The following is a 288,358-nucleotide window of genomic DNA, read 5'->3' as shown; positions in this document are numbered from 1 at the left end:
CTCTGCTACCGTCAAAGAAGCCTCGTGCGTACTCGGCCCGGGCGCATTTAGGCGATTATTAAGCACTTAAGTCTACCGGAAGACACCGGAATCAAAAGAAAACTCGCATCGCGCACTCCTTGCCTCCCTAACTAACAATGGCGTGGTGCGCCAGCGCCGTCACGTCGACGTGGTTCCGTGCCGGCGCGCAATTCCGTTGCTCATTCAGGAGCCGTGTCTCCCTTCCCGGCTGCTCCATTCCTTCTTACGTTGAGAATCCGCGACAAAGACACTCGCACGTAACACTTCGCGCGCGGACATGGACCCGTGATTCGCTGCCTGGGATACGCACACTAAGAGCTCTCGGTCTCACACGTCAGGTACCGACGGATGTAAGCAACTCAAAAGAGGCTTCTTCCAGTGCTTGCGGGGTGCACAAGCCTCTACAAACGCGACTAGGGAGGGACGTTGTAACATTGGCTACAAAAAGTTCTCAGGCTATGATCTCTGAAAACAATGCTGCTTACAGAAAACACTAAACCCGTAACGGGAGCACAGAAGCAACAACAAAACGCATATGCTGCACTGGAGAAATATCTCAGAGAGTTTTGAGGATTAGCTGCAATTATGAAGTCAAGAGGTTCTGGCCGATGCAGAATCTCAAACATCCACCGATACAAAGTCCCTTTCAGACGCACGTGAGAGAAAGCGACTTTACTGGCGATGCGGGAAGAGACATTTATTGAAGAAAAAAGCTGAGAGATTGGCACAGCAACAAGGAACATCTTCATCTAACATTACAGAATAGGAAAGCAAAGGACGTGAAATAAAAAAGGAAGCGAGAAACAGGAGAAATTGCATGCTACAAAAACGCTGAAGCAAACAAGTGTGCAAATAATAAAAAAAAAAGCCAGCCTACCAGGCCCACCTGGACCACGTGACTCCATTTCGACCCGGACGTTCTTACGGCTCAAGACCATTTGGAAACAATTAATGTCCGTTTACAGCGGGTGAACGCGGGAGTTTTAGCTTGCGACATATACGCCTGAAACGATTCCTCATTCAGATAGAGGTGTAAAAAAAAAGAAAATTAAACCGGTTTACGCTCCTTCTGTGCTAAAATCCAATATAAACAAGAGAAATATTGTGTGCTATTGGGCAAACAAACTAGTTTCAAATATTCATCTGTCATCAAATTAAGGTTTCTGCACTCGAAATACACTCTAGGACAAAACTTAACGGGATGCGGGTTCGCGGAAAAAAAAAAAAAAAACTGCTGCGTTTCATCGCCACCCTGTCAGCTGGTCTATGCAACGGATGGAGCATGTATACCGACTTATGTTTCTTTCAGTAAGCATGACTGTAATTTTTGTATATTGTATAAAGCGCTCTATAAGCTTAAAAACTTTACGGTGTCTGATCATCACATAATCTATTTGCTGTATTACGGGACGAAGCTCGTACTTGTGCAGGCACGATGGAGCCCACGGACGTGAAAACATTTTATTTTCTATCTTTCCTTTTTACTACTTAGCCCTGCGTGAGACCGGGGAGGCAGCCAGATGTAATCAGTGGAAGCGAGCGACTGCTGGGAGATGAGCCTATTCTGTTTGGGTAGCTGCGCTTGGAAATGTCTCCCGCTGCGGCCGCGCCCCTTGTGTCGCTGGCACGCCTTCTACTCACACACAGGACCGCAAACGAAGCAGGTAGTGAGGTTTATACAAATGTGGCTCGGGAACCTTTTGTTTATATGCGGACTACAATGGTATCGTTCTCAAATCGAGCGCAAAGAAAAAGTTCAGTTTCCGGCGGTAAAAAAAAAAGGGGGGGGGGGGGGGGACGCAAAAGAACGCAGTCATGACAGTGGCCCTATGCGGAAAATCTGCGGGATCTTATGCCGGGCATGAGCGGAATTATCACAGCGCCTAACCAGAGACCTTCTTTTCTTCTCCGGTACGGGTCAGCAGAATAGGAAAAATTGTGGAGCTTTTATTGAGTCGCTGCAGAGGAGCATTCTAGCCTTGATCAAGCATGATAAGCGGTGAATTTGTTTGTTATTACATTTGCTGCTGGACTTGTCAGGATACGAAGCCCTGGAAACATCATCAAAGAAAGACATATTTTCGTGCCTTCTCTCCCTTCCAAGTGCCATTTTTCCACCCCATTCGGCAGCCTAGTATTGAGTCCTTTGCTGTGTACGCAGCTCATTGGACTTTTTCTTTTATTCACAGAAATATCCATACACTCATTCTGCATGCAGCAGTACACGTTACCAACTAGGAATTGTAGGCACTTGTTGCTTCGCCATTTGTACTGCATCTGATTACAACATTTTTCTTGTGGCTTCTATTTCGCATGAGCCACTCTGCTTTCAAGAGACTAATTCAGCGCTGCCAGTGGTCTTCGTATCTGTGGCATTAATGACTCATCTCACAAACTGGATGACAACAACACACATTTCCCGCTGTCGCACACTCGCATGGTCGCATGGTCAATGAGTCCCTTATTACTCATTCGAATCGCAGATGCACACGATGTGCTCAAGTTTCGAATATCGCTGACCATACACAAGTAACCAGAGTTGCTGCCTGAGGAGTGGTTCGCGCCAAAGTCGCTTGTCGCAGTAGGGGAAGGCGCGCAACGCATTCGTACACCAGGGTACATGGGATTGCGTAGCATCGAGCGTCAAAGAGAGAGAAGTCCGCCTCGGTCGCCAGGGCGCACCACAGTCGCGTCGATGTCGCCCGCTCATCCAGGTGCCCACGCGCCGCATCGCGGCCCCTCACAAATGGTCCCCACGATCTTGGAAGCGCTCTCGCGGGTCTGCTTCGCGTGGCCCCATCTCGACAAGGAGCCGGGCAAGAGGCACGCCAAATTGGAATCCGATATAATTCGCAACGCAACGCTTGACATCCATCCGCAAAGAAAACTCCATTGCGGCCCCTTTTATCTGCCAGCTCATCTCGGCGACAAGGCACGAGCCACCCGATGCTGCCACTATAATGGGGCCCCTGCCCGCGAACACAAACAAAGACACGCGCGCCCGCACGCGCCGGCTAGCGAGCGCGTTTCGCCCGGCAGTAATCGTGACAGAAATCATCAAGTCGGTCGCATGTCATTAGCAAATCGTACGCATGAGTGCATCTCCTTTGAGGCTATTTGTACTCGATGTGCCTCGTGGTTTTGTTGCCGCTGTTCTACCTGCCTGACTGTTGCCGAGTTTCAGCAGCCAACTTGTCCCAGATGCCGAGGAGCTGGAAGGCGACATTTCTGTGTGTTTCTCCAACTCTGGGCTCTTCCATCAGATAACAGAATGTAGGGACATCATTAATTCGAACACGAAACGCTGCACACAAAAGCGTGCTAAGCAGGGACAACTCTTTTCTCGAGCGGCTGCTGATAACAGCGATCGTACATTGCAGCATCTCATGAAACATGTCATTAGTCTTACGGGGCATGATGAAAGGGAAGAATGATCGTAGCAGTGGGGTAACAGCTCTCTTTCTCTTTTTATTGCCCGAGAGACAACTTTGACCACTTTGTACATAGTAGCGACCTCTCAGGTGTCGCAATAAATGAGCACACGGAGACTTGGATTTCGTTGGATTGTGATGAGCCACTCTCACCTTCCTCCAGACCAGTAGGCCGTTCTCTTGTTGAAGTGTGCACTTTGTTTCTTTATTGATTGATTGATTGATTTATTGATTGATTGATCCGCGGAATATATAATTTTTGGAGGTGTGAGGAGGACAGTTCCTCTCATCCTCGTGAGATTTGGAACGCTACCGATGCATTACCAGACACAGAGCATGGCCCAGAAGCAAACCTCTTGTGCTCTAAATTTTGACAATGGCTGTATACCAGCTGCCTTGGCGAACACATGCAAAAATCTCTTAAAATAGGGAGTTTGAAATAGAATGAAAATGTTTTAGGAACAAACTCTCAGCCGCGGTGGAAGTCATCAGGCACAACAAAAATAATCCTAATTGGACAGTTAATTAACATAAAATTAACGAACTCAAAGTTAATTAGCACAATCCGGAACTTGGTGCCAATGAGAAGTTCGAAGTTGTCGACAAGACGATGCCGTATTACTTTTTGAAACGAAAAGAAAAAAGCCGTTCTCTAAAGCTCGGCAGCGTGAGGAAATCCGGCGCTTTTCGCCACACGTACGCGAACGAAATTGCGAGCATGTGGCGCGCCGGAAGCTGGGTGCCAACACAAAGTCCGCTGATGACTTGTTGTAATGACTACGGCGCCAAATTCGAACTGCCTGCTCCATTGTATGTATAACATGGCATGCATTTTTTTTTTCTTCACTGTGTAAAAGTTTAACGATGGTGCAGTTCACGCGAGACATTTAGAGGAGGATAGGGCAAAGATAAAAAGAAGTCCGTAAGCGAAGCTGAAGAACTTTGGAGACCGCCGACTCACTATATGCGATTCGCAATGCACACACTGCTTTCGCCGGCGCTAGGATAACACTCGGAGCACCTCTGCTGGGGACCGCGAAGTGGCGCCTCCGCTTTTCTGCACGCCCCCAATTGAACTTACAGTGATATGAAAACGAAGCAGTAACTCTGAATACTAAGCAAATTTAGGCTTTTTAGTGTGTCAATGAACATTTTAAGCTTGGGCCAAAATTACAGCATTTTGCGGAGTTAATAAAGGGTGTTCGACGTGACGTAAGCAAACGGTATAAAAAATAAAAAAACGGCACACGCTGCGTGCTTGAAACACTATCAGTGTTAAAGATCCCTAGTGGGATGTAGCAATATATACTTTACTAGTGTATGTTTGGTTTGGTTTATGGGGTTTAACGTCCCAAAGCGACTGAGGCTATGAGAGACGCCGTAGTGAAGGGCTCCGGAAATTTCGACCACATCGCACAGTACACGGGCCTCTAGAATTTCTCCTGCAAAGAAATTCCAGCCGCCGCGGCCGGGATCGAACCCGCGTCTTTCGGGTCAGCAGCCGTAGCAGGCGATGGTCTTGAGTAGAGGGTTGAACAGTATATACAAGATGGTGCAGTGCTGGCCGCCACGATGAGAAAGATGAGAGAATGAGTCCCGGTCCACGAAGCATCCGGGCCGTAGGGTGCCAGGAGCTGACGGCCGAGGTCTCTGGACGCACCGAACGGCAGGGGCAGGGGGGCGGTGTCTTCACGTTTGGGTCTTGGGTCAGTGGGGTCTTGGGTCTTGGGTCCGTCGGGTCTTGGGTCGTCGTGTCGTGTGGTCCGGGCGGGGGACGGGGCTGGGGTGAGCGTCGAGGTCGGTTCAGGTCGGCCGGGCTGGGGCGCGGCCGTGCGGCGCTGACCAGGTACTCGCGGCCGAAGTCCACGGCAGGCCCAGGACGCCGAAGCTCCGTTACCAGGATGGCGATGAAGAGACCCCAGCACCTCACACCAAATGTTACGCGGCGGCCAGCCGAAGAATGAGGCGTGGTGAACGATGGCTATGAGACGGTTTAATGGCCGCTGGCCTAGCGCGAGCGCTCCGTCCCGCGCCACTGCCAGCTTCGTCTTCGTCACAATATATATATATATATATATATATATATATATATATATATATATATATATATATATATATATATATATATATATATATATATATATATATATCTTACTTCATTCTTCAAATGATTTAGTTTTCGCGATTTTAAGGAATGCCCAACAGTTAGCGAAGAACTACTCCCATGAACAATGTAAGTTGTAAAGAAAAAAAAAGTAGCATGGATATTCAAGCGGTCATGCATGCTTTCTTTGGCGTCATTATAAATTCCCTCAAAATCACACAGCTTCGACGGCACCCTCGACAACACCTCAGACGGCGCCACAACACAACGAGATGTTCTCTGCCTGTGGAAGTCCTTATTCCAATTCTGCAGAGCGGACGAGAGCCCAGGAAGGTTACTTTTTCTGGAGTACCGGCCTCCAGCTATGCAAACCGCGACAGCTGCAAATTATTCATCCCCAACTCCCGGCTAATGCAGCAAGCAAGAGCAACTTTTTTCCATTTTCTGGGTTGTTTGTGGGGGGTAGGGTAAGGGGGGGGGGGGAGTCATTTAACAGCTTCACAACACTCGAACGCCGCTTTGTTGCTCAAATGATGAAAGAATAGAGCACACTGTGCAATAGTTAACGGAGCATCCTCCTCGTCTGCTACTGTGATTTCGGTTGCATCACAAGGGTGGGCTTCAGGCCCACTGCTTTTCTTGATTAAATATATCAGTGATGTACCCGAAGAGATGTCGTCCAATGTACGCCTTTACGCCGACGACTGTGTTATTTTTATTTATGCACTCGTGGTTCATTTGATGTTAATATTTTGTAAAGTGATTTGAATTATGCGGCGCCATGGTTTGATACGTGGAAAATGCGCTTAAACATAAAGAAGTGCTGCTATTTGCGATTCACACGAGAGCGAGAGCCTTTTCTGTTGCAATACCATATTGCTGACAACTTACTTGACCGTGTTGATAATTATAAGTATGTAGGTGAATATTTCTCTTCCGACTAGTGATAGAACGATAATGTATACTGCTCAACTAAGAAGGCTAGTGTTCTATTACAATTCTTCAAATGAAACTTCAAAAATACTCCACCGACCGTCAAGGAAGCGTTTGACCTCACAAAGTGCTCGCCAAATTCTCCAATATGCTTGTTAATATTCGAAATCTTGACCAATGTCTCCCAAGTTTCTTTACATTCGGATGATATACCGGAATGGACAATTATCGTTCGTGTCGTACTAATCCATACGAAAGGGGACAAGCTAATTACCACTAATCACCGAGGAGTATCAATCCCTTCATTCAGTTGCAGATTACCTTAATTCCTTTCTTGCTAAAAACAATACCCAGTCGTCTTTCCAAAATGACTTTCAAAAGGAAATGTCCACAGAAAGACAGTTAAGGGAGCTGATGGATATGCAGTTGTATTCGGTAAATCAGAGCAGGCTTATCGAAATGTTATATTCTTGCAAGGCTTTTGACAGATTGCCTCGCAACAAACTCATTGATCTATAAACTTCAATGCACTGACGTCCTTAGTTATTTAGTTCATTAATTAATGGCTGCAGATCCGAGGGCGTCTTAGAACCGCAGCTTTCTGTTAATTTATGTTAACGATTTCCCAGCTGCTGTTTCTGAGCGTGCGTCGCTCAGACTCTTCATAGATTACGGCATTCTTCATAAGAGCATTGACGCTGCGACTGCTCACTACATATTAGAAATTCCGCTTCCGCTGTAGATCACTGGTGCGTTCAGTGGGATATAAGATTAGACCTAGAAAAAACCAACATCCTTGTGTGAATATCTCGAAAAAAAAAAAACATATTGGTCCCTTTTCTTGCAGCTTGCAAAATTATTATGTCACTGTGGTTCACACCACATATACGCAGCTACATATACATATACATCACAGCTACATCACATATAGCTACAAGTTAGAATATGCTTCTCTTTTATGGGATCCTTGCACAAAAACGTATATGGTCGGCTTGAGATAATGCACATAAAAGCGATTACGCTTATTTGTAACGAATTTAGGTGATTAGATTAAGCAAAACTAATGAAAAATAACCATATCTGATCTTCTTGAACTGTTATTAAAGAGTTAAGTTTCGCACAAACACGGCAGTCACGGAGTCATTTATTAGGATACATTTCAGCAGACAAACACGTTCAAGCGCCGGTTTTTGCTCGAACCGTTTCTGATTGGAACTCCTTCCGGCCGTCATTTTCCAGTCCTCAAGTTATATTCACGCTCTTGCAAAACATCTGCTCACTGATGCAGTCAGGAATAACTGTGAGGTTTTCGTGGAACTGTTTGTGGCCTCTTGAACTGCTGTAGTATTTTTTTCGTTGTGCTTATCCCCCTCCGTAGACCATAAATATTAGCGTTCCATGTTCTGAAATAAATAAATAAATAAATTAGGGAGGGCACTTAAGACTACTTATGTGCTTTAAATGCGTAAGCATTGTTTTTATTTTTGTTACTTTTATTTTTTTAATTTTCTTAACTTCCTTTCTAATGACACACCTACTTATTAGCATACAATCGTAAGGAAATGCACACACTAGGCCTACTTTTATTCGCTAAGAAGCAACGCGATTTTGTGGCCTATGGGCTGCGTGCTCGCCTCGCAGTATGAAAGCCCTGGCTTGAATTCCCCGCGCCTTCGGAAGAAATTTTACTCCTTGTCACGTGAGTTTTGGGATGCCGCTATTGCTAGACATCGGATTTCGTTGCCAGTGAGCCACGTAATGCTTTCGCATTAAACATCGATAGGAATACGCCAACCTCAACCGCTATCTACATATCCCCTCAAGAGGATATGTAAAATATTTCCGCCGTGTGTCTTCCGGCTTTAATTATCTTTCCTTTTGTATATATACCTAGTACGGTGCTTACATCACTCTGTTGAACCACATGTGAAATAATTTTCTACGCGTGCCCAAAAGTGAAAGAAACCAGGCAAGAGCTGAATGAGAAGCACAAAAGCTACGGCGATGGAAGACCAGCTTCCTCACCGCGTTATTAAGATTAATATTGAGGAGCATCTTAATTGAGACCGGGTTATGTCTTTTGTTTGCCCTATATAGGCGGTCCGTTCTTTGATCTCAAATAGTACGAAATGGGCGCTTCGTCATTTTAATTATTACATATTTGTTTTTGTACTTTCCTGTTTCTGAACGCAGCTTTCATGCATGAAATTTCCGATTAAAAAAAAAAGGGTACGTTGCGAGGCGTTTTTATGTAATTTTTTATACACCAGACCTCCAGTTCGTTAAGCGCTAATTTAATTCGCCTTTCTTTTTACCTCTCGGAGCGGGCCCTCTTATTAGATTCCGCCCTGAATACTCAAATGTGGAAATAATTACTTTTAATCGAGTAACAAACGTGTGGAGAATCCCCATGCATTGCTGCTTGCAGGCGTTTTACTAGCACATAAAAAAAAAGAAAGGGTGTTGCGTGCTTTTGACGAGAGGTGAGCTCACTTGTCTAGATTAGTGTGAAAGCTTAACATGTGCTACTGCAAATGCCGTCTCCCTGAAAGCGTAGCATGCTGTGTCGGGGGGAAGAAAAACGGCAGTTAGGCAGTGACACCGCTTCCTACGCTGACGCTTTGCGAGTTTTGTGACGTATTTTAAGCACGCACGCGTTACAACTCGTGAGCAGTACGTGTGCTGACCTTTGTTCAGTACACCATCTCCCCACTTAGTTGCAGCACTTTGGAAGCTAGAGACAACCTCAATCAATCAGGAGAGCGTGCATACCTTAAACGTGTTCCTGCGAGGGTCGTCGCCTGCTTGCCGGCTGCTCGTGCCGCTTCTGAAAGTGCCGCGCGCACACGCGTCTCTGTAAACGCCTCGAGTGGAAATAGAAACACAAAAAAGATGTGCACGAACCTTGAGAGAACACCTAGAGAAGATTAGCGCGACAGTGGTGGTCATCTATCAGAAGCATCCAGCAACGCTTAATTACACAGCCAATATCAGCTGCGATAGAAGTTCGCGTCGATGCCAAAGCGGTGGCGTGGAAACTGCAACCGTACTGTCGCGTTTGGTCGCTAAACAATGGTGTTTCGTGCCTTGCTACAGCAGTGTAAATGGACCACTCACCTTTTGCGACTATCCTATGAGACAAGCCCCGATTTTGCGTCAAGCGACAGCGGTACCCGTACCAGGACGAATTTTTCTTTACGAAGTTTCTGAGAAAGCTGCATAGCTTTCCTTTGTAGCCGTTTGACTGCGCTCGGGTGGATGTCAATGTGTAATTGCTCCCTTATTTCAAATCTACTCCACCTTGGGGGATTCCCCTAAACATTTGACCAACAACGAAGCGGTACTGTTTTCACCAATGACCAATGCTTATAAAGGTTCATGCCCTATAACTGGTCTCTGTTCCGTACTTGAGTTAGTGCCAGCTTTCGGAGGTGCTCAAGAGTTAAATAAAATACGACAGTCTATTACATTTGACTGTTGTGCATAGGATTTATGTTCTGGTCATGTTATGCATAGGATTTATGTTGAAAATGCGGGCCCCGGATTTCACATCGCATATTGCAGGGTTTTACGCTGACCAGAACACGCCGAGTCTAAACAAAATATTGCGAAGATCACAGCACCACGTACACTACGGATACATAGATGAAAGCAGGTCAGCTGTCACCGTTTTACACCTGACCAGCTAATAGCGCGGCCTCGTCTTTGGACATCGTGTTAGTCTCAAGGCGTATCGAGAACACTCAAGGGCCCCTTCCGGTCGTGTCGGCTGCATACCCTATAAAGGGCGACCTTCTGACCGTAGCAGGCATAACGTGGTGACCAACAGCCTGCCGCTCAGCTGTCCAAATTCTCGCCTGCATGTCTGTTGCGTGTGCGCGCGGGCGCGTTTTTCGGATTTTATTTCCAGTTAAGAGAGTAGACGGCTTGTTAATTCATTAGCTAGGCACCACCGTCCTCTTGCTGGTGACTTTTTCTTCATCACTTATCCCGCGGCCAGTGCTAGCTCATGAGAAATGAGAGCTGCACTTGGGAAGACAACTATTTCGCCTTTCCCGAAGCACATGTCCGTGTTCTGCTCCATGCTCTTCTGGGCTCCTGCGGCCAAATGTATGTACTATCGAGAACAAAAGTAAGAGACCTCTCTAAGTACCGACCCATGTGCTGTGCGTAGGAGCACCCCCTGACGACGTACTTCAGGTGTCGATACCTGTGCAGTGGGCACACCTCGACACCAGAAGTGCTTTGTCTGGTGGCTCTCCTTCGTAGAATGGCACAGGCGGAACTTGGGGGAGGGGGTCTCTTACTTTTGCCCACAATGGTACATACCTAGCGGCCCGCCGTCGTTCGCCGTTCAACGAAGGGTTGGCCGCTCGCGATCTTAACATTGGCTGACGTACAGATGTCGACCTTAAAATCCTCGTGAGGCAAATTAACGACTGCGGCTGTAGAGAGAGAGAGAGAGCGTGTGTGTGTGTGTGTGTGTGTGTGTGTGTGTGTGTGTGTGTGTGTGTGTGTGTGTGTGTTAGTGCACTGCACGGGCTCGGGCCAGCCCGAAAGCCCGGGCCCGGCCCGCGGGCCGGGCCGGGCCGGGACATGATTTATTCTGCCGGGCCTGGGCCGGGCCTGGGCCTGAAGTTGCGGGCCCGGGCCGGGCTCGGGCTTAAAGCTGCGGGCCCGAGCCAGGCTTCGGTCCGTACAGAAACGGCTGGTGTCCGACTTTTCATTCAATATTGCAGAGTGAAGTGCAGAACTGCGGCATTGAAGCAGCGACACGTTTGAGCTATGAGTCATAGTACGCGCTGAGAAAAAAACTAAGCTTTATTCATTCATTTATTTATTTCCTTATTTCCACGCCGCGGTGCAGTAAGAGTAAATTTCAACCGGCCTTAATTGGCCATTGATCATTCGCGTTCCCAAAACATACCTATACACTATTAGAAATGCATTAGGGAAGAACATATTAAGCATGAAATGCTTTTAGCCCCCGTTGTCGGCAGTGTGGTGACGTCACGCCGAGACCGAGAGCCATCATCCGGGCACTGAAATCCACTCATCCGGGCACTGAATTCCAGTCATCCGGGCACTGAAATCCACTCATCCGGGCTCTGAAACGAGAACATCCGGGCACCGTACGAGACTTAACGAGATTTAACAAGACTCTGTAAGCCCTCCTACGCGACCGGCATGCAAGCGCCGGTTGGTCTCCAAAGGAGTCACAAAAAATAACTGCTGCCAGTGTCTTCTCAATGTTTATCAAGATATCAGTCGCTGTGCGTTTGATAATGCACGGAATTATAATTTGCGATTTGTAATAACGCGTGCAAAAAGCCCATAAATGCCACGATACACTTTGTTGTCATACGTGATCTCTTAGGGGCTTCGCGCATCGAAGCAAAGCCGCGCAGGCGCACAGGGGCCCGGGGGAGAAGCGCTGCGTTCAAAGGGCAAGGCATCGCGCCGAACGGGTGGTGGCGTTCCTCCCTTCCATTACGGTGTGGTTCGGGTGTCCACCGAGATGGCAGAGAATTACTGCGCCATTTACTTTCCTCAAAAAACCTTGCGTTCAAATGGCAAGGCATCGCGCTGAACGGGTGGTGGCGTTCCTCCCTTCCTGTACGGTGCGGTTCGGGTGTCCACCGAGATGACATTAGGCCCGTAAACATTTCATGCTTACTCTACTCTCGGTTACGGGAGAGGCAGAGATTTTTTAGTTTAGTACGCTTATGGTCTTCAAGCACATACCATGAAATACTAAAGCCTTTTAGCTTTTCGTTTCTGCTGAAAGGTGACCAGTTCGGCTACGAGCTCAACCTGTGAGATCGCGTTCAGTAAAAAAAATGTCATCCTACTGCTTGCTAGGCAGCTTTAATATTTATACTTCGCAGGCGGCAGAATATAACTGATTACAATCATGGGGGAACGCAGAGTAGACTAGTACGCGTGTATGCAGCCCTTTTTATTTGGCTCTCGGAACTGCCGAGTTTATCTTTGCCCAACTACACGAGATCAGTCTCCAAAAAGACGGGCCTGGCGAGAACTATTCTTCATCACTTCCTTCTGGGTTAAAAAGAACCAACTTTGTTTAAGCCAAACTGCGGTTTCAGAACCTTTGTCGGCCAGTTCGTTATCGGTGTAGTAGCAGTCTACTTGCTCAGTTACTGTGAAACGGGCCGGGCCCGGGCTGGGCTTCCCTCCGGGATTCGCGGGCCGGGCCGGGCTCACTAGAGCGATAATGTAGCGGGCCCGGGCCGGGCCCGGGCTTCAAGCCGCGGGCCTGGGCCGGGCTCGGGCTTCAGGTCGCGGGCCCGGGCCGGGCTCGGGCCTCATATTCAGGCCCGTGCAGTGCTCTAGTGTGTGTGTGTGTGTGTGTGTGTGTGAGAGAGAGAGAGAGAGAGAGAGAGAGAGCGCTATCAAGCAGCATGATGGCCTGATGGCCGGCGCCAGAGTTGCTTCAGTTCGTTTAAATAGGCACCACTACCTTTTTACACACCTCTACCTAGAGAAAGCACAAAAAAGAGTGCGGTGCCTCAAACTTTTCAGTTTTTAGTACCCAGTAAGGCCAGGGTATTCGTAACGAGTTTCTGTTTACACACGCTCACGGTGGCGTGCTAAAGAGAGTGGAGCTCAAGCATTAATAGACGCTTTGATTTTCGGCGCGCATTAGTGTGCTCCGGGATCAGGGACCGAAAATATTCTCGCGTTCGAGTTACGCGCGAACGATCCACTTTCTTCCGTTTTATTTTTCTCTGTCTTTTCCCTTTGTTCGGCGCGTGATGCCGCGAAGCAGTGCAACTCTCGGCACGTCGTCTCCTCGCCGGGACGCGTTCGGTCTGGCGGCCGCGGTGAAAACGCGGGGTTGCCAAAGCGTGGATCGCAGGCACGAACAGGCTCCGGCGGCGCCCTGATTGCGAGCCCGCGAGCGGGCCGGTTGTGCGCCGCTGGTTGCCCCTGCGTGCGGACCGCGAGTGGCGAAAAGAGAAGAATTAACGGAAGCGCTTTCGGGCGGAGGTGCTCGCGCGCTGCGGGAGGCGGAGGAGTAGGGGGCACCGCGCGCACTTCGCTCGCGCAACGCACACATGGCGTGCCGCGTCGCCTACTTCATTGCCAAGGTAATCGCCAGCGCCTGCGGTGCGCAATTAGCCCAGGAAGCAGCTCGGACTCGCTCATTCGGTCGCCCATCAGCGTGAAAAACAAGAGGAGCGTCAGAGCAACGGCTCGAGCCAAGAGAGCGGGTGCCGTAATTACTGGCTGGCAGCGCCGCCGCCGTTGCTGCCACGCTCTCGCGTATCCGTCGCGTTCACACTTGCGGTTTATCAAACACGCAACCACGCATCGCGAAAGACGCTGGCCACGATTACTCATCGCGTCATGCTCTCCGAAAAGAAAAACGCCAAAAAAGAAAACTGGTAATTGCGGGCCATAAGTTGCCCGTCTTCGTTATATACCTGTCCTCTCTCGCGAACGCGCTGCGAATCGGGGAGCCTGCCCACTCGCTGCAGCATCCTGCGGCAAACAACATCTGGGCGCTTCGGGCCCGCTGCGGGGGACGTACCGCTTTGCGCCGACGAGCGCGCAAAAGCGTCGCTCTACTTTTGGTTCGAACTTAGCGGCTGATCAGCGACGCCATCACTTCGCACGCACATTTCCTGAGAGGTAATGGAGCAGAGTGGAAGCAGGAGTCGCGCTGAATGACCCCTCCAGCTGAAGAAAACAGATATGATGGTTTGGTTTATGGGGTTTAACGTCCCAAAGCGACTAAGGCTATGAGAGACGCCGCAGTGAAGGGCTCCGGAAATTTCGACCACCTGGGGTTCTTTAACGTGCACTGACATCGCACAGTACACGGGCCTCTAGAATTTCTCCTCCAAAGAAATTCCAGCCGCCGCGGCCGGGATCGAACCCGCGTCTTTCGGGTCAGCAGCCGAGCACCATAACCGCTGAGCCACCGCGGCGGCCAAAACAGATATGAATAAGTAAAAGCCGTTTTTAAGTCCCTTGAACTGAAAAAAAAAGGCGTTGCAGCAGCTTTATTATGGTGATGGAGACACCGAGTCATATTGGTCCAACTTTAGAGAATATGTTGAATCCCGGTGAACTGACGGTGATTATCGCCTGATATGTCCTTTCGCCGATCAGGGCACTAGTTGTGTATGTTTATAACATTCACCTGTATGATTAGAATGTTATGAGTGTCTATAACATTCACCTTGTTAACTACCTGAACTCGTAATTTACAATCACATATCAAAATTCCTCGAAGCTAACAACTTTTGTTTACTAAATATCGGCTAGCTCGGATTCAGGAGGAGTTACTCAACTTGTATACAGCTAGTCGGAACTATGCATGATTTTGCCTCGCAAATAAACAATTGAACGCAGACTGATGCAGTATTTACGAATTTTTCAAAAATCTTTGACAGAGTTACTTACGAAAAGTTAATTTAGAAATTAGACACAATACTTCATAACAAACAGCTAGTAAAATAGATTTCAGCCTGTCCTTCAAATGGAGAACGAGGCGTTGTTTTTTAACAGCCATTGCTCTGGCAGGCTTACAGTTCACTCCGGCGCCCCTCAGGTCTCTTGTCATAGATCTCTGTTATTTTTAATATATATGAATGATATTTTCCCTAACATTTCTCTGAAAATCAAACTTTACGCGCATGATTATGTTATACAGAAACAAGAAGTATCTCAGGTCAACTACTACAGAATAGTGCGTAGGAAAAGGTTTCTGCATGCTGTGGATCATAACAAATGTCTATTAACGTTGAAAAAACTTTTAATGAGGATCATTCGCAAAATGAATTACTTACCGTTTGATTACAGTACGGATGGTGTGACACTTTCAGAAGTAACAGCGTATAAATATCTGGGACTCTTGATCACTAATAATTTTATCTGGAATAAACATATTGATCTCAAAGTCTAACGCTTTTCGCAAACTGTTTTTCTTAAGACAGGCATTGAGGTTGTCCGCTCCATATCTCCGCCTTCTTGCTTGCTAAACAATTGTTCCTACCCTAGATTATGCTGCTATCATTTGTGACCCATTCACTAACGCTAACAAACAAAATAGAGAGGGTTCAAAAGGGGCTGCTTTGTACATACATAAAAATTACTGGCGTGCATCAGGAGCACATCTTTTAATCGAAGCTGGCCTGCCGACAGTAACTCACCGAACTCATTCTGCTGGACTTAAATTCATGTACCAGTTAACTAAAGGATATTACACAACCGAACTCGCCGATTTGCTTTTTTTTTCCTTCGAGATATGCAACCTGACAAAGACATCAGTTAACTTCAACTGCTTTTCTTGGCCGTAATAATTGCTTCAAATTCTATTTCTTTCCATGATTTATTTACGATCGGAATAAACTCGCTAACAATAAAGTGCTGCAACCCTCACTGACGTTGTTCACATAACACACTGCCTAGTTTGAGTTGCTGCATTTATCATGTTGCTGGTTGGTTGTATATTTTATTTTTATTTTTTCTGATGACGTGTTCAAATGAATGTCCCATTAAAAAAATGTCTCACGAGTTTCTGATAAAAAGTCAATGATTTCAGACATCACGCTCATCAGGCATACCTCATGACTTCTGAGCTGAGTTTCTGATGCACAGATAATTAGTTATGGCCCCCGATTTCTGATTACGAAGTGATGTATTTTATCTTGTTGAGAGTGTCATTAATTTGTGATGTATACACCTTGAAGTCACGACGCATTGCCGAATAGTTTATGATCTATGCAAACTAGTGTTTTGGCCGGAATCAAAAGACGGTGTCTTGAAGGCCATTTTTTCTAACGTTTCTTTAACGTCATACAGAAGCGCTGCGGTAACGTTCTCTTGCACGTAACGTAAACACCCACTACACTATTATATATGAATATTTCGAAGAAACGTGGTGAATCCGGGACCAGCTCAGCCAATCATTATAGCTAACAGCTGCCATCGACCCTCTGAAAGGAGCAAGTAACAAAATCGAGAATAGGGCATTACAATGCTCTGGAAATACGTGCCACACTGATACTCCCCTGATCCGAACTTCACACTCCGGGCTCACACTTATTACTCCTAATAAGAAGCCCTCCAGCGAGTGATAGTGGAAAGCTGTTAATAACCAGAGTTTTCTAAAAGCATTTTGGCGTCATGTAAGCAAAATTTGGCAAGTGCAAATAAATTAAGAGGTTTAACTGCAAAGTTCTGTTATTTACGTGCATTATTACTGCACTAGAAATTGAAAAAATGGCTGAGGCTTAACTTGGTTAAGCCTGGGGAATGCGAAGCATCATCGTGTCGCGTAATTTGGAGGCGCACAACCACAGCGACGGCGCCAGGTGGGCCCCCGTTTCTCCACTGTCGTGACGTCATCAAGTCACGTGGTGTGACGTCATGTATCACGTGATTTGGAGGCGCACAACCACAGCGACGCCGCGAGGTGGGCCCCCGTTTCTCCACTGTCGTGACGTCATCGTGTCACGTGGTGTGACGTCATGTATCACGTGATTTGGAGGCGCACAACCACAGCGACGGCGCGAGGTGGGCCCCGTTTCTCCACTGCCGTGACGTCATCGTGTCACGTGGTGTGGCATCATCGTGTCACGTGATTTGGAGGCGCACAACCACAGCGACGGCGCGAGGTGGGCCCCCGTTTCTCCACTGTCGTGACGTCATCGTGTCACGTGGTGTGACGTCATGTATCACGTGATTTGGAGGCGCATAACCACGGTGAAGGGCTGAAGTGGTAGCTAAAGTAGTATGCTTCGCATAAAAATAAATCTCTGGGTGGCGCATGGAAATAATACTGCTCTGGTTTCTTCAAGCATCATGAGTTGTGCTGAGGAACTAAGATTTTTCCGTCAGGAAAGTTAATGCAGAAACTAATGAAGAATTTACTACGTGATTATGATGTGGAAACGTTAATGCAAAAACTCGTTAGGAAATTATGATGTCGGCCTGAAGCAGAACACAACACATGTTGCCTTTCAGATTAGTTTGTGACTCACCACGATTACATCATAATGATACCATAAATTCAATATACATTTTTGTAAGGGGATGATGGCAACAAAGCTTCAATTTGCACCGTTATATTATTTTTTACTTCTGTCCCTTTTGTGAAACTACTTTGTTTTCCCACCCCGCTATAATCCTGAAACCAGTAGACTGCATTATGTATCAGTAAATAATTAAATAAATGTTGAGAACGACTGGTGAAGAAACACTGTTCGTAGCCTGGCCATTTCACCAGTAAGTCGTTTCACATTCCAGACAAGACTCTCTGTTTCAACACGAGTGACCACATGTTACCCGGATACTTGATGGCGAGCAATCTCAAATCTAATGCAAAAGGAGACAAATCGCCATATTTATGCTTTACGGTGATCGTAAACGCACCGCCAAACTCGCCAATTTTACGATAAAATCGCTGAACTTTGCAGGTATACGCAAAGGTCGGTAGAGTGAACTACAGTGGAGGTTTCGTGAAATGACTGCGTTAAACAGCATGCGTGCAAGCGCAACACCGACACAAAGGAATTTAATCTGTAATAGAGATAGTAAATGCGAGAGCAATTGGAGGAGAAGCGAATCGACACAGGCATTAGCTACCGTATTAACACGAATTTAAGCATCCCATTTTCACCGAATAGGATACTCTGAAACCAAAGACGAATTCTTGAAATCTAAACGTACTCAGAAATCAGTGCGTCGCTCTTCGTTTTTTTTTTTTAATAAGGTTTTCGATGGAGGGAGTCCTTGCAATCGAAGTGTGCTTAATTTTGCCTTAACCCTGTAATTCCCAGCGTATCACGCACTGTACATGTCGTAAAGATGTTCAAAATTTTTTATATTTATCAGTTCCTCAAGTTACTGTGTGCATAAATGGCCGTTTCCAACGTATTCCTCAAAATAAAATCAGAATGTCGGCAGCAAGAGAGCACGAGGTCTGCTGGCAGATAATTCACTACAAGACCTAACCCTACCGACAAAACAGCCAAAAATATTTCTATGGTCGTACAACAGCACTGACAGGCGATGGAAGAGTTTTGGATTTTGGTATTGATTTATTGTGTGCGCGCGATTGTTTGTGCTCATTTCCACGTTTCTAGGCAGTCATAAATTGTTATTTTGCTAATTTTTACCATTTTCCTCAATATATCTATTACTTTTTGCCGTTTGCCAATACTGCTAAATACTGGAGTTGTAAAATACTGGAAGTTCATGACATTGCTCTGGTATTTTTTTTGCTCAGGCATTCCAGACCGAGAGGATGCGCGGTTACGCCGAAAAGTATTCTGAATTATTTTTTTCTTAGTGGAAACAAAATAAATGGGGCGGGGAGGGGATTTCCGCTTAAAGAAAATTAAGATCAGGTCCTAAGTAACACAGCTCATAAAAAGTACGAGGCACAAGAATGGAGGGAAGCTGCGTTCGATTCCTGAACGGAACACTGCGAAAAGCGCGACCACCGAATAGAATTTCACAGCCCCAGGGTAACTAGCATCGTAACCCACTCACTGAAAAGGCTGTTCTGAGAAATTTGGAGCATTCAAACTGCGCGTAAAAGTACCAACAGGTCGCTGGATGGCACTGCCGAATGCGTACACCCGCGGCATATTCGACTTGACCGATCGACACAGAGGACCGCTGCGCTTAATAAAAGGTCGAAGCTGCCCACCGCTCAACCATCTCTGAAGGACATGTCGAACGGGTCTCGAAACATTGGAACTCTCTTTCTTTGAGAGTTTGGCTAAAGTCGCTCTCACCCATACAGTGGCAGAGTTCTGTCAGAGATGCATATACGCTCCCCCGACACCCGTTTATACGAACGCCTTTCAGCCAAAGAGCTGCTCGCTCCAGAGTCGCCAAGCGTGTTGGTCTTGGTCAGCGCCAGGCCGCCTCCAGCCACGCTCTGCTTCCTGTGCTGCGCGTGCGGCACAGCTCGCGGCGGCCGTTCGTGTCGAGACCCGTCCGGTGCGCGTGCACGTGGCGTTACACGGTCAGGGCTGTGTCCGACCGAAGACAAGTCGCCGGCTCAAGTGAGCCGCAGTGGACGGAAGCGCCGAGCCAGACGAGGGGGGCCGCGTGCCCCTAGAGGGAGGCGATCGCTGACAGTGCGCAGCAGTCAGCTTGAGCGGGGCTTCATCCAGGCGCGCGGGGCTAATCCGCGGACCGTTGTCTTTGTGGCGGCGGCCTAATGGGGGATCGCGGACGCGGCCGGGATTTCCAGGGCTTCCCCGCTCAGAAATCCTATCGCACCTACACGCTCCAGCGGCGGCGGCGGCGGTTGCAGCGGGGGACACACCTTGGCGCCATCGCTGAGGGTGCAGCGCTCTCCCTTTCCGCCCCAGCCAGCCAGGTGCCAAGGCGCAGCTCCGGCTTCGCGCACGCTCCGCCGCGTTGAGAGGAAAAGAGCGGGAACCTCAGAAGGTTAGGCAGGGAATGCTTGCACGAGCCTCCCGAGCTTTCAACGCCGCGCTGTGGAAAGCGGGAGGTGCGAGACCGTGCGGGCTCAAGCCTGGACATGCACGTGGTCGTACAGCCATCAAGGCGCACGTTGCCAAACAAACGCGCGTGAACCATGAAATACATCTTCGCAGGCGTAATCCCACCTTAAGAACTACCGCGGTTACCCTTCGTCTCAACGGCCGTAGGACAACCGTACAATGTGGATACTTGCACTGTAGGTAAACGTTCTCTCCCACGGGTTTCTTCGACTACGGTGCACGTGGTGAACAAGATGCGTTGCAGTAGTTTCAAACCAGCGCGATTGTGGTGGAGGTGTTTTCTTGAAAGCATGTCCAAAAACATATTTTTACGTGTTATATGACTATGGTGTTATTAACCAAGCATGGTGAAATAAGACGAACGGTTGAAGTATTCAACCGCCCAAAGCGTGTGGCTCTGAAAAACCTGACGGTGCAAATTCTCAGTCGGTACCTTTAACCTTAAGGTTATTTCCGTACTTCAAAAAGCGGGAAGCTCCTTGTAACCGTAAGACTGCGCCCGCCCCTATCACGCACATTGCCTAGCGAACTCACTAAGTACGGCGTGCTGAAATTCGTACAGCAGAATACCTAAATTTTTCTCTACATTTCTTTTTTTCTTTTGCAATCAAATTTTACTTACGAAAAGTTAACTGTGAAACCCCTGGAAGGCAGGAGAACTCCCAAGTTAAAACATTTTCTTGTGTCCTTAGCTGTTAGGTAATTTCGTGGTGTTATATACCTTCTCATGTGAGTGCAAAAAAAGAAAAGAAAAGAAAAGGCTACTTGTGCAAACTGCAGGCAGCAACACAAGATGTTTACATCTTCCCGCAAAATTTAGGTTTTCTGCAATGTTTTGTCGTACCTATGTCGAATGCCATGTATTGAATGTTTGATAGACGCATTACTGTACCATTTTTGGCTTCAAGAAACATAAACTTAAAAGCTGGGTGTGGCAACGTGAGCGGATAAATTTTATGGCAGATGCTATATTTTTCGAACATGCCGTGTGTGCTTGCGCCCTTGCGATTAATCGGTTCGACGACATGCTGCAGAGCACCGCTATGACGGAACGTGCCGATGTGCAGCTCTTAGCGTTCGTTTCTTTTTTTTAATTCGATACAACTAAAAGCCCCATCGGAGCAAAAAATTGTGTTGCCGGTCGTAAGATTTGCCCATTGGCTCAAGGGAAGTGACGTCGCGAGACCGGAAGTAACGTCACTTCCGGTGAAGTCGTCGGCAGCTTCTAATGTTGTCGCATTGCCAACACATAAGGTAATTAGGTGTCCCTGTAAACTTTTTCACTCAAACAAGTGTATCGTTTCGCCTGCGTGCTGATTTTAAGTCGCTGCGGCTATTTTCTTTTCACCACTAAAAAAAAAAAGTTCGAAAGAATGCCAAAGAGTATTAACGTTTTTTTACCTGCCCAAGTGAGGTTTTCGTCAGATATAAGTGCCCAGGAAATCAAGAAAGCTTGCTGTAACCAGTACAAAACTCTATAAATTGGCCCCGAGATGACATTGTATTAACGCCAATATCGATCTGCTCAGTGCTGCAGAGATTAGGCGAGTGCACTGCTTGTTAACAGACTGTAAACAGAAAGGAGTGTAAAGAGAGCAAGCTGTCCTCTAGCGCCCTCCCATTTATGAAAGGGTTGCGCTAGGGGACTGCTTACTCCCAGTTTACTCCCATATAGGCGTATTAGTGTTTAGAGTGCTGCAGGCTTTCCAACTGCAGTGGAAAGAAAGACGCCGGATGCAGTAGCCTAGCGATGGGATGGACACTGGGGAGCTAAACGGGATAAAGCTTCCTCCAAAATGTGACCAGCTTCATACGCGCGCCGCTGTACTCACGCTGCCCTAGATACTCCGGTTAACAGTCTAACACAACTTAGCCTCCAACCCCCCCCCCCCCCCCCCCATTTCCTTTCTATTGGAAAAAGATGTGTGCGGCTACGCCGCCGCCAATTAAGTAGCATGCACTTCAGCGCATACGAAGAGATGAGCTCACGTGCATCGGTACGCAGCCTAGGAAAACGACGTCATGTCTACTATTTTATGAAACAGTATTTTGTGCAGCATAAATATTGTATCTCCAACAATATGCAAAAAAAAATCCGCAAAAGTTGGGTAGGGTTCTACTTAGAAAAATTTAGGGTTCCAGCAAATGCCAAAGAGGACCTGAGGCGATAACTACTTGCTCTACCCTCGCAATATTTTCGATTTTCTGATCGCAATTATTGCTAATCGGATGAACCATTCTACCGAAGTACACGCTAAGAGAAAAGTGAAAAAAAGAAGAAGTTACGTATAAACTATATCACCCACTTCGTCCCGGCAGGCCAAACGAGAAATCCGCAATTTCGCATTTTTCACGGCTTCCAGATTTTCCAGCACGAGAACGAAGCGCACGCCTACCACGTGCTCTTCAATAATTGACGAACGCAGCATATAGAAACGGGCCGCGCAAAAAAAGAGAAAGCGCCTCCGTCTCCCCCTTCCGCTCGAGGCCGGGGCGGACACTCATGTTCAAATCGGGAGAACCTCTTCTCCTTCAAATTAAAAACGTCACCCAAGCGTGCTGTTCGATTCCTGGGGAATCACATTTCTGTTGAGCTTTTTTTGGGGGAGTTTCTCTCTCGCTCCCGCTTCATCCACCTCCGCAAGCTGCGGGGTGCACTTCGGCGCCAGCGAAGCGCACTGTGAGAAGAGGATCCGGCGCGAGCATGTTCGGGCTCCGGCCGATTTCGCTGGCAGTCGCCGAGAGGCGACAGCGTCGCGCGGTTTGGGGCATGCCAGCAGATGGCGAGAAAAGAAGAAAAAAAAGGGACGGTAGGCGGACAGAAAGCGGGGGAGAGGGTTGGAGGGGAATTTGACCGCTTTGCCGAGAGGCTTTCATGGTGCACTTGCGTCCGCAAATACGCTGTCGCCTCGCCTGCAAAGGCGGCAGTCAGCGCCACGGCGCTCTGCTGTAACAGTGTCATTATAAGGGAGCCGTGGCGTTTTTCTTTTCGTCTTCGCCTTTTCGCCCATTTTCCCCCTGGAGACCGGCGCCTCGGCTTCGCACGCGATTGTGCCGGCGAGGAACACAGCCGGGAATGAGGCAGGCTTAATGAGTTCTTTGATGATGGCGTGTTCGTCGGATACCTGCCACTGAGCTTCGTTAGCGTTCAGGCGCGGTGTCATTACGACACGGCACGGATACGGATGGCTGTTTCAGGGTGAAACTCAGGTAAGGACCTCTCCCCGGCCAAGAGAGGGGGAAGAGGCCCCGCGCTGCTGCTGCTGCCGCCGCCTCGGCGCTGGCCGCGCTGCCCTTAGCGGCGCCGCCGGTCCTCTTCTGTCGGTGAGCGCGGAAGGGCCCGTGCAGGAGGCCCTGGCGCGGCTATGGCCGCCACCGGACCACGTTCTGGGAGTCGGATAAGCCTCGTCGAGAGACGAAACCGAAAAATGGGAGCTGCAAACTGGTGACTCGTGATTTGATTGCTTCTAAGTGCACATGTATACGCGTAATTTATGACGTGCATGCACAGTGTGGGTATGCGTCTAAGCCCACAGTCAAAAATGTTAGCGAAAAAATCTAATGTCATCGCCGTGTTTGCCTGCTGCCTTGAATAGATACTCGCGCCGACTACGCGAGTGTACCATTATATCCCAAGCAATGCGCTCTAGGATGCGAAGAAATTGAAGCAGCTCTGTTCCATACAAAGCTATAACAGGGGGTGCACACTTATTCAAACACGTACATTTTATAACGCATCAGGCTTTGCCTGTTGAACTGCCTCCAGCGCTCGATTCGCTGGGTGGATAGAGTGGAAAGTACGAAAATCAATTTATAACGCTTTGTCGGCAGCATCGGTGCGCGGTTATAACACAGACACGATTACAATCCACGTTTTGCGCCACTTGCCATTCATCTGGGCACGCGCACACAGGCCGACAAACGCGTTCTAGATTAGTCGCTCAGTCACATACCGCAGACGCCGTGCAGCGGTTGCTAAACGACGAGACAACGGCCGGTAGCTCAAAGGAAGCTTCACTTTGCACTTAGAAATCGTATAGCAATATCACAGCAGCTACGTTATTTGTTAGTGCGATTCCGTCCTCATCCGTGCAGCTTATTTGCTGCTATTCTTTTTTTTTTTTAATACATCAGGAGGCCCAAAAGTCGAGACTGCAAATAGGGCCTCCTATGGCTACATGAACAGAATACATAAACCGGCGCATGCACAACAATCCGAGGTAAAAAAAAAAAAGGAAGGCAAATAAAGCGACAAAAAGGAAAGAAGTGTACAGCAAATGAATGTTACATAGTGATTGCAAACACAAAAACGTTATTAAACATCTAAGGATTCAAACAAGTGGTGTTTTAACATTTTTTTGAATTTGTACAATGACATTTGGGGTTTTCAGTGAAGGGAGCAAATTATTCCAAGTGGAGATGGCAAAGAACGATGTAGTTTGCTTTCCATAATTAGTCCGTACTTTTGGCAACAATAAATTGTTCGACAAAGCAAAACGCGTGACGTTATTATTTGTAATTATATTTTCAGGGACAAAATTAACACATACATACTTATTGATGACTTTGAAAAGAAAAACCAGGACCTGAAATTTGTGTAGATGTTCAAGGGGCAGGACATGTAGTGAATGGAACAAAGGTGCAGACGGCTGGGTAAAAGAAGAGAAAGTGATGATTCTAAGTGCTTGTTTTTGCATAGAAATGAGTATAGAAAGATGAATTCTGTATGTGCTACCCCATGAAGTGATACAGTAATTAGTATGGGATTGTATGAATGCGTAATAGATTGAAAGCAACGTATCTAAGCTAAAGAACGGCCTTGTTCTGATCAGTGCCCTTATTCCGAAACGAATTTTATTAACAACGGAGGCAACATGATGATTAAACTTTAGGTTCGAGTCAACTATCACACCTAGAAATGTAGCAGAATGTGTTTGCGGTATGGAAACATTATTGATAGTTATTGATAAATGTGAAGTAATTTTTCTTTGAGGGGCGTGAAATACCACAAAACTGGTTTTAGACGGATTAATTTTAATACAGTTAGCGTGACTACAGTTCTCTAAAGATAGCAGCAACGAGTCAAGGTTTGTGGTTAATTCAGAAGACGTGTTACCAGTTGCCATGATGGTTGTGTCGTCAGCGTACAAGAGACATTGGGTTGTATTTAAGTAAGTCTGAAGGTCATTAATATAGGTTAGAAAAAGGAGGGGACCTAGAATTGAACCTTGGGGCACTCCTTTATTAATTAGTCTAGGAGATGACAATATACCTTCAATGCACACGCTCTGGTACCTGTCGGATAAATAAGTTTTGATCAGGGTCAACGCCGGGCCTGTAATACCATAGCTTTCGAGTTTAGAAAAAAGAATGCAGTGATTAATATTATCGAAGGCTTTGGTATAGTCTATGAAGACAGCACCGGCTATCATACCGCTGTCAAGTTGTGTTTTGATCCAGTCAGAAAAATATAATATGGCACTTTCCGTTGAATGACCACGTCTAAAGCCGAATTGAAAAGGAGACAAGATATTAAATTTGGCGTAATAGGAATGTATTTGCATTTCTAGTAGCTTTTCTACAACCTTGCTTAAGAAGGGAAGTATAGAAATAGGGCGGTAATTCTGCATTTGTGATCGGGCACCTTTCTTAAATATTGGAACTATCTTAGCCCGTTTTAATTGAGAAGGGAAAACTCCTGTTTCAAAAATGACATTGATAACGTGACAGAGAGGCTCGCAAATTAGGTGCTTGACACTTTTAATATGGGAAGAATGTATATTGTCTAATCCAGCACCGCTCTCCCAGTCTCACCAGCCATCTCCGGGGTTAGGAAAGGACAGTGATCCCACAAAACTTTATCTTGTCACATGGTATCTTGTCACAAGGTAGGCTCTTTTTGTGGACGCATGAGTAAGTCTAGACTTTACTCGGGAAAAGACGTTCATAAACACGACCGGGTGGTGCTAAAAGAAGAACCTGAAGGCGCAGACTCAATTCCCAGCCCAACGTTTGGTTCTTTTCCAGTCCAGCCCGTTTGTGATGTTAACTATGTTTGCACACATACTTCAAAGGGTGCAAACGCGCGCGGCGCCACGAAGACAGCATTGGATTGACGCCTACAGTGCGCAGGAATTAAGCTTACGCTCAGAATTTCCTCCCTCGGTGAACCGTCTAAAATGTCGAGCTTATGAAACCAAAAACGCTGCGAGACGTTGAAACCAAGTCAACCGCGCCTCGGCAATAGCCTTTCCTTCTTTTTTTCTGTTATCGCGCCGCACTCGCTGGTCCTTACACTTCTCGACAGCCCACGCGCGATGTAAACGAAACTTCGAGACGCGAATTTGCGTAGCCTTCTCCTGCACTGTTCGTGAAATGCTCGATGCAGATATTCAATTCAATCGTAGTCAAAGTCAATTTATTTTGTGCATTTCTTTCAATTTGAACGTGCAGACACTCACGCAAAAATGAGAAGTCGTTAGAACCGTAAAATAGCCACACGTGCGCCGTTTCAGGGGGTAACGTCTCTTGTTTCCTCACTGTCTTTCATTTATCAGTGTAAGCAGAAAGCATTCCGCTCTCCCAGTCTCACCAGCCATCTCCGGGGTTAGGAAAGGACAGTGATCCCACAAAACTTTATCTTGTCACATGGCAATTTTTTCCAGCCCTCTCTCTCAGTGGCTCTGCGTGCAACCAGAAATAATTATTTCCGATGATGGGTGTGACTTGATGATGGGTGTGACTTGATTTCCCAAGATTTTCACCCAAGAGCAGCCAGGCACCAGCCCATGGGAAAGTCTGTGTCCTTTGGGCAACCAGTGGGCATCTGGCGGCACTGGGTCCCCACAGCTCCTCCCGCATACAAGGAAGAATTGCGTGACTGCAGATGGACGTCTGCTGCCTTTTGAGAAAATGACAGCATCCTTCGAAGGCGTCGATACATTTCTCAGACACATGTGGCGTGAAGTAATTTTTGAATGTTGTGTTGTGTGTTTGAAGTTGTGTGCGTGTTGTGTGTGTTGTGCGTGCGTGTGTTCTCTAATCAGGATACGCTTCCTAAATTCATTCATATCTTTGAGCGCCGATCTTAAGTATTCCTTGGGTGTTGAAAAGTAAAAACAAGCTCATGGACGAATGCAGGTGTCAGTAGGACGCAAGGAAGGCATGCAGGATGGAACACAGCTGGCAGTTTTCCATTTTTTTTTTACATCTACAGCCTATATATATATATATATTTGTAGTGTTTTCATGGCAGCATAAGGAAGCCATCCCAATATACAAACAATAAACTTCTGCAGTTGGTTGGTAGTAGCGCTCGTGAATGTCTTATGTCTTGCTGTACCACACGTCTGGTTTTCGCGCTTTTTCACACCATGCAGCGCCGATTAATCTGGCAGCATGCCCCCTTGTACTGCAGTTTCCGTAAATCTCCGTAAAAAGGAACTCTCACAAAAATCTAGCTTGAGCACCAACTGGTAAAAGCAAAATTTGAAGTTTTTTTTTGTGTGTGCACAGCGCAACTGAGAAAAAATTATATGATTGCTGGAAATAATTAAGCCATCAATTAGCGCTTAGCGCATGCAAACTTCACTGAGATGTCGGCCTGAGTGAACCGTTATGTATGGGCTTGTGCTTATGATGCTCGGTCGACATAAATTCAAATTGGTGAATTAGATTTAAAGAGTTTTTGATCTGTTACTTTTAATTTGGGCAGTACTAAGAAAGAAATTACCAAACAACCTAGACATGCGATAAATATTCAGTTTGAAAGTGCTGTAATTGTTTCTGCTCTAAATAGATGCAGATCTTTATGTAATGAACAATCTTTGACGTGTTCATTGAGGATGTTTTGCATCTCACAGTTCAAGATGTTGGAAATAAATTTTCATATGAGTCGATGGCAAAAGACAACTACTTAAGTCGTTCCTAAAGCAGATTTTGACTGTAAATGCGTTGAAACTCACACCCAGTAACGAATGAAACCCTGTGAATGGCATATTCGGAGAGCCACTGAATAACAGCTGCTCCTAAGCTGGAGATCCGACACAAATCGTCTATCATTCATGTGCCTGCAGCATCTCTTAATTCTCATTTCCTGATTATTTGAATGTTTCTGTGCATACGAACGACGATCGAACTGAAAGCTCTCGACTGCTTCATGGTGTACTCGAACGCTCTTACTTGCCCAACATTTTTGGAAGAAAATTTTGAATACTGATTGATTGATTGATCTATTGATTGATCGGTTGATTGATTGATTGATTGATTGATTGATTGATTGATTGATTGATTGATTGATTGATTGATTGATTGATTGATTGAAAACATCTTTATTTGCTGAATATTCTTGGAACATGTGGGTGGGCCGCCTAGTCAGTATATAGGAGGTGTTGGCCTAGTCCGGTGGTCCACTGGCTGCTGCTGCTGCGCTGGCCCTCCCCACCAGCCAGAGCGGACGATCAGGATCATCGCTGAGCAGAATAGCCTCCCACTGCTCCTCCGAGGGGTTTGGAATGGGGTCAACTAAGGGATTAAGTTGGGATGTCCACACCAGGTGGTAGAGGTTAGCTACCTCTCCACAGTGTGGGCACCGCGGAGAGTATAGCGTAGGGTACCACTGGTGTACTTTAGCTGGCGTTGGGTATGTGTTGGCTTGTAGTCTCCTAAGGGTGTTGGTCTCTTCTAACTTATTGAGGGATTTATGTGGTGTTGGGTACTCCTTCCTGGCTGTTCTGTATGGCTCGAGATTGTCAGAATACTCTGCTAAACCTATTAGGTCGCGGCACCCTTCATGGTCATCAGGGGGAGACGCCCGGTATAGAAGAGCTCGGGCACGCCTGTGCGCGGCTTCGTTTCCTCCTGGTAGTTCCAGGTGACCGTGAAAAATTGTAAGGTACTGTTATGGAAATACTGAAGGTAATGGTCCATTCTTCAATTCTTCCGATGTGTCCCAAAATATTTCTTTTAAAGTTTTTACGTCGCTCGCATGAAGCAGTTGAGACTGCCACAGAAAATCAATGGGGGACGCTTTTGACAATCGCAAAAACGTTAATAGCAGAAAAAAATGTAAGCCTGTCGAGGGGAGATCTGATTGTTATAGTGAAATCTTGAAATATATAAAAAAATTGCGTTCATAAACTCTGTCCCGTTCAAAAATGTTTTTGTCCATAACTGTTGGATATGATCCGAAAGTGTGATGCTTAACCACTCATGCATACTCGTGGCTTTTGCAATTAGCTTGTGCTTGCCACACTCATGCTTGCAGAATTCACCGAAAGCATTTTAATTTAAGCACTCCTAGAGCCCACACAACGCTCATAGTACGCACTCAAAGTGACGTAAGCCTGGCAAAAATCATCTCCATGAGACTTTATTATCGACTTTACTCCGTAGGCCCTTCCCAGCTACTCTTCCTACAGCGACATCAAATTGAACCATGAAAGGTGAAGAAAAATTCCATCTTAGCTAACAACAATGCGCTGAAAAACCACGTATGGCGGCTCCTTCTTTACAAACAAGACATAAATCCACATTGACCGCAGCGTAGAGGAAACTTGCTGGTGCTATGGCATCCTGGTTAGACCGCATCAAAAGAAACTGACGGTGGTGGTGGTGAAAATTTGAGACAAATAAATCTGCACTTAAAAGAACATGCACGGTGGTTTCAGCCAACATACATAAAAGAACATGTTACACTAATGAGGCAAATTACGTAAGCAATGCCTCACATTTTAGGCGCAAATGAGCAGGGCCTGTCTCCTTAAAACAGCGGGCACTGAACTGACAAGTCCCTAAAAATATAAAGGAAGTGTTAGCGACGGTTACAACTCATAAGATAATTTGACAATAACTGTGAGATTCTGTACACCTATGCGAAGACTTTCAATCGTAATAAAAGCATTGAAAAATGTATCGAGGTACTCGAAGGTATAGTGCAAAACTCATTTGTGGTCTTTTTAAGCCAAAGTCAAAAATGAGTCAGGAATCTTTTTCGACACTATATACGTATAAAATAACCGGTCAATAAGGTCGCAGGGCAATAACTGCCTTGACTTAAACTGCGAGATCCGGCGTATTGAGCAGGACCTCATACGATTCGACAATTCCGTAGCAGCCAAGAGACAGGAAGGTGTACCACATGTAGTCCCCCTTGGAGACGAAACTGTTGTCAAGAAAATGTGAAGAAAGTCCCGGAAAGAGATTCCCTGGAATCACAGACGGGTAAGGACGGACTTCACCCAAGTTTATACTTGAGGAGAAGATAATGAGGGGGATAGGGGTTCCGGCATTTCAAAACAGGCTCGGTTTCTTCCACATGCCATGACATTACAGTTATGTACTCTGATTAATTACTCATTTAACGCCTAAATTCACTCAAAGGCAGTGCACGCAAAGAAGGTAAATAGCATACATATTCACGAAACTCGATTGAAGCTGGCGACTTGACATTATCCACGCAACTATATCCACACGGCGAAACTTTGGTACCTGTACAAATGAGGACGACAGTATGGTAACGCCACCTAGGAGACAAAGCCGGCACCATAAGGCGAGGCTGCTTGCTGCGCATTTTCACGGCAATGCCATGGCAGTGTTCCACAATCGTTCGTGCACGCTCACGCACAGACCTCACTTAAATGGAAGAAAGAGAGAAAGGAAAAATAAAAGGCGCATGAAAACGTATCCGTTGTCAGGATTCCAGCTTGCCCCCCACTACGCTTGTGCGTGTGTTCCTCGTGTGTGCTTGGATTGAGCGATTCGCAACTTCGCTTGCCGTTGATTCAAGTTGACTGAAGTTTAGTTATTTGCCTTTCTTTGTGTCCTGAACCGCCAGACTCAGTTCAATTTCACTCGATGCATGACGCTGTTCCGTGAATTAGCAGGCAAGTTAGGGACTTTGATTATTGCTGTGAAATTCTGCTTCGTTTTCTTTTCCAATGATTGGTTGGTTTATGGTTTATGGGGTTTAACGTCCCAAAGCGACTAAGGCTATGAGAGACGCCGTAGTGGAGGGCTCCGGAAATTTCGACCACCTGGGGTTCTTTAACGTGCACTGACATCGCACAGTACACGGGCCTCTAGAATTTCTCCTCCAAAGAAATTCTAGCCGCCGCGGCCGGGATCGAACCCGCGTCTTTTGGGCCAGCAGCCGAGCACCATAGCCACTGAGCCACCGCGGCGGCTCTTTTCCAATGAGTTTCTTTCCCTTTTCCAATGAGTTTTTTTTTTTTTTTGCCATTATCGCTGCAGGGGCCCAATTTGCTGGTGTCGAGACGGTGCTCGCAAATTACATGAAAATTTTCACGACATGCTTAATAACCAAATGTAAAGTGAGTCTAAACCTATAGACTACATTTCAAAAATCCCAAATCTGCAGACTTTACCAAAGACAGAGCTTTGTCAACGGAAAAAAGTATGTAACTGTGTAGTATTGGGGCGCTACACCGAGCACTTTGCGCTACGAGTGACGACGATTTTAGGTCTAGCAAGTTGATTGACTGCGCTTCAAAATTTGGTTCTGCGAAAACACAACACTTAGAGCTTCGTAATTAAAGAGATCCTTCGTGCCTAGGAAACCTTTTTTTTTTTACAGTAGTGTAACAATAGAAGAGCACAAAACGTTAAAAAGCGTTAAAACAGCAAAAACAAAACTTCGCAGTGGTGTCGCTTCACGGGGACGACCTCATCCCGGCGCGTGGTTTTGTGACGTCATTGTGACGTCATATGTTCGATCGTTTTGGCGCGTATAGGAATTCGTGCGCTTATTAACGAGTTTCTCAGCAATAGAAGAAGAAAATAAATGGGGAATCTCGAAGGGCCGCATTATTTGGAGGCAAAAAAGAAATGGAATGATAGCGGCGCAGCGTTCTGCTGCTTGAACTGAGTCTTCTTTTTTTTAGTGGGGGAGGGGGGGGGGGAGTGCTACTCCTTAGAAAGCAACCATTTTGCATTTTTACACGGAGAGCAGCAAATCAGATATGAAGTGCACTTGACAGCTTTTCCCGACGGAAACCTGAGTAAGTACTTCAATAATGTCTCTCTTTATCGGTAGAGATGAGAAATATGCCATGGTTTGGCTGATGTTGTGCGCTAGCACTGGGTGGGTCACTAGCGAAAAACCAGTTATGTTTCCTGGTGAAGCCTGGTGGTGTCCTGCAGCAGAAAGAGGTTTTGCGGAGCTGTAGCCAAGAGCTGTAGCAACCTATGCGAAGGGTCCATACACATTGTGCTAGCGCAACGTCGCATTTAGTTTAATGAAATAAATCAGAGGTAATTTTTTTTCCGCAAGGAAAAATACACGGCATTATCGAAGGTTCGATCTGAGAACTACGGCGCAACGCATACATGCGTGTGGACTATAATGTGAAAATTTCAATTTTGGACAATTTTCGGGATTGTTCGACAAACACGGCGCTGAACAAAGCAAAATACAGTCTCTGTTCTGTTTGATGCCGCTAAAAAATATTATTGTAGCTGTAGATTCTTCAAAAATCGAGTTTCGGTCGCTCAAAAGGGCTCTAAATTTTAATTTCTATACACGGGATCCATTGTTTAAACTTTGAATGCTTTCAGTACTAATATTAACAAGGCATCGAGACGCCGCTGCCTTTGACGCGTGCAGGAGCTCACCTAGAACATAAATTCTGAGGGAGAACAAGGTCTGTTGTCTGCACGTTTAAAAAATGTGACTTCTCCAAGGCCGAAAGTCTAAGCGCGCTTGCTGGGAGCTGTCCCTTCCTAATAATGGTCTTTACATATAAACAAGCAGTCTTTAGTGCCGGAAAAAACAAATAAACACGAATGAAACAGCAAAGCTGGAATAGTGCTGTGAAACAAACCACATGTTTGCTTCCATTGTCGCGAGCCCCGAGAAAACAATTGTCTAGCCCTATTTCAATCGTTGGAGAAGAAGACGTACAGTGGCGACTGAGCAAAACATTGGCTCATGTATCGCGTAAATTTCTCTCTCAGCCGCACGATAGTGCCCCTTACGACTTCAAGAGGGATTCAAAGGGTGAGAGGCAGCTGCCTCCCTCCCCTTGAATCTGCCACGTTGCCAACCATCTCCGTCATAATATAATCTCAGTTCAACTGCGTATGCACGGGCAACGCCACGGTAGGTCTGACGAGAGTTGTATACAACGTTGGCTTAACCACCAAGCGCCCGAACGCGCCCATCGCCCTCCGCTTCATTCTTGACATCGTGGCATGAACCCGCCTCCTTCACCAGCATGATTATCGGACGAAAATCGTGCCAAATGCCAGTTCGACCACTCAGAACCAGCCCTCCCCCAGTTTGAAAGCGAAACCGCGCTCGCAAAGCGTTTTTCGCTTTTGTGCCTTCGAGAAGCGATGTTCGAAAACCGCCAGATGGTCCTGTGTTCACGCATGTCATTTATTTGCACCCACTCCTGAAATAGCCCAACAGGGCTGCAGTATGTACAAATAAATCAAAATAAATGCACCACCCTCACTGCAAAAGTGGGCAAATTAAAACGGTGCTCCGTAAGTGTACACGCCTTTCTCTGAGCGTCGAATCTCGAGTATTTTGAAATATACGCCTTCGAGAACCTTTTACATGCTTCAGATTCACTTATATTTATCAATCGGAGGGCTTCTGTTAGTTCAGCTAACATTTCCTTCAGATGGCTAGAAGTTATTTGAGGTGGTAATTCATTGTAATCTAGTAAGGCGCACACCACGCGTACTCACATTTGGACCTGCCGGAGGCTGCGCGCGGCACTTGACGCTAACAGCCTCTTGCGCGGCGCTGATATCGTGCAGTACCTATCGGCACACGCGGGAAGCGGTGTGTCGGAGTACATCAATCGGAGGATACTCTTCGCGAAGACCGATCAGCACCTGACGAAGACTCGTCGTCGCGAGCACCTCTTCCTCTGCTATAGGTGCGCCGCAGTGCGTAAGGTGCATGGGCGTGAATGCGGGGGAGGGGGGGGGGGGGGAGGGGGAGCATGGCCACCAGTCTGTAACTATGCAACAACAAAATGTGCTGTTGATGGAATTAGTCGCGTGCATGTATAAGCATTAGGTGTCTGTTATCACACTAGGGAAATAATTATGAAGGAGTACCTCATAGCCCGAGCCGCTTTGGGGCCCATACAACCAATTATGAAGGAAGTTTCTATCCGGTGAAGACACATAGAAAGTTCCACCTTACAGGTTGCAGAGCGTCCAAGAAACACTGCATGATGCGATTTCTGCACGCAGAATGCTAATTTTTTTTTAGTGTACTAATAGTGGCCATTCCCCGCATTTAGCCGTTGTGTGTTTGTCTGTCTGTCTGAAGCCGGTTTTGTGGCAGACTGCTCACATGCACCTCAGGTGCCAGGTATATATATTGTGGTTGTTTTTCTTCTGGTTTTATTAATCTCCCATTGATGAAACCTACAAAAAAGGACACTGATTTCATTGATTTCATTGATTTCACTGATAACTGATTTCATTGAATCATTACGGCTGCAATTTTTGTAGCGGCACAAGAAGCAACGTCTTCAAGTGTCTGCTCTTGGCATCTTTCCAGCAAAATCGATCTTTTATTTGACGATTTCATTGACCGAGTTTCAATGCTTTGTCTCGGAACACACGCAGCATAAAACGGTAAAAAATAAGAGATATGGCACGCATGAACATGCAGCTAACATTTAAAAAAAAACGACTACATTACGAAATCAGTTGTCACTCAGCTGCTTTATGAAGCGCTGGCACTCATAATAGTAGAACTATCCTTTCGCCCTTTATTTCATTCTCTCGTCCTTTGGAAGACTCATTATAAAAGATTCGCTCTTATAATGACGCCTTTCCATGTATTCTGTATATTGGGGAATGAAAAATGGTGCACGCATGGTAGCCTCGATACAGAGCCGACTGCGTTCCACCGAACCCACTGCCAAAAGACAGGACTCTATTATGGAGGCATCCCGCTTACAAGGAATTCGACAAGTCGGCATTGCGTTGCATACATAAGGCACCGATATTTTAATGCCTTCTTTTTCCTTCTAGGATGAAATAATAGAATAAGAATAACGTAATATAAATTTGCAAAATTTAAAAGAGGAACAGTTTAGTGTGCACTGTTCGGTAGAGTCCAGTGCGGGTGTCTTACGCGATGGACAATCCTTGTACCCACTCTCGCTCACCTTGTCTATTGCTGTGTGCCTGAGTTTATTGACTCATTCAGTGAAAGACGCAACCTGCTTCCGTTGATTCATTCGCAGGAACAGCGTCCAGTCGTAACGGGCAGCATATTGTAATATTTTTTTTAGAGAAAAGCTATGCCCCCGTCGTCCAAACGTATTCCGCAATGCAATTTTGTCTTGCATTTTATAGCTTTCCTTCTTGATGCATTCTTCAGCACCTACGCTCGTATGGGATACGTGCCTTTCTCAAGATAATCGATTTGCGCGCACAGTGAGAAAGAAGCGCTCACCCCTCAAAGGGGCAGTGGCCTCTCGCAGTTTTCGATTGCTGACAAATTCAAACAGGAGGATCGCTACGCCTTGCATTTTGTGCACTCAGATGTCTCAGTTTGGTGATTCTGTTTGGAGATCGATCAATCAATGGGCGATACCTCTTGGGAATCATTGGAAGAAGTGCGCGATCACGTCTGGGGTAGAAGCGATCAATTGTTGTGATAAAAAGCAGGCTAAACGCACCATTTTCTTTCTCTCAGAGATCGTCCGAAACCTGTAGCAAGCCATAATGTGGAGCTTTAAGACAAGCACGTAAAGGTAGTGAAGACATACAGAAGACAGAAAACTTACGTTCCAGTCGCCTTTTTTCTGGGTACTGTCGCCCGTGCATAATAATCCAATCTCGCGAACGCATGCTCATATGAATGGAAAGTGCGCAAAGGTTATCTTCTCTTTTCCTTCTCTATCTGTATCGAACTTTCAAGGCCACTCACTTATCGAGCAGTAGGAAAATGTCGAAGGCCCTAGACTGGGAGGCATTTTATGAGGCGTTTTCAGGGTAATTTGTGCTTCGCACTAGACCTTTACGGAAAGGGTTGTGTTGTGCTGTGTTGTGTTCTGTTTAGTTGCGCACAAGCATCTAGGGCTATCATGCGCCAAGCTCAAGGTATACATAAAAATTGTTTCCTGCAAAATTTTATGCAAACTATAAAAAACTAAGGTGGTGTAGAGGGCCGAAAAATTAGTTCGTACTACCTAGTGGTGACATATGAAACGAAATTTTAGAAATGGCTAATAGTGTTAGAGATGACCAAAACGGGAGGGGGGAGCGAGTAAGCGCACTCGACGCACACACAAATTTAGTGAGAATAAACAACGGATATATTGCAGTTACAACTCAATTCTTGTTCGCGCACTCTAATAGGGTTCGCACTGTCTTACGCACGTCCGCTCAGATCGCTCGCGCACGACACACTCCGCGCTGCGTCCCCTGCCGCCAACGCTGATGAGTCGACGCGCCGCACTCGCGAAAAACAAACACCACAAACACAAAGGGCGTCCTGACGGCGCCGGGGAAGAGGTGAAAAAGGATAGGCAGGCGATGCGGTATGCACTCTGGACCGACCGGCGCAATGAGCCAGGTTCACGTGCGCGCCACTTGAGTCGACGAGACGACTGCCGCCGTCTGGACGGGAGTAGGCGCCGATGTGGAATTGCGTCGTACGAGCTTTAAAGAAGGTCAGTGTGACCTCAGCCACTATCGTTGGATAGGCAAGGATCTAAGGGCTCCCAAAAAATCAACTAAGGATCTCAACCTTCTTTTCAGGAATCAGAAAGTTGCTGAGGTGTATCACAAAATTCAATCGAAGCACTGGGTTAGAATTTCTCAAGAAAACCTGTTTCTCTTAAAAAGCTAAAAACGTAAGGCATGTCAACAACCGCATAATCAACTACGAGAAACATTAGATGAAAAAGAATGTATTCATTATAAAATTGAGTAAAGTACTTTTTTCTTCATTTCTCGAGTTTCGTTCATGAGAATAAAATAGTATTTACTGTAATTTCATCTCCACATTTTTTACAAACAGGCTAGTCTCGTTTTGTCAGTAGGAAGCTGTGTGTAAGGTGTGTGTCCAATACGGAGACGACATGACATTACTTCTAAAATACGTTCCTAGTACCTACAGGTCTTTCATTCACCCAGGATGGGCTTCACAGGATGCAGCTTATTGTTTAATTCGTTATCCCAAGTGTTCTGTCATTTAGCCTTGAAATTACTGAGTATTATTTTCATGCAGTCTATATGCGGACTGCTGACTTTCTTGATTTCACGACTGCGCGCTTCTGCAGCGCATAAGTCGGCTCTTTCATTTCTATCTATTCCAACATGACTCGGCACCCAGCAGAATTTTATCGTTTGTCTCTGAGCTGTGACTTTCTCTTTGCTGTGTATTATGCTTCCTACTAAGGGTTCGACTGCCTTTCTGGAATGTAGGGTCATGAGCAGGCTAAGTGAATCTGTGAAGATATGCTGTTGTCAATACTGTCATTTTTTCTACAGCTACAGAGACAGTGCAACGTTCGGCAGTAAAAATGGATGGACAGTTTGTCAGCCTTACTATTTTTTGGCAGTTTCCTAGCACTACCGCGCTTCCGATTATAATCTGATGTTTTTGAGCCGTCAGTGTGAGATTGCGTGCAGTTCACATATTTTTCTTGTAGTGGCAGGTATTCCAGTAATATGTGTTCTTGTGGTGTTCGTGTTTTAAGAAGGTGTGTTAACGTGAAATTACATAGGGTGCACCATGCTGGCAGCGGGTCGTGCCTTGAGGTTACATCAGGAAAGGTATCCAGTATTTCTAAGACTTGGCAACTATATCCCCGAAGCGGAGTAGCAGACGTCTGATTGACTGGGGTTTATCATTGAACAGTCTTCTGGAAGTGCACTTTGTAACTATAGAATAGCTCAGATGTTTCGGAGAGGACCCTATTTTCAAGGCATATGAGCATGTAAGCATGGTTCTCCTGTCTTAAAGGGAACGTTCATTTGTATCCACATAAAGACTATTTATGGAAGATGTTCTGTATGCGCAAGTTGAGAGCCGAAAACCTAGGTTTTGCACTGGATCTAGTTTTTTAAGGTATGATTATCTTGCAGGTCAATGCACTACACATCCCTACTCTAAGAAAGAGCGTACAACGAAGCGGTAGATGTGCAATACGCACATTCTGTCGATCCCCCCATTGCTTTCGTGAGAGTACTTTGAGTATATTCACGGATCTAGAAGCTTTCTTTTTGAGAGTGTTTATGTCAGGAAGAAATGTGAGCTTTCTGTCAAAAGGTACACCTAAAAACTTATATTCTTGTTTTACTGGAAGTGCGGTTTCCGTTAGGTGCAGGTTGAGATCGATCTGCAAACCTTTTCTGAGCGAGAAAAGAACAGCAACCGTTTTTTGTGAGGAGAACTTGAATCCATTTCTGCCTGCACACATCGCTAGTTTGTCTACTGGCAGTTGTATCGTGTCTGATATGTTGTTAAGCCGGAGGACGTGCATGCAATTTGAAGGACATCAACATAGACGGAATACAAATGAACTGGGGAATTATTTTACATATGAAATTCATTTTTACAATAAAGTTCGTGGTACTAAGATAACACCTCTGCGGTACTCAATTTTTCCAAATTATTTATATCGAAAGGGTGGAACCTAGGCTTAAATGAAATTATCGGTGAGACTGAAAATATTTCAAGCAGTTAAGCATACTGCCACGGATACCTAGGTCTGCTCGGTCGCGAAGAATTCCAAACCTCCAGGCGGTGTCGTAAGCATTTTCCTTGTCAGAAAATGCAGCCATGCACCGTTGTTTGTGTATGAACGCTTCAAGCTGTGTTTTTAGGGCGGACGAGATGGTCATTTGTAGAGCACACTTTTTTAAATCCACTTGGTGGACGTCAAGAAGTTCCTATGATTCAAGAATAAACACTAATCGAATATTTAGCACACTTTCGAAAGATCTGGCAGGACAACTCGTGAGAGCTATTGGCTTATAGCTACCAGCCGAGGTTGATGGTTTTCCAGCTTTCAGGGATGGCATTATCACGGCCTTTTTCCAAGCCTCTGGCATTTTTTTATATTCCCTTATTCTGTTAAAGAATTTGAGAAGAGCCTCTAAAGCACCTTCGGAAAGGTGGGCGACTAATTTATAACAAATTTCATCAGGCTGTGGTGCTGCTGTTTGCCGGTGGACAGTACTGCACGTATTTCTTGCAGTGTAATTAAGTTATTGTAAGGTTCGTTTGTGCTGTCACTTGTCGGCAGTCGCTGTTTTTCAGTTGTTTTCTTTTATTTTAAAAATAATTTTGTCTAGTGGGAGGAACTAGAAACTGGGGCCAAATGTTCCCCTAGTATGTCTGCCTGTTCGTTAACACTTGTTTGTGTACCAGAAGCTGTCAGAAAGGAAATTTTTAAAGGAGAAAAACTGCCATTAAGTTTTTGAACTTGTTCCCGCATTTGTTTGGGATATTACTGAATTGTTTGTGGATGACACATAGTTTTGCCAGGAAGTTTATTCAGCCTTGCGGAGGATGTGCCGTTCTCTTGCTCTCACCTTTCAAAAAAATTACGAGGTTTTCGTGTGTTAGGTTTCTTCGAAAAAACTCCCCAGGTTTTATTTTGTTTCTTTTTGCGTCTATGCATTCTTGTGCGTACCAGGTCTTGTTATTTTCTTCGTACTACTCCTGACGATTGCGGAATAACCAGGCGTGCAGCCACAATGATACAGGTGACGAAAACTTCGTTTAGTTCGTCTACACTAATATCAAGATTATCGGGAAAAAATCTTATCCAGACTGGCTCTTTCTCGAGACAGTGGCCAGTCGGCTAAGTGCAGTTTCTAACGGCGCGGTTTGCTAGGGAAGATTGAGGGTGAGGATGATGAGGTGATTACCATGGGAAGGTGATCGCTCCCGTAAGGATTGCCAAGAACATCCCACTTAAAATAAGTAAAAACAGAAGGTAAACTAAAGGACAAATCTAAACAGCTCATTTTACCCGAGTTCGGGAAGCAGTAAGTGTGCTTGCCTGTATTAAGCAGGCAGACATTATTAGACAAAATAAAATTAGGGGGACGCTTAGGCTTCGGCTTAAAAGTAGACGCGATAGAGGCCTTCTCCTCCTTTATTTCTCTTTTCATTCCTTTTCTTCCCGATTTCTCGCCGGTTACCAATACACAATTACATTACCGATCAAGGTCATCGATGCAATCAAAATTATGGATCACATTACCGATTACCAATCGCCAATCACTATCTAGGTTTACACTGCACAACATAATATGCCACTACATACTCATACATATACACACCATTTGATTCAGTACAATGAAACACCATAACACCACCTTTTCATTCCGCGCAATTTCTGACTCCTAATTAGAATATTTATGTTTATTTTCTTAAATTACTGTAACATAAGTACACATCCCAAACGCACGTTACCAAGTCATACACAACACAATGCGTTCACTAGGTGCGCCTCTCTAACACGCATGAACCAATGATTATTTTGGGACATTCTACTAAGGACAATGAAGAAAGACTGTTCTGAATTCTCACAGTGTGCGTTACCTATTGGCCATCCAGCATGACCGCGAACCCTTTGACATGATTTTCCTGCTCGGACTGCACAGCCTGTGGAAAACAAGCATGTTGGACCGGCATGCTTAGCCTGTCGTCTCCTCCAGCCCACATTTCGGCCAAATGGTGCTCCAGCTGAAAGACACTTACAAAGACAGTGACTATCAACCGGACTGGTTCCGGTTATTGATGTCTTGTCTTTCCTTGCCACCGTTTTAGTCAAGTTGTGTAAAGACGTATGTTTTAGTTGTGTGGTGTTGTGTTTCCATTCAACTTGCTCGGCTACTGGCTGATTACTTGGTAAATAATGTACAGGGTCGTCCAAAAGTTCCAAGGCCACAGGGTCTGCTTTAGAGCGCTATAATTGGGCAGCTACGACACCCCTGGAGCCAAAAATCTCTGTAGAGGATAGTAGAAGTACTATTCTCACCTCTGAGAACCTTGATGTCTTTGATGCTATCGTAAGTGGCAGTATACGCCGCTTGAAAGCAGACCCTGTGGCTTGGGAACTTTTGACGGACCCTGTACATAGGTCTTCATTCATATAAATGCGTATAATAAATACCATTCTGAGAAAAAGAAAACCGTTCGTGGCATATGCGTTGCATGACCGCCTGGCACGCAGGGAGCCTGGGTTCAAACCCCAATGCCGGCTATTCTCTTTTACGGAATTTCTTCTATTTTCTGGAATTTTGATGACGGCCGACGCCGATTATTCAGCAGAACGAGCTCCTTGCGCTATCGTGCAAAAATATTTCACAGTGCGGCCTCTAGTATCTGTGCTCACTTCCCCAGAACGAGGAATGCGCATTAAAATCCCCTACTACCAGATATTGCTCTGGTAACTGATTAAAAATTGCTTCTAGATCATGGGAGTGTTACAGTGAGCTGTGGTTGAAGATGTACTAAGCACATTGAAATTGTTTTAGAATGAAGAATGGTGACTGCAACTGCTGCATATTCTGTTTTGAGCCTGATCTTGTGGGTTGCAACACCAATGTGGACTACAATAGCAACGCCTCCAGAGAGCCTACTCGCCTGCTCTCGGTCTCGTTGAAAGAATGCTTGGTAAAAATATTTTTTATGTAGAGGCCGTGGTTGGCCTCCTTTAGACATAATGCTACCGGCGACAGGGAATTTAAAAGGTCTGTTACATTGCTATAGTTTTTTAGAAGTCCACGACAATTCCAGTGGATTACGAACGCCATGATGATTTTGGGGGATGTATTTAAAAACTTAGGTCCCTGCTTGTTTGGGGCCCGTTACTGGGATTTTTTTCACCTAGCACCACTCAGGAGAGCTCCGTTGCCGCTTCAGCGGAGGCGAGCTCGGACTTGTGTTCATCGCTTCAGTGGAGGCGCTGGAGTTCCGTGGGGAACGCGCGAGCAGAGGGTTAGTGGGCTTCTCCCGAAGGAAGGAAGCCTTGCGGGCTGCCGACTTGATGGCCGGCGGGCCCTTTTTCGGGGGTGGCGTAGCAGCTTTCTCTGCGTCTGCCAGAGGTGCGGGTGGCCCTGCCTCAGCCTCACTGTGTGCGAGCTGGGCAGTTGCCAGAGGCTGGTGTGGTGTGCGGCGCCCACGCACCACATCGACGAAGTTTGCATATGGAACTGCCAGGGAGAACGTTAGCTTCTTTTTTGGGGAAAATGTCAGCTGCTTTGTTCCGCCCTCACTTGGGGAAGCGATCATTTGGGGGAAAGTGAGGCGCCATTAAATACTTGCTATTCGTCCAGAGAGAGAGAGAGAGAGAGACTCTTTAATGAAATGCAGAGAATTTAGCCGGCGTTTAAAAATCGCTGGCATGCTACTCTGCGTAGGAAGGGAAATTTGGGAGAAAAAGACAGAAGGAGAGCAGCGTGGAAGAGGTAAAAAAAAAACCCGAAGATAAAATGCGGCCATGAAATGGGTACTAAGGATGCAATGGCGAGTATTGATGTAACCTATGGAATGATGGAGCGCATAGTCCGACAAGTGGGCTGACGAAGTTCACTGCATGAAGAATGCATGAAGGTAACGTGCAAGTGAATTTAGAGCTTATCAAGATGTCCAATGTCTTTTAAATATGTAAAAAGAAAGTTCATTGCAAGTCTCTGTTGCCTGAAGCAGGCTAAGGGACCTAAAACTTTGTCCATTGTTAGGGGCACTGGGCAGAGCTTCTGCATGCAATGTTCACTCAATCGACCCACATCTTAGATCAAGACTGTCACCCAGAATTCCTCGACAACTGGAAACACTTTATCACCGACTTCGTCTGAATTCTGCATATACAAACGGCTTGCGATACCGCTTTGGACAAACGAACAGTCCGCATTGTGACAATTGTGCCTCTATAGAAACTGTGGAACATATCCTACTTGTGTGCCCTGCGTATGCTAACGAGCGTGCGTACTATTCGTCCATGGTGCCACCCGTCCACCTTGGAGCCCAACAAGGGGGCGAGAAAGGAGCTGGCCAGCAAATCCTACCCTCGTCAACTGTACACGCTAACATAACCTCATATGGCGTAAGCCCCGCCGCGGTGGCTCAGTAGTTACGGCGCTCGGCTGCTGACCCGAAAGACGCGGGTTCGATCCCGGCCGCGGCGGCTGAATTTCTTGAAGGCGAAATTCTAGAGGCCCGTGTGCTGTGCGATGTCAGTGCACGTTAAAGAACCCCAGGTGGTCGAAATTTCCGGAGCCCTTCACTACGGCGTCTCTCATAGCCTCAGTCGCTTTGGGACGTTAAACCCCAATAAACCAACCAACCAACCAACCAACCATATGGCGTAACGAAGGGTAGTTCGCCACACAAGGTTAACCCTAGCCGCTAGGAAAAAGGAAAAACCACGAAAGGAGGAGGAGACAGGAAAGTTGGGAGAGAGTCGATAGGAAGATAGGAAAGTAAAAGATATAGAGGAGGACAGGAAAAGGCGACCGCCAATTTCCCCCGGTCGGGTCAGGTCGGAGGTGCCGACTGCAGGAAGCTGGGTCCAAAGTGGTGTGTTTCGTCCGCCGAGGGCTCTTAAAGGTCCAAACAATCGGCATCGATTAAACAACCAGGATCCCCTTTTCTCCAGACACGGCTCAGCCACGCACGGCTAAGCGTTGGTGCTCAGGTCCGTGGTGGCGCACTGCTCACCAATGTACCCCTTCGGGGATGCTCCTGCGGATGTTGTCGCAGTCGTGCTGTCGCACGTCACCATCATCTGCTTGTTGCAGATGACCCTGCGGGGCTTACGGAAAGGGATGAAGTGGCAAACACGTTTTAGACCCTTGAGCAGATATCATATTTTTCGTCCAGAAGGGCTAGTTAACTTTCACACGTGAAAAGCAGGTAGCTGTCGTCAAAAGGCGAACTTGCAACGTTCAGTTCACAGCGCTAAACCACAATTTTTCTAAACGACAATCCTTTCCGTGTACTACATTAGTCTCAACCTTTTGAACTGCTGACTATTATTACATGGTTTTGATGTCGAGCATTTTGTACTGCACTTGTTCCTGTCTTACACTGGTGTTTTCATATTTATGTTTTTCTGATTCCTTCTATTTAGCTGTTTATTGCATGCGACATTTCTTCACCTGCTGCATATTTATGTTTTACTTGTTGTTTTTCTTTATCTCACTTTATTTTTCGATTTTGATGAATTTTTGTTCGGTTCGCAGAAAAGTATTGAGTGGGCTCTGCTTGAAGGGAATAGTAAATGAAATAAAATATTGCAATGAAATATGGACTGCTGGGAGTTGGTCTTATTCTCAATACATTGATTTCGTCATAGTTGTAGCTTCACTGCAGCCACGCGTCTGCCTCTGTAAGTTCTCTCGGAATCATTTAGGCCACTATGCCTCATGCATTCCCTTCTTCTTGCCTAAAGTATCGCTATACACTTCGTTACTGCTTAACGACGCTCACCTACAGTTGTTTGAATGCATCTTCTGAGCTGACGGCAAAATATTTGAACAGCTGGGATTTTAAAAGGCTGCACCAATCTCAGCGCAGCGAAAAGGCTGCGCTGAGGTGGATGTTAGTAGTAATTATTCCTTTTTTCTAATTACACTCCATATTGGGGGCTCCCCAGAACCATTGGAATGACAGAGTCTTCTTGTATTTTCCAGGTGTTGAAGACGGTCCCCCGCCAGAAGGAAAAGTGGAAAACTACTTGAGACTTCAGCGGCCTGCCCTCTATCGTCGCCTAGTCGAGGATATATGGCCCCACGCGAAAGCAAAAGACGCCCATGTGTGAGGGGGAAAAAAAGCAAAAAGTGCTAGGAGTTGCAGGGCAAATGCAGACAGGCTGCTATCCTAATATAAGGCGCAATTAGAAGGAAGCGTGTCTTTAATTCTTATGTTTTGCAAAAAAAAAACACTGCCTAGCTACTTAAAGCATCTGCTAATCTTGTTATCTGGCACTTAGACAACTGTATGCTATCAATATAATCAGCAAATAAAACCGAGAAACAAGAGACGTGGCGCAACTACTCATGCGATGGAAGCGGTGAACGAAGACATCAAAAGAGTAGTACATCTTGATAAGGACGCTGATACAGATGTTTCCAGAGCCTGTCTTGTCTGACAGGCTCTTTCCTTAGGCTTTTCCTTTCTGCTTGTGATGTAGATTTTGCTTCAATGTAAAAGTTGTATGTGTCCACCTGCTAGGGCCTCCTGGGGGCCTCCAGTATTGAAAATAAATAAATAAGCTGCTTACCACGGTGACTTCGACGTCATCCAAGGTGTTGAACATGCAGTCGCAGTCGGCATCGAATGTAACATGCAGCATCGTCGCCTTGCGCGCAACGCAAGCGCGAAGTGAGGTGGATGAACCGGAGATAATCTATGCAAGAGGACAGCGCGGTAGTCTTTATTGCGAGTGTTGTGTCTAAAGAACGCTACAAGTCGTACGCAAGGGCTAATTATACTACCACGTTTTGTTACCGCATAAAGCGGCGCCTTAAAGAAGCCCACAGAATACAGTGTTCCGTCTTATTGGGTGATGAGTGAAGTTAAACCGAAGGAACGCAAAACAATGTCGAACAGCTTGGACTTGCATTGGCAGGTGCAATGTGTCTGGCGTTTTCGTGTTGCCCTGAAAACCAGGCACGGCTGAAAAATTGTGTGAACTCTCTGGGCATCTTTCTATTATGTATCTTTCTTCCATCTTTAGGCAACTGTCACCCCTAAGTTTCTCACATCGTATATCCACAGTGAAGCTTTATCATCGCACATTTGTGCACCGAAATGGTTTTGTTTATAACTGGTAACAATGTAAAAAAACAAAACAAAAACAGGCTGGCCCAGAGCACAGCTCATGCTAGTTTGCAGCTTGCAGCCTTTGTTTGGCAAGCCCTTGTACGCAAGGGCGTCCGCAGAATTTTTTGCAGGGGGGGCCCCATTGGTTGTTGGCGCCGGAGGGGGGGGGGGGGGGGTATATTCGTAGCGAAAAGGCACTATTTGCGGAGTAAATTTATTTATTTATATATAAATAAAAAATAAGTAAAATACACACATGAAAGAAAATTACAAGCAGCAAATTAAAGCGCGGATTGTAGAGATACATTGGAGTTTATCAACAAAGAAACAATTAAAATTAATAAAAATGCAAAAAGATACTATCAATACTCGAAGTGCTCAGTCTTACTGCATACGGGTTCTCGACTCACCCGAATTGATGACCAGCACACAGCGCAATATGTTCACAAACACGCAACTACAGTCACTCAGTCAGTCTTCCTTGAACAGCAACTGTAGGCGCCTCGGATTTTTCTGGGCGAATTGCGTAGTTACACGGGTGATAAATTCATTTCTGTGCTTCATTACACGCTCTCAGTGCACAGTCATCATATATATTGATTGGAAAAATGGTTGAACAAGTACGTTGAAAACAAAAGATGACTATATATACAACGAAAACTTATTTACAAGATAAATGCACGCTCGCAGCTTCATACACCTCGCTCCATCTTGCTCGCGCATCCGCACAGTCGAGCAACCGCACACACACTGCTCGCCGCTCGTCGTTTTCTCGTCCGCTGTCTTGGTTGTTCTCACCTTCGTTGACAACCCGCCACTAAAAACACCGAAGCACAAACACAGAGGCGCGCACACGTGCAAGGGCTTACTTGCCACAATATCCACGAATGCGCACTTTTGGGGTGTAAGGAACGCCGCGCGACTTCCGAGGGGAAGGGACACCCGCAACTAATTCGGCCGGAAAATTTGTTTTTGTGCTTTTATGGGGTTCAGAGCCCCAAAACGACTCAGGCTATGAGGGACGGAGTAGTACAGAGTTTCGGATAATGTCGACCACCTGGGTCTCTTTACCATGCACTGACACGCACAGTACATGGGCGCTGTTGTGATTTGAGGCCCAGCCAGAGGTGACAGGCGAGCCAGGCAGGCGCCATCGGGCTGCGTTGACCAAAGGCGCTGGTTTTCGGAGAAGACGCAAGGAACGCTGGTGTGGGGGCGCCTCTGGAGACTGCGTCGCCGTGAACAAAAGCAGCTAATCCCCTTTGCCGAAGGTTCTGAAAGCGGCGCTTCTACCGCACCGAGCTCTCCCGTGGATCGGAGGAGACAGCGCGCGGCGGCGGCGCCAACTCGTCGCCCGCTTGCCCCTGAGCAGCCCGACAAAGCGGGGGTGGACACGGCTGATTTGTCCTTCCCCCCTCAAGAATTCATCGGTGGCCGGCGTACGAACCTGTGCCCTGTGCACTGTCTGCCTCCGTGTCGCTATCTCTCTAGAGATCAAAGAAACAGACACCCATCTCAAGACGGCTCGAAGCACATGCTCGCCGGTGCCGCTGCATGTCTGCAACAGGTCGTCCTTCAGCAGAGCTGGCGGTGGCGTGGTTTGAAAACGGCGGAACGACGCGCGCCCGGACGCGGCATTTCGCAGATGTGACCAAGCGTCGAAGCGGGGCTGCTTTTACCCTTTTGGCTGAGCGCACCACCGCCCCTGGCGTGCGGCCATCACTCACGGTTCGAGTGAGTGATTTTCCAGGGGGGTGCAGCCGCCCCCCCTTGCCCCCCCCCCTCCGGACGCCCATGCTTGTACGTGCATCCTAAATTTGCTAATAATTTTCTCAAGACCGTCGAAGCCGTCGGCATACGAAAGCTGAACCATGTGCTCCTTTATAATTTAATATAACTCCTGCACTCTTAGTCAAAAGTCAAGACATTGCGCTTTTTAGCACTCGCCGAAATGACTTTTCCGCTTGTGTTATTTGAGCTTCTCTAATGTGGCATGAGGTCGAAGCGACACCGAGTCACGCCTGAACGCAGCTAGTTATATGGCGAAACCTTCAAGGTTCCCTGACGTTTGCGCTCCACTCAAGAAATTTTTCTCTGAATGCACGCTCGGTATTAAAGATGCCGTTGAAACAAGCTTCTTGAACGCCCGTGTACTGATATTTTGTTGCGCGTTAAAGAATCCCACGAGGTCGAAATTAATCTCAAGCCTTTCACTACGGCGTACAGGCCACAGTGCCGCTTCGGCACGTAAAGCTCCGTTAATTTATTGGTCCTTGGACAGCCTTGTTGCATCTGGCTTTTGCACGAAACTCCGCAAGCACGCATGCGCGAAATCTCGGCGCGACCCGACCCCAGCACTGCGTTGTCAAACGCGTCAACCGAATGAGGGACGGCGTCCTTCACCGCAAACATGACAGGCGCAGCAACAGCAGACGCGGCTGCAGGGAACTGGAACGGCCCCGATTTGCATACGCGAATTAACAACGGCACCGAAAGAGGACCCAGCAGCCAGCGCACGTAAAGAAGGGTAAACTGCGCGTGGAGGGCGAAGAAGAAAAAGAAGCGAAAAAAAAAAATAAAGAGAAGGCCCTCGAAGAGTGTCGGGAGGGCTGGAGGACAGCGCACACAAGGTCCCGTTCAAATTCAATCTAACGTGAGCGCGTGGTTGAAACTCGAAAAAAGAAATTCAGGAGCTGTCGCCCCCTGATTGGGGAGAAAAGGGTTGGGCGCCATTGGGCGATGGCCCCACCACAGACTCCCTATTGGCTCGCTTTCGAGCAACCTGCGCGCCCGCTTTGATTCCGCTGGCGCGCTGGAAAACTTGGCGCCTTGCGGAAATCCAGTTTGGTTTCAAGAATTTGTGCCGTTCGCTGCGAAATAAGGCTCGAAGAAGTGAATAGCTGCTGACGGCTAAGGCTCGGTCTGCAGCCGCTTTGCTGCCACACCCGCGCTGTTTGAATGAGGAGCACACGATGGACCACTCATCGTGACGCCCTATAAAACTCAGCCGAAAGGAATCACAGTGCACGTTTTTTTTTTCTTTTTTTTTTAACTATAGGCGTGAAATAACTGCATTTGCTTGCATATTTATTTCTCTTTTCTTGTATTCGTCTTTTTAGTCGGGAATTCAGGTTGAGGTAAATGCTAATAGCGGATGTGCGATTCTTTCTTTTTGCTGTTCTTTTTTTTTTCATGAGAGACAAAAGCGGGAGTCATTATTACGTTGTTCTCAAGAAAGCTACAAATGCGATAATTCTTGGAGAGCGCAGCATTCATTCACTTCTCTCAATTCTAATCGAGCACCTACCAAACGTCATCTCTATGGCTTACAAGTCTCAATGTCATTTCACGTGTTCCTTTGTTCACCAAAACGCAGCTTTTATAATGGCATTTACATTCGAGTGTTAACCTTCTTCAGCACATCAGATTACAGCTGTCAAGCAAAACAGATGACTCAAGGCTGTAAGCGCCACTTGAAGCTTTAGTGCAGATAGGATCTCCAGTGTCTGCATTTTGAATGAGCAACATTCTTCGCAAATATGAAGTATTGAGCCTCTCGTGCGGTGCTCCGCGCTGCGCTCGAATTCAGAAACCTTCTATAACTCGTCGCGTAAACCCCCTTTCAGACGGGGGTGAATCTTCCCACACACTCGAAAAAAAAAAACCCATTACCGTCTCAAATTACATGGTTGCCTCGGCGAGGAACGCGGCCTGAAAGCGATGAATGTTTCAAGAAGCTCGCGATTTGCGACTATGAGTGCCGACGAGCTCCTCTAACACCTTTACCTGGAACCCGTTTTTCCGTCCTCGCGCCACCCCGAATAAAGCGACAACTCGTAAGCTACGCTTGAGCAACGGGATTGGAAAGCTTGCGAGAGTCAGGTCGAGAGAACGGTTGCCATAGCGCAGATTGGATGTGGAGTGGGTAACAAGGATGTTAAAAACCGGCGCTCCTCGCGTTGGGAAAAAAAGACCATTCCCAGCTGTAATCTCAGTCCTGCCTGCATCTGTACTGCGCTGTGCGCCTCAGCAGAATGCCGCTTCTCGAGTTCTTTTTCTTTCCTTCTTTTTACGTCTGTGGCCTAGAGCCGCAGCAAAAGCGCGCTGTCACGCTCTTTCCACATACTCATGGGCCTTGCGAGCAGCGCGGGCCACCGAATTTTAGCGGGCCCAAACGGCATTAGTGGAGAGGCTAATTTTAATCAGCGCACACGTCGAATTTTCGGACATTGCAAGGTAAAACTTCAAGCGCGTAATTCAGGTCCTATACTGCCGTTAGTGCTCGCCTATAAGCTGAACTTGGAGGCAAAGATCTCCGAGGGGAGCAGTCTTGCAGCCCGTGACTTGCGGTACGGTGTACCAACTGCTGCTACCGCTGTCGCGCCGCCTCTCACAAGCATCCTACCTGACTTGTCACTCTTCAGACAGCCCGAAAAACTGTCCTCGCAAGTCTCCGCCAGCCGCGGCGCGTTAGATCCAGTGGGTCGGCATTCACAAGGCGCTCTTGAGTAAGAGGGTCACGTGAATGGTGGGTTTGCGTGAAAAAGAAGAACTTTTATAATCAAAAACGCCCAGTCCCGTACAGCTTTTTTTGTTTTATTTTGTTTCTTGCGCAACATTTAACGAAGGTGGGGAGCTATCGACGGCAGATGTAATGTCGTAGTAGGATGGAGCCTTTCAGACGTCACTCTTCATTTCTGTTAAAAAAGAAAAAGAAATATGCCTAAATGGTACATGTAGGAGAAAGGTAGTCGTTAGCCTTGCGACTGAAAACACCAGAATTTATCAAGAAAGGAATAGAGTAAGCATGAAATCAGAATTTTTTTTCTCGATGACGCACATAACGCTAGAAAGCCAAAATAAGATGACAATATTCTGCGCGACAAAGGCCGAGAAAGTAAGAGGAAAGGCGTGGAAGTTAACCACAGGGTCTGGAATGTTCCGGTTAGCTGACTTGCAATGAGGAAAAGGGAGGGAGGGATATAAAGGCGACAGACAGAGATGAAGAAAAAACCAAGGACGTGAGTTAAGCGCGAACGTGCTGCAAAGTCACAACGTGCCGAGCAAACACGTAGCCCTCAGGAAACAGAACAGGGCCTGGCAAGCATGCAGTCCGAGGTTCGAAGTGCTCTAGTGCACGCACACAACGTTTGCAGCTCTGAACGTAGGAAGTCCGCAAAGGAGATGTTCTGCTGTTGCACCGCAGCCACAGGTGTTATGGGCAAGACTGTCGGCCACTCCAATGACGATTGAGTGGTGGTTTGTGAAAGCGGCGCCGAGTCACCGACGACCAAGCGAATATTCCTCACGTCATGGATGATAAAATTTGTCTTCATGACTATGTCCAAGGACGTGCTGACACGCTCATTGTTTTCAGAAATATTCACTGCATTCGACAACTTCCACAAAAATCCACCTTAGTTTCGATATGAAGAGGGCTAAATTCCTGTGAAACAAAGAAATAACTGTTAATTACAATCCATTCTCACGAAAGCCGACTGCTCGCTATGTACAAAGTCGTGCACACAACACCTGAAAGGATTAAGAGACTGGGTCATGCAGTGCTTAGATGTAAATAAGACTACACTCAGCATAGCTTGCGTAGGCTCACGTAGCCTTAATGATTAAACCGTTTGCGAATCGCTTCCATTTTCACGGTGTTCATTCGCCAGTGGCTTACCACGGTGGTGATTACGTAATCACTGACGTTTTATCCTGACCATATCTTTTGAGTCTGGACTCCATGCAGTTTCTTTCAGGAGTATATACTCTTCGGGTCCACCAACAGCCTTTTCGTTCATAACTGATGTGTGCGCTGCACGTCAACCTTTGTCCTTATAGCTTCTTAAAAATTGCAAAAAACTGCATCGTTTTGACCCCAGAAACTGCATTTTTTCTCCTTCTGTTTTTTTTTCTTCCTCTGCTTCGTTCCCTTAGTTTCACCCCTCACGCCCTTTTCCGGAAATATCACATAGATGGACCTTCATGACGTATTTTCCTTTGCAATTGGTAAAGCACGACCTTCAAGAAAAAGTAAATTTCGCCAAAATAAATTCACCGAAGAGCTTTTCTTTTTGTTGTAGGGAAGTACATACTTTTTATGGTATGTTGCGTTACCTTTTCGCAATGTTTTATAACTCGCAAGTGGCATGTGTCCGCAAAGACACATTTCCCATGAGCCCCTCGTCCTACTGCGGCGACCGGTGAAGTGACCTTGCTGTGTCTCTACCCCCCCCCCCCCTCCCCAACTCTCTTTGTGTGTCCCCGTCACACCTGTATCCACATAGGCCATTCCCAGCGGCAGTGTGTGGTTCTGCGAAAGTGGTCTTTCTTCATGCACGCGCTCCCATGCGACCTCCTGAAAGGTGGAACCAGACACGATGGGACAGATACGACTCCTGGATTCCACGTACCACCACTTCTGCCTAACTGCCACGACGTGTTTTCCCCGAGTTCCCCTTAAACGGCACCTAACGCAGCAGTATTGACCCTGCGACCTTGTGTGTACAACCGTCAGGGTGACATGACTCAACGCCTGCTGCCACCTGCGGAGACGAGCGGCTGCCATTCAACCGCGCCTCGCTCTTTTGTCAACAGCGGGGTGACGCCGCAGCAGGTGTTCGCCTTTGGGGTATTTCCTTAAAACAAGATATTGGATCCACCTGGCCGGACGGGACACTTCCGAGTATCCAAGTGTCTCAGCGGATGAAGCGGAGTGACGACGCTGAAGGTGTTCGCCTTTGGACGTTTCCTTGAAACAAGATATGGGATCCACCTGGCCCGCGAGGACACTTCCGAGTATCCAAGTGCCTCAGCCGAGGAAGACGGCGAAGCGGGGAACGACCTTGAGGAGCACCTGGACGAAGTCCCTACGATTGGTCGGAAAAAGGCGGGAAGATCTCGGGAGGGCCTATTTAAAGCGCTCGACACGCTCATCGAGGAGCTATTCCCTGAGCGGTTCCTTGAGCGTTTCCCTGAGACTTCTCAGCTTTTACCCTGTTTGTCTTTGCTTGTAAATAACTTTGTAAATATGTGAATACAGTTTTTCCTTTGCTTCTCCTACTCCCTGTCTCCGGCCCACGTTCCTTCCTCCGTCGGCACAGCGGCGGTGCTCCTGGACCCGATGCCTGGTGGAACACGCTACTAGCCCGGCAAAACATACCGACCTGCTGCAACGCAGATTTCAGAGTGGGATTTATACGAAATAATTTCAGAATTTGTCGATACATCTAGAAGCGCTTCATGCCTAAATGTGGCAGGCTTATCTATTCCTCGACGTCTCTGGCGTGAGGAACGAACGACGAGATCTTGATTTGAATGTGACGGACGTTGACAAAGAAAATCAACATCTTTCTCTCTTACTTTGTGAGTGCGCTCAATATTACTGGTGTTATTGTTGTTGTTGCAGCCGTTGTTGTTTTGTTATTTTACTTTCCGAATCAACACGCTGAGCTGCGGGACTCCCTCTGATGGCGGCGAATTACAGGCTAGTGCACACCACCAGAAGTTTATTGACCTTGGCACAATAGGCGTTCGCGCTATCCACGTCCATCGAAATAGTTTCACAAAATTAGTATAGAACCAACGCCTAGATAAATTCAAACAAAAAAAAACAATTAAATAAAGAACTTAGTACTGAATGCCTCGCCTTCTAGGGAACGGGGTCCGTGAACCATGGTGTCATCAGACGAATGGAGCACTCACATTCAGCATAGAAGACACCGGTTTAATTAATGCTGACGGAATTAACGCTTTCAAAAGGGGCCCAAAATGGAACGTGGCCGCGGTTACGCTACTGGGGACCAGCACGAACCGTAACGAGGTACACGGACGACGGAGCGGCACCTTACCAGCATGAAGACAGAAGATGGAAGCGGCATCTCCGAAGATGGAAAAATTCAGGGGGCACTTTGACTGTCTAATTGCGTAGAGGCGAAAGCGTTTTCCGCATCACTTTGACTGCTTCTGTGGCACTGGTGGCGTCACATGTAATTGAGTACTAATTCCTAAGTGACGACAAATCACTAATTAATGGTTAATCACTGATTTGTGCCTGAATACCAATTAACTGCTAATTAATGATGCTTAAGCTTCGCCTTTAGGAGTGGAGCGCGACAGAGTGTTGTAGCGCTGCCAGGCAGTCCATGGAACGCCACCACCCGTTCGGCGCGATGCTTTAATTGCCCTTTGAATGCTTTTTGAGGAAAGGAAAGGGCGCAGTAATTCTCTGTCGTCTCGGTGGACACCTGAACCGCACCGTGCAGGAAGGAAGGAAGTGGGAGTGGAAGAAGAAAGACAAAGATGGCCCGTAATGAAGAAAATGAAAATTGTATTTGAGGAAAGGAAATTACGCAGTAACTGTCTCCCCTATCTCGGTGGACACCCGTCAAAATTCAGGGGGGCACTTTTTTGACCTAAAGTGCGGTCACTGATGTGTGGTTAACATGTTAAGCTTCGCCTCTAAGAGTGGAACGCGACAGCGTCTTGCAACGCTTCCAGGAGTCCATAGAACGCCATCGCCCATTCGGTTCTCTGCCTCGCTCGTCCATTCGGTTCTATGCCTCGCTCGTCGGTAAATTGGTTTTTGAGGAATGGAAATGTATCTGTCTCTCATATCTCGGTGGACACCTAAACCTCGCCGGAAGGGAAGGGAGGAGGATGGAAGTGAGCGAAGACACCGTATTCACTAGACGCACCTTTGTTCTTCCCAAACCATCGAGCTGGCATGGCGGAGTGGATAGCATGCTCGTCTGACACTCCGAAGACCGGGGTTCGATTCCCGAGCTCGACCAATTTCTTACTCGCTTTTATTTATTTATATGGCCTGACTAGAAAAGTTAATTAGGCTAATTGAGCAATTAACTAAGCTCAGTCCCACTTACTTGGAGCATCACTATACGATCCCTTCAATTGGTTGCCTGGTTACTAGCCAAAGTACAATTGGCCCCGTTTGAAATTCGCGCACTGTGACGTCACGACCGTTTGGACCAACTGAAAAGCGTGACATTTCTGTCGACAAGTGCTGCTTACAACGATGAGAGATTAAAGGCTTCCGCCTTAATAGCTTGTCTGGCCTGAGAGGCTCCTACGCGAGCAGCCTGCTTTCTTGTATCGCTTCGAGCCCGTATCTATAGCGCTTCGTCCCATTCGCGCCAGAGTGTTTTTGTTTTGCCGCACCCAGAGGTGTTAGCGCCCGCGTCGTTGTAGCCATAGCATGGCGCTCTCGAGAGCCTTGACCACATGCTCTGCTCCACACCCCTGCAGCGCTCCCGCCGGAATATCCCGCACGCTGCTCTCGCCGAAAACATATCTAGGCTATGTCGGCGGGGTCGTGTCACCAAAACGTGTCTGCAAAACGTGTCCGCAGCAGTTGGGACGTTCTCAGAAGAGGTAGCATCAAACGAATGGTTGCAACCGAAAGAGGATGATGTGAAGATGCTGCGCGAAAAAAAAAAAAACGTTATGTCAATAGGATGATTAGTTGATTAATTAAAGCCAAAAATGTCGAAAAACGTCGGAGTACCCGGGTTCGAACCCGACCGCGGCGGCCGCGTTTCGATGAAGGCGAAACGCAAAAGGCGCCCGTGTGCTGTGCGATGTCAGTGCACGTCAAAGATCCCAGGTGGTCGAAACTATTCCGGAGACCTCCACTACGGCACCTCTTTCTCTCTTCCTTCTTTCACTCCCACCTTCCTCCCTTCCCTTACGGCGTGGTTAAGGTATCGACCGAGATATGTGAGACAGATACTGCGCCATTTCCTTTCCTCAAAAACCAATTTACCAATTTATTTAAAAACGTCGAAATAGCGCGGACGCCAACATAGTGAGTGGACGGGAAAACAGCCGTGGATGGCAAAATAGTGTAAAAATAGGCAAAGGACTGAAAATGAAGTTTGAAATGAATTGAAATGTGTTTAATTAGTGATAATTAATCGAACAAAAAGTATCATTGACATAGATTAATTAATTAATTATCATTAAAAACTATTGGACTATTGAATGGGCTGGGCGGGAATATAGTAAGTGGACGGGAAAGCAACCACGGCGCCAAATTTGAAAATCAAAATGATTGATTGAGATAAATGGAGGTATAATCAGAGTAAATAAATCGATGTTTAATTAAAGCATAAGATAATTACGCAAATTCAGTTGCTAAATTAACAAACAAAAAGAAAATGATAAATAGATCCAAAGAGAGGCGACGAGTGCCGAGGAGGCGTCAGTGCTTTCGCATTCTCCCAATGCGGGTCGCCGCAGTGATCTCTAATTTTTAAGCCATCGCCGCAGCGCTAGCGATCACATGAAACATCTCGGGAGGTACAGCTCGCTCATGCGCAGCTGCGCTGCACCCGCACACGTCTCGATGATGGGAAGGAGCGTGCGCAGTTTAAATGGCTAAAAAGGGGTGGTACAGCCCCACAACACACACAGAACTAAGTAAGCTTGGGTTCAGCGCAGCGGACAACTTGCTGCCGCTCATGATTCACTTCCCGGATTTTTTTTTCGTATAGTGCACGTTATATTAACGAGCAGTCGAGTTCCAACATTTTAAACCTCGCGCTGTTAAGCCTCGTCGGTTCCCCGTGATAACCATTTCTTTGACACGAGAAAGTACTACTTGTAGCAACCTTAATTCGTCGGATATCGCATGCTTTCTTAGGAACGCCGGGAAAATGGCAGGGAAATGGCACTCATTCAGATGGGCAGCACCACTCGCTTCTTTTCACTCAACAACTTATTATCTGAAATGTGCCAGCAATGAACAGAAAACACTGCGTATCGCTTGCAACGCAATCTTCAAATGAGCTGTAAATAATCGCAGTGTTCCGCTCTAGCGCCGGCGTCACGGCGGCAAAGTGGATAGTTCCCCAACGTGCCGCTGACTGTTGGCAGTGACCGTAGTGCTATATATCTCATTTTCGACAGATTGGCTTTGGAAAGTAGGCTGTCACTGATGAGTTGTTTTTTGGTGTGCCGAGTTCAGAGACCGCAGGGCCACTCACGAGTCGGTTAATGACACCTTCACGGGAGATGTATGACTCAAAATGCGTATATAAAAAAAAAACTGCGTCCAGCTCGTGCGTTCAGTTCATGGCCAGAAGCACAGCCCTGCTTTAGCAAAGATTAGGGTGTACGCAGACAAACCTCAAGTGCATATGGCAGATCACGACCTCACAGCAGAGGGACCCATCAGGGGGATTAATTGAGATAGGGTAGTAAGCATTGCAGGAGGTGGAGATCTGTGCGAGGGCGAAATGCACCAGAGCCTTGCAAAATGCGCTTGGTTTGCTCTTGTTAATAGGTGCGGTTGAGATCACTGATCACGGAGGCAACTTCGAAAGCAGGTGAAAAATTGCGGCAGATCTCTTCCAGTCAGTCGTTTAAGGGGTCAAAGTAGCTCAGGAAAACTGACCTCAAGCGGATGTAGTGCTGTCCATAAAACGAGTGATTAAAAACGAAGAAAAAAAAACAGATTGACAGCGAAGTGGAGAGGTACTAAGCCTCGCTAATAGATAGTCGATAGTTCAGTCCTAATGCTAATGAAGCCCGCTGTGACACTTATTAAGGCGATAAGACACAATACAGCCTGAACAATTTTGCTTGCTAAGTTATTTCTTTTACTTATTCGCACTCAAAGAAACCCACCCGACGATATGCTACTTAATCGTAAATATTCCCCAAAACAGAACTTGCTCACAAACAGCAGAAGGGCACGAGGGGTTTTGGTTTTAAAATATAAACAGCCGTTTTGATAACTTGTAAATAAAAAAAAAATCCTTCAGCATGAATATCATGATAAGCCTTGCCTTTGTTCTCTCTAAGACTTCATACTCTTTGTTCACGCAATCCGTCGTGCTCTCTTTTTTTTTTTCGTTTGTCCAGACGAGGATAAAGAAATAAATACGCCACGAGAAAAAGCGGCTTTGAATTGGAGAATTAGCGGACTCCTGAGCTGCCCTAAAGCGGTGGCAAAAAATCAGCGCGCAGGCCGCATCCCCCCCCCCCCCCCCCCCCCCCCCCCACCCCTTTTAAATTTCCCCGAAAGAAACTGAACAGAAACACTACGATGCACGCATGACTCAGCAAACGGCCGGGCCACCTTCATTGTTATTAACGTTTCCTAAACAACTTTCGTGCTCTTATTTCGTATTGTTGTCTTTCGCGCCAGTGGCTTTCATTTCAGGCTTTTTCGAGCAAGCATTCTCCAGAAAAAAAAATGGGGGAGGGGGCACAACCGCCGTCCTCACCCTTCCGCCCCTCTCTTTCACCGTGCTCTTTGAAACAAGAAAGCTCACGTTCTGTCCGCATATTTCCGTTTTTTTTTTTTATACTCTTTTCTTTGTTTCCCTTGAGCTGTATCTGTTCTACAGCTCACCCTCTAAGCCTCAAAGAAGTAAAAAATTGTGCAAAACAATATAAAAGAAAAGAAGTACACAGCGGGATGTGGTGCGAGCTATCGACTGCTTCAAAATTATTAATGTAAAAAGAAGACTACCAAAAATAAACTTTACAAAACGCTACAAGAGCAACGCTATATCCTCCCATTTCTCCCTCTGCTCACGCTTTTTTGGGCCTAAAACTGGAAATTTGCGATTCGCGCTTACATCCTGACCGTCCCCGCTACCAGTGCTTCATTTATCCCCCTTTCATTTCTGTGCAGTTTTTTCTGTTTATTGCTTAGTGAAAACATCACTTGTCTTCTATTCTTAAAATAAAAAATAGAGCAACTTGACGAGGGAGTGTGGGTTCGGGGAACAGCAGAGTATGGGGTTTAAGCTTAAGAATAAAGCGAAAACAAGAAAAACAGTGGACACAGAATACAGGAAACAAATGCTCAAGTAAATACGCGCCCACAGAAAAAAATTAAAAGGAACAAAATTGGACAAAAATAGGTTGACTGGGAAAAAAAAAAGGAGGAGGGGTAGATGAAGCGGGCCCTTCCAAATTCCTGGAAACGCGGGGGAAAATAAAACATGCCAACACAGTTCGGCATCGCGCTGAGAAGGCGGGTCGAAGAGATGACACATCCACAATGTGAAGAAAAAAGGGAAAAGTGCGAAAACCGGATTATCTCCCGGCTAAACCAGGAGCGGCGGCTTTCTTTCCAGGGCGCTGCAGGCTACCTTATTTACTTTTTTTTTTTGGCTGCGGTGCATACAAAATAGCTCGAATCGTAAGTGTAGAATTAAGTAGAATTGAATGCTGCAGCACTGAGTAAGAACAACCAAAACGAAAAGTTACTGCGGCAGTTGTTGAATTGCTGTTTCCATCTACCTGCGATGACATAATTCCTACATCGCGGAAGGAGTTTCGTCCCCAAACGTGCGCAGCACGATTCTGAATTCGATTGGTGTTGCATGCTGCGATAGAATCAACCCTGTGTGTATGTAAACATCTGTACTGTTTTTGTACAAGAACAAGAATGCAAGGCGCTTGCATGAAACAGGCTAGTGCGCTTGGTCAAATTAAACAGGGCTTTGGATCTTACATTTACGCTACGCTTAGATGAAGCTGAACAAATGCTCAACTACGTACAGCCTGATGAGCAAATAGGGTAACTAGCATAATGCAAAAGAGAAGAAAGAAAATGAAGCGTATGTGCCATAATAGCATGTTTTTAAAATAACCCAGAGCCTAGTTGCTTTCATATTCTGTGGTTTCATTAATAATTCGTAAAACAGGGCAGCCACATGGTAACCACATAATGGCTTTAGCCAGTCGCGCCGTTGCCACGCATGTCTGTCTGCAGGTTCACGCTGGAATCACTGAAGGCGCGAAAGAATTCTGAACAGAGATTTCGAGCCGTGTTCATGTGAGCGGTATTGTTCTTCGTAATCTATTATTTCATCACCACCGGATCGACTCTGACGACAGCATGATGCAGTGAGATGCGGGCCAGCCAACTCCGAAAGAATGCATGAACAGTAATTTTTCGTAACAATCGCTGCGGTGTGAGGCCTTGGTGTTCAAGCGGTGTTCAAGCGAATTTAAAGAGTGCGACAGAAGTGTGGAACGATCAGCGCCATGCTCATCATCAGGCATTGCAGCTCTTTTCTCAGAAGGTCAGGTAAAATTATTTGCAGCATTTGGACGGTGTTCAGCAGTGCATGACGCAAAACGTGCTGCTCTGGCTCATCGTTTGAAAATTGGCGTTCTTGGCAAAATAGCTATTACTTGGCAAAATCTACGCTTATGTATGCTGGCTTTAAGAGCAGAGATGAGGGGTGCTTTTTTGTCTTTTGCTCAAATATTATCACTCTTTCAAAAAGGCTACATTTTTTTTATCATGTTTTAGCTGCTTCAGCATTGTTGTTTTGGCTGTGAGAATCTTCGCTTCGAAAACAAGCCATTTTCCTGAGCATAGTAGTAGCCTCTAGGCAAGCACCTTCAATACTGAACATCAAACAAGCAAGGTTTTTTTTTTATTGAAATTCTTCCCCTTTGAACCCAAAAATGTATTCGCGCTGCTTAAGAAACGAAGTGCGCAAATTTTCTGCGCACTCGCAGGTTGTCCTTTATGGGCTCATTTAAGCCTTGTTGTCCCTTTAATGTTTTTGTCGCATACTGCAGTTGCTGTGTTTTACACAAAACTCCTAGAAGCATTCATGGAAGTCAGCACATGACGGTGTCATTCCAGTCCCTATTCTTTCTGCCTTTCATCAGCTCTAGCACGACCGTGGCTCCAGCACACTGAGCTGTTTCATGACAAAACGTTCCCTGGTAAATTACGTTTTACAATTGAGGGTGGAAAAAGGAGGAAATTTTCTCAGTTTAATCTTGCCATGCTCCTTCTTGACTATGTTAAATAAAAGCTCACCTACAAGTGTCGAGATTCCAAACATGAGTGATTTATTTTTCGAAGAAGACATCTTTGCTTTGTCACAGCTCCGGAGCAGTTGTAATGCTGCTCAGAGAAACCTATATAAACAAGTCCAACGACATCAGCTTTTGGCAGCAGCATTTTAGGGGCGAGCATACATCTTCTGCTAGCACCGCTCGTGCCGGTCGAGGAGAGAAGCGAAAGCGGGGGAAAAAAAAGAGAACGATCGCAGTATAAACTCCCAGTCTGTCTGTGGTCTCACCGCAGTCACGTGCGGGGCATCGAGCAATTGACAGCGTCCACGTTTTGCCAGCCGCTGCGCGCGATGCGACTCGGAATACATAATACGAAACATTGGGGTCCTCGAAAGCGAGCGACATCGACAACTTCATTACGGCTCAAAATGAAATCGTCATTTAGTCCCGATCGACCGTGTCCGCGCGGTCGCTCGCGCAGAACGCAAAAAGCGCAGCGCGGCGTGGTCCGGCCCTGGGCGCGCGCGTACGTGTTTAGTTTGTTCGTCTACTCATTTAAACTCGGCCCGCGGCGCTCATCAGGGCCGATCAATGGGCCAGGTACACGGCTTGGGCCCAGGTCCGTTTTTCCCGAGGAACCTGGACCGTAGCTGCTGCGGAGAATGCACGGCCATAACGCACCCGCGGCGCAGTACATTAACTCGGAAAACCGTCGATTAAAAATCAAGCGGTAAACGAAAAGAAGCGATACTGAACGCATTCCCGGTGGAGGCAGATACGCTCGGCAAATATCAACGCAGCTTAGCCCGGAAAGGGGGGGGGGGGGGGGGGGGGGGGGGGGGGGCAGATTAGGTTCGTAAATGCACACCTGGAACACACCGCGGAAGCACGCTTGGGAGGAACACCGAAGAAGGCATTTTGTTTTTCACCCGAAGTCACTAATCATGAAAAGCGTTCACGTTTAAATGATAACTCTGATCCATTATTTCTTCCCTCTGCGCCGATAGCGGACAAAATTGATGATGCGTCGCCCGCAGAAGCGGTCACATCGATGACGAGGGTCGATATTTTTCCAGCTAAATGAACTCGCGCAGCCTAATTTAGTAATTTAGTTGTCAGGGAGCATTCGGCACCATAGTCAGCTACCCATGCCGACAGAAAACGGGACCGCGACCTGCGTATTGGCATCCCGGAATGAGTCTCGAAACAAGGCTTCGTGTAGCAATCACACAGCAGTCCGTGAGCTTGGTTAAATACTAATGAAACTCCCGATGATCCATTCTCAGGACGCTAGCTGTCTACGCCGCACTTAACATTTTTGTGCCGACGGAGACCATGCACATTGCCGTCATATGCAGTGCCACGGAGGTAAAGGGAAGTATTGAGTGATTATCGAGTGGTGTAAGTGTATTGGCGACGTTAGCCTTTCAGAGTGATGCCGGTGAATATGGTGTCCACATGACGGCTGTGAGTTATAGCTGCTATTGAGACAACATTGGCTAACTTAGAATTTAAGTACGAGTAAATGTGCTTTGCGGTATCTGGAAAGCTCAACACACCCTTGTTTTTCATTCTGAGGAGTCGTCCTTTTGAGCCTTCCGCTAGTTTTTCACTGAAATATTCCACAAATAACTACTCCTGCAATAACAAGGAGTTGAGAAGAGTTTAAGCAGGATTTATAAATTATGTAGATATTGTATTATATTGCATGTTTCCGTGCGTAGGACAAAGACGCATGAAAAGGTGTCTGGCAATATGTGCTAGTAGCGCTACAAGATAACTGTCGTGCCCACGTTTTTCGCGAAGTCGCAATGGCCATGAAGCGAAAGGTACGGATACGGCTAGCCAATAATACAGTAGCAGTGGGACGTATGACTTTTCTGCACACAAGAATGCGACCTCCCATCTTTCCTGCTTAAGCGCTCAAACTTCATCTTCACAACAAAACAACAACGGTTTAAAGGCAGTGTGGCATCCACCGTTTGCAGGTGTCTACTGTATGCAGGTATCTGACAGTCATGATGCACCATCAGATCTGCTTTTTTTTTTTTCGAAATAAATAGCGAAATATACGTTTGCCTTGTTCAGCGTACTGTTTGGCTATGTGAGTGCGCATATTTTTCATTTATTAGCGTCAAAAGCCACGCAGGACGAGGGAGACAGACTGGTTTATTGGCGAACTTTTTAAATATAATAATGCTACTTTAAATGCGCTCTAGCCGTTGTCATCTGTGCTAGCGTACGGCTGCACTGCGGTCTTGGTGGTCGCTTATTTGGTCGCTGCTGACCAATATCATCTACAGTCTAATCGCTTTGTTAGTGAAGTAGTGGTCGTCACAAGCTTCTTCCACCAATATCTTCAGTTAAAGAAGGCGACATTGCAAAGGAAAGAATTCAGACTGTATTGGAAAAGTATTCCTGCAAACAAAACGACCATTTATCGTAGTCGGATGCAGCTCAAGAACAAAGCGGCAATTCCCCTCAGAGGAGCCCATCTAGCCAATGGCATCGACCAATTCTCACGACGTCGTGACTATTCTCCTGGCCCTGCTAGCGTAACAACGCAGGGATTGGCAGATGAAAGGTATTAACCACGACTTAATCGAATTAACCACAGCGTCATGAAAATCGGTCCACGCCACTGGCTGCAGGGTATCTTTTGAGGGGCATTTGCCGATTCCTTCTTTAGTTGTATCCAACTATAGTAGGAGGAATTAAAAACGTCCAAATTTTTAAGGCAGTTTCTTCTCAAAATACTATACTGACACTACTCACATGCGTGCACGCGGCTTTCATTTGCTAACAGTAATGAGGTCCGCTAGTCTTATCATGTTTAAAAATCACACGGGACGTGCCATTTCTGGGGCCCACTTGTGCCAAGAATTTTACAGTTGATTTCATAACTTTAAAAGTATTGCATAAACTATGTCAGCATAACGCGCAACGTCCCGTACGGAGATTCACTTTGTAAATAAAATGTTCAGTATCGGGCTGTGCTTTCTGTCGCTTCGTTAAAAAGAGAACAAAGGTCTTCACAAACATGCGGATAAGGAGTTAGCAATTTACAAGCAAGCAATCAACCTTCGTAATCTAAATTCCCAATGGAGCCCGCTTGCCAATCCGAAGTTGTAGCTCATGCAAGATGGGCCTTAATTAAACAAAGGCCAGAGAACACTTCGTTTTGCCGACCGTTCTCTCCTTTCCAAGAAAAGCATGTTCTCTAAGACGTTCTCCAAGACAAGCCTAAAATCCGTAAGCACGTGACAGAAAATTGGCAATAAATTTTAGGCTTACTGAGTAGCTTCAAAAAGTAAAGCGTTAGCAGAATATCTGGTGTAACGCTTCCCGTTACATAAACAAAACTAGCTTTCCTAAAAGATAAGAAGTAAGGAGGCGAAATAAAACAAAACTGCTCACAACTTAATCTATTTTCTGAAGAATCTAGCGATTTTTGCCTCCACGTGTTTTGAACAACGAAGTTCGTTTGCGTCAAACTCAGAGAGAGGAAGACCACCTGTGGTGGCCTTACACTGACCAGTTATGATGGCCATGAAGGCGGTTAGTCCAGTAACCGATCACGAACCGTTTCCAAATACTTAAAGCTTTGCGAATTCTCCACATGTGCACCTGTTCACGTCAAAACTGTGAAATCTTTTGGGCTCATCACAATCCACTGCGAGTTCGTCTCAATTACTGGGCGGAAAACATTGAAGGCATGTGGCCAGATATTTAAAGAAAAATCAGAGAGTAAATAGAAGGTGACCTTTTTAAGTGCGCTAGCAATAAAACCACCAATCTCGGAGTTTTCTGATGTTTGTCTGTCTGAGGCCTCAGGCAGATGGTCCACCTGCCAGTTGCCAACCTGCCAGTAGGCCTTATGGCCAACTATGCAACACACTTTATGGCAAAACACACTATGAAACAATGGTTGGCTTTCGAAAGACATTTGTGTTGCAACATATATAACCGGTACCGCCACACCAGTCAAGTCAGAGCTCTGTGAATGCTTACATTCCATGTTCTTCCCCGTAACGTTGTCATAACCAGCAAAACAATAGCCAAAACGCGCTAGCGCACCTCATTCGCATTTGGCCTAACCATGCTAAATTGGGTACCAATTTTTTACTCGCGCTGAAATGTCCCATGACGACTAACAGCACGAATTCAGTGAAACAATATGCTCTTATTGCGCGCTTTGCGCTCAGGCTACAAGGTTACTCTTTTCTAGGGTTGGCTAGGCTGTGGAAACCGTCGTTTACGAGCTTTCAATTCATGAAAGCGTGGACTGTGTGCAACGCTGCGTAAACTGGTAGAGAGAGCGCAAAGTGTGCCATTTTTATATTTAACTCACTTCAAATAGAGTTTTCATACAGAGTAACTGGCCAATTTGCAGTGTTATATTTATTATTACCGCTGACGACAACAACGCGCAACGAATAATTGTCGTCACACACAGAAGAATAAAAAAAAAAAAGCAGAGGTTGTTCAAGGTAGACTGTCCTCTCTCGTGACGTTGCTTCCCACATCAAGAGTGAGACGCAGTAAGAGTGAGACGCAGTAACGAAGGAGCCATGTTTTGATGTTTATTGTCATGATGATGATTATCGCTGGTATTAGCTGTTTTTCGCCCACTTTCGTGCTGAACGCTCTGCACAGCAAAATAAGTGAAGCCATGTACATGTCTTCACTTGTCTTCACTGCAACCACCTGTCTATGTTATCATTTCTAAAGCCGTGACGAGGGCACCGAACTACTTTTTTTTTTCTAAGGTGACGCCCACACTAATGATTGAGATAAGGTGCCAAATACCGGTTTCACTACTGCGTGCCTTTCTGAGATCAGGTTCGTCAGCAGGTGGCAGTGTACACTTCACTGTGCCTAGTGCGTTGGGATCAACACTTTGAAAAGCGACAACAGCAACAGTAGCAACAACAACATGGAAGCGAGCTGTAAAAAGGAGTTATGTCCGTGAAGCAATACTGCAGCGTATTAAAAGAACTAAAACACGAGTCGTGGAAAGAGCAGCCCTGGAATCCGAGGTATGCGTTTAGCATTTGTCATTATTTTGCAAAGCGGGCTTCTCTGCGCAGTGACTTAGTGAGTGGCAAAGCCACTTTCCAAATCACATAAATTGAAAGTTCGGATTTGAAAATTGTTTTTTGAGGAAAGGAAATGGCGCAGTAATTGTCTCACATCTCGGTGGACACCCGAACCACGCCGTAAGAGAAGAAAGGAAGGTGGGAGTGAAAGAAGAAAGAGAGAAAGAGGTGCCGTAGTGAAGGGCTCCGGAGTAATTTGACCATCTGGGGATCTTTAATGTGCACTGACATCGCACAACAGACGGGCGCCTTTGCGTTTCACCTCCATCGAAAGGCGGCGTCGCGGCTGGGTTCAAACTCGGGAACTCCGGCTCAGTACCTGAGCCTAACCTAACCATTGAGCCACCGCGCCCTAACCACTAAGCCACCACAGATGCTCATTTTCTAACTGGGGAAAAAAATAGTTAGTTAGTTAGTTATATTGATTTTAATGGCGCAAAAGCAACTGAGGCTATGATGCGCCAAACGCAAGGTACCGGGGAAAAAAAGAAAAAAAATCTATTCTACTTACCAAGAGTCGGTCGTGCCAGGAACACAGGTAAATTCCAGTAGATTACGCAAACGCAACAAAATTGTGAAAATTATTTTTGCAATAATATTCACAGTATATTTTACTTTTAAAGGGGCTCTGAAACACCTTCTGGGGAGAGTACATAAACTCGCCCAGTCCCTACATTATGTTCTCATGAACATCTGAGACAAATAATACGCATCTGCACGCAGCAGAGAACCCACAATAGCGCGCGACAGTTCGCGATCCTTTTCAGGCGACTTTTTCATACTTGCGCTCTCCTCCGTTTCACGCTCCTGCGTATCTTTGTTCAGAGATGGCTATTGGTTAGATATTGTCAAGATAAAAGTCAGTAGCGACATACAACTTGTTATTTTCAGTAAAAAGAGAAGTTTCAATCTTTAGATTTTGCGCAACATTGTGGGTGAGTCAGTGGCGCAGTAGTTAGAAAATATGAGCCGAACAGCTTTGCCTTGCATTCTTTCTAGTGCATTAATGTTTTTTTTTTTTTGTGAGGATCCTAGACAGTGCCCGCATTCTCTAGTTTCGGTTTGATCATGGTGGCATACACTAATAGTATAAAGTTATCAAGAGGCTTTAGTTTGTGTCTTAGAAAACAAAGATTACGGATGGAAGAAGAGCACACGGTATCAATGTTCGTTCCAGCTTAAGTTCCTTGTTATTGTTACTCCAAGGTATTCGTAATCTTGAACTTCTGGAAGGTGTCATGCTGGGAGGCTATAGAGAAAGAGTGCCTATTTTTTTTTTGTTAGTGGTTCGCGTAAATACTGTCTTGTCAGCATTTACTTTCATCCCCTAATTGCCACACCATTCTGTGACATTAGGTAGGTTAGAGCTCAGTAAAACGTGATTTTCGGGAGCCTTAACTTCATTAAACAAAGCACAATCGTCAGCAAACAACCTACTTTGCTGACAGCCTAGTTTGAACAGGCTTTCCTTCCCCACGCAGAGTAGCATGCCAATAATGATTTTTAGACAGCGGCTAAATTCTCTGCTTTTTCATTAAAGGGCTTGTCTCTCTCTCTAGTTTGAAAAGGATGAGTAATGATGTCAGTAATGCCATTTATATCGATAGGAAATAACAATGGCCCGAGCACACTCTCTTGTTGGGCACCAGAAGGGGCTGGAAGTTTGTAAGAGCAGTGACCATCGATGCTCAGGTACCAGACAACGACTTAATACCTTCAACAAGGGGCTCTACTTGATAGACTTATCAAGTAACTTTGTCTGACCTGGTAAATGACATGAATGGTAGGCTGCTAGAAATCGGTCTCTCTTCTGAAAATTATGCCTGCACTTGAAGCATAGAATTAAGCTTATACACCCGGAGGGAAAAAAAGATATGATGACGTACTTAGTGCTCGCGCTTGTATGGATTACTACGCTGCAAGTAATTAAATGTGCGATATTAACCTCTTGTTTAATGATAATTTTTGGCTGGCATGATTTTCTCTCTCTTTCTGTTTGCATTAGCTACGGCTGGTAGCAATGAGGTGGCACTGCAACGCGCGTTACTTTCAGGCGACTGAGCCGTTAAAAGGGTAACCTGCTTATTATCCGCGCACGACTGCGGCCTCTCTCTCCGTGCGATCCGCACCCAAGTGACGCTCTTGATGAGCGTCAGCCGACGCTCCTTTGCAGGCGGCCGGGCGAAGCATCATCCCCAGTCATGCAAAGGCGCTATCACCGCGCGCTCAGGCACACTGCGCGGCTGAGCAGAGGACGCAACACAGGCCCGCGGTGCAGCTCCGCCGCCGAAGCGCCATTTTTCACGGCAGTCGGGGCGTGCAGCGCTAGCGACGCAACCAACCCAGGGCCCGAAGAGAACGCTGCTCGCTGAAGACGCTCTTTGGCACGCCCAAGCGTTGCTCGCCGCCCTCGCGCTGGAAGGACCCGTGGACGAAAAGAAAGAAGGCGCAACTAAAACGAGCGCGCTAGTGGACGCCATTCTCGCTCGTCTCAGGCAATTAATTACGACAAACCTCTCAATTAGGCGGCGTTTATTACGCAGGGCCCGTGGAGAAACTCTATAATTAAATTGCGCCTTCCGCGCAGCCCAACTTGCAGCGTGTTCCGGGGCAAAGTACTTCGCGACTCTCTTTTTTATACTTTGCTTCCTTCCTGTGCTTCCTCCAAGCACAGCACCCGACCCTCCCATAGTTCCAGCATGCTGCTTTGCCCCAAAACTTTATTCTCGGGTCATCAGCGCTCCGGCGTATCTGCAGTCCGGTTGGATAATTAGAAAACTCAGCCTTCTTCCCTCATTTTTTTCTTCGGCGCAAAGTGAAAGTTTTCGGAGAGGCTCCGTCGTCACCTCTTGCTGCCAGAAAACGATGGGGAGACAGAGAATGTAATGTGTGTCCCGAGCGACGAAGCAAAGCTGGGAGGCGTCTTGTCATAATTCGACTCCTGCGACAGGCGCCAGCCCGCGATATAATTGTCCATATCCTGCTCTTCAGAAAATTAACAGCGCCCTTGCAGCTCACTGCCAACAAACGAGCTTCTTCCCCTCGTACCGAGCGCACTCAGCAGGCTAGTTGGAGCCTAGCACTGTATGTCGACTCTAATTATATCTATCTTATGCCGCGTCTCAGTATTGGCGGCGCAAATCTACGCCATGTAACTGTAATCACGGGCAGGGTGGCATGCCATTTGTCCTTTTTTTTTTCGAACTTCAGAGCATAAATATTTTCGGTTCGCCTGTCTTGGATGAGGAAACTTCCGGTCGTAAGTATAGTAGCACAGGTTAGGGGCTTCGTCTTCATCAGCAGCACAGAAGCATGCAGCCTAACTAAGCCCACCGCAAAACAAAGGCCTCTCCCACTGACCTGCAGCTGACTCTGCTACTATGTGCCAGCTGCGGCCCCCTGATGCCCGAAAAATTTCTATCTCATCCACCCACCTGAACCTCTGCCGCGCCCTGCTATGCTTGCCGTAGTGTGTAATAATCTTTATCGCCGGCAGGCCGATATGTCAACGGTGGTTGCGGTGCCCGCGCGAGCCAGTCTGCAAGCGTGACGGTGCAAGTTGCAGGGAACGCGACGGGCATTGAGAGCTATGACATGGCCAAAGGTGACAAACACAAATTCGACGAGTTTTATTCGCCACTGAGAGGCAAAAGAAGATAAGTAAAATACCTATCTTCCTTGCCTATCTTATCTTATTATATATATATATATATATGTATGTATGTGTGTGTGTGTGTGTGCGCGTGTGCGCGTGTGCGCGTGTGCGCGTGTGTGCGTGTGTGCGTGTGCGTGTGCGCGCGCGTGCGTGCGTGCGTGCGTGCGCGTGTGTGTGTCTGTGTCTGTGTCTGTGCGTGTGCGTGTGCGTGTGCGTGTGCGTGTGTGCGTGTGTGCGTGTGTGCGTGTGCGTGTGCGTGTGCGTGTGCGTGTGCGTGTGCGTGTGTGTGTGTGTGTGTGTGTGTGTGTGTGTGTGTGTGTGTGTGTGTGTGTGTGTGTGTGTGTGTGTGTGTGTGTGTGTGTGTGTGTGTGTGTGTGCAAGTAATCAGCGAAAAGATTCACTTACAAAGTGGTTGGTTGTCAAGGTAGTCTCCAAATAACGCAATTTCTGAAAGTGAAGTTTGATTAGAACATTTTTTGTGACTTCAACGAAACACGCGAAGCACACACGACGTTCGAGGCTGCATTCGCAAGCAAGCGCTAGTAGCGTTAACGGCTGCGTCAACTTCAGCGCGCCGTGCCATGGCTAGCAAATTCGCAACGCCAAGAGCGGAATTTTCGAAGAAGGCGCTAGTGCTGCAAACATGCTAATTTTACGGCGATAGCAGAGGAGATTTTCTACGGAGCTCTAAATTGTAGCCGGATGGAGGGTGAAAAGACCGGGAGGGGTTTGCCCGCGTTGGGTAGAACGTTACCCTTCGACATTTTTTTACTTTGAATGAAGGAATCATTAAGCCAGGAAATTATAACATTCGACATACACCGCAATGTACAGGAACGCTGTTCAGGTTTCGCGGATGTTCGTAGTTGAAGAAAAATTTATTCTAGTCGGACGGTCGAACCAAGGATCACCGCCACACCGAAGGAATCACTTTACCAACTACGCTAAGTTGGACGGTAAGAAGATGGCAGGGCAAATCGGAGCTGACCAACAGTTCGAAGCGGAGGAGATGTTGGCCCAGTGACTTAAAGACGTACAGACACCTAATTTTGGTGGCATGTTTTATTCTCTACAATGATGCGGAAGACACTACTACGCATGAATCACCACGTGGTATTCGCCTACGATCGTTAAACAATTTATAATCGAATTTTTCTTTCGTACTCTTTCGGTTTTTTTTTTCAACAGCTGAACGATGGCTGTGACGTCAAAGTGTGGTTATACGTCACATGAGGCATGAGAAAACGTCGATATAATCGCTGCTTTATCGTTTTAATTCACTACAGTGCTGATGCCAGCCTTCCTCAACAGCCGGAGTGACACTAAATGTAGCAGCAGCGATTATATTGCAGTTTTTCATGCCTCACGTGACCTATAACCGCACTTTGAAGTTACAATCATCGGTCGGCTGTTGAGACCAAAAAAGGAAGAGAAAGAAATTCGAGTATAAATTATTTAGCTGCCGTAAGAGAATACCACGTGATAATCCGTGCATAATAATGCCTTACGCATCTTTCGAAAAAAAAAACACGCACCCAAAAGTTAAGTGTCTATACTCCTTTAAGAAGAATCTTCGAAAGCGGATGCTGTTAGTAAATAAAATAACGAAGAAAATTTAGGGACCAAAAACACTTTTAGCAATGTCATGTGACCACCAACAATACTTTTTCGCTTCTTTCTGGCAAAATGTACCTCTCTTTTTAAACACTTCGGCACAAATCACGTAAAACACCTTGCATAATGGTCATGCTTTGCATATCACGTATACTGCACGTCCGAGACAAGGTGCGTTATGTATTATTATTATTATTATTATTATTATTATTATTATTATTATTATTATTATTATTATTATTATTATTATTATTATTATTATTATTATTATTATTATTATTATTATTATTATTATTATTATTATTATTATTATTATTATTAACGATTTATTCAAAAGCAAATTAAAACGAACGGAAAAGATTTTGCTAACTGCGGCATCTGCTATCGAAACTTAGAATATATACGTGAGCTGCGTTTATCGGAAGTAAAAGGGACAGGGAGGGAACAGGGAGGGGAAACGAAAGAGGAGAGCGATAGAAAGAAAGGACAGGGGTAGGACTGTGAGTTATGTATAATCAGATGAATGCGACATGGTGCCGTTAAGACTCTTTTCATGACTCAAGCAGGTTTCCAAGCTCTACATACACCACAGAAGGATTGATATGCGCTTTTTCTGTTGCAAGGTTCGGAAAGGACGATCAGCATTTTATGCAGTTCAAAACTCAATTCTGAAAAGCGTGATCTCATGAACGGAAGTCACCAAGACACGTGAGCATTGATAGCTGCGCTGTCTGCTGGCAGTGGGAGATGATGGGAGAAAGCACACGCTCTCCAGTGTAGCCATGTATCTCGCCTGGTCGCATACGGGCCTCAGTCGCCACGTGCGCGTCATTGCTACTTCTATCGAGTACCAAGGAAAAAGGGCTTTTGGAAATAGCGGTTAATCAACCCCGTGTCTGCAGTTTTTGCACTCCCTGAAAATCAGGGCCGTTCATCAACAAACTGATCGGGAGAAAGAAGGAACTTTTTTCTCCAGCCATCGGAAAACACCCAATCTCAGATTCGCCTCAAAAGTGCGATTTTGCCGCGCTAATTACACGGGCGTGCTCGCATACGCGAGCCAGTAGTGCCGAAAATCAAAACACAGCTGTCCCATGAGGCCAAGCGCACTCAAGGAAGCAAAATCAAACCTCCAATCTGCATATATTCGGCCACGAGGCGCGTCCGCGAGCTCCGGGTTCGAATGCCGTCCGCGGGCCGTCAGCATAGCGGGTGCCGGCAATTACGGGGCCGGCAGGTGACGTCATGCTCAGCGCGGGCGAGGAAGCGAACCCAGCGCCGCCGGTGGCGGCGGCACCTTCTGTGGCGGCGCACCAGCCGCCGCTCAGGGGGGTGTAATGAGCCAGCGCGCACGCTCATTAAGCGAAAACAGCACGAGCGCTACCGCACCGGGCCCGGCTGCCCGCTGCGGGGATTACGCCGAGAAATCCCATCCTCCCGCGCCAAATGTAATTTATACGTGGACAAAGACGCGTAATAAACTCGGTCGAAAGCGCTCTCCTCTCGCCCTATGCAAATCAGTAACCAGAATTAATTGCCAATTGAGCCTCGTCTTCCTGCCGTGGGCGCCTCATCCGGCCGGCGCGGTCTGGGAGATTAAAGGGGAAAATCAGCACGCACCGCCGGGGGCGCCCCCACCGGCCGCCGCGGACTGCTGCGACACCCGCTGGGCCGCCCACCGCGTGCACACCTAGAGCGGTCCGTTTCGCCTGACACCCTCGCTGAAAGGTGGGCGGAAGCGGCCGCGGAGGCCACGCGAATGCGGTCCGAGCTGAGATACAGTGGCCGCCATGAATACATGATCCTGTAGGGTGCAGTCTCGTGGCATGTCCGCACCAGTGGACGTCGCGATGTAATGGTCTCACCACTGTCAGTAGTTGCCACTCATTTGAGTGCTGCTGAGCTCTTCCTCTCACCTACCTGCGCACGCTGCGACCTCGCTGTGAAAAGAAGCTGGGTATACAGAGGAATAATTGGTGATCGTTGGCCTTCTTCCTGGACTGAATTTCCTACTTCCAGCTAGACTGTCTGAGCCCCAGATATTTCTCTTAGAGAGCAGCGAGCGATTACTGATGAGGCGCAAACGCATGGGTGGGTGTAAAGGTTACAACACAGCGAAAAATTCCTGAAACAGTTTACTTTGTCCCATATACTGCAGCCTTTGCTGTTAGCGAAATGGGCATAGAGTGCGCTGATGGCCATGAGTTGGCCACTGGCTCGGTTTCTGGCCAAGGTAACATTATTTATGCCTCTGAAAAATTCACACACCCAATATACGAGCTGAATGTGAACGTAAGGTATATGTTCATGTGAGTAAATTTTGGAAACAAATGATGTGGCTTTTTGTCTCGGATAGTATTTTATCTTATCTGAATCGATCGGGCAGTCGGGATGCTGCGAAGCCTCCACGAGAGCGAACCAAACGAAAAAGGGCAAGAGGCTCACGGCAGCTTCGCACGAGCTCTAATAAGCTGGCGTCTGTTTCCTGCGTTCCGACGCAACTGAAGAATAAACGCAGGACCGCACTGCATGCTCTATTACAATATCTCGCAAAGAGAAGCCGATGCAGAAATAGAACTCGCTTAGACTCCTCTCCCGCGGGATTCGTTTACTGTCATGATCAACATGGTTTTTGAATTTGGCTGGCGAGCCGCGATACCGCCGGGCGCGCACCTCCGTTCAGCTGCTTTCGAGCTAACTTGCGTTGTCTGCAGTCCGCTGCACAACGAGACAGCATCTTGGAATTACAATAGATTTCGTATCTTTGCGATATCAAACAGTTGTTGGCACAAAAATTTAGCAAGAAATTTTTGTTTTAACACAACTCACCTCCGCACCATCTTCGTTGCAGCCACTGCCGCGTAATAACTTCACCGGTGATTGTTGAACCACGACGAGCTCGCCGTTTAGCGTTTGCAGGCAGCGATAACGGTGGCGGTGGCGCAACTACAGTTGTAGCAGGATGTTACGACACCAGATATTACGAATTTTTCAGCTTTACGAGCAAGCTGTGATTTCATGGCCGGAAGACATTGAGTTTAGTACATTTATGAATTCGATTTTATGAAAAGACTGTGGCTGTTGAACCATATTTTTACGAACGATTTTCAGAAAACCTGGCCGGAAAAATATGCCTAAAGGGACACTAAGGAGAAACTGAAGTTGGCCTGTATCGACAGGGTACCGCGTCATAATCACAGAGAGACCACTATCACCGAAAAGGGAGCTTTCATAGACAAGAAAAAAAAAACGCAGGTGTCGCCATCACCGGCCGATTTCGCAAGTGAAATGCGTGCGTTCTTGTTAACGCTTCTTGTTAGTTCGCTGCTGGCTGTCGGGTTGGATCAGTTAGAGTGAATGTAGTAGGTATGCAGTGGTCCTAAGTTCAAGCCCCATTATAGAACGAATTTTTCTCGGAAATTGAGCGAGATTATGAGTTCGATTATAAAGGCTGCATAAGCTGCGTTGGCATTGAAAACGGACATGGGCTGATATTTCAGTGCGCAGTTGTCGAAAGTAATCTGCCACCAGATGTTGCGACGTGCTACATAACCCAGGTGTGCCTTCGGCTCACAAAAACATTTCTTTTTCTTATTGCGATTCTTATTAAGCTCAATACTTTTATTTCACTGTTCTGCTAATTGCGTCCGGAGTCTCGAAACGAACGGTTGTCCACTGATACTTGAGTTGCTAGTGGGCTCGGTTAGCGTAACTGTTCCTCTGAGTAGTGCGCAAAATACCAAGAAAAATATAAGGTTTATCACACACAAAAAAAAACGCCTAATTAGGCGCGGTAACTAACGGCTGACATTTCGAACAAATCAGATCGCCGCAGAAAGCGATGCGCGCAACCACCACTGGAGTGGCGGTGGCAGCGGCGGCGGCGGCTCCCGCACATGCAAATTTCCGTGCCCAAACACGCCACAGTCCAACACCAACAAACACACAAAGCGTTTAGAGATCGGGCCCGACTTGCGCGAGAAATGCGTCTATTTTTCTCCGCCGAGATTTTGTGTTAACTGTTCCGCCGTATCGCGTCATCGTTCAACGGCGAACGCATTTACATGTCCGATGGCGTTGGCCATTTTCTGCCCACGCGGTCGATTCCGCCGCCTGTGCACGTGCCGCCGTAGCAGGCGGCGCACTCCGCTTGTAAAAAAAATATAAAGACAAACGAGAGAGTTTGCAGGTTAATAAATCAAAAGGCGGCAGAGAAGTGCGGAGGACTCCGGCAAAGACGAGGTCGCTGAGTTCTAACTCGTTCAGCCATCAATAAGTGGTCGCTTAGTCGCGAAAGCAATTTTCGGCCTTCTCATCAATATTCATGTGTTTTTTAGCATGTAAAGTGCATCCACCGATAGAGGTACGTACAATGAAACCAGTCACATCACGTCCGTAAGGCTTGGGAGCTCCCTGTCATAGTGCGCAGCGGCTGGGGGGTACATATTTCACAAGGGCTTGGCATGTGGAAAAATACTGGTTTCTGTATATTTCGGCATTTTGGATTTTTCGAACATTTCTATTATTATATCGAACTACACAAAGCACGCTAAAGCGCCAAACCTTTGGGGCAGAGATCTTTCGTTAGATCCGCGAGCCAATTCTGGACATGTGCCTGCTGCCACCTTTAAGTGTTGGATAACCAGATTCACAACAGCGCTACGGAACGAGGACAGAAGGAACACGAAAAACACAGGACGGGCGCTGTCCTGTGTTTTTCGCCCGTCCTGTGTTTTTCGTGTTCCTTCTGTCCTCGTTCCGTAGCGCTGTTGTGAATCTGTTTATTAAGCATGAACCAACTAGCCCACACCAGAATCCTCTTTTAAGTGTTGCTTTGCGGCGACCCCTACGGAGCCCTGTGGAAGCCCATATTGGATGCTGAATTACACAAGAACGCTTGGATTAATCTCTCTTAATAAATTTATTGTTTATCGTGGAGATCCAGATTTGTTCTGCGCAACTAGTAGCAGGCATCCATTCGTTCGTACGGCTCGAGAAGTGTTCTTATACAGTTGCACTGGGAGGAAGAACGGTGCGTTTGGATTTGAGTTTTAGATTCAGTTTATTGTTTAATGATACAGTTAAGTGCGAGCAGAAAAGTCTTTTTTTATATATAGTTAAACTTTTGAGGAGCATTTCAACCATCGAGTTAACGTGGCACCTCGTGAAAGACATGTGTATTAATGCCTTGAGAAAAACATTTGTCTGGGTAGGATATTTTACGCTCTCAGCATTTTAACAGTGCGACAAACGAGGACGCCAGAAAAAAAAGAAATCACAGACGCAGTATTGGCGCTGAGCTTCCGACTAAGTTTTATTCCTTCTTGATAACTGCATTTACACGCATGTTAAGACGGCCATCTGTCGAATCAATCGATCGATTGATTGATCAATTAATCTTTATTTAAGGTGCCCAGGAACTATCGTAGGTCCTTGGTACTGGAACGCCATACACAAAACGACGTAGAAACATTATCACAGAAAAAAAAACAATGCGGGTAACAAAGAACTGAATTGGCAAGACGACAAAAGCATCATATGTCAGCGAAGCCCAATAATATGAAGAAAAAATCATGAGAAATAAACACAAAGCGCGACGAAAAAAGTGAGGCCCCGGCCAGCACCTGACCGGAGCACAGCTCAAGGCGCGTGGAAAAGAAAGAAGAGGGAGGAAGCAAAAAGGAAGTCGCGATCATGTGCACATATGAAAGGCAGCTAAAAAAATGCAAGTTTTAAATTCTTCCTAGAACAAGGACAAGAAGCTTTGAAATATGCCTAGATGGTCGGGGTAAGAATTGTATGAAGGCAACAATTTGTCAATGGGAGAATGTCGACTGTGCAAGGCATCTGCCAAGAAACGGTGATTTTACCGGACAGTTTCGTTCGGCACGCGAATGTTAACAAGCCTACGCAGGTCATCGCACATAATATCACCATGAACGAGTTTGTAAAGGAAGAGAACATCTGCCCGCACTGGTCGACACCATAGATGGGGAATACTTGCCAGGAAAAACATGTTCTCGCTGGTGTCTGCCTTCAGGGGACGAAAACGGCGCTTGCCGCTACTCTGAACTCTTTCGAAGCGGTCACAGTTGGACTTACACGGGTCATTCCAAACAGTTTACCCATATTTCAGAAGAGGCAGGCTGAGTTACATATACAACTTTAGGAATGGAGAGGTACCTCGAAACTCCCCTGAAAATCTGCGAAGTGCGCCAAGACACTGAAGAGCGCGACGAGTAATATGCGTTGCTTGGGATGAAAAGGCCGGAGAAGAAGGAAAAAAGTACCCCCTATACCACGCGTTTCGGCCGTCCTCGGCAAAGATGTACCGTCTTTGTCAAAAGTACCCAGGCTGCAAGGTTTGCTTCTAGCTTGTATAGTGGAGCCCTTGTGGCTTTCCTGAAGATCAAAACTGGTTGGGAGGTAAGAAGAGTCACAGTCCTTACCTTTAACGACCATTTCTGCTTCAGGGAAGCTGTAAGGGCTCCACTGTACGAGCTAGGAGCAAACCACGCGGCCTGGTTACTTTTGACAAAGCCTGTACGTCCGGTATTGTAGACTAAGAGCTATTAATGAGTTTTGCAACCGTAGGAAAGAGGCTTGGTTTCCGCAGCATTCAAAATTAAATTGTTTTTGTAGCACCTTCGGTGTAATGATAAGATGTCAGCCTGGAGAGGGTTGTACACCTGATCATTGCTCATTTCCTTAAATACCTTATTTTAATCAAGATATATCAAAAACGAAGAGTTTTGTATGACAGTAGAAAAACTGTTTATAAGAAAAAAAGGAAAGAAAAAGGGACCCAGCCCAGAGCCTTGAAGCACACCACAAGTTGCTTTGTACGTAATGAATGTATATATGCGATTGACACTGACAGTATTATCAGTCGTAGAGGTAGCTGCATAAAAGAGGCACAATGGATGCATCAACATCTGAGAGAAACAGCTTGAGAAGCAACGACGAGTGGTTCACTACATCGAGGGCCTTACTCATATGTCGCAATAGATAGCATCAAGCTAGCTCCTACCGAAGGCTGCAGGAGCAGCTTACGCCATGAAACGTGAGCGGTTGGTTGTAGTAGAGCGACCACGAATAAAGCCTTCTTGATTAGGAATAAGGAAGGCACAAACTTATGAAGCGCTAACTCAAAGGTTTTCGAGGCAGAAAAAAAATAAAAAGAGACTGGCCTGTAGCAACTGAGTCAGTCTTTGCGCCGGACTTGAAGAGACGAAATACACAAGAGGTTTTCCATGCACGAGGAAACTTGCAAGAATGTAGACAGTCATTAAATATCGGAGTGTAAACAGGAGTGTACACTGTAGCAACCCGCACACGTGGGGCAACTCGAAATGAAATTTGTGTTAGTCTGCGCACTGGGGGTGCGCGGTCTCAGTCCGGCATTATAAAAGCCACGGCAGATACGCTGCTCTTCGTAGTCCTGGCTGAGTGACTGCGAGTGCTTGTTGGTATGTGGTTATTCCTTGTTTGACCATTTTAGTAAACGTCTGTTTTGTTCTTCCGGTTGGCATCCAGATTATCTTGCTATACTCATATTCAGAAATTCTGGACAAACACATTTTTAAATGGGAAGTTGCTTATGAACGCCATTTTTTCATATATCGTAAGATTCCACTGTAACAATCAACATATCCGTGGATCTCCCCTCGACAGGCTTGCATATTTTTTTCTGCTATTAACGTTTTTACTATGGTCAAAAATGTTCACCGTTGGTTTTCTTTGGCACTCTTAACTATTCGATGTGAGCGATAGACAAATTTTAGAAAAAATATTTTGCTACGCATCGGAAAAATGGACCCTTACCTTCAATATTACTATAACAGTACCTTACTATATTCTACAGTTACCACACAACTGAAATTGATGTAAAAGAATCCTGAACTTGTACAAGCGGGAAGCAGCAAGCTATTCAAAAATATATTCCCGAACGCATTCTGTACAGCAGCAGAAATTCCTCCTGGCCCATAGGAAAGCGAAGGCTGCAGCCGGTTGATGCTCGCCAGCACGATGCTCCAGTCCAGTAGCACCAAGTTGGGGTTTTCATCCAAGGAATAAGGGAACTTCGCAGTCATTGCTATCATCGCTTAGCCCACGCACAGAAGAAAACTTGAGAGCGACGCAGTTAGCCACTTCGAACCTCCTCTCCACAAGAATCTCTGGTTTCGCATCCTCCGGTTACGCATTCCTCTGCATTCGTCATGCTCTCCTCCTTCCATGGTAACTACCCTCCCACTGGTTCCCATAGCACCGACCCACCGGCTACGCCGACTACAACTACGTACGTCTACTACTACGTCTACTACTACTACTACTACTACTACTACTACTACTACAACTACTACTACTACTACTACTACTACTACTACTACTACTACTACTACTACTACTACTACTTCACCGACACAAAACCCAGCAACGGGCGTTAAACAGCTGTCGCTGTAAAAGGGAAGTCCTCGAAGTAGCAGCAATTGTTTTTATGGCACTTATAGCAAAGCCTGGTCTTTCTATACTGACATCAGAGAAGGCAGGAAAGCGTTTCGTGTGGGGACAGTCTCAAAACGACGCTCTTGAGGACTGAGCGATGGAAGTGCAATCTGAACACATCCGCCTCCGTAAATTTCTCAGCGGCAGTACACCTGGAACAAAAGGGAAAATTGGGATGAAAGAACTTCGCATCGTGTAGGTTCTTCACGGACCTATATATACGCGTATATTCGCTTTTTTTTTTTTTCGTCGCGACGTCTGTGTTCAAAGCTTACCTTCTGCACGCCTGTTCGCTTTCGTACTTCGTCACTCCTGTTAAAGGCCAAAGGAGTGGCGAATAGCATCAAGGCCCGAAAGGGGCAGTTGTTCGTCAGCGTATTAGTCGTTTGGCAGTCGCTTTTGACGCCATTTTTGTCATGTGAATCGCTTCCGGTAGGTGTCAGCGGCGACACAGCTTGTGGTTTCCGGGAGTGCATGGCGTTGGGTTTTGAGCCACTTCTTTAATGTCACTCTTTGTGCATCGTCTTCAAATGTTAACACACACTAAAATGGTGAGAGCGGGGGGGGGGGGGGGGGGGGGGGGGGATGTTACCAGGATATCCTCTGCTCGAAAAGTGATATTGGAAGTACCCCATGAAATCAGTTTTTTAACAATGCGTCGTTAAGCATTTGACAGCGCTACTGGGGAGGTTTCATGCAGGTAGACACTGCAGTCAGGCAGCTGCAGTCTTCATTCGTCACAGCTTGAAAGGCGGTAGAAGCGTTACTTATTGCTTATTTAAGTTAGTTATTTTCGTAAATTGCAGCTGCGGTATTGCCTTTTCTCATTTATTCTATACTTTTCGCAAACCGCGATGAAACCGTAGCAACCATGGCGTAGTAAAGCTTGGACTGCGGTGAGGCTCTTGCGGCATTCGAGAATAGTATACGCGCCCCAGACTAAAAACAAGGGCCCAGCAAGAAGAGGGAGACACGAGAAAGGTGTCGAAGTAGGAAGAACGTGGGGAAAGAGAAAAATTTCTGGTAACCATGGAAACCCCCCAAAAATCAGACGTCCGTTTCATGGAGGGTTTTTAATAGACGTGCGCGTGCCGCGGAAAGGGGAGGGGAAAGAAGCATCAGGAATTGATTATTTTTTTGTGCGCGTCGGGGGGAAACGGGACTGGAAAAATAAGGGACAGGGAAAGTACCAACGAAGCTAAAGAGAAGAGGACGCCAAGGGAGCGGGCAGCGAGGGAGAGTGAGGGCGGCGGGCGGACACTCACGATATGGTTTGCGCAGCGCCCTTTCCCCCTTCTCCCTCTCCGGCGCTTTGTTTCTCTTTCTTTTGTGCCATATGTCAACTTGGTTATCTCATTCGTGCCAGACCGCGAGCCGGTCCCTCTTTTTCTCTCTTTTTTTTTCTGCTTTCATCCCGCGTGCACCCCAAAGCTCCCAGCAAATTCGAAAATTCGGTCAAGGCCACACTACGCGCAGCACCACAAACGGTCTGTGTTCCGGCCCCGCTGGTCAAGTGTGTTACAGCCTGCGCCTTGTGGTGAGCAACACAAGTGTCCTCCCTGTTGAGCACGACCTATCATATGGCTCAACGTATACAATTCATTTAAAAAGGCAGAGAGCACAAGACCCATTGAAGTTTTTTTTCTTATTGCAATCAACGAATAAAAATTCCCTCGTAGCTTGTTTCACACCCTTTAGAGATATCAAAGAGAGGAACCTGGCGGAGTTTAGTTAAGTTTTGGCTTGAGCCAGGAAAAAATGGTGCTGTTAGCTCACATGAAAACCACATCATCCTAATCGCACCTCTCTCTTAGAGTTGTTTTTTTTTTTTTCTTAACTAGGCTACACAACCCAGATACAAGAGTGTACCGAACCTCACCCTCACTGCAGTACTGAGGCGTAGTTATCGGGGGTGATGACGAAAAACTTCTCTTAGTCAAAAGGAAGGGTGTCGGTCCTCGTGGGCGGGCTCCTCAGTCCAAGAGTGCGATAGCTTCTGCTATTCTGCAGGCCCGCACGATAAGCCGTTGCTGGTCTTGCAGGCTAGAGCTAGACACCCTCACACTGTTGCCGAACCACGAAAGGTGAGGTCCCTGGGGAGACTGCATAACCTGCACCCTGGAGCAGCGTGTCTGACCCAGTACTGCGTGCCAGAATTCATGCAGGCTGGTCTTGCCGCGGTCGATTATGATCTTGCCCTTTAGGGCTTCTACAATACGGTACAAATAATACGGTACAAACTCTTTTCTCCCTTCCCCATGCTTATTAAGAGCTCACTGCCCTCCTTGACCCCCCCCCCCCCCCCCCCCCCCCCCTCCTCTGCGCATGCCTATGAGGACTACTATGCGCCTGTTGGTAGCATTCACTTCCGGGCAAGTTTGATCTGAAGCAGACAAAACTTCTAGACCTTTACCATCATGGTCAAAGTGCTGCAAAATGGCCCTAAGTACCGTTCATAAGCCATGAAAGCTGTAAACAATAAATATTTTGTCACCTGTAGGTCTACCCTGTTGAGTCGTAAAATTCCGCACAGGCTATCACTGTGCACTGTCAGCTTCACTGAAACGCAAGTGGCCAGGGGCTGTCATTTGTAAGAGCTAACTGCTCAACGAATTCTGCACAGTGTGAAATGTATTTTCACGATGACAAAAGGTGAGTCACGTGGTGTCCACATCATCGTTTGACGATTTCTGGCTTGTGGTCACACCGCACATTCACGAGATTAACACTAGGAACAATTACAAAATTAGATGCATTGCAATGAGCCACTTAGGCAACAGCTCATCGCAGTCAACCGCATGAGCTTACCGACGCGCTCCTCAACGAGGATACTGAGAATGACGCGAGTGAGTGTTCGATTTCATGTTGAGGGGTTGCTTGCCCGAGACTTCAGCACCGTAGATCTTATTTCTCGAAGGCCGACGAGTCTGCTCACTTGGCAAGTGCCGTTAGAGAGCATTTAATTGTGCATTGCAAGAACATTTTAGCACATGAATATCGCATACCACTACTTTTGCCGCTGGCTGCGCATATGTACAACACGAACAATGAAATAATAATAGTTTTTATTGGCCTGATATACCAACCTATTCGTATTGGTGCTAGCGCATTTATAACAAGAAAAGATAAACAAGAATCACAAGTACGTTTCGACGAATATATAAAAGCAACGTTAAAATACAAGCACGTGAGCATCAAAGCGAGATAATTCATGAAATTCACATGGATGGATGGAAAAAACTTTATTTACATAATCGAGAGGTTGTGCGCTTCTTCCGGTCGTAGTGCTCAGTCCAAGGCTCCGCTGGCGACGGCCGATCGCTCGGGCGCGGTCGATCGGGCGCGGTCGATCAATCGCTGCTGGTCGTCAAAGAGGATGCACAGAGACAGAAACAGCTGTGATTTTCAAAAAGCGAATCAAATCGGTCCGAACTGTGAGATAGCACAATGGTAAAAAGTAACACATTACAGGCTTCAGAAAGCATTTACTTTTGCAGAGACAACTATACAGCGCTGCGTACTCTCTGGCTGCGATTTCCAACAACACAGATTATACATCACGGCGCCTCGATGAAGACAGAATAGAGGCTAACATTATGCCACAGAAACAAGCGCCAACACGAACATACGCAAGAGAGTGACACGAACAAGCACTGACCGACAACTGTTTTTTTTTTACTGAATGAAAAACATACAATATTAGGCGTACAGTGGCTATATTGTGTGTTTCCTTCAATAAAAAAATTAATTAGGTTTATTGGTTTATTGGGGTTTAACGTCCCGAAGCAACTTAGGCTATGAGGGACGCCGTAGTGAAGGGCTCCGGAAATTTCGACCACCTGGGGTTCTTTAACGTGCACCGACATCGCACAGTACACGGGCCTCTAGAATTTCGCCTTCATCGAAATTCAGCCGCCGCGGCCGGGATCGAACCCGCGTCTTTCGGGTAAGCAGCCGAGCGCCGTAACCACTGAGCCACCGCGGCGGGGCTAAAAAAATTAATTGTCAGTAGGCGCTTGTCCATGCGTTACGCTTGTTCGTGTTGGCGCTTCTTCTCTGCGCAATATGCACCAACTAATCCTGCAAAAGGTTCTACTTACATTATGAACCGAGTTATACGCAAAAGGCTGATAACTAAATGTTAAAAATATTCAGCTGTTCTTAATGTTCATCACAGACCTTCTGAGAGCATGCCATTGAGTTTTTGGTAATAATTGTGGTAATGATAATAACTCATGTACTGTCGTGGCATTGTTTTATCGCAGTTGCATGCATATCTGTGCTTGCACGATATCATAAATTTGCAATATTGTACTCCGAAAAACAACATTTACACAGGAATATGCATCGCTTAGACGCGTCCGATAATCGCTTAAGACTGCAGATCCCTTGCTTTGCAACCCAAAATATAGAAAACATGGACACAATAGTTTGAAGGAGGGTCTTACACGGACTCGGCCTGAAGAACGCAGTCCGCACTATCTTTCATGCTGACAAGGGGTCGGAAATTTGTGCATGGTCATTACATGAATGGCTCATAAAGTGAAAGCATATTTCTACGCAGCCGCTTAATCAGGCGCTGACGGAAATCCGAACCAGCCTTCGAGCAAAAAGGGATAAGGCCTGGAGTGTTGATAACAAGGCATATTACTGTATTTATTTGGCGAAGCGCATCACTGCAAATTTTGTTCAGTCAGTGGCTCCCTATACTAAATGCGGTAACGCATAAACGCGTGTTCTGGATTTGTGAGTTCCTCGAACTAGATGCGAGCATAGCTATGGTAGCGAGAAAGAGAAGCAAGGGAGGAATATCAACACAGAATTACCATCTGTGGTCGAGCAGTTACGTCGGCTGCATGCCCCAAGGATGCGGAGTCAGCCTCGGTGGCGCGGGCTTGGGTGACGGAGTTCGCTCGGCCTGTCGCCCGGTAAATAAACGCGCGGACAGGGCAGCCGGCGTCCCCCTTCCCCGCTAATTAGGGACGTGGCAGCACATGTAAATCGCGGCTGCGCGGCACCGCGTCTGCCGTAAATCCCATTAGCGCGCGGGCAGCGTCGTTGGCTCGCCATCAGCCCATAATTCCTGCAGCCTCTCCGGCCGGTTGCGCGTCCTATAACGCCCCTGCCTCCCCACGCGGATCGCGACGCCGGAACGAATGCAAACAAACGCGCGAGAGCCCTTGCTTTGCTCCTTTTACGCATCTACGCTTCTTTATATGTTTTTTGTCCTTCCCGAGCCGTCGTTTCGCGCGCATGTGAACACGCGCCCGTGCGCGCACCAGTGTGTATATGCGCATAAACGTCGTGCCTCGATTCACATCGCGCCCGAAACGGCTCCCAAGGCGATAATAATTTCTTGTTCGAACGAGAGAGGCCGAAGGAGGGCAGGGAAGGGGAGGCCCGCGGCCGGAGTGAAGATAATCGCATAAGACCGGCGTCATTCAACAAACGGACGAGGAAAGTTGAAAGTAACGAAAGAGAGAAAAACGGAGAACGACGAGGGGCTCGCGAAGATAAACACGCCGCGGTAGCGAAGCAAAAGCGAGCACAAAAACGACGATTCGCAGTTTCAATTGCGGAGCACCGGCTCCGGTGAACTGTGCGTCGAACGCAGTGCCAGAAGACGGCCTGTGTGCGCGCGGCGCCACCGAAAGAAAGGCGTCCGGAGTGTAGTAGGTCGGGGCCGCGAGCATATACTGGGCGTCATATATTTCACTCCCTGCTCCGATTTATGTCTCCTCCCTGGCCGGCCCGGCCAGCGCGCATGCGCGCGCGCAGCACGTGCTAATAGCCCCCGGCTGACTCAGTCGGTGCGCGGCACCGACTTTAATGGCGCTCCCCCAATTCGGCCGCGCGTCCTCCAAAGTTGTCATTTAACGTCCCGGGCGCCGCGCCAGGCGCGATCAGGTTCGTCTCGACTGCACGTCACGTAATCGCGTTAGAGAAAATACGACTCTGATTTACGAGCGCTCAATCCGAACGCGACCCGAAGCGAACCCCGCTCGCGCCGGCAATTAGCGACGAGCAAAACCAACAAGCTGGGAGAACCCTTGCCTGCGCGGCTTGCCGCGCGCTTGAGGCGCTAATTGGGCGTGGCTCTGAGAGAGGAGGGGGAACGTTCTGGCACAGAGGCACGTCGAGTTCACTTAGCGCCCACACGGCTGCATGCGACTTTGCATTGCCGAAATTATCCTGATTAAGAACTTTCGCAGCGTCAATCGTCTGCATTGACGTCTTGCGTCCGATTGCTTATATGCGTTATGCCCTGAACTCGCTGTGCCTTCCCGCAACGTAAGTAGCAATGCATGCACATGTTCCTTGGTGGACGCATAAACTACGACGACAGAGGTGACATCTTGTGCCGAAGGAATCCTACACACCGCAAATGATCTTATGAATACAATGTTTAATGTTTATTGGGTTTTACGTCTCAAAGTGAACTCGGGCTATGAGGGACGCCATTGGGAAGGGCTCCGGATTATTTTGATCATTTGGGGTTCTTTAACGTCCACTAACATCGCACAGTACACATGTCTCTAGCGTTTCGCTTCCATCGAAATGCGACCGCCGTGGCTGGGATCGAATCCGCATCTTTCGGGTCAGCAGCCGAGCACTAAAATCACTGAGGCTCCGCGGCAGCTTTCTCAAGCAAAGTACAACCTCAGAGACGGAATATGTAGTATAACTATATACGCGGACACCGCAAGCTCCAACACGGGTTGGGATGATACGCGTATACGCGATATATGCACCCGGACAAGAAACGCCGACCACCCCCCCTGCAGGGCATTCACAGCCTTCTCGAACCTAACCGTCCTGGAAACCCTCGCGAAAGTTAATGTCGTATACAAGAAGCCTCTCTACTCTCTTCTCTGAACACAAACACATCAACATATATACCGACTCGACCAAAGCAATTCGCAGTATGCAATGCATACTACTGGAACCTCACCTGCACTACCTTTTAATGGAATCCCATAACCATAATAACAACATTGCAATCGCTCAGTAACTCTTCATGAAGGAAATGATTTTTTTCAACAACTGGTCCTGCGAACATCCGGCTCTCTCGATCGTTCGCTCTGTTTTTGGAGGTCGTGTGCAAACGTCACAGGGACACGAGTAGCGTGTCGATCGCACTGAGGAAGTAGCCTTTCTTCAGTCGTTTTGTTTAGTTTTACCAGCAATGCGCCGAGCAGAACTGCTGTCGGGCACGTTTCTTTGGTGGCTACCATGAGCAGTAATGTGCGTGCGTGCGTGTGCGTGCGTGTGTGTGTGTGTCTGTGTGCGTGTGTGTGCGTGTGTGCGTGCGTGTGTGTGTGTGTGTGTGTGCGCGCACGCGTGTGTGTGTGTGTGTGTGTGTGTGTGTGTGTGTGTGTGTGTGTGTGTGTGTGTGTGTGTGTGTACGGCGACGGCTGTCTGATTTGCTTTCGGGGGTATTTATGTTTACAAGTGACCCGCCGTAGCTCAGTTGGTAGAGCACCGGACGCGTAATTCGGAGGTCATGGGTTCGGTTCCCACCGGCGGCATCCGGTTGTTTTTTGTTTGTTTGTTTGTTTTGTGGGGTTTAACGTCCCAAAGCGACTAAGGCTATGAGAGACGCCGTAGTGAAGGGCTCCGGAAATTTCGACCACCTGGGGTTCTTTAACGTGCACTGACATCGCACAGTACACGGGCCTCTAGAATTTCTCCTCCAAAGAAATTCCAGCCGCCGCGGCCGGGATCGAACCCGCGTCTTTTGGGTCAGCAGCCGAGCACCATAGCCGCTGAGCCACCGCGGCGGCGTTTGTTTTTTCCATTTTTGTGATCAATTATATCTAAACGATAACATATTCAGTAATATTCTCTATTGATCAACACCACAAAGAAGATAATTTTTTTTTTAAAAATCCCCTGTGTTCCCTTGGTTTCTGTGGCTGTTGGCTTCTCTCATATGTATAACGAACCCCTCATTCCCGTTACCTTGTCTGCTTAATATATATATATATATATATATATATATATATATATATATATATATATATATATATATATATATATATATATATATATATATATATATATATATATATATATATATATATATATAAGGGAAGGAGAATGAGGGGCTCGTTATGTAAATATGAATATATTTACATACAATATATTTACAATATATTTTTTTTCTTCTGCTTTTCTAATCAATTAGCTTTAAGCCATAACATATTCAGTAATATTCTAAATTTATCAACACCACAAAATAAATAAATAAATAAAAAAAATAACCTGTGCCCCTTGGTTTCTGTGGCTGTTGGCTTCTTTCATATATATATATATATATATATATATATATATAAAAGATAAACGTACTTGGTTGCTAGAGGTAAAATGCGAAATTGAGAAACGCTTCATTTAGGTAAACATTTACTGGGTGTCGACGTTTCGGACAGAGCCTGTCCTTTTTCAGATTTGGAAAAGGACAGGCTCTGTCCGTAACGTCGACTCGCAATAAATGTTTATCTAAATGAAGCGTTTCTGTCATTTCGCATATATATATATATATATATATATATATATATATATATATATATACATACATACACCTTACCATAAGAGCGGTCTCGTCACTGCTCGCAATAATAAAAAGAGCTGCAGAAAGACTCAGGGATAAGGAGGTTGCCTCTCAGCCTGAAAAGCTGCAATCAAACCATAGCAAGGGGTGAACAAGCGTGGGGAGGATAGATAGTATAGGGAAAGGACTGCCAAGGGGGGCTGCATCATATGCAACGCCACGCGCTCTCATGTACGCATACGCAGTCGCCTGAATGCTTTGAACATCGCTTGCAAGCACTGACCAAGAGCACGACAGTTTTCACCAAGAAATGGGTATACCACGCATTCGTATACTTAGAAAGGCAGAAATCTCTGCCCGTGGTCATCAGTCACAGCTCGAGGCATTCTTGTTAGCTCTTCCATTTAAGTTGAAAACGTCCCGGTGGAAGTAAACGCAAAATAGCAAGAACCTCTAATGCAGCGCATGCGCGCTTGCTAGGCTGAACGCTTGCAGCCACTCGAGCGTAACTATAGCGCAAATCGTCCGCAAACGAACAAGGGTTCGACCGCCCCCGTCCAGCCCCTGCTGGAGAACGCATGGGAGCAAGCGGATGTCTCTATGCAATATTCCAGGAATTCCCCGCTGTGGGTTGATGGGGTCTTTTTAACCCTCGCGCGGGAACCATGTCCCTTGAACAACCCTCTCGCCTTAACCCTCACACGATGCCCTCAGCAGCAACACTCGCGCCGCTGCACAAGACCGACAAATAAAAAAATCCCTCCATGCGTATTTTTCTCTTTTTTTTTCTAAATTAAATTGTTCATTTCGAATTTCCTTATTTTACAGTGGCCTCGTAGAAAATGTGTTTTCTTGTAAGCGATTCTTGATCGTGTGCAAGCACTAAAAAACAACACAGCACATCGATACACACCATTCCGGGCGGGCACTATGAAAATGGCGCAGACTTCCCAGAAACAGCACAATTATACCTTCTCACTGATATTTCGTATGGTATCAAACAAGCTGCGCTACGAGTGAACTCTTTTTACCTGCTACCCTTCAAGTTCATGCTGAGAATGGTAGAATACGGCATATTGCCAGTTACTTCGGAACACTTCGCGGGCCACTTAAGACTGATAATACAAAACAGACAAACAAACAAATGCTTATGCAAGGCAAGAGCCTTGCAATGAGCAAGAAAAATCCCAAACCTTAAAAACAGCGTAAGTTCTCACTACTTTGTGCGTTTTTTTTTCTTACATAATCAGTAATGGGGCCTTGAAACACTTTTTTGCTCATCACGAGAAATGCCTCGGAATCGGAAGGGTACCTCACAAAAGATGTCTCGAAAGAATTGTGCCTAAAGACGCTACAGTAAAGAAACTAAAGGCGCAATATTTATCGGCGGCAGTTTGCTTCCACTATACGAGGTCTGTTAGAAAAGTATCCGACTTTATTTTTTTTTTTGCGCACACCTGTTGGATATGAAACAAGCGCGCTTACAGCAGCCGACCTTGAACCCTCGTGCGCATGCACGAATTTTTTCCCGCCTGCCGATAGCGTCAGTCGCTGGGAAGCAGCGTTTGAGTGAGGCAGTGCGCAGTGTTCTCGTCGGTTTTTTGTTACAAGGAATATGGCGGAGCGAGAGGAGCAGCGCTACTACCTCACATTTTGCCAGAAACTTGGCGATAGCCAAGTGGAAACCATTAGAAACGTTCACACGGCTTTCGGTGATGATGCTATGAGCAGCACACAGATTAAGCAGTGGTGCAACAGGTTTAAAGACGGCCGCACATCTGTGGAGAGAGAGCCACGCTCCGTTCGGCCATCAACATGCCGAAATGACCAGCTAATTGCCGAAGTGAACGCTGTGGTGATGCGGGACTGTTGTGTGACTATCCGAGAAATTGCGGAAGAGGTGGACATCAGCAATTTTTCTGCACATTCCATTATCACCGAAGACTTGGCCATGGAGAGAGTTGCGGCGAAATTCGTGCCGAAGCTGCTGACGGTGGAGAAATAAAAATGGCTGAGGCTTAGCTTAGGTTAAGCCTAGTCAGATGCGAAGCATATTGTCGCCGAGTTGCATATCGAGCACGCCGCTTGGCTAGACGTTCTTCACGCTCTTCATCAGTCTCTGTAGCACGCCGCAACTTTTGCTTCTCATTCCAACGAGCAGCCCTGTCTCCAGGAGGCATCTCTATCCCGTGTACGCCTAGCAGAGGCATGGTGGTGGTGGAAAACATTTATTTACAGATAAACTTCGGGAGGTGAGGTATGAGCTGACCCAAAGGGGGCCAGCCCTCACAAGTACTAGGTGGAGGTCCCTAGTTCGGGACCCCAGTGGCGTCGGCCGCTGCCCGGGCTCGCGCGACCAGGGCCCGTTGGGCCTGCAGGTCAGAGCAGCCGAGCAGGGTCGCCTCCCAGTCCTCCCGGGTTGGGTTGGGGTGAGGGGGGATAGCAGGGTTGGAGGGGCAGGCCCACACCATGTGGTAGATGTCCGAAGACTTCTCCGCACAGTGCGGACAGCTGCCAGAGAAAGAAGGGTCAAAGTGTTTTAGAGCTGCCGGGCACAGCAAAGTATTTGTATATAGGCGAAGCAGAAGCCACTCCTCCGCCTTTGAGAGACCTTTACACGGGCGGGGATAAAGACTATGACCAGATTGATAAAGTACAGAAATGTCTTTAAACGAATAGATATGAGCAGCTAATCCAGCTTTCACTAATTCTGAGGTCCGAAGTCGCGTTATGTTATTCAGGAGCTCTCGCCGCGTGTGAGAGCGTTGCGTAGGCGTTTGGCTAAGTGTGGAAAATGTAATGAAATCGCGCATATTTTCCTATGAATAATGTAGATACCGCACCGCTGCGGTGGCTCAGTGGTTACGGCTCTCTGCTCTGGCCCAAAAGACGCGGGTTCGATCCCGGCCGCGGCGGCCGAATTTCGAAGGAGGCGAAATTCTAGAGGCCCGTATACTGTGCGATGTCAGTGCACGTTAAAGAACCCCAGGTGGTCGAAATTTCCGGAGCCCTTCACTACGGCGTCCCTCATAGCCTGAGTCGCTTTGGAACGTAAAACCTTAATAAACCAAACCAAGCTAAGGTAGATACCAACAGCAGAAAGATACTATAGATAAACCTTTACCCCCCAGATACCTCTGACATGTGTGCGGAAAAAGCAGCTGGATTCGGTAGCGGTCGTGCTTACAATCCTGTGCATGAAATGTGTTTAATGGGAACAAGAGCAAGCTCAGCGCAAGGATGCCGAACACGTACTGGTGATCGAAAACACGCGCTCCGTCGAGACAACCTTCAGTCTGCAGCTCGCCTATCTAGTTACTACTCCACTGAGTCAAATCAATAGATCTACATTCTGATGCATAAAATTATCATAGATGATATCACACGTAAAAGGCGACAACAAACGACACGACAGCGCAGAAATCTGCTTAGAAGTGCCGGTTTCCAGTCCGTACACTACCTGGTCGACTACCCTCGGATGTCACGTTAACGAGTAACTGCGCACAAGATAACCGCAGTACTGTCTGGAAGAGGGAAAATGTGAGTAGTGACGCACATCACACACCCTCATACGTTAGCTGATGGAGCACAACAACGGCAGAAGCGAACATGTATACATGCGTTCTACGCGCGGCGCCGGCGCGACCCGCAGTCCCTCGGGCCGCGCGCGCCGACAGATGGCGACTGGTGTCGAGAGTAGGAGCGCGCCCGCAGCCTGCGTGCGAGGGTAAAAAAATCTGGTCTATACCGCCGCTCCAGCATCACGTGTTCACTACAGCGCACCTAGCGGCAGAAGCAGGAAACACATTGGTCGCGACGCCTCGCGCGACGGCGCGAGCTGGGCCCCCGTTTCTCATCTGCTGTGACGTCACGCATCACGTGGTATGACATGGAGGTCACGAAAGGTCAATGGTAACGACACCGCCGCGCTCGAGGAGCTGGGTTGGGCTATTTTAGTATGCTTCGCATAAAAGCAGCTTCATGTTGAAGTCTCACAGGAGATGCTGGATTCCACAAACAGTTACCCTGACTTCACCGACGCCGTAATCACTAGTGACGAGTCTTGGGTGTACGGGTACGACCCGGAAACCAAATCCCAGTCGTCACAGAGGACGCATTCCACGTCACCAAGACCAAAGAAGGCCCGCCAAGTGCGCAGCAATGTCAAAGTGATGCTGACTGCTTCTTTGACTCCCTCTGTGTGGCGCACCACGAGTACGCACCCCACAGGATCAAAGAATGACTAAAGAGTACTACAGGGATGTCCTCCATCGCCTATGTGGGGCTGTGCGGCGCAAGAGACTGGAATTGAGGTCAACAAGAAATTGGCGCATCCCTCGCGGCATTGCTCCTGCACATTCCTCGCATTTTATTCAGACTTTTCTGGCGAAAAACCAGACTCCTGTAGTTCAACAGGCTCCTTACTCTCCTGATATGTCCCCCTACGACTTCTGGCTGTTTCCTAAAATCAAGAGGCCATTGAAAGGAGCGCGATTTCAGAAAAGAAAGGACATTATGGCTGCAACGACAGCAGAGCTAAATTCCATTCCGCAAAGGGCCTTTTCGGAATACTTCCAACAATGGCAGCACCGCTGGGTGATGTATATGGAGTCCCAAGGAGACTACTTTGAAGGTGATTAGGTTTCTAACGCTCCAGTTGTGCCAGTTTTTTTTCTTCGGCCAAAGGTCGGATACTTTTCTAACAGACCTCGTATAATGCCTTTTTCCGTTCATATCAACTTCGGCCAAGAGCGGGGCCCGTGAACAACGCGACTGCTCTCAAAACTAGCTCTCACAGTGGGCCTTTCCTCATGTAGCGAGCTGCAGGCCAAGACAGCGATAAGAGCCTTGACTTTTCGGTTAAGGCCATCTGAAAGAGCGTCTTGGTGGACACGTCAACCGCGCCATGAGGAAAGGGAGAATGGTGGGAGTGAAAGAAGAAAGGGAGAAAGAGGGCCCGTTCACACTTGCGAGTCGCAGAGGTCGCGCGACCGTTTTGGTCGAAAAGCGACAGTCGCAAACGGTCGCACTGGTCGAAATTTGCGACAGTCGCAGGCCAGTCGCTCGCTGCTCGATTTTCCAGCCTTGCGACTGCGAGTCGCAAACTGCTGAACCAATCAGCGAGCGAGCCAAGATTCTGGCAACGACACCGCTCGCGAGCGCGCCGGGCGACGACTTGCGCCGCTCCCAGCTGGCTGCCCTACTCGTCGCTAAGCCTAGCCGGTTTCATATCGATGCCGCATCTGAGGGCGCTTCGGATCCTGGCCAGCGCTAGTAATTAAGATGCTGCTTTCGTCACCGCTTTATTGTGGACCTCGTATTATCATAATATCAAAACATGCTCGATTTCCGCGACGCCTTCAGCAGCGGGGCTAGCAGACAACAATCGAGCCGCATTGAGCAGCAGCAGCAAACGGCTATGGGAAGAAATTTGCTTGTGTCGCAGTTATCACTTCTACCAGCAACTCGGTATTGGCCAGCGATCTTCAAAAATGATTCATTTTTTTACATTCCTCTACCCAAGGGCTTGGTATGAACGCGAACAAGCAATATTGGCGCATTTTTCTGACGCCGGCGGCCGGCATACTGCAGGCTGGCAGCCCTGCAGAGAAGCGCGCCTCGGTCATCATGACGCTTGTACGACCGCGCTGCACATCAAAACCGCCGCATCTTCCTCTTCGCTCAGGTCGTCGTAGTACATTGCGAATAGCAGTTTAGAGGACCGAGCGTGAGTGTAGGAGGCGCGGCCAAAGCAGACGAAACTCTCGAAAGCACACGAGCAACGTCATTCCCTAGAGTTTTCGCTTCAAACGAGAATCTAACGAGAAGGCGACCTGCTGGTCGCGCTTGCAAGTGTGAACAACGGTGTCGTCGAGCTGCTGCCTGGTCGCAAGTGACTGCTGGTCGCATGCCTTTTGCGACTCGCAAGTGTGAATGGGCCCGTACTGGAGGGCTCCGGAATAACTTCGACCACTTGGGGATTTTTAACGTGCACTGACATCGCACGGCACACGGGCGCCTTTAGCGCTTCGCGCTTCGTGACAGAACGGGTAAAAGGAGAGAAATAAGGGAGAGAGAAACAAGTTCAGGTCTTAAACTAATGAAAGTATCTATATTTTTGGTGCCCAGAACACAAAAATTCTGATTTCTTTTGTATTTGCCTTTTCATTTCGTGAAGAGAAAATCCTTTTCCTTTTCCGCTCAGATGCCGTAAGTGGGAGGCATCAGGCGCGGAATAACTTAAAAGCTAACAAAGTGTAGCAGCATATTCCGCAAGATCCTGACAGAACAAATCGCGGTCTCTAATATCGACTGAAAAAAAAAAATCATTGATGGCCTTGTTTAATTATTCTTCAAATCAGTGCTTCCTTAACAACTTGAACGCCTGAAAATGAGTTATTAATTAATGCAAACGCTCACCATGACTACAAATGCCGATGTGCTAACGAAGCAAGCTCGAGTACGCTCACGGTCAGCAAGCTTTACCGATCTAGTTTTAATGATCACTGAGAAAAAGGTGGCAAAGTAGCGCGAAATGACCAGATTGTATAGATAAACCGCCGCAGTGTAACGCAGAGTTGAGCCATTATTCAAGTTCGGCATTATTTCGTCTGATATGAAACAATTATCAGAAAGCAATCGGCGAGGTGCTTCCTTCTGCCAAGCGCAGATTATTTAGAAGGTGTAGCCAGACTTCCATATTCCCACACTCCTGCAGGACGAAGTGGCAGCGACGGCGATATCTATCGCCAAAGTTCTTTTTGAGTACTACGCATTGTCAGACCAGATGCGGCGCAGCTATGTCAAATAGCATCTATTCGATTTGAGCGAAGATGCCAATAGACAGCACGCTTTTTTTTTTTTTTCCATCAACCCGGCAGCCAGCTTCCTAAACTGGTTTGGCGTCGACGGCGCTGCCGCGGCGAACCAATGATGGCATTCCGCTGCTGACGTAAAGAGCACAAACGCGCGCGGATTCGGGAAAAAGCTGGGCACCGCTGGTCGCCGCGAAGCGCGGAAGCGGGAGTTCTTAAAATTGTATTGTAAATTATCGGCTCGCTTTTGAGGTCTTGTACGCGGCATAAACGCTCGGTGGCCTGTACTCTACAGAATGCAAGCATTTTATAGCCAACCTAAAACACCCTTTTCAGGGCCCCTTAACGAAAGTATCATTTAGTACAGCAGCACAGAGGTGGTCGGGAGCAGGTTCGCCAGTGGGTGCAATAACGACACTTTATTGGTGCTTCCAGGTTTTATTATGTTACAGAAGCGTTTTGAATTAGTATTCAGAATGTTCAGGAGGGTTCAGTTTCAGTGCTCGTTAATATGCTGAAGCAGCTGTCTTGTATGCTCTCCAAAGGGCAGGTTTTAATGAATACTTAGCAGTTCGAAAAAGTCTTTTCTTTTTGTTAGAAAATTGTTTTAAAAATTAGCGGCGGTTCAACTACTGCTGAACCTGGTTAGAGAGTGAAAGCTATGGCGTATCGGGCAACTGTAAGCGGCTTGGCGTCTGTAACGTTGAGTGCGTTCCAGACAATGGATAGGCAGCGCACTCACCCTGCCTGCCACCCCGGCAGTTAATGTTTGATCGCGAGAGTTTGCTCACCCAATGAACGTTGCGGCCTTTTGCAGCAGTGCCGCGTGTCTGCCACAACGTTGTCAGCGCTAACACATGCAGTCCACATCTCTCTCTCATCATCCCGCGTACCTATAAGCGCGATTCAGGCGTCCACTGACACAGGGAGCCAGTTATGCGCACTTCCTTTCCTTAAAATCATCGGAGTGTAAAATGTTCACACCAACACCAATGAACAGAATGAACGCCGACGGCCTATGGCTTCAGTGCCGCGTTTCTGGCACAACATTGCCAATGCCAACGCATGCAGCGCACATCTGTCACAACGGCCACGTAGCTTAAAGCACGACTAAGGTGCCCACTGTTCCAAGAGGGCAGTTATGCGCCTTTCCTATAGAGGCCCGTGTACTGTGCGATGTCAGTGCACGTTAAAGAACCCAGGTGGTCGAAATTTCCGGAGCCCTTCACTACGGCGTCTGTCATAGCCTGAGTTGCTTTGGGAAGTTAAACCCCAACAAAACAAATAAACCAATCTTCTTTCCAAGCTCCCGCTAAATTGGTTTCGTAGCTTAAAGCGCTACTAAGGGGTCCACTGTCCCAGGGTGGGGCCAGTTATGCGCCTTTCCTTTGCTTACGAAGCTCAAGGTCATTTGAAGGTGAAAACTAGGCACACGGCGATCGAAGCACGATGTCCCGTAGTGAAGCTTTCGCTTCAGTATCTGTTATACCATGGAGCATGGCTATAGGAGCACACACGCCGGAGAGGAATAAGACGATGAATCAGTTATGCCACTTTATTTCGGTACATGCACCAGTTTGTTTCTACTGAGCGCTCGAGATAACCTGACCCCAACATCTTCCAATAAAGGTATTCCTACTCGATTTATCTTGCTCTTGCCACCTCGTTTCAGCAACTGGACACTTACCGACTCACTGTCATCAGGCAAACTGATTTTTTTTTATCTATTCTGCTTTTCTGACAGCCTTTTAAATTGTTACGGGTAGGGAAGTCCCCTGCAAGCCCCGCGAACGTTCCGATTCAGACGTCAGTTTTGTAGCGAGAGCTACAAAACTGACGTATTGCCCGTATCCTCGGCGTTTCGCTGTGGCCGGTGGCCGCACGGCGAGTTAAGCCGTTGCTAAACCGTTGCCTAGCAACCGCCGCAGCTGGAAGCTCCGCTCGCCGCGCCATCTGGCATGACGTCAGAGGAGGAGCCGGTGAAACCGCGATGCAACAACAGAGCGGCGTTGCGTCGTATATATAGAAGGGGCGGCTCGGTGGGATTCGTCTTCGTCGGCAGATATGGAAAGTTAGTCGGAGAGACTGAAAGAAGCCAGGGTGGACACCTCAGTCGCGCTTTAAGCTACGTGGCGTAGTGAAAAATGTGCGCTGCATGCATTGGCATTGACAACGTTGTGGCAGAAACGCGGCACTCAAGCCATAGGCTTGAAAGATTGTCGTACGCCAAAAAAGGACGAAACAGGAAGGAAACAGAACAGGAAAGAGGCGCCTCTTTCCCGTTCTATGTTTCCTTCCTGTTTCGTCCTTTTTTTGGCGTACGACATTCTTTCAAGACGATGTACCAACTAACCCGTCAAAAAGTTCTACTAAAGCCATAGGCCATCGGTGTTCACTGTGTTCATTGGCGTTGACAATGTTTTACACTCCGATGATTTTAAGGAAAGGAATGCGCATATCTGGCTCCTTGGGTCAGTGGACCCTGAATCACGTTTATGGGTATGTGGGGTGATGAGAGAGATCTAGATGTGGGCTGCATGCGTTAGCGCTGACAACGTTGAGGGAGACGCGGTACTGCTGCAATAGGCCGCAGCGTTCATTGGTTGAGCAAACTCTCGCGATCAACCATTAACTGCCAGCTGCCAGGGTGGCAGGTGGGTCCGCTGCCTATCCAGTGTCCGGAACGCACTCACCGTTACAGACGCCAGGCCCCTTATAGCTGCCCGATACTCCATAGCTTTCGCTCTCTAACCAGGTCCAGCAGTAGTTGAACCGCAGCTAATTATTTGGACGTGTTATTTTTCCGCCAGATGTCCGGATTTGACTTCATACGTGCGAGCCTTAATCGGATGATGCCCGTCGGACATTGTTGGTCGTGTGGGTGGTACCATCACCACCTTTGTCAGCGCCCATGGGCTTTTATGCAATCTTTTCATACAGCCATGGCTATAGCTCTCTCTGAACTTTAATTTTGCCTTTTTCGATGGCAGATTCACGGCGACAAGTACATTTGCTACATGTGGGCCAAAAGTCTTGCAGTCCGACCCCCCCTTCCCCTCCCAGAAGCATGGACTGGATGAGTCCTGGTTAAACAGCAGATGTATTTCAAGATACATATTGAAGACATAATTTCTTGGGTGAGAATTATCTTTATTATATCACTGTTGCACGCAAATTTATTTTAAATTAAACCTGCAGTTTTATGCAACGAGAGCCGCGTCGGTCGCGCGCGCGGCTCTCACTTGCGGTACGGTCTGGCTTGATTTCAATGGAATTCCGCTAATGCGAGTGTACAAACTGCGAGTGTACCAATTGAGAACATCATTTTGAGGACGTTTTGCCATGATGCACCCCGAGGCGTACTGCGGGATGAGGACATTACTATCTGAGGACGTCCTCAGGAGGTTTGGTGTTGTCTGGGCAGCCGAACGCCGACCACGTGCGGCGGGTGATTCGCTGTTCATAGCCAGAACCTCTGCATTGGCCAGAAGGCTGCACCAGCTTCTTTTGCCCTTTTTCGAGCTCACCAGTGTCGGCTCCTTGCTGTTTCGACAACCATCACTTGTGTTCCTGCGGATGCGCTTCAGCTTGTCACCTTGATGTTAAATTCCAGAACGCCTTGAAGTTTTATTAAGGCTGATTATCCACGCCAACACGTAGCGGAACATGCGCGTGAAATCACCGCTCAGAGTCTCTACCTCCACAAAATGCACGCACCCACATGAATGTTCAACCTGGTCCTGCTCCCGCTCGTGCCCCAGTGCACGTGCTCTGTGCATGAGCTGTGTGCACGAGTGGTTGGCGGCTCCTGACATTCCATGGAGGGACACGTCGCTTTAGAAGCCGGCTGCACCAAATGTAACCGAACATCACTCGTCAGGTCCTCCGTGCGACCGCCAGTGAATTTGCGCTCATCATGCCCCTTGTGCACATCCACAAGTGCCGCTTATTTAGCGTAGAATGCCGCCCGCGTAATGTGGTCGAGCAACCCCGCAGCCGACGTCGCGGCGGCGGCGGCGGCGGCTATCGTCTTCAGCAAAGAGAGTATCTGGCTCACCGTGAGGGGCCGTCAACCATGGCTGCAGTAAATTTGTCGTACGTTGTCTCCGAGCATAAAGATTTACAGGTATGTCTGTATAATCACTGCTATATCCTTTTCAGAAGCAAAGTGGTCCGTGATCTCGCTTGCTTCGTAGTTTCTGAGTTAGGTGGTTTGAGTTTCTGCACTTGCACTGGTTTCACTGGTGTAATGTAAACATCGAGACTTTAGGGTCATGTGCTAAATAGACGTCGTCAGTTCAAACCTCAGAGATAGCAGTAGCTCACAAAAGCAGCGATAACATAGCTGAAAACGCTGTGACAAATTAGAAGTCCGACAAGCCGTGCTACAAGTTGGCGAACAGCTGTGATGTGTTTTCGTTTTTCCCCAGGCTACTGCGATGGCTCTGGACTCGGACGGGCAATATGCGGTTTTAGCAGGGTGAGTAGCTGCCACTGTCATATTCAAATTTTCCATAAACGGCACTTTAGTATTAAGCCACTTATCGGAATATTGTGTTAATATTGACGTTTTTGTCGCTACGGTATGCAACAGTCCCGGGGTTGAGGGAATCTCCGGAGGAGAATTTCAGCCAAAAGAATGATTACAATGAACAACCATAAGAGCGCAGTCACACGGTTACAAAGGAAAGCTGTACAGCTCTCTCAAATCATTGAGTTTAAAAATTCGTCCTCGACTGGGGTACTGTGATTATCGTTTGGTTCTTTGATTTGCTAATTGGGTGATCCACGTTTTTAATCGTGCCGGAAATAAACGCACTGCGTAATCAGTTTGACCTTTAGGCCAGACACTTTTTCTCCTAATTATATGTCGATACATAGGGGCTGGTGTCTTGTAGATATGAAGTGTGAATCGCATATGGGTCACAAATAGATGGCAACAAAGCTATGGTATGTGCATGCTGTTGCTACACGCTGTGTACATGGGTACTCTAGTAAGCACTTGAAGGAGTGAATTGCTCAAGGTGGCCTGTGCTCCTGGTAGGTTGTCGCGTGGTTTAAACTTGTGGATGCTTTTTCTTTGGCATGTGTAGGCGCCGATATATTGCTCTTGTGAATTTGGACTCCCCTGACACTACCGTCAAGAAAAGTGTGCGCCAGAGCAAGTTTGAAGTGAGCACTGCAGAATGGAATCCACATCTTGCAGACACATTCCTGCTAGCTGTGAGTAGCCGTTCCAGTTTTAGTTTGGTGACTGAAGCTTAGATGCATATGAGATAGAAAATGCCTTGATACTGTATTGTATCGTGTGTTTGGTGTTGATTATGGCAGTTATGGCTAAAGTCAAGTACAGAGGTCTAATTGCCCTGCTGATTACCACTTTTATCAAATGTGCATAATGTAATCTTTTTAATTCGATCTTTTGGTCTGTTCGAACTCACACTTTGGTACTCTCAGCATCAAATGTGTTAAAGGGGCTCTGAAAGGGGCTCTCTATATAGGTTCAGTATTCCTGGAATGTTAAACGACACTGCTTCACGAATATCCTCCAGCAAGAATATTTAATGCCTTTTGTAGAGGCTGAGTTATCTGCAGTCAGATTATGAATTTCAGCGTCTTCGTGCCTTTTCCTCTCCTCTCGTCACTTTTTGCACGGTCAAAGTTTGGCGCTCCTCCACAGGCCCCAAAGCCAACATGCGTGGGAAATCCACAAGTGGGGGGGGGGAGCTTTCTGACCCACCAAAGCGATGCTGCTGACTGGCCACGGCCATAGTGATTCCGTGATACCTGAAAGACTCTAACCAGTAGCCATCTCTGAACGGAATTACGCAGGAGCATGCGACGAACGAGAGCATGAACATGAAAAAGTCGCTGAGAAGGACTCCCCAACTTTTGCACATGATTGGGCGTTCTCTCCTGCGTGTAGAAGTATTATTTGGCTCAGGTGTTCATGACAAGAGAATGTAGTGATTGAATGAGTTTATGTACTCACCACAGAATGTTCTCCAGAGCCCTTTTAAGAGAATTTGAACTGTGTTGAATTTTAACAAATTTTTGGTCTTCGAGTCTGAAATACCAAAATTTGGCTGCATTGTAGTATAGATTACGTATTGCATTCTGTCATGCATTTATTTCAGTAAGGATTTGCTGGGGTTAGAACTCAAGCTTTATTATCACATACAGCCTTACAAAGACAATACAATGAATTTTATTTCACACTAGGCTTTTTAAATCCTTGACTAATATTTGTCGGCTGAGCCAAGGTGGACTCTGTAACACCACGGTGTCAGATCAGTATCATGTTTCAAGGCATCAACTTTTTGAGCTGGGCATATAAGTTCACATTTGTAAGTTTTGAAGACTAACCTAAACTTTTATTTGGCCTATTTTCTTAGTGCAGTGTGGGGTAAATTCAACCAGAAATGAGGCTTCTACTAGTTACTAATAAATGGAACTGGCATAGTGTTCAGCACGCATTAGTTTATTATTGAGTGAAGTTGTGAGTGGGTAAAGTAGGCAAGTGAGCCCTAATTTTACATTTTCTCCACAGTGCTGTAATGCATGTTAAATGTATGGCAACTGCAGTGCTTGCGAGCCTTTATGAACACGCAAACGTTAATAAGCTAACAGCACTTGCTAAAAGCTACACATTGTGCTTCTGTTACAAAATTCTAAAGTTTTGCTCTGCTTCTCAACTTCATGGTGCTTAGTAAACATTAGGGACCTCCTGCTTGGCACAGTTTGTTGGTTGGCACCATTCAGTGCTGTCGTTAAGAATGTATAATTGTTATTCGCATATAGGTAGTTAAAGTAAATAATTGCAGGTCACTGCCATTATTTGCTAGTGGTATTAGACTTACTTGTATTTTAGAATCTGAACAAGGCAATGAAAGCAGAGACATTATTCTTACTGAAAGCTATGAACAATTTTTCTTTTTTTGCTGCTCAGAATAAAAATTCTTACTCTATCTTTTCAGTGCAATCAAAATGTGGAACTTCTCACTTGGTGCAATGGTGAGCTTTTGTCAAAGCACACCATCTCAAAAGCTCATACAAGAGCTATTAGGTAAGCTTTCATTGTAGGTCTGGAATGAATACTTTCTTACTGTGCTTTCAGTTACTGATGCTTCAGTGCTACGCATAAGCAGAGTATATAAGCAGGAAAAGTATGGGAAGTGGGCTCTGTCCTTGCATACTTTTGTGACCCTTTTGACTTTTATCTCCCTTCAAGAAGCCTTGGCACACATTTGGCCCACAGTTACTGAATTTCAAAGGATTTTTCGGGCTGTACCAGCAGCAATGCAGAGATAAATGTATTTGACTCGTGCAGTTAAAAGTTCTCATTTAAATTGAAGCAAGTGGAAAGGGCATATTTCAGTGGCATTCTGTTGGTAATTTCACTTGACTTGTTAATACACTGGCTGCAAACATAACCAATGATTACAGCACTTGTTGTTTGCATAGCAGAATTTTGCTTGCCGTGTTGGGGTTTGCCTGGGCAGCTTGCAGCGACACTCTGTGAGCATGTTGTTTAGGCACAGCGTGTACCAGTGCATTATAAAATCTGGCACAAATCAGAGTGGGACTCCCGGATCTCATTGTATTGTCCTCTGGGCACGCCAGGAGTTGGGAGCTGTTTCTGCCTCCAATTTCCTGTTTGGCTAATGGTGTCTTTCAACTGATTTCCTCTGTTGTGTTCACACTCTCTGCAGTCTCATTGCAACACTTATAAAGATCATTTCTATGAAACGAGGTGCCAGATTAGCTCTCTGTAAGGTAACACAAGGACTGGTAGTGTTTCCTCTAGTTAGAGTCTCGCATGAGTAGGAAAGAATGAGCCAGGTTCATGCACAAAGGTAACGCAAGGTCTCACTGTGAGAGTTTGAAGCAAAGTGAAAGGCAGTGCCTGTCGCATAATTTGTAGTTTCATTTTGTGCGCAGTGCTTTCTTTTCAGCTTTCTAAGTGAGGTTCAGTATCGGTTGATGTATAAAAAGGATTGGGCATTTGCAGAGTATGAAAAAATTGTGCACAAACTGCGTAGCCAACCATTCACAGAAAATACTGCATTTAGTGCCTTTTATGATAGAAAATTTTTATTGTAGCCTGATAACATCAGTGTAAAACATGCATTACTGGCATGACATAAAATATCAGGTGTCATAATTTCAATACTTTTGTGGGCAGTTAGGAATTGGCCCAATCCTGTAGTCTGCAGACAAAGAATAAAAGAACAGTACATGCTCAATCTGCATGTCAGGGCCCATTTTCAGGTCATAACCACTGTTTACTTTTTTGCAGTGATATCAACTGGTCACCGTTTGACGAGAGCCTTTTGGCGTCCTCATCGTATGACACTTATGTCCACATCTGGGATAGCAGGTTGGGCAGAATTTTATTTTAATTTTTCTTGCTTGATTGTCTGGACATTTCTGAATCTCTTAATATGTTTACAGGGACCTACGAAAGCCTTATTTGTCGCTATCAGCTGTCAGTGAGTTACTGTTTTCTTTAGAGATTATTCTTGTTTTGTTTTCTGCTGTGTTTGATAAGCCAAAACTTGTGGTTATATGCATAATATTTACTCATTTTAGCGGGTGCCAGCCAGGTGAAGTGGAATAAAATTACGCAGCATGTGCTGGCCACATCTCATGATGGTGATGTGAGAATATGGGACACACGGGTATGCTTTCTGACCTTGATGTTTTCCTTTAGTGTCTTACTTTAATGCAACCTTTCTCAGGTACAAGTGCATGGCAAGTGTACCTTTGTGCCATGAATGTGATTAAAGGGTTTATGCGCTGTTTTTCAAGTTTACCTAATTTGTGATGCCTGTCCTGTTTTTCAGAAAAGTGGTAGCCCTGTACAATATATTGCTGCTCACTCGTCTAAAATTTATGGACTAGACTGGAGCCCTACCAGTGAGAACCAGCTAGCAACTTCTAGTCAAGATGGGACTGTTAAGGTTGGATTTATGAGTCATTTTGATGGTGCCTGCTCATGTGTCCTTTGTTTGCCTAACATGAAAATATTATTGCAGGGTTGATCCAATGTACTTAGAGGAATTTCTCAAGATGGAGTAGATTCCACTGAATGGAGTGCTTACGCATTATAATCCACCTGAGTGCAGTAATATAGCTAGAAGGGAGAACTAGTAATCTTTCTTGAAAGTTTTGCTGTCGAATAGAATTTTATCTTAGCCCAAGGATCGAACCTGGGATTGCCGCCTGTCTGGGTCAATTGCTGTAACAACTAAGCTAATACCCCTACGACATGGAAAAAATTAATGTCATTCTCGTCGTGTGGCATTCGTTTAAAAGGACATTTGTTTGCAGCCACATGAGAAAATATGGCATTCGATGACATTGACATTAGGGATCGAATGAGTCCGTGCAACCCATTTGCCTGCACTCTCCAAGCTAATGTGTTATCTTGACACCAAAGACTCGATGAGAATATCTATCCAAAATAATGTACAAAAGCTTTGGAATCATTATAATATTATTTTGCCTATATAATTTTATAGGCATTCATTTATTCATTTGAAACACCAGATAGCATTGTAAAAAAAGAAAAATGGTGGACAATTTAGCATGGTTAGGGCAAATTCCAATTAGGTGCGTACTTCTGTTTTCACGTAGGTTTCAATTCGAGGCTCAGTTTTCAAGGCCAGACAGGCTTCAGACTAAGATTGGTGAAATTGGACTTACTTTGTGTTAAGGGCATAACCGGATGGCATTAATGGGTTAACATCTTCCTTATGGTAGGAAAAATTATCGTTTTTTGTAGGTTTCAGTAGCTTTTTTTTTTTTTTCTGTAAAAAATATTGCATTCAAAATTAATGTAATACACGGAAACGAAGCTGAATAAACGCGCTTTTTAGGCATATAAAATTGAATAATAAATTGTTCGTTGCAACAGAAAGTATTATTTGCCAAAAACAAGATTTTAAGTAAAAATTGAACAAAATTTGTAACGACACGCTTTTATCTCAAAAGAAAAACACGTTAAAAATTTTTTGAAATATTCTAAATGTTTGGAATTATATAGGCCAAAAAAATCAAACTTCTGCCTTGATAGTATTCTTGCTGCAAAATAATAACTGGAAACCCTATAGTTGGGTACCGGAGCGCGGCCACCTGTGTTTCAGGCTGGTTTCCGTCGTTGCCAATGTCAGAACTGAATCCCGACGAAAAAACAGTATCTTCAGACTCTCTGCTGGTGGGGTCATCGATAAAACCAATCGCAGACAAAGTGAATTCTGGAGGTTTGCGATGGTTTAGAGCGTGCGTCGTGCATGCGGAGGCTGTCAAGCGAATATGACACTGCCGTGTCTTTGGAGCGTGCTGAAAAAATGCCTCCTTGCTGGAAAAAAAAAAAAACTGCATCAAAAACGAAATTTTATTCATCTAATTACAAGTCAGATGATGCAGCATGCCCATAAGCAGTGCGGAAGGCTCCGAAGTCTAGCGGCGAAGTTGTCGTTAGCGGGCAATGAGCGCGGTACCGGGTATTCGCCTCGCAGGGGGAAAAAAAAAAACACTACATCGGAAACGAAACTGCGGTTCTTTGACTGCAAGCTAGACACGCAGCATGGTCATAAGGAGGGCGAAGGTTTTCGAAAGCGGAGCGCGAAATCATTGTTAGTGGGCTAACGATGCTTAATGGGCGAGGTAAGGAAAAAAATTAATGACCATGTATGCGGAATTGGCCATTCTCTGCTTTATATTCTTAGATTGCTGGCAGTCATCGTACCACTCCTGACACAGTGGTGCAGCAGTTAAGCGATGCGCCACTACCTTGTGATAGCAGGTGTTACCACCGGTGGGGCTTGTGAGACCCAGGTTGCTCCTCGCGAGCAACCTAAAGGTCACGGGGAGAGGCTTCGGACAGATAACCATCAGCGAAATGTGAGATTGGGGGTTTTAGTGCTCGTGCACTAAAAACTGCCACTCTCGCTGCCAGCCAATTGAGTGATTGATTGGGCGGCCTTGTTTGTTTATATGCTGGGTGCTGCCTGTGTGTGCTTGTGCATGTGTTGACGGTGACCGAGTTTGTTCGTGTCATTTGTCGCAGCAACTGTCCGTAAACCGAAGGGCAGCAATAACCTCACATTGCTGTCGTTGAAAATCAGCTTCATGCGATGCGCCGTCCATCGCTAATGCCTGCTGCTTGAGTGCTGACTTAACTTTAGCTTGACTTTGTCTTGGCTCATGATGACTACAGGTTTTCCCACTGAATTTAATCCTAGTGCCAGTGGAAATAATCTGAGTGCCGACAGATATAATCTGCATGCCATATAATTTAATCTTAGTGCCAAGCACTTAATCTAAGCACCAGCGTATTTAATCCAAGCGCCAACTCGAACAATTCCAGCACCAACCAATTTAATCCCAGTGGCAATGCAAATAATATGAGCGCCAGCTGTTTTAATCCAGGTGCCAACCAGTTTAATCCGCATGAGGAAAACGAATGCGGTAGAAGACTACAAAGCACACAACACGAATGCCTGGAATAAAGCGAAGTTTAGATAATTTTTGAGACCATGCGACGCCTGTGAGTCACATTCTCATGTACTATTTCGTTTTCTTCGCATACTTTGCAACATCAAAGAGCCACTGGCAGCTGTTAAACGTCAGTATTTGATGCAACTCTTGCGGCTTGTGACTGTCATGTATTAATTAATTGGGCAAGCACTGCTGATTATGTGTTGTCTTATGTTCTGAATCTGCATGCTAGTTACAATTACGGCCTTCATACAGTTTTCATACTGCCGGCTGTTTTCATGCAACCAGTGCAAAATGTTTTCGGGAGGCTCTGATAAAGATTGAACACCACTATCAGAAACAAAGGTAGCAGTGTAATGCAGAGTTCTTCCAGGTGGGACGAGTCACAGAACCGGAGTAATGTTTCTTCACTTTACGGCTTATTTAGTTTTAGAAGGAAAAGTGAGCGAAGCAATACGGAGCTTACAGCCTAGGTCAAGAATAGCTACTGGCGGCTGCCTTATAGCGGTGTAGGTTACTAACAATCTAGGCTTGCACAAGCACAGAAGGGGCCGTCTTTGAAATGCAATTTTATTTTCTGGGGGGCATTAGGTGGCTCAAAGCGTGACCTCACGCTTTTTACATATCATCTTCACGCAAAGCTGCTGGTATAAAAGAAAAGTTATGGCGGTCGAAAGCAGCGCACTCTACTCGCTGTATTTGCTGCATAGAGTTGTCGAGCAGCGTCGACCAACAAACTGCGCCGATGCTCCCTTTTAGTCAATCCGGGCGGAGTGATGAGCACCAAGTCTCTCCGCTCGCTGAGGAAAGCTTTGACTTCGTCCTTGTTACTGCTGCGCTGCAATTTTCCAGTGTGCAGAACCAACTAGCCAGTCACTATGTTTTAAGTAAACTACGTAGGACTAAATTAGGTACGATTTATTAACACTTTCTTTGACTGTTTGACAAAACAATCGTATCTTTTATCGAAGACAGTGAATTTAATGTTCCATTATAAACAGTTCGTGCATTTCTGCCTTCCTCCTTTCTATAAACATAATAAAGAACCAGTAAGCCATAGCACTGAGCCTCTGTGCAGTTTTTTAATGCTGATATTGTGCGCTTTAAACGTCATTTTAAAACACTTGTATCGAGGCAATTTTGGAGATAATATTGATGAAAGCTATGCAATATGTGGACACTTCGCTTAGGCATCGCATGGCCTGAAAAATTATCTCAGCTTTATTTCTGGCATTCTTGTTCTGTGCTTCTACCGCATTCGTTTTCCGCATGCGGATTAAATTGGTTGGCACCTGGATTAAAGCAGCTGGCGCTCGTATCATTTGCGTTGGCACTGGGATTAAATTGGTTGGCGCTTGCATTATTTGAGTTGGCGCTTGGATTAAATATGCTGGCGTGTGGATTAAATATTTTGCACTCGGATTAAATTACATGGCATGCAGATTATATCAGTCAGCGCGTAGATTATTTACACTGGCACTAGGATCAAATTCAGTGGGAAAACCTGTAGTCGTCTTCAGTAAGTTGATGCAGCTATGCTTACAAGCTGCTTACAAGGCATTCAAAAGTGCAGTATAGATTTTTAGGTTGCTTCCTCTCAACTTTCACAAATATTGAAGCACATACTAAGATATATTATCTCCACCACTTTTTGTCCATGGCAGTAGTCATTAGCAAATGTCATCATTAGTTCTAGCTGTGTAGCAGCATGTTCTAAAATGGCATTATATTAAACTAATGTCTTTTGATGAAAATGGCATTAAATTTCTCATGTGGCAGGCATATAATCCACGATGTCTAGCAGTTGGCAGGGTGAAGCTGAATTCGAAGCGGCCACGATGATAGTCCATCTATTTAGGTCCTTGACATCTAACTGAGCAACAGGCAAATGGCTGCAGAGTTAAACTGCACATCTTTCTCAAAATCGTCACAATTAAAAAAAAAAGTTTTATCTGGTCTAGGACAAAATTTGTCTTCATTTAGTCCAATGTCCATGGGGCTAACATAGTTCCCATACCAAGTTGTCCGTCGATTTGTCATTGCCCTGCAACCTGCTAAATATCCTGGTCAGCGCAGTTGATAGAGTGAATGCCTCAGACAGGTTATGATTCCAAGCCCCGCTAAAGCTGACCAAGCTGCCAGGTGGGCCAGGGCAAAGTTTTTGCAGTGACAGCTGTTGAGTGCTTGTTCCTGGGTTTTATGTTGTAGTAGTAGTAGTAGTAGTAGTCAGCGTAACCTCCAAAACCATCTGGAGGCTGGTTATCGTGGCAGGAGGAGGGTGTATGGCAAGACTGTAAGAAGGCGCGACCGGTTGCTCTGGGTGGTTAACCTGGAAGGAGGACAGTATGGTGAGAGCGTAGAAGATGCAACTTGAGGGTGTTTGCCAGTGGAACCATTCGGGAGGTAGTTACCATGGGAGCAGGAGGGTGTGGCAGAGTGGAGGAATCTCCAGCCGGAGGATGATTACCATGGGAGGAGGAAAGTATGGTGAGAGCAAAGGGCGCGAGCGGATGTTGGTTGCCATGGGAACTCCGCATAGGGTAGTTATCCCAGAAAGAGGAGGAGGAGGGTTACCATGGAAGGAGGGTGAGCGGAGAGTAGAAATACACAACAACCAGAGGCTGGTTACCACGGCAAGTATCTGAAGTGTGGTTACCATGGAATGAGGAGTGAGAGCATGGCGAGAGCAGAGGAACTTAGAATGGTCCATCTGTGGCAGCTGCTGTGAAATGCGCCGCCCGAGGAGAGGTTCAGCGGTGACACAGTGCGTGCCTAGAGCGGCAGACTGGAGAAGAGAGCTGGTAGAAAAACGACCACGTGGAAAACTAAAAAGAGCTTTCTAGAACTGTATAGATATGAAGTTGCTCTCATATTGTCTGCCTCAACATATTTAAAGTGTAAATACCATAACAGCTGTCTCTGAATCTTGCGTTACACATTGGTAACCGTCTTGTCAGTTTTTTTTTCAGCTGTGGAGGTCTTCGGCAAGCTGCGTAGTGTTCTTGGATAGGGTTGCAGTGACCCTTACAGTAATTTAAGAAGTGATATCAGCAGACCAACTCATATATTTTTAATTGAATAAACAATAAAATGAGGTCTGTTTCAACTTCAGCGTTTGAATGCTGAAGTTGCATGGTTGTAACTGTATCAAATAGTTTGTAATAAAGGAATAATTACTCAGTGGCATCCACCCAAGTGCAGCCTTACGGCTACAGTGGAAAGCTATACATTTTCCACAGAAACATCGTAGTTAAAGAAAAATTTGTACTGGTCCGGGGTTCGAACCCGAGACCACTGCTTCACCGGAGCAGTCGCTCTACTAGCTGAGCTAACCAGGACAGCTAGCATATGGTAGGGCGAGAGCGAATTGATCAATAACTGGAAACTAAGTAGCCGTAAGGCTGCGCTTGGGCGGATTCCAGTGAGTAATCTCTCTTATTTCAAATCTACTCTATCTGGTGGGATTCCCCTAAATATTTAACCAACACTGTTCCCACTTCGGGTTATTGATCAATTTGCTCTCGCCCTACCATATGCTAGTCATCCCGGCCGGTTCAATTTAGTAGAGCGACTGCTCCGGTGAAGCATTGGTCCCGGGTTTGAACCAGGCCAGGAAGAATTTTTCTTTAACTATGAAGTTTTTGGTGAAGCTGTATAGCTTTCCTTTGTAGCCGTAAGGCTGTGCTTGGGTGGATGCCAATGAGTAATTACTCCCTTATTACAAATCTACTCCACCTTGGGGGATTCCCCTAAACATTTGACCAACACTGTATCAAATAGTTTATTTGTTTGGTAAAGGTGTGGATATCCTGCATCTTGAATTTCTGGTGCCAATATCTGCTAGCACTGCACATAATTTTTTTCCGTCATTTAAAAATGATATCATTCTGAAAGTTATGAGACGTTTTCATTGATTACTGAATAGCTGTTACTATGACTGTAAATAGTTATTTCTGGCAGCTTACAATGCTCTGTACTTTAACTGTAGCATAGTCGTAATTAGCGAAGACTCAAGTCTATTTTTCATTGGCTGACCGGCGCTGATGCCCACGAGTGACAGAGCATAACCACACATTAGACACGCCAGAAAATCTTTATTGCCACTAATTCAACCTTGGGAGAGAAATTGAGCATCGTTTCTGCAATGAATTGGCACAGTGTGGTCCATGTGACTCAGCCGGACTGGATGCAGTGGCACGAGGCTGGCTAGTGGTGGTGCTGCAACAAAACTGGCTGTGTCTGCAATTAGCCATTTGCTTTCCTACCTGCTGTTGCTTTTGTCACATTGACGTCGCAGCCAAAGGAAATGGATTGTTACAGAATACGGCCCCTGGTGGGCAGAGTGAAGCTATACCCGTGCTGCCAGTTAGAACTGAAAGATGGTTATGAATTTAAACTGTGTTTACTGATTGTGAGCTCTCTATCTTGTTACAGTTCTGGGATGTGACCAACCCCAAGAGGGTTGAATTCATGCTTCAAGCTGGTGCACCTGTCTGGAGAGCTAGGTACCTGGTAAGGGTGGTTTTATGTCAAATATTTTGTCCTGTTGTTTTGTGTGTTCTGTGAATACTCTAAGCAGCAATTTGCAGTCTCCAAGAGCGTAACAAGTAAATCTTGTTCCAGCCTTTTGGAGATGGTATGGTGACAGCCTTGGTTCCAAAGCTTCGGAAAGGAGACAAGAACTTGGTCATTTGGAGTAGCCTTCGTACAAGCATGCCAATCCGAACATTCCTTGCACACTCTGATGTGGTGCTTGAGTTTGGCTGGAGGCGGCCACGACAAGGTCAGTGATTAACTTTGCAATTTTAAGACAATGTACAGTAAAGGCTTGTTAATTCGAACTCCATGGGGATGACAATTAAGTTTGAATTAACCAAAGTTAGAACTAGCGAAACTGAGCAGAATGTGGTGAACATTTAACCAGCCCAACTGGTTTATGGAACAATTCCCAGTTCATTTCAGTTGGTTCCAGCTGGAAACAGCTTGGATTGTGTGGCTTTAATACCCCAAAGCGATTCAGGCTATGAGGGACACTCCGGGAGGGCTTCGGATTAATTTAGACCATCTGACATCGCACAGCACATAAGCATCTTTCATATTTCGCCTCTGTCAAAATACGGCCACCGCGGCCGGAATCAAACCCGCGACCTTGGGATCAGCAGCCGAACGCCAAAGCCGCTGAGCCACCGTGCCGGGTCCAACTGGTAATTGTTCTATAAACCAGTTGGATTGGTCAAGATTTTCACCAGGCGATCGGGAAGCAGTCATGTAGTGAGACCACCCCATTTTATTGTTCTAAAGTATTCTGTCCTCACCTTCTGCTTTTTCTTTCTTGAGACAGCGGCCAACACCTTCTGTTCTGTTCTGGAGCCCGAACTTATAGAAGGCCTCTTCCTCACCTTCAAAAATTCGTTGGAGGCACTTAGATATCTCTTAAGTGTGGGGAAGCGAAAGCCGTTTTGCGACTCATTGCACGGATCTGAATTTGCCCCACTTGAATTCATTTCACGACAGAGGAGAAGAGCGTGGTGAGAGGAAGCGGTGATGTCATGCTGCGCATGCGCAGCAGATGGGCAGTTGTTGCTTGGCGGCGAATCACACTGCTTCGACGTCCTTTCATCTGATGTGACGTCATCATCCACTCTTCCTCATTTTTGAGCAGTTTTTACCTTAATTATAGATCTTTCGGTGATCTTAAGTACTAATAGGGGATATTCAAAATTCCGCAAGTGCGCTTTCTCGCATAACAATGTTGCCCCAAACAAGATGGCTGACCATGCGTTTCCAGCTGAAACAAAGCAAGAAAGACTGGTTTTTTGTTTGATTCTTCCAAAATACGTTTCTTACATTCTATCCACACCTTTATCGCCTGTCCTGTAGCCCACATAGTTCCTTTATAGCGAAGTCGGCCATCTTGTTTGTGGCAACATATTTATGTGGGAAAGCGCACTTGCGGAATTTTGAATATCCCCTATTACACTTAATTACACATTTTTCAATCTAATTTGACAGCAATCCGGCGTTTTTCCGCCCACTGTGTGATAATTTTCTCTATGCTGTGACGACTTCCGGTGGACGTGACGTCACACCGTTCCTGTCGCTATATCGATGAATTTTGTTTTCTTTGTTTTCTTCGCTATAATTGGCTATAATTAATTAACTAATCACTCTACAGTCATCAAACTTGGCATCGGGGTTGCATTTTATCCCCTCTGTCTGATGCTACCATTCGTTTTCTCCTATCCTGATTAGTTGCCGCGTTATTCGTGGAAGACAGCGTTACACCGGACGTGACCTTGGCCGCGAGTATGAGCTATAAAAGGCTTTCGCCTTAAAACTGAAGAAGAGGCAACCGGTGTTCAGCGCATCCAAACTTGCGCTGCGGAGAGCCGCACATTAGTCGCGAAGGGCGTGCGACTGTCTGTAAGCGTGGTCACAAGGCTGGAAATTGAAACGTTGTGTCATTGTCCCGCGACTGCCGCTTTTAAACGATAGTGTGACCTCCATGACTCGCAAAATTGCACTTGTGAGTCGCGGAAGTTGTGCGACCGTTTAGGTCGAAAAGCGAAAGTCGCCAAGATGACTGCACATATAGTCAGAGACAGAATAATATGGGCCACACTCTGACTGTCGAAGTCTTCTGATGTGATACTTTGTGAAAAGTAATCAATGTTTCATGCATACAGTTAAAACCCGATTTAACGAAATGAAGAGCAGCCATGAATTATTTCGTTATATCTGGAAATTCGTAAAATGGAGGAACGCATTTTTCGGCCCTTCTAAATGTGAAATGGTAATGTAGCTGCACCCAAAATCTGTACCGCGGCATCGTCTTTGCTGAGAACCCATGCCTGCACGTATGAAAAGTCCACGAATGAGGCCCAAATCGCTTGTGCATGTAAGCGGCATCTGGTAAAATGGATTCAAGGGCTCGCCGACAGCCGAGTCCTTTGTTACGCTCAGCGGCGCAGCTTGCAGCCCCGTGAAAACAAAACCAGGGCCCTGTCTTGGCCACCTAGATGTTACTGTTGGCACGCTGCCAATAAGCTGCGAAACATTGTGGCAATATAAGTGAGAAGTCACCTTTTTTTTTTTTCTTCACTTAATTATTCCCAGAAAACTTCGTTAGATTGGGTTCAGTGGTCACTTGTTTCGTTTTTTCGGGTTCAACCCTATGGGCACTTTCCGGGGAATCAAAATTTGTTCGTTAGGTAGGGAACTTTGTAAAATCAGGTTTTATACCGCTGCTGTTGTACACAAAGGCAGCAAACATTTCTATTTCTATTATGCAGCGTGACAGAAAAGTTTGAACGTGGAAGTGTGGTCTGTCTATTATTCTGTCTGCGACTGTATGTTGCTCTATTTTCCATCCTTCCGACCCCGAGTCACAAAAACCAATAAGCGTGGTTTTTGGCGATATCCTTGTTTAATAACGCACCAGCGTAAACTTCACACGTGGTTTCATTCATCTCTTGAAGCATTTTGGAGCAATGCTTCAAGAGATGCAGACATGCAGACATGCAGACTGCAGACATGCGGACGACAATTCTAAATCACTACACCATTGCACATCGCGTAGGTTGACCGCTATGAAGCAGCCAGTCTCACGGAATGTGACGCATAGGGCAATGGAAAACCAAGACAGAGACACGCAGTGTCGGCAAAAGCTCCAATTCGTTCGTTTCATGCACGACTGCGTGTGGTTTCGGATTCAAACAAAACAAAAACAAACAAAAAGGCTTCAAATCAAATAGATGACAAAACAGTAAGCTGTTGAAAGGAAAATGGGAAGGGGTAACATTAAAATATAAAAAGAGAGCAGAGCGGGTCAGGGAACAAATGCGAGTTACTGATATCCTAGCTGAAATCAAGGGCAGGAAATGGGCAATGTCCACTTTGGGCTCCGCATGATGCCGACATGCTGCTGGCTCTGAATGCTAGTGACGCTGCTTGGCCACCAATTGAAGTGTAGTTTCTTCTCCTTAATGCTTTTACTCTGTGGTTCTCTCTTTAATTAGATGCAAGGTACACTGTCTGTAAATAATGTTTAACATGAACAACTTCATCAGACTGAAGTTTGACTGTGGCATGGAGTTTAACATAGCAGGGCAAATTTATTAAGGCAGTTTTGATGCTGTTAGCACATACTAATGCACACATTTTTGTTTTATATTTTCTGTGTACAATAGCCTATTGCAATGCACTTTTACGAGGAGCATAAAATTTGCCTTCCATGAAATTCTTTGTAAGTGCCATGTATGACTATCCATGATGTAACTGTCTACTTTTTTCGATCTTTTAAAACTTGATTGTTTTGCTTGTGAAACACGCATCCACATGTTCGAAGTTTTCTAAGAGCTTCTTGTTTCTTTTACTAGTCTTTTACTGTAGCTTGGTGTAATCATTGTTATTTTTCTGCCACTTAAATTTGCATGTGCTCTTTCTTTGGCTTTTTATGCTTAGTTTTGCTTTATTATGGCATGGTTTCATGTATTTGTTCTTAGCGTAATATAAAAATGCAACCCTCCTGCATTTTTTGGGTATTGAGCAAAGGGAACGGGTGAATGGAAGAATAGTTGGCAAGTGAGTCAATGAATGACTTCAAGATGTGCTGAATACAGGCGTTATATTGTCAACATTATCCGTGCTGTTATTCGGTTGGTAGCTGTAAAATATCGTCTTTGGAATTAACCCTAAAGAACCTGGGCTTTGCCACATTGCTCACTGTGTATCTGGTGCTACCACTTCTACCGTGCTTGCTTCAGGTGTGTACAGCAGCCCAGTGAGCAATAAGGCAACACCCAGGGAGCGTTTGGTAGCGCCAGATGCACATATCAGTCTAGTGAGCCCAGGTTGGAAAGCTCTATAAAACATCATCGCAAACTGGATAAATTAACGGGTATTTTGCAATGTGAAAGTTTTGTCACCAAAACCGGTCGGTTTGACATTACTGGCCAGCTTTTGTGCATTGAGCAGATCGTTTTGACAGCTCCCAGGCTCCATATTTAATGTTTTTTTTTGTTCGCTGTATAGGAGAGCAGACTAAAAAGAGCCATGCTGCAATACCAGCATTTTTTTTCAGAGTCTCGTGACTACCAGCTGGTGACATGGTCAAAGGATCAAAGTTTGCATCTGTGGAATGTGGATGCAAAGCATCAAGTGGTAAGTATTACCAATACTCTACCTTTTCTTTCCTTTGTTCTAGAAATGTCGCATTCATGTGCAGTATTATTTTTTTAAGACTACTGATGGGGTTTGTTGCCAAGGCTTATTGACCTTTTTAGCATCTCTATGCTCATTGACTTGCATGGTTCTTGGAAGCACACAATAGACTCCCTTTAAGGCAAACTTGAAGAGACCAGAAAATTTGTTCTTCTTATCAAAGGTCATGTTAACAAAATTACTTTAAAAAGATATGGGAGCATACTAGGCGTGTCCATATACAGTTGAGCCCACTTATAAAGCTTATTCACGTGATGCCAACTGCATGGTGCGCCTGTGCGGGCAACCGTGGTACAAGATGGCACTCGTGTCGTGTCGTGCCCACAGGAGCGCGACAATCCTACTGTGCAGTAAATCCAATAATGACCTCTACCCGAAGGCATAGGCAGAGGGCTTTTGTCAGCACCCTTCAACACACCTATTAGAGAAGTGGGGTGCACTGTCCCCTCACCATCTCCCTTTGTACAGCATCTTTAGTGTCCGTGAGCACCCCTCAGAGATTTTAGTTTCTAACCTTGCAAGAGTATGGCCGCCGAGGGGGTGCCATGCAGGAGCCTCCTGTCGCCCACCAAATATGATAGTGAATAGGGTCTATAATGAACCTGGCGGTCACACAGATTGCATTCGTTGTATCTGAGGTTCGTAGTAAGTGCACTTCCCATACTACACCCAAAAATACAGTCAGACGCAAGGGGCGTTTATTTCTCCCTATGCACGTCTGCTTCTTCAATGTAGACCCTATCACAATGCTTTCCAAACTCGCCAGCGCGGTCATGTGCTCCTCGCCTAGACACTTGTAGTCAACAAGCTGCTTGGGGGGGATGTGATCTAGGCTAGAGCACTGCACGGGCCATCATTATTGACGCGGCCTGGGCCCACTATCCTCTACCATTACCGCCCAAGCCCGGCCTGGTTTCTCTGATATATGCCTGGGCCCGGCCCGACCCCGAGGAAGCTTTCACCTACCAGGCCTGGCCCAGCCCAACAAGTAGGCAGGCCCAGCCGAGGCCCGAAACAACATAAATGTTATAAGTGCTTTACAGAAGCGCAAATGTTACCATGAATTTCAGTGAAAAAGATTGTGTCGCTGTTAGAGTAGAGCTCTAAAATTCTTTAGTTTGTGTTTCTGGTTGAGTTGGTACTCTTTTATTTTTTTTTTGCTGAGAAGAAACAGTGCCTTGAACGCCACACGTACCAATTTGCTGAAAATAATCAACTGAAGCCCGTTTTTTGCATCTTAGTTTCGGATTTAATTTTCACAAGAATATGTAAAACAGCCAACCTGTTCACCATCGACACACAGTAAGCCATGCGAGACCTCAAGGCAGCGAGGTGTCAGTGTGTGTGCTCAAACAGCTGCTTCTCCCACTGTCGCTTGTCTTTTACCATCCAGCAACAACAAAACACAGGAGCATCAGTTGGGCTCAGTAATAATGCGTAATGAAGATGTCAATTTCAACAGGCCCCATATTTCGCTGAAACTGAGTAGTATTAATGCTGTCGTATCTTAGTTTAGAAAAATTTTGTAGAATTAAATGGCACAAAAAATTAGAAAAAAAAGGCAGGGCTGGACAGACAGAAGAGAGAAGTCTCGTAAATGGTGTGCCATACATTATGAAAAATGCTTAGCATGAACACACAGACCAAAAGGAGAGAAACCACACTATATCGGTGCTATGAGCTAAGCATTCGATGTTTTATTCAAACCAAATGTTTGTTTGGCATTCCAAATCTCGAAGTATTCGTCCTGAGCGAATAACATTTCTGTAAGTCTTGCTTCATACTCTTGGATCGTAACGCAGTACGCGCACAACCAAAGTTCTGACTCCACACCACGTGCCTGCACTCCCGCACGTATGCCGGTGCCGGCCTGTGCATGCTCGCGGCTACAGACGCGAACAGGCAGAAGCGCGGTGCCCAGATCTGTACTTGTCAGGTGTCTGTGGCCGCGCATGCGCCATAACCGTGGTACGGTGGTGTGCATCACTAGAGAGATCCAGCATAGCGCGATCCGCTTCTGCGCGCCGCTAGTGCGTACACGCTGATTGGTCCCTGCAGGGCAGGCATGCAAACAGTTGGCCGGCGCCTGACCCTTTGTGGTGTCCTCAGGGCGATCTGCGCATGCAAACTGGCTTCCTGCGGAATCGGATCGCGCTATGCTAAATTTCTTGAATAGGAGGACGCGCAGTTCTCTTGATTTCCGCGGAATGAGTTTGAGCAGACTGCAGGCGCCGCAGCCGCTCTTCACTGCATGAAATTTGCGAATCAGCGAATCAAGCGCGATGGCGAAGAGGAAGCTAGCACGAAGCGCATTATGACGGGTTCCCCTTTCCGACGCCTGATGCGGGGTGGTGCTGTGTGGTACTCAAGTATTTAAGCCTTCTTGTTAGAGCGAAGTAGTCATTGCATGATAACTAATTTTGTTTTTTTTTGTGTGTGACTGGAAACAGTGTGGCCAAGATGTGTCTGAGGATGACGCAGTTTCCCTGACAGCCTCAATGGTGGCTGAAGTGCCAACTACACCCATTTCTTCAGAGTTTCCCAAGTTCATAGGCACTGTCTCAAGCAAAGGAGAGACTCCCTTGCCTCAACACCCACCACCTGACCTTGAGAGGGAGTTCTCACTCCTCAACATAAACATCCCAAAAGTCATCATCCAAGAGGTAAAAGTTGTGGCCAGGTCCTTATTTTAGGGCGTAGAGGTACCAAAATTTCCCTTGTGCTTTTTTTTTTTTTTTTAAGAATGGTGTGTTAACCAGTAGTAAACATGGCTGATCACATGGAATTTGCCTACGTCTGGTAATAATTTATACCTGAATTTTTTCCTCTCATATAGTTTTGGCTTCAATTGTAGTGGCTATGTGGTCACAGCTGGGATAAATGTCGCATGAGGCATACAAAAACTAAGATATAATTACTACTTTAGTTCTTTAATTCATTCCTACTCTTACTCCAACATGCCCCAAGGTCTGGAATGGCATTGTGAAAGTAAACAGCAATTCTGTCGCAATTTTTGTTTGCCTTATGTAAGACCTTTACTGTAGCTGTAAGGCCATAGCTACAGTATGGGTGTCGAAACTGAAACCGAAACTCCGTGGGAGAAAAAAATTCAGTCATAAGTCATTTGCTGGGCACAGGTGAATTCCATGTGATGACCCATGTTTACAAATGTCTCGTGTATTCCAAGCGGCTGACGCTATAAACTAATATGTATGTTGGCCGGAACGGAGCCAGAAGTTCAAATTCTCTGGATTTCTGAATTAACAGGGATCAAATTACCGAGCTTTTACTGTATTTTATCTAGCTTTAGATTGCAGCCTAATCCAAGCACTTAATCATGATAGAAGTCCAATGCAGCGTTGCAGGAAGCACTAACTGCTTGTAGGGAGGTTGACACTGCGATCAAAAAAACCACTCAGCTTTTCATTTAAATATTTGGGCTCCTCACATGCTTTGTAGAGTAGTACTGCTTGACTGAGGTGGTAATGGACATGTGCTACGGATACTGGGCTTATTTTCCATAAGTTGTCCTTAGTGCTGTGACAACACCATTCACAGTGGAAGCATGCGTAAAAAGATTTCCAATGTGGCTTGGAGTGAGCTGATTAGGCGTAGTGGTGGCTTTTAGGCGAAATACCCACTTCACAGAGTATAACATCAGATTTTTAAAAATATTTACAGCTTTATAAAAAAATGATACTAATATTCGCGTGGATACTGCCTTTACTAGGTATGTGTTCGACTTCGCGGACACAAGATAACAAGATAGCAGTCACGGTTATGCCACTAATTGACCGAAATTTGTTAACTTTTTAATTATTCACTTCATGCTGCATGTTGCAGTCACAGTCTTGAAGAGTGTGTTGATATAAGTCTAATTCAAGTTACAGAATTTGCCAAAGTGCCAAAGTCTTGAGATATTCAGCAAACAATTCCATGCTTTTTTGCATCTCGTTCGAAAACCAGGCGTGCAGCATGCTCCAGAACTAGGCACCTTCATCTTCAGGCTTGTTTTTAATGCACATGTTTCTTTTGTTTTCAGCTGGATGCTGAGAAACGTGTCTGCTGTGTTGCAATAACTGTGGGAATGCATGTGCTGAGGCTGAGGCTTCAGTTTCCGCAACTTTATCCATACAATGCCAGCCCAACGTTCCAGTTTCTCAAGGGGACCACAGTAGACAGCAGCGTGGAAAACAGGCTTGCAAAGGTTTGATCATTGTGTGAATTCTTGCTTACTGGGGCTACATGTAATAATTTAAGAATGTGACTCTTTTGCAGTGCTCAGAAGCACTTGTTTGTTCAGTTGTGGAACATTCAAATTGAGTAATACAGGAGGCTCTTTTTAAGGTGAATGTGACATGACCTTGCAAATTTCCGCTTATCGGAAGTTCAGCTTAACATAATCAGCCAAACTTATGGACCTCTGTGAACTTGTAGACAGTGCTAGTGAATTAGGGTTGACAAAGACGTAAGAAGAGGAGTTCACTAAGGAAAATGTGTGAGCAGTGCCAACGAAGAATATTGTAACAGGCAGAAATATATATTTACAAAAAGGGGTTGCAGATATATAAGCAAGAGACAGCAAAGGAGCCATACTACAATAAGGGCCAGTGCCCAAAAACACTTCGTCGTCCTCGTCCACCACACACAAGCACCATTACTTCGTCATCTTCTTGTTCCTAGCCTATGGCCATAACAATATTTTCCAGAACCACACACACTGCTTGCAGTCGCCTGCTTGTTTTTGGTTATACATAGTCTTTTTTGCAACACTGCTCATTTGTCACATAGGAGAATGTGTACTTGACATTTAATAAAGAATAATTGGAACCGTCGTGGTACTCAAAATACTGTAACGAGCGTTTCAAGGACCCAGATGTGTGTAATCACAAGCCACCTGCAATTCACCACTGCTTTGCCTTACTGCAAGAATGTGTGCTTACGAACTTGTAAATTATACTCTTGGCACCCTGCAAAAATTCATGTTGACCAGTGTACACAAGTTGAGTGGTTCATATTAGCCTGTCTTTCTTTTTTAACTGTGTCTATGTAAAAATGCAAAAAAAAAAACAGCGTGCAAACTGTTCAGCTCAGCAGAGTTCAGAAGCATTCGGAACTCTTCTGTAAGCAATAAAAAAGTTAAAAAAAACCTTTGCGCTCGCATTGTTCAGAAGCTATAATGCATGAAGTGAAAAAGCAGCTGTCGCATTGCTTGCCTATGCATCCAAGTTTTAATACAGTCGCAAAGCACTTTTTGTGCCATTATATTAATGACAATTGAACTGGAAAAAAAAATTATATTGTTTTCCTTCATTCTAGGTTTTGAGAATGACATCTGAACAACATGTCAAAAGAAATCGCAACTGCTTAGAACCCTGCTTACGACAGCTGGTAGCAACACTTGAAAGCTGTGTTGTAAGTAGCTCACACTTGCTATTCTGGGTCAGCCAATCGTGTAATCTGTGAAGAAAATGTAACCATGTTATATTTTCACTATCTTCTAGGAGTCTGCTGAGGTTGAGGATTCAGATAGTGGCTATCTTGCAGAACGTCTCAAACACCCTTATGCTGTCTATGGTTCCTTTCAAGATTCTAGTGTACCGTTCCCAAGGACATCAGGAGCAAGATTTTGTGGAGCAGGTAGGTAGTGCCTGATATTTAGCCTGAATAACCAGTCTAATTCTGGAACTAATGTGGCAACTTTGATTCTGCTACAACTTGTGCCTAGATCATATAACTAAGACAATGAAACCTCAGTTTCATTAATTTTTTTAAGGTAGTCAAGAAGGTATATGAAGATGCTGAATAGTCAAATAAAATAAAGTGCCACTGCACCGTAATGATGAGGGAAGTAGTGGTACTACTTTGTAGTAATTGCTGCAAAAGTAGGGAAGAAAAAATGCGGGCATGTATACTAGTAGGAAGATGGTATTGAATGTAGAAATAGCGGGGGAGAACTACTGGTGGACATTGTGAGAAGAGATAGCTTGATAATTATGTGTACGTTTCTTTTGTAAACACAAGAACATGACCTAGAGAAACCTGAACAGGAAAACTAAAAATGAAATACACGATATTACGCATGCATCCTAGTATTGTGCAGGATGGAAAGATATTGGGAAAAATTAATTCTAGACACTAAAAGGTCGCGAGGTCTTGAATTAGCTTAGATTTGGAAAGAGCAAAGGCATATGTGGTGCAACTGGTTAGCAGCAAAGAAAAATGGGCAGAAGTTCAGGCTCTTGCTTGAGAACAGGTATTTTGCTCTAGTTTACGAAGGGTAGGGTAGCAAAGATAGTGAACGGCTACCTCATCAGTGGGGCAAGTTGATGTGACATAGTTATTTAGAGCACAAACCAAACAACTGATGAGAAGGACACATGTAGCACACACAGGTGGTGACTATAAGCTACTGCATTAGCCACAATCCAAGGAGGCTATACATTAAAGGTCGCAGGACCAAATCCCAGCCGTGGCGGTCACATTTTTATGGAGGCAAAATGCAGAAAATGCCGGTGTGATGTGCAATGTAAGTTCACATTAAAGATACCAAAGTGGTCAAAATCAATCAGGAGCCCTCCACTGCGTGTCCCTTACAGCCCACATGCTGTTTCAGAATGTTAGATCTCTCATACCATATCATAGCAGGTCAGCGTTCCCAGCACAAAAAGAAAAGTGGGGACAAAAAGCCAAAGCAGCAACAAGAATTATCACAACTAGACTGAAGTCAGCGGACGTCAACATGATCACATAGGCGGAACAAATTGTTTTTGCGCCCAATGAGAAAACAAACTAAGCAAAAAACCAACAAGATAGCAAACTCAACTTTTATTTGAAGCAAGAGCTGAATCATGGGATCGTAGTGAAAACAGGGTAAAAAAAATTTGGCGAAGCAATAGCAGAGTCAGTTCCTAAAAAATTCAACAACAGTATTCTGTTTTGTCATTCACTCTAATTTTGCAGCACTCACTGAAGATGAAGCCTTTGTTTCTAAGCTTACTCTTGTTTCTTATGGACTAGAACATGTGCTGCTTGGATTGTATTAATACTATCCATTTGCACCAGTTACTGTACTTCTTTTTCTGACTACGTGACTGGCCCCTCGCTCATGCAGATTTCACTAGCCTGGATAATCCACACTGCTTCTGCAATCTCTCTTGTGTGCACATTCATGCTGCAGAACACGACAGAGCATTCTTCATATAGAGGCATGCAATGACACTGTTTGCAGTTCTAAGCTGCAGACTTTGCAGCTTGGAACTTGCAGACCTTGCAGCTTTGCAGACCTTGTGACAGGTTGTAAGGGTGCTTTATTAACTGTTCATTTAGGCAGCAAGCAGTTTGGCCAATATACTGTTAGCCGCATGTCCGTGATAACGCATACACAAGGCCTTTTTTGTACTCCACAAATTGTTTTCTATTTCTTTAAGGGAAAGCGGCTTTCAAATCGTGAAAATGTAAAAAAAAAAAAAAATCGAAATTTTAGAAACACCAGATTTCATATCTATAAGGTCTTTCTAATTATACGTACCCTGAAAGATTTGCTCTGAAAACAGCCCGGAAGTGACTTCAAAAAATGTTTTTGTGACCGTAGGTAGCAAGCAACTGGCTGAGATCTCCGTTAAAATGCCAGTTTTCTCGAGTGTTTTTTAGCCCAACTTCCCTGCTTACAGAAAGCGCAGCATGACAATGGCTTCATGAATTATCGTGCAGTTTGTTCCATTGTGTGTTTTGATAAATTTGTATGCGGTGACGCTACTACTTTTTTGAATACTTTCTGATTTTTTTACTCTGCAACTACTTTGACGTGGCTGTGATGAGCGCATTATGCAAGTATTGATATAACGTTCTGTGAAGAAAAAACTCAGGTTGATAAGAATGTTTGGAAAATGTCACAGCATGAACCATTCCTTGGCTATAAAGAAATTCAGGGGGCACTTTGACTGTCTAAAGTGCGTAGAGGTGAAAGCGTTTTCCGCACCACTTTGACTGCCTCTGTGGCACTGGTGATGTCACCACTGGATGACGTTACACATAATTAATGACTAATTACTAAGTAATGACAAATTACTGATTAATGACTAAATACTAATTAATTGCTAATTAATGATGCTTAAGCTTCGCCTTTAGGAGTGGAACGCGACTGCGTGTTGTAGTGCTGCCAAGGAGTCCACAGAACACCACCATCCGTTCGGCGCGATGCCTTGCCCTTTGAACGCAACGCTTTTTCAGGAAAGGAAATGGCGCAGTAATTCTCTGTCACATCGGTGCACACCCGAACCACACCGTACAGGAAGGGAGGAAGTGGGAATGAAAGAAGAAAGAGGGGCTGTAATGAAGAAAATGAAAATTGTATTTGAGGAAAGGAAATTACGCAGTAACTGTCTCACATATCTCGATGGACACCCATCATCGTCGATGAGTCGCCCCAGGGGCTGGATGTAACGCCATATAAACGAATGAGACTATGAGCTATTTTCGCCTTAATATAAGAGCGACTCTAGGCCCCTGCCATGTTTTGTTGTCATAGCAGGCTTTCTTCAATTTTGGCACATCAATGAAGCACATAAAAATTTGTCAAAACTACTGAAGATATGTGAGAGAAAAGTTGTATTTATTCATTTAGTGCACTGCCCAATAAACATGCCAAATACATTGCTCTGTGCCAAAAAATAAAAATTTCACTTCTGAAACCCACATCCCCCCCCCCCCGTAATTGGACAGGCATGGTTGCCAATACTGCAAGGACTGCTGGTTCTGGCTAATGGGGCTATCTTACAGGATGCCGAAAATGCCACATTCGCACCCATTCTTTGTTTATTTTCTTTAGGTTATGCGAAACAGCATCAAAGTTGGGTATCACATCCACTTTCTCTTATCAGCTTGAGTCTTTTGTGCACATGCCCTTTCTGTATTTGTGGTCCCATTCTTTTGTTTGGGCACCAAGATCTGAAAATCTCTCAGATGCCCTGATGACACCTGCTGCTGGTACTGTTGTGCACGTCAGCAGCACCTATCTTAAACTCAGCCTAGACAGTCTGGCGGGGTAGCTGTGCAGTGCTAAGGCTGTGTGGTTGACATGTTAAGATAATTGCCGCAGCCAGCTCGGGATGCTGTTTTATTGAAACACAAGTTTAACAATTACAATAAGACTCTGGGCCCCTGTGCTGCACAAACAGTGCCCTCACTGTAACTATTGCCTTGTTGTTTTAAGAATACATGTTGTTGCTTAATTTTTTTTGTCTGAGCATTTTGTGTTCTATTGCAGTGTACCCTTCACTGAATTTGGGTGACCTTCCCTTGTTTTGTCAGATTACCTTGTCTGCTTTACACGGCCATCCCACCTTCAGAAGATGAATGCCCCCACAGAGGTGACACCGCGTTCACTGAGTGCATTGGGTGCGTACCTGGCTTCGCAGCACAAAGCGAGCCGGCCCCCCTCTACTTCATCTCTGGTCAGCCTTTACGCACCGCACAGCCCAGGTACAGCGACTGCACAGCCACAAGATGTCTCCATCTCCTCCTTCTATTACAAAGAAAGGGTAAACTCCTCTTTTCAGGTCTCCCAGCTGTCTGAAAAATATGTGGTGTCCAGTGAATGATCACACAGTTTCAAGGTGCTCTTAAAAGCCACAAATTTAGTGCATAAACAAGTAAAGAAAGTCTGTGGTTGACCTTCATGGAGCTGTTAGATGGCAGATGGAATTTGGCATGTGGTGCCTGCTTGATACGGGCCACAAGTGCATATTTGTGGCCGACTCAGTTTTGCTAGATAAGTTAGTCTGTTGCTACTAAAGTGGCTAACACCAACACTGGATGTAGTTCCAACAGGCACACACAGCTAGCCTTGCTTCCAGCGCTCTAGATTTCTGCTTGGTCCGCTTTCCATGGGTGATAGCCTGTGCTCTGACTCCGGATTATTGTGAGATCAGATGTTTCATAAAAGCATTAAGCTGTTATGTTTTCAAGAAAGTAGGACTTAATTTAGTGCAATGTAGCTATATTGGAATGTGTTTTTTGAAGGAACTTCATGACACAAAAAGTAACAAGGTGAAGTTTGGCTTCCTGTTTTGTCATATTCTTGGTGACCATTTTATCCAAAACACATTTAACTAAATGCTACCTTGTCTGCTGGATAAGCTGTAGGATTGTTAGTTGTCGGCAAATAAACTCTTGAAGTCCTAGAATTGGAAACGCTGTCCTGACTGCTGATGTTCTCATAGCTGATTGGCTCAACTTGTGCAGTGAGATGTCTTAAGTAATGAGAGTACGACGCACAAAGCTTTCATGCAGCCTTAATATAGAAATTGCCTGAAATATACCAAGAAAATGTCATTGAAGAGTGGAATGAAATTTTATCATATTGGTGTCCTATATTTCGAGTTGTAATCAATCTTTTTAGCACTGTTCCTTCACTTTTGATTGGGCTCCATTTGCTGTCTGTTACTCCTGGCTTTGACACTTACTATCAGCTCTTCTTTTTTGTGCCTTTACAGTTGCCAATTTTTTTTTTTATTAGCAGGACTTAAAAAATGTTCTGAATAATCAAACAGTTCTAAAAATCTATAAAAGTTAAAAAGTAGCTTACTGTGGTAAAACCAAATTAAAAACATCACTACTTTTGCCCTGTGGCGTGTTACGCCCACAAGCGAGACTATTAACTTATATTTGCTAAAGTCATTCTTTTGTCGTGTCAACACCACATGTGTCTACTACGCACTGCACATCACCAATGCAAAATAAAAATTAGTGTAAGAAATGCTAGGTTTAAAAGACAGAATGTGACCGCTGTTTTTTTTTCTTATTTATTTCAGAAGGCATGTAATATATAGCAAAACATATCACTTGCAGTCAACATCATATATGGTGTTAAGGGCTATAAAAGCGATAGGGGAGAAACATTAGGCCTAAAAGCGCTAAAAATGAAGTGGCACACTGTAAAATTGCAACAAGCACATTGAAAAATCAACAAATATAAAAGCATGAAAACACAAAAAACATTAGGTGATTAAAAAGCAACACCAGCCAGTTCATCATCGTGCCTTGCAAGTCAGAGGCTAGATATACTATGTGCGGAAATTCTGAGCTAGTAATATCGTTCCTTTCTGCTATGCCTGGCTTTGTGTTGCCATTTCACTTTCACTGCAGCCAAAACAGCATAGGACTTGGAAGTGGCCATGGGCAGTATGACGGGTATTGCACCCTGTTGGTGAGGGCGTTAGTAATCTGTAAAATTGGCTCATTACCCCTGCTTCTTGGGCTTGCTCCAACTAAAATGCCCTTCTATTCATTTGGCACTCTTGAGATGCTGGAGGCAAGGCACTCAACTAATGACAGAAAGTGTTGTGGGTGCACATAGCATTTATCACCATGTTCCAGGACAAAAAATAGATGATTATCCGCTATATTTGTCAGCTTGATGGATGTCTGAACTAATAACCATCAAACTATGCCCATATGGGTGTGCCACTAGTGTTAAGTGAAGCTCTTGTATCTTTTTGTTCGTGTATGTGGGAAAAAAGTGTTTTTTTTTTTTTATTATCCATTTTCCTCTATCCTGTGGGTCCTGCAATTTCTTCCCAGTGTGGCCCACTTGATGAGATGAGTTTGAGACCCCTTTGACTTTGGCTCTTGTTACTCTACATTTAAAGTCATACTTGATTAAAGCAAACACTGCCATTGTCCCTGAAGTGGTAGATTTGTATGCCAAATGTGTGACAATTGTTTCTCTTTGCGGCATATATTCATCACACCAAAGGGCTTATGACACTTGACAGATGTTCATTTAAGATCTGTGTGTCTGAAGTTGAATTTGGACATTTACAGGAAGAACGAAACGTGTGGGAATGGACATTGAAATCGGGACATCTACAGGACTTGCAAAGGAATTTTGAAATAGATCAAAAATGCAGTATTGATGTAAAAATCACTTTGGTGGCAGTGAGCTGGTAGATAACGTATAAACGTGTGTTAGGGCCGAACCCTTGTATGGGCTACATTCTGTTTTCCCGAAAAAAATATGCACGCGTCGTGGCTTCTGCAATCAGCTCGGGCTGCGAGCAATGGCACGCTTGTTCGCGGAGGCCACACACGCACACAGGAGCTTCCAGGTGCCGCCCACGGATGGCACCCTAGGCCGCATCTCATCATCATCATCATCGTCAACTTTTTTTCCCGCCGCGAGCTCTCGTTATCTATGGTAGCTACAGTATCACCAGCTCCAGTTTTTTGTGGCTTTCAAAGGTAAGGCGGGAGTTGTGATAGCGTGTTAGTTTGCTGCAGTTGTTGCTTTCGTGTGCTGCTGCTGGGCATTGCAGTTTTAGCATGATGGGCAAGCACCTTAATATCTACACGGCTGAGAGTTAGTTCTCGAACACGGCAAGCGTGCGGCAGGCAAGAAATTCGACATGGCCGAGAAGTGCGTCAGATGATGGTGCAGCCTAAAGGATGCATTGAGAAGCACAAGCTGCAAAAAGTGCACTTTCTGAGGCAAGCCGTGCGAGTTTCCCAAACTGGAAGAAGAGCTGCTCTGCTATGTGATGGAATTGCAGAACAATGGCTACGCGTTGACAGCGGACATGCGGCGCGACTTCTTGTGGGATGAGCGTGCACCAGAGCACAGCACCAGTTCTGTAGTCGGACTGACGATTGAACGTAGAATAAATGCTGCTCATTCCCTGATTGGTGTGTTTTTACTTAAAAAAAAAATATATTTTTCGCACATTGCGTGTATGGGCCGCACCCCGAAAATTGGCCCTCGAATCTGAAAAAAAAAATTGCTGCCCTTACACGCGTTCGTACGGTAATTGGTCACTGGGAATGAGGAAGGTCAGAGAGAGTACAAAACATCCGTTATACAGTTGTGTAAGTTGCAGTAATGTTACATGCTAAATTTAAACATCTATGTTAATAATAAAATTAACATGTATCATTTATTTTATACTCTAAGAGTTGGTTGATTGGTCAAACTGAACATATATCCTGTTTATAAATTTTTGTACAGGCTAGAAGAAGTAAGGCCCCTTGCACCCCAGGGGTAGATTTAAGTGGGGATGGAATTCAAGAAATGCATTGTGCAAACAGAACCCCCTCCCCAAACCACCCACTCCAAGAGGTGCCTTAAATCTGCCCCTTATTTATATAGCATTGGAATAGTATGGGGGGTTGAAGATGTTCCCTCTGCTGATTAGCTGATTGGAAGCTGTTACTTCTGCAGTGTTGGCTAGCATTAATGAAATGGAAAATAAGTGTTAACAAAATTGTGAAGGTCTTCTTTTATGGTCTCTGTCTTACGCTGTTCTGAACTTTCGTTGAGGCTAGAAGTGCATTCTTTCCAGGCATAAGTGCATGCTCAAACTGCACTGGCAGGCGCAAGGATACAAGTGAATTTAAAGTAAAAAAAAAATGAAATAAAAATTTTAGTCTATCTGTTGCCATATGTTCACTTCTGCTTTCGTTGCTGATCTTCAATAGAAGGTCTGTTGTGTCATGCAGAATTGCAATAGCAAATCTTCAGATTGCAATAGAAAAATACTGAGCTGCCTTTCTGTAAGATGGGCCAGAAAAGCTTGTGCTAAAAGGCTAGGCCACTCTATTTTTTTTGCTGTTTGTTTTGCAGAAGGGAAGGGGCAGAACACAGAGGAGGACAGGACGTCAGGCATCATCACAGCAGCATCCCATGCCGAGTGCTGCTGTGCTCATCTACAACATGTCAGGCATCATGCCAATCAACCAGTCTTTGGCTCAGAACTACATGTAAGCCTTGTCCATTTAGTTCCATCGCAATTGTGGTCACATTTAATTTGAGAAGATTTAAAGGTGTAGAGACACAAAACTTTTCACAGTATATTTTTGCCTTCAAATGGTGTGTAAGACATTACACATGAACCACCTCGTGAAATTCATTTACATTCAGTATCTAACTTACAGTTTAATTTATTCTTCCATGCAGTTTCGGTTTCAGCAGTCGAAAAACGGTTGCAATGTCACAAGTGAGCACCAGATCACGTGAAGCATACAAAAAATGCAATATAATAGCTTTTTCTAATTCACTTGCTACCTGTTCACTTGCTGCCATTTTGGCTTCTGGAGTGGTTTAGCGTAAGAGTTTGAATGGATGGAGTTTGAATGGACACATGCACAGCATCACCAGCTTACAAGAAGGCGGAACTGCTGACGCCCTAATTGCGAGCACAGGTGAATGTTATTATGCATTAACATGATACACATCCGCGTTTTGTCTCCTTTGCAAAGAGCTTGGTTTCTCATAATTTGCCGCTCGGATAATTCATACGTTCCATTAATTCAAACAAATTTCAAAATTTCAAACTGGAAAGGTGTCTAGTAAAAATGTACAACTCTTTTGTCTTGAAACACTTGTAGGTTGGACTGTGGGGATCCTGTTGCTGCTTGCAACCACAACGCAACATGTGCTGCAAATGTGGGCCGGAAAGACTTGGCTCAGGTTTTACAATCTTCTTGCAGTAGAATTCACATTCTTTTTAAAGTGTGAGACAGTGCCATGATGCCGTGATGTATGTATTTGTATTGGCAGGTGTGGTCCCTAGCAGCACTTATTGCAAGTCCACAACTTTCTCAAGACAAACAAGGTCCTGATGCTGCGGTCCCATGGGCACAGCACTCCTTCGGTCGGCGAATGCTGGAATCAGTGTTTGTGATTTATTGCACATATTTGTTATTTGCTGGATTTCTTGGCTCTGTTGCGTCATCTGGCAGCATAAGCATTAGATATTTTCCTTCACTGTGCAGTCACTTTTGCCATTTTGCTGCAGACCAATTACTAATAGTGACTGTGGATGTCTTGAAATGAGGCCGAAGTGCTGGGCATGCTATCACACTAATATCAGCTGCAGTGCATCCGGAGTATACCAGCTGAGGTTTCCACTTTATGGCAAAGCAAGGCACCATCACACAGAGCACCCAACCTGTACGAACATTCAGGGCATTCTGTTCTTTGCATCAACCACTGATTGAATAAATTTCTACCACCGCTGGAACCGCACTGTTTTCAGAACTGAGCTCCCACCGCACCTTGTGCATTGCAACTCGTATTGAGTGTGATAGTAAATGGTGGAGCTGAGCAGTTAGACATAATGACATCATAGGTACTGTATTGACAAGTTTCAACTTTGCAGAGTGTGTGAGATTTACATGTTTGTTGCTTTAAAAATTACCTGTGCTGCTGTTGTAGAGCCATGCAGAGAGGTTGGCATTATCATAAAAGAAGGGTCCATTATACTTTATAGCAGAGATTCTCAATCTTTTTAGCCTCGGGGAACCTCACCAGCTTCCTGAAGGTGCCATGGAGCCTCATATGTCCTGGCTTCCATCCTTTCCTGCCTGCGTGCTTGCAAAAAAAGAGCACGCAAATGCACGGCCCTTTAAAAACGTCCAAATTCAATTATAATGATTGGCTATATACTAAAGCAGTCTGCTATGAGCAACCACAGTCTGATTAGTCTTAAAATAAAATGAGTAAAAAAAGGGGGGGGGGGGGGGGGGGTTGCATAGAGGTATGCATGGATTGAGGTATAAACATATTCGGGGGCTCTGAAGCCCAAAAATCTACTTTCAAAAAGCCCACTCTGAGAACGCCCGAGAATGGAATTGAGGGAACTAACATGCTTATATTTACTGAGTTAACAACTGAAAAAAAAAAAAAAAATGGTCGTAATGTTTTTTTTTTTTTTTTTCATTGATTATTTGGTTCCTGCCACAGAACTTGGTGTGTGGCGCTCATTTTGTTGCTGAGTTAATGAATCTAGCTTTTTCATTGCCTATTGCTGCTCCTTGCAGCCACATACCTGGAAGCAAGAAAGTGAAGACTATTGTTAGGGTATCATGCTCTGTTGTTGCAATACAGAAGTAAACACAGTACAACAAAGAACGAAGAGTATATTTGCAAGAATTTTCAGGCACAGTCCACCACATTTAATAGATGTCAGCCTCTCTGTGCAGAGTTCATAATTATGTTAAGACTTTTTGGTTTCCCTATGGATGTCCGTAGCATTTTAAAAAATTCATCCAGTGAAAGGTAATCACTTCTGCTTCAGTTTAGCTCACTTCTCTGCAGCTGTACAAACATAGCATTGATTTGAGCTTCCCAGCTCTCTGTTTGAGAGGCACGTCGGAAGTTCAAAAACGACTCCACGTGGAAATAGAGTGGCTGAAGGTAGCTGCAGGCAGTTGTAAAATTCGAAAGTTTCTGTGCTGCCTCAGTGGCTGTGGCATTCTGATGTTGAGAGTGTGTTCTATACTGCTCAAGATGGTTGCTTTGCATTTAAGTGGTGCTGAAATGTGAAAAGCACTAGTGTACTGTGGTTTCAGTGCATGTTAAAAAAAATCTTTGGTGGTCAAAACTAACCTGGAGCTGTCCACTATGGCATGTGTCTTTGGCATGTTAGAACTCACTAACCATTAACCAATCATAATTTACAGACACCGCCAGGTTCACTGCATTGAGTTTGGGCTGTCATGGTAACTGTGTCGCTTGTGCTGTCTAAGATGGCGTGCACTGTTAGTGCAGGTGTGCACACATCATATAGTACCACATGCACATCGTCTATATGTGTGCTGATTGAAATCAGGGCAGAAATTAGTGTGAAAAGTAGAAAGCCAACAGTAATGATATATTATTCAATCAGTCTCAGCATGCATAGAAAGCAACTACCTTGTTGCTTTTTCGCTGCTGTTTAGGCAGGAAAATTCACAGAATGCATATTTGTTTCGGCACTTCATGAGCAAACAGCTAGTGCTGCCTTGATCAAAGGAACATGCAGTTATGGGCCTGGTACATTGTCGTAAATGCTTTCCCAGTGACATGTAGTTGCTGCACCCGGATAACCATTTTTTGTTACTTGTTTGTGTATAGTTGCTATAACTAGCATGTAAAACATGTCACATTAAAACTTCGATAGGGCTACGGTTTATGTGGATAACAAACTTTTGCATTTTTCTCCTTTTCTGTTAAAGTGGATTTGGCCCATTTTTGAAAGAAAAAAACTCATTTGATGCCCACTAAAAATCTATTTAAAGTTAAAAAAATGTGTCTCTAAACTCTGTTGTTGTGTGCAGTATGACTGAATGATTTGCTCAAAGCATTGTTTAACACGCCCATGGTGATTGCTTTGTGCAGCAAACTATGATTTGTATTGTGTCTGAAAGACTGCCAGATTTTACCACAAATTATCTTAAACGGTCTCAGAAAGAAGGTTGAACAAAGCAAATAAGTTTATGGTGTGCTAAGGCATGTGCTGGTGGTCGTCTTGGTCAGTAACTTCATGAGGAGAGACACTTGGGCAAATTTATGCTTTATACTGGGTGGTGTAGAGTGCAACAAATGAGCAAGGACAAAGGAGGCATTGGACAGCAGTGCCATGATAATCCGATGCTTGTTTTGTCCTTGTTCATTTGTTGTGGTGTGCACCACAAAATAACTATGAGGATTTTGCAGAGGCAAAAAATTTCACTCACTTCCTCATGGAGGTGCATATGTCCTCTTTTGTGGTTGCACATTGCTGTTGGTTGAGTGCTGGCTGCAAGGTATGAATGCTTCATCCTGGAGGCACACAATGTCTGTTGGCATGAAAAGCTTTAAGGGGAGCAGGATGAGTTATGCTGCTTGCCAATAGCTGTGATGTATATGAGTGTTCGTTTAGATATCTATCCATCTACGGTTGAATTTCTTTGGAGGAGAAATTCTAGAGGCCCGTGTACTGTGCGATGTCAGTGCACGTTAAAGAACCCCAGGAGGTCGAAATTTCCGGAGCCCTTCACTACGGCGTCTCTCATAGCCTTAGTCGCTTTGGGACGTTAAACCCCATAAACCAAACCAAACCATCTACTTGCAGCGTGGCTGTGTATAACCTCAGAGTGCCTGCAGGTGCCAGTTTCTGCACAGATAGGGATGAGCATCAATGGGAGGGGGATGTTACTGAATGGAAACAATGTTCAGTCACCTGCAACTTCACTGCTACTGCACCTTTATAAAGATAAGGGCCTTGTGGCACAACATATTGTGGTATACAAGGACGTAATGGATCACACCCTCTACTCTGCTATGACAGTGGTGGTGGCAGGTGTGAAGGGCACCCCCCTCACTACCTCAGTAGCTGCACAGCATGCAATCAATCGATGCAGATGTGGCCGAGGAGACAGCCATTGCGCTGGCCCTTTCCACCCCTACTGCCACCACCATTTTAAGCGACTCCAAACAAGCTGTCCTATAGTACGCCCATGGCTGGATCTCTGCCCCTGCACTTTGCAGCTTATTGCACAGCCAAACTTCTCATTCTGTCAGTCTAATAGGGGCCCCGGCTCACTTCCTTTTGTCCGGGAACACTTCCGCCCATAACTCTACCCACAAATTGGCCTACCAGGTAGAGGAGTGAGGGCATGCCAAGGGTGCCTACAAGGGTATGCTCACCTACTACCAGAAATAACACAAGCCCACCGCACGTACCCAGGCAGGACGCAAGACGCTGTCCAAGGCCCAGGAGAGCATGCCTGGCAACGTCTGCAGACCAACACATATCCATACCCTACTCTGTATGCCCATAGCTACCCTGACTGCTACTCCTGTGTGTGTGAGCTTTGCAACTAACCTGCAAACCTAACCCATATTCTGTGGTCATGTCCGCAAATATTGACTCCACGCAGTAATATCCATACCATGGAGCAGTGGCTGGCACTGATGCGCAGCTCTAGCCCTGCCATTCGAACGGCTGTAGTGGCTTGGGCCGCAGAGACTGCCGAGGCTCAAGGGCTTCTGGCCGTCTCATTCACCATCCTTCCTACTTTAAGGGGGGATGCGGCTTTCAAATCACGAAAATCTCGAAAAAGATCGAATTTTAGAAAACACCAGATTTTGTATATGTAAGGTCTTTCTAAATATATCCCGAAAGATTTTCCCTGAAAACAGCTCAGAAGTGATTTCAAAAAATTTTTGTGACTGTAGATAGCAAAAAACTAGCTAAAATCTCCGTGAAAATGCCAGTTTTCTCAAAGTGTTTTTTGACCTGACTGCCCTGCTTGCAGAAAGCAAAGCATAGCATGAATTTTCATGCGGTTTGCTGCATTGTGTTCCTTGATAAATTCTATATGCCATGACGTTCCTATATTCCTGAATTACTTTCTCAATTTTTCACTCTGTCACTAATTTGACACGACGGTAATGAGTGCATTACGCAAGCGTTGATATAATGTTCTGTGTAGAAAAAACTCAGGTTGATAACAATATTGGGAGAATGTCACTGCATGAACAATTTCTTTGGCAAAAATTTAAGAGCAACTCTATGCTTCTACTATGTTTTGTTGTCACGCCAGGCTTTCTGCAAGTTTGGTATAACATGAAGCACATAAAAATTTATCATGTCAAAACCACATAAGAAATGTGAGTGAAAATTTGTTCTTATTCATTTAGTGCGCTTCCCAATAAGTGTGCCAATTTTCATTGCTTCACACTAAAAAATTTAAAAAATTGCACCTCCGAAACCCGCATCCCCCCTTAATTGCTATCAATAAGGTCTTCATCAATCAGTCAATCAACATATTTTGGATGGGGTTAAAATGTTGGCGAAATGGCAGAGCACTTTGTATGTATTTAAGTTTATTGGTCTTGCCTCCTCTGCTCATTTTATTTTTGGTTCTTTCAAATGCTTTTTTATTGTATTATGCACTCCTTGCAGCATCAGCCACTACATAAAGCATTATGACATACAAACTGTGGCCATGCTGTGCTGTATCTTCAGTGGTGAAAATGCAAATGGAAACTGTGGAAAGAAATTTGCCTTTGATCAGGCCTGCAATAGTGTAAGTTGTGTTGGATGTTACATAGCCTGTACTGCTACCGAGTTAACTTCTAATATTTTATCGAGAATAGTGCTCAGCTGTGTTTAACTGCAGTTTTGTGGCCTCATTGATGGAGTCATCGTACTTTGGCTATGGCCATTGTAGTCATTTTTAATTCATACATAAACGAAAACAAATGCTTAGCTGTTGTTGCTGTGTTTATGACTGATTATTGCTACAAGAGGTGAAGTTTTCTTGTGTTCCTGTTTCCCTTGTCTGTTTTGACTGCAGTGGAAAGTAGGTAGGATGTGTACTTTTTTGGAGCCATTTTTACAAGTTCAAAGAGTTATTTTAGCAACACGAAATGGATTTAATGAGTGAAATATGCAACAGACATAAATAATTTATGGTGCAGTATTACTAAACATACACCAATCATTATGGTTTCATGTATTTGGTTCAGGATCACCGAAGGGATGGATGTTTGGGCTGATTGAGCATGGTCTGAATGATTAAAATGATATGGGTTATTACTATTGCTTGAAGATTGGCACACTGGTAACCAGTATATATATGGAGCATCTGATCTAAGTAGGACAAAAAAAAAGCAAATGAGAGCACAACTGCAGCAATGTGCAGTGATGAGACTTTGGTGGCCCTCTCATGGAGGCATGAGCACTGGCATTAATACCCTGATTAACACTCAGTGGCTTTAGTATGGCGAATTTATTATTCTGAAGGTTTTCCCATGCTTTTGAAGGAGATCACAAAATGCCTAAGGGCAGGGAAATCATGCCTAATCCACACACGTTGTGCAACTAACTGGTGGAGTTTCAGTGCATCAAAGCAGAAGTAGGCTGTGCTAAGTAAAACCCCTGAACAAACAAACAAAAAAACTAAAGTAGCAACTTCTTGTCACCTCTGTCCTCCTCCCTTGTGTGCCCTTTGGAGGTATATTTTCTCTTGTGATTTAATGTATTGATGGTAGTGACACTGAGCTCACTAAAATGCTTGCATTAGTGGGAAGAGGCAAAATGTGTACTTTTTGTTTGTGGTTCTACGTGTCGATGGTGGCGACAGCTCAGTGTTAACACTTCTCTGGAGTGCCGCCGCGGTGGCTCAGTGGTTACGGTGCTCGGCTGCTGACCCAAAAGACGCGGGCTCGATCCCGGCTGCGGCGGCAGAATTTCGATGGAGGTGAAATTCTAGAGGCCCGTGTACTGTGCGATGTCAGTGCACGTAAAAGAACCCCAGGTGGTCGAAATTTCTACAGCCCTTCACTACGGCGTCCCTCATAGCCTGAGTTAAACCCCATAAACCAAACCAAACTTTTCTGGAGGAGGTGGAGGTTGTGTTGTAAGGAGAGACAGAAAGGAAAAAATGGCATTTTTCAAAGGCTGTTGCTACTTTAATTTTTTCAGGGGCTTCACTGCTAAGCATGGTATGTTTGACCAAAGCAATCATGCTGCAAGATTTTCAGTTTTTTGGATGTTGCACTTAATGTTCAAAGAAGCATTTTTTCATTCTTTACTGCTATAAAGTTCATCAAAATGCTTTGGTATAGCATTAATTAAAGACTGCAATAAGAACTGCAGTATGCTGATTATCAACTAAAAGGTAAAAAATGCAGTAGTGTAGGCATCCGTGCAGCATCCTTCTGTTTGGTATCTTTTACACAGGTGGCATCACCAAGTTGTTTGTGCCACTTTTGCCATTTAGTGTCAAGTTTTTTCCAATGGTGTATAAATAAGCTGTCTCATTATGACCATATGGTGGAGCCAACGCTACGGGCAGTGCTATAAAATCAAAGATTTGAGCACGCACATGCACAGTACTCCTGCTTGGCAAAGCACTATACGCAGGAAACGTTCGTGGAAGCATTGTTTTGTGAGGAGCACAGGAGGAGCATGCCACATTTCATGGCTTCTAGCAGACTCTTCGCACAACACTTGTTACTGTTGTTACTGTTACTGTTGCTGCAAGAGCTCCTACTTCTACTGGGCAGCTTGAATGGAATACTGTAACAACTGATAGCTTTATGCTCTCCTGTAGAACTCATGATGGTGAATTAGTTCTCAGTGTAGCTTGTACCCAAATAATGTTGTTTATACTAATTGCTGACATGCAGACACTAGCAGTATTGCATTCTGAATATTTTTATTTTAAGTTTTTAATTTTACTCCTGTTCTCTCTTGCACTGATTAGATTGCTCTCACCCTCTTCTGTGGCAGTAGCAGATGCCATTGCCACACAGTAATTGAGAGCACCACTACTGGTCTGCTTGAAAGAAGACCTGTGACAACTGGTGTACTGCTGTCACTGCCTAGGTGTTAACCAGTGTGGCTACCTTGCCTGTGTTTTTGGATAAAAAGCATATGTTAGCCAACATGCTAAATTACATCAGATATTTTGAAAATTTTGAGGTAATTGGCACAAAAAGCGTTGATTAGTCTTACTGTGTACCAGTGTGGAGGTGGTTTTTCATGTATTCTTGAACAAAACGTGGCTTCAGCTGAGGAGAACTAAATCTTTAAATACTGCTGTATTTGAAACTGGCTATGTAGTACTGCTTAACCAGCTTCATAAATAAAAGAAACACACTCTTGCTACATATTTGAGATGTCCCTTAACAGCAACAGATCAGTTTTAAGTGTGCAAAGCACATGAGAGATTGGTCCTGCTTAGGTGCAGCATCCTTTATATTGGCTGAAAGAACAGCAGTAAACTTGTATTTCAACCAAGTTGAAGAAAATCTAGGTTTGTTTCTAAGGTTGTGCTCTTTCCAGTGTTGTGAATTTGATTTCTTGCTATTGGCATCTGATTTACCATGCTTGTATGTGGAGGAATAAGCAATAACAAGTGTTTGTGTGTATGCATATTGGAGCTAGAACAAAAATGCTAGCATTTCATGTCTTGAAGCTCTGAGTACTAAATGGCAAACTGTCATTAACATGCATGGTTTAGACAGTTAGCTTTGATAACTCTTGCAGCCCTGTTACAAGGGGCAAGCATTCCTTTTACTATAATAAATGTGTTTACTTTCTCTCTCTTTAAGCTGAAGTGTAGTTAGAGATATTGTGTATGTTTCTGTCACATTTCAAGTGAACTGTTCCATCTTGTCAATAATCAAGCCAGCTACCAAGTTGAAGTTTCTCACTATAGAGCCCAAGAATCTGCTGCAGTGTTTGCAGATTGAAGAACCTTTCCACTGCAAAAAACAGCACTTCAAAGCTGATGGTTTCTTAGCATTGCGTGGAGTGGTTGTGAATCCGTGCATTGTTGCCTTAAAGTATGAAAGGAAGAATACTTAAACCAGAAGCTGTTTAACAGTCCCTGCTGCATTTGTGTTAATATTGTGGCCAACAGCCGTATATTTTTTCTGATAAATTTTGCTGTCTACATTCCCTTACTTTGGCGTTTAAAGCATGTGAATGCAGTGCTCTTGTACAAGCCTGCCCATCCAACATTGTTACGTGCAAAAATGGGTTTATTTGCTTATTCTCCTTGACATTCACTCATATTTACCTTCTTTCTTTTATCTTCTGCATGTTAAGTGCGACCCTAATAACCAGAAAAAGAAATACTCACTTGTGCATGCTCACTTGCATGAGTTTTGTGCATGTCTTATGCTCACCTTTAATCATTGTCACTGTGGTGACATGTTGCTAAACACTTTTGTTAGGTGCAAACACTTTAACAGCACGCATTCACAGCCTGAGCATTCTGCATTGCGCTCCTTTGCCCCGGCTACTTGCTAGCTTTATTTGGCAGCCATCTAAATGCATATAGAGTCATTCCTCACTATAATCAATATAATTCATCATATGTGCAGACTTGAAATTAAGCCCTCCTTAAGAAAGATTCATATTCTCATTTTTAAAGTTGCCTGCAACAGTAGTTCATGTCAGCATCCTGCCCGTTCTTTGTTTTGATCAAGATGCCTTCAAGTCCTTTCAGACCATGACAGCTGTTGCCCATGGACATGAATTGAGCCCAAGCTTAGCTGGCTATTGCTTCTAAAATAGGTGTGTTTGCTTACCAATAAAAGAAGAAACACGCTTTCTAAGGTTGCGGCTAACCAAACGTGTAACTGGAGCTCATCCGCAATTGAGGACCAGACATGCACAGCATATTGCCTGCATCTTTTTGAATCTGGAAATTACCTGTGAAAGTTTCATGGTAATCAGATGGAAACCATGCAGGAGATTTTCAAAAGAAAAAAACTGTGTAGTTTAACTGCTCACATCATTGCAACAAATCACAACTGTATTATGAAGAAATGTATATAGTTCACTCTTCTCAGATTTTCTGCTTTTCACAAAAGTGAAGACATGTATTAAAGGGCTCCATGTCAAAAATTTGGTTTCAGATATCTAATTTCATTGTAAAAACCTGAGAGCATGAAGAGTGACGACTTCGTCTTAATGCATTCGATGCAAGCTTCAATAGTGAAATGTAGAAGCTTAAGTAGTGGCATTACTCTTTTTTTTTTTTTTTTGAAATTTTAGGGTTCAAGCTGCAACGTATGCATCGTGCCTGTGATATGCAAGCACAAGCAAATCGTGTAGGTAGAAGAGGTGCACTGCCATTAGCAGCTTTCTGCCACAGTTTCAAAACCTTTAAGCACTTTTTGAACTTTGCTTAACAAGTTATAGTGCTATTTCTGGAAAAAAAAATTGAGGTTGAGTTGAGCATCGTGCATTTTCATTTGCTGAGCTATGCACGCCAAGCATGTGGTTGGTGGATAGGTTTTCCTATTTTACTTGCTGAAGGCAGTGGGGCTTGCTTGTGCTTGATGCCATTGCTTTGGCGAGTTTTAGCTGGTCTGCAGCCTTCTGTCGTTACCATTTGCCTGTTCCTTGAGCCATGTTTCTTTATCTTTTTACATTCTTCTCTTCAGCAACTTACTGGAAGCTGGTGGCAGAAGGTATGTGCCCTAATTTCAAACCTGCTGTGCTTCCATTGCGATTTGCTATGGGATCTTTCTCTGCAGCTTGTGCCTTTTTCCTCTGTGTTGCACTTGCCTTCTTCCCTTTCTGCACGGAAACTGAAAGGAGGCATAATGCCTCATGAGAAGCTTCTGAAGAATAAGTTCAACTGTGATTTACCTACCTGAAGTGCATTTTCTGTGAGGAGTGCAGATTTACCTGCTAAAAGTGGACTGTGCACATCAGGAGTGTGCTCAAAGTATTGCTGTAGACCCTAGGTTACTGGTTGCAAGATATGGCTTTGTTTTATTAAGTGCATTATAGAGGTGCCAGTGGATAACACGTTGAACACTGGATGTTATGAAAACCTGCCCAATTATATGCCCTCTTCTTTGCATTCAAGAGACTTATTACTTTCTTTTGTGGCATAAATCAGTTTTATTCATGAAGCAAACTACAAGTACTGTTGCACAATTGTGCTAACGTTGTGGAGGAGGAGATGGTGGTTATGAGAAAGGGAAACGTATAGAAAGTGTCGAGCAGAGTTCTCCGCCTCTCCTTGCTCAGTCGCAGTTAGCATTGCGTGGAGGAGGAGGTTATGAAGAGAGGAAGAGTGGAGCCCCTCCACCTCTTCTTGTTGGGTTGGGCTTAACATTGTGAGGAGTGAAAGGGAAGGTGTGTTAACTGTCATGTGATTTTCAGATGCGCACTGCGGTAGTTGTGCCTGGTCGCACTTAGCTTTGCGAGCAAGAGGAGGTTATGAGAGGACAGGCACTTGCATTCCTGCAGCAGCTTTGTTCAGCTGTGCAAAATATGCTCCTGCTGAGTGTTACATCTGAAACCTGTACTAAACACCTTGATGAGCACCATGTCAAAACACATTATCCCGGCTGTTGCCAGTACATTCATTGGCAAGTAGGGCAAGGATTTCTTGATTGAAAAAAAAAAAAAAGTCTTTAAAAGCAAATGTGAAATAGTGCACATACAAAACTACACTATGTAATTACTGAACTTCAAACGAGTTTGCTTGTTCTTCATTTTTTGCTTTTCAGTGCAGATGTAGCCTATGCAAGTCAGTGCTGAGTATGCTGCTTGTTCTAGTCTATAAAAGCATTTGACTAGGAGTTGCCAGTTGAGTTAGGTTTGTAGTATCCTCATATTTTGAAGTAGCTCTGTTGACCTTTTCATGACCCTCGGAGCAACCATTTTTTTTTTTGGGGGGGGGGGGGGGGGGGGGGGCTGTGGGAAGAGCAAGGGGGAGCCCAATCCTCAACTATTTGCAAGCACAGCCCAGTGCCCAATATGGCAGCGCCCACCAACCTCTTTTTTTAAAAGGTCTATAGCTTATGTGCATGTGCTGTTGCACCATTTTTTTTCCACTAGACATCATCACTGTATTGATACTGCACTACCGCGACAATAAGGGTGCACATAAAGTGTAGAAAATTGCATTTGGCTGTGGATGCACTGCCCTGACCCCAATGGTGAGGAATGGGCACTTGAATGAGCAATGTGGTTTACTGGCAAATAATGCTGCATTTAAAATCAATTTTTCAGGTAGTGGTCATTTTAATTGTGGCATAAAAACGTTTCCTTTACAACCGGGAAAAGAAAATATTTCTGAATTTTTATAACCATTGAGGTGAAAATTATTGGTTAGCTTGAGTTTTGACAAAAGCACCTTGTATTATTTCACAAGGTGCTTTGGATGGCGTGACAGGGTTTTGTTAAAAGTGTATGTTTCCCACTATTTAGTAGAGTTCTGAAAAAACCCTTGATAACTTTGGCTAAAACAGTTTTTCTTTTAGAATGCTAATTGCCACTTTCTTTTAATAGGTTGGTGGCTCTCCGTACCACACGGTCACTGGGCCTTCAGACGCAGTCTTTAGTGGACTGTACGTAGGTACTGTTTCAAGCGATTTTTACTACTTTTGTGGTCTTCACAGCTCAGTCAAAAAATTTTCTCAGAAAACTAGAAATATTATGAACTTTCATGAAACCAAGCATTTATACCACAATCCTAATTTTTATGACCACAAAAAAAAAAAAAAACTTTTGTTCCAGAATCGCTGAAGCGGAACCGTTCAAACAGCTGGTCAGACTCGATAGACGACATTCGCTTCATGGACAGCAGTCCTGATCCACGAGAAGTGGAACGCACTAACCACCGAGCAAACTGCAAGTGAGCATCGGGTGCATTTTTCAGTTTCTGGAATTCATTGTTGCATGCATGAAAATACCGGGTCTCTGACAGGGAGTTCTGGAAAGGTTGTGAATGCTGCATGTGCACATTGTACATTAGGCAGTGGCATTACACATGCACTTTACTGTAGCACATATCGCATTAGTTATACATGCTCTTTTATATGGCCATTTTTGCTGATTCTTTACTATAGCAGTGGTGCAGAAGCAAAGATGCATCACGGTTAGCACTTTGAAATATTGAGCCTGAGGAGAGCCCTGAATTTTCTGTGCTAAAGTAAAGTACCAAGAGACAAACATGTTATGTGGTGCGTGTGGAGAGGAGGAGGAAAAAGCCGAACACTTGATACTTTGCTGTAAAGGGTTTCACCCTACATTTGGAGGCAACGGGAATGATCTATTCAAAGCATTGGGGTTTAAGGACAGGGGAAGAAAAATAGACTTTAAATGGACAGAAATACCGTAGCAGAGGTTATCTGATTAGTGGCTAAGCCGAAGGCAAGAGTGAAATTTCATCTGTACTCAGAAGGAGGTCGCAGCTTGGCTCGCGCTACAGGCGAAGAAGAGCGTTCTCCCTCTTCAGTTTAGGTACAAAATGTATTACAAGTCATGGCTAGGTGGCGTGAGCCGCCGCCTGATTTGAAGGATTCAGCCTCATCTGTCCGTCTGTTGTGTCCCGTCCCGAGCCGTGTTCGTCCATTCATCAATCCATCCACGCCAACCTGTGAAGAATGCCCCCTGCCTCCTTCTCTGCGCATTCCCGCGACATTTGACTCTCTCATTAGCCGAAAGCCGTCGTGTTTTTGCGCGCTTTTTCCCTGCTTGTTTTGTTGCTTCCTCCCCTCCTGCGGTTGCAAGCAGCGTGAGTGGCGCATGCAATAACCTCGTTTTGCGCCCTGTTAGTGCGAAAGCACTACTTTACTAGCAAAGCTGAAAAACGTGGGGTATGTGTGAAGCCTCAACGTTTGAAGGAGTGCCAGCGGAGGAGGCCTTACGCAGCTGCTCCATCAACGTGTGGAACCGGCACCCCATTTTTTGTGCTGTTTCTAACATAGCCCCGTGACCCCTGTTTGTGATGCCATATGCGCTTCGGAGAAGTCTGATAGTTCAGCACCATGTAGGGGGAAACACGGTCGAAATGGGAGAGGGTGAGTGGCGGTGCAGGAGGAGACAGCGTTACTTTTAGATTGTTGAGTTGAGGGGCTTTATAGTCTGCCTGCCCCCCACCCCCCTCCCACCTCTCCAGTCACTTCAACAGTGCTTCTCCTCGTCAAGGAAGCGCTGGGATGATGTGGACGGATGCTAAAGTGCAGTTTTAACACGATAACGTTGAAGGTCCCGTTCACCAGAAAATCGGGTATCAGCGTTTTCAGCGTTGTGAGCGAAAAAAATTACAGCCAGTTTGTGCAGGTAATCAAATGCAAAGTAGATGCGCTAGCACTGCTTACCCCTGCTATACTTTTATAAGCGATGCAAAGTGCACTGGCATTCATGAGGCCGCTCCGCCATCTCATCGGCTAAAATGTGCAACCCGGCATCGCCACTGTATTCTTCGCACCTCTAGCCCACGGAGGGCCAGAGAGAGCAGGGGCGGCTTGCACGGAGCAAATAAGACAGTCTTATTTTCAGTGTACTCTTATTTGCAGTGTAAAACCTCTCTCGTTTTTGAGAAAAGGAAAGGCGCACAGCTAGTTCACTTTGTCGGTGGACGCCTCAAGCGCACCATGAATGCTGACTAAAACACTGAGTTACTAAGCTGTTAGTCGGCATTTGAGGTGCGCCTTTGCTTTTCTCAAAACCGAGAGATGTGCAAGCCGGGCTAGGCTTCAGACTGTTATCGGCGAAATTCGTGATTGCAGTTAGAAGTGCTGTGCACTAAAAATCACGGGCATGGCTCTGGCAGGTGGTCCCCAGAGAGCAACTAGGAGGCAGGTGTGCCACCTACGTTACGTGACCTTGCGGCGTCATCACAAGCTGCCCACCGGATTGTGAGCAAACTGCCCACCGTGGCAGGTGGCAGTTAAATTAATGATTGGTCGCTCGGGAAGAGCAACCTGGGCCGCGCAAGGCCTACTGTTGGGAGCACCTGCCAATGCAGAGCAGTGGCGCATCGCTTAACCGCTGCACCACTGCACCAGGAGGGGCATGAGGACTCCCAGGAATGTATGTAGAGAATGACCTTCTGCACATATGGCAATTGAACCATTACACTATCGCATCATACGCTTAAGGCAGAGCTTATGTTTCCCCTCCAGTCTTTTTCGGGGGACCTCGTACTTACAGCTACTGCTGTAAAAAGAGGGTCAACAAACACGACGTGACGGCCATTGCTGTGTGAAATGCCATGAGCATAGGGGGTATTGCAGAGCTCAGTTTCGTTACGCGCACTTATAAAATGTTGCCTTTCAACTAATGTTGATGACATGGAAGATGATGCAGTGTTCATGCATAGCTCTTGGCTCTGGTTGCCCTGAACAGTTTATGCTGGCGTACATTCTGATCTGATTTTTTTTTTTTAACCATGACAGCGCTACTTCACTAGCAAAGCTTAAAAACCTGAGGTATGTGCGAAGCCTCAACCTTTGACGAAGCGCCAGTGGTGGAGGCCTTGTGCAGCTGCTCATTCATTGTGGGGAACCGGCCCCCTGCCTCCCCACTCCCCACACGCGGATGCCAATAGTGGCTGATGGTTTTGCCTCAAGTGCTTTAGCACGACCTACTTGGTTTAACTATGTTAAAACCCTCCCTCCCTTTCTTTCTTATTTTTTTTTTTTCATTTTCTGGAGGCTCAACCTTCCTCCTTGTATAGTATTCATGGAAATACAGTGAATTAATCACACTCCCATCGAATTGCTTGGTTCCTTCTGCTGTCCACAACAAAAATAACATAAGAAAGAAAAATGTGGCTCATAACACAGCTACGCAAAAAATTCTCAAATCTGCAGTGCACCCATATTTAAAAGACAATATCATAATTTTGTTACCATTGCTAACGTTTGAGAACTTGGCATGTCGCGAGTCACTTTAGCATTTGGTCCATTTTATGCAGCTGGTTTGAGTTGTGTGTAAGACAGAATCGAAGACCGCAGTGTAACTCAAAGGCCCAGGGACTGTAAAAAAATCCAATTTCTTACCATTTTTTTCCACAAAACTTGTCAGAAAATGAGTGATGAGGAATTTTTGGAGGCTTGCTGGAAGCGGCACATCCACACCCCTTTTTCTTCACGTAGCTTTATCAGAGTGATGCCAACCAGTGCTTGCTGCTGAGGACATATTGGCATCGAATTTTGTATCCAAGTGCTATTTAGGGCATGAAATTGTATGTTGCAAGTTTGCAGCACTGGGTGGTAAAGGGTCAGTTTCCTAAATTTATTTTGTACTGAAACTAACATGAATTTCTTTCCAAAGGTTGCTTGATCCCAGCAAATCTGCTCAGTATGATGAATTTAAGAAGAAGTATGCAGAGATACTATACAAATGGAAGTTGTATGAACAGAGAGCATGTGTCCTGAAGTGCCTGTCAACCAGTCCACCTAAGGTGAAAGCAGTTGGTGAGTGTTGATTTGTTAAGTCTGTTGTGAGCCTTGCTAATCTTTGTGCTTGTGCTTCGTTGCAGACTTCATTACAGTATGCCACTACTGCAAGAGTGACGTTCGCAGTGTTCAGTGTGACGAGTGCAAGAAACTTACTTTGCACTGCATTGTGTGCCATCTGGCAGTACGTGGTAAGTGTTTCAGTTGGTTTGCTGCTGTTTTGCGGACAAATACTACTGCCCGACTGATTTGAATTCTTCGTGCAAAGCACCAGAAGGAAATTTTATCGTGCTCTACCCACAAAACATGCTTCTGAGCCAGAGCAATAAGAGGACTTCACATTGAATTTTGACTGCTCATAGTGTGCTTCACTGCATGTTCAGCACACTTTTGAGGTTCCCCCTTTTAGTTTGGCTTTGTTTCGTGCATGAATTTTTTGTGTCGAACATTCACTCTCTGATGCAGTTCAAATTTTTTTGAGGGCTAGGGCATATGGGAGGACCTTGGAGGGTTTGGGGGAGGTAAGGAGATGTATGCTGCTTATTGTTCTAATGGAGGTAGGTTGCTTACCACATCTTTTACATTTTAGCTTTCGAGAAGTGGCCCTTCTTGCGCTATTGAAAATTTCTATGTAGGATACACTTGATGTAAAACATGTTTTGCTTATTTTGTATTGCAGGCCAGCTTCACTTCTGCGTTTCCTGTGGACATGGAGGCCATGTTGAGCACCTGCTGGACTGGTTCAGAACTCAGTCACAGTGCCCATCCGGCTGTGGTTGCCGCTGCTTAGCAGAGGGAGAAGTGTTTGCTTGACCACACCAGCCAGCGATGTGAATGCCTATGTGGTTTCGAATGATGAGTCCTTTGTAATGTGCTTACATTATTGAACAGAGAGGGTAGCTGAGAAGTCTACACACATCAGTGCCTTCTATAACAGAGGTGTCATAATTTAATTTTTGTACTAAACAGCTTGAATATGAATAATTAATTTATTAGTCACAAGTGTTTGTTCATATGTAAAAAGTGTAAAATATGCTGTAAATAAACTCTGTGGTGCCCATGCTTGACTATGACAATACAGTGGCCAGGCGATTGGCAGAAAAGACAATGCGGGTTTCGCTGCAGACCCCATTTCAAACTAAGAACGGACAAGTAAGGTTTGTTCAGCTCGCAAGAAACTTAATGTATGTACTAGAATTGCCTGATGTCAGCTAACCACATGTGAGCAAGTTAGCTGATCTAGAAAGCAAAAAAACAAATATAATCGCTGATACGTAGCTTTAATTCACTACAACACTTAAGCCAGCCTGCTTCTAGAGCTGAAATAACAATAGACGACGTGTCAGCAGTTATATTGCCATTCTTTATTCATGCCTCATGTGACCTAAACATCAGCTACATGTCACAGCCACAGTTTCTTATAAAAAGTAGTAGGCAAATACCATGCAGTGATCCATATATACCAATTTCTAACGCATCATTTGAAAGAAGAAAACACTAGCAAAAATTTGATGTCTATAATCCTTTAAGTCCACTGCTCGACTGGTGCAAGCGTGACACTTTGTAGCATATTGTCACAGCTATTTAAAACATAAATGCTGCGTGCAGCAACAGGAACAGAACATAGCAGTTCAGCAACTGTCTGCATCTAGCCTTCCAATACTGCTGCACGGGTGTCACACTTTCCAAGCTCCCTCGGTACTTTAATGTACATGTTAAAGTAACCTTAGGAGCACCTGATCAAAGCTTCTCATAGCAGTCTTTCTAAATTAGTTTCAGTGTGCTTGTGATATTTTCCTTTTTGTAGATACCTACCAAGGTACACATACACTGCTCTTTGAAGCATGTGCTGCCTTCGTGTGGAATGCACAGAGCATGGACAGTCCTCGTGCCCTTGTCTACATCAATAGTCATCACTAGAGAACAGATTTTAGGCAAATGCCTATTTTTTTCAACACCTCATAGGCGCACCATTTTTACATATGAGCACGAATTAGGTGTTGACAGTATGTTTAATGCTCTTTTTATAGTGCCTATAAATGCCTATTTTGGGTGTCAGTGCCTATAAATGCCTATTTCTGATGTCGGTGCCTAAAAAGGCCCTATTTCACAGAAAAGGGGCCTGAATACACTGTGGTTTTTGCTTTCAGATTCTGTTTGCTTTCGAATCCATTTCGGTTTTGAGTAGAACACACACGTGGCAACATTAGACGACCTCGTCAGTTGGCTGTGGTGAACACTGCACCTACGCCGGCTGTGTACACAATACCAACCACGTCAGGCGAAAATATCGAAGCAACCTTTTTCCTATTTTCTGCCATTTTATCGTGGCAGCTTGTTGATGACTTTGGCTGTTAAACTGGTAGTTGACCAGATGGTACCACATTTCGGAAAGTATACGGAGTAAGTTATACCTAGGTTCGTCCAAATAATTCCCAGTTGGTTCCAATTGAAACCAACTATAAAATGTTCCATAAACCTGCTGGAAACAGTTTAACTGATTTTTTTCTGAAGATTTTTTTCTTCCTGAAGAACTCAGAAAGCACTTCAAGGACGTTAATGAACTTATTGCTTCAGTCAAGGGTTTGTTTTTGAAAGCGCCTTCTTGTGTGTGCGCGTTTAAAGAGCAGTTGCCGGAAGTGCCTCTCCCGCCGGAGCCTATCATCACACGTTGGGGAACGTGGCTGGAAGCCGTTGAATACTACAACTACCACCTTTCTGACCTGAAGACCACCATAAACAGTTTCTCAGGGGACGAGAGTGCTCTAGTCAGGAGGGCTGAAGCTGCCCTCTCTAAGGACAACCTCCAAGGAGACCTCGCGTACTTGTGCACTAACTTCACTTTTCCTGCGAACACTATAAATTATAAACGATGGAATGTGGGGGTGTAATGCTCACTGCCAACATCGGACTAATTGAGAATGTGGAGCAACGAATCGCTGCTCTTCCTCACGGAGAAGTTGCCGAGAAAATCCGCGCAAAGTTGCAGTCCGTCTTGGACAAAAACGAGGGGTTCTCAGTCCTCAAGCAAATTTCAGGAGTACTTACCGTTGAACATTCTATGATACCGAACAGTGTAAAGCCATCAAATGTTCCTAAGTACAAGCACGCTGCTGTAACATCCGTTGATGTTGAGCATTCCTTTTCAGCATACAAGCTTGTTCTTACTGATGAGAGGCATAAATTTGAGTCCATCAACCTGGAGATGGTGCTTGTCTGCTACTGCTTCCATAGCTTTAACAGTGATTTCTAGATGGATGATGTTTATTTTACCATGGATCCTCGTGGATGCACGTAGGCCCGTGCAGAACTATAATTCTTTTCGGCATATTCCGCATCAAGCAGCACTGTATGTAACATTTTCTATCATCTCGTATTTATGGTTTCCAGACCCTTCTAATGGCAAGCACCATTTGATAGTCGTGTGGCTCCAGACACATGAAGCCGCAAACTATAAAACACTGTTCAATTCCTGTGTAAGCGAAGACTGAACTCATTTGTCAGATGCTTTGAATTGACAATGTTTCTATCAATTTCTAAATACATGGCCTTCTGTTAAGGTGTTCATTGTTTCTACTTTTGTACACGAGAAGCGAATTGTTTGTTTCGAGGTATACCAAAGTGTTTTAAAACGATTGGTAACCTTCCCTTTTGCTCTGCATGTGTATCATACGAAAAGTTGCACGACAGCCTTAAAAAAAAAACGGTTTCTAATTTTCCCACCTTGCTTAAGGTCCCAAATCATTCCTGCTGTGTTTTTGTTTTATTTTACGGCAGATATTGCGCGCTGAAGTTCGGAACTGTGTGCACTTTTGATAAAGTTTATAGTGCCTATTTTTCTCCGTTCGGTGCCTAAAATGCAATTTTAGCCGCCTATTTATGGCGCCTAAAACGTGCTTTTTAGTGCCTAAAAATCCGGCCTCTAGTCATCACAACACACATTGGCCTGCTCCAAAAGAAGTCCTTCTATCTTAAAACAGTTTACAGCCTTTATCAAGATGGGTACACCTGCTTTAGCTTGAGGAACTTGCATCCAGTGTCCACATAGCATGCTGTTGTACAAACGGCTTGCTGGGCAAACACACTGATGACTGCAGAGCACCTGCAGTGCTGCAGTGTCGAGTGGAACAGAATCAAGTTTCACTGAATGCATTTTGGGCATTAGAAGACCAATGTCTCCAAGCAAGACACAGCAAGCCTTGAGCTAAAGCAGTTGGCAGCAGCAAGTTGTGAATGGGAAGCACTTACCCCGAGCATGTGGCCATGCTATTCCACTCACTGCCAAGGATTAAAAACATGATTGCTATGGAAGGAAACCTTGCAATCAACCACTACACTTCCAAACTTCCATGCCTGCAAGTGGTTTCTGTATGATGTGGTCTAGTAATGGTCTGTTTTTTTTAATTTCTTTTTTAAACAGTGCAAAAGACACGGATGAAGAGATACACGTGGCAATTGTGTCCCTTTGTGTCTTCATCTGAGTCTTGTGCACTATTTAAGGGGAGATGCAGGTCTTCAAATGAAAATTTTTCCTATAAAAGATATCGTAATGAAATGGAGAGTGCATTTGTGTTTCTTCTTCCTGTTTTCAAAAATATAAATAGTTTCAGTATAGTATCTCAATTAGTTCTCATGTTATGAAAAAATAACTCAAGCCTAACAGGTAATTTCTTATGGGTATACGAGATACTTTCCTTCAATGTGTTTTGGTTTCGACCGAAAAGAAGCTCCACAGTTTAGTTCTTTCTGAATTCTTAACGTTATAAGATTAATTGAAATTTCACCATAAAAATATAATAAAAACTTGCGCAAAGCTTGTCATGTTGGCAAAAAACACGAAGCTGAGAAAATCGCATTTGAATTGCACGCGCCAGCCATTCGGAGGTGTCGTTGTAGAGGTCTGAAAAAATAGTGGAATGCGGACATTCCACAAAATGTTTCACAGCAGTGAGTAATACCAGGATGTGGGGGAAGGAGCCCAGTTTTCAAACAAAACCAAGATAACAGCCATCGGGGATGCAGTCGTAGGAAGCGAGAGACGCGGAGTTCTGCCGCATTTCACTCTGAAATTGACGTTTCCGCTCTTCGTAGGTACGAAATATATACTAATTGAAGGTCGAATTAGGCCTTGAAACTTTTTAGGCAGGTACTCTGGAGTGTATAGATCCTGATAATGCCATTTTTGCAAAATCGAAATTTTCGCATTTTTTTTTATCATTTCAAGATCCGTGTGTCCCCTTATACAGCATGAACCAAATAGCCCCATCTCTACCCTTGTAATGGTCTGTTGTGTTCGACAGCTGTATAAAGAATGTCTTCCTTCGAGGCAAACAGAATCGGCGTTGTAGCATGTCATAAGTGAAAAATTTTTGCATGTGCAAACTGCCCAAATGGGTCTGTCACCCAACCGGGCCCGAGAAATAAAGGCACGGCCATGCTCCCCATTAGGCTTAGACTTCATTGGTTTCTTCAAAGGCATGAAGCCGGAAGAAGAAAACGGCTCCAAGACCCATTAGCAACATCGTAAAGAAACCTCGCCACTCAACTGTTTTCACTATGCACGTTTTGCTGCTAGTGGTGCGCTGGGTGCATTTTTCCACTAATGCAGGGGTTCTCAAACCGGGTGGCATGAAACCCTTGGGTTCCTTAGAGTGTGTTATGGGCTCCTCGAGCATCAAAATTCATCCATGCATTAACCCCCACATTCCTTTAATCAACTTTACTTTGGGAATAATTGAAATTGTAATTGCTTAAAGGTACCAGGCTGTTTCAGTATGCAGCCAATCATTAGTGACTGAATTCGGGCATTTTTTAAGGGGCCATGTGCCTGCATGCCCCTTTTTGCATTCATGTAGGCAGAAGAGGATGGAAGCCAAGACACACGAGGTCCCCCGCAATGCTTTTTGAAAGCCAGTGGGGTTCTGTAAAGTTAGAAAGATTGGGAACCCATTTTTAGGGGGTATCAAGCTATGAAGCATGCACAAAGATTCCGTGCACATTAAGGAACCCCAGGCATTTGATATTATTTCAAACCTTCCAAAGCGACGTCCGCTGCGACACGCGTCATAGCCCAAGGCCCATAATCTAATCCCTCAAGGGATTGAACCCTACAAGCAGTCACTAATTTGCTGAAGCAATGGAAACAGATGCAAGATGGGCTCAGCTGCTCTGCAAAGTGCCGTTGGACTAGGTGTCAAGAGAGTAAGGCATGCACTGCTACCAAAATGCATTTAATTCATTTTCTTGCTGCATGGCCTCAGACACAGTAAGGAACAGGCTTAGAGTATCGACAATCTCGGAAATGCGCTAGTTCTAGAATAGTCATTTGTGGCATCAAGGTGGCTTGGTCACGCCACAGTTGCATACCAGCTGTGCTCAAAGGCAGCAACAAATAATTTGATTTTTCTTGCTGATGAGTAAAAATAAGTTTTAAAAAGTATTTCATCCAAAATGATAATAACTTTATTAGGACACATAATTTCGTTTTAATTGCGTTGTGCTTTAATTTTTAAAAAATGGCTGGCGGTTTAGCATTGCTAAGCATGAAATATTGTGCGAAAGCACTTTTTTTTTTTTTTTTTTGCAGCTGGACATCATCGCCACGTACCTCAAAGCATGACTGCGGTGTCCACCGACCCAGGGAGGCAGTTATGCGTCTTTTCTTTCCTCAAAATCAACGGAGTCTAAATCTTCCGCTAGTTTTGAGAAAAGTAAAAGCGCATGACTGCCTCCATTTGTAGGTGCATGCCACCGCCTACTCACAGCGTGATTGAGGTGTCCACTGCTGGCATTCTTCGTCTGCTTCTGTAGCATATCTCACACGCTGCCATTCTGTTTACTTGTTGGCAATACTGGCATTCTTCCTCGGTTTCATTTGGCCATGCTACACATGGATGGACATCCGTTGAAATCTAGGGAGTGCACCTAGAAGTGCTTTCACACTAAAAAAATTGGCAGTGGCTTAGCTCAGCTAGGCCCGGATATACGTAGTGAAAGCAGTTTCGTCTACTGACATTTCAGTAGCGACACGCCGTCGCTGTTGTTCAGCAGCTTGGCGGCTGCGAGACGTTCCTCTCGTTCTTCAGGCGTCTCGGCCACCTGCTTAGCCTTTCTCGCCTCGTTTTCATGCTGTCGGCCGGCCTTGTACCATGCGACTACTTCTGGATCGGAGCACTCAGTTTCACGCAGCCTGTACTGCTGCCGCGACGAGAACGGCCGCTCTCCATCTTCCATGGTGCGTGTCTGAGGAGCGAGCGCATCGCTTCCGGCTTATATCTCAGCTGTGTAGTGCGACTCTGCGCATGCGCAGGAGTGGTCTTTGGCAGGCACCGCGAAAATCACTTCTGCTAACCTAGTGTAGCTTTCGCTACAAAAGCTTTAAGCAACTGCAGAGAGCATCAGGTTTTCTCAATCCACAACGCATATGGTATCACTGTGCCTGGGCACTTTTCATTGCAAGCGAGTGCCACAACCCCTTTCACTACTTCAGCCAATTGGTGAGCACTTTGTCATTTGAAGAATCAATGCCTCAAGGAATCAAATTTAGAATACAGGCCTCGGTCCAGGTTTTGTTCCCCATGACCATACCTACACCAAGGTGATATAGAACACCGTAAACCTTTGCCATCAGGTTACCCATCTGGTCCGCCGAGTGGTTTGCCGACACGGTGGCGCCAATTAGCTCAGAACAATTCAACTGTCACAGCTTTTGCCTTAAACAAAATTCTATACTATACACCTCCCTTCCTGCGTGCTTACACAAATGCAGATGCAATGTATACAGTCCACAGCACGATATCTCCCTGTACATGCATCTACAGAGAAACTCTATGCCACAGGGCTATTCCTTTCTCTTCCTGACCTCGTCAGACTTCAAAGAAATCGTCAACTGGGTTGCCTGTCTGGATGTGCACAAGGTCACTGGCTTCTGCAACGGGCTGGCATTTGACCCATAGACTTTCCCTTACACGTGTGGTAAAGCAGTAACATGCAAAGAGCATGGTAAAAATGATGCAGTCAACCATAACAAACTGCTGAGAAAGGTGTATGGCAGTGAAAGCTGATGCAGCAGCACCTTACTGCTTTTCAGAGGATTATACAAACTTACTCTATTTAGGCAAGCATCAAAATATGCCAGTAAGTTCAAAAGAGTGAGCATGTGCAAATTGCAGAGCTTAGCAGTAAGCATGCTCACTCAGGCTCTGCAACAATGTATTTGAGTTGGTACTAACCCTACTGACTTTTTATGGTCGGCAGTACATATACAAGGACAAGAGAATAAATGAAACACGCTGAAGGGTTTTTGCTCCATTTGTGTGCCACCTAGCAAAAGCTTTGGAGGTTCTATGAGCCCATGCAAGGCAGAAAAATTTGTACAGCTATGTGTTAGTATGCTATGCACATTAATTTTTGTGTGGAAAGGTGTAAATGCAGTTTGGACAGCAGAGTATGCTTGATCTACTCTTGTCTGCCAGCCTAACACCTTCCTGAGTGAGCCAAGCTTGTCACCAATATTTTCCTGAAAACTGCTTTAGATAATTGCCAATACGCCATGCTTACATTTTTACAAGCTAAGCTGATCCAGTCACTTTGTCGACAGGGGAAATGTCAACAGTAAGGAAAACAAAAAAAATTCTCAAATAACTGGAAAGCTACTTCTGGCTGTTTTTCTATTCCCTCACTTGCAAAACAGCTTTAAAAACAGCAGTGCACACTGATAAGTCGCATTTCTTTATCTTGTAATACATGAAACATCTTCCACATATGATGAACTTTAATGCACTTCTGAATGCTCTTGGAGAGCTTTGAATGCCAATTTTCGAAATCGATAAATAAAAGCATTATAGTCAGATTTATAATCTGTTAAATGAAAAAAAAAGAAAAGAAAAAGAAACAGCAGTGGATTCCTAAATGTTGTCCATAAATGCCTCTAGCAGTCACCTCCCACTTTTATGTCATTCTCTGTCTCTTCTGCATCCTCAGCTGCTTCTTCAGGCTCCAGAGCTTCTATCTTGGGGGTGTCCTCTGGCTTCTTTCTTCTGTCACGTTTTTCTGAAAAAAGAAGAAAGTAAGCAACACTTGACCTGGTGCTATGCGAACAATACACTCGCCTTAGTACAGAGTGCCTCCAGTTTTCATGTTATCCGAACAGAGCAATGTAGAAAAATTTAGTAGTGATGAGTACACCTGGCCTTGTCTGCAAAGATTTACACTTCGAAATGCAACTGAGGCACAACACAACTTGAACCACCATTACGATGGGCTGAATAAAATAGCGGATTGCAAAACTGTGCTGCAAGATTGAAGATACGTATGAACCAGCTTTCATACACATATGGACGCACACAGTCTCACTACTGGTACATGTGTGTGTGTGTGTGCATGCGTGCAGACACACATATGTACAACTTGAAAGGGCCATGAGAATTTGCTTGTCTTGTCAGAAAAGGGCCCCCAGAAAGCCTATGCGGGCATGCATAGTGCTTCTAAATAACTATTACATGCAATGAATAAAATTACCTACCAGTAAGAAGATAACAGCAAACAGAGCATATATTGCTCTATGCATGATATGCAAGCTATGCAAGCTCACGTTATCCCACTAGAAAAATAGTAGATTTTTATTTTTTTTTTCTCCCCTTATTTCTTTTCCTCCCTTCTGTGGCAACCTCACTCTGCAGTTTTTTTGTTTTTTTTTTTTGCCTTCCCTTTGGCTCCAATTGCTCTGAAAGTGCCCAGCTGGCTAGCCGCGCAGTAGAGTCTCTGAAACCATGATTTTTAATTCTTTTTGTCTCTTACCTCGCTCCTTACACAGCACGCCTGCTACCAACTCCGCAAGCAAGTACACCGTGTGTCTTTCCGTTTAATGTGCACGTTGCCGATGCCTAGCCATGTCAGATCTTTGTGCTATGGAAGCACGTTATTACAAAGCCGTGTCAGCAAAAAATTGCTCAGGTCCTGAATTTCTGAATCAACAACGAGGTGCACCCTGCACCTGTGTGCCTTTTTGTTCGCCATGAGCAACACGCACGACGCAAACATGTGGCCATGTCAGATCTCTGCACCGCACACAGGCAGGCGTGATGGTGCCTGGCACATATCACTCACCCACAAAAATGCTTCACCATAAGAAAGCTTCCCCACACCTTCATGCAAATGTGCAGGGAAGCTATCTTGCGGTAAAGTATTTTCTTTTTCTTTCTGGCTTGTCTCGTGAGTGCTGAACAGACACTCGGCAAGTATCGTTGACAAAATCGCCACAGTTAACAATCATTGTGAAAGTTCACCTTAACCACAATTTTGCATTAGCATGTGAATGCCCATTAGGGCAAAAAGTGTTTGACAGTGGTGTTGGCATATGAAGCCTCAGCTGGCAGGAGGAAAAGTGGAGAGAGAATAGATAGAGCGTGGGAGGCAATGGGTGGCGAGAGGGACACCACCGTCATCAATCATAGTTGAGGAGTGGGGAGAGGGGAGGAGTGGAGGCACGGCATGTCACACTGATTGATGGACTGGATTATACCACTCGCTTGCAGAGTCCGAGTTCATAAGCAGCAGTGGGTGCTCTGTCCGGGGAGGACGCATATTCTGCCGCATGAACTGCATTATCGTTTGTTAAAATTTTTTTTCACCCAGACTCTATGGGGAACCAACTGAATGGTTTCACACTGTTTACCTAGTCTAAAGATAAGTCTTAACCGGAGTCTAATGTATTTTGTGTGTGCATTTGTGTGTGCATGCATGCGTGCGAAGGGAAGGGAAACTCACCATACTCGGACACATCATAACCACAGACACGAAGATAATGCACTCTTTCTTGTTTAGCCACATAGCATCGCAGTGTTGCCTTCCCTCTTCTTCCTGCAAGGACTAGCTGAAATTCTTCTGGAGTCCTGCAACAAGGTTCAAACATTAAAATTGCAGCTCACCATAAATTTCCTGCTCCATCATGCACTTCAGAATACACAGAGCAATTACGCATAACAGCTGCTTCATACCAACAGAAAAAGTTGAAACTAACAAACAACTTGGGGTTTATTTCCACCTATGCCATGGATGTAAACTACCCATACCACATTACCTGCGCTGTGTACTGCATACTCAATGCCTTTCCCATCAACACAGTCCTTCATAGAGTCCTAATACAGTGAAACCCATGTTCTATAAACTCATAGAGTTGATAGCAATGTTGTACGCTTGATTCCCCAAAAAAAGAAAGGAAAGAAGAAACAAACAGCAATGATACTTTGAAAGTTCACAAGCACTACACTAAATCTTACACAGGAATGGGTGCATCAGTTCAAATAAAAGAACATTCACAAGGGCTTTTTATTTCGGTTTTTATATTCTTACAATTCAGAAATGAAAGACAAGGGAAGGCTGCACCAAATGGGCGTAAGTCTACTCCATGGTACACATACCAGACACTTGTTCAAACAATTCTGATATAATTTTTTTTAAATTTACGCTTGAGTATTCAAAAGCAGGAATTTTTCTCTAGACATTTCAACCACAGCACAATCTGGCACTTCTCTGTAATGACCCTTCACCACACGACACAGGTAAATTGCTAAACAGAGAGTGCTGATAGCCACATACCATATTTACGCACGTAATGAACCCACCTCCCATTGAGAATTTACTTTTCTTTTTTTAAAACGATGGCTTTCCTTAGCATATTCCTCAATTTTGTGCCATACGCAGCGCAGACCTTGGCAGCGCACCAAGATACGGCTTGCCGATTACATCATGGCATGTTTTTATCTTCTGACGAGAGCTCCTGCGGGCTTGGCATGCTAGGTGAACTTGACAGAGCGCAAAGGCACTGTGCACCTTTGACAGGAGAGCTGGCATGGTGGGTTACTCGGTGCTGCTGTGCGCCCGGCTGCGCCATGTGTATGCTCAGAAACTCGGCGAGCGCTCGAGCATCGGAGAGGAGTGTAGCAGGTTAAACAAGAACGTTATAAAACATCTACACTGAAAGGCTACGGAGGAAGTAGGACCTTCAGACTTCCAAGCGATTTAGCGAGCTTGAGATCAGGAGTGAAAATGCTTGACCCCTCTCACACCCCAGCTAACATTTAAACATTCGCATTCCACACCCATAACTCTCTTGCGAGTTTTTTTTAACTTGGCATAAAAAACGCGAATTTGAACCTCATGGCTGGTGTTCAGCACGTTCACTTTATCTCACCGCGACTGGCTGGAGAGTCGACTACTATCACAAAATCGTCGGATCGCGGCATAAATAACAGCAAACACCTTTTGATGCAAACAATGCTGAACACTGGCGAGAAAAATGCGGCAGACCATGAGCTTTTGTTTAAGATGGATGGCTGGATGGACCGATGGACATGCAATATTAAATTTCAACTCTCACAAAAAAATCGTTTGAAACTTTTTTTCCCTGCATAATGAACCTTCTCCCAAATCGACGTCAACTTTTCTGGAAGAAAAGTGGGTTCATAAAGTGAGCAAATACGGTACTTTAGCACTATGAGAGACCATGTGTACCCTTAAGAGCTAAAAGACTGACAGCTCTGAGGTTTGGCATGACATGAGTCTTTCAAACTCCAAACGAGATTTTCAAAAATTACTGTCATTCAGCACTTCTTGAACTTGGTGCATACTGTCCAAAGCATAGCACAGGTCATTATATTTTTTTTTCCTCGTCCAAACAGTTGGGAACCCTTAATGTTTGACCATGGTACAGTCCTCGCAGGCAGTCCAAAGCTGTCAAACAACTGATGATGCACCACCTCTACAAGTAAAACTTTTTGCCAGTAATGAAATGACCAGCAAATGCCAGTTAAATGAAATTTTCATTCCACTCCTGAGCTGGATCTATTTTCATACCACAGCTTCCACCACGGCACCAATGCCCCAAAAATGACTCATGAGCACCAATTTCCTGTTTTCCTTACTTAATTTGAACCACATGGACATATTTTCTACATAATGCGATCAAGCCCTGTGCAACTATGCACATTATTTTGCAACCAAATGTGCTTTCCACATGGAGTGATGGCTGGTACACACTCAGGGGCATATGAATGAACTTGACTGCTCATATGTCCATTGTACTTGCATATACTTGGATTTGGTTACATACCAGACAACCACAGTTTCCAGCAAGGTGAGCACTGATTTTTATTCCACAGCTCTGCTGTCAAGTGCTTTGAGTAAGCTTTAAGAAATAATATTCATATAACGAAGTGTGCTGTGTTGTAATCTTGCTGTGCTACTTTAACTGCACTTTACAGCTGAATGTGCAGTAGTACTTTGTGTTTGTCTTTGAGCTTTCACAACTTCTTCAAACAAGTACCCTCACTTTTGAGTATGAAAATGACACAGTTGTGACTTTTGAGTCCGCACATCAGCACAATTGAAAAAAAAAAAATGCAGTCGCAGTAAAACCAGATCACAAGTGACTACATTAAGTCTTGTTCAAGATACAAGAAGCATAAATATATTGAACTATACCTGAAAATGTATTATAGTAGTGTTCGTGTAACAACAGTACACACTTGTCACTAAATAAAAGTCACCTGAGATCAACAAAGCACAGTGCTGTGCAAAAGTACAGCTACTTTGGTTAAGAAATTTATAATGAGTGGTCATAGTAGTAACATAAATAAACTGCACATCAGAAAATTGGTGAACACTACTGCATGGGCACATCAGTTCAAATGCAATGAAATTAAAAAAAAAAAAGTGAAAAACAAGAAAAGGCACATACCCAGGAAAGGAGGTGTAGACAAGTAGCACACATCCTTTTTCTATGAATGTAACAAAAAAGAAGCCTTTTAGTGAGCAGCAAAGACCTGAAGGCACTTATTGTGCACCAAATGCATAAAGCATACTTTAATCCAACATTAACCAAAGTGGCCATATTTCGTGTTGAGTGACTAAGACAAAGCTTCATACATGCTCTTTTGTAACAGGATAGCGAAACTCTGCACCACAACCTATGTCTTTGTCACATATCCATGCACGTAGATTTTGCCACACCATCAATGCTCAGAAGTAAAGTGAGAAACAAAGTGCTCACAATTTTATCAGTGACAGTTTTGATGAGTAGATCTTTCACATAATGATGATAATGAATTTTTATGGCGCAAGGGCAGCTTTAGCTGAAGAGCGCCATGGCACAACGTATTTTCATCTGCACAAGGCGGGGTCAAAGATCCATTTCCCAAGAATTTCACCCAGATAGGCTGAGCACCAGCCCAAGGGAAAGCTTGTACCCACTGTATCACCAGTGGGCACCCGGCAGTACTGGGGACTGATCTTAGATCTTTATGCTTCCCTGTCCAACATCAGTGGCTTTTTTGTGTTACAGATGTCACCACCACATCTGGTTGCTCATAGCTTCATTCCCTTCTTCTGCAGTAACACAGAAGTCATAGTTATATAATGATGACATGGTGACTCATTTACTAAATCATGCAGTAGTACTCAAATAGGAACAGAAATCTTCCAGATCCAATAACAAGCACTGGGTTTACACTTTTTGCACCGTTTACACCCCGCGATGGCTCAAGCAACGTATAGCCAGTTCTGAAGTTGGTTTTCAGCTCTAAACACCGCTAAGCCTAATTACAACAGTGAACACCGATGAAGTATTTGTCTCAAGTGGCCCTGGCATGTTTTGTCACTTTCATCTTAAATTTTCAGACCTTCCGTACAACAAGCACAGCGCAGTTTCTGCTCCGGCATGTTTGCTTTGGTGTCTGGACTTTGTCCTATCACGCGTGCTCAACAGTGACATCCTGGTGGCAGTACAGGCGTACACCAGCAGCAAAAATGCGTATGCATTCCATATGTAAAAGGCATCAGTGAAACTTTGGCCCATACTCTCAGAGAGGAAGGTGCGCAAACAATACACAAGCCTACAACCACCACTGGACATCTCCACCCCCACCCAAAAGACTGTCATCCTAATGGAAAAGCACGAGGTGTACTGTACAAAATTCCCACTCTGAGTGCCTGGCATAGTACGTTGGGGAGCAAAGCTCTGTGACCACAGGATGGACTTTAGCGGAACTGCTGTGCTGGAGACCAAGCCAAACCCACAAAGAAGGCTGCTGCTTGAGCGACGGCACATTCAGCAGACGTGGGGACTCACTCGAAACCCCTCCCTCTTCTTACACCCTCAGTTTAAGTTCAGTGATCCAGCAGTCAATTATACGTGGGCTTAAAAAGCCAAGCTGCAACTCTCTAGCATTACACCTCGACGAAAAAAGTGAGTAGGCTTCTAGACGTTGTGTTTTCTTACAAGAACTCGGTTGGCATTCATTTCTCATTTAAATTTGCATTCTCAACCAGACAGACCTTTGTCGAGCGTTTTCTTTTGAGTCCATAGAAAACTTGAGTTCAAAAAGGTAGCTGCCATCTGTTACCTGTGTACACTATGCACAATGAAACTTGGAATGGTATGAAGCATCAGAATATGCACAAAACTATTGATCCTTTCCTCCAGCTGCTTGGCAATAAAAAGATTAAGGGAGTTTTTTTTTTTTTACTTCAATTTAATTTCTAGACATTTACGCAGTTCCTAGAAAGTCCAAAAAATCAGTTGATGACTAGTTCATTCTGTCGAATATTGCAGGCAATGGCAGTTGGGTACAGATGCACAGCATACTTATTCCTTTACATGACACTTTACAAGAGATACTTCTACTGTCTACTGCAGACAATATTTCAAAATACGTAGATAGGTTCAATACAATCAGATTTGCACACATGCAGACACACTTGTGGAACACAAGCCATATAAGGTAAAGTACCATTCTGGCTATAACAATCATTCTACTAGTCTGAGGTATCATGATACAGTTCAATTATCAATTATCAATCTTAGAATATGCCGTAATGATCTGGGACCCATATACCAAGATTAATATTAACAAATTAGAAAGGATTCAAAAGAAAGCAGTAAGATTTATTTATAGTAACTACGGCCGCACCTCTATCACTAATCTTCTTAAAAAGAGTGGCTTACCATCCGTTACTGATAGAAATCGTATTTGTAGTTTGAAATTCTTTTTCCAGTTAATTCATGGGCATTACAACATTGACATCTCGAAAACTGTTAGTTACTCTAGTGGTTATGCAATGCGCCTGTGACATTCTCTTTCCGTAAAACCTTTATCCACAAGAACGAACTGCTACAAATATTCCTATTTTCCTAGAACTATTACCGAACGGAACAACCTTGCTGGTCATATAGTCGAACAAAATTATTTGTCCCATTTTGAGGCGCTGCTGCAACAAGTGACGAACTTTTGAGTGTTCGGTTGCTGAGTAATTTGTTCTGATTTACTCAATTATAACCTGTTTTATGCTTGGCTCTATGACTGCAGTGCATGTATTCTAATGTTGTGAAACGATACAGTACAGTGTGATGTAGTAATTTCGCTCCTGGTGACGCCTTGTCTGCTGTATTTTGTTTTTTGTCCTTTAGTGTTACACAAATTATGTACAACCTGCGATGGTCTTGTTGTTCAAGACAGCAGTATTTATAAATAAATAAATAAATAAATAAATAAATAAATAAATAAATAAATAAATAATTAAATAAATAAATAAATGTAGGCATTGACACAAGCTATGCCACAGAAACATTAAAATGTACTACAAACAGCTGCTTATGTAGCTATTAAGATATTGTGGTATGCTACACACCAAGGTCCTTCAGCTGCTCTTGAAGTTCAGGTGAAAACTGTGTCTCCAGTGGATATTCCTCTGTAAGCAGAACATAGAGATCTTGCCTGGACATAGCCAGTTTTCTCTTCTTCAAGTAAGGCAACACTGTAGGAAGACCCTGCAAGAATTTTTGAACAGCTGAGTGTTATAACAAAGTAACAAAGCTGCGCATAAAAGAAAATGAATGTCAGGAAGCCGATTAAAAAGCCCACAATTTTCCCACAAACACAGTCAAACCTCGATATAACAAACATGAATATTACGAATTACTGGCTATATCAAACTCTTCCTAAATATTTTTAACAAACACATGGAATTTTTACTTTATATATCGAACACAGCTGGCCACGAAACGGATATACTGAACGCTCCAGTGCCAAGTGGTGCCCCTTCGGATGGCAGGAGGCAGGCTTCGCCACACTACACAAGTGACTGGTGATATTGTGGCAGGCGTTCGCTACAAGGGTTGCATTTTTATCGTGTTATCTCGCATTCTCCAACAGTGCCACGGAAGATACAGTGGTGTGGAGCGTTGCCAGCCCTACAGTCAGCACACGTTCACACCTCTCACACTCATTGACAGTGCCCCAGAAGCATCGGTGTAAACAGCTGAAGCCTTGCCATAGAGTTCATATACTGGGTCTGGAGGAAAAGATGTGCATTCAGGCCATGCATTCAAGTGGGCAATGAATGAGCGTGGTCATTATCCAAGTTTCGTGTCACATGACTGAGCATTCGAATCTTGCAAAAAGATACTTTCCTGCTATGTGGCTTGTAAACAACAACTGAAGCATTGTGTTTGCAACATTTCAGACGGTTTGCAGTGCCTACTCAAAGCGCCTCTGAAAGTACATATTTACAGTAACACTGCAGGCTGATATTTTCTTTGCATCCTGTAGGGATAGAACACATATGTAGTCTAATAATTAGCGTGCTGAAAGGTCTGCACACAGCACCAGCTGTGTATCAGTTGAGCGCACAAGTGTGAACAGCGTAAAATCGTATCAGAATATCATGGTTTGGCAATCGGGACAAGGGAGTTTTCGAAAAAAAGATTGCGGTGGCTAACTGAGCAACAGATCTTGTTTACTGCACAACTTACACTGTGTGCACTAATTGCAATGTCCTGACAGTGCCGATAGCTGAAATATCACGGCAAGCCTCAAGCATATTTTATTTTGTGTTTGCAAAGGAACAATGGGGTTAATTTTCACAAACATAGGACAAGCAATGTGATCGTTTATTCACAGCAGCACCTCTGACTCTGCTGACCAGATGCTTTCACACATCGATGCTTTAATATAAACTCTCGAAAAGAAAATATGCACAGCAGTCATGCGTATCATGTGATTACGGAGAGAAAACAAACCTTTTGAACTGACAGCACAACAAAGAACTCGGAACCCCTACGTATTGGCAATTTCGCCGATGTAAAAGTTATCATGGCACTAGGTTTGAAGGCTGCTGTGGTGCTGGGTCTCAGAACGGAATGAACAAACTGGTGCCTCGAAACAATTTGATACAATGATAGTCACTCTGCACTCAGCCACTTGTTCAGTAATTTGCTGTCAAAAACATACAAACAAAAATGTTGCTTAGTATATGTGTTGTCATCTCTCTCTTGGGAATGCCAGACAAAGAGTCTGGGAAAGGGGCCGTTATACTGCATATTACTTTTCTCAGAACTGCACTTCGGTTAGCTTGTAGTTACAAAAGAGAAGAAGAAGTTGTCTGTTGTGATATTTCAAGACTGAACATGCAGCATCTTCGCTCTCATAATCGACAAATTTCAAAATTTTGGATGGCTGGCTCTATTTTCAATGCATTTTAAAGCCGCTTAATTTGCACTGCGATTTCTCTTAAATTTGATTAATTCAAACTTTTCTGTCTTGCTTTGATGCTCCCAGCGTGTGAAAGAGTGGCAACCGAGGTCGGATGAGTCAGGTTTGTGGTGCTGCGTGAATTGAAAATCCAGCCCCTCCAACCAGTTAGCTCCAACGTGGCCCGAAGGGGGGCCGTGTCGATCGGAGTTGCCCCATCTCGACACAGTTTCATTTTGTGAGCTTCGCTACCAGCCCACAACAACTGCGGCTGCCAGACGTGCAACTACGAACAAAACACAACTGCGCACCGGTTCAGATGCTAATTAGCGCGTCACTGGCCTTTTTAACGCGACAGTGTTAACGAGCTCATGAGGTGGAAAAGCCGGCGTTGTTGTCGTCACCATCGCCGGCGTCACCACAGCTGCCGCGGCTCCGTTGCATCGCTGCTCCGTCATCGCGCAAAACCGGCACCCCCTCCCCGCGTGCGGCTGCTGATAAGCGGGGGCGGCCCGATAACGCTATCGCGTTCTGCTCTTAAAGGCAAAGCTTAAGAGTCCCCCAAGTTTTTTTTTTCTTTTTCTTTTTTGAAGGCATCTCAAATGGCGTTCCCCTCACGTCTGTCTGTGTGGTCCTGTGCTTCGATAATGCTCGCTCATTACAAGCTGCTAGTTGTGTGGTGAAGTCTCCTTACATGGACACCACCGTGTGTGAGGAGGCTACACTGCTACTGCGTCGCACCTAAGAAGAAGGCCTAGAGCTGTGCACGGGCTCGGGCCAGCCCGAAAACCCGTACTCGGCCCGGCCCGCGGGCCGGGCTCGGGCCTTGTGGAAGTCTATTCACCCGGGCCCGGGCCGGGCTCGGGCCACGGTATATTTGTCTCAGACGGGCCGGCCAGGCTTCGCGATCGCGATTGCTCCTGCGTGGCTCCAGCCGCCCTACTGTTGCAAGGTTCGAAACTAATCTCCACATGAGTGGTCTCACGAGCCCAAATGACACTGCACAAAGGAAGGTGAGGTGTGTCGAACCGAAGGCACTCGCAAAAGTACCCTCCGCCACGCGTTGACGGGGGCCGGGTGGGAGGGGTGGGGGTCATTATCACATGTACGGAACAACAGGATTCTCGCTCGTGTGGCAACAACGACGTGTTGTGACCATTATCTTCTTGCTCGCCATGGTTACCTGCGTAGGCATAGGCGATAACTCTCTACATGCGCCATGTTTGCATATACTCACTAATTTTCATCTAGACCATGAGCGCCAAGCATTTTAAAAACATTGAAATAAACTGATTTTCCTTAAATTGTCTCTTTCTGTTTCATCGTCACTTCAATTTCAGTTTTGCAGGTCGGGCCGGGCCCGGGTCGGGCCTTAACTCGGGCTGGGCCCGGGCGGGCTTAGGTTTCTTCAGTGTCGGGCCGGGCCGGGCCTCCGTCAGTAATGTAGGGCTCGGGCCAGGCGCGGGCTGAAATTTGCAGCCCGTGCACAGCTCTAAGAAGGCCATGGAAAGCCTTACTGTTTTGCAGCAGTTCTGCTTTGATATTCCCGACAGTGGGCATGCACTACAAAATGACGGAATGGTAAAAAACCGTCACTGCCGTGCAGTTTTTCACTTAGAAGCAGACGACCACTGCCTATTTTTTGATCAATTAAATTTATGCAGTGCGAAACAGTTTCAGGAAGTTCCTTTTGTAGCCATTCTTTTTTCAACCTTTGGATGATTCAGATCTTTTTTTCATCCCTTGAGGTTTTTAATCTGTTGCAAAACCCGTGCATTATTGATAACTTTTTTCAACTACACTGGAGTAAACCAACTTATCACTGCCTTTCATCCATATTTTATGTTGTGCTAAAGCATTTAGCTACATTTGCATAGAGAAATGGATTCACAATACTATTTGAATACGTACGATACAGCAAATTGAATTCAGCCTTGGATCATATTAAGGTGCGCTTCTGATAATTCAAACTTACTGATAATTAAAATGAAAATCTCTGGTCCCTTGAAATTTGAATTATAAATCCAATTCTTAGATGTTTTGAGCATATAAATATGCTTCAATACCATTTTTAACCTAAGTAACAGTTATAGATGCTCATTTTCTGCACAACGTTTGTACCAGTCAGAGTGTAAATGCTGATCCTTCCGGAAAAAAGTGTTCTGGCCGCAGTGAGAGTAGGAAGATGTCAGTGTACGCGCGCAAACCACTTTCCAGGCCCAGCTTTGACCCCCCTGAGCCTTGCAGCTTCTGCTCTGACATCTCATTTTCTGCACGACACGGCTGTAATGCAGGGAAGCCACCCTAGCTGGCATTTGGCTTTTGCTGTTGTTGCGTGGTGGCGCTGCTATGTAGAGAAGCCAGCCTAACATGCTCAGTTTTTTGCAGCCTCTGGAATCGCTGCAAGTGCCTTCAAAACGGCACTAGAGCTTCGGAAGAGGTCTCCCCGTTTTTCTAGTAAGGATTGCCTGAGCTGCCATCCATTCATTAACTACACTGCACTGTGTTTTTTTTTACAAAATTTGATTCTATAAATTTCAGCTATATTGAACTATTGTACTATTTTTTGCCTGTTTGTTATAACCAGCTTCAACTGTAGCCAGGTTTCCTTATATGAGGCATTATCTTAGCTTTTTTTTTTTTTTTACCTGGCCCTTGACACCCTCCTTTCACTAAAATTTTTATTAAAAGCCATGTAATGGCTTAATTTACTTTAGAGAAGAATGAAACGGTAGTAGTGCTGATGCTGAATGTAAAATGCTGATGAAATCAGTGACTAAACTTGATTCTTTACGTACAGTACGTACAGTTGTTTATCCTTAATTTTGAAGTGTTTCTGATACTTCACTGCCAACATTAATGGTCAGTTTACTACCTGCAATAAATGCTGAAACGTAATCTAATTCCAATCAACAGTACTGTGGTTACTATATACACAGCCAGAATCAAGCCGGAATCGAATGCGAATGGTGGAGTGCATGGCTTTCGACACAGGGCAAGCAATCATGGGCGTGAGTGGTCAAACTGATAATGGTCCAAATGTGGTGTTTTTACTGTTGCTCTAGAACTAGTGCTCCAGCTCAATATGATCTCAGCTCATTTGTTGGTTTAAAATGCATCCACGACTGGCATACATGACTGATGAGCCGCTCGCAGCGCTGCCGAGTTTTAAGGGCTAGTCAACTGTTTCTTGTCTGTGCCACCTCCTCCCCATGCTCAAATATAAATGCTAAGCTGGGGATGAAGGCATGCTATCATTATTTGGCCTCAAGTGCAACTTGGTGCACAGCGGCAGCCACTGGAAAATTGCAGGTAAAGAAGTCAACCAGAATGCTTAAGAATATGTCAACATTCTTGTCCACATTGTCAGTGGTGCAGCAGCAGCAGCAGCAGCACACATTTGCCATGCATATGACAAAGAAGCGTACAAGCAAACACTTCAATGCTACAATGGCAATGAGCAGGAGTGCTAATTCACCAAATAATGGTCAAGAAACACCACAGCTAGCTGTAGACTCTCTTGCCCATGGTTGCTCGTATGGTGCTGGCTGGGCCAAAAGCCACTGGCTCTGCCGTTCACATTTGATGCCAGTATAACAGTGCTGACTCACTTCTTACAACTGCAGACAAATGTGCATGCTGCAACAAGAGGTCCCTCCGACAGAACATTGGGACCACCTGCTATACTTTTGGGACACATTTTGCACTGTGAACTTATAAAACCTACAACCCCATGCACCGCAGGTCACATATTCACAATATAGTTATAATAATGATGTCAGCTGAATATCACTGAAACAGAGCAAAAGGAGGAGCATAATTTATCAATGTGACATGCAGCTAGAAACATTCCTGGCTGCACATCTGCTACAGAGTTCAAACAAGTTTCTAGCAGTCTTGACTGCTGCAGCACATCCTTTTCAAACAGCTGGGTTACACTTCAACTCCACAGCCATAAGATACAACAGGAAAACGTAGAGATCTGAGAGTACAATGTGAAGAGGCCAGTCAAAAAACTTAGCCTTGGAACAAACCAACTCAATGCAGCAAAAATAAGTGTGAGTAAACCAGAATATTAAATTATTACCTCCTGGCAAACCCTGAAGTCGCAAGCCAGCTCTTCCTTGCCTTCACAGCGACAGAAAACTCTCACACCTGTGTTGATAATCTGGAAAATAAACGTACAAAGATGCCATGGCAACGCTTCCCAAAATGAGTAAACAGTAAAAGTGTGAGCACATGCTGTGAAGGTACAAACCTTGATCTTCTCACTGTTCAATTCAATAATGTTTCTCACAGTCTTTGACACAAGGTAGATGTTGCGCTTGTTCTCCTGTTGGCATCGACCCAGAAGTTGCTGATTTGGAAAGCTTGGGTCCACCTCATAGAAGTCCCTGTTAATAACAATGTTGGAATAATAAAAATAGGAGAAGACAAGTCAAAACTCGAAACAAACAAACCTAAAAACAGAAGGTGGATTTAGGTGTTAAGGTAAAGTGTTATAACTATAGCCAGTTTTAGATTCGCTGAAAGTTATTTTAGTGATAATCGATATGAACACTCAACCACATCATTAACTGGTCTTGCTGTCATTAGACTTCATTTCAGGTATCCAATGCATGTTGTAAAAGCTACAAAAACAAAGAATTGTTGCTTGAATTTCAGTCAGCCCTACCACAGTTTTTCACACTACAGTAAAACCTCGTTAATTCAGGCTTCGAGAGACAGGGAAAAATTTCCGAATTAACAGATGCTCACCCCCCCCCCCCCCCCCTTCCCCAAAAGGAAATTACCAGGACCCCGTTTGCATCATAGTAAATTTATTTGGCGAAAACAAGGGTGGTGGCTGTCCGCTTTCAGATGGAAAACTGCACAGCAACAGCGACTTTTCATAATAACGTCAGATGCATTTACTGCGTGCACACTGTCAGGTTTGTCAGCGCACAACTACTCCAGAGTGGTGAAGGTCTCCTTCGCGGTGCGACACGGTAGCAGTGGAACCTCCTCACAAGCGCCATCGTTTCGTGTGAAGAGGTGCCACTACACAAACTACGAACAGTGTGTGACCAGCATGAAATTTTGCCCCAATAAAAGAATGGAAGTGTTATGCCGATGAACTGAGGGAAACGCGTAGTTGCTGGAGTGGCAAGACGCCTTCCGATGAGAAAATGAAAAGACCAGTAATGCACAAATTGCCATTCAAAACTGTGCAGAATTGCACTCAGCTGGCCGGCCAATGAATGGTCAGGCCACCATCGTCATGGTCTGGAGCAACACTCAGAAAAAGGAAACCGAAACTATGTAGCTGCAAGATTTTTCGCCACTGTGGTTCGCCGAAAGTCGCCACGCCTGCCGTTGCCCGATGCAAGAGGTGCACAGGCACCAGCTCTCTGACGCGATATCCGACATGATACGCAGGTTGTTAGCATGATCGCTCGCTGTGTAGTTCACACTGCAACACAGCCTCCGGTTCGAAACGGGTCCGAATTAATCGGTGTGAGCCTGGTAGCATCCGAAATTAATAAGCGTTTTGACGGCATAGGTTTACATGGGCATTGGCCGGGACCATGTCGGTACTCCGAATTATCCAGATTTCCAAATTAATGGGGGTCGAATTAACCAGGTTTCACTGTGTCATTGAACAGAAGTAAAAAAAAAAAAAGTATTAAATAACTACAAACAAAGTTGTAAAACTGGCCACTAAATCCAATGAAAACACTCTTTCACAGTGAAAAGCACACACACCTTCCACATAATGTATGCATGTAATTATGCTGGAATGAGAAGATGTACTGAGTAACCCGTTCAAATGAGAAAACATATGGTGAGTAAATTCACGCTATGCATTCCAGGCTGCCCCTGCTCCCTGACTGTTGCTACTTTACAGGAACCGCAGAATTCTACGAGCCCCTGCCAAGAATAAATCCATAACACCCAGTACAGAGAAGTATTTTTGATTGCATACAAAAGAAATAAACAAAAACATCATTTCAGCTGAAATTAAGTTGATGAAAAAGTAATATAGTTGCTTTCATCTTACACACAACATTGAACAAAATTGTGAGGCTGATGCTAACAGCTAAAAGAAAGAAAACTTTAGCAATGCTTAAGAACACAAATTTCTGTAAGACAACACGCAATATAATATCCACTCATACATCAGTGACTCAGTATCATGCATACAAAAAAAAAAAAAATGTGAACCAAAATAATTGTTGCCAGTTTCAGTACAGTTGCAGCATCAGCTCAGTAGATCTCCTAGTCTCAGTACCAAGATCCACAAGGTATGCTGCACGTGGATTTCCTCTGAAAGTCTATCATCATGCAAACAAGAGCAAACTAAAATTCCAATGGGCACACCTTCAAATCAACATATAACTGAACAATTAAAGTACCTGAAACTAATGTGCTATGTTAACCAGAGAATGCATGCAGTTTACTGATTTCAAGGTATCCAGAGATCAGTTCAACTAGTTCGTAGTATTTGCTGAACAGCTTCAATGTCTCAGTATATTTAAACACATTTTACATTTTTGGAATTCAGAAGCAACAAGATGCCAAATGCTCGAAGTGCAGCTCTCTATACTGGGAATTTCCATGGCCTGAGCATCACAGAGTTGAAAGAGCAGGCACCCACATGGCTATTATGGATTGGAGGAAATCAAGTATCGCAACAGTCCAGACAGGCAGCCAAGTGCTGAAACACCAATGCTATTGACCAGTCTGAGACTCCTACAATTACAACTAATCATCACGATGCTAATAGTATATTCTTAAATTGATGCTATATTCGATGACTGCACTCAATGTATGATGGCTTGCATCAGTGGTGACCTGCTGCAATGCTCTCTGAATGCACAAGAATATAGTACAATGGTCCACACCAGTAGTTTTCACTGGTCAGTACTGTCGGCCACCACGCACTTAGTGCAGTCAACAAATACTGCAGAAGGTCACTAGCAATATGGACCACCATACATTCTAGCACAGTTAACAAATATTGCAGCAATTAAGAATATGCCTTTAGTGTCATGATGTACAGACAGTGAAAAGGTGCCATGCATTAAAATAGAAACACAGCAGTGTTAGTCAGCAGTGAAGTCAAAGAAAGTAAGGTTAAGCCATGCATCAGACCTGCCCAAGAGCTCAGACATTCAATTTTCTGACTTTGCACATCACTCAAGTTTCACACGTTTTTTTTTTTTTTCACTGCGTTTAGAGCAGAAGCATGAAATGAAACAAATGCATTTTTTTTATAATGCTGAAGCAATATTTCACTAGTTCTGCCACATACATGTCGCAAAGCCACTTTTAAAGCATTTTATACAATGATCTCACCTTACTGCTTCCCAGATCTTGTTATCTTCTGAAAGAAACACAAAAGGATCCTCTTTGTACCCCCGGATCCTTCGTTTCTTCCTTGGAACTATGCTAAAATACAGAGACAGACATATAACACTATGAATTTCCCACAGTGGCTACCTCTATAATAGTTACTTCAAATAATTTTTGCTCAAAAAAATAAACACTTTTGAGAACAAAATGGCACCTGCTGGAAAAATTAAACCCTGAGAGGTACGTATGTATTTTTACAAAAAGAAAATTCATTATTTTGAACTTATAGTCAGATATTAATACATAGGAACTAAATAGTATTGACAACATATAGACTACAAGTGCTACACGCTGTGCTAAAGATATCAGCTCATCTTAAGTATGAGCACTAGAAGCAAGCCAGCTAGCCGCCATACCAAGAAAAAGTGATACCAGTGCAGTGCCTTTTATGAATATGCTTGTACCTCAATTTGTTTTGTGGAGTTTATCCCCATTTCTGTTTGCCTATTTGTATTTTCTATTATGTATTTGTGTTCTACCCCGCATGTAATATACCCTCAAACTGAGGGCCCTTGAGGGTATCCAGAATAAATAAATTTAAAAAAATCAATGGCAAATACAGGCAGTTTTGCAACTGTTGAACTGACTGTTTGCTCAGTTCCAAAGTGAGCACAAAAAACACAAGGAGGCTCTGCACAGTCTCCACTGGCATTATTGCTGTCCATTGCATGCGAGATGTTTTGTGCAGTATGTACAGCCTTTGTCAAAAGTTTAGAGCCCAGGGGGTTTGCTTCTAAGCACTACTGTGGCGCTCCTGTAGGACTAATGGAAATCCTATGCATCGGAGGGAGCAGGACGAAAAATCTTCTTACCTTCAGGAGATTTGGGACGCTGAGCGTGCATTATGAGCAAAGCAGTGTGGCTCAGAAGCAAACCCCCTGGGCTCTAAACTTCTGACAAAGGCTGTACTTGCACATAACTGTGGCACTCAGAGTGTACCTAGGAGCTAACAGCCGCTCAAGTTGCATGCCGTTCTCATGCGCTGCACAGGACCAGTGTACTGTTGCACTCGTAGGATTTAGGCAACCTGCTCTGTCAGCAATGCACAGTTATGATTATCTTCCAAGTAAGTTGCTGTATCACTGCTGAATTTGGCCATTGGGCGAGTCAACTGGTCAAGAGAATCCCTCCAAAAGAAGTTTCATTTTCTTGTATATTTTGAATGCTTATTATAAATTGAACAACTCTCACTTCTGAAAGTCAATTTTGGCAATTCTTTTTGAGCTGATATCAGCACAACACAAAGTACCTGCTGGAAAGCAAAAGTTATGGCTCTGAAAAATGTCAAAGTGCCCCTTTATAACCTTGGAGTTGTGGATGGTCTTCTGCAATGTTTTTCTCAAGCTGTTTTTTCTTCCCTTTCACCTCAGATCTCCGCCAGATCTCAGATCTTTCACCCTTTCACCGCCAGATCTCAGCATTGCACGTGTCATGTGCACTGTTTTCTCTGGCAGATGAAAAGGCGCGCAGATGCAAGGTGCACCCCCTCTGACTTGGGGCTTAAAATTGTAGCACGAAATTTTCAATTGATGTAGCGTTGTAACACATGCTAGCGTAGTGCAGAGGTGGCCAGATATCGGCACCGTGTAAACACTGCCTGCGGCAGACAAAAAGCTGCATGATGCCCTCACTGGTAGAGTTAACAGCTATGTTTAATGTGTTTGGAGCCAGAGGGAAAGCAAAAATAAAAAAAAACTACAAATATGGTCACTGCAGATGAGAGAGAGAGTAAAAGAGATGGTGAAAAAGAAAACTAGTCCAATGCCATTTTCAAGAAGGTATTTCATATTCTCACTCTTCAGTCCACTTCATGTATATTACCATAAATGCTCTGTTTGCAATTATCCTCTCGCAGAAAGACCACTTAAATTAGTTTCCATGCAGCTTATATTTGGATATACGTACCTAGCACGCTCACATATAATTTTTGGGGGGCACTTCTGCTAAGATGAAGTTCTGATAAAACTAACACATTTTCTAGGCGCTTTCAAGTTCACCTTAAAGGGAGCGCACTGTAGATGTCTACTTCTTTGCATTTATCTCAGCAAATGGAATTACAGAAAATGAGCTGTTCAATATAAAGTGAAGTCTCATTAATTTGAACTAGCTTAATTTGAACATCCCAGTAATTCGAACTGATGCTTTTGTCCCATCAATATCAACTTATTCTTTCGAACTGCATATAATCTGAACCAATTTTAGAACCCACTCGAGTGTGAATTATTGAGAATCGACTGTATATTTCAGCCTAATGTTCAGGCCTAATTTTCATGACCATTTTAATTAAAATTAGCTGTAAATAATCAGAACACAGCAAAGGACAGCAGGAAGCCAGTGTACCGGCTTCTGCAAAAATAACATCCACTGAACACTGAACTGCCTCTGCAATACGCATGGAAGGCCTGTGACAAAAACCCCATAACTAAAACTCTCACCTCTTATCCTCTTTGGAGTTCTGCTGCTCTTCACACTCTGAAAACAAAAGGTAATTCTGTTTTATAATCGGCATATGATATACTCTGATGAAAGGCTACAAAATAATAATGAAGACAGCAAAAATGTTCACAAGCTTTCCGTGCCAACAATAAAAGATGCGCCCAAGTCAGCTGTTCCATCAACTCAACTACAGGAAGCATGCAACAAATCAATGGCACTGTTGGTGAAGCCTGAAGTTATTCTGCAAGAGAGGAAGTACAGGCAGCAGGTGTGAGCATTATGCACACAGGGGGTGAAGCTTTGTTCATAGATGCTGCATTAACTATGCAAACAAATATAGGCAGTAGAGCATGACAGCAGCGAGCAACACAGTGTCACAAGTCTTAAAGGTACAACTGCTGTGCAGTCCTTAAGATGTAGCACAGACCTAGTACAGTCGAACCTCGATGTAACGAACCTCAATGTAACGAAATTCGCGATGTAACGCATTTTTTTCATTTCCCAATCACTTCCCCATTGAAAACCATGTATTTTTTTTCGCGATTTAATGAAGTAATTTTGCTCCGCGCTTTCGATGTAACGAAGTCCTTGCGCATCGCATGCATGTGCCAGGAGCTACCTTGACAATCGAATGAGAGCTAAAAGTTTAGCCGAGACGAAACGCAGTTTGTATTTGCCCTTTTACGCGCCAATTTTGCCGGCAGTGTGCGAGAACGTACCGCCGCGCCATCTGTCGTGCGCATACAAAGCCCGCGGCATGGAAGTTTCAAGACGCGCCGCGCCATGACGCCACTGGCGAGCTGTAGACTCTGAACGTGAAAGCGCAAACCGGAATTTTCTTGCAGCGTCCATTCGTTGTTTTTTTTTTTGCGTGCGATGTCCTCGTAGGCGAGTGGCGAAGGGGGTAGAGGGGAGGCGTGGCGTGGGAGGCGCGCGCGGTGCATTCTGGGTGGGCGGCTTCGGCGCGCTCTCGGCGCGGCCCGCGCGAAATGCAGCCGGCTGCATTCCGCGTCAGAGCGCGCCGGTAGCCGCCAAACACGCTGGCGATCGGGCGCCGCTGTTTCGCGAACGTGACGTCGCCGTGCCGCGCGCGCACGCGCGCTCGCGCTACGTCGGAGTATAACCGCGCCGCGAGCACAATCCCACCGCGCCGGCGTGAGCGATGCGAACATTTTTCTTTATTTTTCTCTGATGCGTCCCCGGCTGCAAATGTTCAATGCTGATGATGATGATACCAGTAGCGACATCTTGTGGCGGCTTTCAGTACTAGGCGCTGCGCTCGTTCTTTTGCTATGCGCACACGGAGAAAAATGATGCCGTCGCGGTGTTTGCTATCACTCATGCTCCTGATGTAGAAAAAAACATCCGGTGCCCTTGTTAGCGATACTATTACTCGATTTTCTTGTGTATTTCCTCAATAAGTGATTTACAAGTTCCCATCAACAAGCAGTGTTCCTGAACCAGTTATACTTTATTTTGACAGCTGAAACATGGGAACCTCGACGTAACGAAATTCGCGATGTAACGAAATTTTCGGCTGCAAGTAGGACTTCGTTATATCGAGGTTCAACTGTATAAGCCCCATGTGCCTACTGCAGAGGCACCACTGCAGGTCCTCTAGCAGTCATTCATGGAAATCCTTCTAAGAGTTTTACCGCTGCTTTCTGACTTTTGCTCAACAAATGGCTCCAGCTGACATCCAGAATTTTCCATGCGCAAGAATTTTAGGCATTATGGTAATCAAAAAGAGATGGTTATGGCCAATTAAAAGAGGGCACAAATATCCAGTATCACTGAATTAGAAACACAGTGCATTAGTGATGACTCAGGGAGCCATGCTGCAATTTAGTGTTTATCATATGAAACTGTATGGCTCCTCGATTTCATACCTGTATGAGCATACACACTGAAATCATGCTCACAGTGTGGCCTGTTTAAACTAGCAAACCATGCTTAATAATGGGACATGCCCAATTCATACAAAGGACACAGACCAGCACTGTTCATAATGTGAGCCATGAAAAGCAAGGCAACCCCATCTTTTGCAGTTTGCTCAAATAACATTTCTTTCTGGATCAGTCATATTCCGATCGTAGCCTAACCAAAGTTTTGTCAAGTGCGCATGATCCCCCAATTACATCTTTGCTGAGAAATGACAGAACTTAAACAATGCAATCAAGTTTGATCAATATTTTAGAAAGATACAACTTTTCAAGAAGTCCCAGCCATAATCTGTTATGTACAATCCAGTTTCTTTACAAATCATCTCTAATTGGAATAAGCTGCCAGCAAAAATGCTGTGAAACTTTTGTAGTCCCATTTTTTTTTTTCCCGACTGCTCACTGCTATGAACAATCAGTTCTGACTTCTGACTCTGTTTCCATTCTCTTGCACTAATGCCTTGGAACCGCATGGTGTTTTGTAAAAAAAAAAAATATTTTCTGAGGTTAAAAAAATTCTCAGATAGTTTTCATTGCACATCAAACTGTTTTTCTTTTTTTTGCACAACTAGAAAGAGCTACTTCTGCTACCAAATGTGATATATTAAAAAATAAACTCTGTGATATACAGTCGAGCCCAGATATATCGAATTATTGTTTATATTAGTCAGAACATCGCCTTGAAAATCCCGTGCAAAAGTATAGCACTATTGTTCACGCATATTGAACTCTCATTCAGTGGAACGTTCTATATATCAAACTGTGTGCCGTGCCCCTAAAGTGCTGCTTCTTCTAAAGGTGCACTCGAAACCTTTTTACACGCGGAGGTGGATTAACCACGCAGCCTTGAGCACCTTTGGGCAGTGCTGGCGCTGTGAAACCGCATTATGAGGTGAACTTGAGGAGTACTGAGGATGACCTATGGTCTCTTGCACTCATTTTCCAAGCCACGTGGCTATCATGTGGTGAAGCCAAGCAAACTAAGCGCTTGTGGCAGCTCTTGCCTGACATGCTTCGCTGCCGATATCATTGCTGGAACCAACCGTACCTTAGTTTTAATAGATTATTGCATTAATAGATTACCAGTAACAGGATCAAACATCTTATGATATGATATTCATAGCTAGTTCCAAACATATTCCGTTGTAGATTCAATGCGAAGCAGGTGAGGCGTAAAAATGCCTAGTGAGCGGTGCGCTGCCAACGTGCCGGCGGGCAGCACGGGACCGCAAGCAAATGTCAAGCGTGGGTGCAATGTATTCTTGCTTCTAGGTTACACAAAAGCTTTTCTAATGCCGTTTTTATATATCGAACTACTTCGCGACCCCCTTCGAATTAGGTATATCCGGGTTAGAATATATTAAAACAAACTCCCACTCTTACCAATCTTCTGTGTAATTTGCAAGCCCAATTACACTCACTCTTTAAGAGGCCAGATTATAAATAAAATTAAATTCCAGCCAGGTGTCAAAATAGAGCCGCTATTTATGTTTTGAAATCATGACTCACATTGTATACCTTACAATAAGTAAAATACATGTTGAAATGCAAACCGTGAACAAAGTGAATATTAAAGATAGACATGATCAGCAGAAATATCCACAAGCAAAAGAGAAATTCATATCAAATGGCACACAGAAGTTGTAAACAAATCTCCATGGAACATGTGGGAAAAAAATTTCGAAAGAGAACTTATCTTCCTCCCTTTCTCGAATTAACAATGCCTTCGTTGCCAAAACAGATGAGAGAAGAGGGAGAATTAGTGTGCTTAGCAACTAAAATTAGCATGGCACAGGTGGTAGCACCATAGCCCTTATAACAAAAAGGCTAATATCAGCCACCTAACTTCAATGTCATCATATTTGATGCCAGCAGAGGGAAGGCACTGTAAATTATTGCAAAATAATGCAGAAAAAAATGGTTATAAGTAAATAATATCATAATAATGATACCATGTAGTGTCTGCATGCAGTTTGAGACATTTTGTGAGTACGGCATTTCATGTTAGTAGTATGCCACCCATCTGTAGCTCCCCTCCAAACACAAAACATGACTATGCAGGATTCAGCATAAATGCACACCTTTTCCGTGTACAACATGCCAGGGAAATACAGTGGACTCCCATTAATTTGAAATCACTCAATTTAAACCTCTGATTTATTTGAACTGATGATATGGTCCCGTCAACATCGAATGCATTATAAAGGCTCCCTTAATTCAAACTCTGCATATTCCAAAAATTTCAGCCCCTTTTGAGGTAAAGTTATTGGGTCCGTAATGTACTGACAATGCATTGCCCCGAGTGGCTAATGGCTTGGCCTTAAGAGCCAGTGATGCCTGATACTCGCAGCTTTCCAAGGTTCAAACCGAAGGTTCAAACCATAACATAAACTCCAGTAAACAATAAAAACTGCGGCTAGCACAGCTTCTTCTACTGAGTTCAATAAACAGGGGCAGATTTATGGGTCATTCTCGAAGGGAGTGGTCTCATTTAAGCCATGTATTTCTTAAGACATTTTTGGTTGAAAAAAAAAAATTGGATTCTGCGTATAATATCCCCCCCCCCTTCCAATCCAAGCACCCACCAAGAAAAAAAAAACATGCAGAAGGCATGCCTAACTATGCAAGTGACCTATATGTACAACCGAGAATGAAACGCCATACTTTTCTACTTTGCAGCGAGGTATTCCTTTATAACCAGTTTATGACCACAATAAAATCTCTATGATATGTATCTTCCAGGGTCGCAAAAAAATTTGTACGATCCAAAATGAACAAAATCCGTATGCAAAAAAACGCATGAGAAATTCATTCAAGCAGATTTTTTTTTATAGCTGACGGGATTTAATTATGGCTGCAACGCTGCTCACTACTTGTGGTGCGTACAGTGAGAGTGGCGACTGCAATGTCAGCGATGTGCAGACTGACGCTCACTGATCCCTGAGAATACAACGCAACTAGAGATACAACGCAACTAGCCCCACTTACTGTTCGTGATGTGTACGCACAACTAGCAATCGTGGCATTAGTGATGTACGTGAAGCACTTAGTGTTCAAAGGTACGGTCACAGCTCGCCGGTTTGTATCATCCATAGTGGTGCGAGACAGTGCTCGGAACATCCAAAATGCTGCATATTGTACGCACTGCATTCCTACTGAGGAATTGTACAAATTTGTAGCCTGCCAAAATTCATATCAATCCTGTTCATATCATTGAGATTCTGCTGCATGTACAGCCATGTAGAGGGCCTCCTATAGCATTTTTGGAAGTGTTACCCATTGGAGGAGGTCAGGCCAAAAACCTTCTTACCTTCAGGAGATTTTGATCACTAAGGATGCATTGCAAGCCACATGATTTGGCTCAGAAGCAAACCCCCTGGGCTCTAAACTTTTGACAAAAGGTGTACCTCGGTAGACCCTTTACTCAGAAACATGAATCCGGCTAGTTGTATACTGCAGAAGAACACAGGTGAAATAATATTGTTTTGTTTACAGGTGCTGTTTGCATTTCATTCCGGCCTGACTGTACTGTCAAAAAAAAAAGAAACTGGTGTATATTACACCAGGTTCGATTAGACTGAACTGCTGTGCCACTTTTTGGCAGCGCCTCTTATTAAGACAGGCAAGGAGTGACCATTTTAATCTATAGGCACACCAGTTTCTTCGCCCTGATCCCCTGGCTCTCTTGCTTGATGAAAATAACAAAAGGCATCCCAAAAGCAGTAAGCAACATAACAGCTAGTGGTATACACCACTTTTGTTCCAGATGGTGCAGGCACTGCCGTGTAAATTCGTGGATATACAGTAGAAATTTTTTGAGTAATTTTTGTTAATAAAAAATGTTTGGAAAGTATACTAATATATATATATATATATATATATATATATATATATATATATATATATATATATATATAGAGTAAATACTCTACCTGAGCTTATACTTAAGTGGGGGTTAAAAATTTAGCAGTGAAAAACCAGATAATGATGCCCTACTTAAATTATACAAGTAAATGACTTCTTCTGACAAACCACACTATGTTAGTATTGTGCCGCTTATTGCTGCAGCCACAACACCGTTTTTCACAGTACTCTATCAAACATGTGCTACCTCCCCTGCACAGACAGCTGTGCAGCCACTACATGAGCTCTCAAATTCTTTGAGTTGCTTGTTTAGAAAAGGCAAATTATCTTCTTGAATAAAAAAACAAGGTTAGACGACGGCAAACTCGGCAATTAAAAAGTCAATACGGCACCTTGTAACAAAATATAGACGATTACCTCCTACCTTCTCCTTGTAGCAGCCACTTACAGTAATGCAACTGCACAAAGTAAGCATAACGCAATGTAAACCTCCTCCTCCCACTTATATTTGACGTGACCGACAGAGATATGAAGTAACTATACTGCCACATCTTCTATACAATTAGCACACTTCACATGCTACTTCAGATGCCTACCCCTCCCCCCAAAATTAAATCTGAGCATCTTACCTTCGGAAGCTCTTGCCACACCTTTGTCTTTGTTTTGAGACTCCCATGGCAGCTTAGAAGCTGTCTTCTTAAGCACAGCAACGAAGAATGCACCAGTGTCTTGTTGGTGAGGCAGAATTCTTATGCTGAAGACAAAAGACAAACAAAAACATGTAAAACCATATTGGGCACTTTACACTCCATGTTTTAGTCCAAGCACCTCTGCATGAAACCACAGCCTTGGCATCAAGCGCACAATGCTATATCCAGGAAAGACATTCATAGCTAACTTTTAGGACTAGTGTGCTATGGAACATAGGTTGCGGGATAAAAAAGGACTATCGTGTAATCTCGTGTAAGGGCTTCACCTGTGTATGGGCAGCACCCCTTGTTTTGGACTAGATAATCTGAGAAAAAAATAGGGTTACATGTTATTTTTTATTTCGTATATGGGCGGCACCTTAAAATTCACATCCAAATTAAAAAAAAAAGAAAAATGAGCCCTTACACAAGTTTATACGGTGTATAATATATATGAGGTCGTGGGTTCGGATCCCACCGGCAACATGTGGTTGTTTTTTCTTCTGCTTTTCTAATCAATTAGCATTAAGCGATAACATATTCAGTAATATTCTAAATTGATCAACACCACAAATTAAATAAATAAATTTTAAAAAAAATCCCCTGTGCCCCTTGGGTTTCTGTGGCTGTTGGCTTCTGTCATATATATATATATAGGGTTAAATAGGAAAAAAAATAGGGTTACACGTCATTTTTTATTTCGTATATGGGCAGCACCTTAAAATTCACACCCAAATTAAAAAAAAAAGAAAAATGAGCCCTTACACAAGTTTATACGGTGTATAATATATATATATACTATACACACACACACATCAAACCTAAGGCCTTAATTGGTGCCATTTCTTGTGCACGTGTGGCATGGACATTAGTACTTTTATTGATTAGATTGCTGCAGAAAATATTAGTGTTTTTGTGTTTATTTTTAAGAAAAATAGCAGTGACTGGAGCTTGTTTGAGAGGATCACAAGGGACATGTGGAGGCTGTGTTCTCATTTGCAGTGTAGCTTTCTTTTATATCCTCCTCTTTTATATCCTTGTGATCCTCTCAAACAAGCTCCAGTCGCTGCTATTTTTCTTAAAAATAAACACAAAAACCCTAACATTTTCTGCAGCAATCTAAATAAAAGTAATGTCCGTGCCACACGTGCACAAGAAATGGCACCAATTAAGGCCTTAGGTTTGTTAATGCCATTATTTTTGGAGTTGGTGCTACAGACCCACATTTAATGTCATTATACGAAAGTCACGATGATGATAACACTTGCAAAGCAGTCAAAAATTTCGTCTGTAATAAACAGTGTTAGTGAGCACAATATCTCGGGAATGTTATTGAAATGTAATATAAAAATTATTTTGTAGAAAACATCGCTGTTCTCGCTTGACAGGTCACAAAAGTAGCCATATTTTTGCGGGTTAGCACACAAGCCAAGAGTATCAGTCAGAAGTGCTGATAAAAATGGCACCCTTCGCGTCGAACATGCAGTAGAGATGGCTCATCTCACTGAAAGTTATGTTTGTTTGTTTGTTTGTTTGAAATAACCATTTGCTATAGGTTAGGTAGTTACTGCTAACAAAGATGCACGCTTTTCTGCATGTGGAATGGGGACGAGAGTACACATTGCTCGGGCGTATGAGTTGTGCCGAACTCAGTAGGTCGCGAATGGCAGTAAGGCTCATGCCATTAAACCTTAAGGCAGTAAGCACTTACTGGCACTGAATTTACCCGTGCGGCACAGGTATAACAGTAAGCTGCATTCAGGCTAATGCACGTGAGCAACTTTAGCACACATGTAATGTCATGGTCTGTGTGACCTACAACATGGACGCACATCCCAGAAAGCACTGCAATGTTGGATTATGGTGCAAATTGGCATAGCCCTTTGCAATGACAGGGAGATGGCATTGCCATTCTGGTATCACTCAGTCAGCTCAGCAACCCAACACGATTGCCCTGACCCTTGCAGTCTCAATTTTGCTATTTTGGTGAGGCTTGTGACAGCAGCAGTAGGTGCCACACTGATACACATACTTTTGCACGTCTTAACGCACAACCTTCAGTTCTTAGCAGGATGGAAAAACCCTCTCTTTACCACTGTAAAGCTGCAAATACTGATCAGTGTCAAAACCCAATCTGGAAGTGTGATCCCATGCATACTCATGTGTTCTAGTTCACACTGAGCCCCATAGCCATAGGCAGCCCTGAAGCAGTGATGCCACGGCTGCTGATTTATCAGTAGATCTACTGATTTTTAAAATTTTCTGCTGATTCAGTGATAAAGCGTTAGAATCTACTGATTTTCTTGCTTTTCTACTGAAACGAAAGCAAAAGCTGCTACTTTTTCCAGTTGGTTATATTAACTCCATGATTTTTTCAGTAAAAATGCGGTTGGCTCCGAGGTTAACATCATTCTTTCCTTCCTCCATGGTTAAAACATACATTCTTGCGTTTCCAGACTCTCAAACGTGGCGCTACCTCTGTCTTTGAGCAAAGTGGGCAAAAGATGAGGCGGTGAATTTGTGAAAGTGGGTGCACTACCGTACCCCACAACTATGAAACCACAAGTCCACAACAATGAAACCAAACCTAACGAACCAGAACCAATGGCGCAGTACATCCGCGTGTGGCAGGTCACTCATTAAGTTGAGCGTGCGCGCTTCATTACGAGCTCACCGGATAAGTAATATCTGTATGTCTTGAGTTCTCGATATGTTAGTACTAATAATTTAGTGATTCACCCGTCGAGGTTATATTTATGTCCACTGCAGCACTTAGGCCTCTCCCGGCTATTTCCAATCACCCCTGTCTGGAAGATACTATACTCTAAAGATTTCAGGTACTAACTACCATCTGACGCCTTTGAATATGCCATCAGAGGGCTTCACTGTTTTTCACTTCGTGCTTGACAATGGCTCTCTGGATCCCCAGGTTTTTCAAAAGTATCGCCAAGAATCTCGTGGCCAATTTTTGTACTATTTCTTAGAAGCTACAATACAGCACAGTACTAATATAAGCGCTGAATTCGTGGGCTCATAAACTGAGTACAAAAATTGAAAAGAAAAATCTACTGATTTCTACTGATTTTTCGCGAAAAAATCTACTACTATTTTTTTATGTGTCGTGGCAACACTGCCCTGAAGCCATAGATGGGGATTTCAGGACAGAATTAGGGCTGGCTCTATTCATATTCCGCATGAAATGCGCGTCATCCTAATAGCAATACTATGTATGTTTGATTTACCATTACGTTATGAGCCAGTACACGACAGATCAGTGTCAGTTCTAACCTTACACAGAATCAATAGCCAGAACCAATCAAGGAAAATATACTCGCCAGCGTTCAAGTTTCAGTTGGGCAGCCACCTCAGGTGATGGTGGGAACATGTGGGCCCGGATCTGTGTGTGGTACATCTCCGGAACTTCATCGAACGATGTGTAAACTGCCATGTCTTTACTGGATACTTTCCAGGTATGAAGTCCCGGGCTGCTTACTAAACCTGGCAAACTGCTTCTGGCATCAACTAGCTCTACTGCACCTACAAGTAACAAACAAACATCTTGTGGTTATTACAAAGCAAGAGGGGCTGGTGCACCCCACTGTCCCACATTTCATGATCCAGTTATGTAGAGAAAAAAAAAAATGTGGCAATGAGGCTGCCATCTGGCCGTACGCTTCTTAAAGGACCCCTGACCATCCTCTAGATGAGAATTTGCTTCTCCTGTGGTTGTTAGTCATCAGCTCTGGTATTTGCAGCCACAGAAACTTTTTAGAAGAAACTCACTAGCAGCAGTTACATCCGTCGCAATCAAGCATTTCTGCCACACTTCTCTCTGCTATACCCTCTCCAAGTTGGCATCATTAAAACATATTCTCGCCTGTCTAGGCGTAAGGCCTTTGTAAGCTAACCTTCCCCTTCTTCTCCGCTTTTACGGGGCAGCAGAGAGTACATGTCACATCTCTACATCATGGCCCCACCTTGCCAGGTATCATTTTCTTGCTTTCATTTCCCGCTATGTTTACAGTGGCATTTCGATGCGCTTATTGGTGCGAACCTGTCATTTCAAGACATTGTCTCATTGTGCGTCGTGGCATCTGTGAAACACAATTATCAGTATTGGAGGGCGTTGGACATGGAAATCCACAAGCACCTTTCGGCACAGATGGTGTGTCCATGTATGCAGCAAAATAGCAGGAAATAAACAAGGTGAATGGTAGACGAAGGGCAGAGTTGTATCCACACCATGCAGAGACATACCGCATATACTAGCATAATTTGCGCACTTTTTTTTTCCTTTAAATTAAAGCTTCAAAAAGGGGGTACAAAAATTGCATCCTAAAAAACAAAAAGACTCTACAATGGGGTTTAACGTCCCAAAGCAACTCAGGCTATGAGGGACGCCGCAGTGAAGGGCTCCGGAAATTTCCACCACCTGGGGTTCTTTAACGTGCACTGACATCACACAGCACACGGGCCTCTAGAATTTCGCCTTCATCGAAATTCGGCCGCGGCGGCCGAGATCGTACCCGTGTCTTTCGGGTCAGCAGCCGAGTGCCGTAACCACTGAGCCATCACGGCAGGTACTTTACAAAGGTCATAATACATAATATATACTGCATACTGCCACCTGTACGTCAACCCCCCCCCCCCCAACACACACCATTCACTGGCCAGAAAAAAGTTGACTCAAAATATACGACTCATACCCCCCTCGCCTTGCCCCACGTTATGTAGTTCCCTGAGGGATGGCATGATGGTGCGTGTACAGCTCAAAGCAATAAAAGAGCAACGATAGAATCGCAAAGCCAGCAGTCAGAGGCAAATGGAGATGATGGGTGATACATCGGCGCCCTCGCATGTGGCCTGGCTGGTTAGCGGCAAACCGAACAGCAAACAGTTGGTAGTTTTGGATTCTGCCGCATGTCGGTGGTTACTGCAAGTTTGCTCTCGCAACTGTTTGTCCAGGAAATCAACCGCCAGTGCAAGCAAGCTGGGTAAACGGCATGCAATTCTTCCCCTCGCCACTCACACCTTTCGTAGCCGCACATTACGATGCGGCAGTGGCGGTCTTCCCAAGCCTGCATTGCGCACCCACGTACAATGCTGGTGGTCTGGTCCATAAGGGAGTGAAAAATGTGCGAGTGAATGTTATTTTTTAAAACCCGGGTGATAAATTAGGGGTGCGCAAATTACATGAGGGCACAAATTACGAGAGTAAATACAGTAAATGGGTCAGGACAAGAAACCTAAATGTACATTTCTTTTTTTGTACCAAGATGAATGGCACAATAAAAAAGAGCGAAAGCAAGCATGAACCAGACCAGAATGCCAGAACAATCAAATGTAGTTCACTGTGCCATCGCAGCAAAGCCTTGAGTGCCAAGGAACGGATGAGGAGATTGGCTTTGTCAAAAGAGAGCGCAAACAGCCTTTGATCCGAATTTTCATCACCCTTTAGGGTGCAGGTAGTTTTTTTTATTTTGCAACAACGATCATAACAGCCTGATCTACACCCTGACCTTGTTAAATTATTTGAGATTTCCAAACCTGGTGGAGGGCCCTTTAACGAATGTGCAAATTTGCACATCTGCAAAGCCCTTCTTCAAGCCACATGTATAAGCAAAACTTTGTAACAACCAAGTGGGGGAAAAAGGACGATCATTTTGATAAAGTAAAAAGTTTTCTTGCTTGTCTCTTTTTGTACTTTTAAGTCCATGCTGTTAAACACACCTTCACACTGAAGCAGAAGGCTTGTGATGACAGCTTCATTTTCCAAAGGGTTCATAGAACATGTTGAATAGACCATTACACCTCCTTCAACCAAAAGCTCAAGGCCACGACGTGCAATGCGTACCTGCAGGCTGTACAAGGAGAAAACATAGAAAGATAAACATGAGAAGATATCAGTTAGTTTCTAGCACAGTCAAAGAAAAGAAACTGCAATCATTTCCATGTAATACCCGTGCCACACGCGCACAAGAAATGGCAGTAAATGCTTAAGGCCTTAAGTTTGTTAATGCCATTATTTTCGGAGTTGGTGCTACACGTCCACTTTTAATGCCATTATCGAAAGTGACGATGATGATAACGCTTGCAAGGTAGTCAAAAGTTTCATCTTAATATAAACATTCCTAATGAGCAGAATATATCGGGAATGATGTTCAAATGTAATGTAAAAACGATTTTCCAGAAAATGCGGCTGTTCGTGCTTCACAAGTCGAAAAAGTAGCCATAAACTCGCATGTTAGCACTTAAGTCGAGAGTACCAGTCAATAAGGCTGGTTAAAATGGCGCTCTTCGCATCGAAAATGCAGTTTAGGTGCCTCATCTGGCTGAAAGTTAAGAATTAACCATTTTATAGTGGGCTAGGCAGTTGTAACTGACAAAGCTGCATGCTTTTCTGCGTGTGGAATGGGAACGAGAGTACACATTGCACGGGCGAATGAGTTGTGGCGAACTCAGTAGGTCGCGAATGGCAGTAAGGCTAATGCCATTAAATTTATGCGTGTGGTACCGCACGAATGCCATTAAAACTTAAGGCAGTAAGCACTTAATGGCATTAAATCTGTCCGTGTGGCCCTGGTATAAGTCTAGCTTTAAAGGGACACTGAAGCAAAGTTCGGACTTGGTAAGAAATCGCACTCAGGATGTTTGATCATATAAGTTTCAGTCTTAAAGTCTTAATTTCACGCATTTTTGGGTGGATTGGCTAATTTTTTTTTTTTTTTCAGCATGCATTACAGTTCTCGCTCGTGCACATGAGGTGCCCGTGTGGTGTCACATGTACTATTGCACTCAATTTGAGCAGCAACACGCAAAATGTGGTAGGTGCTGGAAATTTCTGCAATTAGCCATGGATGCAAGGAACAAAATACACTGAATGTTAGTGCAAGCTGGGCGATCTGCATGAATGCACATTGATTTATTCTAAGGTGGAAATCTCAGTTGGTTCATTTCGGAGGCGTTGCAAGTCATATTGAGTGCTAGTGCCACTGCCACCTGCTGCCATTGCAGCCAGGTAGCATAATGCAAGTTCATCTGCCATGCATGCCAGTTTGGAGATAGCAGTGTGGAAGCATGTGGAAAATGGACAGTTCCAGCCTCAAATGTGGCAGCAAAAGTGAAGATTAAGATTCAAACATAGCACAACTACTAAAACTGTCATGGAAAGCCATACAGTTACGACCTCACCACCATATTCCACCCAGGTACAATCCGAGTTCACATATTCTCAATAAGGAAGAATTTCATCGTGATAAAGTATCAATAAACATGTCCCTTGTGAAAGTGAAATGAAATGCTGATAATGAGTCCTTAAAGTGCATCATTGCCGGTCCCCTGAAATGCAGTCATGTCAGTTTCGAAGTCCGCGGAATATGGTTGTACATATCTTGACTTAACTCAGTGACAGGAAAAGCTCTTTCCCATTCGCTACTTTTAGTGCGCATGGTGGCCAAAGTCGATTGGATTCGTCACGTTAGTGGCACAGCGCAGCACTAAGGGGCATGCACATTAGAAATTTCGATAGGAGCAGTGGTTCATTGAAAAGAAGCAATGAGAAGAGTGCAATTAGTACTGCAGTAATGGGTTCACTTTCGTGTCTACACTTTGTTCCAACCCATGCTTTCGTCACTGACATGCAGAAGGCAGTACAGCATCGTTCACCACCTCATGAAATCAATCACCGTCCATCGTCAGTGTACACAATGCATGGTGAGATTGAAGCATCAGGAGCTTCAGAATATGCACAAAACTACTGACCCCTTCCTCAGGCATATTGGCAACAAGTTAGTGATTTTTCCAACTGCCCGATTTTCAAGACATTTTCACAGTTCCGAGAGAGTCTGAAAAACTGGCCATCGACTGTATTAGAAAGTCATTTCAATGGCAGGCTAAGGCACCACAAAACTGCGGGACTTGCACTACAGTCGCTGTCGATGAAGTGGTCCAACAGAATCGCATCTGGAATGCACCCAGCTTGGTTGCAATGGCCACGATGTACAGATTCATGTTCTTTGGAATTATATGCTGCCTCTCCTGACCACACCACTGTTACAACCTTGAGCTGAGCAGCACTCTCTGGCATCTTCCTTTGCTGGTTTAATAGCTATGTGATTATTTGAACTCAAAAGACTCAAGGCACAAGCAACAACAGCCACACTAAACACTTTCCTCTGTGGCACGGCACAGACATAGCTGCAGCAAGTGCACACTGAACAAACTAAGCCGGCTAGGCATAGATACATGTAACATCACAGCTTCTGAGGAGCACTAGTTCCAGACGCTGCTACGTCTGGTACTAGTGCTCCAGGTAGTGAAACTAACAAAGTAAAAATAAAAAAAATGTAGTTGTTTCGCTCAATTTCAAAATGCAGCTTTTACTGAAGTGGAATGCCAAAACATTAATGCAGTATCCCTTTAAAGACATTTAACTGGCAAATACTACCAAAAAACTAGTTCTATAATTAGAAAAAAAAGAAAAAAGTGCACAGTGACACACCCATGAATGCTGTTTCCATTAGCCACATTCCATTTGCGCCACAGGTCGATGTTTTTTCTTAAAGTTCCATCTCCACTGCAACACAAAAAAATTAATAAAATTATCACTCTGAAACAGCACTCAAACTGCAACTTGTCAAAGAAAATACACATGAACAGAGTAAATATCCAATTTAAAGCAGTTCTGATTAGTTTGGCATATATTAATACTCTATCCCAGTAGTTCCTCGCAGCACTACCAAAGCTGCAATGAGTGCTGCACAGGCAACATGCTGACACTGCAGAATGTAGTGCCAGTATAAAATAGGCATACGGGCACATGGGAAAGCGTGCTTTAAGTGCGCATGCGCCAAACGTTATTTCATAACCTTTACGCATGCTTGCAGTATGTACGCTATTTCCAGAGTTTAAAGTCTGCGAAAGCGGTCTGAATTGCTTGTGCGTGAAAGCGCCATATGGTAAAATGGATTTGAAGCCAAGGAAGCCAAGGGCCGCTGACTGCCGAGTCCTTTATTCCGTGCAACGGCGCAGCTTGCAGCCCCGTAAAAACAAAACCAGGGCCATGAGTTGAGTGCCTAGATGTTACTGCTGGCACGCTGCCAACAAGCTGCGATGCATCATGGGCAAAATAAGTGAGGAATACCTTTTTCTTTTTACTGATTTATTCCTGGACAAACTTCGTCAAAATCGAGTTTAGCGATCATTGTTTCGTTATTTCAGGTTATTGGAACACTGAATCCTATGGGTGCTTGCCAGGGAATCAAAATTTGTTCGTTTGGTCAGAAACTTTGTAAAATAGGGTTTCATTAGATATAGAGTTTTAACAGTATCGTATATCTTGCACGTTATGAGTTTTTGTAGTTTTTTTTAGGATGTGTTCAGAAAATCTTCCTGCAATTTGCACACCCCAATTTTGAAGCCTTAATTTAAAGAAAAAAAAAGTACACAAATTACACGAGTAAACACGGTAAATACTGTAACTCCCATCTAATCTCTCTGTCCTATTTACAGTGGGCAGGGAACTTTATTTATTTTTCTGCTCAAACTAATCCCTGTCCTACTGACAGTGTGGGCTGGGTATATTATTTTTATTTATTTTTATTTTGTCCACATTATGTCCTATTGACAGTTTTTACTATACTGGCTACACTGTTTTGTTAACATACTCTGCTAATGCCTAGGCAATTTGATTACTCTTGAAAACATCACGCTTGTGCTTTTACTAATCTTGGAAATTTGCTGGCTTCGCCAATGTAAGAGCGACTGTAACAGTTTCCCTTTTTGTTCATCACCAAGACAGAAAACTGCACTCTGAGCCCTTAGAAAGGAACAAAGGGTCCGTCAGAAGCACAGCAGCATCCTGCACGTGCCTGGCATCAGAAAGGCAATAAGCCATATCTTCAGTAGATACAAGCATGCTGAGTATGTGCCTCTTGACAATCTGTGTAACGAAATAATTTGTGGCTGCTTTTCACTTTGGTAAATCGAGACTTGCTATGAACTTTTTATTTGATTATTTAGATGACACTGATTTTCTAGACAAACTCCAATCCCTCCGTTCAGCACTCGCACTGTATGCAGTGAACTTTGTCATCCCATTTCCTACCCCCCTCTCATTCCATCTTTCTCTCCCCGAATCCCTTCCCCACACAGAGTAGGAAGTCAGTGGATTTAAATTCCGGCTAAAAACTCGGTTTTTCAACTGAAGAGCTTCTCTCTTTAGCACATGTGACAAACTGCCTGAAAGGCAGTATGTTCGCTGGTGTCATATACAGGATTACCTGCGCCGTCTGCAGTTGTTCCTTCATCAGCGAAACTAGCAGATTTCCAAGATGACTGAGATAGCGCAAGCACAATGTTGCTAAAATAATCATACTGCTAAAGTGTTTGCAGAACATGTGCACAAGGATAGTCATCACATAAAGAGGACAGTGCAGGCATAACACATCGTAAAAGAACCTGATGACACAACTGTCGCTAGGTTCATTGTTGATCCACATGATGCCACAATTTGTGACGACCACTTCGTCACAAATTGAGGGCTTAAAGCGATGATGCACTTGTTCATTTCATTGTGAAAATAAGGAGCCAATGTGGGCCTTGAAACGCCAATAACCCTTTTGTGACTTGGTCAGTGACCATATTTAATTCGTTAAGTGAAACCAATTGAAACATTACATTTAGTACCTGCCCACCACAACTTTTAGATTATCATGGAGGTTCAAAAGGTGCAATTGCAACAACCATTTATAGCCTGACACAGAAACAGTATACTCAAGCTATGGAGAAAAAATTTACAAATATGATCAGCAATACTTACGAGCAGGGAACATCACAAAGAATCCTGTCATACTTCAGAACTTCCAGAGTTCCGTCCTAAAAGAAAATGGAAGTTAAAGAGACCAAGCATTCAGACATCACAGGTGATGGACCATGGCACGGTCTCAATGAGTATATTAGAGCAAAAGCTCTACTTCATGACCAAAGCTGCAAAAGCCATTTCATCACTGAAGCGTGACCTAAATAAATAAATTAACAAAATATATACTGCCGCGACCGGGTTTCGAACCCGCAGCAGCGCGAACAGATCAGCTCTTTGCTGGCCAGTGCACGAGAGCACTATGTTATCGCCGCAGCCAATCATGCCTCATGTTAAACTGCAACAAACTCTAGCGCTGTGCATTGCGCACATCATCATCTTCATCAACTTCCCTATGTGGAGCGAACAGATCAGATCAGCTTTACCTCAACCAGAGCTTAACCTAAGTATAATATCATCGCTAGACGTGCCAACGACCCAGCAAAGCAAAACCATGAGCCAACCAGGCTAAACACATGCTTTCACACGTCTACTTTAAATACATTAAAACCCTACCAATTTTTTTTTTATAAGCCAAATGGGTTTTCTTTGTTATTCAACACGTGTGCCACAATACTTAGGTTTAGGAAGGGAGATGGAGATGCAAGAGAATGTGAAACACCCCCAAACTGTCCTCACCACTAGTACTAGCAGCATCATGTGAGCTGCAGCAAAGATGGCTGCGGCCCATGTTACCGTCGCGGTATCAAGGTGACTGCATGCTGAATTCTCCCATGCTCTTCTTTGTCACCTGCGCTTCTTGCACTGACAACAAAGCTAGATAGAAGTCTTATATTGCAATGTCCAATACGTATATTAAACATTCCAGTACTTTGCTTATATTGGACCATCATTCATCTAAAAAAAATTTTCATTTTTATGAAGGAACCCACTTAATGACTACATATTCACCTCCCTTTGTCTCCGAAATTTCTGTCCAGTTTCTTCCTCTAGGACGTAGGACTGTTCAAGTGCACAAGGTGCTGCTTGAACAAGGTTAAAAAATTCTCGTTTCCCATTTCTCGTAAGTTTTAGTTAAGAGCAGCATCAACTTCAGCTGTACACTATTTCAAATTGGGCCACGTCTTTTGTTACAATGAAATATACAACAAGAACAATTTTTTCAAAATGATCCCCCCAGAGGCTGACCTCTTTGGAAATGTACATGTTGGGCATGGCAGCTGCATCATGGTTTGTCACCAGGCAGCAGGTGGAGTGCAGGCGTTTTGCCTGGTGCACCAGCATGTAGCAGCGCTTGTTGTCCACATCGTTGGCCACCACAACTCCCTCTGGGATAGTGTTCACACGTCCATGCAGCATCTCCATAACCTGAGCAGTCTTAGAGCCAGGAGCTGCACACATGTCCAACACCTGCACAACACAGCCAGTTTTCATAACCATGCAGCAATCCTAACACTAACTTCGCAATGCCTGCACCTTCAGACAGCAACACAAACAAGTGCACACAAAGTACAGTTAAACCTCGATATAACGAAGTCATAATGTGTCATTCATGTGACCTTAAGATTTGTATTTCATCTCGTGTTACGAGATCGCGAACCACCTAGACATATCTATCGCATCGAGCATCTTGCGGGTGATAAGGATGATGCACCCGACTAGTTTTGGCTTCACTGCCATAGTCATCCACTTGCAGGTTTCCGAGCACACTGCCGACATGACATTGCACTCCACCATTACCGCCGCTGTGGCTTTGTGTAAGAGAGGCAGGGAAACAAAGGAAGGAAGGCAGGGAGGAAAAGAACTAGGAGGCTGGTAGTGGTCCATGCGGCAGAAGGCCAAGCCAGCTTTCCCCCTTCCCCTCTCTTTCTTCCTGTCGGTAAGAGTGAGAAAAGTGTCTTCCAATTAGTGCCCAATAAAATGTTATTACCCTGCACACCATCACTGTTCCACTGCAAAAGCGAGTATATGCATCTTTGTGCGTGTGCACACATTGTCTATACCGACATTCTTGCCAGCCTTGCCCATGCTACCTCAGAGGGCGCAGCAGGCGGAGTGATCGCCACTATGATTGTCATCGTACTTCCGTCTGCCTCTGTGCTCTACACCTACCAGCCAGATGACTGCCAGTTTCATGTACATGCTTTGGTGTGCACTCTATTATGCATTCCACATAACCACTTGAGCCAGTACAAGCTGGCAATGAAATTTTGTTACGCTCAGAGTTTGGCAAAATTTACTTCATTTTATTGAAGCTGTGTGGACACAAAGTTGTGAAAACTAAAATACTTTGTTACACCAAGAATTCTGTCACACTGAAGCTCATTACATCGAGGTTTAACTGTAATGCCGTAAATGTAGGACTCCTTGCAGTTTTCAGGCTCATCCCTCGCTTTAAAGTACATACAGCTTTCTGAATGAGAAATAAAAAATGAAACATAGGGCACAACAGAGCAACTAAAACAGTGAAAATGATATCCATCAGAATAATACTTAGACAATTACTAGCTACAAGTCTCTCACACTAGTAGTTTCACATTTCTGTGGTAAGTACTTTATATTCTGACGTCAAGAAAAACAAGAATCTTTGTATGCCATGGATATGCAGACAATGGTGTTTTTCAAGCATCTAATGGCAAATGCCCTGCACTTGCTCAAGAATGGAAAAACAAAAAAAAAAAAATGATGGCAGTTTTCAGTGTACTAAGATTCATCACACAACATTACAAAACTCTGCTGAGGTAACGGCAAGGACTCTATTATTATATTTTTAGCCAGTAGAAGGATTATAACAAAATTTTATGATGCTACTTTGTAGCAGCATAGAGTAATGTCGTAAATGTGGAATTTTAATTACAGTAAATGTGTAATTTTCTGTGTTCCCAGTCCAACTACACCTTTTCATGAAATAATAAGACCTGCATTTTATGCTTCCTTCTCTGTAACTCAAGGTTCCATGGAAATGGGAACTGACCTTGTGCTGGGGCTGAACATCAAGCAGAAGAGGTGGAATCATGCTAACTGCTTCTTGTCGTGTTATGTTGCCCTAATGAAAAGGAAAGAGGAATTTATAAGAACTACACAAGGAACACAATGAATGCAAGAACAGTGCACCTCTGCAATTCAAGATCGCTGCCATTACCACATCAGCTTTCCCTTAACAACAGTTTTATAACAAGCCACTGCAACGAGTAGCCACACATAAAGAATGAAAATGAATGCCTCAAGCGCCCTAGCAGTTCAAAAACTGAAATGCCTAAAAACAGTGCCCTCCACAAGTAGCACCTCACTGCGGTGAGTAAATGGATAGAAATGTTCAAACGGCTGCCATTGCGAAGCTAGTGAAATGAGTGGCAGTGAAAGCATTAGTTTTCTGTGTTTACACGTTAGCAGCATCAATCTATGTGGTTGCACTGAAATGCGCAGAGGCTAGCAGTATGACCGATAGATGCCAATGCATTTCGTCGAGTCAGGCAATACACCATGAGCCATTTGACCGTTCGAATGGCATCGCTTGCATTATGTAGCTCGAGCGCTCAAGTGCTATCACTGTACAATCACTGCAAATTATGCCTTTAATTAGAGCGTCGTACAGTGTTTACAAAGTGCCATACCGCTGCTACTCCCATATGCGCTGAGTCATGTCCCCTCACGCGGCAGCCCGAAAATTGTGCTTCTCTCCGCATTCAACAGATGACGCCGCAGTGCTTTCAAAATGGCACCACCCAAATTTCTTTCATGTTCTGGTGTACAGGAAATCAGAGAATGCTGGAGATCCCAGAGGTTCATAGAAATTGCATACTAACGCAGGAAAGATAGGTGATGATGAAATTACATACAGTTGACGGCTGATTTTTCGGACTTTCTAGGGACTGCAAAAACATACTGGACAGTCTACAAAATCGCATTTCACCGAAAAAGTCACTTTAACTTATTGCCAATACGACGAAGGAACGGGTGAGTAGTTCTGTGCAAATTTTGAAGCTTCTCATGACAATCTCTCCGCGTGTCGTGTGCACAGACAATGGACGGCGACCGCTTTCACAAGCTCGGTGTGCCATGGCTGTACTGCCTTCAACATGTCACCAGTGAACGCGCGGGCTGGGACAAAGCCTAGACGCAAAAGCGAACCCGCCGCTGCAGGAACTACGCTACGCCCACAGCACGAAGGGCCTGGAACGAGAAGGAGAAGATAGCGAAATGATAAGAACACCTAAACGATTGATGCAAGTGCTCCATTGGCACTGGCCTTCGTAATTAGGCCTAGCGACTAAAGGTGAAATCAGCCTATAGCAACCGGCAGTATGCACTCAGCGGTGGCTTGCGTATGATCAGAGGCATCTCGCCTGTCATCAAAACGCTAGCTGACAGTTCTACGATATAAAAGTCCGGGCTGCGGTGTGCCTTGCTGCGGGCATGTTCGCCTCGCTTTGAAATGCACCATTTTCTTCTGTGCTTGCCGCCTCCATGAGGCCATACGTCTCCCGCACGTGTCGCTGCTACCTTCTCTCCTATTCGGGACGGAAGTCTCGGTGTAGATGAGCTTCACAAATTCTGACCACTGATCAAGATTGTGCAGTGGACGATGTCCAAGAACGGTGTGAATTTGAAACCACGCGGGTGCAATGTGCCGAGTCACGGAGGCTATAAGCCTTGCCATTTAAGAGGCTTCTTTTTAGCTTGAGTTTCATTTTGTTTGATCAAATTTTAGATCTCCCTTGCAGTTTATATGAACAAAGGTTCCAAGGTTGCAACAAGGCAAGCGCGAATGAGGTACAAAAAATCGAGCAGTCAGTTGCGATGCGCCCAAAATAAATTTCAGGTGCTCTTATACATTGGCTCCATAGGCCATTAAGGGGGGCCGTGAAAAAGTCCGAATAATCAGGGGCCCGAATTTTCGGTCGTTTACTGTATATTACACATGCTAAAGTGCTAAAACAGTTTAATGTGACTCATTCTTGAAAGGTCTTTACTATGTACCAAGCCTATGAAAGGGTGCTGGACTTTTCGATCAATGTGCCCCACAGCTTGCTGGCTAGTGAGCAAGAGATGAACTTATTACTGTAGAAAAAAAAAAAAATTCCTCCATAGAAAAATAATATTTGCCAAAAAAAAAAAAAAGCTGTTCTGAAATAAGTACCCAAAAAAGTCTGCTGCATCTTCAAAAAAGAAAAAACAAACAAAGCTGTTCCGAAATAAGTACCCCAAAGAGCCTGCCATATTTAGAAAAAATAAAAACTGAAAAGTCAAACCCTTACTTATGGAGCCCCTTCCACCACAACAAATATGTTATTTTTCAGACGTTGCTTTTGGTTCCAGAAATACTTGTGCATGCATGACTGCTAAAGTCTGTGCTCTAAGATAAGTTCAAATGCAGTAAATTTAAATCCAAGGTGAGTTTCTCTTTATGGAGACAATTGTCGACGCAGCTGCAAGTTTTCAAAGTGGCAATGAAGTGCTAATGCCAGCAGACCTTTCAAATGATACAAATCTGGTTAGTATTGTTCATCATAAGCTTCAAAAGTGGCCTATCAAGGTAAAGTGGCTTATCAACTTCAACCTGAAAACGAGTGCAGACTTCTACAAAATAGGTTAAAAAAAGTGTTTTCAAAGCTGTACATTCTTCACAGGTGTCATTTAAATTACCCCGTCAGCTTGAACGGCTGCTCCAATTAGTGTCAGGCACCATAAAATTTCTGTGTCAGGAATGTACAAAAGAATACCAAAAGATTTTAAAACATTAGCTTGCAGCAACAAAATATTTATGCAAACAGTGTCATTGTGAAGTTACCGTGACAAGTAACTAAACCTTATACAACGCTCAATAATGTTACGGTCAAAAAAAGAAGAAAAAGAAGGGCCATAAGCACATTAAAAACTTCTCATACTCACAGTGTCTGTTTCCGATATCAGGAAACTGTGAAGCCGTGCATATGCCTCAGATTTCCGAATCATGATGCGAGACAAGTCTAGCTGCCATGCCAGTTCATCAGGATACCTATGTGCATTTAATAACAGCTATGACTAATAGAACACAGCACAATAAAAGGAAGACATCCCTCACACATATCCTCTAGAAATACCAAATGTGAAAAAATGTTTAGCTTCCTTGGTGAATCACAACACTGCCAGGGACTGAATCCTGAAATGGTAACTTTTGGCTCTACCACACGTTTTATGTGAAAGAACATTCAGTACAGTGCCCTGCTACAGCAACAGATGTTCCATTGATGTCAGCGTGCTTCAGATGGTATGACTGCTGAACATAGTAGACTTGCTGTTTTCAGTGAAAATGCCAAAATTACTGAGCTGGCTGCAATAGTATTGAAAGCATCAGCCTTCTACTCAGTGCTGACTTAGGAAAGTTCAACATTCACAAAAAAGCAAATGCTTGACTCTTATCCTGACAAGCTTGTTTGCTTGCTTGTTGTCGATTTGTTCATTACTGTTTTTTAAGTATCCTAGTGCCCCTCTGCTTTGACCCAAGGGTCCGCAGTATGTACTAAATAAATAAATAAATAAAAATGACTTTAAAGTACACCTAACTAAACATTTGTCGCCATGTCCAGTTTCATTGCTGTAGTCATTCAGTGCATGCTGAAAGCAATACGCCCAAAAATGATCATTCCAGAGCACAACCTTTGGTAAAGGATAGTATCAAGAATACAAGAGCATCTAGAAGCCAACAATTTCAAGAGCATTCTCAATGCAGTGAGGAACAAACACAAGTACAAGTGCCCAAATATGAACAACTACGTAATATAAAACTGGTTTGCTTTAACTCTTTCCTTACTGTGCCATCAATCATTTATGACCGACATTTTAAACCTACCGTCAAAAATTAGTCAGCGCTCCTGCACAAGCCGAGCCATCTAGTTTGCTCCTATACCGCCAACTATTTGGTTTCAGTTTTGTTTTTTCATTGCCTAATGTGAGCAGGCGATGTGAAAAATTAAACTTTGACAGGACAAAGTCCGCCGGTCGGTGATCATGGCATCCGTTTCATTACGCGCTTCTCAAAGGCAAAAGCCTATCTCGAGCACTTTCGTTCGTTATGATGGAGTCCTTTTTTTTTTTTTTTAATGCGAGAGCATCACTTGCGTCATTGCGCAAAAACCCCGCTGTTGCCAGCCACATGTGGCAGAAATGCAGCTCGCGAATGACACCATCACCCGTCCTGATCAATAGGCCATCACAACGCAAGGGTAGAAAGAGAAAGAAAAGTCCACTTTCACGGTGAATGCAAACAGGCTTGGAGGCACCCCTCCTCCTCCCTACAGTGCTATACAATACCCTCTCAGCTGGATAACAAAGCAGCCTGCACTCAAGATGGGGGCTGCTGGACCCCTCCCTGGCGTGCAGATGCACTGGGCTAGGGCTCACCATCCTGACAGTATGCTATGAAATGTAAACGTCACTTGTGGAGTGTCCATCACCCAAAGTTGAATCACTCGTGTCTACATCATCAGGCAAGACAGTAAAGTGCGGCCAGAGGTGGCAGTTCCCTGTGGACGAAGTATGAGAACATCGCAACACAGCAAAACCTGTGAAGCGAGCTGCTGCAGTGAAGCAACATTCACTCCCCCCAAGCCCCCGACAACTCCTCCTCTCACATTTACACATCATAAGAATTCCCTAGGTGCCCCCATAATTTTTAGAGCAGCAGTGGTGAGTTAGACACCGATGTGGAATGATCGAACTTCAGTTCCGATGGCTAGACTTCGTCTCAGAGGCCAGGGGACATTAGCGCATGCTTGCCCATGTTTCCTTTTACCGTTCACATTGTATATTTTGTAGTCCGCACTTGATTTGTAAATGACAAGAGTGGTTTTTTTTGGTGCTTTAGAGTTTATTTATTTATTTACTTTATTTTATTGGCAGATACTGCAGCCCCGATGGGGCTATCGCAGGAGTGGGAGAAAGAAAACAAAAGAAAAAAGAAAAGGCAGAGAGGGACAACATATTCAGAAGTGAACACCATTAAAATACAGAACAGTAATTCAACAGACTAATTACAGATTTGCAACAACGTTGAAAAATAGGTTTGGTTCCAGGGAGCGTATATCACCGGGTAAAGAATTCCATTGTTCGATAACACGAAGAAAAAAAACTAAATTTGAACATATCAGTGCGCGCATGAATGCGCGCATTGTCGTAACATACTGCCACAATATTGTTACAGGGAAATACTATTTACATTTATTTACAAGCCGTAGGTGAATAAGTCCTAGCCGGGAGCACCAGCGCGAACAGGAAACACCATCAACCTCTTCTTCTTCGTTCGTCCCTTTCACGCGGGAGTCCACTTCGTCTTCCACTTCCACTGCGTCGTAACATGACCCCCGGCGGCACAAGCGCCGTCCCGGTGCTAGGCCGATGAGAGAGGAGCTGCGTGATAGGGCTTGAGGCGCGTAACGTGAACAATATCGGTGGATGGTCGACATGATGAGGACGCAAGTGTATGAGGTGCAACTTCATACGTGACGTCGGTGACCTGACGCACAACGCGATAAGGACCATGGTAGGGGGACAAAAGTTTCTGAGAAAGACCGACGCGGCGGGGAGGGGACCACAGAAGAACGAGCGACCCCGGCTCGTAAGTGACATGGCGATGGTGATGATCATACAGAGACTTCTGTGCTTGCTGGGACGCTTGTAGCCGAGTACGGGCGATTTGGCGAGCGTCTGCAGCTTGAGCAATGGCGTCACGGGCATAGGCGGTGACTGGACGGTCAGCAGATGGGACGAGTGTATCCAAAGGCAGGACGGCGTGTCTCCCGTACAAGAGATAAAAAGGAGAGTAACCAGTTGTGTCATGCCGCGAGGTGTTGTAAGCGAACGTGACGTAGGGCAAGGCGAGATCCCAGTCTTTGTGGTCGGGGGAGACGTACATAGACAACATGTCTGTCAATGTTCGGTTCAAACGCTCGGTTAGCCCGTTGGTCTGCGGGTGGTATGCTGTGGCAATCTTATGCTTGGTAGAACATGAACGCAGGATGTCGTCAACAACTCTGGACAGGAAATAGCGTCCGCGGTCTGTGAGTAACTGACGAGGGGCACCATGTTGCAGAATGAGATTGTGCAAAAGAAAGTCTGCCACATCGGTCGCGCAGCTCGTAGGCAATGCACGGGTGATCGCATACCGAGTCGCATAGTCTGTGGCTACCGCGATCCACCTATTTCCGGAGTCCGAGGTCGGGAATGGCCCAAGGAGGTCGAGCCCTACACGGTGGAACGGTTCCACAGGCACGTCTATAGGATGCAGAAGACCAGGAGGTGGTACCGAAGGCTTCTTCCTGCGCTGACAGAGGTCGCAAGTGGTGACGTAATGCCGGACTGTACGGTATAATCCAGGCCAAAAGAAACGGCGCCGTATCCGGTCGTAAGTTCGTGCCACACCAAGGTGGCCAGCGGCAGGCAGGTCATGGAGTTCTGCAATTATAGAAGACCGCAGCTGCTGGGGAATGACTAGAAGGAGGGAGGGCCCGTCAGGACGGAAGTTGCGGCGATAGAGGATGTCATTTTCGGTAACGAAGAGCTGCAGGGACCGCTTCGAGCTTCCAGAGCTGAGGCCCTCGATGATGGTTTGCAAATATGGGTCTTTGCGCTGCTCCTCGGCGATGTTGTGTAGATCAGAAATGCCAAACAGGGAAGGGATATCGTCAGTGTCACTGAGAGCAGGTGGCTCGACAGGGTACCGAGACAGGCAATCAGCGTCTTGGTGGAGACGTCCAGACTTGTACACGACAGTGTACGAATACTCCTGAAGCCGTAGCGCCCAGCGGCCAAGACGCCCGGAAGGGTCTTTCAGTGAGGACAGCCAGCAAAGGGCATGGTGATCCGTGACAACAGAAAAAGCACGCCCGAACAAGTATGGCCGGAATTTAGCTACAGCCCAAACCAGGGCGAGGCACTCACGTTCGGTGATGGAGTAATTTCGCTCAGCAGGTGACAGCAGGCGGCTAGCATACGCAACCACGCGGTGTGGGCCCCGGGAGCGTTGAGCCAGCACGGCTCTGATCCCGTAGCCACAGGCGTCCGTGCGGAGTTCAGTTGAGGCCGCAGGATCGAAATGTGCCAGAATCGGGGATGATGTCAGCAGGCGGACAAGCGTGGAAAACGCACGTTGTTGATCAGTGCCCCAGGTAAAGTCTGTGTCGGTCTTCAGGAGGTCAGTGAGGGGACGAGCGATAAGAGCAAAATCTTGAATAAAACGGCGGAAGTAGGAACACAGCCCAAGAAAACTGCGCACGTCTTTCTGGGAATGTGGACGAGGGAAGTGTTGCACCGCTGCAATTTTAGCTGGATCAGGACGTACACCGGAGGCGTCGACGAGATGTCCAAGAATGGTGAGTTGGCGGTGGCCGAATCGGCATTTGGACGAGTTGAGCTGTAGCCCAGCCGTACGAAAGACAGTCAGGATACTCCTGAGACGCTCAAGGTGCGAGGCAAATGTGGGCGAGAAGACAACAACATCGTCAAGGTAGCACATACACGTTGTCCACTTAAATCCGCGAAGTAGTGAGTCCATCATCCGTTCGAAAGTAGCTGGCGCATTACAAAGTCCGAACGGCATGACTTTGAACTGGTATAAACCATCAGGCGTGATAAAAGCTGTTTTTTCGCGGTCCTGCTCGTCAACGGTGATTTGCCAATAACCGGAACGAAGATCAATGGAAGAAAAGTATTGAGATCCGTGGAGGCAGTCGAGAGCGTCATCGATCCTAGGGAGCGGGTATACGTCTCTTCTTGTGATGCGGTTCAGGTGGCGATAGTCGACGCAGAAACGCCAACTGCCGTCTTTCTTTTTAACAAGGACGACTGGAGAGGCCCAAGGACTGGACGACGGTTCGATGATGTCCTTAGTGAGCATCTTTTCGACTTCCTGTTGTATCACTTGGCGTTCGGAACTGGACACCCTATAAGGCCGGCGGTGCAGAGGAGCGGCGTCACCAGTGTTGATACGATGCTTCACAATAGTCGTACGAGCCAAAGGGCGGTCATTGAAATCAAATATGTCCTGAAAAGATGCCAGAAGATGGGTAAGCGCCTCTGCTTGGTCAGAAGAGAGATCGGAAGCGATCATATTGGCGAAGTGGTCAGGTCTCGAAAGAGCTGTGACATGATCGTCCAGAGAGGACGATACACAGTTTGTGACTGCGGAGATCACGTAGTCGTCGGTAGGGGACACCGTGGCGAGGCACATGCCTTGAGGAAGCGTCTGGACGTGCGTGCTGAAGTTGAGAACAGGTAGACATGCGCTGTTTGCCGAGACTGTAACAACTGTATGGGCAAGGGCAACATTCTTCGTGACGGGCAAATCAAGGACAGGAGTGATGATATACTGGCCGGTAGGAAGAGGTGGAATAGATTTAAACAATACGTAAGTTGCGGCTTCAGGTGGCAACCGGATGAACTCGGCAGTACAGAGACGGTGCACAACTGGGGCAGGTGGGTCAGAGAGGAACGGCAGGTCCAACTCAACCACACTTGTAGCACAGTCAATAAGGGCTGCGTGCTCACCAAGGAAATCAAGGCCGAGTATGATGTCATGAGGGCACTGATTCAGAACGGTAAAGAGCACGGTGGTTTGTCGGTCAGAAATCGTCACACGAGCAGCACACAGGCCGAGGACTGGGGACGTTGTACCATCGGCAACTCGAACAACGGCTGCAGGAGCAGGCGTCAGTACTTTGCGAAGGCGGCGTCGTAGGTCGGAACTCATCACAGAAATGTGGGCGCCCGTGTCAACCAGAGCAGAGACGGCAACGCCATCGACTTGTATGGTCAGTAAATTGCGCGGGGCACTAAGAACTAAACGAGGATTTTGGGCCCGGGTCGTCACTGCAGCATCACCTCTAGACGCTGCAGAAACTAGTTTTCCGCCTGTGATCGTCCGTAGGGGCCAGGAGAGGAAGCGCGCGGTCGTTGCGGCGAACGGGACTGGCGGCGCTGTGGGGACGGTGAGCGGCTGAAGCGGGCCGGCGAGACGTCGGTGGTGGGGCTTGATGGGTTCAAGGGTCGCGAGAAAGAGCTTGAGTCTGGAGCGTCGGGGCGATAATGTGGGGCCGAGTAACGGGTCCGCTGGGAGGAATACCATCGACTACGGCAATGACGGGCGATGTGGCCGACACGGGAACAGTTGAAACAGATGGGCCTGTCGTCAGGTGTACGCCACTCGGAGGGGTTGCGCGGTCGAGGAGCGGTGTAAACAGGCCGGACAGGGTAGAGAGGAGGGACTTCAGGTACTTGGGAGGGATGAAGAGCGGCGACAGAGTTTAAACCTAAGTTAGCAATTTCCTGTCGCACGACGGCTTGAATAAGTGGAAGGGACAGGGGCTGGTTGGCTACGGGTGTTGCTAAGGAAGCCGGAGCAATGGCTTCAAGCTCACGGCGTACAATACGGGTCACGTTCTCAGGTGAGGTCGGCTGGTTCCGAGAACAAAGATCTTGGCACGACGAAGACGCAGCCGTGTTGGGCAGGCGTGCGATATGCTGGGTTATCCGGCGGCTTTTGGCGTCCTCGAAGCGGCGGCATTCCTTTATGATGTCTGCAATCTTGTCAAAGTTTTTGTAAACGAGCAGATTGAATGCGTCGTCTGCGATGCCCTTGAGCACATGGCCCACTTTGTCAGCCTCGCTCATCTCTGTATCCACGGTGTAGCAAAGAGCCAACACATCCTGAATATAAGAGACGTAGGACTCCGTGGATGACTGGGCGCGACTTGCGAGATCTCGTTTTGCGGCAAGCTGCCGGCCGAGTGGTCTGCCGAAAAGGTCGATAAGTTTCTGCTTACAGTCATCCCAACTGGTCAACGTCTCTTCGTTGGTATCGTACCACTTGAGCGCCGTGCCCTTAAGGTAAAAAACGATGTTCGCAAGCATGAAAGTTTGGTCCCACCGGTTGTTAGCGCTGCACCGTTCATACTTGCGAAGCCAAGTCTCGACGTCAGCGTCGTCGTCCCCAGAGAAGGGTCCAGGATCACGAGGGTGAGTGAGGACGACGGAGGACACCGATGCTGCCGAATCTGGAGGAGTTGTTTCCGTCATTGTCGGCCGTGGAAGGTAGCGGCGGCGTGAAAGGTAGGTCGGGGGTGGAAGGTAGCGTCCGCTGCGTAGTTCCGTCTTGTCGCACCTCCACCAAAGATGTTACGGGGAAATACTATTTACATTTATTTACAAGCCGTAGGTGAATAAGTCCTAGCCGGGAGCACCAGTGCGAACAGGAAACACCATCAACCTCTTCTTCTTCGTTCGTCCCTTTCACGCGGGAGTCCACTTCGTCTTCCACTTCCACTGCGTCGTAACAATATTTTACAAAATGCACCAGCAGAATTTTGATCATGATGTTGTTTAGGAAGGCCACACCCCCTTTTCACCCAAAGAACTCGATTGCTACTAACTGGGAAAAAAAAAATGAAGAAAAGTAGGAAATCCAAACTCTGCTATAAAAACCAAGAGCTCAGAAAAAAAATATGCAGCACATTCCAGATCTACCTCCATTTCACGTCCTTACGCGACAGCTTTCTCTAATGCCACAGAAGTCATATTCCCAGACTTGAAAGGCCATGGAAAGCCTGACGTATTATGTATGCAGCTGAGAATGACAAGAATGGTAGCTAAGAACGTGTGCAATGTTTTGTATATTTCACTTTTTTGTAATCAACTTCTGGCTCAGTTCAGTGGCTTATTTTTGTTTTGCTTGCACGTATTGTTTTTTGTGTTACCAGCATATGTAACCAATAATTTTTCGAAGAGTTTTACACTGCACACACAACTCTGCCGTCTTTTTTTTTTTTCAGAAATATAACCATGGCGGAAATTCTTCAAGCGCCGACCATTCGTTATAAAATTGACGTTTCGGCCGGCCTTGGCCACAACCATAGTCGGGCCGAAACATAATTTTTATAACGAATGGTCGGCGCTTGAAGAATTTCCGCCATAAATATACCCGACCAGACGGGTTTCCGTCAAACCCCGCATTTCAGAAGTATAACCAATAAGCTAGTTTGATGCCTTACAATGTGCAGTGCACCTGGCACTTGAAGAAATAATTTTCAATTTGAAACACACAAAATCGGTCATTTTTAAGCGGTAAGGAAAGAGTTAAGCGCAGGGCAAAGCAAAGCATAAACGCGCACAAATGCAACATTTTTGTTTTCATATGTGGGACAATAATATGTTTCCTCGATTTCGCTGCACTTTCAGCACTAGTTCTTGGGGTGCGAGTGTAGACAGACACTAATGCTTTCGGTGCAGCGGTCAAATCAAGTGCAAAAGTGCAGAAATGTTCGTCTGCTGCGGCTGTGGTGTTTGTTGCATAGTTTGACAAATGCGCGAGACTGTGCTAGCTATACTGAACACTGTGCATTTGTTAAAATAGTGCATCTCATGGAGCGGCCAAGAAATTTGTTAATTCAAAAAGTGATAAAGAATTTGACACCGGCCTTTCTGTTGCACTGTGCAAATTAGTGGCACATGTCGACTGTAACCGATTCAACAGGTACTTTGAAGAGGCAACAAACGAAATAGTTGTATTTTGAATTCAAGAGGTTATTCAGACTGTCGCTTGAGACAACTTCTGACAGTTTGTGGGTGTTGTTCTGGCGCCATTCTATCCGAAAAGTGTCTGCAGTTGTCCGCCAATTACAGCAGAAAAGAGTTGCCTGGTAACTTGGACTTATCTAAACTCCACAACTCTCGTTCACTGTCAGCGGAGTGACTGAGTGGCAGGCAAGGGCGTGGGGAGACCAGCGACCTCAAAGCCAGTCAGTACTTGCAAGCGGAGGTGCGGATATGATGTCGCAGTGAGTCATCACAAACGTTGCGATCACCCACGCATTAAAAAAAACACCTCACCTTCTGTCTCTTATGCTAATGCTCCATTGTGTAGTTTGTAATATTTTCTACGCAAAGAGAAAAGGTGTAAAGCAACGTGCAAGGCTGGAGAGAAAGGCGATAACCCATACTCAGTAAAGTATACACGCGCATATACAGACAAGTGCACGCGCAGTGGCATTTCAGCTGTTTGGCGAGGGCATGGCACAGATGCCGCGTCTAGCACAGGTATGCGGTCGTCTGACACCAGTCAATAAAACTATGACTGAAACAAGCATGGCCACGGAGCCGTCTGCTACGAAGTGTGCCAAGCACCTTGAACTACTCGCACAAGAAAAGAACTTGCGGGGAGTCTAGTGCAGAAAAACTCGTGCAGCACAACGTCAAATCGAGTGCTGAAGTACAGGTGGTGCCAGCTGCACTGGCAAATAGAGTGTGAGAGTGCTGCACTGCCTGAACTGGTGCAGAAAGTGCAGCCAAATTGAGCAGACCTAATGCTGTAAAGCTTGCAATGCACATGAAAGATCTAGTTAAAGGCATAGTCTCGAAGAAATGATATTACTTACCATGTCAGGTTCGATGGTTTGCCAACTTTTTCTTCATCCCCTCCCACATTTAGGAGGTCTGCGAAGTACTGACTTTTAATTATTTTCAACAAGTGTTTTGATTCCCTGCAACAAACAAGCATATAGTTAAATGGTTGAAGATAAAAGTAGCGGCGTAATGCACGTGACGCCTAGACTACTCCAATGCAGGAATGCATGTGCGCTGACCCGTGTTCTTAGGTCATAGCAACACAGTCTGCACGTGAAATTTGTAGAGGAGAGTCAAAATGGTCCATCCATCTCAAGCGCCAGGTGAAATCTGGGGCGAGTGCGACTAGCAGGAGAGCAGGCAACGAGCGCATGCAAAGTGCATATCCCATGCGTGGACAGGCACAGAGTGTGTGTCACAGAACGCACACAAGCGGGGTGGTATTGGCCATGGAATGGTGCCATGAGGCAAGGGATGAAGTAAGCAGTGAAATAAATGAGGACGCTAGATTTGGCACAAGCATTATAGAGACTTTTAGCACAGCGCGTACCACTGCCGCTACCATATCGCCTGCCTCCAGTGCTCACTCGCTGGTTGGTCAAGATGTGTTAGGCATGGTGCACTCAGCTTACTGGCATGTAGCACCATCTGAAGCCTTCACGGCGATTCTGATTTGTCTCGATATGGTAGGAGTGGACCAAGCTTGCGGGCACGTGGCACCGTCTGACGCCCTCACAGCGGACCTCAAAGGTATATGGCAGTCGCTAAGGTGCCTAGTGTTTTCAGTATAACAACCTCCTTTGTGATGCTGTCCACATCTCCTTTCACAGAGTTATTATCGTAGGCTATAATTTAAAACCCCATGTAGTTCATGCAGCTCAAACTGACGCTATTCTTAGCTAACACTTACAATAAACAAGAAACGATTAACGAGAATATTTGAACTTCGTTCAAGCACCCCTTCGTGCACTTCAACGGTCCCTGGTCCTAGAGGACAGGCCTGGATAGGCGTACGGATGGAAACCAGAAGGACAAATTTTGCAGACAAAGGGAGGTGCAAATGCAGCCATCGAATGTATTCCTGCATTACAAGAGATAAATATGCTACCAATCTTGGCAACATACATGAGAAAAACAAGAGAAACAGAGAATGTTTCTGAATTCCTGCTAAGACCAGCAGAAATTAAGAAAATATCTTTTTCTGAAACATATTATGACAGTATTCTGCTTTTTTTTTGTAAATTTGGAATGAATGAGTCACAAACCCGGCAAGCTTACAAACTCTTCCCAGAATACATATTCAACTTTTGCAAATACACATAATACCAAGTAGCATTTCTTACGAACACATACACACTTCTTCAGTAAAAATATATATTACTTCTGGCACCTGAAATTTTGTTATCAGAGAAAAAAGCATGTTACATTTTTTGTAAACACACAAAAAGTAAATGCAATAAGAAGCAATCAATACTACAAATTTAATCAGCACATGACTGCAACAGCAGAACAGCCAAACAATCAGAGGAAAGGCATATATAAAACAAGAAGAGAAGGGTATATACAGTCGTCAGCACGCTTAACACGAACGCTTGATTGAGCGTCCCGCACAGATATTACAGCCCTGAACACTGGGTGCTGAATCCGAGACCATGCTGATCGGTGCGTTTGCGGCGATTGGAGACAGCTCGTGCCCTGCTTCCACCCTAATACTGTCTCAGACCCAGCGGCCAACCCCCAGCGCTGCTAAAGTCAGTGGAAGACACGCGCTCGGGCGTTCGTGTTAAGCGTGCCGACGATGGTACAAAGACAACTCAAAGCCAGAGATAAAATTTATCATCTGACACAGTGTGGGCTAAATTTGCATCACTGCATAATGAGTAAACAATGAGCGAAAGCTGGCACCAAGAAATCAAACCAGCATACAGCCACTGCTGCACACAAATTAATGTTCACTGACCGGACAGCCATACCCTATTTACTCACATAATACTTGCACCACTGAATTTTGTCGCCAAAATTCAATTTTTTTATTCCCCGCGTAATGATCACACCCAGAACTTGCCGCTGAAATTTGTCGTGTGCCAAGTCTAGCTGACAATGGCAAGTGCAGATAAGCATCTTACTCTGTCAGCCGCCATTTTGTTTTGATGTCTCGCACTGTTACAGTGGCTGTCCCGTCCACATCTGTGTCATCCATGTCTTTTTTGCACTGTTTTCAAAGAACTGTTACCAACTAGCCCAAACCAAGCTTCTGTTGCCGCAGCTTGTTTGCGTTTTCGGTGCTCAAAAAGTTTTTGTGGAAAATTACCCCGCGTTATGATCGCACCCCTAAATTTGCGTCAATTTTTTGAAAAAAAAAAAATGCACCCCTAAATTTGCGTCAATTTAAAAAAAAATGCGGTCATCATGCCAGTAACTACGGTATTTAAACGAACAAACAAAAAACATCTCTTTTACTTGATATTTATTGGGACAATTTTTCTCAGAAGGCAGTAAAATTTAAGTATTCTGCAGAATTGTATGCTACATGCAAAATGCACCAAGCAAGTAAAAAAATGTTGCTTACGGAAGAAACCCAGTAATTCTGAATGCCACAGGTAACCCACGACGGAGTGCAGACATGAACTCCTCCCACTCTTCTTCTGGTACAATTTGTTGGGCCTGGTAAAACAATACAAAAATTACAGCTGTAAAGCGGTTGCATTTGTTCGTGTCTCTTGGCAGAAGTGAGGAGGATTAAAATGGAGCTTGAAAACTGCTGCACAAGAAACTGAATGAATGCACTGACACTGAGCAGATATCTTTTGAAAACAAAATTCAGCAGTCAACTTTGTCAGCATCAACTGCCAATTCTGAAAATAAGGTTAAACTCCACATGGCACAACATCAACACTTACTGTTTATTTCTGCTACCAGAGTGACACTAAATTTAATGCCATAGCTACACGGTTGAAAAGCATGTGCATCATAGAGCGAAAAGTCTAATTTAAACATCCTTTCATTGACATGAAAAACATGAAAGGAAAATAAAAACATTTGTGGCCTATCTCATCACCAAGAGTAGAAGTCTAAATGAAATTCTTTGTAGAACTACCGTAACACATTCGAGGATGGGTAACTGATGATGCTAGCTGCTCTCTTTGAATTAGTATCAGCCAGGTTGTATGTGAGTTTTATGGTAACCCTCACCCAATTTTTTCCTTTTGCCTTAACAATGCATTCAGCTGCAGAAAGCTGTTGTTGTCGAACAGTCAGGTACTTCTCAGTTCTGGCATCAAATACAACCATTACCAGCACGCTTAAAGGGACAGTGAGGAGAGCTCTATTAATATTTTTTTTTATAGCAAAATCCGATAGTTAGGCATTTCATGGCTTTGTTGTCACTTGGCCGGCAGCGAAAGATGCATTTATTTCTAAGAAATTTGGATTCGAAGTTGAAAAAGTTTTTCCCGCCGTTCTGATTCAAACTTGGGACTCTCTTATGACGACACAGGACTAAGTGACGTGCAACATGACGTACACATGACGTAACGCAGACTCCGTGATTTCTGGCAGCCAGCAGTGCGGCCTCGCAGCAGCCGAAAAGAAAGCTACCGCCGGCCGCACATTGAAGGCCTCTATCGGCTATTGCGGCCGTCGCTACCGTCGCTTCGTTTACGTTTTCACCGCGTTTTGCCAGCGTTACGATGGATCCCGCTCTTGAAGTCGTCAACGAAGTTCTCGCAAATAGACACCTGTAGCATACCGTGTACCTTGTTACCGTTAGTGGAATACCGGAAGCCCACCTACCGCCGGTGAGCAGGCGCTGATTGATCCCGATGCTGCAGGCACGCGCGTAGCTGCTGGGTACGTGGCGCCATCTGGCGACGTCAAGGAGATTTGCGCATGCATTGGCTGCGCCTCAGTGATTCGTGGCTTCTCATGTCCCAGTGTTGCTAGAACCATTGGTTCTAGCAACACTGTCTTGTCCTATGACGTCATCACGCTTGTACTTGCGAGTTTGGCCTGTGGCGGCGATACCTGTATTTTGGTTCTTGCTCTTTTCTACGTTACAAGAGCTTTGTTGTCAGTATGAGTGGTGTTTTTGTAATCAAGAGCTGGTATTCTGTCGATACAAGCCAACTTCAATTTCTCCTCAGTATCCCTTTAAAGTATTGCCATTTGTACCCAGACAGTCTCTGGCAAGTGGTGTACAAAGGTCCAGAAAACAAAACTATAACCTAGCGACAACCTTTGAAGAATGGCGCCTTTCCATCTCTCCTCACACCAAATCTGCCCCTTTTCCTCTACCGGTGCTTCTTCCCATTAGTGGAAATGAAGTGGGCTAAATCTCAGCACTTGAAGAAAAAATCACAAAAAACCACCACCACTTGGTCCGCAGAGATGAAGGATAGAGGACGAAAGATGAGATGTTGCTGGTGAAGCTTTCTTCAGGTGCTTCAAGATGAATCACCGGCACGCAGGACCAGGCGTCCCATAGGTTCCACTTTTACTATACGAGGTCTGTGCCTGGCCCGCATACAGAGAAAGGCTGTGCACATGGCTAATCAGCCTATCAGCACTCCCCCGACCTTCACCTTTGCAGGTGGTGGTAAGCAGATTAGGTCTTTCGTCATACCACATTTACCAACATGCGAACCTCACGGAGCGGAAGTGGGATGTTTCATCACGCTTGGTTGTGATTTTTCTGCAGCATGTAAGGGCACTGACAACTTCTGTAATTGCAAGAGGCCACTGCCAATTCGACACCATGTATAAGCGGCATGAAAAGAATGATGTTCTGGTTTCCATGAAGGTTCAGTTGCAGTTCCATTGCTGCCATCAGTGCACGGCCCTCTTGTTCAGCAAAGAACGCAACAAAGACAACACAACCAATTTTTGCAGCTAAACTTCCCGTTCCGTTTTGGATCAGCGCCTGAAGACTCAACTTCTATATTCTTACTTTTTGTTGTGGCAACAGGGTTTCCTTTAGCAAGGATAGCTTTGCGTGTTAATTTTGCGTTAATCACTGAAACATGAGCTGCTCATGCTAATAAAATGGCCATTATGCCTTTTTCGACTACTCAGAGACATCACATATTTTAATGAAAAAAAGAAATCTAGAATATATCTGCCGAAAAAAAAAATGAAAATTCTGTTCTCAAATCGACACAGAAAAAAGTCTGCCAAGTTTAGAAGAAATAAAAACCAAGAAATCCAACATTAATAATGAGTTCACCAGCTTTTTAGCAGTCCCCGTTTTTCCCATGGCCACACAGCAGATGTGCCTCTCTCGTCCTCTACCCTGTCCCATGCTTTATTAACTGCGATGCTGCAGCAAAAAACAGCAGCACAAACACACATAGCACTGCTGTGCACACTGCAGTTCCTATGTTTTGTTTGTATACAACCAGCTCTCTGATGTCATAGCAGATGAATGTTTGCACACTCCCTGGAGTGTGCCACACCTTGTGGAAAGGGCAAATAGTGCCTTTTTTTCTTTTCAGGCAAACATTGTTTGAATACAGAAATAAAGGGACAATGTAGCTACAAAAACCTGCTTACCGTGCAGTCAGCATTTACAACTGCAGCTGAACGCATTATTAATGCGATAGCACCTAGGTTGTCGTCTCACAAAACATTTCTGGTTTCTCTATAACAAAATCTCCAGATTCGTCGAGAGAGGTCATGTGACCTTGTGACATCATCACAACCTGCAGGTGGCAACCAGGCCACTGGAAGGTCACTGGACTGTGTGGTCCCATGACCTTGTGACACCATCACAACCTGCCCACCGAGGAAGGTGGGGTTTAAACTGACGATTGGTCGAGAAGTCACGTGACCTTGTGACACCATCGCAACGTGCCCACAGTGGCAGGTGGCAGCCTGGTGAAAATCTGAACGCCCCCAAAATTTGGACGTTGATCCACTCCTCAACATTCCAAAAGGCCCCCAAAATTTTGGAAGTAGGCCCACTCCAGAAAATGGATTAACTAGTGGGGATTAGTGGGTCGGATCAGTATAATCCCACATGAAAATCCAATAGAAGGTACTTGAACATTCTAGATGATGACTCATGCATACTATCCAAGGGCAATGGAACTGGTTCCAATCGGAGTTTTGGCGAGAAAAGCGCAAGAACGTTACAAACATGTTGTAGAAACCATAGCAGGTGTTTAAGAAGGCCCCAAAGTTTTATTAGTGGCTTATTGCCTAATGCTGTGGTTACTGACCACAGAACGTTAATTTTGACTGGCATACCCTACTCACATCACTAAACTACCACGTTCCTCTCCCCAAAAAACTTCAGGAAGTTACGCCATTACATTTAAGCAGACAATTTACACATACCAAATTGACTTGCTGAAGTACTGCAGGTCATACACATTATTCTCTACACATATCATGAGACTACCTGGCGTTCTTTAAAATGCACCGACATCGCACAGCACACGGAGGTTTTTGCATTTAGCCTACATCAAAATGCAGCTGCCTCGGCCAAGATCGAACCTGCGAACTTGGGATCAGCAGCCGAATGCTAAAGGAATTGAGCCACTGTGAGGGGTACAATTTTTACACTCAAGTAGCAACACTTGCCTGACCAAAGCTCAGCTATGCAGTGACAAAAAAAATTGAAAAAAGTTCTATGAGTAGACAAAGATGCCCCATGCTTAAAGTTATGTCAATGCCAGACACGGCTATTTGCAATAATAATGTGTGCATGCAATAAGCATGCAATACAGAAACAGCTACATTAGCAAGAGCCCGATGTTGACAGTATGAATATGCATAAACTATGCAAAGAAAAGATTCCCACCTTGTAGTACTTCTCGAAGGCTTCGTTGCTCCTGTCAATCTCGGTGTACAAAGGAGGCCCACCATTTTCATTGACCTTTTCAAGAAAAACAATTCATTTATAATGACAACCTATAAAAGTAATCATTAGAGACTGGACTTTTAGCTAGTAAATAAATGTGTTTTAGGAGTAAAAAATTAGCACCTGAACCATATTTGAGGCATCTAATGGCCAATAAGCACTATAAATGTCAGCAAAAATACTTATTATTTCATGTCAAAATGCTTTCTGAAACTAAGCTGTGGCACCAAACCGCGTAGCATTTTAAAATGTGAGACTCGCTCTGGTCATATAAAGAGGCTACACACTGTATGAACGTAATGCCACTTTGCTGCATGCATGAAAAACGACAGAACATTTTGTGCAGTGCAAAAACAGTGAAGCACAAATAAAATTCTTAAACTGTAAAATGATCAGTGCAACTCGATATTTTTGTGTGTTCCACACCATGAACTTACCCACAACCGCCTGCAAAATTTTTTCTACCATCAACAGACAGCCGATGCTGGATAAAGTAAGTGGCATTTATACGATGCCAAGCTTCAGACATAAATTGGAAGGACATGAGCTTCATAGAAGAATGGGAAAAAACTTGTACCTTAAGGTAAACAACAGAAGCCCAGAAGCCCCAAACAAAATCAAATCCAAATTCTCACCAGCCAAACAACCAGGTCTACACCTGAGCAACAATCAAGGTGTCAGGAGTGTATAATTGTTGCTTTTAGCCTCCTTAAATACGAAGATAATCACACAATATTGTCAAATTCGAAGCAGTTTGCTGCATCATCTGCACATGCTCTAGAACACTTGCATTTGGTGAACAACAGCTTCATTCTGAGCGTAACTGCAGATGGGAATCAGACATTATTAAAAAAAATTCTAAAAATTTTGACATCACCTTTGACTTTAAATACTTTAATACTAGTTCTACTGTCCCAAGTTTAGTGTACCTTTCCCACTGGGCTGAGAAAGACCCCATCAATCCATGAAATTTTATTCATGTAACTCTGCAAGCTCTCCATAAACTAGCACAACTGTTGCAAAGAAGTTATTTATTAATTTCAATTTTCAGCTGTTAAGAGCTAGCACCTCCTGTGCCCTTTCCAGTGAACTAATTTTTAGAGCTGTCCCCACACAGACCTGCTAATAGTGCAAACTATCTGTGCTTTCTGCATCCCACAATCATTAAATCACTTTTTAAGTCTGTGTGCATAACAATCAAGTTTCTAGTAGCCCCAACTACTGGATTCAACCTGTGTCAGTTTAAAAAAGTTTTTGCTTGATGCGAGTTAACCACATTTTTGCCAGCTAATATTCACTCTTTCAGCTCAAGTAACGAAAAACTATAACCTACTTCTTAAGTAAATAAATATAATGAAAATATGTGCTTCTTTCAGGCAGTTTAGAAATTTTTTTGCACCTACTAGACAAAAATACAGTAAACTGCCAAAACTGCAAAACACATTCTCAATCATGCTAAACATACTATACAAGAGAGGTTCATAGCCAAAACCAGCTTTTAATGAAGCAGCGCCTTATACAAAGGTTCATGGTTCATGGGAGTTTAACGTCCCAAAGTGACTCAGGCTACGAGGGACGCCGTAGTGAAGGGCTCTGGAAAATTCGATCAACTGGGGTTCTTTAACGTGCACTGACATCACACAGCACACGGGCCTCTAGAATTTCGCCTCCATCAAAGTTCGGTCACCGGGATCGAACCCGCGCCTTTCATGTCAGCAGCCGAGCGCCGTAACCACTGAGCCACTGCGGCGGGAATTATACAGAGGTGTCTGAGCCTCCATATCCTTTGCAAGGATAGAAACTAGCCACGTACTGCTAGCAACAGTTGAGCACTGCCAGTAAAATATTGAGTTCACTGTAGTGAGCTTAAAGCTTGCAGTAGACAAAGTTCATGTTGAAATTACTGTAACAATCAGGAAAAAACAAAAAGCAAGATCCATCATGTCAATATTTCTAGGTTCAAAATTGCACCACTTTTTTCGGGAAAAAAGCTTTTTTGATAAAAAAAAATGCTGGACGTCAACATATATCAGTGGAGTGTGCTTTTTTTCGTGCAACTATCAGCAGCCAATGTACTAAAAAGTTTGTCACTAAAAATACAAAAAAAAAATGTTTAGAACAGCAACAGGCCTTGTCACTAATACCTTTTGCCTCGGCTATCCAGGTAGGATGTTTACACAGTCCTGCGTGTACATGTATTTAGCATTTGATTCCATTGAAATAAATAAATAAATGAACAAATAAATTAATTAATGAAAAGTGGTGCCTTCTATCCATCGCAGCTGCAAGTAAGCACCCAATGACTAAGTTTTCGGCCACTGTACTGTTCGGGCATGATCAATTTGTAATTGCACATACCAAATGAGTCCGACGTTCCTAGTGGGTGTTTCCTGGTACTTTAAAACCTCTTGGCAAGGCTTTCAAGGGATGCAGTAGTGACACAAAGGAGTGCAAGGTCTTACTGGAGACTGTTTTAACACAAGGCCAGCTCAAGACTTCATTACAGAAGATCATCTGTACCCTGGGAACTGTTGAGATGGCCTTTACACAAGAAAAGTAATGTCGGCTGACTAAGAGAGAGGCAGAGAGGTTTTTGGAACTTTTTTTTTTCTGTTCCTGCATTGCTTGTAAGCCTATAACAGGTTCTAGTCAGGTCACACCCAAAAGCAAAAAAATTTGAGGGCCCCATACAGGACTCAAACTGGCGCTTTTTGCAGTGGTAATCTGTTGTGCCACAGCACAAATGAGCTTAGTTGCCTTTCATCCTGTAAATATCCACAGCCATTAAGTGCCATTTGGATTGGAAAACATTTATTTCGTCAAGAAGAGCTTGGTGATTGGAGGGCCGTGTTAGGTGGCCGCTAGTCCATGACTATTGGCGACCTTGTTGACCCACTCGACGGCCCGGACTTGCGTCTTCGGGTCTGAGCTGGCCAGCACAGCCTCCCACCACTCGAGAGAAGGGATTCGTACTAGCCCCGCCGGAGGTGGCTCTTCCCTACAATCCCATAAGATGTGGTCGTAAGTGGAGCGTTCGCCACAGCGGAAACATTGGGGCTCATATTGAGAGGGGTACATGAGCGACAGTTGCGCGGGATTTGTCAGGGAATGCGTCTGAAGCCGTCTCCACATGGTTTCTTGTGCTTTGGACAGCGTTTTAGCCGGAGGGGGATAAACTCGCCTGCCCAGAGTGTTGGTGGGTAATGTCATGAAAAGAGGTCATGCTGTTTCTCGTAAACCCCAGATGAAGAGGCGAGCTCCCTGCCCGGTTGACGAAACCTCGGGCTTTATTGTGAGCTGCCTCGTTCCCCGGATTGTCCGAGTGGGACGGCACCCAAATTAGTTCGACCTCTCTGGGTGGTTGGGCTGCTTTTGCAAGAATGCTGAGGGTGGTGGGTGCTATTCGGCCCCTCGCGAAATTGCGAACGGCGAATTTTGAGTCGCTGAAAATAACATCAGCGGTGGTATTAGTTATAGCTAAAGCTATTGCCGCCTCCTCCGTGATCTCAGAGGAGCTTGTTTTGATAGTCACGGCAGCGAGCAGTCCGTCGGGCCCATCCACCGCCACCAAAGCGTAGGCCTTGTGTTGGTACTCCGCAGCATCCACGTAAACCGCTCCCGAGTGTTGTTTGTACTTTTCATGCAGAGTGTGAGCTCTGGCCCGACGACACCCCTCGTGGTGCACACGATGCATGTTCTTGGTGAGGGGTTTTATGAGCAGGTTCTTCCTGATACGTTTTGGCAGCTGAGTTTTCACGTCTCCTCTCGGAGGTGCGTTGCCCATTCCTAGTCGGGAGAGAATGGCTCTGCCCGCACTAGTATGAGCGAGTCCCTCAGCTTGTGTCGTGAGGTGTGCCTCGCAGAGTTCACCTAGCCTGTTGTGTATGCCGAGCCCTAAGAGCCTCTCTGTTGACGTGTAACACGTTACACCGAGGGCGGTCTTGTATGCTTGTCTGATGATACTATCGATTTTATGCTTCTCCGTTGCATAGAGGCGGAGGTAGGGGACTGAGTATACGACTCTGTTGAGAATGAAGGCCTGAACCAGAGGACAGAGGTCCTTTTCCTTGACGCCCCGTCTGCGGTTGACTATTCGTCTGATGAGTCTCGTCGTCATACTGACAGTAGATTTGAGTTTGTCAGTAGTTTGGGTGTTCTTGCGGTTGGTTTGCATGTATAGCCCTAGGATGCGTATGGTGGATACCTCCTTCACTGGCAAACCTCCTACGCATACGTTTAACGGAGGAGGAGGAACGTAGTTTTTGAGGTGTATGCCTCTGGGCTTGTTTCTGAGTACAAAGAGTTCAGATTTTTGATGCGAGAACGAAAGGCCCGCCGCTTGGGCGTATGTTTCGACCATGTCTACCGCGTGCTGCAGTGTACTCTCCACTTGGCCGTCACTCCCTGTTGTTACCCACAGAATGATGTCGTCTGTGTAGAAAGTATGATGCAACCCGGGTATGGTGGCGAGTTTTGAAGGAAGTTTGATGAGGGACAGATTGATGAGAAAAGGCGAGAGGACTGAACCTTGAGGTGTTCCTCTGCCTTCGAGGGGGATGGGGTCAGACTTGATCTCACCAACTGCGAGCTCTGCGATCCTCTCTGAGAGGAAGGAGCGGATATATGTGAATACCCGCACCCCGGGATTAATGTTAGATAGTTTCGTGAGGATAGCCTCGTGTGAGACGCTATCAAAAGCCTTGTTCAGCTCTAGCCCGAGCACGGCCTTCGTGCCCGTCCCTTGCACGGGGTCTATGATGTCGGACTTCAATTGAAGCATGACCTCCTGTGTAGATAGATGCGCTTTGAAGCCAATCATGGTGGTGGGAAGTAAGTCGCTGTCTTCCACAAACCCTTGAAGGCGATTAAGGATTACGTGTTCCATCAACTTGCCTATGCAGGAAGTGAGTGATATGGGTCTAAGATTCTCTATAGAAAGCAGCTGTCTGCCACTTGGTGGTGCTGCTACTGTAAGCAGGAGGCAGAGATTTAGTGGAGAAAAATTTGGTGCTACGGTTTATAATGACTCTTGACATGATTGCAAAAGTCTGAGGTATATACAGTTGAGCGTTCATTTTAAAAAAAAACTAAGCAAAAATAGGAGGACAGAAAGACAGGAAAAGAAACACACACAGCGTAGACTCAACAATTTGCGGAAATGACCCATAGACGTTGCCAGCTGCATGACAAAAGCTGACTTCACCATACTCTTCAACTTGTTGCCTGACAGCCACAAGAGGCGGACAGCTGGCAGCAAGTGGTAGGAGACTTCCTAATGAGCCACATGAACAAGCTAATGGAGCCAGAATCATTTTTGGTACACAATTCAAAACATTATCTGGTTACACTCGTGAAGGATATAACATTTGCCACCTTGGCCTTCTCGATGGATTTAGAGGATTTAATTACTCTATTCCCTATGAAGCACTGTTTACATCTATCAGGCAATAAGTTGAATACGGTGAGGTCAGAGCTTTTGTAATGCAGCCAGCATGCGACCTGTCTACAGATCATTTTCTTCAAAAGTCTATCAATGTGTTTGTCTTTTCTTGTGTTCCTGTCAGCATATTTTCACAAAGTTTTAAAATAAACCCTTTGCACCAACTAGCCCTCCAAAAAAACTGCTACAGTTAAGGCGTACAAGTACGTTCGTATGTGGATCAATGATGAAGGGACTAGCTGTGAGCTCAGAGAAAGGAAGAACTGAAGAAAACAAAAAATAAATGCAGCTTTCATGAAACACTGGACTCAGCAAGAATACAATAAACATGACATGATTCGTTGTATCTGGAAACGTGCAATTTTGCCGGGTTTGAAATTTCCAGATGCTGTTGTATACCTAGGACCTGGCACAAAAGCAGAAGACAGGTAGCAGACTTGCTTTTGGCATGCATAGTAGGATACTTAACGAAGCAATTCAAGGTAGTATGGAGCAGCCCATGCTTGAAGCAAAGGAGACAAAATGCAAAACTTGGTTCGAAATATGACTGAAGCAAATGGAGAAGTCATATGAGGCAAAAGTTTCAGGTATTCGCACCACTGGTGGATACTGTATAAAGGCGCAAAACTCTGTGGCGCAACAGTAAATACATGTCAAGATGAAGGACAAGTTACAAGGTTAAGCTTGCCACAAAATGTGCAAGATCCCAAAAATATTGACAGTGAAAAAAAAAAAGGGGGTAGATAGCTCAGTAGGATGGCATACAGTCAAACCTCAGTAATCCAAATCTGAAGGAGACTGAGAATTTGTTTTAATTATGCAGAGCTCAAATTAAGGGGAGCCGCTTTTAATACACAATGACGTTGGCGAGACAAGAATGTCAATTTGAATAAATCAATTGTTCAAATTAAGTGAGTTGTAATATAATGTAATGTACTATCAGCAAAAAAAAAAAGTTTGCAGGATGTCGATGAGCAAAAAAAAAAATTATTTCGGCGCCATCATGTGAGCCAGTCACCTGAAATGTCTGATGGTAGAAGGGGATATGCATGCCCTACCCACTGGTACTAACATCAGACGACTCGGTCGCAAGGCAGTGCTAGAAAAAAAAAAATTTACATTTCCCCAAGAACACGCATCCTGTAAGGAGGCGGAGGAGAAAAAGGTTCTTTATTTAAACATTTTTTGATTGGACACATTTACTGGGCAGATCCCAATTTCATAATGCCGTTGACCGGAGCTGCCCTCGAGCCCCAGTTGACCAGGCACTTGAGGTGGTCGGGGTCAGAGCCAACAGGCCCGACCTCCCACTGACCCATGGATGAGTTGGGGTTAGGGGGATATGGGGGTTGTTTTGGGAAACCCAAAATTGCGTGGTAAGATGTAGCTGGGCCCTTCCCACAGTGAAGGCAGTCTTCTGTGAAGTCAGTGGGGTACCACTTGTGGAGGAGTTGTGGTGTGATAAGTGTGTTGGTTTATAGTCTGCGCAGTGTGCATGCCCACAAACTTTCTTTTGCAGCCAATGGTACATCAAACAAAAACGGAAATTTTTTTCAACTCCATTGGACGAATTTATTTTCTTAGGCTTGGTGTTAGGGAACGAAACGTTACCAGTAAAAATTTGGCACCAGATGATATTTGCTGTTCTTGAGGTGGTATGTATAACAATTCCCAAACCAATTCCATGCCATTTTTTAATTTCTCGCCCTTCTTCATTAGCTGAAGTTATGCCGCGCCCCTTGTTAGGTCTTGGTTATTGGCTGAAGCTTAGGGCATTGCACTGCTTCAGCTAACGGTGAAGAGTGGGAAAATCAAAAATGACATTTTTGACAAAAATGACAAAAATGATTCTAGAAAGAATCATTATATTATACCAACCCTGTATTCAAGGCATGGAAATGATATTCTTATCGAGTGTGCGACACTCCAACACTCAGTACACGGGGCCACCCTAGAGATCTGAAATGCTTTGAGATTTGAGTGAGTGAATACTAAAAACAGCCAGGGTGTAGTCGACTTTCAGAGAGAGGAAATACGCAAATGGGCATTAGAGTAGTGGCTGAATCCGCATGGGTAGTTAAGGTAGGGGAGGCAAATTGGCATAATACATAAGATGAAACCCATAAAAGTTACTTATTAGCTAGACAACAACTTTCACCACATAAAAGGCTGCTACTAAACACCTACTGATCTCGCTGCACTGGTCGCACTTGAAAATAAGCATCCCATGGCACTAAGGCACAACTTTTCAAAGAACGGAGTGTGCCGCTGCTGCCGTGAAACTGCAACCGCATGCACGTGTGAATGTATGAGACCGTTTCGCTGTAGGATGTTTGCCAAACTTTTGAGTGCATGTGCGGGTGCTAGTGTTTTTGAAAGCATATGACAATGCGACTGACCTTGTGGTATGTTCGCAGAGGTTGCCATGCATGCAGTTCCAGTGGGAATAAAACACGCATTCCATTTAAACGCGAGAGAGCTTTGTTGCTAAGAGCAGTCACCGCCACACATCCACCTTCGTCACCACTACAGCCACAATCGAAACTGCAGTCAAACGGAAAGCTGCAGACTAAAAAGGACTGATACCAACGCGAACAAACAGGCGTTTACAGGCACCGACGTAAGAAGTTCGCAAATGATAAAACCTTTTATTAAATCTCATAGTCATGCACCAAAAGCACACGTCAGGGATGCAAAGAATAAGATACGCAGTTGCCTAAAACCGTCTCCAGTAATCGCAGATGAACACACACAATACACTACATACCGCAGAGCTGCTGATATCACAAACACGAATAAGGCAAATACAAGAATGTATGAGAATACGTAATTATAAAACATTACGCCAACAAACCATTCTCTCTTATCAAGATCTCGGTAAAGCACCAAGAAAGCACGATTTTCGATAGCCCACGTGAGCCTGGCAATTCAGACACCTCGGCGTCATTATTTGACAGCATCACGTCCCGCCAGGTAGTTTGCAACAAACAGCTAGCAGTGCATGATCTACAATACATGACAGTGCGCAAGATGACAAAATACCACGCGGTAGCTCACAAGCGATGTAGCAAAAAGTAGCGCTCCTCAGAACGAAAAAAAAAAATGAGCGCACCTTTTGTGGCTTTGCAGCTCTCGGTGCCTTTCCTTGCCTCTTTCTTTGTCGCTTTCTACCCATCGCGGCGAGAACCTCTAGAAACCTACCAAATTACGTAGGACTACAGACAGCTACCACATGCAGTTGAAAACATTCAACGTTGCACCATGTGCATCGACAAACTTGAAGCAACGCAGACTCCAGATGTTCCCTAAATTCTTTCCGCCATTAAAACTGACTCTAGAAAGTACCTAGGGTTGAACATGGTTGGCCAACTGCGGCAAACGCATGGCCAAACCAGCCAAACGGTGCTGTGAGCTATCATAGTGGCGCGGAGGCAAGCGGACATCAAGGCATCCAATCTGTGATGCGAGTTTCACGCTAAACCACTCTCTTGTTTGTGCTCAAATTTTGCGCCCTGAAAAAAAAAAAATGGTTGTGAGGAAAGCAAGGGCCAATCCTCTGAAAGGCGCAGTTCGGTAGAGACGTCAGACGTCGATCGTGCCATGAAGGAAGGAATAAAAGAAGGAGTGGACGAAGGAAAAGAGAAAGAAACGGGCTCCAAATTAATGCTACCGCTGGGATTCTTTAACGTTCAGTGACATCGCACTAATCGCACTGCTTCGCACAGCACACGGGACTTTTTTTTTTTTTTGCATTTCGCCTCCATCGGAACTTGGTAATGTAAAAGCTTTTAGCGCAAAACGACTAAGAAAGGACGGGGACAGAGCACAGACACAAAGGAGCGCTCCTTTGTGTCTGTGCTCTGTCCCCGTCCGTTCTTAGTCGTTTTGCGCTAAAAGCTTTTACATTACCAAGATGAACCAACTCGCCCAGCAGAACGCGTTATCGGAACTTGGCACTGCGCCGCCGCGGACGGAATTTAGTCCCACGACCTCGCGTTCAGCAGCCGAACGCTGTAACCACTGAGTCTATCTTCTAATAACCGTACAGTTTATCCGAGTTTGTTTTTGTTAGTCCTTCTTTGTTTTTATTTTCATTGCTTATTTATTGTTCATCCAAAGCAAGTTAAAGTGATGTTGGTGATGTCATCGTCGTCATCAACTATCATCATCTCTCTGTGTAACAACAACAGCGCCATCAGTTTGTAGCGCGTAGCGTTGCGCTTGTGGAGGCAGCGCCTGTGGAGGCATCGTAGGTTGTGAGCGTGTAGCCAGCCGTTTGGTACAGTTTGGTAATGTGACAAGCGCATTTTTTCGCTCACGAATACCATGTCCGAAGGGCAGCCTTCTACGTCGATGTCAAGTAAGCGATCAGAGCAGCTGGAGCGCTTGCGTGCCCTTCATATGCGGCGGGTGAGTAATAAGCGTCGTAATGCTGCTGTTTGTGTAGCGTTTACAATCCGTAAATGTTGCTGTAATAGTTAGCATCGTGCGGTTTTCTCGAGTACCTCGATGCTATTCTTCAGAGGAATGCTAACAAGTTGCGATTTGTTTCTTCAGAATGAAGCAAGAACACTTAATCATAAAGAAGTAATTGAAGAAGACAAGAAATCAAAACTGCCAGCTAACTGGGAAAGTAAACAGAAGTGGACGCGCTACAAACTGGAAGAAGAAGAGAAGTACGAGGTAATGGCCTTTTCCACATTTTGTACACCTATCAGTTGCCGCCTGTGTCTTGGCCAATCCCCCGCAGTGGGTATGCGCCATTTTCTAGAGGACAGCAACAACAACAACAACATTTTCTTGATGCCCTGGAGCGGTGCATCAGTGGAAGCGAAAGTTATATATGTGGCGCTTGGAAGCTCATATGCGTGGTTGTTTTCAGGATGCTGCAAAGCGTGGTGAAGACTACTCACGAATTAAACTGCTAAACGTCAGTGCCGATGAAGCGGAACGCATGGATCGTAAGAAGAAAAGGAAAAACCCTGACGTCGGTTTCTCTGGTACGTTTTGTTTCATATCTCGTCAAATTGGTTTTTTTTTTTTGCATTACCTTACGAACAACGTAATTGAGCGTGCGGCACTGACGAATACTAATTTATGCGTAATTTATTACAGATTATGAGGCGGCAACTGTGCGGCAGTACCAGCGTCTTGTAAAGCAGATCAAGCCAGACTTCGAGCAGTACGAAAGAAAGAAAGAAGAAATGTAAGTGGTGTAGTTGTTGCACTGCGTACTTATTTTGATAAAGGCAGTGTCTATGTACCCTGCCGGCAGCTGGGAGAATTTCCGTGCTGAAATTCTCCCGGCATTCGCCTCTAATTAGCTACTTAGGGCGTCGTGCGACAAAAATTTTTCTGCGCATTTCACGGCCCGATTCACCCAGCACATTTATTTTCGCTGCTGCCGGGAGAAGTACCAGACGGTGAACGGCCAAAGCTTGAAAGTAGTCGCTCCGTAATTTTTTGCGACCATTCGTGGCTACTAAGAATTTCGCAGTGCTGTAATGAGCTGAGACAATGCGCCGGCGCCGTATCTGCGCTCCGTGCGTGCCAACAATGCTAAGCTTCTAATAGAATATCCATGCTGCTCTACACAGTCGAAAGCAGACGCAATTAACTATAGTTTTTGCCAAGTGTGACGAAAGGTTTAGCTACGCTCAATAAAGTTCCGCATGTCGAGTGCATGTGCAAGTCTCAAGCTCGCCAACTCAGCCCTCGAATGATGCATGTTGTTCCCCATCCTCATTTCATCTTTTCAATGCAGCTGGAAAACTGCGCTTATTTCTTTGTCCAGTGCACTGAAATTCCTTGATGCGACTGCTGAGTGTTATTTGGTGTGTCGTTGCTTGCAGGCGCTTGCAACTAAAGAAGCAGTCAAGTTGCTGTTGATGAAAATTTATAACTCTTGTGCGGCACGGAATGTCCAGAGCACTTTCTTTCCTAAAGGATGGCTGTAAAAATAGCAAACCTCAGTTTCTATAACAAAGTCTAATATGGTTTTCTGTAGCCTGTCAGAGGTGGGTGTCGGGAGAATTTCCGTGTCGTAATTCTCCCAGCTGCTGGCAGAATAAAACACTGCCTTTGATAAACCAGGCATATTGAGCGTAGTCTTTGAAATGTGCTTTTCAGGGAAAAGATGGTTAGACTCAATGTTCCAAAAACTTTTCTTGGTTGTAGTTGCTGGGAAATACTGTTTTGTTGGAAACCAAGAAGTCATAAACTTTCTGAGATAGAAGTGATTTGATGGCTGCACTGTTTGAGCCAAAGTGCCCCAAGTAGTATTTGCACGGTGGTTATGTTTTAGAGCTATGGCTGTGAAGGCTTTTGTCAGGGTGAATGGTATTTATGTTGTTTATGTCACAGCATTTTATGTCACAGCATTTACCTTCTGTGATAAGAATATTGTTCAGTGCCACTGTGCCCAAGAGAGATGGCCATAAGCTTTTGGGGGGTAGGCAGTGTACTACAGTTTTGGCTGTCACCGTCTCGCCCCATGGGGGTGCAAAATGTTTTGTCCTCTTTCAGTCAGGAAACATATTTACTACATTTTGAGCCCAATTCTTGCATGCACATATAGTTATGTTGGCCTAGAAAATTAGTCATGTGGCTAGCAGGTCCTGCATTTGCATTATTTGTATCACCTTCAAGCGCTTCCTTCTCAAGTTTGTGCTAAAGTGGTCCACTGTTAGACATGTCTAGCTGCGAAATGTGCACATTGTAATCATAGTATGCTAGGGTACTTGATCATTGGCTGTAAGGAGGAGGGCAGTGGCACATTCAAGGAAGGTGGCTGTTATTTACAACTTTAATCAAGGTGCAAAATACTGATTGAGCTAAAATGTGGTTTATTTTAATTAAAAATAACTTCACCGGTCTCAAAGATTAGGATTTTAGTTCAATATGAATGTTAAATGACAGGTAGTTGCTGCTCATAGTAGAACTGATTACCGCCAACATCTTCGACTAACATCTTTGTAGGCTGCAATGCTGATGTTGCGGGACTGTGTAGTGTAAAAGGCACTGTATGCAATATTCAGAGATTTTCTAATAAAAACAAAACTGTGTGAAGACTGAAGAAAATCAAGAGCTGCGGCATCCAGTTGAGTGCATCAATCATCACCACTTGCAAGGCATCACTGAAGCAACTGATCCTCTACAGTGCCTTTGGTGATGTCCAGTTCTTTGCTTTGTAACAGTTGATGGTTGTGGATATTGATTCTGTGTTGCAGAAACAAACTTGCGTTATCAGTTTTGTTGAAAAATTCCGGGGGGCACTTTGTTGGCATAAAGTGCGGTGAGGCGGAAGCCTTAAGCGCGGAGCTGCTGCTTGTGTCACGGATGTGTGGTTATGTTAAGCTTCGCCTGGAACACGACAGCGTCTTGCAACGCTGCCAGGGAGTCCACAGAACGCCATCGCCCGTTCGGCTGTACGCCTTGCTCGTCCGTAAATTGGTTTTTGAGGAAAGGAAATGTATCTGTCTCGCATGTCTCGGTGGACACCAGAACATTGCCGTAACGGGAAGGGAGGAAGATGGGAGTGAATGAAGAAACCGTATTCACTAGACGCGCGTTTGTTCATTCCGAACCATCGAGCTGGCATGGCGGAGTGGTAGCGTGCTCGTCTTGCACTCCAGAGACCCGGGTTCGATTCCCCCACTTGACCAATTTCCTCCTCGGTTTTATTTATCTATCTGGTCTGACTATAAAGGGTAATTAGGCTAATTAGTTAATTAAACTCAGTCCGGCTTGGAGCATCATTATACGATCCCCTTAATTGGTTGCATACGCGAAGTACAATTGGCCCCGTTTGAAATTCGCGTACTGTGACATCACGACCATTTCGACCAATTGAAAAGCGTGACATTTCTGTCGGCAACTCCTGCTTACAGCGATGAGGTATTACAGGCTTCGGCCTTAAAATTTAAAAACATTCATCATGAGTGGCACCACTCATGATGGTCGGGCTAGGCTGGCTATACCATACACACTCGACCGAGGGCTGCACTTTTTTTGCTATTTTGGCGAGGTGCAGCCCTTACGCAAGAGCAACTTTTTGAGTTCAGTTTTCCAACTACATTCGCGAAAAATTGCTTTACTGTACCGTACAGTCTGAGGCTATATCTGGCACCTATACTCCGCTTCATAGATCAAGTGCAGCGCTGTGAAAGGTACGCAAGTAGTCCGCATGAAAAAATAAAGGGAAATATGTTGCTTCACGCTTGTTGTATCATCATCAGTACAAGTGCATTAATCAAGCTCATGACAAACATATCATGTAATAAGCCTGCATGCAAAGCATTTATTATTTTTCACTCACCACAAGAAATGCACTACTATTTGACTACGGATGTAGGCAGTGCAATCAAGAGTATTAGCTTTGACAGCGTTGCACCTGAGGTATGAAACAGAGTAGAGTTAGGTACCTTTAAGGTTCATCATTGCTATCGCCGCTCGCTGCTGAGGCCCGGCTCTTGACCAGCCTTTTCAATAAAATAATCTTCGGTTCGACCCATTGAACTCGAAATTAACATTAAAACTTTGAAAAATGTCTGGGAAAGCCACGTGCCTCCAATCCAAAATACAAGCAGGCGAGCTGCAGTGATCCCTTAACATTCCTGTTGGCATCACTTTGCGTTCAGCCATTGCCATCCACACTGCGTGCAGGCATGATTTCTGCTTTGAATGGCATAATAGTAACATTAAGATCATAGTAGAAGTAGGCAGCTGTCACCTGGAAGCTCCCAGGGGAGTGTGCTGTACAAGGAAATTTATACACATGAAACGCAGTTGCTCATTGCGAATCCTTTTTTTTTTTTTTCAGCCGCCGCGGTGGCTCAGTGGTTATGGTGCTCGGCTGCTGACCCGAAAGACGCGGGTTCGATCCCGGCCGCGGCGGTTGAATTTCTTTGGAGGAGAAATTCTAGAGGCCTGTGTACTGTGCGATGTCAGTGCACGTTAAAGAACCCCAGGTGGTCGAAATTTCCGGAGCCCTCCACTACGGCGTCTCTCATAGCCTTAGTCGCTTTGGGACGTTAAACCCCATAAACCAACCAACCAACCTTTTTTTTTTCCAAATTATCGGCTGCCATGTTGGCAGGAGGGCCATACACGAGTGCAGCCCTTAGTCGAGTGTATGCGGTATTTTGATGCAGTTGCAAAATGTGACACACACACACACATAAACCAAAGGTTTTTTCGCTGCTCCAAAATGTAGCTTTGGTTCCAAGTGATTCTTATGATGACATGGCCCATCACTGCGTCTCTGATTTGGAATTGGAAAATCTGGTGTCACATGGGACTCGGATGATGCAATATAGTTTTGTCTTCTGCATACTCATATATGGTGGCTCGCTTTTTTTAACTACGTGATTGTTTGATATGTTGGTTTGTGTTTGTGCAGTGAGAGAGGCCATTGTAAAGGAATCCAATGAAAGAGGCTATCAGCCTTTATTGCAGTCCTCTAGTCATGTAGACAATACCTGTTAATAAAAGGCATCAGTCTTACTTCTGTTAATATTTTTTCTATTTGGCGAGATGTCAGGTGTATTTTCTGTCTGTTGGTGGTTGTGCTTGTCATCATTCTTATGATTTGAATATGACCCCCTCTCATGCAGGTCAAATGAAATGGCTGTTGTCACAGGAGAGTTAGCACAAAAGATGCTTTTTTCATACATTTGCATAAAATAGCTAAGTTTCCTGAATTGTTCCCATAGTTTGATGAACATGCTGTTAACAATTTAATGCAGTGAGGCACAAGTTCACGACATGCAAGTGCACCAGTGTTCATGTTGTGTACCCAAAAGCATTGACATTTAAACCTGGTGGTCTGTTGCTGCTAATTTGTAGACCTCTGTAGTTCCTGTAAATGTGCAAGCAGGAACGTGAAACATGTTTTATAAAGGTGGTTTGTGGAGTTCGCATTCTGTTTAAACAGAAGCATGGGTGCAATGAAAGGCACTGCTCTGGGATAGAGCGCACACAGCGTGTTCCACAATCAAACACGTGTCATGGAATGCTTCTCTCTGCTAAACCAATGAATTGTTCGAGCTCATATTTCACACAGAAATGGCATTTGGTTGGCAGAATTGTTTTATACATACCACATTTGTTTGGGGCACCTGCCTGAATCGATAGGAAGAAGTCTGATAATCGCAGCGTCTGCGGCGACGACAAAACAAAACAAGCCACTCTCTCAGCAATGGCACTGGTGGTGCCACTTAGTTTGTCAGCTGTGAAGATTCCGCCAAAGATTGGAGGGAAAGTGTTTTGTGGAAGTCTTCAAAGTTAGTGCAGTTTTGGCCAAACTAAGCTTTTATGATCATTGATAAAGCAGTTGAAAAAGCATCTTTACCCCTCCCACGGCCGACAAACGAGATGGTGCCATCGCTGAGAGAGTGGCATGTTTTGTTTTGTCATCGCTGCAGGCTATGCGAATGTCCAACTTCTTGCAAATTCAGGCAAGTACCCGAAACAAATGTGGTATAAAACGATTCTGCTGACCAAATGCCGTTTCTGTGAGAAATTTGAGCTCGAACAATTTACTGATTTAGCTGAAAGAATAATTCCGTGGCGCACATTTAATTACAGAACAGTCTGCACTGTCCTGTTGTAGTCTCCTTTTATGCCCTCTCACAGAAGGGTGCTATTCTTAATGGAAATCCCTTTTTTCACAGCAATTTAAGCAGCAGTAGCAAAGTCAGTCTGAAATTACAACACCAGTGCAAAGCCTATCTGAAGAAAAGAATTCAGTAGGCTGTTTAGAGCTCTTACTATCATTTCTGGACAAGCATTTAGGCGATGGATGATCCGAAGTAGTGCTGGTCACATGTGTTGCTCACATCCTATCTGTCAGAAGCTAACCATTTTTGCTGCCACCAGGAAACTCCTCTGTTTTTGTGTCAGTAATCAATGAGCACAGTGCCACATATCTCTGGTGTACAGCCTGCATTTCCAGAGCAACAATTACAAATAATTTTTGTAGAACTGGACTGCTTAGTGTAAAAAATGCAACCATGCAGTTGGTATGTGCTGCAAGCTTGTGCCATGTAGGTTGACCTACACAAACAGTAGATTTACCAAAGTGTGCCTGCTTTAGAAAAAAACAAGGTTATTTCATTGTTCTAACAATGACACCTTTCCTCTAGGGGTGATGCATTGTATCCAACCAGAGACACAATCATCCACGGTCTTCACAAGGACACCAAAGAGGGAATAGACCGTATGGTGGATGACCTCGAGAAACAGTGAGCTATTCTGTCTTATCAGTTTGCAAGCATCTCACTTGTGTTTTTCTACCACGCTATTATCTTGAATCTGTACCAACTTGCCCAGCTTTCTTCACTAATCATCTGACTTATTATAGCAGCTAACAGTGCCATGATGGATCTTTGCAGGATTGATAAGAGGAACAAATACAGCCGGCGGCGACGCTTCAATGATGATGAAGACATTGATTACATCAATGAACGTAACATGAAGTTCAACAAGAAGCTGGAGCGCTTTTATGGAAAGTATACTGCAGAAATCAAGCAGAACCTGGAAAGAGGAACTGCTGTATGATGTCTCAAGTGTTGTTTTTCTTTTTTTAAGTTCTTGTACAGAAAATAATAAACTGACAACCAGGATACCACTTTCACATTTGACTTTGAAACTGTTGTTGTTGTTAGGTTGCTGTGCCTATAGCCATGTAATAAGCAGTTGTTGACACCAGCTTAGCACACGCACTATATCTGTTGCAAAATGCAGGAGGGCATTGCACTATGATACAGAATGAAGCATGTTTACTTCGCAGGGTGCAGTGGAGCTTAGTACTTGCCTTATTACAAGCGTGCACTACACCAACCCCAATGGAAACATGGAGCACTGAACTTTAGCTAAAATGGCTACGGCTCACTGAAAGTGGATTGCTGAATTGTGTACGAGTTTGAATAAGCTTATTCTAGGCACTCCGAACAGAACAAAATTAACTCTGATATATGAACCTGTAATGCCATTTGCCTACGGCTGCAAGTCTGTTTTATTTCATAGGTAATGACGGTACTACCAGCACAATATTTCATTAAATTATTTGTGACTGGGAATTAAAATGAGCTGGACAATACCACTTCTGTTTTGGTTGATCCTTGCGTCTATTTGGAAAAAGGATGTCAAGAAGTAAACATGAGAAAACAAGGCACATAATAGATGAAACAAGTCCCTTTTAAAGCTATAGTTAAAACCTCTGTATTGAATACTTTTAAAGCGTGTTTTTCTTCCCGGTGGACGGAAATATTTTTTGGTCATGCTAAAATTGAGCATTATCCACTTCTGTCTCTTCAAAATTTCATGCAGCATTATTCAACACTCGATCTTGTGTATACAATCCGTCTGAGGGCCATTGAGATATGTGATTGTCTAGTCAATGCAATCAGCCTAAGCCCTCAAACCTTTTTCCTCCGACCTGGGTTAGATACTAGTGGTTTCTGCAAATATAATGGTAGATATAGTAAATCACTAAAACTTGGCTGTGTGTGCCCCTACCATTCTTGTGCACATTAAAGAAATCAGTGAAACACCTGTGCTGTTTGCAGAATGGTTACTGGCTCTTTTTTTTTCTTTATTGCCTTCAAAGGCGTAGGAATACAAGTCAAGTGGGTATTTACAAAACAGCAGCACTCGTAGCTGGCAGCGAACATTTCAACTTTTTCAGTTGCGTTAGGCTTCGGAACAGCAATTTCATCATAGTCTCTGTCTTTCATCACATGATGGATTTTTAAAACTCTCTCCACAAAATATTGATATACAGATCTAGTCCCAGAATTGCAATGGCAGAAAGCCATTGCACTCACTGCATGCAAAGCCTCACTGCATGCAAACCAAGCAGTAATATGGCATCATAAGGAATCACCACCTTCCATAGGCAGAAACCTAATGCCGTGCGGTGTGAGTGGCAAATCCTTAATGGTGTGCTGCAAGACATCCCAAAAGAATGCCGCATTATTGAAGTGGATAAAGACTTGTTCAATGTTTTCCTCATTCCTGTAAAGAAAAGTGTGTCCCGCATGGCACATAAATACCCTTTTCATTCAACCAGCTTTTTACTGGCAGGTTCCTGTATGGAGCTGGAACAAAAACATTTTTGTTGCAGGCGCGAGTTCCACAGCCTTCTCACCCTTATTAACAACATTTTGTCCGGTTGTGGCTTAAAAAGCCGAATGATACAATGAGACAGAGAAAACTGCGTTCACTAAATTCTTCGTATCTTTTCTTCCTTTCGCTGCCAACAAATATTCTTGGGAAAAACAAGTGACAAGAAAGCGATAAGACGCAACCACCTTGCGGCAGCAACATAATGCACACTGTTAACGGCCACTTCCGGTAGATGAAACAGCAGTCTGGTGGTGCATTTGACAGCATGAAAGGCCACAAAAGCTTGTTGATTGAAGCTGAATAAAGGCGGACATGTGTTGTTGTCCGACTTACTGATACGTATGTACACGAGTAATTACGAATATACTAATTGGGAATTTGAACGGGACCCGATAACTCTGTTTTGTTCTACTCTTAAAGGCGAAGATGAAGCGTCCCTCAAGTTGTCTTTTTTTCTGTAAACAGCAAAGCAATGACATGCTAAAGGGATCAACATTTTTGGAATTGACTGAATTCTGAAATGTGAGATTTAACATCCTGAAACAACACATGGGCTACGAGAGACACCATAGTGGAGGGCTCCCGAGACCACCTGGGGTTCTTGAACATGCACTTTTTGAAGAAATTCTAGTGACGTCACTGGTGACAGTCACACAGACACAAATGCAGAATGAAGTGCACACAAATGGAAGCTGTGCAACAAAAATTAAAAATACTAGCGAAAACAATATGTTGCCTGCACATTTTCGTGTGGCTTCCAGTTCCAGTTTTACTACCCCAGTGATGACCCACATGGAGCCACTTCAAACAGCCTACCTGTGTATGCAATATTTGTAAGCTATGGTAACCTATCCACTATAACTAGTTTCCATGAGTGTTTATGGAGTTATTGCCATGGTTACAGCCACCATGTGGGCATCCCTACGGGCTTGCTATCATATTAGTATTTCACTCTTCTGTCAACCACAGCGCACAGATATTATGAAATAGCAATGCCTTGCTTGTATCCTCCTTCAGAGGCGGGGGGATACATCTATGAGGTAAGGTTACACTTGGCTGCCATCCTATCCTTCATGCAGTAGTGGTTAGCGCATGGTTAGTGTGAGTGCAGGTGTTGGCATAGAACGCTCTTGGGCAGTGTTGCATCGAAGCAGTAACAGCACCCAATCAGCCAGAGCTGAACTGTAAATACAGATATATAATGTTATGCCCGCAAGGTCCTGGGATATGTGTACATATGCATGGCAAACCTCTGAAGATAACAGCACCGATACTTTGTTCACGGTGCACATGTTGACCCAGTGCAAGACAATTTCAAATGAAGCAGTCGGGGAAATTTGCAATACATTAGGTCTCTTCGATTTGGCTTGCACTGGCTGTGCTAGTTCTGCAGCGGTGCCAAGCGGTCACGTGAGCGTGCAGCGCCAGTTCATCAAGTGCAGATACAGCCCGTACACTAGCGCGCACCGGCCATTGGCAAAACGAAGGCGCAAGTGCAGCCGCGCCATGCTGCACTACTTCCAGCACTACCTTCAGACCGAGTGCAAGGCGGCGAAGAACTCGTGCAGAACCAGGCCTGCACCTTGACAAAACGAGGAGAAAAGTGCAGAGGGCGCGCGCGGCACCGGAAAAACGAGGACGACGGTGCTGCACCCCTTGAACTGGTGCAGCTGGTGCTGCCAAATCGAAGAGACCTATTCAGAATTTACCCAACCAATGGGCAGCCACTCAGTGATGCAAGGTGCATCAAAGCCATTGTAGAGAACTGCTGCTTAGCACAGTACTCTTATGGCACGATGGGTTACAGACATTCAACCCAGCAATCAGATCAACTTTGTGAAAGATCGAACAGAACTCTAAGGTATAACAATCATAAGAAAAGAAACGCTTACTTGTCCTGTTCACGAGTCTCTTCAGTGCAAGAAAGCGGAACCATTACTCTCATATCAAGACATGCTACATTAAACTTAATTGAAGAGTATGCACCCCCAAATTAACAAATTGCTAACCAAAGATAACTATCAGAAGACGCCAAACCAATGCATTCCACAATCCCTACCTCATGAATAAAATGACCCCCCCCCCCCCCCCCCCCAAATACAAGAGCAACTGCCATATCTGCAACTATACCACATTATAGTTGCATGCAAAACCATATGCCTGAGCAGCGAGACATGCTATCCAGCTCGGAGTCACTGTTGGCAACAGCTGATGGTAGGGGCCAGGACAGCAGCAGTGTCCGAGTTCTAGACTAGAGATTTCAACCACATCCTTTTGTTCACTCACTTAGGCAGTTTGCTGCAGCACCCCTTGTTCTGTCTTGCACAAATGCATGAATACAGCATACCTAAAATGTCACTTCATGGCAATTCATGACAATTACTAGGCCTAATGTATTCTGCATCATCTTTCACCAATATATATCCTCTTCAGTCCTGAGACAACAATTCGTGAACGATTTTTGTAAAACTTTTTTGGACACAAATTAGTGCAAAACGATGCAAAAAAATTGTTGCGCGTTAAAAATTCAAACGGGCTTCGATCTGCAACGCTCTTTTTAAACTCTGTAGCTGTGAAAACTGTGATGGCAAACTAGGGGTTTTGCTGCGACATGTTTAGTACAAGTTTCGCAAACATTGTTGCTATGTCTACTTTAAGATGTGGGTACCCAATTGGGTACTTAGCCACTTTATTGTAATTTGCAGGCAAGTACCTTACAGATGAAGAAATCCAGGCTCTTTTAGAGCAGAGTGATGCTGATCTGTCAGATTGTGATGATCCGGAGTGGATCGACAAGTCCGCACAAGGCTCAGACGAATCAGACGTCAAAAGCAGCAGCAGCTCCGACGACAGTGATGACGAAGTCGACCAGCCATCAACTACACATTGCTTGTGGAAAACTAAAACGTAAGAGTATTTATTTCTTTATTACTTTTTGAACAGGCATATTCAATTCACCACAGATAGCATCCTTAATTTATATAAAATTGAAAAATAATTTGATCGAAATTTGTTCCCGTTTATTTTGTCCAGGTTCACCAGTGTGAACTTCGATGGAGTAGCAGAAGACATCAGTGAACAGGAACCAAAATCGCCTTACAGTTATTTTTCTGCATACTTCCCAGATGACTTTTGGAATGAATGTGCGGTTCAGACTAATCTCTATTCTGTTCAAGAAAGGGGAGGTCGTTCCATAAAGACAAATGCAAAAGAGCTCCAGACCTTTGCAGGCATTCACATTTTAATGGGTGTCTTGGAAGATTCCAAGAGTACGCATGTACTGGTCGCGACTGCCAAGTGTCGAGGCGATCACAAATGCAATGCAGCGTGATAGGTTCTTTGAGCTTCCAAGCCACCTACACTTTTCTGATAGACTGTCTGTAACAGACAAAGAAAAAGCAGAAAACAGGCTTTTCCTGGTGAAGCCAATTATAGAGTTCTTCAGAAAAGCATGTCTACAGCTTCCCTGTTCTGCAGAGCTCTGCGTGGACGCGCAAATGATCCCGGTTACTGGCAGGTGTCCAATGCGACAGTGTGTCCCGAGCAAACCAAACCCTGTTGGGTTGAATTTTGTGTTGGCAGCAACTGATGGCTTGGTTTTGGACTTCACAATTTATGTCGGGAAAGGAACTGTTCCAGATGAAGACTTGAAGGAACTGGGCCTTGGAGGAGCAGTTGTGAAGCAACTGACTAACACCGTGAATCGAAACGTTACATTTCTCTTCACTGATAGGTACTTTACAGCAATTAAACTCGCCGACTTTTTGCTCAAGAAGAACATTTTTCTTACGGGGACAGTCATGGCTAACCGCACCAATGGCCAGGCAGCACGAATGCTAAATGACAGGTCTATGAAACGTGGAGATTCCTGCTGTAGAGTACGCAGTGATGACAAGCTTTGTCTTGTAAAATGGAAGGACAACAAATCGGTCATTTTGTTGTCATCTGCCTACGGGACTGAGCCAGAAGGAAAATGTCGAAGGTGGTCGAAAGAAGAAAAGGAGAGAATCGACATTGCACAACCCGACATTGTTGCCAAGTACAATGAACACATGGGTGGTGTCGACCTGATGAACCGCTATGTGGCTTACTACCGAATCCAGGTATGCAGCAAGAAGTGGACTGTGCACATTTTCACTCATTTCTTAGACTTGGCTTGCTGCAATAGTTGGGTGCAGTACACGAGGGACTGCGAAAATGCTACGGTTCCCAAAAAAGGATCGGCTAGATTTGCTGAACTTCAAAATTAACATAGCTAATGTACTGATAAAAGCAGACCTGTCTGGTTCACGGGGGTCTCATCCAAATGCAGAAAGGGGTGAAGCAACTGCACCAAAGAGAGCCAAGGTGATTCCCCTACCCCCAGATGAGGTGTGCTACGACCAGACTGGACACTTCCCTGAACATGCTAAGATGAAGTGTCGGAACCCGCATTGCAGTGGCAAGTCGCGAGTAAAGTGCAGAAAATGCGATGTGTTTCTTTGCCTTCTAAACAGAAACTGTTTTCTTGAGTTTCATATGCCCTAAGTCCCAGAGTATCCACTTGGGTACCAGCAAACTAACTACCTTCCGTTTGAATTTTTAACGCGAAACAATTTTTTTGCGTCGTTTTGCACTAATTTGTGTCCAATAAACAAGTTTTACAAAAATCGTTCACGAATTGTTCTCAGGACTGAAGAGGTTTTCGGGGCACCCACATTTGTGGGAGGTGAATTTTTACCGGCGGGCTTGCACAAAGACAACAGCACAAAACCACGTAAAGAGCTAATAGCAGCCAACCGCATAAAAATTAATGGCACCTTTCCAAACACCTCGCTGCACTTTTTCTTCGAGTTTCGGTTTACGTGGGTTTAACGTCCCAAAGTGGCTCGGGCTATGAGACACGCCGTAGTGAACGGCTCCAGAAATTTCGACCACCTGGGGTTCTTTTGTGCACAGACATCGCACAGTACACGGCCCACTAGAATTTCGCCTCCATTGAAATTTGACCATCGCGGCTGGGATCAAACCCACGTCCTTCGGGTCAGCAGCCAAGTACCATAACCACTAGGCCATTGAGCAATTTTATTAAAAATGAATTGTTTGGCCCTTTGATACTATGCTTCCTTTTCTTCGGCAGGAAACGACTCGGCCAATTGCCAAGAAAATTGTAGGTAAGAATAGAACAGAATCTGCCCACTACTTTTATTAGTGCGTATGGACTAACCTGACAGGCACCAGCCCAGAGCAATATAGTCTGTTTGCAGCTGGCCTAGCACGAGCACTCCATCCTGCCTTACTGCCCGCTAATCGCAGTCTTCTATGTGGCCTTAAAGCGGTGGTTCCAAGCCAAGAAAAATCTTCCCTTGCGTGTCTGCAGCTGACCTAGTGCAAGCACTCCATCCCGCGACACTGCCGCTCATAGTCTTCTACGTAGCACAAATTTGTGCTTTTGCACGAATTCGAATGTAGTAAACATTCTCTGTAGTTCCTGAAATGCACGCCAATATTAAAAAGAACATGATCATCATATGGAAATTTAGAGGAAGTGTAACCAAACCTTGGAAATTTGTATTGTCCACCGTAGTCTGCCAGTGCAATCAACCAGTTGCAGGAATTCCATTTTTTGGTCTCTTCTAGCTTATGAAAGCTGTTTTAAAGAAAGTACTCTCTGTTATCAGGATGTGGCAATTCATAATACAGGCTAACATGAATTTGTCTTGTGGCCCTTTAAACGTTTTTGAAAAATTAAAATGCTAGCACTATATTTAATTTTCACACCTATACAAAACCATGTATGTGCACTTGCACATCAATACATGTCACAGTTTATTTCTTTATTATGAAGAAGGTATAACCAAATTATGCTTTATTGATGCTTGCTATGTACAAGAATGAAAACCAAAAATATATTTCCAGCCAGCCATTGCTCAAAATGCATATCGTGTCCTAATATCTTCAAGCTTCTTGGAAACCTGCGGAAAAAAGTAAACAAAATGTTTGCATTTTGTACAAACACAAAACAATAAGCACGAAAAACATACTTCGCTTGGATTCCTGTCCAGTTCTTCTGCAATGCTCTTTTGCTTGGATGGGTCGAGAGAATTGAATTGCTCACAAAGGTCCCCATCAATAACATTCTGCAAAAGAAGCACAAACACATTACGCACACAAGTTTCACACCAAACAAGATCATTTTTGCAGTTAACGTTTACTGATAAGCAATAACAAGAAAAAACACACTCACCTTGACAGGAAAGTAGGAAGAGCGAAATGACAGGTGGTCCCTGCCACACAATGGTGGGTTTTCAGACCGCATATGCATCTCCAAATGTTGGAAGAAATCATGGTCCTACAATGGGAAATAAAGCAATTACATCCTGTCCAATATCCAACTAGAATGTTGCGACAGCTGAAATGGCCCATAAAACCTTCTTGTTAAAAATCTTGTTACATTTTGCAAACTAAGGCACCATCCCATGAAAGTGCTTAGGCAATAAGTTTTTTAGAAGATTATGGAACAGCAACAAAAAAAAAATCAAAACTTAATGAAAATAGCGCAAAAAATGAGGACAGAAAGAAAGGAAACAACAGGACCAGCGTTGTTTCCTTTCTTTCCATCGTCACTTTTTGTGCTATTTTCCTTAAGGCGGGACGAGGGTTTTAAAACCAACTTTTTTACTTATGGCTAGAATCTTGGGAAATTTTGCACACAGATGCGTTTTTGTCTTCTGATTCCAAAAATGTAATCATAATTGAGTTGGTGGTCTTAGATCTTATGAAGTCTAGAATGTAATTAGGTAATTTCTTACAGAGCTTTAATGAACTTTCTCATTGCATTTTGTTGCTTTTAATTGCATGATTTGATAGCCAGAGAGTTTCCATACCCGGTGACATTCGTTTTTTTCTAAAGGCATGTCATCCTGACATAGTATGTCGAGAGTAAAGATCTCAGTATTTGACACTGCAACTCGTTAAGCTAATTGTAAATTGCTATTTATACGTGGCCGATACAAAAAAAGTAAGAATGTCATCGGGTATGGGAATTCGCTGGCTATCAATTCATGCAATTAAAAGCAACAAAATGCAATGAGAAAGTTCATTAAAGCTGCGCAAGAATTGACCTAATTGCACTCGAATTTAAGATAACTTTTGATCGAAGGCCACCAGCTCAATTATGATTATGGAGAGAAAAATCAGGAGAGAAAAACACATCTGCGTGCAAAATTTCATGACATTCTAGCCATAAGTAAAAAGGTCAGTTTTAAGACCCTCGTCCCCCCTTAAGTATATGTATCACCAACTTGCCCGTTTTGCCACTGTCCCAATCAAAAGTTTATGACATATGGCCTGTGGCCCCCATGTCAAAATCATATATTTTCACCAGTAGCCTTGCGGTTGCAGATCACAATAGCGGATCACACATCGTGCTATGCTAAAAAAAAAAAACAAAAAAAAAACAACTAACAGTGCACTGGCAGGTGTGAGGTAAAGCTTCGACACAAGGAAACGAATGAAGAGAGAAAAAAAAAAAAGCACAATTTACAGGCCCCATACAAATGCAGGCACATTAGAAAGTGAAGTTAAAATACTTGCTTCCTTACGCTGAAAAATGCGCATTACCCATGCTAAAACTACACACCGCATCTCGCGGGTTCCCTCTCTCGGTGTTTGTGACCGTTGCTGCCCCCAAAAAACGGATACCATCCTCATCCTGCGTAGTGCACGACTGAGAATAGGCTCGTCACCTGGTTCGCAGCACGACACAAGGTGGCTTCATGAATTTTGGTATCAGCGACGCGAGGTGTGGCATGGACATGATGATAGCATTACTCCAGCTCAAATGCAGGCTAGTATTATCACTTACTAGCGAAACTTGAGAAAAGACAAAATTCATGATTTTTCAAGCCGGTTCAAGGCTGTTCAATAATTCGGTCCATTTTTCGGCTCGCACAGAGTATAAAAAATTAAAAAAAAAAACAGTCGGCAACTGTAATCCTGCAGTTGTGTACAATTGGGAAATCTTCCCAGAAAGCGCACGAAACTTATTACGCTGGATACAGAGGACTGTAAGCTAAAGGATGACAAGCTAATTATCATTGACAGCACTGTACATGAGCTTAGCACTGTACATGAGCTAAGCATTGCTGTTGGGCTTGGTGCACACGCTTATGTCTCATAAAGGGCATTCGTGTTTTTTTTTCTTTGTATGAAAAGAGTGAAATCATCTGCCACAAAAATGCTGCAAAATATAGTTGACCCCACTCCCTTTGAGATTCCTGGGTTGCAGATAGATTTGTGTAGACTATACAATTAAGCCACCTATCCCACCTCCCTTTTTTAGACTTTGCACACTTTTTCGCATAGTTTGTGTTTGCCTGACATCTGGATGACGAAAACAGCAGATGTACACAGGCTTTCATGCCCAAATGTCATTACCTCGGTACCCACCGACCCACACACATCGCTGCGAATTGACACCTTGCAGATGAAAAAGCACTAATAAGGTACCCACTTTAACTAATAAAGGAGAGTTTACTCTGCTCTCCATCTTCAAGTGCTAACCACCAAGCAGGTCAGTGTAACCCCCGAAGGGCTGTTCAGAGTGATCATGGCTACCCGCTGGATGAGCTATTCACCACAAAAGAGGGGTGGGGGTGGTTCAGCCCCTTTCACTCTTCTTCAGTGTTACTGAAGCTAGCTCAAAAGTTCTTACGGTGCGGTGATGAGTGATCAAATACCTATTGCTCGTCTGCTTTACTTCACCTCAGTAAATATCATTTCCTAATACCTTTAATTCATGTTCACATAAATGCAGCTGCTCAAAAAAATCAGATACCGGCTGATGCAATTACAGTTGGCGACGAAAAATTCAGATGTCTGATTTTCTGGAGTTATGTATCGACCTTTCCGTCGGGCAAGGGGGATGCCAAAAGCCTCCCCTCTGGGCTGTTGCAAACTGGTTCTGCTGCCGCTTCTATTGTGGTGCTGTCATGTGCACACAACAGTACAGCAAGCAATATCGTGATGCCCAGGGAGCCCTTACTGGAAAGGTCTATAAGAGCGCCTGAAATTTAGGACGCATCTCAAGTGATTGCTCTATTTTTCAAACCTCATTTGCACTCACCGCGGCACTGTCGCAAATATTGTTATAGTGGAACCTCGTCATTTCGGACTTCAAGGGGGTTTGAAAACTAGATCGAATAAAGCAGAATTCAAGCTAAAAGGGAGCTCTTAAGCAGCGGGGCTGATATTCTCCGCAGGTGAGCACACTGTGCACGCGTGGTTGTGAGCTTGTACCGTTCTCTGATGTCGTCCACTGCTCAAACTTGAATAGTAATCATAGGTTGCGGAACTCATCTTTGCTGCGTCCTTATACCGCTGTCACACTAGTAAATTTAATGTCATTCGAACCTAATGGCATTCGATGCATTGAATGTCATTTGGTCTCTTTCGGTGCTACACGAAAAAAAAAAAAAATGTCATTCGAAAATGATGGCGTCGACGATCAGTGAAAAAAAAAAATAGTCAAACTGAACGACATCAGCGTGCATAAAAGATGTTTGAAATTGTTGTGCAGTGTTTCAAAAACAGGTGAGAACATTTGTGTGCCGTACTATAAGCTTAAAAAATTATTTGCGGCCATTCTGTACCGCTTTAGCCATCAAAAGCCAAGCCAAGTACAAAGTCAATCACAAATCCGATAAATGTAAACAAACAAAATGGCTGACATGGCGGCGCGCAGACATGCGCGGAGGTTGGAAATGACTTCCAAAAGGTGAACTGCTCAATTACGTCCTTAAGTACCTTCGAGCTTAACGAACATGGCACGCCAACCAGCAAGAATCATGCATCCCAAAATGACCGACGGTCGCGGGAAAGACGCTGCTTCACGATCGGCCGGTGCTGTAGGCTGCTGAGACCGAGAGTAATAGCAATCCACGACAGCCTCTAGTGTGAACAGATTCACACCAACATTAACTTTTTTTCAGCAGAACTAAATAAATGCACTTTCTAGGTTTGGCAGTGTGCACATCATTTTTTCGCATCGCTTGTTCCTGCTGCGTATCTGGTGTCCAGAGTACGCATTCGGTTCGAGATCAAATGCGAATGAGTTCCCCTAACTCATTCGATGGCGAATGTCATTCGAACCTAATGACATTACATGTTCCCGTGTAGCAGTCGATTAATGACATTAGGTGCTAATGTCATTCGATTCGAATGACATTAAATTTGCTAGTGTGACAGGGGTATTACACCCAAAATATGTGACAAGGCAGCAGTAAAGTGTGTGGGGAGCATAAGGCTTCACAGAGACAGCAGGCCGAAGAAAATGATGGTGCTTTCCAAAGCAAGGAGCACGTACCCATGACAAAACACACCGTGTCCCCTATTGGTCTATTGCGACACCGTAAGGCCTCTCATTATATGCAAGCCATCGCAAAACGCATACACGTACCACTGGTTTAGAGATTCGTTTTCAGCTCTTAGTCACTAGGCCTAATTACGAAGGCCAATGTCGGCAGAGTACTTGCATCAGCCATTTATCGATTCTTTTCCTGTCCCTATTGCCACCTTCATCTTTTTCATTTTGCACCCTCCATGCAGCAGGTGCAGCACAATTCTTTCAGCAGCAGGTTCACTTTAGCGTCTGGACTTTCACTCCAGCCCGCACATTCGCCTGCAACATGCCGAAGCAGTACAGCCATTGAACCCTGAACTCATTAAAGCAGTCGCCACCAATCGTCTGTGTACCCAACGCGTGGAGATATTTTGAAGCTTCAGAATGTGCACAAAACTGGTGACCCCTTCCTCCACTATGCTAGCTAGCAATTAAATGTTGAAAAAGTGATTTTTACAGTAAAGTTTGATTTTTCAGACTTCACTATTTTTCGGACACTTTTGCGGTCGCTGAAAAGTCTGAAAAATTCATCAGTAAACCACCAAAACCATCAAAAGAACTTTGAAGGATATATCAGTACAAAGCTCTTGCCTCACCTCATGTGCTGTGAATGGAACAAGAACTCCAATAGTGCCCGACAGTGTCACAAATACGAGCGATTCTGAGCCACCAGGGATTAATGTTGCTTTCTGAAGTGACAATACAGTCTCTCCAACATGAAAATTGGCTATGACCTCAGCCTGAAACAAGAAAAGAAGAGCATTTACACATACTTAACCAAATTTTTTTTACCAGTACTTTCCATTCTTTGTACACAGCTACAGCAGACTCTCGTCACAGAGCACGACAAAATATTCATTTGTGCTGCCCCAAGCAAACAAATGAAAAAAAAAATTATCAGGTAAAATGCACTAAATCTTTCTGGAGCCCATATCAATCATCTCCTTGACATAGCTAGAATTCTCATTTTAGTACAAACCTTTCTTGAATATTTTTCTCAGTGCCAGAAGGCAATATCCCAAACAAGAGAAAATTAATTATGAATTCTCAATTTAATGATGTCATATTTCTAAAACGAATATACGCAGAACAATCAGCACACGTGGTGACGGCAGCCTTCATTGTAGTAAAACCTCTCTACAATAAAGTTACTTGGACTGGCAAGAATCTTGACTTATCAGTGTCTTTACTGCATCAGTTCTGGTGATGGCATGGCTCTAAGGATGCTATCTGATAATTTGGCTACTTACTAAACACACAGTGTCAGTTTAAAAAAGAAACACTCTGATATACCTTTCTGTTCTAACTATTCATTATGTGCTACTGATATATTTTCAGTGATCACATATTATGTTATTACATTTTCGATTTTGTCTAGTGGAAGTACTGTACAGTAGCCGACCGATTTTTCGGACTCCAATAATTCGGACTCCGCTGAGGAACCATCGCGCACCTCATAGGAACGTATACATTTTCACGACCGATATTTCGAACTTTGTGGAGTCTAAAAGTTCTATTTTTCGGTCTAAAATTGACGTCAACAATATTCTAGAGATTGTTTTTCAACCGGAAGTTTGTTATTTCAGCCTAATATCGACGCCAGCGGGCATCGCTATCGCAACCAACCCGTTCCCCGCCACAGTGAAAGGCACCATCTTGGATTTAAACGAAACCAGCGGGTGCAATCGGACTGGCTTGGATAGACTTGGCTATTTTTTCTCCATCGTTGCCATTCGAGATAATGGAACGCTCTCCATTGCCATCGAGATGGCCTACAAAGAGCGCGCGATTGCATTAAAAACAGACAGCTGCAGCGTCCTCCGAGGCTTGGACGATGCCCCCCCGCCGTGCGGGGCAGTTAACGTGGTAGAGGTGGGGAGGAGGGACTGCATTCGGAGGTGCTCGCTTTCGCTCGCATCTTCCCGTGGGTTACCCATGGGTTACCTCTCGCTCTTTACGAGCGTCATTGCCCCATGCAAACTGACTGCGGCAGCGTCGCACTGTCTGGTATCGCGATGTGATAGGGTGTGGACATGACGAAAGCATGGCAATGACTCAGATAGAGGCTAATATCGCCTGTAGGTGGACCATGGGAAGTAGCAATTTTCGCGATTTTGAAAGCCAGTTTTTCGCAGGAAAGTTTTTTTTTTTCAAGTTCATGGATTTTTCAGACTGTTCGACTATTCGGACCATTTTCCGGGTCCCACCGAGTCTGAAAAAACAGCCGGCGACTGTATTTGCATTAATATAATGTGGCCACGAATAGTGATACAGTAAACTCTCAGTTGTACGAACGCCGGTTTATTGAATATTTCAGAATAACAAACTTTTTAAAAATCCCTGGCAGTTTTCTTATAGATTCTATGCACAAATGTTCTATGCACAAACGAATTTCGGAATAGTGAATATTTCAGTTTAACGAACTCGCTCAGAGGACCCAGGCTTATTTTTCCGATCAGTTCAACGAAGTTTTGAGCCCTCCACTGCAGGCGCAGCCGATGCCCGCCCTCATCAAACCGCCGCTTCTGCGGCAGTGTAACGTCGCTCGTGCTACAGTGCCCATGGGGCAAAGCGGCGGTGCGGAAGAAAAACGGCAAGGAGGCATGGCCTCCGAGATCAATAGTAAAACGTGCAGGTGATCTCAGAGGCCATGAACAAAATAACATCGCTGGCGTTTACAGCACCGCCGGAGCAACGTGGCAATGTGTCACACCACAAACCACGTGGTGTGCCTGTTCTTTTCCGATCGGCTAGTCGTGAACGTCGCTTTTTTCTTTCCTGTCTCGTCACTTCCGCGTGTCCACACAAACGACCCACGTGGTGTGTGTTTTTCAGCCTAAACATTGACTCTTCCGGCAGTTTTGTTACTTCCTGTGCTTTAAATGTACAAGTGCAGAAGAAAATTACTGAATTTTTTAAGTGAGAAAGGCAGCGTTTTAACTGCTATGCACCTTGTATAAGGTGATATGTATAAATTTCACACTTTTGACACTATGGATGCCATTTCTTATGCTCCTTGAATTGCACTTCAAACTTTTGACTCTGTATGCCATGTCTTATGTTAGTCTAGTGAATATTCAGTTTAGTGAACTTTCAGTTAAGTGAACTATTTCCTTCGGTCCCTTGAAGTTCACTCAAGTGAAAGTTCACTGTAGTGGGAGTTGAAGTTCATATCAAAACAAAAGCTTTGTGGGAACACGGTGTCATCTTTCACGGCCTGTGTCATTACAGACCAAATGCAATGAAATTGCACAGGCTTATTCAGTTTTTTCTGCTGATTTCAAATATGCAATTCATTTATTTCTAGGCCAATTAGTTCCTGAGATATTAATACATATCATGCCATTGTCTGTTCAAACAATAGAAAAAAAATGGGCCACCAGAAATTTAATTTTAATATGTGGGTAGATACTACAATCCCCCCCCCCTCCCCCCGTCTACTGCGTATGCTGCCCCGCACCGCGGGGTGCGTCGTCCAAGCCATGGCGGACACTGCAGCTGTCCCCCTGTACCGTTTTAAATGCGATTGCACGCCCTTTGGAGGCCATCTTGATGGCAATGGAAAGCATCTCATTATGTCGAATGGCAACGATGGAGAACAAATAGCCAAGCCTATCCAAGCCAGTACGATCGAGCCCGCCGAGCCAATTCCGTTTAAATCCAAGATGGCGCCTTTCACGGTGGCGGCAAACGGTTTGGTAGTGACAGCGATGCCCGCTCGCGTCTATATTAGGCCGAAATAACAAACTTTCGGTTGTAAAACGATCACCACAATATTGTTGCCGTCTATTTTAGTCCGAAAATTTGAGCTTTTAGACTCCGCAAAGTCCGAAATATGGGTCGTGAAAATGTACACGTTCCTATGAGGTGCGCGACGGTTCCTCAGTGAAGTCCTAAATATCACGCTAGACCGGATTATTGGAGTCCGAAATATCGGTCGGCTACTGTATTACACAGGAAGTACACTGCCATGGCCAAACGCTTTTTACTAGAACCGTTTTTTTTTTTTAAATAGGTCTTTACAAAAAAGAAAAAAAAAAGCAGTAGTCTATGCAAGGCTGAATGGGCCCTCAGAATGGGCACTTCACTCAGCCCGTTTTCACTACAGCGGGATTCTAATGTATCTGGTTATGGAAGTACCGTATTTACTCGCATAATGATCACACTTTTTTTCTTCAAAAATTGATGCAAATTTAGGGGAGCGATCATTACGCGGGGTAAATTTTTTGCAAAAAATTTTTGAGCACCGAAAACGCAAACAAGTCGCAGGCAGACAACCCTTATCACACGAGTGCGCTACCCGCAGTTACGCCGCTAAACGCGGTTATCGCGAACTGATCTCTGCTTACGTCGTTATGTACGGCGAAAAGCGCAAGAGCTGGCCCACTTCAAGAACGTAATTTCTTCGCACTAAATCACGTTCCAAGAGCAACGCATCAAAATAGGCAGTGTGTACAGTGCTGCACGACGGCGCTTTTATGCGGCCTTCGATCTCGTCCGATAGCGCGGCAACAGCGTACAAAAGCAACACCCCGCGGCGCTCAAGCTACGCATTTTACCGTTGTTACGCCAAAAAATGTCCGGTCCCTGCTGCATCGTTGATGTACTTAGGTGACACGTTCACAACGCTCGGAGCACTGGATTCCGCGCACTTACCGCAATGGTGCCGCCTGCGAGTGCGGCGGACGACGGTGCTCTGTACTCCCTAGTCGTCGCTAGGCCTAACTTGTTTCGTATCAAAGCCACAGTGGACGGCGATTTTGAATTGACCAACGCTATAATGAATGTTCTACTTATGGCACTGCTTTACTCACAACCTCATTGTTTCATATTAAAAGAAATACATACGATCGATTTCAGCGATGCCTTCGCAGCGGAGCTGCCATGCATGCAGATCGGGTCACTCGTGATGCAACGGCGGCAGCTGCTACGCGGCTGCGAACCTAAAACTAGCTTGTATCGCAGTTATTACTCCTACCAGCAACTCAGTACAGGCCCGCGATCCTCAAGGAGGATTCATTTTTGATGTTCCCGTATCCCAGGGCTAATATATTATTTATGAGAACAATAAAGTTTAGCCAGATCACCACGTCACTTTGTTCTTTGCACCGCAACCCAGAACGGTGGCAAGACTTGCGACAACGGCGAACCGTGATTCGAGATAATCGCAGTAAAGTTTGGTATCCGCGGTTAAGCATAACCGTGTTTAGACTGCCCGTGTGACCGCAGGTGAACCAACAGGCGGCTGCCGCTGCAATGCTGACAGAGCAAGATGGTAATCTGCACGTGCCATCATCATTGATCATCGTCGGCTAGACTCGACATCGTCGACAAATTGCCGTGGCAAGTTCAGGGTGAGATCATTACGCGGGGAATAAAAAAAACTGAATTTTGTTGGCAAAATTCAGGGGTGCAATCATTATGCGAGTAAATACGGTAATCACTTTTATTTATCACAAAACTCAACCTTCTTTTTCAAAGCATCAGGTGTAGTGCCTGCCATTCACAGAAGCATAGAGATTGGGATATAGTGCTAATGCATTTTTGCAAGTCCCTTACCTTTTGAGATGAGCCGCCTAGCCATCCACGGTCCCAAAGTGACTTGATTCCTGTTGGGTCCTCATCAACCTCATCACTAACACTGTTTGGAAGGCGAACCTGCAGTTGGAAAAGTAAGTTATTGTGGATGTTTTCTTTATGACTTTTGTATTTCCAAGAAAATAATGTAAGGAGCTTACGATCGAAATATTCCCAAACTTGTCAGCACCAGCAACAGTATCATAGTCAAGCAAACAGGACGCAGTGATCCAACGAGGTACAGAGTCATCCGCAAATATGACAAGCTGGTTTTCTTGACGTTTGTAACGAAGAAAGAAGAAGCTCTCTTGCACATCGCTCACCACCACACGATTGCCCATGCACTGAATAGTCACTATTGCATTGGGGATGTACTGAAAAAAAAAAAAAAAAATAGTAACAATAAATAAATGCAATAAGCACAGTAAAAGTAGACAAAGAGTTGCACAAACATGTTCATGACTGTTTTGTGTTCTGCTAACACAGCCCTAGATGAATGTGCATAAGCTTGCAGTTACAACATGCAAAAAGCATCTTGAGCACCCCTTCGTACCACACAAGTGATGAGGAATACAAGAAAAAGCAGCAGCACTGCAACTAAAGTGAAAGAAAAACTAACTGCACAGCTTACTGCACTGGCATGCTTTGGTGCCACTGCACAGATACTAGACCCCACATAAAAGCACGGTCCCATGCATCACTTTCTGCTACCCTGAAACTAATGCTCTATGGAAATTCAGCCAATACTTTTCATGGAGTAAGAGACAATCTGCCGTTGGATTTTATCTATGGGTAGTCACTGGCAATGATGCTCATGATTTGGTGCTCTTGCAGCCAAATTATGGCTGCTGACTTGACAACTTCACTTGGTAGCATTTCTGATAAGCAACTGCCAACTGAGCAGGTTGACGAAAAGATGGGCAAGCTGGTTTTGGCTCATGGTGCAAAACATGACGCAAAGAGACAACGGATAAGACTAATAAAATGATAACACAAGTGCTGGCGCCTGTCTCGTCGTTTTCTTCGCTTTTTCGGTCAAGGCATATAATGTCAGCAGAGAAAGTCCCTCATACAGCTATCACTGTGAAATGCATGCAGTATGTTCAGCCTCTGGAACTTGTAGTGTAAGTGCAAGCACACCTTGTTTTCACACTTTCGGAGCAGCTTCTTGCGCCCCAAGTCATAGAGGCGCAGACACTTGCCCACACCAGCCAGCACACGACCCTGGAAAGCGCACAGAGCTGTTGGGGCTTCCTCAACAGGTGTGGCATGCACCAGGTCCAAGCGTGTTTCACCAGCATGGCTCAGCCGGTACGTAAGCAGCAAGCCCCCACCACGTGCATGCCATGGCTGCAGGGACAGCTCCCGGGCAGCGCCCACCACAACATACTGCTCATCTGGCTGGGATGAAAACTTGACCAGTGCCACACTCAGTGCTGCCTCATTCTGCTCCAGGGCTACCTAAGGGCAAAAAGGCAATGGAGTTATCAAGCTATACGCAAGCAAGTGCAAGACTATGCAGACTAAGTCCAGAAAAATGAAAAGCTGAACAATGAGACTATTCACCTTTGAAAAGAAAACAGAACAGGGAAAGGGAAAACAAAAAATGCTTTTCTCTATGTCCCAAAGATACACCTTGGCTATGAAAGACTAGTTTTGTAAAAGGTCTGGCCACCTGGGGTCTTCAAGTTTACCAAAATCTCAGTGCCCATGTCAGGTCTGTTCGATTCACCAGCACGCACAGCACCAGTTCTGTAAAGTTCTGCAGCGGTGCTGCAAATGTGCAGTGCCAGTTCCGGCAGTTCAAGTGCAGCTTGGCACTGGCTGCTTCCAAAACAAATGGTCAAGTGCAGGCCTGGTCGTCCGCTAGCCTTGGCGTCACCAGCAGATTGTATCCAGCTGTGTGCCAGCCACCTCAATGGCCACCAACATCGAAACGCATCAAGAATTTTCAAACAGCACATCACAGCAAAGCGTTGCTATGAACCAGCATCGTTGCAACCTCGCGGCAGCTGACTTGAAAAGCATGTGTGTTCTTTTACTGGAGAGGACTGAGGTTTGCGCGACGAGTTATATGTTTCGCGGTTGTTGCAGCAACATGCACCATGTTGCATGCACATGTTTGCTTTTTAGATAACATATTTTTTGTTGACTATTGTTATCACTTAATTGGTCTAAAGGTAAGACGCCTGTGACGGGTCCATCAAGAGGTGAAAGGTGCTGGTGACAGCCACTGTACCCTTCCCTCCGTTGCAGCCTTCTCGGGTACAGAGCCCTATTAACAGAGCCCCAGTGACGTTTCCTACGAGTCAGACCCCAGCAGAGTACCGTTCTCATTGACGAGTGGAATAACTGGAGTCTCTTCGCCGTTTATCGCAATGTGCAAGCTATCGTCTGCTTTGATGACGGCTGCAGCTGCATGATTTCGGCACTGACCATCGAGAAGGTGCACAGTTTTCCTGAACCAGACCGGCATAATGTCTGCACTTTTCTAAAGTGGTGTCGTGCAGAAGATGCCATTTTGCACCGCTGAAATGAATGGCGAAGTGCAGCACCGTGAGAACCAGTTCATGTAGTGCAGGTAGATCCAATGGACCTGTGATTTCACATTCATACCTGCCAACCTGGCGAGGTCAAAAATCAGGAGATTTTTTTATTCACGCCAATGGGGGAGGGGGGCGTTCGCCTGAACTTTCAGGCATTGTCAGTGTCAGAAGTCTTTTTGCAGGAACCTTGCAGTAGCAGACATTCCTTGCTTCAAAAAATTGTCGGAGTAATTTTGCTGAAAGCAGGGTCCAGACTGATGGCCCCTTAACAGCAGCAGACGTTGGAGGGTTGTGTTGCGCACTGATGAGCGTAATTCAGTCCTAGTTTTTCGCACTGCGCTAAAAATCCTTTCACACTGGGCGTAGCTGTGTGGTGTCATGCTCGCCTTTTCGTTATGTGAAGAAGCATGGAAATCCATCTGTATAAGATCGCAAAAACTTCTGCAAAAAATTCAGGGGTCACTTTGACTGTCTAAAGTGGGTAGAGGCGGAAGCGTTTTCCGCACCACCTTCGCTGTTTCTGTGGCACTGGTGGCGTCACATATAATTGAGTACTAATTACTAAGTGATGCCAAACACTAATTAATGGTTAATTACTGATTAATGCCTGAATACTAATTAACTGCTAATTAATGACGCTTAAAGGTGCACTGAAGAGGAATCTGAACTTGTCTTTTTGCCGCAGGAACTCGATCTACACGTTCCTAGCATTCTTAGAAACTGCGACTTATTGCCCTGTATGGCCGATTTCCCAAATTAAATCGAATTAACGGCCGGCTCCCGCCCTTTTTTTTTAATTCTGCCTCGTACGGTGGGCGGAGTCGACCAACGCGTGGAGTGCCTTTCACCCAGTCCCGTGGTGGCTTGCCGCTCTGCCATCGGCGGAGTAAAATACGTAGTAGTCCGTAGTAGCAAATAGTCGGCGCATATTTTTATTTCTGCGGGCTTATTTTGCGGCTATATTATCTACGAATGAAACTATTTATTCATGGAAACCTAAAAAAACAAAATAAAGCGAAAGCAAAGCCTCCACGGGACTGGGTGAAAGGCGCTCCACGCGTTGGTCGACTCCGCCCACCGTACGAGGGAGAATTAAAAAAAAAAGGCGGGAGCCGGACGTTAATTCGATTTAATTAGGGAAATCGGCCATACAGGGCAATAAGTTGCAGTTTCTAAGAATGCTAGGAACGTGTAGATCGAGTTCCCGCGGCAAAAAGACAAGTTCAGAATCCTCTTCAGTGCACCATTAAGCTTCGCCTTTAGGAGTGGAACGCGACAGCGCGTTGTAGTGCTGCCAGGGAGTCCACGGAATGCCACCACCCATTCGGCGCGATGCCTTGCCCTTTGAACGCAACGCTTTTTGAGGAAAGGAAATGGCGCAGTAATTCTCTGTCATCTCGGTGGACACCTGAACCGCACCGTAGAGGAAGGGAGGAAGCGGGAGTGAAAGAAGATAGATAAAGAGGAGCCGTAATGAAGAAAATGAAAATTGTATTTGAGGAAAGGAAATTACGCAGTAACTGTCTCACAAAATTCAGGGGGGCACTTTTTTGACCTAAAGTGTGGTCACTGATGTGTGATTAAGATGTTAAGCTTCGCCCCTAAGAGTGGAACGCGACAGCGTCTTGCAATGCTGCCAGGGAGTCCACAGAACGCCATCGCCCATTCGGTTCTACGCCTCGCTCGTCGGTAAATTGGTTTTTGAGGAAAGGAAATGTATCTGTCTCTCATTTGTCGGTGGACACCTAAACCTCGCCGGAAGGGAATGGAGGAGGATGAGAGTGAGTGAAGACACCGTATTCACTAGACGCGCCTTTGTTCATTCCAAACCGTCGAGCTGGCATGGTGGAGTGGATAGCATGCTCGTCTCTCACGCCGAAGACCGGGGTTCGATTCCCGAGCTCGACCAATTTCTTAATCGGTTTTATTTATTTATATGGCCTGACTAGTAAAGCTAATTAGGCTAATTAAGTAATTAAGCAATTAACTAAGCTCAGTCCCACTTACTTGGAGCATCACTATACGATCCCTTCAATTGGTTGCATGGTTACTAGCCAAAGTACAATTGGCCCCGTTTGAAATTCGCGCACTGTGACGTCACGACCGTTTCCACCAATTGAAAAGCGTGACATTTTCTGTCGACAACTGCTGCTTACAACGATGAGACATTAAAGGCTTCCGCCTTAATATCTTTTCTTCGGCTCTGATAGCGCCATCACAACGAGCACCCGAGAATTCTAACTTTATACTGTGCGCCGCATACAGACGGCGTAGCTAACCCTAAAAACACACACAAGCAGCAGCAACAGCATGCATGCAATAGTATTATGCATGCTTTGCCTTTGGCTTTTATCGGCTGCTTAGCCGATAATGCCAATGGTGCTAGTGCGGCAGTTGATGGTGATGCTGGCGATTACAATGCGGCTGCAGATTCCATGTTGCTGGTTTCATAAAGTTATTCTAGTGCGGAGACAACTTTTCAGAAGATATAGGGCAGTGGTCGAACAATCGGAAAGTTCAGTCAAATATCGGGAGTCTCCCAGGTAAATCGGGAAGATTGGCAGGTATGCACATTTCACTACAGAAATAGACCTGCCACAGGCAGGCACCGGAGAGTGGAACTCAAGTATGAAGCCAAAAGAGCAGCATCTACGAGGTTAGGCTGAAACTATACAAAACTTCAGCAACGTCACATGGGTCATACAATTTTGTCTTGTGCAAGCCCTATATGCAGCAAGATGGCTATTAGAAAAAAGGATGTCCCCAGCTATTCGTACTTTTTATAGGGCTAGCATTCTGGCCACCACTGATTCAGAACTTGTTGAATGGGCATAGAAAAACATGTAGCAGTGAAAGCCTTTACCTTGCAAAGTGTCTGGCCATCAGCAGGGTTCAGGATTCTGATTACTGATGCCCACATGCCAGAGCCAGCCTTCGGCGAGCCAAACACTACTTCGGGAAGTACTTCGCTCAAGAAAGCGGCTGCCATCTCTGCAGCCAGCTCCTGCTCTCCTTCACCAGCTGCTTCTACCATTTCCTGCAATAGGAAATGGCAGTATACCAGCACGCCCTGACCTTGAAAACCTCACTGTTATCTTACCTCAGCCATCTGCTGCTTTCGCTGCTGCTTCATCTTCTCTGTGTAAGCGTTGTGGTCTGTTTCCACAACTATCAAATGGCCACTGTCAGTGTTCACAACAAATTTGCGAGGTGTATATTCCAGAGGTGTCGACACCTGGTTGAAAACAGCTCCAAGTTTTTCAAGGGCAAGAATTCTATTTGAAGAAAAAACAAAGGCCATGAGAAACTACTGACAGAAAACAGTAGGTCTGTTCTATAACTACAATCTGTCTTGCGAGAAATTACTATACATACCTGAGGGTGTTTGTTGAAATTGCCACAATGCCTTCAGGGCACTGCTCAGATGAAAACCCAGATGCAAATTCTAGCGTCTCATATGACAGAGGAGTCAAATGAAATCTGTTCTGGTAGTAGTAACTCAACCATGACCGACTTGACATTGCCAAGGCCTAGGAAAACAGAAGTCATAAAAGTACAAGATCATTTTCAGTGAATTTAAAGGTTACGAATCACCTTTTCTAGCACTAAAATTCTATAACATGTAAATGGTCTAGCGGCTCTCATACAATAAAAACCAAAGCGCTTTAATCAAGCTTGAACTCGTGCTTAGCAAAGGTTTTCTTCACCTCACACTACCATCCTGTTCAGACAACTTGGATTCAGTTATACTTTTTTTTAAGACTTACAAAGCAATTTATGAAATAAACTGCAGTGCAAAAGTGATACAAGTGACGTGCTTTTATTGATATTTGTGAACCACAATACCGTAAACCCTGCTTTCAGAAGAGTTGCAGCAGCAGCAAGCCCAATAAAAGATTCAGGCTAAAAGTCAGGCCCTAGAGTTGCGCCCACTATTTTAAATGTAAAAGTGTGTGACCTCTTAGTTTTTTCATCATGTAGTAAACTCCATACTTTCATTCTGCACGCATTAGCATGGACACCACATTGCAAGCCGACATTCTAAAGTTAATGAGGTGTGCTACATAGGGCGTCAAAACCCACCCATTGCTTCGGATTATGCATCAGAAACGTAACTGCTTTAGATCATAAAAACACTTTTCAAGCTGTATAATGTGACCATGACAACTTGATGTCACTCCACTCAGGCTCCGTGCAGAGCCACTGTCACATGGAGGCAAGCCACATTACAGCAATGCCTTCACACAGCTTGTCTCTAAGTGCTTGGTGTTCACACCGGAAAGGACAAAATAAATTTACCGGGGTGTGCTAATATTCTAAATTGTGAACAGTTCCACGACTTGTACTTGCTTGTAAAGTGCTGTCGGGATGAAGGACCCGAACCAAACGGTTGCAGACTCAAGAACAGGTTTCCTTTTAATGCCTCAGTAACGTCCGAGTGCCATCTCGGTGCCAGAGTCTTCCAGCATGCGGCTTGTGTCATTTCATCATTTTTGGCTGCTTCAGTCGTCCAAAGAGGGCGCTGCTACATACTATTCGATTTGCACTACACTTTTACTTTCCAAGTGCAGTTGAACCTGGATACATCAAACTCGAAGTGGACTGCAAAATTATTCGATACATCCGTAATGCGATATACAGTAAAAGCTCGTTAATTCGACACTGACGGGACCGCGAAAAATTGTCGAATTATCCGAATGTCGAATTATCGAATGAACAGCAAAAAAACAATGTTTGCCGCAACCTTTATTTGGCAAAGAAATCTGTTATCGTTGCCTGCTTTTTCGAGCGAATTTGAGCGACTACGATAGCTCTTAACAGCTGCCAGGTGCTGCGCGGCACACGCACCGTCAGGGATTTTTTCACATTAGTCCTCCCGCACGGACAAGGCTTCTGCGGCTTCTTTCACCGTGCACTTCGGCATTTGGGGCAACTGCTCACAATCGTCACCTTCCGACGAATCGTCGTTGTCAGCGCCTGTCACTTATATTATTGCATCCTCGGTCAGCTGACAGGACACAAAGGCGAGGCGCGTGCCTGTGCGCTACCCACACGAAAGCAGCGCGGGGAGGAGGTGAAGCGAGCGCGGCTTCTGCCGCTTATCTGTTCTTTCAGCCAGCATCCGCTTCGCGGTTGCTGCTGCCACGCGCGTCTTACCTTTTCTCTTTATCTTTCCTCTGATCTTCTAACTCTCCTCTATCTGCACTAGGCAGCGGTGGTTGCTCGGCTGAGCCAGTAGTCTGGCCCGTGCAATTTCCTTTCACCCTTCTCTCAGTCGCAACAAAACAGCAACAGCAAGCAGCCCAATAAACACGCTGACAAGGCGCGCAATTACCAAAAAAGGCGCCGCCTTATGGTTAAACAACCGCGATCGTAGCAGCAAGAACACGTGGAAACGACGACACACGACACCAACACGACTGCTGCGAAGCACAAAAAAAAAAGACGCCAGCCGCTTCGGCCGCCGCTAACCTCGCTTCCCTCGCCCTCGCTCACGCTGCTGACGGCGATCACCATACAGATGGCCTATCAGGCGTACAGTAGCCCCGCTGGTGGCAGTGTTTTTTTCTTTTTGCTCTCGGCACACCGGCTTGGCGGGCTGCGGAGTGAAGTCGAATTAACCGACGCACGGCAAAATTTGGTCAAATTAACGAGAGTTTCGCCCCATAGACTCCTATGTATAATTGTAGGGACCTCGCGTGCGCGTCGAATTATCCGATTTTCCGAATTAACGGGGGTCGAATTAACGAGCTTTCACTGTATACCGTATTAATGCCTGTAAGAGCCGCACCCTGTTTTCCCACAGGAAATATTAAAAAAAAAAAAAATCTGTGCAAGGGCCGCACCCAAACTTCCTCCGACCCACGCGGGAATAGCCTTCGAAATGCATGCGCCGTGGCCTCCGCGATCAGCTCCAGCAGTGAGCAAGGTGCGTTTGATCGCGGAGGCCAAGCACGCGCACAGGAGCTTTCAGGTGACGCCCACAGATGACGCCCAAGGCATCATCATTGTCAACTTTTTCCTCCACCACGAGCTCTGGCTATCCATATTGGCATCAGTATCTCCAGCTTAAGCTTTTTGTGGCTGTCAAAGGCACTGGAGTTGGGGTAGCGTGTTGTTCATCGTAGTTATGGCTTTCGTGTGCTGCCGCCAAGTGTTGCAATTTTAGCACGATGGGCAAGCACCTTAATAGCTACAGGGCTGGAAATTTGCTCTCTAACACGGCACGCATGCCGCAAGAAGGAAATTCGACGTGGCTAAGAAGTGCGCACTTTCCAAGGCATGACATGCAATTTCCCGAACCGGAAGAAGAGCTGCTCTGCTACGCGATGGAAGTACGGAATAATAGACATGCTGCGTGACTTCTTGTGGGATGAGCATGCACCAGAGCACAGCATTAGCTCGGAGTAGGAAAACTCCGCGCGTGACGATTCAACGTACAATAAATGCCGCTCATTCCCCGATTGCTGTTTTTTTACTGAATTTTTTTTTTGCACATCGTGTCTATGGGCTGCACCCTGAAAATTGGCCCTCAAGTCTGGAAAAAAAAGTGCGGCCCTTACACGTGTTTATACAGTAAAAATGGCAATAGAAAGGCTTATCTGTAACCTGGAAGCAAAAATACATTGCATCCACTCCAGTGACGTGCTTCTTGCAGTGATGTGCCATCCGCAGCCGTGCCGGCAGCACACCACTCGTTAGGCGTTGCTATAGCTAATCTGCTTCGCATCAAAGCCACAGCGGAGATGGTTGCTTGGAACAAGCTATTGTCAATCATAAGATATCTAATCCTGTTACCAGTACACTATGAACTGAATAATGACTAGTTATAAAAGTCAGGTACAGACAGTTTCCGCAACATTTCGGCCAATAAGCCAGAGAAACATCCTAGGCAAGGGCCGCCTTCAGGCTTTAGTTAGGTTGGCTTCACTGCATGACAGCAATGTGGCATGGAAAATGAGTACAAGAGATAGAAGGCCACCCTCAAGCACTACCCACCTATGATTGGCAGTGGCTAGTTCAAAAGCACCATCCACGACTTCGATGCAAAATAGGCTAGGCCTAGCAACTCCCAGCAAGCGGTGCGCGACCAGCACACAGCACGTCGCTGCAAAAAGCACGCCACTAGCATGGGCACACAGTGTTTTTGCTTCTAGGTTATAAATAAGCTTATCTATTGCCATTTTTTACATACATCGAATTTTTGATATATTGAACTCATTCGCAATCCACTTCAAGTTTGATGTATACAGTTGACTGTACAGTCCAACCTCGTTATAACGAAGTCGCAATTTGCGCGGAAATTTGTTCGTTATATCCGATATTCGTTATAAAAGCATGCACTCAAATTCCGGCAGAAAAGGTCTGTTAATAAACCCAAGTAAAGGCACTTTAGGATGGACAGCACAGGGTTGAAAAAATGCACTATTTTTTAATTTAACGCGTGGTATAAGCCTGTCAAACCTCGCCTTGCATCTCGTACTGGAAAGCAAGAGCGAACTCACAAGTCGGGATGCTGGCCAGGTGCAAAAACTAATTTATTTAAAAAACGACGTAATCTTCGTTTGGCGGCACTTCACACTATTTGACAGGTTAAATTTTTCGACGAAATCAACACAGAGCAGTGCTTTCCCGATGTCAGCTGATTTGGCCACAGGTAGGTTCCCGAGGTACCCCCTCAACTTCGCGATCTTCACATGCATTGCTGTTTGTAGCATCATCTGTAGAAACCACCTGATCAACAATTTCTTGGTCGGTCAGTTTGGGCGCCACAGCCACCAGACAAGACGTGGCAAACAATCCGACGGCGGTCATTAAATCGCTGCAGCCAGCCACTGCTTGCATAAAAGTCATTGTGGCCTCAGACGCAAGTCAGACTTCTCGCCTCCCTTTGAAGGACGGCACCAGACACAGGCAGGTTAAGCGCTATAACGTCCTTGAACCATGCAAACAAAGCATCTTCAACATCCTGGTGGTGACAAAGCCTTGCACTCTTGCTGTCATTCTTCACAACGCCTGCAGAGAGGACGTTTGCAACCTTCTGCCTTGCGCTCAAGATGGTTGATAGAGTGCTAGGCGCGACACCGAAGTCCGCGGCAATGACTTTTCCTTACGCCTGCTGTCAACCGCCCTGAAGATCTTTATCTTCGTTTCAAGCGAAACTGCTGTAAGTTACGACAGGCGTCTACAGAATGGACTGCAGAGATCATAGAGATAGCGCGGAGATAGCGCGCGAGTCGGCAATCGTGCCGGCGGGGTGGCCGGGGAGCACGGGCGTTGGTTCGATCACGTGTCAGTCACATGCTACGCAGCCGTTGATGCTAGATTCATTCGCTCTCCCTAGTTGGCGTGGCGTGCGGAAGCGCGGGTGATTCAAACACATCTTAGGTGCGGGCGATTCAAAAGATCAAAATTTAGCGTGTTTTGAAATTTTTTCCTCCTTGTTCGCGCATTTTGAGCGCTGTAAATACAGAACTGCTTCGTTATAACCGATATAGTGTCGAATTTTGAATTTTTCGTTTCGTTATACAGATAGAACTCCCATAGAAATAAAGCATGTCAAACCAAACTTTTCTTTCACTTCGTTATATCCGATAATTCGCTGTATCCGTGTTCGTTATAACGAGGTTCGACTGTATAACATGCTAATCTTTTCAACAAAAGTTTAGAAAGGCAACAGCATAATTGCAGACTTACCGCATCACTTCCTTGCATGCGAACCTTGAAAAGTTTCACAGGCCTGGAGCCCAAATAACGTGTACGGGTGTCTGAAAGGTCTCCTGTGACCTGATCCAGAACAGTACGCAGCAAGACACCATTCTAGTGAAAGAGAAAAAAAGAAAGAATTGGGTGGGAACACCAGAAAACATTTACATCTTCATGAATGTAAGCAATGGGAACACTTAAATAAAGCTGGTTAATTTTGGAGTAATGTAAAACCTCATTAATTCGAAGTCATCGGGACAGCGAAAAATATTCGATTAACCGACTACAGCACAAAAAAAAGGGAACTATGTAAAAAATTTCGTTGTTGGAAAGCACTACCTTCACTGGACGAACTCTGCCATTACTGTATACTGCCATGTAAAATTCTACCGTCCAACATGTAGCACAGAAAGTTCACTCCAAATGTGAGTCGCCGTGGTGTAGTGAAGCACGTCTTCTCCTCTGCAGGCGTGTGCTCCGGTGGTTCGCGAGCCACACAGATTGCTTTTTGTGTTGATAGTACTAGGGCTGCGGCACTTCACATATCAAGCATCGGCATTACTAATCGGACTCGAGGGGCCATCGCTTCATCAACTTGCGGCAAAATCGAGATCAGACATCTTTGCATACCACTTCAGATTTTGAAATAACCGGGCTGATGTGTACAACTGCTTCAAATTATCTGGTCAAATTTACATTAGAAATTATGGGACTGCAGAAATTCTTTGAATTATCAGAGTTCAAATTATTGACGTTTCACTGTATGTATCAACATTCAACCACTATACTCTTCTACTGATTACTTGCATCAGCAATGAAGCAAGCAGTGTAGCCACCATTATGGTGCTAACTTTCTAAACAAAGACATACTACAGCACTCAGATTGTCAGTGACTTTACCTGCAAGCCAATATTGAGGTAAAGGATTCCTTGCCCACTGGAATCCACTTCAGTCATTCCCATTTCAACAATAGAGAGCGACTCGGGAGTAGCAGGCAGGGCTTGCATACTCAGTGGAGACAAACAATCCTGTAAAATCCGAACAGGCATCAGCATGCTTTCCAAAGAAAAACCCCACTAATGCACATGCTGTGTGAGTCTTACAGAGGGATCCAGAGAAATGATTCGAACAGTGTTGTCCGCCAGACCCACAGCCAAGAACCGTGACCGTTGTTCACCAGTAGGCACACTGGCTAGGGACATGCAGATGATGTCTGCTGACATTTCTCTACGATCAGTGTACTCATTCAGTTGGCCAGTCTAAAAAATGGGAAAGCCATGAAAGAAAAAAAAACACAAACCAATGAACAAGACCACTGCAAAGCACCGTAGAACACACAGACACACAACACAGCTTGTAACCAGTATTGCGTGATGTGATTACCAGCAACAGCCATGTTCTCATACGAAGTTCTGCAGACCGACTATGACAAATCAGCACTGCAACACCACTCCTTGTCAATGGCACCTTCCGCAATGTAAAGGTCGCAATGTAAACTCGTCTCAGGTTCCAGACTTTAGACCATGCAATCTCTTCATTGGGAATTTCCTTGTTGCAAGCATGATTACGTTGACGGGAAATGGTGTGTCCACACCACGAATCAGCCAGAACTCACTGCAGTGATTAGCAGGTTCAGGTGTTTTGAATTATTCCATATATTGAACAAATCACATTGAATCACACTGTCCATTATAACTGGGTTTGACTGTACTGCTTCACTAAGAAAATTTTCAAAATAAATCGTCTCAGTCGCCTTTATGAGCTTTTGAGCTTTTTCTTAGTCAAGTTTGGTGACCTGTAACTTAAGCCGAAATTGTCTTAGAATGCTCATCCATGACTTACATCACTCCTCGGTGATTCTAGATCATTTATAAATAGAAATCTTCTCCACAAGATTTCATGTTTCAAGCTTCTAAACTTTCCTTTTCTTTACACACTTTCCTTTATGTATCTACCCCTGTCAAGCATGCAAATTAAGTGCACTTACGGGGAGTGCGCTTCGGCATATGGAGTGATGGTGGCAAGGCTTTCGTCAGCCTACACAGTGCTAAGCAGGAAAGCGAAGTGCACTTGTAGGAAAAAAAAAAACGAGACAGAAAATGTGCAAAATTTCTGAAGAGTCCGACGAAAAAGAAAAGAGACTTAAAAATTTATTGTTTGATGTGATAGTGCAAATAATACGAGATTAAACAGTTTTTAACAATGAAAAAAAATAAATAAATAGAAGAGCCAGGACAAGCCAAGATTATCCAGAATTTTGATAATATACAAGATGGCGGCGCGCCGCGGAGTTGCATCTGATCTCGTTCTTTTGCCGTCTTCCTTCACGTGTAGCTCTAACGAAGAAATCTCTTTTAAAAACAGTGTTACAGCAAGTAAAATAAAAATTTGCGCACTTTTTTACGCACTATGCATTTGTGCCTTAGAAGTCACTGTTGGCGAGGCTATGCACACGGCCCTCAAAGTGCGTTCTGTGAATGCACTCCTACCTGAGTGTGCACTTCTGCGAGTACACTTCCGTTACATCGTTTAGCTGCGCTAGAGTGCACTTTTAGCAAGTGACACTCTTTTGCACTTTATTCTGCGCACTTGACAGGGGTATAAAACTGCCAGCTGCAGGAGAAAAACCTTTGCAGCTTTGAAACTAGCACATACAAATGCACAAACAGTGAAAACTTTGGAGTAAATCTGCCCATAAATAAATAGTCTTTGTCCCCCCTTAAAGGTGACAAGCAGCAGCATTCTATTGTTGCTTGTGGGCTTATACAAACATGCAGCCATTCCACCAAGTTATGTGTGCATTCCTGCTGCCACTAGTTTTTGGCTTGAGCAGCAGAGGGTGCATGTTTGGGTAGACCCAAGCTAGCCACCTACAGACTGCATAAACTTGATACTACACACAGCATAACAAAGAATAATTGCAAGCATTAGAATTATTGTATGCCACTGCAAAAAGCTGCATACACCTGTAGCAAAAGTCATTTTACATTAAAGAACAAGTCACACTCACTGGATCCATCTCAAAGTAGACGAGTTCTCCACCAGTAAGGGCAATCACAACTTGGCGCTGATTAACAGCGCACTTTACAATTGCTTTCTTGCCTGGTGTGCGCCACTCATTAACACGCTTGTCAGCACGGATGTGTCGAATTCCTTCGGGGTACACCTGAAAACAAGCGGGTAGTAGTCACGCCAAATAACATGTAAGTGACAAGGTAATAAAACACACATTTTCCCCCAACCAGAAAAACATGCACCACACAAGGAGTTCCATCGGTTAGAGTAGAATCTCGACGGTACGAATCACACAGGGCCGTGAAAGATATTCTTGTCACCATGAAATTTGTACGATCCAAAAACTTAATCCGTATGTAGGAGCATGGGAAATGTATTCACGCAGACCTGTTTAGGACTGATGGGCTTTATCTATGGCTGCACGCTGCTACTCCCCGATATTGACGCCTACCATGCTGTCGATCGCGACGTCGAAGATGTACAGGACACACGCAGCCACTCACTGCTCATGGAGAGCACTGTGCGACTGGCAATCATGATACCAGCGATGCACGAGCAGTGCATCACTATTCATAGGTCACTTACGACTTCGTCAATACAAGGGCAGCGCCCCACTGCTCACTACAGTGCTAACTGTGGCAAGCGCATAAGAGACGGACCATTTATGCATTTATGTTGCAGTAAGATATCAGCGCTGCTTGTAAATTATGTTCTAAGTTTGGGCTGTGCAGCCAAGGGGATTTAGTAGCTACTATACACAAAAGCTGATATCAGCTGATTTCTGTTACCAGGAAGCCTTTTCAATGCACAATAAAAGGAATTCAGAAGCAACAGACCATTCTGCACATCTTATGAATTTTGTGGTAGGGGAACTAAACCTGGATGTAACGAACCTCTATATAGCAAATTCCTCGATATTAGGAAGTTTCTCAATTCCGCAACGCTGCCCTCATTGAAGCACGAGTATTTGAGACCTCCATGTAAGGAAGGCGCTGCGGTGGTTGACCTTGATATAACGAGCTCACTATGCCGACTATCTCTTAGCTTGTGCTGAGTTACAGAATTTGTCAGAAAAGTTTCATAACAATAAGGCACGAACTGACATGAGAGGAACATCTATGGTCGCAACAAGCGACCGCAGTTGGCACAACATGCCGTGCTCCAGCGGTAGTCGGTGCATCTCCGCTGCTTACGCTCTTGGAACGTCATATCACTTGACATTACAACAGTGCATGCTCAAAAGCAACGAAAAATAATATAGCGTAGCAAAAAAGACATGGCATGAGCAGTGCACGCCCACTGCTGCCACATGGTTGCTTGTGTGATTACAGTGCCGACCGCTCTCGCATGCCAGGAGCAGGGTCAGCTGAGTGCTGGCAACGCAAGGCAAAGAGTTCGCTTCGCGGGGCAACAACGACGGCCAGACTGAGAGGGAACACGCAAGAAGAAGCATGTGCCTCCACGGCCAGTCTACGGCGGTGGTGCGACCATGCGCGCTCTCCTCTAGCTCGACTGCAGTGCCCCCAACGCCCTCGTCACCCCCATCCTCCCCACTGCACTCACAGTGGCATTGTGCAAGCCCTGGCGGAGGTGGTGGTGGCTGCTGCTGCAGTCGCGCTATCAGCGTGATTGCGAAACGATTCTCTGGGCTTATGATTTTGGGCAAGGGGGTTTTCCGTAAACATTTTCAAGATGATTTCACCTATATTTTTTAATTTTGGTTTCCGTTCTGCATTGTTTTTTCGAGTCTTCTTGCAAAAACTGCATATAACGAAAACCTGGAGGTACCAAAAAATCCCGGATTTTTTCAATTTTTTTATATCCAGGTTTAACTGTATATGTGTACAGACAAACCTGCGCAACCCCTTTTTCAGTGATCATTACATCACTACTCGACATCAATGCCATCATAGTGCAGTGAATTTCCTCTGAATGAAATAAGAATAGACCCACCTGAACTAAAGCATCATCCCCAATTTGGGCACATGACAGTGTTGGTGTTGTTCCAAGGAAACCAGAATCAGTCACTTCTTCCACAGTCTCACCGATGGACAGCACCAAGGTGGCATTGACGAAGGACACAATTATATAAGCATCATAGTCCTCTGCAATAAAAACAATTCAACATTAATTGCCAACTTTTCTGGAACAAAGGCCAGTTGCTTTCTCATGAAAGTACACTAAAACCTCATTAATTCAAATTATTAGGACTCAGAAAGCTATTCGAATTAGGTGGGTTTTTGAACAAACAGAGCAGCAAGAAAAAAAAAATTGAACCCAAGCAAAAAGTTTCACTGCAGAAATGAGCTACCTTTATCTGATGAACTTTACGATTACTTGAAGACACTGGTAACCTAATCCACCTAATCCTCCAACTACGGCACACCACAGAAAGAAACGGCGCAGTGCAAGCCTACCCGTCTCGGGCAAGGAGCACAGGTTTTGTCGTATGACATGCACTGATGTTACTAATGGTGGGAGGTACTTCAATGACAGCCCCTCTGCACAGCCAGGCTAGAGAGAAGTGGCAAGCATGCACATCACTGCCTCCAGTTGGCCGTGCCTTGACGAAGCGTCGAGAGCATGGGACACTGAAACCGTTATCCAGCGGTTCGCAAGCCGTACCATGGCTGGGCGTACTGGGGTTGGGATGCTTCGCACATCAAGCATCAGCATCACTGTAAAGCACTGGCTCGCAGCTCCAAAGGGCTGTCGCTTCATCAGGTTTGTGGTGAAATCAGGATTGGGCATTCCCACATAGCACCCCAGATTTTCGAATTCACTAATCTGGCGCAGGCCACTAGTATCAATTATATGCTATACATGATTTTAGTTTCGATACCTGGGCGCCGCCATGTTTGTTTTACTCGAGCGCCACCTACCGCCGACGCCATCGTGGGCTGATAATTTGCAGCCCGTGGGCTGCTGCCGAAGTAGCGTGCGATCTCTGAAAGTGTCATTCGCCCGTTTTATTCCTGCCAAGCCTAGAAATTTTGCGTGGGCATTCGCCTCGTGTCCATCCTCGTGTGTGCTATGCCATTAGCTCCTGCAATAACCAACTGGGAGCAAGCGACCATTCCTCGACGCAGCGAGCGATCAGCATCGGTGAGTGCCAGGCTCACAGTTCACGCGTGTAGTTTTTGTCGCCGGTTGCCTGTAGGGCAAATGCAGCACGGTGTTGCATGTTAGAAAAACGAAAGCAAAATGTGTTGCAACACAAGATCGCGGAGAGCAATGAATATCTACTTTTTCATGGAGCGCAGTTTTTCATGAACGCTTTCGCTGCGTGCTTGGACATGGCGAGTGTGGCAGTTCAGATGCTGAGCTTGCGACAGAGTACCCTGTTTACAAACTGAACATTTTGGAAACAGCGAGTACATGACCGAAACGAATCCACTTCTGATGATTAGAATGTTTGTTTGTGGAGATACACGCGATGAAATTGAAATTTGGCCCCTCCTGCCGCTTGCGTAGGGCTGTTCGCACTACAAGCGATACAAGCCAGTTGACTGAAAGCAATTCGCATTCTCGCCTTCTCCGCTCCCGCCAGTACTCACTGGTGCACAAATACCAGAAAATGTGCAATTACACGATATAATAGGTTGGTACGCTAATGGAACGCTATTACCACTTACTGACAGGCAGAAGCGCCGCACCTGTGTTGAAAATTCCAATCTCAATCGGGTCGGGGCACTATTCAAGTCGCTGCGTTTGTTGTATCTCTGGCACGGTTATGCATAGTGTGGATTTTTTTTTTTTTACAGTGCATTCGATGCAATTTCAGTCAAATAATTTATTACAATGCATGGCAGAGTTTACCGTCTTGTGCATGACGTGTATTTTTTCATCTTACGTTGCCATGGCTGCATTTTTCCTCACTTTGCAGTTGGGTAAAAGTTCATGTCGCCGCTTCTATTCATGCCATGCTGTGCAAATTAAAATAGTATTAATGCACTAATGACATGTTAATTTTTTTCAGGTGGCGATCCCCACACCCTCCCGATATACTGACGATCATGTGGGGCGGCGAAACAAAGTTGTGGCCAAATTTGTGAAGTCCTCACATAGTGTACTGCTGAATTAAAAGAGCTCTGCCAAGGCCGTCCAAATACTTGATCTTTTAAAATTATGCACAGAGTATAGTTTGGTAACCCAGGCGCTGCGCTTCGTTCCGCGCCCGATATTAGGCACAGGCACAGGTTTGTTTCTGTCTGCATTTCGTTCACAAAGTGCGCTAACGTTTAAGCTTTTTGTTGGCGCAAGTATTCTTCGTTCACCAACTACGTCCACTGCCAATGCAACTCGCGACCGGCGGAAAAGCGGCGAAGAAATGGACACCGCAGACGTGCCGAGACCTTCGCATAACATGGTGCGCGTACATACTGGCGGCGTTTGTTTTTTTCTACTTTCGTCGACTATTTCCGCAACCGACAATAAAACAACGACGTCTAGAAGACTTTCGTGTTCCGTACAACATTGCTGCTTTTGTTGTACAGACGCAAACACGCGCTTGACCGGTACCTAAACAGCCGCGGTTGTTGCGCCGCGCGCCGGATTATCAGCCCAGGGGAGGACGGCAACAGTGGGGTGTTGCGCAGCGCACGTGTTTGAGAGTATTTCTCCCTCTCCTGCCTGCTCCTCTTAAAATGGTGTATAATTTACAGAAGAAATAACAGGATTGCAGGAGTCCTTCGAATTATCCAGGATTTTGAATGAACTACATAGTTCAAATTTTTGAGGTTTAACTGTATTTGTACTGGACAGCATACAGTGACACTCCCCAACAAAGCATGAAAGGTAAATACGTTTTCATGGCCCTCGAGGCAAATTGTTTCTGGACTGTGGGAAGAGCATGCAGGAGCTTCATACTTCGATCTCTCTAAACTATGAATAGGTGCTTCTCACAGCCTAGAGTTGAGCATGATGGCCTCTTTGCTCTACCTCCTTACAAATAAAGTACAGTACAACCTCGATAATTTAAACCTGGTTACTTCGAAATCCCAGATAATTAGGAGACTTTCTAAAGTCCTGTAAATTCTAATGTAAATTTGACTGCGTCGGTGTGCAGCAGCCCTGTCACCGTATTTACAAAACTAAGTCGACCCACCCCCTATCGCTCATGTCAACAAAAAAACCCAAACCTGGAGGACCCTTAAGCCTCCCCTTTAAGAGTAGAACACGACAGCGATAACTGCTGCTTATCAGCAACTGTAATCTGCAGCCATGTGTAGGGAGGGGGGTGCTGGTTTGCTGCTTATCAACAGCCGCCGTGCGCAGGGAGGGGGTGCCAGTTATGCGCGTTGACAAAGCAGCTGCTCAAGGCCAGCATCAAGAGCAATGGGACAGAGTCGTGCACCCAAATGCAACCAGCTGTAACATCCCTGATCTGTTTGTCTCGGCTTTATCTATGATGTCATGCTTTGGTTTCAATTGTAGGTCGAACCCCCCCATTTCAAATTTTAAAATTTTAAAATACAGGTTGACTTACAATCGTGTAAATATGGCAATTCGAAGATATGAGATGCCATACAAGGTTGTCCGATCCCGATTTCGCAGTAAACCAATGACCCAACGGCTGCTCGGAGCCATGAAGGTGACACTGCAGAACAATGCCAGTTAGTAATGCTTATGCTCGATATGCGAAGCACCCCAGCCCCTGTCCTCTCAGCACAAAAATCAATCTGGTATGGCTTGTGGATCCCCGAAGCTCGCGCCTTCAGTGGAGAAGGTGTGCTTTGCTGCAATGCAAGCGTGGATACCAGCTTCTAAGGGACTCGCTCTCAGTGTTTCGTCAAGACATGGCTGGACTGGAAGCAGCAGTGCACACATTCGTTGCTCCTCTCCAGCCTGGCAGTGGTCCGGCGGAGGCGCTGAAATTGAAGCACCTCCCAGCACTAACAGACCTCGCTGCATATCAAAAGGCTTGCTGCATTGAGGTTTTTGTCTTTCAGTGGCATAAATTTCACACATCCCTAAAACCCTCCCGTTCCGCTTTATTTCGCTCACGTGCGTTCGTGAAGATATTACAAGCGAGTTTTGAAGAAACACTAAGCGAAGTGAGCGGCAAGAATAGTTCAGTAAAGCTTCGTTACCTCGAAACTGCATACCTCAAAATATCTGTTTAGTCAAAATTTTTTGCGGAGCCGAGCTGCTCCCCACGGAGCCATGCATTTACTATCAAAGCATTTTCTCAACGAATTGCGGATATCTCAAAATCTCGACTGACAGCTGGAGGTACAGCCTTTGTCAAAAGTTTAGAGCCCAGGGGGTTTGCTTCTTTGCACTATTGTGGCGCTCCTGTAGGACTCATGGAAGTCCTACGCATCGGAGGGAGCAGGACGAAAAATCTTCTTACCTTCAGGAGATTTGGGACGCGCATTACAAGCAAAGCAGTGTGGCCCAGAAGCAAACCCCCTGGGCTCTAAACTTCTGACAAAGGCTGTACATGCCGCCACTGAAAAAGTATCCCTAACTTTGAGCGTTGCTGTAGTGACTGACACAAAGCGGGCGCCTTCACTGAATACAAAACCTCGTGGTGCTGCAGAAGTCAGTTAAACACTACCCTAAAGAGTGAACTTTGAACCGCTTGCTCATTTCATTGAAACTTGTGAATATCACTGTTGGGACCACCTCTGCCAAATTTTATTATTCAGCTGGGGGCTTGTCTTGAACATTGTAGTGCTTAAAATAAAATGGGATGACTTGCAATCATGTGAATCTATTTTTCTTATCTACTGTTTCTTCAGTCAACTGTCAGCTTAGAAAAACTATCATTTCAATATTACTTGATAATATTGGTATTGTAGCAGGTTTTCTGGAGTAAAATTTTATGAGGAACACAACTGTGCGCCCAGTTTGTCTATTTTCTCCCTTTCTTCACACTAAAAAAATGAGTTAAAAAAAATTGATGCAAAATGAATATCCATTGCCATTCTTTATGTGGTATGATTCTTTCAAAATATAGGAGAACTAAGCAAAATAATTCCACAGTTGTGTGCTCTGGACATTTCCAATGCCACATAACACAAAAAATTGGAAAAATTACGCTTATGTTTCAAACAATAGTTTCCTCAGCAAGCATACTAGTCATCCTTGGCACAAAGGTTGCATAACATGCTTCATACTTATTCGAGAATAATTAAATTTGGCAGAGGTGGAGCCCCACAAGTTTCAAAGATATCGAGCAAGTGGTTCAAAAGTTCACTATTTAGGGTAGTGTCCCCCCCTAACGGCATCAGGAAACCCTGCAACCCATCACGTGCTCTCATGGGCTGATGGGAATGGGACGTGCAAGCAGGAGGTACCCGCAAAATAACACACATGGTTTGGCTTGCATTGTGCAGTGTCATCCACAGTCAGCGCGCGCGCGCCAGACACGATTTACCATCGACTGCAGTGCATCTCCCCCACATAGGCCCAAGTAGTCTGCACTTCACATGCTCAGGCGTGATGGTGTGGTTTGGTTTAAGGGGGTTTAACATCCCAAAGCGACATCGGTTATGAGGAACACTTAAGTGGAGGGCTCTGGAAATTTCGACCTCCCGGGGTTCTTAAATGTGCACCAACGTTGCACCGTACTATCGCACTCAGTATTGAGCTGCACTGCGTGAGCGCGTGGACAGGCACTAGTGCAGTGTAGTTTATACTGAGCGCGATAGTACATGGGCACCTTGCGTTTCGCCTCCCATCGACACATGGCCACTGCACCCTTGGAATCAGCAGTCGAGCGGCCTAACCACCCAGCCAACGTGGCGGGGTGAGATGGGAGGGAGTTACATCAAACACTGTTCACAAACGAGAAACCCTTGTTGTCCAAACTTTGCACAAGGCAACCTACTTCATGGTGCAGTCATGAAGTCAGTTATTTTGCCAGATGTCTGCTCAAGTGCATCGGCATTATGTGGCCCTACTGCTGCTTGTTCGTTGGTAGTAATAGCAACCTTCATGTTTTTAGAAGTTAAATATTTTTAACTTTATAAAGTGGTGGAATTTGCCCAAATTTTCTTCTTGTGCTCGCAAAAACTTCGTTGTACTGAAACTGCAGTGCAAAACTACTTCGTTAAATCGAGGGAAAAAAATACATGCATTTCAATGGAAGTGAGAAACAAACGGAAAAAGTTTGAAGCATCGCAAACTTCGTTTTACCGAGGTTCAACTGTACTAGTGGGAGGTCAACACCCTGGCTTCAAGCTTTGATGCAACCCCTCCAAAAACATAAAAATTACAAGGATAAACAAATCTTCTAACAAGCTTGAACACAACCTGCTTGTTAAAGAAAGGTTAAAGGGATACTGAGGCGGTTTTCGAATCAGCTAATTTTTTAGGATTTTGAAGTAGTGTCATTGCTGATCAAGTCTATGAAATTATTTTTTCGATGTTGGCTAAAACAGTGGCGCAATCACCAATTAAAAATGCGATGTTTAAATCTCCCGCGCCCCGCGCGAGCGCTGGGGAGGAGAACAGCGGAGAGGGAAACCTCGTCCATGTCGGCTAACGTAACGTCACTTTGAGGAGCCGGGGATACTTCGGCGCACCCGAGCGAGCTTTCAGCGCGCGTTCTTTCTTGCGCTGCATGCGTTGTTCCTTGTACTGCGTGCGTTGTGACGTACAAAGCGTGTCAGCCGACCTTGAGAGTCAGGTTCAACACGAGGTACTACTCTGCGGTTGTATCCACGAACAACTACGGCCGCGACTGTCGTCTTCCACTGTTTTCCACAAGATCATAAGCTCGCAGCGCAAGCGCTCGCTGCTGCGACGATGAATTCAAGCCGACCAAAGCAAGCCTACTCTGCTCGAAGCACTTTTGTAAGAGCGGCTATATGTAGAGCTTGTCCCTAATGTGATCTCTGGAGATTTCCGTCGAAAAGGCGAGGCTGAACTATGACACAGTTCCTTCGATTTTCTCGCGCATGAGAGGCGTGTCACCATTCCAAGAAGCGCCTCTTCTAAAAGTAGAAACATGCTCATTTAGCCCCTGCAGAAACCTAATAGAGGCTCAAGCATGTGTCGCTCTCCTCAGCTTAGGTGAGGCCAGACCACCTGAGGCGTGCTCAGGAAGGCTTGGTTAGTGATTTTATACTCGGTTCGACATGTCCAAGCAAGCAAGCAAGCAAGCAAGCAATGAAAAGCACAATAAAGCAAAGCAAGCAAGCATCGAAGTTCTTCATATGCGGCATTTCTTTTAATCGTTGCTAAGCGATTAAAATGAAAGCATTCTACGTTCTGATGCAAATTTAAGAGAGAAATGAATGCGAACCAAGTTTTTGCCAAAAAAAACCATGTTTCGCAACCTATCTCGGTTTCTTCATCAAGTTGTGGCAGCAGGCGAGTTGCAGCTAGCTTGGCTTTTAAACACACATGTAGTTGGCCACTACTTCTCTGAACCTAAACTGCAAATCTAGGAAGGGCGAACGTTTCCGAGGCAGCGATTAATATTTTGTGGCATCTGCTGAACGCGCCACGAGTGAAGCAGCAGCCTTGTGCGCGTATTTGGCTTGGTTTCCAGCGCACAATGATTGCGTCACTATTCTGTGCTCACATGCCTCGCAATGCTTGGCCACTGCGCTTCGCTAATATTGACATCAACTTTGTGCTGCTTCATCGTTTCCTTGAAATACTTTCTTGCCCCAACCTACAACGCCGAATACTGAGAACAGAATTTTTTGTACACAGCGCCTTGGCCCCTTTCTTTAGGATGACGCTCCTTCGGGCGAGCCAGGAGGCTTCCGGTGGTGGTAACTGACTTGAGTATTGTTCGCACCCCTTCCTTTCCGAGAATACGAGCCGAGGTTGTGCTGGCACCCTTTACGCATGGTCTGCATACGCGTTTTTCACGCTGGCGTATGCTTGTGCTAGGCGTAGAATTTTTTGCTTGTGTCTTTTTTGCTTTCAAGTGATACGTGGAATGAACAAACTGTAGTATCCTTTTCTTTGGAGGTCAGTAAAAAAATAGTCGCCATATTCACTTTTACACCACCACGGAAAGCTGCGATCTGCACTCAATGCAGAGCCGCATCCGCATCGGCAGCTTCTCCAGTCCTCAAAATGTCGTCACGACCTCTCTTGACCAATCACGGGCGGCGGCGCACCGCACGGCGTGCCCCGCGGCACAGGCCGCATATTTCTGCTAAAAAAGGCGATTAGCGCTTGTTTTTGCCTTATTTGGATGCGATATTCCAGTATACAGCATGAAAAACTATAGGACACAACTGCCAGCCTGATTTTCAAAAAAAGTGCTTCAGTCTCCCTTTAAACAAAAAAACACATAGGGCTAGTGGATGAATTCTTACCATCAGATTTCCTTTTAACAGTCCACACTGCATTGGGATTGCCAGGAAGCTCAGACACAGCCATTTCAGAGACCTGGAACACATGAAGCCACCTTGAGACATTTAGTTGCCTCTAAATACACAAGCGTTTGCTGCCAGAAATGCCCTTTGATGTTTGTAGAAAATCTAAATATTCCATATTGGTGAAGGTTAAATCAATGGGCCATTCCTGTAAACACACTACCACAGTCAAAAAGCTCGGCATCTTGTTACAGTATGAAGCCGCTGTGCGCTGAGTGTCCGAGTGCACTGGATATGCAGGTACTAATAGTGCTGATCAACTAGTCGGGCAAGGTAATTCGCCTGCTGGCAACAGGATGGCATAAGTAGATACATAAACCCTTTTCATGCACTGATATAAACTCTGAAATACAAAATGCGCCCAGGGGCCAAATTCTGCAATGTTTCGTTTCATTTTCTTCTCTTTTGATCCTATGTTATTGGTCAGATTTCTAGTGGCATAGGTCATGGTGGATGACCCGATGCAAGAGGACCAAAAGAAAAAAAGAACAAAACGAAATGTGGCCCCTTGAAACATCTGTCAGCAACAGAATCTTCACCAAATTGCAGTTCCACCACAAAACAACAACTAATTGTTCATGGCATGTTGATTATTGCACATGTACTGAAACATCAGCATTATCTCAGTAGCTGATCTGCCAATACTAACATGTTTTTTCACTGCTCAAAAAGCAACACACACAAAAAGATAAATCATAAGAGGTATTCACCTTGATTCAAGAGGGCACAGTGTAAGTGTATGCACTTAAAAATTTTTTTTTTTTAAAGATGGCTGATTAGTGAACAATAAGACCTATTTGCTTGCACTAATCTATCATTTACAAACCAATTACAGTACAATCTCATTGATATGAAATTCCTAAGGTTGCAAGAAATATTAGAACCGCTGAAATTCATACTACTAACTTTTTGACTGCATATGTAAATGCACACACACACAAGCATACAGCCAAGCTCACTTACAGCAGGATCTTGATGATGCAATCCTGGCTGATACAAATTTCTGGATGAAATGAATTCATAAAATGCCCTGGCCAGAGCACATTGTGTGCAATGGGCAGAAATTCAAATGTTACGTAGAACCCGACACGAACGCACGAGCCGTGACCGCACCCTCAAGCATCAAGTACTGTCACGATGGAAAGCGGCGCCTACGCGCTCCGCTGTTCGAATTTCTTTTGAAGGCGCTTTTACCTGGGTGGTAAGAAAAAGACGTCAGAGTCGTCCTAGAATGTGTCACGGACAATTATAGTGTCTTTTTGCTGCCACCGAAGTAAAAGCGTGCTTAAAAGAAATGCGAACAGAGGAGCGCCTAGGCTCCACTCTGTTCGTGTTTCTTTCCATCATGATAGTATACATGCAGGGATCACCAGTTGAGCAGTGCGCACTGCGAGTAGTGAGTGGCACTGTGCGACCCGTACATCGCTGACATTGTGATCAACAGATGTGCGGTGTGTGCCACAAGCAGTGACGCTGGCAGTGAGCGACAGCACGCGGCCCGTACATAGCCGACCCTGTGATCGCCAGACGTACGGTACGCACTGGGAGCAGTGAGCGGCAGCTGTATGTAAACCCAGTGAGCTGAAAACAGATCTGTGCATACAAATTTTGCTCGTTTTGGATGATGCAAATATTTTTTGTGACCCTGTGAGATTCACATCATCAAGATTCAACCGTATAATAAACACAACCGTCGTGCGTCTATCATTCTTTATATCTGGATGTTCGCAGTAAGTGGACCGGTCGTAATACACGGCATGCTGCCTACATGGTATCCACCAGCAGCTATCTGCCTGACCAAGTTTTGAAGCCTTGAGTTACCTTTCGGTGCATCACGATGAACGGGATGAATGGAACAGTGCTTTTAGGCCTAGTGCGTCATGCGATAAAATGACACTTTTTAATTATGGGCATATATCAGCCCGATGCGAAATTTGTGCCTGCAAATATGGTCATTTCTGCGCCTTCAGTGCTTAGGTTTTGTAGGGACACCACCTTTGCTGAGTGCTAACCATTGACAGCCCTTCACAGAAGATCACACCAGGGTTGTGTGCGGGTGCAGTGGCGGTGGCCAGTTTTTACGAAGAGGGAAAGTTCCAACCTACGCTAGTTTATTATTGCTTGCATCAGTTTTTGAGGCAAATATGGCACAGAGGCAGTCAGTGAGCTTAGCATAGACGCAGTGCAAAAGAAAGAGCCTTAATGGGAAGCACGTATACAGCGCTGAAGTCCGTGAGACGCAACTGCCTATCTGTTCTTGGCCTGGCAGATAAGCACGCAGATTTGCCCAAGTAGGCGGTCAAGCTCTTTCAGCTTGTAACGTTTAATATACCTGATGAGGAATCAGTGACCAGTGTATCCAGTGCAGGCGATAACCGCAGCAACCAATGAACGCGCCCAAGCGCAAAATGATTGGTTTATGGGGGTTTAAAAGGGTTGAAAATTGGGCGAGTTGGTACGAATTCATACTGGTGTGGCACCACAGGGACTTGTCCCAAAGCAACTCAGGCTATGAGTGACGCCGTAGTGAAGGGCTCCGGAAATCTCAACCACCTTGGGTTCTTTAATTAACGTGCACTGACATCGCACAATACACAGGCCTCTAGAATTTTGCCTCCATCAAAATTCGACTGCTGCGGCCGGGACTGAACCTGCGTCTTTTGGGTCAGCAGCCGAGCACCATAAGCACTGAGCCACCGCAGCAGCCAAGCTCAGAATGAGTTCGCCTCTTTTCCCGTAGTTCTGTTCAGGCGCAATTAGAGCTTTTTTTTTTTTGCGACCTGCCATAAAAATATTCGTGGCGCTCCGCATTTGAACGGGAAGACGAGGTACCGTTGGCAATCCACAAGCGTAGCTCCTCTCCTGCCATAAGACTGTTACCCAGAACAGGTGCAGTTGAGTGTGCGAAGCAGCAGTAATGTTGTGCACCAGCAGCAAACTTTCCTTTTCTCTTTTTTTCATGTAACCCATGCTCTTTTTAAAGTTTTCGCTTGAAAAGTGAAAGCAGTATTGATGTTCACATAGGACATCGATGGAGGTCTGTGCAGTGTGGCCCAGGACACCTGTTGCTGGGGCTTGAATATTCGCTGCAACTGATTTTTATGACTGTGGATGTTCGCTCTATACGAGATTCACTGTCATAGCCCTAATGCAAATTGTGACGGTCGTGTCGTCTTTGTTCAATCTAAGCGAGTGACCATTATAAGTGGCCACGACTGTAATTATGAGTGTGTGATTGCATGTGTGCCTCAGCAAGGAAATAACACCCAAGGAAATAACCACACATCTGCAAAGCAGCGGCTTTCACACAAGTAAACCAAGCGAGGTGTGGGCTGCTCTACAAACATAGTAAGACTGCAGTTACAACAGGCTCCAATAACAAGGGCTTGCCGCAAGCAGAATGCTATCAACACACATAGTGCCTAATGTAACAAAACATTTTGCATTGTGAAAGTGCGTGGAAACTGCTCCAACAAATGTCGCCTCATGATTAATGCAAACGAAAAAATCATGATAAGCACATCCGGCCATACGTCACGCGGTGCAATACTTTTAAGTTTTCTTTTTTTCCGTCGTCCGTAGAGATTTGGAATTCATTGCCAGGGGATGTTGTTGACGACGATTCTGTGTCTAGCTTTGTCAATAAGGTAGAATCTTTGTTTCACCCAGTGCCATAAAGCGCAAGCTTTTTTATTCTTTTTTCTTTTTTTTTCCTGCTCTTTTCTACCGTTTGATTTTGGTTGGAATGATGTTCTGTTTTAGATAACAAGTTCTAGTGTTAATATATTTTACAAAGTGTTGTACATTGTGAATACCTTTGTAACCCACTGCCTGTATAGGCCTGTCAAAGGCTTACAGTATTGCTAAATAAATAAATAAATAAACACGCAGTTAAATTTGTTAGAAAATAAAATGATGTTATGTATCAGTAAAAAAAAACAGACATTTAAGCATGGCTAAGTGTGGAATAGTATCGCGCAGTAGCTCTAGTTACAGTGGGCATTTAAGGTCCTTACACACTAAGGGCATTTGACCTAAAGGCCTTTAACCAGAAGGCATTAGCCATGAAGGCCTTCCAGGTGTATATGCCTGGCAGGCTGCCCACAATACGGTGGGCAGGTGAGTCGCCTTCCACAAAGCAGGCTGCAGGGACACACATATGCCCGAAACCGAAAAATGCACCTAGTAATGCTACTGCACTATTAAGGAAACAAAATGCTTTCCCAATTGTACTGAACGTATATTTTTGCCCATCAAAGGAAAAAGGGACCACAGGGACTCCCAGTAGCCTGCACAAAATCGGTATGCTGCGACAATGGCAGTGCAAAAGTGGAACACATACAATGCATTTGCAGTTTTTCATCATACACCACAACTCACTTCAAGACCATGGCGAAGGACACGTAGGCAGGAGCGTGGACCCCGACCACAAGCCACGTACAACTGGGGTGTGTCCTCATTGGCCAGGTCAGCAATGGTGCAGCCCATGGCAGGCGACAGCGAGTCCAGTTCCTCAACAGGCAGCAGGTTGCGCAAAGCACGGGGAGCAAAAAAGAAGGTGTCTCCTTCCTCAAGTGGGATGGCACTGCTAAATTCTGGCTCTTCATCTTCCTCACCCAGTCTTGCAATTTGGTACAGGCAGCTGCATGCAACAGTTTGTACAATAAGTCACCCCTTGCAGACCCACAGGGCGTACTAAAACAGCAGTGCTAGCATGAGCCACTCATAATATGACCTGCTGATACTTGACAAGTGTACACACAGCAAGTTAGCTGCTCAGCAGATTATAAAGGTAGTACTTACTGGTTTCCAAATTCTGCAGCGACAAACAGGAATCCGGTTTTTAGCACGCACATGCTGGATGCCACAGGAATGGTGTCGAAGTACTTCAGCTTAATTTCTGTAACCTAAATGGCAAGCATACCTAATGAAAGTGATCCCAGCAAAGACAAGTAAATGAATAAGTATATATATATAATGCCTACATACCATATCCTCATCTGTCTCCAATGTAATCTTGAAGATGTCTCCTTGCTCAGTTTGAGCCAAAAAGAAGAACATGGACTGGAAAAATAGAAAAGTATGAGCAATGAGCCGACAGTTTTCCCTAAATCCTTAACAGACAGTGCCACACCACCATAGGTGCAGAAGACCTTACTACAGTCACTAAGTAGCTCTCTACCCTTTCTTACATTTTTTAGACCCTTTTTTAATAGCAAAAGGTGTTAAGGGGACATTTCCCGGTTCTGTGGCGTAATACCATGCCACACTGATTGTCAGCATGCAGTGCCGTCACGCATGACGTCACTGCAATGCACCATAGCAATGTACCGCTCTGAGTGGTTGTTCAAACATGGTGATGCACGTGCACTCTTCCAGAGAAGGTTAGAAATAATAATGAATGAATGATACTATATTCACCATCACAAACAGCTGCTGAATTTTGTATTACACAGCAGTAACTGTCCTGCATTTTTTTTTTATGATATGCACCTAACGCACTCTGAATGTCAACTCCTGAAGCAAAATCAAGATACTTACTGTTTAATGTGGCTCATTTTAAGCCACAACCAATTTTTCACGCCACAATGAGAGGCGTCAGTTAATAGTAGGCCAACAGGCTAATACTCTTCTACTGTGATCTTTATGCTCTCATAACATCCCTCAAACCTTGACCATGACATTATGATCTTACCCTTCATGCATTTCCACCACATACATTGCAACAAAATCAAAATGCACAGTTCACCAAAAGCAACAAATACGTACCTTTGTTTTGTGGTTTGCACTGCACACAAATATCATGCCCCGTTCTGGATCATCCAAGTCATTCTGCAGAACAAATCAACCACTAATTGAGCACCACAATAACTACAATTATCCCAATGCACAACTCAAGCTTCCTTCACAAGAGACAAAAGCTGATCAATTTATGTTCCATTCTGGTACACATATCAGGCTGCAGTGGCAGGACACACCTCCTCAGTATAGATCAGTGCCATGGGCAGGAAAAGTATGGTCAGTTTGTGCTGGCATAAGTCAAAATTCTGAGATCAGTAGTCAAGAGCACACCGTTTTTATTACACAGGCAAATTAAACTTGTTAAATCAAATAAATTTGTCCAAGAACTCCCTGGAGTCAATATAAAGCACGCCACTGTAGCATAAAGAAAAAAACACAACCTTCTTTCATAACTTGCTTGCATCTCCAGCACTGTTAGCCAAGCTTACTTGCATGATTCACGGTTTGCATCATATGCTGTCAGGTTTGTTTCCTTTGAAATGGCTACTGTCCTATTCTCTACTTCATTCTAGAAGTTTTCAAATTCTGTATGATAGTGTTACTAAGCAATGAATTCATGGCCAAAATTTAAATATCACATTTACAGCGCAACCAATGAGCAGAACAATATTTCAAATTCGCCTTGTGTCATATGACCTTGCATGATCATGCACAATCAGTATACCCAGGCACCGCCGCCGCGGTGGCTAAGCGGTTATGGTGCTCGGCTGCTGACCCGAAAGACGCGGGTTCGATCCCGGCCGCGGCGGCTGGAATTTCTTTGGAGGAGAAATTCTAGAGGCCCGTGTACTGTGCGATGTCAGTGCACGTTAAAGAACCCCAGGTGGTCGAAATTTCCGGAGCCCTTCACTACGGCGTCTCTCATAGCCTCAGTCGCTTTGGGACGTTAAACCCCATAAACCATAAACCTATACCCAGGCACCATGAGCAGAAATTCCATCCGCCTTTTGTCTCCTTAACTTCAGTGGCACACAAAAAACCTATTACAGTAACTACTGACACTAGGTCTACAGACCTCATAGCTTTCTTTTTAAAGAACCCCAAGTGGTCGAAATTTCCGGAGCCCTTCACGACGGCGTCTCTCTTAGCACTGAGTCGCTTTGGGACATTAAACCTCATAAACTAAACTAGGTTTCTTTTTCATTTCTTTCGATATTCCAAAAATTTTTACCTCCCGAAAAGTGGCCTGAAAAAACTCGAAGAAAGGAGCCCTCAGACAGCAGTTCGCGCAGCTTTCACGTCACACCGCGAGTAAGTGCGTGCTGCTTCATACTTTGCACCATTACGGAGCAGGCAGCCAAAGACAACGCATGATACTTCCACTGCTGGTTACTGCCAGCTTCTAGCAAGGACAAAATCCTTATCTCAGGGTAACAACAACCAAGCAGAAAAAAGTTGGTTTTGGGGAAAGCTAAGGTGCAATAACTGTCTCACTTCTCGCTGGACACCTCAAACGTTCCATGAGGGAAGGGAGGGAGGAAGTGAAAGAAGGAAGAGAAGAAGGCATCATAGTCTAGGGCTCCAGATGAACCTCAACCACCTGGGGATCTTTGAAATGCACCAACATCGCACAGCATACGGGCATCTTTTGCATTTAGTCTCCATAGAAATACAGACAATGTGGAGCGGGTGTCTCAGGCACCTACTCTCCAATGGAGAGCAGTGTCTGAGCTGAGCTGCAGTGGAGGAGGCTGCCACCATCTTCACCATTAGCAATGCAATCACACTCTCTTTGCTGGTAGTATTTGTTGGGCTGTTGTGACACTACACGAAACTCCTTTCATCATAATTTACAGCCGAGTGCTTGGTTCACATCATGGTGTTTCACACTGGGAAGTAAAGCTAGACAGACAGCTTATATTTATAATGACAGTGGTGCTACTGCCAACCCACGGCTTGGAGCAACGTTTGGAGCACTGAAAAACACACTTTGGAGCACTTCAAAGCAGTTGTTCTATTTTTGGGCAAGGCTTGCCCATCAAACAGATAATTCTGAAACGGATAATTGTATGGTGAACTGAATCCTGACTAGCATCTAACAACCTCAAGGAAATCCCTTGTCAGGAGTATTTTGGAAAGGCCATTTCTGAGGTGCCTTATGTATAGGCTGTTTCACACCTACAGAGAAACTGGGAGCGCGTGACCGTCATGCTTCGAGAACTGCTGCCACTGACAGCTGGAGAGAATCGGTCGCAACGGCGCATAGTAAGCATTAAGCATGGCTGGCTGTTTTTTCCATGCACGCGCCTAGAGCCGCCCATTCTTGCAGGCTGTTGGCGGCAGCATTTCTCGAATCGTGGCGGTCACGCACTTCCTCTTTCCCTCAAGTGTGAAACAGCCTATATGTTATTACCTGGCATTATGATAATGCTGACAATCGCTATTCCAAGGCTTGCCCGATTATCCATAGTGGACGTGTTCTCAGCCAGCATTCATATATATCAACGCTCCCCCCCTCCCCAAACATTTACGGGTTTGGGATTCCCCTAAACATCTGACCAACACAGTTCCCACTTCGAGTTGCTTACCAATTCGCTCTTGCCCTACCATAAGCTTGCCGTCCCGGTTAGCTCAGTTGGTAGAGCGACTGCTCTGGTGAAGCGGTGGTCCCGGGTTCGAACCCTGGACCAGGACGAATTTTTCCTCAACTACGAAGTTTCTGAGAAAGCTGTATAGCTTTCCACTGCAGCCGTATGGTAGCGCTCAGGTGGATGCCAATGAGTAATTACTCCCTTATTACAAACCTACCCCACCTTGGGGGATTCGCCTAACCATTTGACCAATCCAAGTGAATGCAATGGTCAATTCGAAATAGGCACGTAACCAACCTGCCCAGACCAGCAAAGCACGAAAATGCAGAAGCTCACTTCCAGTGCAATGCGAGCAGTTGAATGCAAGTAAACGTGGCAGTCAATCAAGTAACAGCCTTGAGTGCATAGCTATCAAGAAGCTGCTTTTTTCCAGCTGTGTTCTTTGTGCCAAGCATGCCCTACGCATTGCCCTGTCATGGCAGGTCAAAGTGCCTGTCATGGCATTCGTTGCTCAGCATCTTCAACCCCTCACCTCTCTTTTTCCTAAGCACCTAACGCTGCTGTGAATCGGCTTGTTTTGGCAGCAACCAGGAAATGCAGCTGGAGTGCCAATCGATATGATGCTGGTGGCCATTGCAGGCTAACACACATCCACAGGCTGTGCATAGACCTAGAGGGTTTAAATGCAGCCTTAGTGTTTCAAAGCCTCCTTTTGTACTATGGTGAATAAGCCGAAAACACATGGTTCTTGTGTTTCCTATATACTTTAAATGCACAAGTGGTATCACATTCAAAAGAAAAATTCAAGCTTCCAACATGGAACTAAGTAGCGTTTCTGCAGATGCCGCAGAAGCTTTTGAACACTAAACATCCATGCTTAGCTGAGCATTTTCTGAAACAAACCCTCAATCAGAAAAAAAAAATTAAAAACAAAATGCAACAGAAGCAACATACCCTTCGCCTAGGAATAGGGCAACGAATGTCAGGTTGATCTCCAAAGTTCTTGTATGTGATGTAGTTCTCAGAACAAATCAACACTCCACTGGGGCCATCACTTCCACCAGGAACTGAATGCACAAAAAACAACTATCAGCAGTTTCTATGAACAAATGAAGCGATATTTTGCTATCAATTTTTATTATTGTGTAGGGCACTTTTGATCACCCAAACATATCACCCAAGCACCAAGCATCTGAACTGCAGCCGAAGTTTCAATTCAACAACATTTGAAATTTTACATATGCTGGTAGCAAAAATTGGGGCCCAGAGTAACATATGGTTTAAAATGTGGCTACACTAAAAAATGAAAGAAAAAAAGAAAGCCCAGACAAAAAAAAAGAAAAAGAAAGAAAATCATTCAGCATGCCAAAACCACCACTATCATCTACAAATGTCAGATTCACAATTACACACTTGCCCATCACCAATTACTATACTCCGTTTCATATATAGCAGTCAATGCTGCCGAGGCTACGGAAGTAGTACACCAGCAAAACCATACTACTCCGCCACGTATCATTCGTTCTTCTTGAAGCCTCTGTGAGTGTTTCGACGAAAGCAAAGAGCAGAATAAAACAAATGCTAGCATTAGGAATCACGGTCGAAGCTGTGAGGCACTCAGTGTTCATGCCCTCTGGCTATTATAATTTTCACCGAGTGTGAACTACTTTTTACGCGTGGATGTAATCAAAGCGATTCACATTATCAGCCATGTATACCATACCGCCACAAGTCAATCTTGCTTCTCAAAGCCTCGATGAGCCACAGAACAAAAATGTGGCAAGAGGTAAAACACGAGTGCAGGGGCTGCCAGTCCCAGTATTTGAGATTTGTCAAACTGACATATGCCTGTGTTCACTTTGGTTGTGTAGGTTAACTTTTCCGGGCATTTTTTATTTTTTTGGTAAACCTAACTATTTTCGCAGTTGTTAAATCACACGCAATGATTACAGTAAGCAAACCACAGTTAAAATGGTCCTTTAAAGCTTACAAATACTTAGGAGTTCAAAGCACTCGTTACATAACTACTACTGTAGAATCTCGACGATACATCCCGGCTGATACGAATCTGCAGAATTCCCTAGCCAGAGTGCACTGTGCACTATGGGAAAAATTTCGGATGTTCTGAACACTCTCCCGCGCCATTACGGATGATACGAACCTGCGAGCCACACACTTCAGCACTATAGTGCTGCTTGCACGTCGCCCATGCCACGATGGCCAGTAGCGCGGTATGCACCACGAGCAATGAGCGGTGGCTTGCGGCCTGCACATCGCCGATGCCACGATCGCCAGTCGCGTGGCCCACACATGCCGACATCTAGTGAGCGATGGCACAGGGCCCGTACATTACCGAACATCACGATAGCCATTTCTCACGGTACACACCATGAGCAGTCTGTGGTGGCATGCGACCCTGAATTAATGCTATCAGCCATAAACAAATCTGCGTAAATGCATTTCCAAAGCTTCTGCAAACAAATTTTGTTAGCTTTGGACGATGCAAATATTTTTCACGACCCTGTGAGATTTATATCGAGATTCTACTAAACAATACTTTTACTAACTAGGCTAGTATGTATAAAAGGCCATGAATTTCATAAAAATCACCTGCTATGAGGAAGTTGCCATGCTCTTCTAAAGGTTCGCTGTATTTACGAACAACGTGGTTCAAACCCAAGTCCAACTCATAAAATGTTAATGTCTGATGAGTGTTATGAGCAGCTTCCCCAGTAGGATCAGTGTCCGCCTCCTACATGAAAAACAAAAAAAAAAGATTAAAAGCATATTACAGCAGGAAGTGTTTCTCAACTGGAGCAAAACATGATCTAAGCACTTGCAAAAAGTGATACTGCTGTCATGTAACGGTGCCACTATGGTCAGCGGTCCCTGGCACGGTGGCCTGGTATCACTCCCCTGCCCCTCAACCATGCACCATCTCATGCCCTGCATCCAATGAAGCTCACTCTGTACCATGGACAGATACTAACTGAGTAAAACATCACATGACAAGCCTACTTCATTAACATATGAAGCACTTTTCTGCTTCTTCCAAGAAGCAGCAGAAAAGTGTGCACATGAGGAAACACACAGCAAACATTGCGTGACATGGATGAATGTAAATAGACAATTACAAAATTAACAAAGAAAATATATATGCATGAAATGCAAGCTTGTGTGAGCATGTAAAAATATGCATACTGCCAGAACGCACTTGTCAGAAAAAGACACGAAAGTGAGGGAGTGAGGGGAAGGTGTGCTTTCATTTTCACCTGCATTTTGAACATGATGGCTCAAGTGACAAGCACAAGGTCATTAGCGCAGTCACCCTCCCAATGCAATCACACCCCTTTTATTTATGTCTCCATTTCATACTTTCACACGGCATTATTCAAGTTTCCTGAAAGCATTAAAGGTGTGTACACAAAGACTGCACAGCCAAGATAAAGCAGCATCATCAAGTCATCTGATGTGAATAAGGGGCACTAAGAAAAATCTTGACTTTTTGCGCTCCCTCAGGATGAAGAAGTGATTACAATAGCTCCCCCCCCCCCCCCCACCACCCCCCCCACTTTATGAGAACACAAGGTTCGAGTTCCAAGGCCCACCTGGATCACACGACCATCCAGAGCACATTCTTGGGGGCACCATGCCCATTTCCCCGCCCATCTGGATAGCTCTCTCATTAGCAAACATGGCAGCTTTCAGTTATAAAACATGACAGAACCACTGTTTACCTCAACGATTCCTCTATGGGGGCATTCAACTGCATCACAGTGCCCAACACTTTCATCCCAGCATCATGCATAATTTTATGCATGACTTCCGCAAACATTGCGAACTGAGCCATCACTGGTTGCACTAGCCAAACCCCTGCTTCATCAAACTTCCACAAAACGCACTTATATGAGTGCCAGAATGCACTACAAGATGCTCGCCACCAGCACAGATGCCATTGGTACGCACATGGCCAGACAAGCTCCCTGGCAATTGCTGTGGCAAAAGCGACAACTGTGCTCCCTATGAGCAACAATAAGGTGCTGAAACAAAGCCGGAGACATCACATAATTGCTTCTTATGCAGCCATTGTTTCAGTGACACAAAGAGAACAAAGAAAAAGGGTCATCCCAGTGTAACCTAAGTCATAAAACAAGTGTAACTCCACTTCTTGAAATAGAAAGCTTACCTCATAGTCCATTTCAAGGCAGGCAAAGACTGGGTTTTCAAATCCAACGTCGACACCCACAGCATGGTACACAAGAGTGCTGGATTTGTGTGCTTCCAGGGGTGAGGAAATGGTCAGTCGTGCAGCTGCATCTCGATTCAGAATATACACCAGCTTCTGTTTTTCAACAGCAGCTACCATGAGAGCTCGACCCTTGGGGTCCATGGCAAGATGTTGGCCAGGCACAATGCGTCGGCAGCCACTCTTCCCAAACGTCTCTTGGTGTACCTAGAAAATATGTCAAGATGATTAGTGAAGCACAAATTTAAATACTGTAGCCCTGTTTACGTGAACGCGACAGCATTGGGTCAATAAGGTGTCATGCTGAGCTAGGTCGCCCTCACTCGATGACTGCCCGTTCGCATGAATTCGATACCAGCGTGTCAACAGTCACAGCACAAGCAGAAGGTGCGACCACACACGTAGTGAACCTGCTCTCGCCAGCTCCTGCTTTCCCCTGCAGAAAATCCTTTCCTCAGGCGTGAAAGTAGATCAAGCGCAATTTGTGAGGGGCTCTGCGAGTCAACCCACCCCTTGCCTTTGGGCTGACTGGACCTAACCCCCCAACTCCCAGATTCGACTCGACTGCATTTACATGACCCCACTAAGCGTGACATGAACTTGTCGGGTCTAAATAAACACAGCTTGCAATAGCATTCAGACAACACATGCACATCAGCGATTTAACGTAAACAACCACGTTCGTACAGGTAGAAACAATATGAAAGGGAAGAACATGCGAGCCTATGATAATGCTGTGTAACTGCATGCCTTTGGATGTTCTAAAGGTTGTAGGCGCACCTGCCCACCCCTTAGGAAGCAGAGCAGCAGCTATGCATGCCAAAGCTTTTATGATTGTTGGCACTGCTCTTATATTCCCTACTGCTCTAAAATTGGAGGTGCGCCCCATCATACTTGTGATGGGGCATGCCTAAAATTTTTAGAACAGCAACAATCGCGTGATTGTCTTGCATCACCACAGGCTCCCATGTTCCTTTCATACTGCCTCTATCTGAATACACAAATGTTTGACTTCTTTACAGCTTAATGTAAAAGCCTTCCAACATCATAAAATTTTCACACAGGCACTGAATGGACAGGTGGTAGGCGCCTAATCGTGCAGCGAAGCACCGACATGGGCCTGTGCCACCATGTATGCACAAGGCATGCATTTATGTAAGCATCGTATCATAAACTGTTTCACAGAGATGAACATTCCCCCCCGTTTTTCTGCAGTTGGCGTCTTTTGTCGCCTTTCTGAAATGCTAGAATGACAGCGTTTCCGTGCTAGTATGAAAGAGAAGAGATAAAAATCGGCAATACATTGTAGCTATTAGCATAGCGCGCTCGAAACATTCGAATGCAGACTGGCAAGATTGATGGCACTGTGGTGTTACACAGCACCAGTCATACCGTCAATTTCTCAATTCCTATTTTATATAACAGGCCAACGCTTAAATTTACATGGAAATGCGCAGCTGAATATTACTCACCTTTTCAAAGCTGCTCTTTTGAGGATTATACTCCAAGATAACGATCCTCCCCGAGTCAGATCCAACCACCAAGTAATCTAATCAAAGCACGCAGAAAAACACAAAAATATGGTGTTACATCAAATAAGTACAATCTCAATGTATGCAAGCCTCACAGTGAGAGTCAGCAGTAAATAATTGCGCACCTTTCGATCCTCCGGTCAGGCGAAAACTCATCATTGAGCGTATGACTCCGAACACTTCTGAGGCGTACAGAGTGTAAACTTTGCCAGTGTTTGGGTCGGGTCGGAGAAGTTCCAGGATCTTCCCTCTCGACACAGCCACCTCCTGTAGCTTCGTACCCGAAAAGTTTCCATGGACGGCATGTGTGATGCCGGTGGCACGTTGCAACGTCAAATTGTAGAGGTACATTTTGCCGCGCGACGTTCACACGAATTCCTCGACACCACGTAGGTATGCGTAGCACAACGCTAGCTCTGGTTCAATCCACCTTTGCCACCGCCATTTTTTGTTTACCTGAAAAAAACCGGGTAGTATAAACCACTAACCTTTCTTTCAAACAGCCTACAAGCATTCGCGTTAATGCGCAACAAAGGAGTAACAGGGGAAAAGTGTCCCTGTTTCCCTAGCGTAAACAATACCGGCGCCTACATTAAGAGCCTGTTTCACGAAACGCACACAAATATTACGAGTGCCTACACAGCCGCCAGTCACTAGCGCGACATAAATTAAAACGACAACACCTACAAAACTGCGTATGACTACGATTGAAGTGGATTTAGATCACCTCATAAGCCCTACAGACACAAATTCGAATTGTCGTCCATTTTGCACGACAAAGCAGTTTAAACGTAACCGCACGTACGAAATACAACTACGGTAAAAGCTTGCCTCAAAATTTATTTTCAGAGGCATAGTAAATATTATTTTTATTAAGTGTAGACATATTAATTAATATAGTACTTATTCTTTCAAAAATTAGTCTACAGCATGGTCTTTCGACAGCGGCCTGCAGACAATGCGCTTACCAACACAGAGGGCGCTCGCGAACACAACAAGGAACTCTGAACCGAGGTTACCTCAAGGTGCAATGGTACAACAAGGTCGTGTTTCTTGTGAGTGGGCGAATATTAATCCCGCGGGTAGAGTACAAGTGTAGTGTACTAGAATCTAGTATATAGTCTGCATAGTACAAGCATGGTACAAACAAATATTAGCAAGAAACTTTACGAGGA

At 44.9% G+C, this 288,358-nt stretch overlaps 5 protein-coding genes across 22 annotated transcripts in view; 3 read left to right on the top strand and 2 right to left on the bottom strand.

Annotated features, from left to right (window-relative positions):
- Positions 1-45,252, top strand: part of LOC149350833 (thiamine-triphosphatase-like) — a 663,235-nt gene extending 617,983 nt beyond the window's left edge. For all 14 annotated transcript variants that reach the window (XM_089580006.1, XM_089580007.1, XM_089580013.1 and 11 more), the window contains one exon: positions 44,664-45,252. In XM_089580006.1, the coding sequence (XP_089436132.1) occupies positions 44,664-44,791 (128 nt within the window). In that variant the 3' untranslated portion in view covers positions 44,792-45,252. The remainder of the gene's footprint in view (positions 1-44,663) is intronic.
- Positions 45,253-98,296: 53,044 nt separating this feature from the next.
- Wdr59 (WD repeat domain 59) lies at positions 98,297-147,096 on the top strand. Of its 3 annotated transcripts, XM_089579988.1 has the most exons (26): positions 98,302-98,956; positions 99,261-99,310; positions 99,924-100,053; positions 101,808-101,896; positions 103,130-103,210; positions 103,285-103,322; positions 103,423-103,511; positions 103,677-103,793; positions 110,770-110,847; positions 110,959-111,118; positions 115,418-115,497; positions 118,008-118,220; positions 119,600-119,764; positions 120,877-120,972; positions 121,062-121,197; positions 124,870-125,099; positions 129,176-129,312; positions 129,940-130,021; positions 130,112-130,227; positions 135,264-135,387; positions 140,267-140,293; positions 142,131-142,197; positions 142,359-142,476; positions 145,905-146,047; positions 146,113-146,220; positions 146,709-147,096. In XM_089579988.1, the coding sequence occupies exons 1-26, from the start codon at positions 98,747-98,749 to the stop codon at positions 146,840-146,842; spliced, it is 3,018 nt and encodes a 1,005-aa protein (XP_089436114.1). In that variant the 5' UTR covers positions 98,302-98,746; the 3' UTR covers positions 146,843-147,096. The 3 variants fall into 3 exon arrangements, with proteins under 3 accessions (XP_089436116.1, XP_089436114.1, XP_089436115.1); XM_089579989.1 differs by lacking the exon at positions 140,267-140,293 and having other exon boundaries at positions 98,303-98,956; XM_089579990.1 differs by lacking the exons at positions 140,267-140,293; positions 142,131-142,197; positions 142,359-142,476; ... (1 more) ...; positions 146,113-146,220; positions 146,709-147,096 and adding an exon at positions 137,572-139,297 and having other exon boundaries at positions 98,297-98,956.
- A 7,650-nt stretch (positions 147,097-154,746) lies between these two features.
- On the bottom strand, positions 154,747-223,130 carry Nsun2 (tRNA (cytosine(34)-C(5))-methyltransferase Nsun2). 2 transcript variants are annotated; one of them, XR_016290456.1, is made up of 21 exons: positions 222,483-223,130; positions 213,871-213,945; positions 209,641-209,735; positions 207,104-207,208; positions 197,592-197,697; positions 194,674-194,745; positions 192,888-193,109; positions 191,700-191,755; positions 189,381-189,455; positions 186,611-186,741; positions 184,216-184,417; positions 180,821-180,945; positions 174,387-174,423; positions 171,895-171,987; positions 168,815-168,950; positions 168,644-168,724; positions 162,716-162,854; positions 159,768-159,807; positions 156,797-156,921; positions 155,140-155,225; positions 154,747-155,080 (listed from the first exon to the last, which is right to left on the bottom strand). XR_016290456.1 is itself a non-coding variant. In XM_089579991.1 (20 exons), exons 1-20 carry the CDS (start codon positions 222,543-222,545, stop codon positions 154,959-154,961), a joined length of 2,100 nt encoding a protein of 699 aa, XP_089436117.1. In that variant the 5' UTR covers positions 222,546-223,129; the 3' UTR covers positions 154,747-154,958. The 2 variants fall into 2 exon arrangements, 1 of the variants encoding a protein (XP_089436117.1); XM_089579991.1 differs by lacking the exon at positions 155,140-155,225 and having other exon boundaries at positions 222,483-223,129.
- Positions 223,131-223,546: 416 nt separating this feature from the next.
- On the top strand, positions 223,547-231,005 carry LOC149350830 (pre-mRNA-splicing factor SYF2). The gene is made up of 6 exons (XM_089579987.1): positions 223,547-223,780; positions 223,928-224,053; positions 224,253-224,370; positions 224,486-224,576; positions 230,515-230,613; positions 230,764-231,005. Exons 1-6 carry the CDS (start codon positions 223,697-223,699, stop codon positions 230,927-230,929), a joined length of 684 nt encoding a protein of 227 aa, XP_089436113.1. The 5' UTR covers positions 223,547-223,696; the 3' UTR covers positions 230,930-231,005.
- Positions 231,006-238,293: 7,288 nt separating this feature from the next.
- Sf3b3 (splicing factor 3b subunit 3) lies at positions 238,294-288,011 on the bottom strand. 2 transcript variants are annotated; one of them, XM_089579985.1, is made up of 26 exons: positions 287,911-288,011; positions 287,309-287,639; positions 287,124-287,200; positions 285,592-285,858; positions 284,016-284,157; positions 282,360-282,472; positions 278,842-278,904; positions 278,062-278,136; positions 277,876-277,979; positions 277,453-277,714; positions 273,013-273,085; positions 264,677-264,828; positions 262,719-262,874; positions 260,812-260,967; positions 260,608-260,736; positions 259,700-259,822; positions 254,378-254,532; positions 254,103-254,277; positions 253,866-254,039; positions 249,597-249,917; positions 248,618-248,830; positions 248,439-248,537; positions 243,476-243,619; positions 238,725-238,829; positions 238,522-238,617; positions 238,294-238,452 (listed from the first exon to the last, which is right to left on the bottom strand). In XM_089579985.1, the coding sequence occupies exons 2-26, from the start codon at positions 287,532-287,534 to the stop codon at positions 238,408-238,410; spliced, it is 3,645 nt and encodes a 1,214-aa protein (XP_089436111.1). In that variant the 5' UTR covers positions 287,535-287,639; positions 287,911-288,011; the 3' UTR covers positions 238,294-238,407. The 2 variants fall into 2 exon arrangements, with proteins under 2 accessions (XP_089436111.1, XP_089436112.1); XM_089579986.1 differs by lacking the exon at positions 287,911-288,011 and adding an exon at positions 287,871-287,892.
- Positions 288,012-288,358: the final 347 nt, after the last annotated feature.

Source organism: Amblyomma mixtum, chromosome 3 (genome assembly GCF_055824585.1).
Source record: "Amblyomma mixtum isolate Tamu chromosome 3, ASM5582458v1, whole genome shotgun sequence".
NCBI classification, from domain to species: Eukaryota; Metazoa; Arthropoda; class Arachnida; order Ixodida; family Ixodidae; genus Amblyomma; species Amblyomma mixtum.
This window is presented reverse-complemented; position numbering and strand designations above follow the sequence as displayed.

What these genes read in the sequence shown, in the direction of transcription:
- Wdr59 (XM_089579988.1), top strand. Translation starts at nt 98,747, where the DNA reads ATGCCCCTTGTGCACATCCACAAGTGCCGCTTATTTAGCGTAGAATGC. An exon ending in CCGAGCATAAAGATTTACAG is followed by an intron (nt 98,957 to 99,260) that starts GTATGTCTGTAT and finishes GTTTTTCCCCAG; the next exon opens with GCTACTGCGATGGCTCTGGA. An exon ending in CAAAAGTCATCATCCAAGAG is followed by an intron (nt 118,221 to 119,599) that starts GTAAAAGTTGTG and finishes TTTTGTTTTCAG; the next exon opens with CTGGATGCTGAGAAACGTGT.
- Nsun2 (XM_089579991.1), bottom strand. Translation starts at nt 222,545, where the DNA reads ATGGGTAGAAAGCGACAAAGAAAGAGGCAAGGAAAGGCACCGAGAGCT. An exon ending in AAGATCTGGGAAGCAGTAAG is followed by an intron (nt 168,951 to 171,894) that starts GTGAGATCATTG and finishes TGTTATTAACAG; the next exon opens with GGACTTCTATGAGGTGGACC. An exon ending in AGAGCAGCTGAAGGACCTTG is followed by an intron (nt 159,808 to 162,715) that starts GTGTGTAGCATA and finishes TTACATTCATAG; the next exon opens with AAAAAGGATGTGTGCTACTT.
- LOC149350830 (XM_089579987.1), top strand. Translation starts at nt 223,697, where the DNA reads ATGTCCGAAGGGCAGCCTTCTACGTCGATGTCAAGTAAGCGATCAGAG. An exon ending in GTGCCCTTCATATGCGGCGG is followed by an intron (nt 223,781 to 223,927) that starts GTGAGTAATAAG and finishes TTGTTTCTTCAG; the next exon opens with AATGAAGCAAGAACACTTAA. An exon ending in GAAAGAAAGAAAGAAGAAAT is followed by an intron (nt 224,577 to 230,514) that starts GTAAGTGGTGTA and finishes CCTTTCCTCTAG; the next exon opens with GGGTGATGCATTGTATCCAA.
- Sf3b3 (XM_089579985.1), bottom strand. Translation starts at nt 287,534, where the DNA reads ATGTACCTCTACAATTTGACGTTGCAACGTGCCACCGGCATCACACAT. An exon ending in CCTGACCGGAGGATCGAAAG is followed by an intron (nt 287,201 to 287,308) that starts GTGCGCAATTAT and finishes TGCTTTGATTAG; the next exon opens with ATTACTTGGTGGTTGGATCT. An exon ending in GCCCTATTCCTAGGCGAAGG is followed by an intron (nt 278,905 to 282,359) that starts GTATGTTGCTTC and finishes TTTGTTCTGCAG; the next exon opens with AATGACTTGGATGATCCAGA.